At 39.2% G+C, this 247,563-nt stretch overlaps 1 protein-coding gene across 1 annotated transcript; it reads left to right on the plus strand.

Moving 5' to 3' along the window:
- The first annotated feature begins 100,455 nt into the window (after positions 1 to 100,455).
- On the plus strand, positions 100,456 to 241,075 carry GRXCR1 (glutaredoxin and cysteine rich domain containing 1). Its single transcript, XM_040238119.1, has 4 exons — positions 100,456 to 100,857; positions 169,515 to 169,757; positions 225,639 to 225,704; positions 240,828 to 241,075. Exons 1-4 carry the CDS (start codon positions 100,456 to 100,458, stop codon positions 241,005 to 241,007), a joined length of 891 nt encoding a protein of 296 aa, XP_040094053.1. The 3' UTR covers positions 241,008 to 241,075.
- Positions 241,076 to 247,563: the final 6,488 nt, after the last annotated feature.

Consider the following 247,563-nt stretch of genomic DNA (forward strand, 5'->3'; position numbering starts at 1 on the left):
AATATGGGATCCTTTATTGCCCACCCCTGAAGGGGTATGTGTGCCATTAAGAAATAATTAGCTTTTTTATCCTTATCAGAATCACCAGTCCAAGGAGAAAAATATATTTATCTCATGTCCGCTGAGGTGTAACATCACCAGAACCAAAGAGAATGAAGAGAGAGAGCTGAAAGACTGGAGGCATAGTTTTCTTTCTAGGTCTTACAGATGTTGGAGTTATTTTGCTCAATAACTTACTGAAAATATAAGATCCTTATGACTAGTTAAGGTTGACTTAATTTCTTTATTTTTGCAATGGACAATCTGCAAAAACTGTGAGAAAGCTCTGAGTTGTTTAGGATCATGGAAAACTCTCTTTGGAAGAAGTACATGGTAGCACACAAGAAAACAGAGGGCACAGTCTCTGAGGTCCTAATAAGAAAAGCGGTGATGAGGAAGGCATCTGTCAAGATTTCCTCTATGCAGGAGGTTGCATAGTCTCCTCATTTAAGGCTTCTAAAACAATATTAAAGAAAGAAAACCTATGGAGCATTTGAGTTCCTAAGATCATTCTTTTGCTTTATATACAATTTGTCAGGTAGTTCTAGAGTTTAATATTTCGTTCTCTGTTTCAAAATTGGAAAGATACAAAGGGACCTTAGAAAGAGTTCAAAGGAACAACTCAAAGAGAAAGATAGGTCTTGTGAAAAGATTTAAGAAGAAAGACTCTAAAAAGGAAATATCATCTATTATTGGCCATAAGGAAGAGATGAAATTTGGCTGATTATTTTGGCATCAAACAAAAAGGCATAAAATGGCCTAGAAATGGTAAGCCTCTTCTTAGTAATCATTCTTTTAATATTAAGATTTTTATTAAAGTATATTTGTAATTATTCTGTGTTCCATACCCATGAAGAGCAACCATTCTTTCATTTTGATGAAATAATTTTTCTCCAGCATTTGTTATTTGTAGACTTTATGATGGCCATTCTGACCTGTGTGAGGTAATATCTCATTATGATTTTGACTTGCATTTTTCAAATAATTAGCAATGCAGAGCATCTTTTCACGTGCCAGTTGGCCATCTGTATGTCTTCTTTGGAAAAATGTATAGTTTACATGTAATTGTCCAGCTTTCCCACAATCCAGCATCATGGGATATCATTCCATTTCTTTGAATCATCTTTGATTTCCTTTATCAATGTCTCATAGTTTTCAGCATATAAACCTTTCACCTCCTTGGTTAAGTTTATTCCTAGGCATGTTTTTATGTGATTTTAAAGGGGATTTTTTTTTTTTTTTTACTCTCTGGTATTTCATTACTAATGTATAGAAATGCAATGGATTTCCATGTATCAATCTTGTATACAACTACCATGCTGAAATCATTTGTTAGTTCTAATAGGTTTTTTTTTTTTTTTTTTTTGGTGGAGACTTTAGGGTCCATTATATGAGTATCTTGTCATCTGCTGATAGTGACAGTTTTACCTCTTATTTTCCAATCTGGATACTTTAAATTTATTTTCTTACCTGATTGCTGTGACTAGGATTTCTAATACTGTATTAAATAGAAACAATTAAAGTGGACATCCTTGTCTTATTCCTGAGTTTAGTGGGAAGGCTTTCAGCTTTTCACCACTGAGTATTATGTTAGCGGTGGGTTTGTCATAAATGGTTTTTATTATGTTGAGATATGTTACTTCTGGTGAGACTTTTTATCATGAATAAATGTTGAATTTTATCAAATGCTTTTTCTGTATCTACGAGGTGATTGTGTGGTTTTATCTTTCCTTTTGTTAATGTGATGTATCACATGGATTGATGTGTATATTGAATCATCCTTATGACACTGGAATGAATCCAAATTGATCATGGTGTATGGTCCTCTTTGTGCATTATTGGATTTAGTTTGTTAAATAGTGTTGAAGATCTTTTACTGTTTAGATAATTATTATCAAAATTATTACATTCCTGCTAATATGAGAACCCAGTGAGGGAAAAATTGTGTCTATTTTGTTCACTGTTTCTAGGTATATAGGCTTTTAGTAGGCATTGAGTGAAATTTTTTTCCTATTAAATTGAACATCTTTGGATATAATAAACATTTAGTTTCAAAGGTGTTTATATAAATCAAATGTATTAAATATCTTAATTCAAAGTGGAAAGAATATTCGTTCATATTTTGAAAGGTAGAGGTAAAGTTCTAAGAAATTCTTTCTAGTTTCTTGGAGTCAGGATGGCTAAAAATATGTGTCTAGTTCTCAACTTCTTTCTCAGAATTCTCAGCATAGTCCTGGAGTTACTCAGAATCAGATAATTGGAACTGGTGCATGCAACACAACCTAGTTGGTATTTCAAAAAACCATCCAATTTTGTACTCTATATAGATATTTGAAATTATGTATTAACTGATGATCCTAGCATAGAAACAACCTTAGCCTACGTTTTACTATAGATCAATCTCTTTGCTTTGCTTTCCCATTGTAATGACTTATAGGACCTTGGGCAATGATTTGGGACAAATTATCATCTCAGATTCAGCCAAAATTACTTTTGGTTTTTAAACTGTACAAATCTGAATGATTGTGAAAGCTTGGATTCTAGTAGCAGCTCTGTTTTGGCAAAGCTAAACCTAGATTTATAAATATTAATGTGTCTAGATGATATATTCAAGTTATTATCCTTAACATTTTTGAATAAATTCTGGATAGAAAAGAAACACATTTTTCGGCTACTTTTGAAAAGCCATATGTTAAGTGGCCAGGAGGGTCAAGTTAGTTCTAATAGATCACATAATAGAGGCAGTCTTAAATTGTAGAGAATTATCTTGCATAATTAATTTGAAGTTCAGAGGCAAGATAATCAGTATCATTTTCTCTAACAATCAGGCATCTTTAATTGAGTATTGCCTCTCTATCCTTAGGGGACCTTTTTCCAATTTGAGCATAGAGTTGAAAGTGTCAGTTTCAATCAGCCTTGTACCAGAGGGTACCATTTTCCCATATAAGTATCATCAAAGAGATCTGAAGATGCTTTTTCTGTGAGGGCTTAGATACTGAACTTCCATGATGCATTGTATCTTTTTGCATGCATCAGAATCTCAGTTTCTCTCCAAGCCAATACTAAGATTGTTTCCAATTTTAATTTGCTTAACTGTTTACAGATACTTTTCTTATTTTAATTAAAAAATGTACAAGCAAAAAAAATTTTTTTTTGTCTTTGTGTATAGATGGATAGGGGCTTCCCTGGTGGCTCAGAAGCTCAGGAGTCTGCCTGCACTGCAGGAGTCCTGAATTTGATTCCTGAGTCAGGAAGATCCTCTGGAGGAGGGCGTGGCAACCCACTCCAGTATTCTTGCCTGGAGAATTCTATGGACAGAGGGGCCTGGCAGGCTACAGTTGCCAAGGATGTGGTCTCAAAGAGTCAGACACAACTGAGTGACTAATGTTTTCACTTTATTTCATAGATGGATAAAGTATATGTCTTGACATTTGCCAAGCAGTTGATTTAAAATTTTTGTCTCATAGTTAAAAGTAATTATAAAACATTAAAGAAAGCAATAGCTTTAGGAATATCACTGTATAAAAATTTGAAAAATTATGAAACTTCTTGGAAATAATTAGAAATATTGGGCAAGAATGCAGTTTGAGTGCATAAAATCATAGCAGAATAAAATATCACAAATCACTCAAAATACTAGCACTGTTTTTAGACAGTTTTTATTGACAGATTTTTAAAAATCAAGTAATTATATAAATTTTACTAAAATTTATAAACTTTATTTAGTTCATCAGAATATAAAAGTAAAGAGGTTTAATTATAGTTTTGTGAGGAGTTAAAATTTCAAGTAGGGATATCATAGAGAAATGGTAACTCTCTACTAAAAATATCAGTGCTTCTAGGAGGAGATAATTCTATGCCTTGGGAAAGAGATATTTCAAGATTAGGCTAGAAATTTTTGTTACTAGCAAGCAAGTACACTTTGAAATGTTCTGATATGCTGTTGACAAGACTTGGAAGCCAACTTAAAAAGACCTCCCACTGGCTAAGCTGTGACAATTTGAGCATAAAAATAGGCAATAAAAATAACAATTGATTAAAAGAGCAGCACCTAGAAGAAGCCATTATTCATACTTGTGTTTAAAGGACAACAGAACTTAATTTTCTCTTCTTATAAATTGATCTATTTCAGGTTAAATTATTAGAGGAAAATTTCCCCATAATACTGTATACATTATATATGTGTGTGTGTGTGTGTGTGTATATATATATATATATATAAAATGGTAATAAAGAAAATATTGATGTATGTTTGTAGATATAATTATTAAGGTAAGGACATCCGTTCAGTTCAATTCAGTTCAGTTGCTCAGTCGCTCAATCGTTTCCGACTTTTGCGACCCCATGAATTGCAGCACGCCAGGCCTCCCTGTCCATCACCAACTCCCGGAGTTCACTCAGACTCATGTCCATCGAGTCAGTGATGCCATCCAGCCATCTCATCCTCTGTCGTCCCCTTCTCCTCCTGCCCACAATCCCTCCCAGCATCAGAGTCTTTTCCAATGAGTAAACTCTTCGCATGAGGTGGCCAAAGTACTGGAGTTTCAGCTTTAGCATCATTCCTTCCAAAGAACACCCAGGACTGATCTCCTTTAGAATGGACTGGTTGGATCTCCTTGCAGTCCAAGGGACTCTCGAGAGTCTTCTCCAACACCACAGTTCAAAAGCATCAATTCTTTGGCGCTCAGCCTTCTTCACAATCGAACTCTCAGATCCATACATGACCACTGGAAAAACCATAGCCTTGACTAGACGGACCTTTGTTGGCAAAGTAATGTCTCTGCTTTTAATATGCTATCTAGGTTGGTCATAATTTTTCTTCCAAGGAGTAAGCGTCTTTTAATTTCATGGCTGCAGTCACCATCTGCAGTGATTTTGAAGCCCCCCCAAATAAAGTCTGACACTGTTTCCACTGTTTCCCCATCTATTTCCCATGAAGTGATGGGACCGGTTGCCATGATCTTCATTTTCTGAATGTTGAGCTTTAAGCCAACCTTTTCACTCTCCTCTTTCACTTTCATCAAGAGGCTTTTTAGCTCCTCTTCACTTTCTGCCATGAGGGTGGTGTCATCTGCACATCTGAAGTTACTGATATTTCTCCTGGCAATCTTGATTCCAGCTTGTGTTTCTTCCTGTCCAGCGTTTCTCATGATGTACTCTACATAGAAGTTAAATAAGCAGGGTGACAATATACAGCCTTGATGTACTCCTTTTCCTATTGGGAACCAGTCTGTTTTTCCATGTCCAGTTCTAACTGTTGCTTCCTGACTTGCATATAGTTTTCTCAAGAGGCAGGTCAGGTCTGGCATTCCCATCTCTTTCAGAATCGTCCACAGTTTATTGTGATCCACACAGTCAAATGCTTTGGCATAGTCAATAAAGCAGAAATAGATGTTTTTCTGGAACTCTCTTGCTTTTTCCATGATCTAGTGGATGTTGGCAATTTGATCTCTGGTTCCTGTGCCTTTTCTAAAACCAGCTTGAACATCTGGAAGTTCACGGTTCACATATTGCTGAAGCCTGGCTTGGAGAATTTTGAACATTACTTTACTAGTGTGTGAGATGAGTGCAATGTGCAGTAGTTTGAGCATTCTTTGGCATTGCCTTTCTTTGGGATTGGAATGAAAACTGACCTTTTCCAGTCCTGTGGCCAATGCTGAGTTTTCCAAATTTGTTGGCATATAGAGTACAGCACTTTCTCAGCATCATCTTTCAGGATTTGAATTAGCTCTACTGGAATTCCATCATCTCTACTAGCTTTGTTTGTAGTGATGCTTTCTAAGGCCTGCTTGACTTCACATTCCAGGATGTCTGGCTCTAGGTGAGTGATCACACCATCATGATCATCTGGGTTGTGAAGATCTTTTTTGTACAGTTCTTCTGTGTATTCTTGCCACCTCTTCTTAATATCTTCTGTTTCTGTTAGGTCATATCCATACACAAATAATGATATTACCACCAGTATTGTTATTGGTATTTTGTGGAATCTACTTTGTTCACCCTTCCTGTATGCTCTGCTGACCTTCCATTATGGATGATTTGTCCTCTTCTAGAAGTATATTTTTGGAGAAGACAATGGCACCCCACTCCAGTACTCTTGCCTGGAAAATCCCATGGACAGAGGAGCCCGGTAGGCTGCAGTCTATGGGGTTGCAAAGAGTCAGACACAACTGAGCGACTTCACTTTCTCTTTTCACTTTCATGCATTGGAGAAGGAAATGGCAACCCACTCCAGTGTTCTTGCCTGGAGAATCCCAGGGACGGCAGAGCCTGGTAGGCTGCCATCTATGGGGTTGCACAGAGTTGGACACAACTGAGGCCACTTAGCCTAGAAGTATATTTTGACTGCTTTTATTTAGAATCTATTTTTGGGAAGAATCAGTTTGTTTCCATCTAATGATTTTCACATTTTCCCCTCTTTCTAGAACTGGACATATAATTTTAGATTACCTTTTGAATGTATTTTCCCAGCATTTTCTGTTAGCATTGCAACTTCTGATTTGTTTTGAAATTGTCATGATTTAAAAATATTCATCTCTGAGTGCTTTTTTCTATTTTTGTTATTTTTACAGGAGCAGTGACTTTGGGTTTGTTTGTTTGTTTGCTTTTCTTATATTGTCAAAGCCCAGAATAATGTCTGGTAGTAGCTGCTCCATAAATACTTCTTGAATGAATAATGTATAGGTTTTCACCATTTTAATCTGACCTTTGTCATAGAGTTCTTGTATGAGTCTAAAGAACTTAGTATAGTATGGAGGACATAACAACTAATCGATAAATGATTGATAGCTTCTATGCTAATCGAGAGAAAGGGATTGTTAATCTCTGTAACAGGAGAAGAAGCTATCTGTAAATATATGTATCATAAGCATACATTCTAGAAAGTAGGCAAAACAAAGAAAAGAACAACATGCCCACATGCACTGTAGATACACCATTTCTTCTCATCATATTTTCAAGTTTAAATTCAAATATTGGTTTTGTTTGTTTTTTTCCCTTTGCAGACAGTAGTAAAAGTAGAAGTAGTAAAATTTACAGCAAAAAACGTACAAAATAAAAAGCAACTTTTCCAGTTCTATTTAATGGTGCTACACATATAAATCAGAATTGCTTGCTTAAGAATAGAATGTAGAATATCATGTAAGAATCAAATCGCCAGTCTATGTCAGATGCAGGATACAGCATGCTTGGGGCTGGTACACGGGGATGACCCAGAGAGATGTTATGGGGAGGGAAGTGGGAGGGGGGTTCATGTTTGGGAACGTGTGTACACCCGTGGTGGATTCATGTCAATGTATGGCAAAACCAATACAGAATTGTAAAGTATAATAAAGTAAAAAAAAAAAAAAGAATAAAATGTAGTCTTTGTAAACTGAAGAGAAATTTATCCCTTAAGAAGACCATTTTGATGAAAGTTTGTTCATCAAAGAGTAAGAGTAGGAGTATTAGACCAACTTTTGAAATAAATTGTAAATGAAAATATTAAAATTAGTAACTCTTAGGATAAAGGTGATATTCTTAGGTCATGTCATTGTAGCTATTCCTTCTTGCAGTGTCTACATAGAAAGCTCCTGTCCCATTATATCAAGACTTCTAAACTTCTCTCTATAGATCTTCAAGTAAGTGAATAGAAATTTTTCTAATGGCGTTCCAGATCCATCAGATAATTCCATTTGAGATTTCTGAGGAGATTCTATGCCAGTGTTTTTCATTCTTCTAATTTTTTTAGGACATGGTTTTTCAAGAATTCCAATTGGATAGATTTTATTGTATTAGACCAAGTCATTTATAATATTTATATGATTCCAATCACACATTCAATAAAAGTAGTCATCAAATTAATGTGCAATCAGTTTGTCTTTATTTACTTTGCTAAAATTTAAACTTATAAAGCCTACTTGTTGATAGCATATTATATTTGATGCAATTCAGTGTTCTATGGTTTCAACAGGATTCAACAGGATTGGGTTATCAGTGTTACTAGAAGGACCCTATCATGTTTTATAAAATGGTCCTCTGACTTGGAATTTCACAGTGAATGAGGTATTGATTTGAGCTCTCTACATGCTTAATATAGTCCCTCAAAGTGCTAAAAAATGTTCCTGCTAAATGAGAGAATCCTTCAACCCTTTAATGTGAGTGCTTTTTTGCATGTTGCAGGGAATTTTGAGAATATCATTTAGTCTTAAATATACAATCCAATGTGATGAATTTATTTTGCATATAGAAATATTGCCTGCCACATCAGTAAGCAAAGGATGTTGCCTCCACCAAGCCTCCAGCCACTGCAGCCACCCACTACTATGTACCCTGAGGGGATTCAGGAGGGAGAAAAGCAGGATACTGGCCCTACGTAGTTAAGGTGCATATCAAAGGAATGATTTTAATGAGCCCAGACTCTTGCATCTTTCCATTCATATAAAGCACTGAATTCATTAACTTGAGATGTCTGGTTTTCTTTTATGAACAGTAATCTTTTGATGTTCTGACTACCTGGTTTTTGTTGCAAAAACTTCTGTATATCCTGTCTCATCCCTTACCCCTCAGAGCAGTTCATCAGAGCTATCTGAGAGGCTGTCTTCCTTAGCAAGTCTGCCAAGTAAAACATAATTCTCAGCTTTTAGATTATGCATTTTTTTCAGTCGACATGCATTTTGTGTCTTTCATGAAACACTGGCCATACCCTGAGTGAGTGGTAACAGCTCCAGACAAATGCAGGAACCCGTGGCTCTGGTTCCCTCCTCTCCTCTCAACTTGTAGTGCATGCCCATTCCTGCAGTCCCTTCTTCAGAAACTTATGAATCTTAGGGCCCAGATCAACTTGTTGTGTCTATTTTTCATCTAGTAAAAATGTTGTAGGAAGGGGGACCCCTTCCAGGGCCTGAAACTGGGCTCTTGTCTAACACTCAGCAATGAACTGTCTGAGGAGACACATGTGCTGACAAAGCAAGAGATTTTATTGGGAAAGGGCACCCGGGTGGAGAGCAGCAGGGTAAGGGAACCCAGGAGAACTGCTCTGCCACATGGCTCGCAGTCTCAGGTTTTATGGTGATGGGATTAGTTTCCGGGTGGTCTTTGGCCAATCATTCTAATTCAGTCTTTCCTGGTGGCACATGCATCGCTCAGCCAAGATGGATGCTAGCGAGAGGGATTCTGGGAAGTGGACGGACACGCAGTGTCTCCTTTAGACGTTTCCCGAACTCTTCTGGTTGGTGGTGGCTTATTAGTTCCGTATTCCTTATCAGGATCTCCTGTCATAAAACAACTCATGCAAATGGTTACTATGGTACCTGGCCAGAGTGGGCGGTTTCAATCAGTGTGCTTCCCCTAACAAAAATGAAAAAAAAAGTGTTGAGAGAGTGGAAACAAGTCCCTTTGCCAAGGAGCTCAGTGAATATATTCCTTTGGCATTAGAGAGGAAATTAAACTGTGGCTGAACTGTTATCCTTTTTTTTTTTTTTTCTTTCTGAGAGCTTCCTGTTGTTTGATGTCCAGGATGATTGCTTAGACTACTCTCAGGGACACTGCTAGCTTACTTAGCAGAGCCTGGATATTTTTTAAAATTTGAAACAGACAAAGCTGAGAAAAAATAAATTTTGTCTTTGTAGTCTCTGTTTACTGTTTGTATTTGGAGAGACTTGTCTGTGATACATTGCATCTAAGCAATGGGGTACCAGATACTGTTTTCATTAAATTATTATGATATTTCTATTTATACAAAGTTAGGTGACAATGATCTCATTGATTCCTATCAGCTTTTCTTTCAGTTTTTCAGAGGACTCAATGATTCACCTTAAATCCACAGCACTTAAGAGAATTTCTGAATTATCACCTAAGAAATAATTTTCACATATGTTTTGAGAAGGTAGAAGTTATCATATGAACTAATGAGTAGGTTATAGATGGATACAGGTGCAGATTGGAGGAGAAGAGAAGCACTGTACATTTTAATACTTAATGTGACACTTAAGTGGAGAAGGCAATAGCAACCCACCCCAGTACTCTTGCCTGGAAAATCCCATGGATGGAGGAGCCTGGTGGGCTGCAGTCTATGGGGTCGCTGAGAGTCGGACATGACTGAGCAACTTCACTTTCACTTTTCACTTTCATGCATTGGAGAAGGAAATGGCAACCCACTCCAGTATTCTCGCCTGGAGAATCCCAGGGACAAGGGAGCCTGGTGGGCTGCCGTCTATGGGGTCGCACAGAGTCGGACACAACTGAAGCGACTTAGCAGCAGCAGCAGTGACACTTAAGAGAGAATATAATTTATTGGCTTAGTTCACGAGCTTAGGATTTCAGGCAGCCCTGAGTTGAGTCCTGGCTTGGTATATCAATTAACTTTTTTTAATTGCAAAGAAACAAATAGTGGCCAACTTAAGCAAAAAAAGGAAATTTATTGGCAGACTGAAAAATTGGAGAACCACATCTTGAAATAGGAAGAAACCAATAATTTTGAATGGAGCAAGGAACAAGAACTAAAGGAAATTTCTCAAGACAGGAACAATTCATTTACCTCTAAATGAATAGGACCTCACTATATTTTAAAGCCTTGCACTAATGCTTCAAGGGTAGGAGTCCCAGAAATGAGTGTTTGGCTAACTTTTATTACCCTAAATATCTGGTCCTTCAATTTTTACAATGTAAATCAACTATTTTGCTACCTACTATTGTTCAGTTGCTAAATGCTGTCCAACTCTCTGTGACCCCATGGACTGCAGCATGCCAGGCGTCCCTGTCCTTCACTGTCTCCCAGAGTTTGCTCAAATTCATGTCCATTGTGTCAGTGATGCCATCCAACCACCTCATCCTCTATTGCTCCCTTCTCCTCTTGCCCTCAATCTTTCCCAGCATCAGAAGACTTGTTAATCAGATCTGATTCCCCAAAAGGAAATTGGAGTCCTGTGGGCAAGTTACAGTGGAAGCTGGGGGCTAAGAAATAACAAATGCGCCTTATGCTTGGCTTTTTACTAGCAATGTGATGTTGTTGAGTTAATCTTTCTAGGCTCAGTGTTTTAAAACTGTAAAATCATGATAATAATTCCTGCCTTCTGGATTGCTGTATTAATTGAGGTAGTATATGGGAAATTTCAGGTACATACAGTAAATATGTATTTACATACAGTAAATTTCAGGTACATACTCAATAAATATTAGGTGCTACCATTATTTGGAGAAGGCAATGGCACCCCACTCCAGTACTCTTGCCTGGAGAATCCCATGGATGGAGGAGCCTGGTGGGCTGCAGTCCATGGGGTCGCTAAGAGTCGGACATGACTGAGTAACTTCACTTTCACTTTTCACTTTCATGCATTGGAGAAGGAAATGGCAACCCACTCCAGTGTTCTTGCCTGGAGAATCCCAGGGATGGAGGAGCCTGGTGGGCTGCTGTCTATGGGGTCGCACAGAGTCGGACATGACTGAAGTGACTTAGCAGCAGCGGCAGCAGCAGCTACCATTATTATTTTCTCATTTTTACAGTTCTTTACATTTTCTTCTTTAAATCTCCCCATATGCTGTTAGGTAATTTTAATAGATCTTATTGTCTTTGTTTTATGGATGAAAACCCTGGACTTAGGAGCACTGCCCAAAGACTTGTTCTTCGAAGTCCATGTGTTTCCTTCTACACCACGTTATCATCAATTTGCGAAAGAAGATGAGGGGAAAACATTGATGTAGACGGTTCTTTCTGAGAAATGAATCTTGAGGAAATTCAGAGCAGACTCTTCCTGAAGATTGGAGGGGCTTATTGTATATGTTTCCTAGAAGCTGAGGTTCTAAGAGTGAAATCCTGACACGGGTTCCCAGGATGGGATTTGACCTGCAGTTCAACCATGTGGTCTTTTGATTTCATTGCAAAGAAATCCAGGTTTGTAAAGCTGTGTTTTGAAAGTTTAGCTCTGAAACTGTTAACCTGTTAAAATGTGGGAGTACTAGGACAACAACCTTGTCACCATGGAATTTTCCAGAGCAGTGCTTGGCCATGTGTGTGGGGGCAGACTTGCGTTTGTCTTCCCTTTCAGCTTGACACCTAGACACCTACACCCAAGAGAGGGGTTGGCTGTTTGATAACAAGCTCAGTTTTTGTCCCTGTAAGGTGACATCTCTGCCAAGATGAATACTTGCTAGTCTCAGAGTCTGTTTTCAGAAACTGTGAGGAAGCTGGCATTTTCTGAGGTCTATCTTCCTTTACTGCTCTCTCTGCAAAAATAAAGCAGAAGTATGTTGGTAGTAAACAAGGTCAGCCTTCTATCACTTGGCTAAGAAAGCACACAAGAAAGGGATCTGAAAAAGAACACCTTTAGTTTCTTTTGGGACCTGCAGATTGGGTCCTCCTGATTTCTTTCATGTTACTTTTCTCTTTTTCTGCAGTTTTCTTAAATAGTTATTTTTGGTTGAGCTGGGTCTTCACTGCTGTGTGGGCTTTTCTCTAGTTGTGGTGAGCAGGGGCTACTCCCTGGTTACGGTGTCCCAGCTTCTCATTGGGGTGGCTTCTCTTGCTGTGGAGCACAAGCTCTAGGGTGCCGCCACCTTTAGTAGTTGCAGCACGCAGGTTCAATAGTTGCAGCTTCAGGGCTCAAGTCTCCTGCACTAGCAGGCAGATTCTGAGCCACCAGGGAAACCTTCATGTGACTTTCTTAAAGCACTTGGCATGAGATTTGAGAACAGCCCACGTTGCACATTTTTCTGCAGAGACCTCAAGGCTTCCTGGTGATCAGCATCCTTTTCAGTCTTCACCCTTTGCTGCTTTGTATTTGAGTTCCTACAGTTAAGGTCTATGAAACTGTGAACTCATTGAAAACTAGAGACTATTTCTCATCCATTTCCCCTCCTGCATCTTTTAGTGCTTTTCAAAGCACAGTCTGTGGACCAGAGCATTGGCATCACCTGAGAGCTTGTTGCCTTCCCTGGTGGCTCCGTGGTAAAAAATCCACCAATGCAGGAACCACAGGAGACACGGGTTCAATCCCTGGGTCAGATCCTCCAAGATTCCCTGGAGGAGGGCATGGCAACCCACTTCATTATTCTTGCCTGGAGAATCTGCATGGACAGAGGAGCCTGGTGGGTTACAGTCCGTGGGGTCCCAAAGTGTCAGACATGACTGAAGTGACTTAGCACGCACAGGAACTTGTTAGAATATTTATCTCACTCCTGACTTACTGAGTCAGAACCTTAATTTTAATAAGATCCCAGGTTCTTCCTCTGCACGTTAAAAATTGAGCAATGCTGCTCTATAGCACTTTTCATACAATACCTGTAAAATAATAATAAACTATAATAAAACATGTGAGGCAGGTAATTATATATCACTGATAGAATGACCTCCATTGTCATTTTTTCTTTCTAGCTCTAACATTTTTGAGTCACCTCAGAATCCTAGAAATTATGGAAACTTGATCCTTCTGAATACAAATGAAGTTGGTAGTTTCAGAGTCTAACTCAAAAAAAAAAAAAAAAAAGAAAAGAATTAAAATGTGATCATGAAATGAGGGATGAAGGAAAAAAAAATTTGGTCATCAAGCTTAGATTTTTGTGCTACATCCAAGGACTGTACACCCTGCCTATGAATGATAGTTGTTGATGTGATCTTCAAGGAGTAGTAGGGATCCCGAGGATCCATCTTAGTTTTTCTCAGCTCTCCATCCATCCTCAACTAGCTCACACACATTTATCTGTTCTATGTAACCATTTTTCTGTTCATGCTTTACTTAGAGAAAAAAAATCACAACTTAAAATAAGCACCAAAAAATAAACAAAATTGATCCCCACCCCAACTCAAAAAGCCAAGTTTGAAAACCACTTTGCTAAGCCAGGCATTATAATATTGTATTATCAAGGAGTGGCTTAATGGTTATTAAGGTGTTGCATCCTCAGTATACTAATTGGCATGTTAATTTTTTTGCTTAAAGAATAAGAAAGCTGTGGTACATATACACAATGGAGTATTACTCAGCCGTTAAAAAGAATACATTTGAATCAGTTCTGATGAGATGGATGAAACTGGAGCCGATTATACAGAGTGAAGTAAGCCAGAAAGAAAAACACCAATACAGTATACTAACACATATATATGGAATTTAGAAAGATGGCAATGATGACCCTGTATGCAAGACAGCAAAAAAGACACAGATGTATATAGCAGACTTTTGGACTCAGAGGGAGAGGGAGAGGGTGAGATGATTTGGGAGAATGGCATTGAAACATGTATAATATCATGTAAGAATCGAATCGCCAGTCTATGTCTGATGCAGGATATGGCACGCTTGGAGCTGGTACACGGGGATGACCCAGAGAGATGTTGTGGGGAGGGGGTTGGGAGGGGGGGTTCATGTTTGGGAACACATGTACACCCGTGGTGGATTCATGTCAATGTATGGCAAAACCAATACAGAATTGTAAAGTAAAATTAAAAAAAAAAGAATAAGGAAGGAATTCAAAGTGATTGTGGGGTTAACTTGCCTTCCCTTCTTCTTATTTTGGGAGTTGGCTATTTGGTTAACCCACAGGGTTCATTTCAGGAATAGTTATCATTGCATAAGCTCAAAGTTCTGTTCCAAAAAGTTATTTTAGTTGAGTTAAGCTCTATTCAATATTTGTTGATTGCATGCTATATGGCAAAGACTGTAGTAGTAGCTGGATATGTAAAGGGGAGAATGACACAGTCTTATGCTCTCGAGAAATGCTGGTAAACTGGACAGGCATGTAAATTGATCATTTTAAAAGACTAATTTCAGTGTTATGATACTGGAATATTCAAGGCATTGGGGGTCTCAGGAGAGTAGCATTATGTGTTTGGAGAAGAATCATGTACCCTGGGGCTGAGTTTTGCATGAAGGGTGGAAGTAGGGGAAGAAATGAATGCTGGAAACACGTTCCAGGTAGAAGTCACAGTGAAACTAGAAATGCTGATGTAGGAGATAGCATGTTCTATTTTGGGAACTTTGCCAGGATGCAAATTATAGTGCAGGAGAGGCAGACAATTAGGCTGCAGAGATAAACCAGTTTCTGGAAAGAATCTGCCAAACTTGACATGCTTGAATTTATCTATAAATAAGTGATGTCATGAATTCTACATTAGGAAAACAGCCACTATGGCCACCACTACCATTGGTTTAAAAGAAAAATACACTCATTTTCAATCATGTTGTGAAAGCATCCTTGTTTTCCTTAGAGTGTGTTGATCTTCCTCAACATAATAGTGGTTTATGAAGTTTTGTCTCTTTAAAGTGTGAGGGAAAGAGGCATGAACAGAGTGGGAAAGAAATGTAGTCCAATAAGATAGTATCTAAGTCAGCACTGTGTGTATTGGGGGCATTAAAAAGATCACTCAAATTTTTGCATGGACCATTGTGACTCAGACCTACACAGCTGTAGTGGTATAGAGTGGTAAGCTGACCTATGGAAAAGGGAACAAATACAAAGTCTTTGTTTTTGTAGAAACCACCATTGGTGTATTGCAGTGTCTAGAAATTTACAGCAATGGGTATCAGAAAGAGCTTATTGTTATTAATAACTTTATATTATAAAAGGAAGGAAGAAAGTACGTATATATCCCCATATACTCTCTACTTTCTTCTCTGTAAAGGAAATGATTTATGGTAAGAATTAAACTCCGTGAGAGTTAGCACATGTTTTTTGTTGTTGAATTCATAACATTTAGATATATTGTAGGCACTTAAAAACTATTTCCTGAGTAAATGAATGCATTAGTTAATTCACTAATATGAAAGGGCTAGACGAGTTTCTCTAAGCAGTGTCTTATTAGCTAGATAATACCATTGATAAAAAATAATAAAAAGTGTAAAGAATAATGCCCCTGGGAATATGAGGAGAGTGGTATCCTCTAAAGGTGGGAAATCATGTTGGTCAGAGGATTTTATTAGGCATATAAGGGGACAGGTGGTGGGGGTATCTAAAATTTGAATTAAAAATAAAATATGAAATGTTATTTGGGATTCTAAGCAACTTTCAGTGATATTCTAAAAGTTACAAAATAAGTTAATAATGTTTATTGGTAAAATTCAAGCAACTACAAATAAATGCTAATAAACTTGTGTTGCCCTAGTGTGGTGCAAGAATAGACCAATAGATCAATGGAAGCAAATAGAGGGCTCAGACTGGACCCACATATACGTGGAATTTACTGTATACAGGTGGATTTACTATGACATAAATAAAGCTTAGGTTCGGGTCTCCTTACTTGCTTTGGAAGGGGCCCTCCCAAGATATTCACAATGTTATGTGTTTTAGTGAAATTTGCAAGAATAAGTTATTTTTGTTGCAGTTAGTGAGGACCACTAACTTTTGCTACTCCAACTACCCCTTCATTACAGTTCCCTTTTAATGTCATATTCAAGAATCTATGGACAGTTTTTGAATCTAGTTAAGAGAAAATGAGTTGGGAATGTGCCATTTTAACTAAAATTTGGAAAATGCATAAAGGGCATGACATACAATTTAGAGAAGAGGAAATTCCAAAAGGGAACAAGTATTTGTCAAAATACTCACCATAGTTAGTAATTAAAGTTCCAAACAAAATGAGATGTCTCTGTTGTAATTATTACCCCCAATCAGTTGGATAATAGCACATGTTGGCAGGAATATGGGAATATAGGGCTCTTCATGCCCTGGTGGGAGTATAGTCTGAGTGTATTTATTTTGGAGGTGGTGGTATTTAATAAAGTGTAGTATATTTGTCGGAGAAGGCAATGGCACCCCACTCTAGTACTCTTGCCTGGAAAATCCCATGGATGGAGGAGCCTGGTGGGCTGCAGTCCATGGGGTTGCTGAGAGTTGGACACTACTGAGTGACTTGACTTTCACTTTTCACTTTCATTCATTGGAGAAGGAAATGGTAACCCACTCCAGTGTTCTTGTCTGAAGAATCCCAGGGACGGGGGAGCCTGGTGGGCTGCCGTCTATGGGGTCACACAGAGTTGGACACGACTGAAGTGACTTAGCAGCAGCAGCAGCAGCAGTATATTTGTTTCATATTGCCCAAGATTAAATATCCTAATGAAGTTCTCATATCTAAAAATATTGCCTGCAGCATTGTTTCTGGTACTGAGAAAGGGAGGCAAGCTGGTTATCCAGCTACTAAGGAAGTGAGGATAGCCAGCTATCCTCATTAGACCAGGAGTAAATAAAATGTAGTAGTATGCAACAGTTAGAAGCAATGGATTAGGTGTTCATGTAGCAATATGGATGGATCCTAAGACACTGAGGTAAAGAAACCAGTAAGAGACAGAATTTTGAGGTAAATATGCAACACAAATAAATACTGGATACAAATGAGCATGTGTATACATGCTCACCAAATAATACACATGCTGCAAGAATATGTCAAAATAAGAAGTAAACTGTAAACACCATAAAAGGATTAATAAACAGGTCTACCGTTCTGACTTTAGGAAGACCTCTTTGTTGACAAATGGATGAAATTTACTAACTGGAAGGCAATTGAAGATCTTCTGAGGGTACTAAGTTCTGATTCTTATCTAAGGAATCTTTATAGCAGGATGTACCTGGTTCATCTGGATTATTCATTATTAATTAGTCTTCAGTTTTTGGCTTTATGGGAGCTTCCCTGGTGGTTCAGACAATACAGGATTTGCCTACAATGCAGGAGACCTGGGTTCAATCCCTGGGTTGGGAAGATATCCTGCAGAAGGGAATGGCTACACACTCCAGTATTCTTCCTTGTAAAATCCCATGGACAGAGGAGCCTGGTAGGCTACAGTCCATGGGATTGCAAACAGTCAGACATGACTGAGTGACTAACACTTCCATGAGTTTTTTAGCTTTATGAGCCATAGCTGGGTTGGATAATGAAAGTTAATCACATAGACCTTCTTACCACATGACCAGAGAGCATAAAGGTGAGAGAAGCACAGAACTAAAGGGCTTCCTTATGTCATTTTGTATTGCCCATTGTGTTTGTTGCTCTAAACCCAAAATACATCCCAATACGAAGAAGAGATTTAGGAAGATGTATCCTGTTGTGATGTGTGGTTCCTTTCTTGTAAACTTGACTAATCACTAGTACAGTTTGATGCTTGGTAAGAGGTGGGTTTCGTGAGCCTGACAGGTGATCCAGCCTATCGTGTTAGTAAAAGCACTTTATAATAATCGTCTGTGGAGCATGGGGAGGAAACTAATAGGGGCATAAAAATAAATAAGTAAATAGATTAGTTCAGTTCAGTTCATTTCAGTTGCTCAGTCGTGTCCAACTCTTTGTGACCCCATGAACCACAGCACGCCAGGCCTCCCTGTCCATCACCAACTGCCGGAGTCTACCCAAACCCATGTCCATTGAGTCAGTGATGCCATCCAACCATCTCATCCTCTGTCGTCCCCTTCTCCTCCTGCCCTCAATCTTTCCCAGCATCAGGGTCTTTTCCAATGAGTCAGTTCTTCGCATCAGATGGCAAAAGTATTGGAGTTTCAGGTTCAACATCAGTCCTTCCAATGAACACCCAGGACTGGTCTCCTTTAGGATGGACTGGTTGGATCTCCTTGAAGACCAAGGGACTCTCAAGAGTCTTCTCCAAAAACACAGTTCAAAAGCATCAATTCTTTGGTGCTCAGCTTTCTTTATAGTCCAACTCTCACATCCATACATGACCACTGGAAAAACCATAGCCTTGACTAGATGGGCCTTTGTTGACAAAGTAATGTCTCTGCTTTTTAATATGCTGTCCAGGTTGGTCATAACTTTCCTTCCAAGGAGTAAGTGTCTCTTAATTTCATAGCTGCAATCACCATCTGCAGTGATTTTGGAGCCCCCAAAATAAAGTCTGCCACTGTTTCCACTGTGTCCCCATCTATTTGCCATGAAGTGATGAGACCAGATTCCATGATCTTAGTTTTCTGAATGTTGAGTTTAAGCCAACTTGTTCACTCTCCTCTTTCACTTTCATCAAGAGGTTCTTTAGTTCTTCTTCACTTTCTGCCATAAGGGTGGTGTCATCTGCATATCTGAGGGTATTGATATATCTCCTGGAAATCTTAATTCCAGCTTGTGCTTCCTCCAGCCCAGCATTTCTCATGAGGTACTCTGCATATAAGTTAAATAAGCAGGATGACAATATACAGCCTTGACGTACTCCTTTTCCTAGTTGGAACCAATCTGTTGTTCCATGTCCGGTTCTACCTGTTGCTTCTTGACCTGCATAGAGGTTTCTCAAGAGGCAGGTCAGGTGGTCTGGTATTCCCATCTCCTTCAGAATTTTCCACCGTTTATTGTGATCCACACAGTCAAAGGCTTTGGCATAGTCAATAAAGCAGAAATAGATGTTTTTCTGAAACTCTCTTGCTTTTTCTATGATCCAATGGATGTTGGAAGTTTGATCTCTGGTTCCTCTGCCTTTTCTAAATACAGCTTTTACATCTGGAAATTCATGATTCATGCACTGTTTAAGCCTGGCTTAGAGAATTTTTAGCATTACTTTGCTAGCGTGTGAGATGAGTGCAATTATGTGGTAGTTTGAGCATTCTTTGGCATTGCCTTTCTTTGGGATTGGAATGAAAACCGACCTTTTCCAGTCCTGTGGCCCCTGCTGAATTTTCCAAATTTGCTGGCATATTGAGTGCAGCGCTTTCACAGCATCATCTTTCAGGATTTGAAATAGCTCAACTGGAATTCCATCACCTTCAGTAGCTTTGTTCGTAATGATGCTTCCTAAGGCCCACTTGACTTTGCATTCCAGGATGTCTGTCTTTAGGTGAGTGATCACACCATTATGGTTATCTTGGTCATGAAGATCTTCTTTGTACAGTTCGTCTGTGTATTCTTACCACCTCTTCTTAATATCTTCTGCTTCTGTTAGGTCCATACCATTTCTGTCCTTTATTGTGCCCATCTTTGCATGAAAAACTCCCTTGGTATCTCTAATTTTCTTGAAGAGATCTCTAGTTTTTCCCATTCTATTGTTTTCCTCTTAGTCTTTGCATTGATCAGTGAGGAAGGCTTTCTTATCTCTCTTTGCTATTCTTTGGATCTCTGCATTCAAATGAGTATATTTTTCCTTTTCCATCTTTTTATACTGTTTGCTTGGGAATTTATACAGACCCATTGTTTTTGTTAAACTATGTGTAAGTTGAAGACTCATGTGTATGGAAAATTCCCCCCTTATATCAGACTCATATCCTAGACAAACTCTCAGTAAGCCCAAGTGAGTGTACACAAAGAAGCAACAAGGCAGTCAGACATGCCTGCAGAAAGTAGTGGCATTTAGGAGTAGATTCTAGATGCCCTGTTTGAGTGAAGAGGGTTTCCTAGAATTCCCCACCCCCCTCATTTTTTCATCTCAGATCTGAAAGGCTAGAGTTGGTGTTTATTTGTTCATTCTTAAGCTAAATACCAAGAAGGGGAGTGAATTTACCATTATTGGCCTAAGAAATAATCACCCCTTGTATAAGCAGAGTTGTAGTTATCCTGTGAAGCATATGGAAATAATGGGCAGAGTGGGAGGAGACAGACTAATATTTGGCCACTCTGAGCTTTTTTTTTTTGCTTTAAAAATGTACTATTCAAATTCTCTGAAAGTGTATTTTATTGTGTCATTTCTTAGGGGCAAGGAAGGTGACAAATGTTATTAAGCACCTATTGTATGCAAGAGGTTCTTATGATAGTTTGTTTAATCATCATAACAGCTCTCTGGAATATACTTACATTTAAACAACCAAGTGGGGCAGGTTGTGTTTTCCAAAGAAACAGCCTCCTTCCCACCCCATTTTTTTTTTTTAAGCTATCTGATTGTGATACTGTTTGCATGGAGAGAGAGGCTTTACATTGCCTCCTCTTTACACTGGGTGACATTTTATGACTGTTTTAACCACTGGAATACAAAGAAGTAACACAAGTAATGTGACTGCTGAGGTAGGTCATAAGGGGTCATGTAACCTTCACCTTTTCTACTAGGATATTTGTCCTTAGAGCCCTCAGCCACCGTGTGAACAGTATGACCGCTCTGAGACTGCCATGCTGTGAGGAAGCCCAAACCATCACATGCATAGAGACCACGTGTAGGGGCTCTGAGAATACACCAAGAAAGACACAGAGATGTCTGCACAGTCCCCAGACGCTCTGTTTCAGCTCCGGCCATCAACTGACTAAAACTACCCAGGAGATCTTGAACCAGAACTGCCCAGCCAAGCCTTTCTCAAACTTCTGACTCAAAGAAATCATGAGATGTTAGAAAATGATGGTTATTTAAGCCACTGTTTTAGGATGAGTTGTTACAAAGTGATAGATAACAAAAACAGATTTTGATATTTGGAAATGGGACACTGCCATAAAAAACAGTGGAATGTATGGACTTGATGGTGGGTAGACTTGGGGAAATGTTAATAAAGTGTTAAGGGCCATGAGGACCATGTTAGCAGTTGCTAAATGGGCCTCAAATAGCCTATTGGTGAGAGATTAGAGGAGAGAGAAAATGTTATTGGAAGTTGGAAGAAAAGAGACCCTTGTTATATAATAGAAGAAAGTTTTTCAGCACTCTCAGTTCAGTTCAGTTCAGTCACTTAGTCGTGTCCGACTCTTTGTGACCCCATTGGACTGCAACACGCCAGGCCTCCCTGTCCATCACCAACTCCCAGAGTTTACCCAAACTCATGTCCATTAAGTCGGTGATGCCATCTAACCATCTCATCCTCTGTCATCCCCTTCTCCTCCCACCTTCAATCTTTCCCAGCATCAGGGTCTTTTCCAATGAGTCAGTTCTTCACATCAGGTGGCCAAAGTACTGGAGTTTCAGCTTCAATATCAGTCCTTCCAGTGAGCACTCAGGACTGATTTCCTTTAGGATGGACTGGTTGGATCTCCCTGCAGTCCAAGGGACTCTCAAGAGCCTTCTCCAATACCACAGTTCAAAAGCATCAGTTTTTTTGGCACTCAGCTTTCTTTATATTTTAGCACTCTGCTATGTAGTAATATGGAAAACAGCAAATGTAACTTATGAGCCCAATGATCTAGCTAAGATTTCCAGGTAGAACATTGACAATGCCACTTTCCTTCATCTCACTGCTTATTATAAAATACAAATAGATGAGTTGAAAGAGAAATAGTTCAGTTTTCAAGCAGAATTTAGAGGAAACATAAAAGATTAAGGACTTGCTAGATTCAAAATAAGTTTTTTTGTTCCTGGACTCTCCAAATGATGAAAGATTTTCAAGGTAAGAAAGATCACCAGGAAAGAGATTAAATCCAGAGAACAATGAGAAAATAGGTGTAAAGATAAAGCAAATAATATGTAGTTTAAAATTCTTTCTTAAGATAAATTTTTGCTTAGTTCTGAGTCATGTCCGACTCTTTTGCAACCCTCATGGGCTGTAGTATGCCAGGTTCCTCTGTCCATGGGATTTCCCAGGCAAGAATACCAGAATGGATTGCCATGTCTTTCTCCAAGGGATCTTCCCAACACAGCACTGAGTCACCTGGAAAGTTCTAAGATAAATTAGATGTTTCCTATCTTCAAAAACCTTGGATTCTATTGTAGATTCTAGTGGAAAAGACAGATAAGTAAGGAAATATGCACAATTTAGTGTAATAAGAACCCTATTAAAAGAAACATGAGGTATTGTGAAAGCATATATAAGAAACACTTTACCTCGACTTGGGAAGGAGGAAGATGTTAAGTTCAGGCTTTCTAAGAGGGCTGTGTCTCAACTAAGCTGTGAAGAATAAATACAGGCGGGGGCAGTGAGGGGAGAGGAGAGGATTTCAAGTAGAGACAGTAGAATCATATTAAAGAAAACCCTCAGAAAAATCTCCCAAAGGAGGCCTGAGACACTCTTGGGATTCCTTGTAGTAATTTTCTTCTTTTACAAGAACAAATGAGATCAGTGGGCTATAAATATTCTTTCTTTATTAAAAAACTTTTTGTTACAGAATTTTAGGAACCTATATGGAAGAAGGTAGAATTGTATAATTAACTCTCATGTATTAATAAGTTGGCTTAAAAATAATCAAGCTCATGGTCAACCTTGTTTCATTTATGTTTACCACCTCCCCTGTTGTATTATTTTAAAGCAAACTCTAGGCATATATAATTTCATCTGCAAACACTTTAGTTATCTTTAATGAATAAAACTTTTTGATTAATAATATAATACATCAATCATACACACAGAAGTTAATGCAAATTCTTAATTTCAATGCTTCCTTTTGAACAAGCTCAGCCAGTGTTCCTGGGTTCCTTCTGGGAAATTGATCACTTAAATCTTTCTAGTGCAGAAAGTGTGTTATTTGATTTTGGGGGTCTTTTGTTAAAAATTCCTTTTCTTGGTGAAAATTGTGCTAACTTCCTCTTTTATGGGTATTTATGAATAATAGGCTAGGGGAAAATCTGTCCCCAGTGGCCCAAGAAGTTATAAAATATAAAGAATGGAAGTCAAATAGGATCTTAATTTTGTTCCTGAGTGAAGTAATAAAAAGCACTGGACATTTTCTTTGGGACAGTGATCCTGTCATTTTTAGAGGGGCCTAGCTGCTGATTTCAGAAAATCCCTATCTGGTCTTAACTTAGTGCTAAGTCATCTCATTCTACACTAGTTTGAATTCTGGCTGGTCTGGGTGGATAAAGCTCCTTTACTTTTATGCAGAGGGACAAAATTCAGTGTTGTTAATAGCTGGCACTATAGATAACAGGAAATTAGGAGAAGAGGTAAGCAGGAACCAGCTCTGCTACTGTGCTGTCTCAGGACTTCTGTTTAAGTATGAAGTTACAATCAAATGCTATCTCATCTCAAACTACTTTGAATAGTGAAAGCTTCAATTTGGCTGAATCCAGAATATATGCATGTAGACTGAGATTTGAGAACAGGACATGTTCTAAGATCTGTAAGAACTGAGTCATCTCTAGGGTTGGTAAGGCAGGTGCTGGAAAAGTAAGTAGTCATTAAATGTAAGCAAAGAAATTAGGAATAATTGAAGTATTTTAAGTAATAGAATGCTACAATCAGACTTGTGTTGGAACAGGGCATATAGGAGGGCACAAAAGCCAATAGGAGACTATTTTATTACAACAACTAAAGAGATGATTAGTGCATGAATGAAAGTAGTGCTGGTGACAGCTGTGACTGGGGACAGCGTGGAAAGATGATTACAGATTGAAACCGTAGCACATGCAGACCAGTTGGTCAGGAAGTTGAAAGGAAGGAGTCTGCGATGGCATCCAAGTCCGTGGCCTGACCCTCCTGAAGAATGATAGGACACAGATGTCCAACTGCCTTGTTTCTTGGCTAATGTGCAGACTGCCGGATTACTTGTTGGTGGTCACTGCCATTCTGAACCCCATTCAGTATTGCAGCAGTGGCCTTTCTGAGATCAGGGCTGTGGCCAGAGTTAACTGGGGGATGATTCAGCCCAGTTGTATTGGAATAAAATGCTTAATTGTCCATCGTGTTCTCTGCTCAGCACAGAAAACAGTCCCCAAGCTCCTATGTTCAAAAGAACTTCGTCATATTCCCTAAAGCTTTATTTTTAGTTACTCTTACACTAAAATAAGGGCTTATTTGGTCTTTTCAAATTCTAAAGTCTACTTGATGATCTTTAAACTTACAGATTATAAGAAAAAAATAGAAACACACTGCTTTAAAGAGTATCACATCCTAAAATTCAGAATAATACTTTTATAAGTTAGCTAGGCCTTCGTGTATTAGGCATCCCTGTATCTTAATATTGATCATTTATTACAGTCTTTAAATTGATCTTTATCTCTCCTCCCAGAAACAATTATAACTCTTGGATTGTTTTCCTTCTGGCTAAACCAGAAGCAGCAGAATATCTCATAAAGGATTGTTCTGAGTCCCAGGATCTCAACAGGCTTTATAAGCTGGCTCTGCTCTCCCTGTGAGCTAAATGGATGTGGAGAAAAAATCTTTTGTTCTTTTTCAGAATCATTTCAACCAGCATTTATGGAAGCAATAGTTGGTTTCAGATACTTGTTTTCTGCATGGGCTCTTTCTTCCCTGGATAACACATTCCTACTCTTAATTCTATAAGTTAGTCACCTGGTATAGCCAGAAAGAAAGCAACACAATGGCAACATTTATTATCTAGAAGAGAGGCACATTTTCCTCTCATATCTCTGATACCTAATACTTTTTTTTCAGTTTTCAAGTTATGCAGCGGCAAAGTGTTTCACATGCCTGGAGAAAATCTATTGAGTGACAAACACGCAAAGTTCAAGAAAAATTTTGTTTTTTTTTTTTAAATTAATGGAACATATTTTAATTTATTATCTTATACCCAGAAGTTAGTTTTACTGGTGATTTACTGCAGTCCATAACTTACTAGGCTCTGGCACTGATGGTTGATTTACTGTTATATCAGTTCCTTAATTAAAATGAATTATTCATAGTTTTTCCTGATAAATGACCTAATTATTATGCTAATCATAATAATCCAAGTCTTCAATGTTTTCTAAAGCATCCTGCCTAATGGGGTTATTAAATATGTGTATAATTAGAGTCTTATAAAAATTCAGAAACATGCTTTGACACTTTTATTTATATTTAGAACTTCAAAAACATCAAATGTAGGATATCTTTTGCCCAAACTCAATTAATTTCTTTTATGTCATTTTCCTTTCCTAATATAAAACTGAATGAGGATAATAAATAAAATGACAACCAACTTCATTAGTGCTACTCAGAAGTGAAAGATTTTGTACCCAGTCCTACTTTTGAGAACTTTAGCTCTAACAGGAACATTTTCCTGCATGATGTGGAGATTCCAAGGCAAAAGGAGTGAACTGACCTGATATTTATTGTTATGTTGTCAAATCTTACTTATATACAGGAGATGTGACTATACCATGGGCTCACTGCATGCGTCCTCAGTCACTTCAATCATGTTTGACTTTTTGAAGCCCCATGAACTATATAGCCCACAGGCTCCTCTGTCCATGGCATTCTCCAGGTAAGAATACTGGAGTGGATCACCAAACCCTTCTCCAGGGGATCTTCCCGACCCAGGGACTGAACCCACGTCTCTTACGCCTCCTGAATTGGCAGGCAGGTTCTTTGCCACTAGTGCCACCTGGGAAGCGCACGCCATGCCTCATTCAGTTCAGTTCAGTTCAGTTCAGTTCAGTCACTCAGGCACGTCTGACTCTTTGCAACCCATGAATCGCAGCACACCAGGCCTCCCTGTCCATCACCAACTACCAGAATTCACTCAAACTCACCTCCATTGAGTCGGTGATGCCATCCAGCCATCTCATCCTCTGTCATCCCCTTCTCCTCCTGCCCCCAATCCCTCCCAGCATCAGAGTCTTTTCCAATGAGTCAACTCTTTGCATGAGGTGGCCAAAGTACTGGAGTTTCATGCCCTCATTACCTAGTGACTATTCATATCTGGGACATTTTTCTTTCAGTTCAGTTCAGTTCAGTTCAGTCGCTCAGTTGTGTCCAACTCTTTGCAACCCCATGAATCACAGCACGCCAGGCCTCCCTGTCCATCACCAACTCCCAGAGTTCACTCAGACTCACGTCCATCGAGTCAGTGATGCCATCCAGCCATCTCATCCTCTGTCGTCCCCTCCTCCTACCCTCAATCCCTCCCAGCATCAAAGTCTTTTCCAATGAGTCAACTCTTCGCATGAGGTAGCCAAAGTACTGGAGTTTCAGCTTTAGCATCATTCCTTCCAAAGAAATCCCAGGGCTGATCTCCTTTAGAATGGACTGGTTGGATCTCCTTGCAGTCCAAAGGACTCTCAAGAGTCTTCTCCAACACCACAGTTCAAAAGCATCAATTCTTTGGCACTCAGCCTTCTTCACAGTCAAACTCTCACATTCATACATGACCACAGGAAAAACCATAGCCTTGACTAGACGGACCTTAGTCGGCAAAGTAATGTCTCTGCTTTTGAATGTGGTATCTAGGTTGGTCATAATTTTTCTTCCAAGGAGTAAGCGTCTTTTAATTTCATGGCTGCAATTACTATCTGCAGTGATTTTGGAGCCAAAAAAATAAAGTCTGACACTGTTTCCAATGTTTCTCCATCTATTTCCCATGGAGTGATGGGACCGGATGCCATGGTCTTCGTTTTCTGAATGTTGAGCTTTAAGCCAACTTTTTCACTCTCCTCTTTCACTTTCATCAAGAGGCTTTTTAGTTCCTCTTCAATTTCTGCCATGATGGTGGTGTCATCTGCATATCTGAGGTTATTGATATTTCTCCTGGCAATCTTGATTCCAGCTTGTGTTTCTTCCAGTCCAGCATTTCTCATGATGTTCTCTGCATATAAGTTAAATAAGCAGGGTGACAATATACAGCCTTGACACACTCCTTTTCCTATTGGGAACCAGCCTGTTGTTCCATGTCCAGTTCTAACTGTTCCTTCCTGACCTGCATACAGATTTCTCAAGAGGCAGATCAGGTGGTCTGGTATTCCCATCTCTCTCAGAATTTTCCACAGTTTATTATGATCCACAGAGTCAAAGGCTTTGGCATAGTCAATAAAGCAGAAATAGATGTTTTTCTGGAACTCTCTTGCTTTTTCCATGATCCAGCGGATGTTGACAATTTGATTTCTGGTTCCTCTGCCTTTTCAAAAACGAGCTTGATCATCAGGGAGTTCACAGTTCACGTATTGCTGAAGCCTGGCTTGGAGAATTTTGAGCAGTACTTTGCTAGCATGTGAGATGAGTGCAATTGTGTGGTAGTTTGAGCATTCTTTGGCATTGCCTTTCTTTGGGGTTGGAATGAAAACTGACCTTTTCCAGTCCTGTGGCCACTGCTGAGTTTTCCAAATTTGCCTGCATATTGAGTGCAGCACTTTCACAGCATCATCTTTCAGGATTTAAAATAGCTCTACTGGAATTCCATCACCTCTACTAGCTTTGTTCGTAGTGATGCTTTCTAAGGCCCACTTGACTTCACATTCCAGGATGTCTGGCTCTAGATGAGTGATCACACCATCGTGATTATCTGGGTCGTGAAGTTCTTTTTTGTACAGTTCTTCTGTGTATTCTTGCCACCTCTTCTTAATATCTTCTTCTTCTGTTAGGTCCATACCATTTCTGTCCTTTATAGAGCCCATCTTTGCATGAAATGTTCCCTTGGTATCTCTAATTTTCTTGAAGAGATCTCTAGTCTTTCCCATTCTGTTGTTTTCCTCTATTTCTTTGCATTGATCGCTGAAGAAGGCTTTCTTATCTCTTCTTGCTATTCTTTGGAACTCTGCATTCAGATGCTTTTATCTTTCCTTTTCTCCTTTGCTTTTCGCTTCTCTTCTTTTCAAAGATATTTGTATGGCCTCCCCAGACAGCCATTTTGCTTTTTTGCATTTCTTTTCCATGGGGATGGTCTTGATCCCTGTCTCCTGTAAAATGTCATGAACCTCATTCCATAGTTCATCAGGCACTCTATCTATCAGATCTAGGCCCTTAAATCTATTTCTCACTTCCACTGTATTTAATTTCTCAAATCCAAATCATCACACTTGCATATGGTTATCTTATTTCAGGGCCAAAACTTAATATTTGAAGATATTTGGATATTCTTATGCATTCAGTCATAATTATGTTAATAATCAACTCCCAAGGGCATCTGAAGCTGGAACATCTGGCACACAATCAAAGTTTAGTAGGAAATGATATTTTGATTTCAGGTCTCAAATCAGGCAGTTTGACCAGCCACAGCTGGATGGGTTACGAGCTATGTTACCAAGAATGCTGCTGCTGCTGCTGCTAAGTCGCTTCAGTCATGTCCGACTCTGTGAGACCCCAGAGACAGCAGCCCACCAGGCTCCCCTGTCCCTGGGATTCTCCAAGCAAGAACCTTGGAGTGGGTTGCCATTTCCTTCTCCAATGCATGAAAGTGAAGAGTGAAAGTGAAGTCGCTCAGTCGAGTCTGACTCTTAGCAGCCCCATGGACTGCAGCCCACCAGGCTCCTCTGTCCATGGGATTTTCCAGGCAAGAGTACTGGAGTGGGGTGCCATTGCCTTCTCCAGGATTAAAAAAATACATGTTATGCTCAATTTTGTTTCAGTCTAGTTGTTCAAAGGATATTTTGAGACTTGAAAAGAGTAACTCACGGGTTTTGTGAAACATGAAGCCCGTTCTGAAAAAATAAGACTGACCTTTTTTGTTCACAACTAATTTTGTCATTGCTCACACAGATAGATGGTGAATGTGAACATTTTCCATCATTTAATGGCTTATACTTTTTGTAAGGTTCTTCCTTTAACTCTCTTATTTTCTCTATCATTTTGAAACCATCAATTTCCATTTCAAGTTCTGGAGATCAATAATTGTGTACTCCAGGACTTGCAAGTGGAAGACATTTGGGGACATGATAGTCTTGCTTGTCTTTCTCCTCTTCATCCTAACCCTTTTAGACATCTGTGGTCCAGCTATGAGAGGAGGCAAAGTTGTGTGCTGTGACCTGACAAACACTTTCATTCCCATCTTTTGAGAGCTGCTATGATTGGGCACATTATTGGACAAGCCAGCTCTGGTGGGTACCCCCTACACAATGATGTTACACAAAGGTGATGGATATAATGTAGCTCTGAGATAGCCTCCTCTCCAAACTCGCCTTAAAGTTCAGTTCCTCCATTTCATTAACATAGGAGGAGAAAGAGGGAAAATAGATCATTGTCTCTTACCTTAACTGTTCAGTGGTGATGCCCTTCTTTTTCTGTTTTTTGACTAACGGTAACTTACAATCAATGCCCTCCTTCTCCATGGTGAATGACCAAATACTGACTCCTCCTCATAAGACACACATGTAAGTTTTGGGGGAGGCTTTAGGGGATGATACTGAACATTTCTCTGTGGGTGAGGTCTAGTCTGGCCCTTCTCCTTCTACTCCCCCTTGATTCTGGTCAAAATAAGCCTTCTTTTTGCCTCTTGTTGATGGAATTCTGTCACAGGTAAACTGAACTCTTGAATGGAGTCCTGCCAAGATAGGTCAAGTCCAGCTCCTTCTCTGTTGGTCACATGGGCTGTGGGAAACTCTGGTGTTATTGCTAGAGCTGTGATAAATAACTCTGACCTTATAAGAATTTCTTTTGGACATAATGGTGCGGTGTTTCTGGGCCATATGAGATACATATTTATTGTGACTAGTGCCAAACTGCCCTCTAGGAAGTTTGCACTGGTCTATATTTTCACCAGCAATGGACGAAGTTTCATTTTTACCAACATCTCTGCCAGTAGTTAGCGTTATCTAGATTTCCAATTTTTGCCAGCCTACAAGAACTTAATTTGATATTTCTGTAATTGCTGTTTGTTTTGATTTGTCATCTATTTGTCAGTATCTTGAGTTTCTTCTATATATTGGATATTCATATTTCCAACTCATTTTTCTATTTGGGTTGTTATCTTTCACTATAGAATTTTAAGTGGTCTTGTATATTCTAAACATTAGTCCCTAGTTGGTTTTATCCTTCAAAAATATCTTCTTCCATTCTTTCAGCTATATATTAACTTTATCCATAATGTCTTTTATCGACCAGAAAATTTTCATTTTGATGTAGGCAAATTAATCACTTCTCTGTTTGTGCTTTCAAAGTTTTATTTAAACAAAAAAAATTTGTTCAAATCTGTAGCTGTCCTACATTTTATTCTACCAACTTTCTAGTTTTGTCCTTCACCTTTAGATATTCACTCCTTCATAGTCTACTTTTGTATGTAATTTTAAATAGGGATTCACTTTTCCCAAACCTTTTTACTAAGTAATTCATTGTTTCTCCATGAGTTTGTGATGCTATACTTATCTTATATAAAAATGTACCATATACGTGGTATATCCCTGAGCTTTCTATTTTGTTTCATTGGTCGATATAATTGTTCTTGTGATAGTATCTTATTTTTTTAATATTATTATTTTAAAGTGTGTATTCATATCTGGAGGCTTTCCACTTTTTAAAAAAAATCTTTAAAAACTTTGGCTTCCTATTAAATGATAGAATAAGTTTATTTAGCTGTTTAAAAATCCAACTGGAAATAGGATGAGTATTACATTGAGTTCATAGAATTAGTAAGAGTGAATATCTTTGTAATGTTAAGTCATCTTGTTGAGGAGAATAGAATGTCTATTTAATTTTATAAATCATCTAGTATGACCTTTACTAGAGTTTTTATGTTTTTTCCATGGAGTGTCTTCTTTGCTAATTTCTAGATATTTTATTGCTTTTCCCCCCTTTTCTTTCTTTTTTCTTTTTTGCTACTATTGTATTTTCTCATTGGTTATTGTTGGGGTAAGTTAGTGCTATTGATTTTTTAAGTTGTTATACCCAGTTAAATTTCTTTTCTAGTCTCAGTCTTGGTTTGCTAAGATTTTTGAAAAACATAAACAGGTCTGGAACTTGATTAAAGTCTTTTTTCATCATTTAAATATGATTTTCCTATCTACTAATGAGATAAGTGGCATTGATGAATTTCATCAAGCACAACTACAATAATTTTGCACTTTAAGGATTAACTTCATTTGAGCATGATGTGAACTTTTCAGGTGTTTTTCAGATGAACTATTAGATTCGGGTAGCTAGCTGTGTGACCTTGAGTGTATGACCTTGATTAAGCCACATGATCCTTCTATGCCTAAATTCTTTTTCAGTAAAATGGAGATAATAGTCAGAGAGTTGTCTTTGAATTACATATTTCAGGGTTTGTTTAGATGAGTGCCTGATGTAATAAAATCTATGTAAATGCTTATAATATAAAATCTTTTGCAGTCAGTTAAATGCGGTTCTAATTTTCTTTTCTTCTGCACTGTCTGAGTTAGATAGCAAAGTGATACTAGTCCCCCAGATGAATTGAGCAACTTTAGGCTTTTTCAAAGCAAGTATTTTTAAATAAACAGAGTGCTAACTTACCATCTTGATTCTAGAGGGTTTTGCCCCCTCCCCACCTTTTTAGAAAAGAGAGTAATAACTATTGAGTATGATATTAACTGTGGGTTATATATGGCCTTTATTATGTTGAGGCAAGTTCCCTGTAGGCCTACTTTGTGAGTTTTTGTCATCAATGCTTCCCTGGTAGCTCAGTTGGTAAAGAATCTGCCTGCAATGCAGGAGACGCCGGTTTGATTCCTGGGTCAGGAAGATCTGGTAGAGAAGAGATAGACTGCCCACTCCAGTACTCCTGGGCTCCCCTGGAGGCTCAGCTGGTAAAGAATCTGCCTGCAATGTGAGAGACCTAGGTTCAGTCCCTGGGTTGGAAAGATCCCCTGGAGAAGGGAATGAATACCCACTCCAGTATACTGGGCTGGAGAATTCCAGTCCACGGGGTCACAGAGTTGGACACGACTAAGCGACTTTCATTTTGTCATTAGTAGACATTAAATTTTATCAAAAGCTTTTCCTGCATCTGTTGAGATAATCATGTGGTTTTTATTCTTCATTTGCTAATTTGTTGTATCACAACAAATTGATTGATTAGGGGATATTGAAAAATGCTTTCATCTCTTGGATAAATCCCACTTGATCATGGTGTACAATGACTTTAATGTATTGTTGGAGTCAGTTTGCTAGTATTTGGTTGAGTTTTGCATCTGTGTTCATCAATGATATTGGCCTGTAATTTTTGGGTGTGTGTGTGATTATCTTTGTTTGGTTTTGGTATCAGGGTGACAGTTTATTCATAGAATGAGTTCATAAGTATTCCTTCCTCTACAATATCTTAGAATTCTTTCAGAAGAATAGATGTTAACTCTTCTCTAAATGTTTGGTAGAAATCGCCTATTGAAGTCATCTGGTTCTGGACTTCTGTTTGTTGGGAGTTTTAAAATTACTGATTCCATTTCAGTACTGGTAATTGATCTGTTCATATTTTCTATTTCTTCCTGATTCAGTTTTGGGAGACTGTACCTTTATAAGACGGTCCCTTTCTTCTAGGTTGTCCATTTTATGGGGTATAGTTGCTTGTGGTAGTCTCTTATGATCCTTTGTGTTTCTGTAGTGTCAGTTGTAACTTTCCCTTTTCCATTTCTGATTTTTATTGATTTGAGTCCTCTCCCTTTTTTTCTTAATGAGTCTGGCTAAAAGTTTATTAACTTTATTTTTTTCAAAAAACTAGTTTTATTGATATTGTCTATTGTTTTTTAATCTCTACTTCATATTTTTGCTCTGATCTTTATGGTTTATTTCCTTCTATTAACTTTTGGTTTTGTATTGTCTATATGATGAGTTTAAGGACAATGAAGGATATGATCTCCAGGTACAAAACACTTGCTTGTATCATTCCCATTTGCTATCACTTCACCAAGCAACTCAGAGTTTCACCTTTAAGTTAATAAAGAGACATTATGCTAAATGAGATAAGTACAATGGTGTTTTCAGGAGATGGTGGGAGAGATAGGACAGATGATGTTTAAGAGTACAAACTTATGAGTAGTAAGTCCTAGAGATCTAATGCACAGTATAGTGAATATAACAATGATGTTGTACTATAATCATCAAAATTACTAAGAGACGAAGTCTTAATTATGCCAACCACTAAAAAGAAATGATAATCATGTCAGGTGATATAAGTGCTAATTATCACTATAATGTTAATCATATTCCAATATATAAATGTATCCAATTGTTGTACTTGTATAAATGTACATTTATACAATGTTATCTGTCAAATATATTTCAATTAAAATATTAGATCTAAAAAATAAATATGATAAAAATAGCAAAGCTTTAGCAGAACATCATATCTTTTTAGGTTGGAAGCTAGCAGCTTCGGGTTTGAGGGAAGAAGGGTTAGGAGGGGTAGGTTTTCCAGTTTGTCCAGGTAGCTCACATATTTTCATCTACACTTCATTCAGCAGATATTTTGCAGTGCTTTCACCAGGGCAACTTGAACTCATGTAGCTGATTTCTATAGTAAAAGGCCAGACTATACTCTCCCAGACTAATGTAGCAAGATGCAAGAGCCAACTTGGAAGGTTTTCTTCTCTTATGACTGGTTTTGGCTGTCATTGGCCTCAGGCTGCAGTCAGTCTTCTACCTCTCACACCCAGTCCAGTTAGAAAAAGCATTTGATCCCCAGGGTTTCATGAGCATATGCATTCTGTATGTGCATTAGTTGCTATAACTCATACTCCCCTCTTGCTTCTATATTGGTCTCAGATTGAGCAGAGGAACCCAGCAAGCCAGGCTGTTTTGCCCTGTGTTCTGCAACTAGGACACCATGATTGTCCTCTCACTTCCTAATTTGCTGATTTGACTTAGTAGTCCTGACATGCCCTGGGAGCATTTAGACTCAGAGAAGAACTTTCCATCTTTGGCACATTCTCAATGCTGTGACAAAGAACACAGTCACAGCTGATTGCTCTGCTGGGCTTTGGCTGGGAGACTTGTTATTAACTAGGATCAAATGAAATTAAAAAAAAAAGGATATTTTTCACATTGGCATTTAAGAAATTGTGCTACAGGAAGTGGTATATACTTGTCCCTTTTCTTGATAGAGAACACAAAGTACTTTGGATTGTTCATAGCTCCCTCAATGCACTTCAGCAAAAGAAAAGCTGAAAATTTAAATTTATTGCCAGTCCTAGAGAAGAGCTTACTAAATTCTTCCCTCAGCTCAAATGTAGCCCCTAAACTATTATTAATTATATTAGTTATATAAATAGACTCTAAAGTGATCAATTACTAAATTAAATTAAAACATTCCTCTGGATTACTTTTATTCTGTTGTACTTGATTTGGACCTGATGGGTTTGTATAAAATACTGGCCATCATAGCCACTTGCAGTTATCAAATGAAACCAATGCATTATTTCATACAGGGTATTAGACCTTGCATTGAGGTGTGTATGGAAGTGTATAAACAAGTGTAAAACAAGTGGTTGCCTTTCCCATTGGCCTAATTAGTCTCTCTCAAGTACAGATATAAGTTTGCCTCTCATAGAATCACTATTATTTTTTATGTCAAGGACTGCATTTCCTATTTTTGGTGTTTTTGGTTCTCTCTGTCACTGAAAGGGGAATGTGTCAATTTAAGACAGTTGAGATTAGGTTTAGCAAAGTCTCAGCTATGGATGGGGATCATTTTTGCCTGCAGTTATTAAATGTGAAATTCAATCACTAAATGACTTATTCTCTCCAGTGGACACCCTCAGCAGATGACAAAAAGAACAACTAACTTGGGTCCTCATCAAAGATGACATTAACATATTCTCTTAAACTTTCTAACTTAATAGCACAACAAATGTTACTTGAGCATCTACTGTGTGTCAGGCAGTCTTCTAGACCCGAGGATGATACAAATGGAAACAAGTTAAATTCTTCTGCCATTATTAACAAGGAGACAAAATGAACAAAGTATGCAGTAGCAATAAGTTCTGTAAACATACTAACAGGGTGAGATGACGGTGACTGGGGACCCACTTCAGCTTGGGGTGGTAAAGGAAAGACATGTGCAAAGTGACATCTGAGCTGACACTGGAGTGATATGCAAAGATGGAGACAGAGCATCCCAGGTGGAAGGAGGAGCAAGTACAAAAGCTCAGAGGATTGCATTTTTATGAAGGTAACTAGAATCACTGTGGATTGAACTGAGTTATGAAGGGAGAGAGCAATAAGGGATAAGATTGAAGAAGTGTATAGAAATCATTTCATTCAGGGCTTTGGGGCCCTGACCAAGAGTTTAGATGTTATTCTAAGGATAATGGGGAGCACTTTCAATCCTTTAGCAGTCCTGCCATCTGTGCCTTTAAAATGTATTCAAAATATGACAACAGCTCACCCTTATACCAACACTTCTACTTCTTTTAATCAGAAAATGTCAGGATCAAATGCAGTTAAAAAAACCACAAACAGTTCTGATGTGTACAGAATGGATTGTGGAGACGTGACTATAGGATAGAAGTATCAGCTAAGAGATGATTTTGTGGTCCAGATGGGAGGTAATATTGACTCGGATAAAGATGGCAGTGACGGAGGTGGTAAAAAATGGCCACATTGAGGTTATATTCTGAACTAGCCCCATCACCATAAGACCTGAGACTGAAACACGTGGAGAGCAGTTTTCCTGGGTTCCTTTACCCTGCCACTTCCCACCCAGGCGCCCCTTCCCAATAAAGTCTCTTGGTTTATTATCAGCATGTGTGTCTCCTTGGACAATTCATTTCTGAGAGTTAGGCTAGCATCCACTCAGGCCCTGAATGGAGTCCCTCTTGCTGCAACACCTAAGCTTGACTCTGCTGAAGCAGTGACTGTTTTGTTTCATCTTTTATTTTCTTTTTATTTATTAAATTTACTTACTTATGTATCTTTAAGGAAATCTCATAGACGAATAGGGGAACTGGTCTTTGGCTCAGACAGGACACACTGACCTTGGAATGGAAAGAGCTACCAGTTCTTGAACTGGCTTCTTGCCTCAAGTATCCTTTTTTGGACCAAGAGAAAATGTGTTTCCTGCTCTGTTTCCGGCTCTGTTTGCCAGACCAGCTGTGAACAGTTGTTACAGCCACACAGAAGCTGTTCACAGCATGCCTGTGACTGGTTGGAGATTGCTTAGAAGAAACTGCCAGTGGCTTGCTTGACCTCGCTCTCCTTGTTTGGATAATTCTGTCCTAATAATCCAACAACATCGACTTTTGACCATGGTACCAGTCAAGACCTGATCTATCTTGTCTTCTGGTTTTCTTCTTTATTAAATGGAAGTATTGTTGTTACAATATTGTGTTAGTTTCAAATGTCCAGCAAAGTGATTCAGCTTTATATATGTATTTTTTAGATTACTTTCATTATAGGTTATTATAAGCTATAGAATATTGTCCCTTGTGTTATACAGTAAATCCTCACTGGTTATCTGTTTTCTTCTTAAGACTTGAATGAATGACCTCTTTGTGTGTAGGTGTATGTGTATGTAAATGTATATGGTTGTGATCATAGTTTCAGTGTGTCTCTCTGACACCCAAGACCTGTTATTACAAACCATAACCTTTGGCCATTTTTTTTGAAGATGAATGAAAAGAAATAGTTCAGAGTGAAAAAACATAGTTCAAAGTTTTATCTGCATAGATAAATTTATAGTGGTCCCTTTTTATCTTGCAATGTTCCTCAGATAAGTTGGTTCCTTTTTACTTTTCAGAGGGATGGCACAAATAAATTAGAATTTCTGTCTCAGCTGCCCTTTTGGCAAGAGTAAAGTTTCTTGTGTAAAGATGAATAAAGAGGGAGGCAGGGACCCAGAGAGTAGAGAATGGGAGGTGTAATTTATCTGTACACGCTGGACACTGCCCTCTTCATAGCAACAGCAATAAAGAAAAAAAAAATGTTTCCACGTGAACATGGAGAAACAACAGTTGAGAGTCTCAAATGTTAAAGTATGCAGTTGTCTGTTGTGTAGTTGCTAAATCATGTCAGACTCTTTTGCAACCCCATGGACTGTAGCCCATCAGACTCCTCTGTCCAGGGGATTTCCCAGGTAAGTGTACCGGAGTGAGTTGCCATCCCCTTCTTCAGGGATCAAAACCACGTCTCTTGCATGTCTTGTGTCTCCTGCACTGGCAGGTGGATTCTTTACCACTGGGGCACCTGGGCAATGCCTACTTTTCACAAAGACCTTTTCTGATCTCATGTCCTAAAGGAACTGTGCTTTTGAGATATCTTAGTTCTGTTCATATGTAAATGTAGCTGTGGGTTTCCAGAGATGAGACCTTTCCTTTGTTTTGAGCTCCCTGCAAGAAGTTCCAGTTATAGGTTGGAAAAAGGATAAGCCAAGTGGAGACGTATCTGAAGACTATGGGTCAGGTGGAATTGGGAATTACTCAAGTCTTGTTAGGTGAAAGTGTCTACATATGAATATACTTTGTCTTTATACATATATGTGTGTATATATCTATATACATACACACAGGACTCTGCAGTTCCATTTCTAGATTTGTTGTTTAATATTTAAGGACATTAGTCTGATGAGACGGCTTTGCTTTCAGAAGCTGTCGCAGGTCCCAGATGACAGAGCCTCTTGTCCCCCACGTGGCAGTTTCTGGGTACTGCAGCTACAACCCAGCAAACAGCCTTTCAGAGCATGACAGCTTCTCATCCCAGGAGAAAACACATCTCATTTGGGTACTAAACCTGGTGACACGTGAAAGGAGATGTATGATATTTATAAAACTGAATGTTTAGAAAGCTCAGCAATGCCACATCAAAAGCTTGGAGATACCCAAGGGGCAATGAGTGAAGCATGGTGCCGAGTGCAATCCCGACCTTCCTTTCATTGGGAACCAGAGCTCCACACCATGCTAAGCATTTTGCTACCTATGAACCCACATTTGAATCAATCACTGGGAGCAGAGCCAGTTGGACCATGTGGCTCTGTAAAGTCCAGCCGGGTGATGGACGGTAATATTTTTTTGGAATGACTTAAGGAAACCCAGAGGACTGTTGACAGGCAGGGGGTCCTGACATTATTAGATTCCTTCTGATATGTCAGTGCTGCCAGTGAATTTTAGTTTTCCCCAAGGTTCTTTCTGATCTTGGAGGAAACACTGAATAAGCTTCTGGACTGTCAAATTTGCGGTGAGTTCAACTGATATTTCTTTTTGAGACTTTAAAGGATCATAAATTACAACCAGCTTTTTGGTCTCAGTGCTGTCATAGCCCTCAGCTGTAGCAAATGTGCTCAGTAAATGTGTGTTTTGATGGACTAGACTTTTGTAACCAGCCCCCACCTCCCCAGTTTTGGAAGGAATCAAAGGAAACCTTATAGATGTAGTAAGATAAAGAATATGCTTCATTAAATCAAAATATGACTTATAGAAAAGTAAAACATTCCAATAATTTGGGCTCAAGCTGGGACTTCTGTTTAAAAATGTTTTAAATTTCATAGTACTTTGATAGTGTTTTTGTAGAGTTTCACATGATGCTTAACATATACTACCATTCCATTTGATTTCTGTTTGCTCAGTGATAACATTTGATTGAAGTCCTGGAATTCTTGTCTCAGCAGGTTTATTAACCTCAGAGTTTCAGGTCCTAACTCTTATGTGTTTCAATAATTGTTGCTACTACCAATTTAGTAGTATTCCACCTTTGATCACATTAGAAAAACGATAATGTAGTCAGAAAAGAATGTTAATGTTGGTTCTAAACAAACTATTTAAATTCTCAGAGTAGTGGAAGGAACACTGGATAAGTTAGTAATATTCACTGTTAAAATGTGGATTCTCCTGCAACAAGCTAGAGGACCTCTGATAAAATTTTTCAAACCTCTTTGATTCTCAGTTTCAACATCAGTGCATTGGGGATAAACATATTAACTTTCTAGTGTATTGTTGATTCACTCCAGAAATTTATTCAGTAGCAGTTTTGTGCTAGGCATTATTCTAAATGTTGAGATACATTGTTGAATAAGACATCCAAAAGCCCTATCCTCATGAAGCTTGCCTTCTAGCTGGGGAAGACAAACAGCATAGACATAAACAGTTCTGGTAGCCCTAAGTGTTATATAGGATATACATCAGGACAGTGTGGTAAGAATGCCTTGGCTGATAGGGACAGCCCAGCATCAAACAAGGTGACTAGGGAAAGCTCCTCTGAGGACATCATATTGAAGGTAACCTGAATGACAAAACAGCCCTACTCTTGTGAGAGGTCCGGGGAAGCACATTCTGTGGACAGGGCATAGAAATGCAAAGGCCTTAAAGTAGGTTAGAACACAGAATTTTTGTGGTTTTGGCTGTACTGTATAGCCTGTGGGATCTTAGTTCCTTGATCAGGGATCAAACCCATACTGCCTGCACTGGAAATGTAATGGACTACCAAGGAAGTCCAGAGTGTAGTAAGGACAGAAGTCAGGTCTTGGGTTGCCCCGCAGGCATGGCTTGGTTTCATTGAGTTAGACAAGGCTGTGGTCCTAGTGTGATTAGATTGACTAGTTTTCTGTGAGTATGGTTTCAGTGTGTCTGCCCTCTGATGCCCTATTGCAACACCTACCATCTTACTTGGGTTTCTCTTACCTTGGGCGTAGGGTATCTCTTCACGGCTGCTCCTCCTTACCTTGGACGAGGGGTATCTCCTTACTGCCACCGTTCCTGACCTTCAACATGGGATAGCTCCTCTAGGCCCTCCTGTGCCTGCACAGCCATCCAGGAGAAATATCAATAATGTCAGATATGCAGATGACACCACCCTTATGGCAGAAAGCAAAGAGGAGCTAAAAAGCCTCTTGATGAAAGTGAAAGAGGAGAGCGAAAAAGTTGGCTTAAAGCTCAACATTCAGAAAACGAAGATCATGGCATCTGGTCCCATCACTTCATGGGAAATAGATGGGGAAACAGTGGAAAGTGTCAGACTTTATTTTTTTGGGCTCCAAAATCACTGCAAATGGTGACTGCAGCCATGAAATTAAAAGACGCTTACTCCTTAGAAGAAAAGTTATGACCAAACGAGATAGCATATTCAAAAGCAGAGACCTTACTTTGCCAACTGAGGCCCGTCTAGTCAAGGCTATGGTTTTTCCAGTGGTCATGTATGGATGTGAGAGTTTGACTGTGAAGAAGGCTGAGCGCTGAAGAATTGATGCTTTTGAACTGTGGTGTTGGAGAAGACTCTTGAGAGTCCCTTGGACTGCAAGGAGATCCAACCGGTCCATTCTAAAGGAGATCAACCCTGGGATTTCCTTGGAAGGAACGATGCTAAAGCTGAAACTCCAATACTTTCGCCACCTCATGCGAAGAGTTGACTCATTGGAAAAGACTCTGATGCTGGGAGGGATTGGGGGCAGGAGGAGAAGGGGACGACCGAGGATGAGATGGCTGGATGGCATCACAGACTCGATGGATGTGAGTCTGAGTGAACTCTGGGAGATGGTGATGGACAGGGAGGCCTGGTGTGCTGCGATTCATGGGGTCGCAGAGAGTCGGACATGACTGAGTGACTGAACTGAACTGAACTGTAGTTCATTTCAACCACAGTAAGGATTTGAATATTCTCCAAGGACAATGGAAATCATTGGAAACTTTTAAGAAATGTAATGACCTGGTTTGATTTGTATTTCAAAAAGTTGACTGCTGTGTAGAAAATGGACTGTGGGATAGATGTTATCTCTCTTTCAGGAAGAATAGTGAGAAAGCTATTCCTTTATTCTGGGTACCAGATGATGTTGCTGGGACTAGTGAAGTAACAATGAAAATGGTGATAAAAATATGGATTCAGGATGTATTTTGAACTAAACTGATGATAAAACTTGCTAATGGATTAAATTTGAGGGGTGTAATAAAGAGAGAAGTCTGGGATAAATCCTACATTTTTGTTTGATGGGTGACTAATGATTCATGAATTGGGCAGCAGCCTTTTGCTCAGTCGTGTCTGACTCTTTGCAATCCCATGCTCCCCTGTCCATGGAATCTTCCAGGCGAGAATACTGGAGTGGGTTGCCATTTCTTGCTCCAAGGGATCTTCCCAACCCAGGGATTGAACCCAGGTCTCCTGCATTGCAGGCAGATTCTTTACCATCCAAGCCACAAGGGAAGCCCCCCTTTGATGGGCAGAACAATCAAATGGGAGTAAAATTTGAGAAGAAACTGCTTTGGGCAAGGAAACTGAGAGTTCCGTTTTTCATAGGTTAAGTTTAAGTTGTATTTTAGGATTCAAGTAGAGATATCATATAGGTATCTAAGAATAAGAAGTAGACTATGCAAGCTGGAGCTCTGGGCAGAGCTTTGGGCTAGAGATGTATAAATTTGGGAATGAAGAGTTTTGCTGATATTTAAAGCCATAGGCCCTGAAGAGATGGCTCAGGAAAAAAGAATGAGCAGAGATCAGGGGACCTGGGGCACTCCAGTGTTGAAATGCATATTCAAAAAAATCAGCTGAAGAGTTTGGAAAGGAGTAGGTTGCTGATGGATAAAAACAAGAAAATTTTCTGTGTCTAGGAAGGGATTATTTGTGTCTGTTGCTGCTGAGAGGTATTAGTAAATGAGGATAGAGACATGGCCTTAAGGTTTATTCACAGTGACTCAAAACAAGTGCACTTGCATTGCAGTGACAGCGACAAGAGCCAGACTGGAGTAGATGGTTATGAGAATTATACTCCACGCAAATCGTGTCTGGTACATAATGTGTGCTTGACATATGGTATATATTACTGAGAAAGTATAATTTGGTGGCAGGTTTTGTGGTTTGCTATAGCAACCATTCTCCTTGCCTCCTTCCCTCAGCCCCACTTCATTTTTCAGGCAGACACCCCCTACAAAATTTGTTCAAGTTTTCCACTCTCCCCTACGCCTAGGGACAGGCCATCCCTCATCTACGTCATTCTTGGTGGTCTCATTCCTCTCCTCAGGGACCATCAATTCCAGTCAGTGGGATCTGAGAGTGGTCTGCTGAAGTGAAAGTGTTAGTCGCTCAGTCATGTCTGAGTCTTTGTGACCCTGTGGACTGCAGACCGCCAGGCCCCTCTGTCCATGGAATTCAGGCAAAAATACTGGAGTAGGTAGCCATTCCCTTCTGCAGGGAGTCTTCCTGACTCAGGGATCAAACCCATGTCTCCAGCATTGCAGACATATTCTCTACCATCTGATCACCTTTTCCTTTGCCAATAAAAGGATATTCGTGGTAAGAAACGCCCCTCTCCTTCACAGAGTTATATCTGTTGGGGATATCTGGAATTGCTGCAGCCATCTGCACACAGCAACTGAGAAAGACAGGCTGTCAATGTCAGTGTGGAAATATGAAAAGCCACCTCAATCTCACGGGAGTACTAAGACAATCTTTAAATCAGTAGTTCTCAGGATATGAATCCCACAAAGCTCTGCATGATGCTGATTTTATTTATAAATTACCTAGTGCTAGACATTGCTCTAAGTTTTACTTACTATTTTTCAGTTCAGTTAACTCGCTCAGTTGTGTCCGACTCTTTGTGACCCCATGAACTGCAGCACGCCAGACCTCCCTGTTCATCACCAACTCCTGGAGTCCACCCAAGCTCACGTCCATCGAGTCAATGATGTCATCCAACCATCTCACGCTCTGTCGTCCCCTTCTCCTCCTGCCCTCAATCTTTTCCAGCATCAGGGTCTTTTCCAGTGAGTCAGCTCTTCGCATGAGACGGCCAAAGTATTGGTGTTTTAGCTTTAACATCAGTCCTTCCAATGAACACCCAGGACCGATCTCCTTTAGAATGGGCTGGTAGGATCTTCTTGCAGTCCAAGGGACCCTCAAGAGTCTTCTCCAACACCACAGTTCAAAAGCATCAATTCTCTGGCGCTCAGCTTTCTTCACAGTCCAACTCTCACATCCATACATGACTACTGGAAAAATCATAGCCTTGACTAGACGGACCTTTGTTGGCAAAGTAATGTTTCTGCTTTTTAATATGCTGTCTAGGTTAAAGATGGGTAAATTGAGATCAAGCGATGTTAAGTGATTGACCTGGAGGATAGGCGAACATAGAGTGGGGATTCAAACCGAGGTTCTCTACCTACCATGTGCATGGAATCTCTGTAGCTCATAATAAGTAAGTAAGGCATCAGTAAATGAAGATGTATCTATTTTATATCTATGTTTTAAACGATGGGTGGCTTTCCTGGTAGCTCAGATGGTAAAGAAACTGTCTGCAATGCAGGAGACCCAGGTTCGATCCCTGGATTGTGAAGATCCCCTGGAGAAGAGCATGGCAACCCACTCCAGTATTCTTGCCTGGAGAACTCCAAGGACAGAGGATCCTGGAGGGCTAGGTCCATAGGGTCACAAAGAGTTGGATATGACTCTGTGACTAACACTTTCACTTTCATTTCAATAGAGGCAACTGGTTTGAGACTCTTTCTTCTTTTGTTAACTAATGGGCCTAGAACTGCAGAGGAGATGTGTATCAGCAGTCCTTGGTTGGCACATGCATTGGGTGACAGTGTTGTTGTCTGGAGGGACCAGAATCCAAGTTTCCAAAGAGTAACTTGGCACAAATTAACTGCCAGGTTGTTTAACTGCTAATTTTAAAACAGATAAAAATTTAAAAACTACTAATAATTTAGGACTTGCTATATGACCTACCTTGTATGCAGTGCTTTAAGTATTGTACTTTGTGTCATTACATCTTCACTGAAGCTTGAGCTCTAAGAAAATTTTATTTTCTGCATTTTTATGATTGAGAAAGGTCATGAAGTGTTTTAATGTGTATTGTTCCGAACTGCTGAATTTTAGTCCAAGTTTCTCTCATTTCAAAGACCATACTCTTAACTACCTAATGAATACATTAAATTTTAATTAAAATTTAGCATAAATCTGGAGACCCCGTAGTACACTGAGGTAGCATTTGTCTCAAGAAGGGCTTGTGCATAGGAAATGTCTGAAAGTAAGTAGAATGAGATTAACAACAGTTTTTCTTGATATTGGGGATAAGAGTTAATTTTTAATTCTCTCTGATAGATCACTGTTGCTAAAAGAAAAACTTATAAGTGATTTAAAAAAAAATCAGGATTTTTAGTTTATAGATCTGGCAACCAGATGTTAGACAGAGATGGATTTACCAAGATAATGTGGGACTATTTTGTCACTAAACACATGGCCAGCTGGGCAGTTGTCCTTTTCTTTTTGTCTTTCATTCTGACTTCCACTGCAGTTATAAGGGATGAGACATTCACCTCCACTCCTCTCTTCGAGCATTAAATTCTTTCAGGTTTCTTTCTATAAATCACTAATGTCTTCTTTCCATCTCTCTGGGTATGACTGAGTAATCAGATTTTTCATATTCTAAAGACAAACAGAAACCAATGGCCCAACTATTTATTTTGTGTTGGGTCAATTAGTACATTAAATAAAGGAAAACAGGATTTTCTTTTTTTTTTTTTAAATCATCTGAAGATAAGAGAGGCTTGCTTGTTGAGTTGTTGGGGTTCCTTTTCTGTTAAGTCTACCTAATGCTATGTATTCAACCACAGAACAGTGGGTGATTACTTAGTGAATAACCCCAATCACCTCTTAGATTTCTACTTCATCAATGTTTGTATAGCAAACAGAACCTTGATAAGACCCAGGTTGATTGCAAAATGAATTTCCTGTACATGTTGCTAACAAATCTTTTTCCTGACGACCTAGTTATATTTTGCGGGTTTATATGCTTTTTAGAATTTGCATTTTGCCACCTTCATATAAAACTTTTAACAATGTTTAAGGAATACTGTTGATAGTAATGTTGTAAAATACAGGTGGCCAGGTTGGAACTGAAATAACTGTCTCAAAAATTGAGGAGAACATTTTATAACTTAGTATTTCAGCCAGAAATTGATAAGCCTTCTTGTGATAAGAACTGAAACACTGTCAAATTCAAGTGACTGTGTTATAAGAAGACATTAAAATTTCATGATATGTCCTGAAATGAATATACCTCACTTTATATATGTAAATGACACTGTTCTTACATTTATAAGCTAAATAGCCGTGTCCCTCACTGCTATCTATCCTTCAAATGTACTGTTTTGTTAGCACATTGCATGTTTTCTTTCATCAACCCATGTTGCTCAATGTACTGCTTTCCACTCCTCTTTCAGTCTGTAGTATAAGCCACAATGGCTCTCTGAACCACATGAGGAAAGGTACTATCTTTTCTCTTTTGCTCCCAGATTTTATGCCTAAATCCTTCTCGAGGTGAAATGGTTACTAGAGAAATCTAAAAATTAGTTCTGTCTAAAGTGCTACCTCGGAGAAGGCGATGGCACCCCACTCCATTACTCTTGCCTGGAAAATCCCATGGGCGGAGGAGCCTGGTGGGCCGCAGTCCATGCGGTCTCTGAGGGTCGGACACGACTGAGTGACTTCACTTTCACTTTTCACTTTCATGCTTTGGAGAGGGAAACGGCAACCCACTCCAGTGTTCTTGCCTGGAGAATCCCAGGGACGGGGGAGCCTGGTGGGCTGCTTTCTATGTGGTCACACAGAGTCGGACACGACTGAAGCAACTTAGCAGCAGCAGCAAAGTGCTACCTCACTTGAAGGTGATGATCTCGTTCTTCATCCCTTCAGAGAAGAAGGGAAATACCTGTACATGAGCCTGCAGACAGTAGTATGATGGTGTGTGTAAGGGAAAGTCTCAGAGTTCAGCTCAAATATTTATGTAAATTCACTTTGCAACTTGAAGGTAGAGAAATGAGCTGTGATCCTATGCACTAGTTTTAAGTATCAGAAATATTGCTGAACCTGTAGAAGGAAAAAGAAATAGGCATATATCTGGGTTACACCAGCAACAAAATTTTCAGTACTTAAAATTTTAGGTACATTATCTTTCATAAATTTTTATGCATATCTATGTATTTAATTCAGAAATTTACTCTCTAAAAATTTTGTGTTCTTTTCCCTGCATATAATACTACTTTATACATATCTATTTGTCTATATCAGTCTATATATCTATTTTTCAGTCATCTATCTGAATCGTGCATGTGTGTATGTATGCTAAGTGGCTTCAGCTGTGTCTGACTGCGACCTTATGGACTGTATCCCGCCAGGCTCCTCTGTCTGTGGGATTCTCCAGGCAAGAATACTGGAGTAGGTTTCCATACCCTCCTTCAAGGATCTTCCTGACCCAGGGATCGAACCCATGTCTCTTAAGTCTGCTGCATTAGCAGGCAGGCTCTTAACCACTAGCACCACTGGAAGCACTAGGTAAATGCTGGTTATCTTAGTCCTTATTTGATAGTGATGGGGTTCAGAACACACTACCCCACAATATGGCATGCTGACTATTTTAACCTGAAAGAATATGAGAAAACTGCAGGTCCTGGAAGAACTCTCTGACCTTCTCCCTTTCCCCCCAAGCAGACCATAAAACCTTCTTGTGAGAGGTGCTCTCCTTATACTGCAGGAAAATGAATACCCGTATCCCAGAGATGATTGACACTGATAAGAATGTGAACACACAGCCTGGCTAAGTTTCCCATTTACTACTTTGGCTCATACCCCTTTGTCCTATATATTTTTCCCATGACTTTCTTCATCAGACCTGATATAAAAATGCCCAGGTTTAACAATTTCTTTGGGTTTTCATTTCCTTTTGAAGGCTCCATGTCAAGGAAAATTTATACTAAATAAACTTGTATGCTTTTCTCCTATTAATCTGTCTTTTGCCCAGCCACTTACAGAGCCTCAGCTGAAGAACCTAGGAGGCTAGTGGGAAAGGAGTCTTTCCTTCCTTGCCATAGTAAAGGTGACATGGTTTCCTGTGTTTCTTGCACATTTGTGCTTCTTCTTTTGCAACTATCCTATTCATGGACTTATTTTCAGAAAATTCAGACCAAAGATTCCCTACAATGTTCTTTTAAGATAGTATTGAGTATTTTCTCTTTATGAAGGAAGGAAAAGAGACTGGGTATTGACTGAACCAGACTTAGTATTTGAATGAAACTCTGAAATCTAGAGAGTGCATTTAAGAAATATAATACTGGAACCGAATACCTTTGACTTCTGCAGTCGATGTGTAGACCAGAGCATGTATTGTCTTTGTAATTTAAAAAGAAAGACAATGGAAAAAGCCAAGTTTTGGTGTAAAAAGGAACACAACAGACACATTTCTTTACTGAACTCAAAAGACTATGCAACCATGTATTTAAATTACAGAATCAATTTTGAGTTTGACATTTTGTGATGAAAACACCGAAATGTTGCAGCTAGTTTGGGGAGAAATGGGCTTAGTGTATAATTAATGGAGACAAGCCATTACAGAGAACAAAAAAATAAAATTAAATCAGATAAGTGCACATGTCAACTGCTTGGGAGGAGGTGGAATAAAGTATGAATCATTGTATTTTGAATTAAAATAGCATGCTTTGATAATTGTAGTGTGGAGCTTTATATTCATTTTCCTGCCATGCTAAACATCCTCACTAAGTTAAAAAATACTAGCTGTGACATTGAAGCAATCAATAGCTAATTAGCATGAACTAGAGTCAGAACATTTAAAGCAGGAAAAGAAAAAAAGCACAGATTTGTAGGTCTGCAGAATGTTTATGAAAGTTTACAGGTTCACCAGATTCTTGTTCTAACTGGGTATTTGCACAAGTATATTGGACTCACAGTGAGGAGGAAAGCCAGGGAATGGGAAAGGGTATGCTAATCCAGATGATTAACGACACTTAATGGCAAGAGTCGGTGCTGAAGATTGCACTGTGCAGGTCCCTTTGCATACAGCTCTTCATTTCATCACAACAACCCACAAGGGAGGGATTAAGAACCTCACAACTGCCTTCAGCTATGAGAGGCACCCTGACACTCTAAGTCTTTTCTCTTTCCAAAGCTCATGCTCTTATTTACCTGGAGATGCTGCCTCTCTCCCCTAGCCCCATTATTTTTTGCTATTGTTAATTCTGTCCCAACTATTGATTCATTCATGCATAATATATCAAATAGCTACCAGATTCTTAATATGTACCCTGCCCTGTGCCGGATGCTTTCAATACAGCAAGGAATTCGATGGCTGTTTCTTCCAATCATGGAATTTACAGTTGATCAGAGGAAACAGAATTATTAATCATCATCAAACAGCATTAATTAAGTACCTAGAAAGTACAGTCACTGTCCTTTTTGCATCAGTGCTTTATTTTGGTGTTATCCTCCATTTTGCTTGTGAAGAAACAGGCTCAGATACATTTGGCAGTCGGTTATATTTCAGGTGGCTGTGAAGTGTCTGATCTGGGATTCCAGCCTCGGCCTGCAGGATGTTCTGTTGTCTCTTCATGATGTCACCCTGCCTCATTGCTACGCCCGTTGATTCTTCAGTGAATTTCTCATCAGGAGCCGAAGTCCCTGTGCCACCATCTTTTGCATTTTTTGCCACTACCGTGTTGTTGTTGCTGCTGTTGCTAAGTCGCTTCAGATGTGTCCGACTCTGTATGACCCCATAAATGGCAGCCCACCAGGCTCCCTTGTCCCTAGGATTCTCCAGGCAACAGTACTGGAATGGGGTGCCATTTCCTTCTCCAATGCATGCATGCATGCTAAGTTGCTCCAGTCGTGTCTGACTCTGGGCGATCCCATGTACAGCAGCCCACCAGGCTGCTCTGTCCATGGAATTCTCTAGGCAAGAGTACTGGAGTGTGTTGCCATTTCCTTCTCCGTGTTGTTACTTTCCCTCTAAGTCAGTTCTCTTGTCAGCATCTCCCACGGATAGGATCATTTTTGCACAAAGTAATGTGTTTGAAGTAATGTGCTAATGCTGTCTGTCTCTAATAGCCTCACCTCCCACAAAAAACACACGTGCATATGCACACACACACACACTTTACCCTTAGGGACACGTGGTAAATGAACTAATATTCAACACGACGGGCTTTCCTTGTGGCTCAGCTGGTCAAGAATCTACCTGCAATATGGGAGTTATAATGAAGTCACTCAGTTGTGTCCGACTCTTTGCGATCCCATGGACTGTAGCCTACCATGCTCCCCTGTCCATGGGATTTTCCAGGCAAGAGTACTGGAGTGGGTTGTCATTGCCTTCTGCAATATGGGAGACCTGGGTTCAGTCCCTGGGTTGGGAAGATCCCCTGGAGAAGGAAAAGGCTACCCACTCCAGTATTCTGGCCTGAATTCCATGGACTGTATAGTCCATGGGGTCGCAAAGAGTCGGACACAACTGAGCGACTTTCATGTTCATGTTCACGTTCAACATGATAATTAAACAGTTTCTGAAAAAGTCAGATTCTAGTAACTTTGCTTTTCAAGGCAGGCGTAATGCAAATTCAAAGCAAGTTTCAACAGCAACCACATTGGCCATATTGTCTTTAAATCAGACTTCTTTTAGGATGCCCCACAATCTTCGGTGATGTGACACGACTTAGACACATCTTCCCAAATCATTTCAATCGCTCCTACAGAGGTGTTATAACCATATGCTAGCTCTGGCAAAGTGATAAACCTTCCCTCTATGGTAAACTGTATGCTCTGACTTGTGGGAGTAATTGTCTCAGGAATACATGGGCTATAGGAAGCAGCTCTCTCTTTATATACTGGGAGTTCTTTGAAGAACATGTAAAGATTTCAACATATACTATCTTAATTAAATAGGTAATGCAAGTCCCTGATGGGCCCCTATCTTGAAGTGTGATTAATGAATACCCTGTCCAGCTGTCAGTATGGTGCCCCTGCTGCACGACATATAGGAAGTTTTCAATCTCTCTGTTAGTCCAAATTTACTTCTTTTTAGAGCTGGGATAATATCTATTGGGCTTCCCTGGTGGCTCAGCTGGTAAAGAATCTACAAGCAATGTGGGAGACCTGGGTTCATTCTCTGGGTTGGGAAGATCCCCTGGAGAAGGGAACAACTACCCACTCCAGTAATCTGTCCTGGAGAATTTCATAGTCCACAGGGTTGCAAAGAGTTGGACACAACTGAGCGACTTTCACTAATATCTATAGTGGCTTTAAAACTGGCCCCAAATTCTATGACATACTTCCCACCAATTGGTTGAGTCTATGTCCCCTCTCTTTGAAATGATGGGCTTGTGACTGCTTGACTGGTAGTATATGTTGAGATGACACCCTGTGACTTCCAAGCATAGGTCATAAAGGTCTTGCCGTTTCACTCGTGAAGCATTTGCTCTTGGAACCTAGTGCTTCCACGTATATAATACAGTCTTATGACTCAGTGCTGCAGTTGAGAGCCTCAAATGAGTGCAGCCTTCCAGCCATCTCCACTGAAGTACTAGACATGAAAGCAAGGTTATCTTGGCTCCTCCAGATCAGTCGATTTGCCAGCCAAATAGCACTCAGTGACCATCAATGACATGATGTAGAAATTTCACCTCACATCTAATATGGTCACAAACATACATAAAGTGTTTTGAGGCATAGGACAGAAGTGTAAAATATACTATTTCCTTTGCAGTTTTGGGAGTGGCAGTCAGGACGAATCCATACGCAAAGATAATGTACATATTGTTAGAGTAACAACTGCTATTCTTGCTTTAAGAGTTCAAAGAAAGTCACAACGAAGAAAGTGGTTCTTGAGGTCAGAGGCTCCCATCTTCGGAGAGAAGAAGGGAACATTTGTTCCAGAGACTGTGCAAGATAATTGATGTGATTTTAATTCATATTTCATAGGTTAAAGGACAAGAGAGGTGATGCATATGTGTCGATCACCTCCCCCTCACCCTGCTGAGTAGGATTGCTGGAGGGATTCCTGCCCTAGGGTTATGGGGAAGAGGCCGGCTAAACACAAGACATTGGACAGTGGACAGATGAGACTGACAGCAGGTCCATAGCCACACGCACTCCCAGCGAGGGGAGGACACTGCCGCTGGTCAGGGCCATGCAGCTTTGTTCTCAAGAACAGAATGGACAACCAGGGACTGTGAGGCAGGCTTTATATTAATAGAATCAAGAGGGCGGAGTGACCCCTGGTTCCCAGGAGAGGATGGGACTTGATTTGAATATTTGTGAGGCTTCTCAGGGAACTGAAACTCAAAACTCAGGGATGAGTACCCTGGGCCTGGTCCCTCTGATGAAGAGCTTTGTCTGGGTTGGCGACCGTAGTGACAGAAACAGACTGGGATGAGGACCTGCTGTTAGACCAACAGAAGCTCTCCTTGTTTTATACATAAGAAAGGAGCATAGCCCCAAGCATCCTGTATCCTGCATCGAACCTGGACTGGCGATTCGTTTCTTATATGATATTACACATGTTTCAGTGAGAACACGTGTACACCTGTGGCAGATTCATGCTGATGTATGGCAAAACCAATACAATATTGTAAAGTAATTAGCCTCCAATTAAAATAAATAAATTTAAAATTTAAGAAAAGGAGCATAGGATATTGAGCCTTCATTTTTGGCCTTAAACTCTTACATTATAATATGCTGAAGATGCCAGAGCCTATGAAAAATGGAGCTTGATTTTGAACCTGAGTGTGTCAGGCCCATTGTCCTTCATGGGCTCAAAGTCTGTGCACTGGATGCAAAGGAAGGAGGGGACAAGTGTATGAATATCCCTGAGCATCTGCTACCTCTTTCTATGTCATCCTCCTCTGTTTCACTGAATTTACTCTCAAGGCATCAATACTCTAAGAATGCTCACGAGAGGTAGTGTGTAACAGCAATGTCATAAAAATTTCTTGAATATGTGTATATCCCATAATTCTACAGATTGCATTACCCTTAGAATTTCTACATACAAATACTTAAACACATTCATTCAGACTCAGGTCTCACACGCTATATAGCGGGACACATCCTCAGACTGCTCCATTCAGCCTGGAGTTTATGGGACCTTTTCATATGTGCTTCGAGCTCTGTCTTTCCAGACAGAGAACAGTATAAGAATATCCCATTGAGAGGAAGGGGGAAGGGAAGAGTGCATTCCTGGAAATGGGAGCATTGCCTGATCACTGCTGAAGCACCTGTTCACAATAAACATGCAGTGTCTTAGTAATACAGCTGCTATTACTATTACCACCAGGGGCTTCCCAGGGGGCGCAGTGGTAAAGAATCCACTAGCCAGTGCAGGAGACGTGGGTTTGATCTCTGGGTGGGGAGATCCCCTGGAGGAGGGCATGGAGGCCTACTCCAGTATTCTTGCCTGGAGAATTCCATGAATAGAGGAACCTGGCAGGCTACCACCCATAGGGTAACAAGGAGTCAGACATGACTGAGCGCGTGAGCGCGCGCGTGCACACACACACACACACACACACACACACACACACACACACACTGCCACCATGTACCTTACTTCTCCTTTGCTTCCCAATGACCTATTGTACACTTTTCAACTGTATTTTAAAGAGACATCATCCTACCCTGTGTTTGGGGTCAAGCAGTGGTGGGGGCAGCTGGTGTGAGGAAGAATTAGGCAGAAACCAGGAGCAGGCAGCAGGGGGAGCTGGGTTGCAAGAAGTCAGGTGAAAACTGGTGGAGAAAGGTCAAATAACACGAAGGCCATAGAGTCAAAAACGTTCAAACCAGCAACAGATTGCCCTGAAAACAAAGAGCCCCAACCCATCCAGGTGACACTTGGGAAGTAGGTAGAAGGTGTGGTATCCTGATTCTTCCAGCCTTTTCTCCTGCCCTCTCTGAATGCTCTTTTCTTTTGGGCACCCATGTCCTTTCCAGGCCTGCAGTGTTCACACTGCCTCACTGAGGCTTGTACTGTTCTGATCCCTTCTTCCAGTATAGAGCTTTCCTGCTCAGGGCTCTAAACTATGATATATTTTTCTAGGTGATCTGGTGACCAGTGTATGCCAAGGAAGCAGTAGGTGCTACCGTGTAACATTACCTTTCTGAAACTTGCTTGGTTGCATCTAGAAGAAACAGGAATTTCAGGCAGAGAAGAAAAGAGACACTTTCGGGAAATAATTTGCTCTTTGTTGACTCCAAAATTTTATCTCCTAAGAGGTCTTTCTAAAGTGTTCAGTATCATAGGAGAGATTTGCCTCAAAGTCATAGAATGTTGTACAGCTAAGGAAAGATTAGTTCGGCCATTGTTTCCTAGTCTCCTGATGGCTCTCAGGGCAGGTCTTTAGATGGGGGCTTATATAATGCTCGTTAATAAACAACATTAACAGAGAAATAATTTCTGTCCTGTATTGACATCTGCTGTCACTCTTTGTGACATGCATGATGTACAGTGGGTGAAATCCATAATTGAAATATGAAAGCGACTTTACACAGATGTCTTGGGGCTGGATTGTTAGAAGATAATGGCCCTTCAGTTGGTCTGTTTGATGCTAATATGGTTGCTATAGGTGCAGCAATTTTAGAGCAGCCTCTGTCTGTGAATGAGAGAAGTAAATCTAGGACTTCAGGGATTTTCAGGCTGCTGAGAAAGCCCTCTGCCATCTGTTCCCTCAAATACCCCCCTTGCTTTCTGCTGCCTGAAATTCTGCAAATGGTTCTCCAGATTTTCCCTTCTGTTTCCTTTCCCCATAAAAATGAAAATGACAAAATAGATTCACCTGGGGACATATTAGAAATGTCCCCATGCTTGGATCTGACCCCTAGAGTACCTGCTTTATTAGTCTGGATTAGGGCCCAGCTATTGTAATTGTTTTTAAAAGTCCCTGGGTAATTTTAATGTGCAGCCAGTGTCCGTAAACACTGCTGGTGAAACACTAAAATGTACTGATTTGTGCCTGAGATATCCGAGTGTGGGCATTTTGTTCTTGCTTTCTGTTTGATCAGATATCTTCCTGAAAAACAGGTTACTGGAAGGGAGAAGGACAATAAAGGGATCTATGGATTCTTAAGGAAATTGATGGTCAAACTGGAGAGACTGGAGTGGAAAACATGGGGATTCCAAAACCATGCGTTGTCTATTTCACAATGCTTAAAGACTAGGCTCCTTAGGATTAATGACAAACAATGAAGAGACATGCACTAGCCTCCCCCCAAACACCACATTTAAGGAGCCATCCTCAAGTAGGTCGGGCTGGGGAATGGCGTGCACACTAATTCTGTAGGCAGCAAGAGGAGCTTTAAGATGTTGCTGCCACATTTGCTTCTGCCCTGCCAACCTATTGGGGAGCTGCATCATCTGCCCTTTGATTTGAAGTTCCAGATTAATGGGCCTGAAAATTGAATTAACTCAGTGACTCCTCAGAGGTTCATGCTGAAATGAAAACAAGTCAGAAGAGGAACTACCTGTGGCTAAGTGCTACAGAATCTTTTCAGCTTTAGCATTTGCAAGGTTAAGATGAATCTGAAATGGTAATAGAACATGGGCAAACTAAAGTTAGAGTTAGAGCGAAATGTTCTAGAATGTTCTCAGGTTTCAAAATGTCATAAGCCGAACAACCAATACATTGATATGTTTTCTTCCTGGCTATAAATCTTTTGCTTGTCTTTGCCTGGATGCTCCTCGGGTTTTTCAAAGCAACAAGATTAATCCAAGAAAATAAGTAAATTAAAAGGGGCATATGTGGGAGGGAAGCTCAAGAGGGAGGGGATATATGTATATTTATAGCTGATTCACATTGTTGTATGGCAGAAACTAATGCAACATTGTAAAGCAGTTATCTGTCAATTAAAACAAAGTCTTGGATTCATGTCAATCTATGCCAAAACCAATACAGAATTGTAAAGTAAAAATTAAAAATAAATAAATAAATTAAAAAAAAAATAAAACAAAGTCTTATGATAAATCATAATGGAAAAGTATATTAAAAAGAGTGTGGATATATGTAAAATTGAATCACTTTGCTGTAAAATAGGAATTAACAACATTATAATCAACTGTGTGGTGTTTAGTTGCTCAGTTGTGTCCGACTCTTTGCCACCCCATGGACTGTAGCCCGCCAGGCTCCTCTGTCCATGTGGATTCTCCAGGCAAGAATAATGGAGTAGGTTTCCCTGCTCTCCTCCAGGGGATCTTCCCAACCCAGGGATCGAGCCCAGATCTCCTACATTGCAGTTGGATTCTTTACTGTCTGAGGCACCAGGGAAGCCCATTGTAATCAAATATACTTCAATAAAAATAAATAAAAAGTTAAAAGTTCAAAAAGGGGAGCATAAAGGTAGTCTTATAAGAATGTATTCTTTTATATTGCTTTAGAATCCTAGAAATATTTTCCCTCTTATCAACAAAAGTGAAGGCTTCTAATTAAGTTGGTTCCCTGGCTTTGGGGAAGGGTCTCTGCAGACGTGGATTTTCTATGAGGCTGAAGCCCTGGGGCCCTCATGTGCACTAGTCCCATCTCAGGCCCTGCAAAGAGGGGCCCTAGAAGTGGCTTCTAATCGTCAGTTTTGTAAAATTTGAAAAAAAAATACAGTATTTTAACAGCAATCAGCTAAGACTTTCTCCACCTTACATTTCCCTCTGACATACTTTCTCTCATGGTGTGTAGATTGGAGTGACTCTATGCATTTGGGGGATCTAGCTAAGGGATTTATGAAATAAGTTATACAGTTTGTAGTCACTTTGTTGCTGTTGTTCAGTTGCTAAGTCATGTAATGATAGCATGATATGAACTTAGCAACAGTTCGTGCAACCCCATGAACTGCAGCATACCAGGCTTTCTTGTCCTTCACTATCTTCTTGAGTTTGCTCAAACTCATGTCCATTGAGTCGGTGATGCCATCCAACCATCTCATCCTCTGTCACCATCCCCTTCTCCTCTTGCCCTCAATCTTTTGCAGCATCAGGATCTTTTCCAATGAGTTAGCTCTTTACATCAGTTGGCCAAAGAATTGGAGCTTCAGCTTCAGCACCAGTCCTTCTAGTGAATATTCAGGATTGATTTCCTTTAGGATTTACTGGTTTGATCTCACTTTCTGCTAGGAATTCTAGTGTTCATGCAGTTTATAGAGAAACTCACCTGCTCCCATTCAAAGTATGTGACTAGTAGTTATCAATTAAACAATTTTTTTCCTTCAAATGTTATAAATTTAAAAATAATTCTAGATATTTCCATAGATAGGTACTTGAACGAGGTAGATAATATGTTACTGTAGTAAAGATTCTGGTTTCTGGGAAAGCTGAAACTGAGTTAGAACTGTTTGAATAAGGCTTATTGCTGAATGTGCTTCACATAAGGGTGCAGTGAGATGTAGGATTTAATAGGAAGATTACAGACTTGAATTTTTTTCCAGACAGAAATTTTAAAAATTTATTTTAAACTTTTATGTAGTGGTGGTGAGGAGAAACTTCTTCCTAAGAAGTTATAACAGAGAGAATCACATACAGGCCTCCCTTGGAGATACTGCAGGTTCAGTGCCAGACTCCTGTAATAAAGTGAATATTATCTTAAAGTCAGTCACATGAGGTTTTTTTTTTTTTTGGTTTCCCAGTGCATATCAAACTTATGTTTACACTGTATTATAGCCTACTAAGTGTGCAGTAGCGTTATGTCTAAAGACAATGAAGATACCTGAATTCCAAAAAATTACTTTGTTGCTAACAGATGCTAAGCATCACCTGACAATTCAGGGTTGCCACACACTTTCAGTTTGTAAAAAATGGAGTATCTGCAAAGCCTGATAAAAGGAGGCAGGCATTAATACTCCCTACAACATGTGTCAGACTCTTTTCTATTTATCTGATTTTTATCTTTCCATTTTTCTGCTATAATTTTTAATTTGTAGATGTTATGGGGTTATAGAGTTTCAAGACAATGTTTTAGAAGTACAGATTTGAAGTTTAATAAACTGAATTACTCATCCCTATAAGCAGATCTACATCTGGTTTTGTTTTTAGAACCTCAGCTCATTTTGCTGACAGCTAACCCACTAAAATTTTGTAAGGGTAGGAGAAAATTTTTCAAAAGATAAAGTAGCAGAGAGATCATATTTGTGCTTATCAGAGGTTAGGCAGGAAGGTGAGGGTGAAGGAGCATTGGATGCAGGCAGTCAAAAGGCACAAACTTCTAATTTTAAGATAAGTAAGTACTAGGGATGTAATACATAGCATGATAAATATAATTAACTTTGCCATATGCTATATATGAAAGTTCTTGAGAGTAAATCCTGAGTTTTCATCACAAGAAAAAATTTATTTTCCTTTTCTTTTATTTTTGTATCTATATGAGATGTTCATTGAACTTACTGTGGAAGTTATTTAATGATGTATGTAAGTCAAATCATTATGTTGTACACCTTAAACTTACATATTGATATTTGTCAATTATATCTCAGTGATACTGGAAGGAAAAAAGATAAAGTAGTACATTAAGGAGTATCTAGAATTTTGACTTCATTCTATCTACTTTAATGGGAATGGGAGCAATTTCCATTGTGTGAATTTACCCTAGTAAAGTTTTATTATCCATTAGACATCAGTGTCCCAGGCAACCTCCTGGCTAATCTGCCCATTGATCCAGCTCAAGATAAAAGTTACTGATTTAATTTTTCATTGTTTAGATCTCTTCTTCTAAATTATGTATTGCTTGGTTCTTATTTTTAATCTCTGTTTACATTTTGCTGTTTTATTGTGTGTACTCTACTGTAAGTCATATTAAATCTTTTGTGGAAAGTGATAAGGCATAAACCAAACAATACTAGCTGTTTCAATCTATCGTGCCTGTCATCTTTATTTTTGTTTCTTCTGCCTACATTGAAGTGATCAGAATTCTGATGAGATGGTGGCCTGACATCCATTCTCAACTTTAATCCAACTATCAACTCTTGTCTCTGTAGAGAAACAGGTACCAGACTTAGGGTGTGTGAACACTTTGACCTTTCTAGGGGCTGGATTTTTAGGATGATTCTCAGTTCCGGGCCTGGCAGTTGACCCGGGAGGGAAATCTGAATTCTTTTGCTCCCGAAGAAAGGTGTTCCTCTGAGTTCTGTGGATTCCCCAGAGGAAGAGCGTCATCACTCCACTCAGGGTCATTCTCGGGAGACCTGCTGACTGTCAAGGCCTTGTGACCCTCCTGACCTGCTGATTTGGACATCAGCAGTCACACTTCTTCTTGTGTTTGTGGAGGGAACTAAAGAGCTTCCCATTTCGTATCCCTGTCTGTGAAGAGCACTACTTCCTACCACTTGGGGATTTCCATCACTCACAGGTACTCTATTAGCTTGAGATGTAAATAAACTTATGGGGATGCTAAGGAAATTATTGTATCTGAGGATTTTCAGCAGCGGTGTCTTTGAGATAAAACGAGAGGAGAAAGAGAGGAAGGGAGAGCAAGAAAGAGAGAAAGAATGGATAAAAGGATAGGAAATCTTCTAGTATAGTAATAAAACTGTTAGAGGAGACAGATGACTATTAGAATAACCACAACAAAATGTTTTAAGAGAAAGCTTAAGGAGATTCTATTATAGCTTTACAAAGACTTTCTGAAATTTAAAAATCTAATAATTTTAAAATTTTAAATCTGAGTGGGTGAATTGAGAAGAGATGGGCTTCCCTGGTGGCTCAGATGGTAAAAAATCTACCTGCAATGTGAGAGACCCAGGTTTGATTCCTGGGTAGGGAAGATCCCCTGGAGAAGGGAATGGTTACCCATTCCAGTATTCTTGCCTGGAAAATTCCATGGCCAGAGGAGCCTGGTGGGCTACAGTCCATGGGGTCACAAAGAGTTAGACATGACTGAGTGACTTTCACTTTAGTCACCATAGAGATCATCCTGGAGGGTCAAGCAGAAAAACATTGTAAAACAGCAAAAATACAAAGGGGATAAAATCATGAGGAAGAAGCTATGAGATTTTGAGGCATCATCAGGAGTTCTGAAGTATAAAGGCTAGAGATTCTAAAAAAAGGGAAAGAGGGATAGATAGAAGGAAACACAGCAATTGAAATAACTTGGAAAAATAGCACTGGATTAAAGACCTGTGTATTCAGATTGGAAGTGCCCAGGCAGGATTGATTTCCATAACTGGGAGTTGGAGACGAGAAAGAGAGAGAGAGAGAGAGGGAGGGAGAGAAAGCGTGCACAAACAGGCTTTGGGATACTGACTTGGCTTTTCATTCTGCTCCCAGTGGTGTCCCTTTGGGAATTACGTAAAGCTTTTCTCCTGTCATGTGATGGAGGAAACTTGATAATCTCTGATAACACCATATGGTCACGCTTTATCACACTTTAAACGTCTCATGTGACATATCAGCTCTTGTTCCACTGGCTTTCACATCAACTATTATCATCCAGTGAATGAAGCAATTATTGCGTACAAGCACTACTGCTGTCTAAGAGAGTAGTTCTTGTTAGATGGATTATTTGGTGTTGCTCTGCATGCTGCTGGGTTTTGGTGTGCAAAATTGGCCTGAGAACTAGGTTTGGGTTGGGAAATGAAGAGAGTGAATTTCTCTGCAATTAGGGAGAATTTGGTAAGTCAGAAACAATCTAGAAACAAGGGGTGAGATTGCATGTAGCCGGGATTTGATATGGTGTAATGTATGCAACAAAAACTCCCACAAGGAATTAATCCAGAGAAAATAATAGAGGTGTCTAATGTCTAATGCTCAGTTTGAAATTGTATTTCTGTGCCATAAGCTCTTCATGGCTCTGCCCTATCCCTCATATTCATTTAAATCTGCTATAATTATGAAAACCACTCTAAGTATTTGAAGCAGAAAGAGGTTACCTGCCCCCCAAATAGGTGCTTTGAAAATAATTGGAGAAGCTAAAGGAAGCAAGGTAGGTTGGGTTTGCAGAAATGTTTTTAGAGGACTGCATCAGTGTCCCTCTGGGAAAGCCATTGTTTCTGAGCCCCCTGGAAGCAAGAAGCCTCTACTCTTCCTCTCAGTCCATGGAACCAAAAAATGGACACTAGTATGCTGGCCTTATATTTCCACAACTTTCTTGACAGCAGCCACAGCTGAGAGGCTCCGGAATATGGTCCTTGCTGTGTTTATAGCTTTGGAAGTTTAGGAAAAGGGTGTTGACTTACAGAACCTAATTTGCTTCCAGATTATACCACCTGGAAGATACTTGGTGCACAAATCAAGAGAGGCAAACCAGAAAAGGAAGCACAGGGCTGATTTTCAAGGGCCAATGAAGTGGAGACAGAGAGATTGTTAGTATTGTTAGATAGTATGGAGGAAGATAATTCATAAACAAGAAGTCAGGGAGAAGCATGATTTGAGGAAGAGAACAATCAGGACACCTCAGTCTTCAATTAAGTATGTTAGTAATTCAATGTACCTACTGACTAGAGTTGGCACTAACAGAGAAATGAAATTTACTTGCTACCCTACTTGTCAATACTTGTGAAACAAGCTTAAATAGTCTCACTTGCTGCACTTCACAGAGCTGTTATGTTTAAAACTTGATGACCAAAACTAGTGGACTGCACCCAGAGCTAGAGGTCATATATTTTATTTTATTTCATATTTATAAAATTGATCAGGAGACAGTGAATATATATGTATGTTTATAGTTAGAAAGCAGCAAACAATACCCAAAAGATGCTAGGTAAGGGAGGCTGAGCATAAACTAGAGGGTCTACAATTGAACTATTGGTTGGATTGATTTGACTTTAGTACTTCTATTTGACTATTACATTATATTATTGCTCCATATTGTTGATGTAAGTGTACTCATGAAATGCACTTACATTTACTTTCTTCATGCTTGTTTTCATAAGATGAAAACAATTTTCTTAAGACCATCAACAATATGGAATGATATAACTTTCCTAATGTAGCATATGTCTGTGAGGGGTTGAATGATGTCTCCCCCAAAATCATATGTCCTATCCCCCAGGAGCTGAGAATGTGACCTTATTTGAAAATAGGGTCATTGCAAATGTAACTACTTAAGATGAAGTCCTTCAGGTGGGCTCTAATCTAATGTGGCTGGTGTCCTTATAAAAGGGGAAGTATGGAAGAATATCAAGTGACAGTGAAGGCAGAGATTGGGTGGTGCTTACACAAGTCAGGGAATGCCAATTATTACAGCATACCACCAGAAGCTAGAGGACAGGCTTGGAGCAGATGCTGCTTGCCCCTAGAAAGAATCAACTCTATTAACACCTTGATCTCAGACTTCTAGCTTCCAGAACTATGAGACAAAAATTATTTGTTATTTGTGCCACCCAGTTTGTAGTACTTTGATATGGCAGCCTTAGCAAACAAATGCAAATAATAAGAATTAAAAAAAAACATATAAAGAATATTGAGTTGATAGAGTAAAATTTAGAAAAACGAACATAATGGCATTATGTAAACTGTTGCATACACTCAGGGGTTAATCAGCACCTTTCCAGATGGTGGAAACTTTGACCGTGAATTTCAACATGGCTGAACCAGCTGTAAGCAAATTCTATACTGTTATAAATCACTTAATTAAAAAAAGATATTTAGTCTCTTAGGAGCAATATAAAATTTTTGATTAGAAATGGAACATTTGGAAGCAATCTTTATGAAAAGAACATGAGGCAGTAAAGGAAGATGAATCAGAAATAGAAGGTTAATGTCATTTCAAAAACTGTATTTGGGCATATTACTTCATTTCTAACCTAAAGTGTCCCCTGTAGTATCATAATAAAAAAAGATAGTCAACTTTAGAGGAGTGTTAAGAATAAAAATTACCTAGAGTTTTGACATTTAGATTTTCATCTGAAATAGGGCCTGCTTCCAAGTTGATATAAGAAATAGACTTGTTAATAGATTGACTGGTGCATAAAACAGGGGTTTTTGCCCTAGAGAAGATACAAAAAAACCACATCATTAATTCCTCCTCCAGGGGAGCAAATGTTCAGTCTTTCTTTCTATCTCTAACTAAGTCTTATACCCAGAGCCGACAGTATTTTGCAGCAAGTTTGAGGTGTTTGATTCTAAATATAGGGGAAAGCATTTTATTAACTTTATTAAAGCTTTAACAGTTATACTGAAAAGGTTTTTATTTTCTTAATCTTGTCTCTCTGGAGTCTCCGTATTTCTTTTTAAAAAATATTTTAATTTTATTGGAGAGTATTTAATTTACAGTGTTGTATTAGTTTCAAGAGTATAGCAAAATGACTCAGTTATTCTTTTTTAGATTCTTTTCCATATAGGTTATCACAGAATATTGGGTAGGGTTCCCTGTGCTATACAGTAGATCTCCATAGGTTTTCTGTCTTACATAATGTGTGGGTTTCATCCCAAACTCCTGACTTATCCCTTCCCCCATTTCCCCCTTTGGTAACCATAATGTCATTTTTGATATCTGTGAATCTGCTTCTGTTTGTAAATATGTTCACTTGTATCTTTTTTTTTTAAACAATTAGATTCCACATATGAGTGGCATCATATGATATTTTTCTTTCTCTGTTTTATTTCACTTAGTATGATAATCTCTACATCCATCCATGTTGCTGCAGATGACATTGCTTCATTATTTTTTATGACTAAGTAATATTCTGTTGTATATATGGACCAGAACTTGTCTATTCATCTGTCGATGAACATTTAGGTTGCTTCTATGTCTAGGACAAAAAATTTAAAAATTTTTATGGAAACACAAAAGACCCCAAATAGCCAAATTAATCTTGACAAAGAAGAATGGAGCTTAAGGAACCACACTGTCTGACCTCAGACTATATTACAAAGCTACAGTAGTCAAAACAATATGGCATTGGCAAAAAACCCAACATAATCAGTGGAATAAAGTAGAAAGACCAGAAATAAACCCATGCAATTATGGGGCAATTAATCTCTGACAAAAGAGGCAAGAATATACAGGGGGAAAAGACAGTCTCTTTAATAAGTGGTACTGGGAAAACTGAACAGTCACATGTAAAAAATGAAATTAGAACACTCTCTAACACTGTATACAAAAATAAGCTCAAAAGGGATTTAAGACATAAATGTAAGACTAGGTACAAAAAACTCCAGAGGAAAACATAGATAGAACATTCTTTAACATAAATCACAGCAACATATTTTTGGATCTATCTCCTAGAACGTTGGAAATAAAAAAAAAATAAACAAATGGTACCCTAATTAGACTTAAAGGCTTTTGCACAGCAAAGAAAATCACAAACAAAGTGAAAAGACAACCTATGGACTGGGAGGAAATATCACTATTTGCAAATGATGCTACAGATAAGATACTAACTTTCAAAATATACAAACAGCTCATATAACTTAATATTAAACATTGGAAAAGACCCTGATTCTGGAAAAGATTGAAGGCAGGAGCAGGGGATCACATAATATGAGATGATTGGATGGCATCTCTGACTTAATGGACATGAGTTTGAACAAGCTCTGGGAGATGGTGAAGGACAAGGAAGCCTGGCGTGATGCAGCCCATGGTGTTGCAAAGAGTCAGACATGACTGAGAGACTGAACAACAAAAATAAACAAATAAACAACCTGATTAAAAAATTGACAGAAGACCTAAATAGATATTTGTCCAAGGCAAGTGGCAGTTTTAATAAGCAAGGGAGTTCTTACATGTGAAACTTGTCTTGGGCAGCCTCATGATCTCCACACTCACCCACCAGAATCTTAAAATTTTATGGAGAGGTTTTAACTGGGTTCAGTTACATATACATCTAGATGGTCTCAACAAAATACTGCTATCTCAGATCTACATTTGAAATGACTCCAGCAGAGGAGACAGTGAGGAGCCTCTGGTTGCCTAGGTTCAGCTCATCAGTCAACTGATAGTCATGTCTTCTTGATGACCTCCTCCAGCAAGATGATGAGTAGAAGATCACAATGCATAAATGTGTGCAGTTTATAATATTATGGGCTTCCCTGGTGGCTCAGATGGTAAAGAATCTTCCTGTAATGTGGGAGACCTGGGTTTGATTCCTGGGTTGGGAATATCCCCTGGAGAGGGAATGGCTACCCACTTCAGCTTTCTTAATAATATTAAATTAATAATAATAAAAATCAGTTTTTAATTAGGTTTATGTATATGTTTACTAAAAAAATGAGGTGTTAGCATAATCATTTTGAAATTTTTTCTAAGTTATTGATGGCCTAGTAGTTTATTCATTTTCTACTGCTGAATTATTTTCCATTGTCTGAATAGAGAAATTGATTTTTATATCCATGTTCTCAGTGATGGACATTTGGATTATTTCCAGTTTTTAGCTGTTACAAATAAAGCTGCTATAAACATCCATCTACACATTTTTTTAAAATGTACATATGCTTTTATTTCTTTTGGGCAAATACCTAGGATTGGAATGACTGGGTTATTTAGTTGTTGTTCAGTCAGTCAGGTCAGTCGTGTCCGACTCTTTGTGGCCTCATGGACTGCAGCACACCAGGCTTCCCTGTCCTTCACCCTCTCCTGGAGCTTGCTCAAACCCACATCCACTGAGTCGGTGATGCCATCCAACCATCTCATCCTCTGCCATCCTCTTCTCCTGCCTTCAACCTTTCCCAGCATCAGGGTCTTTTCCAATGAGTAGATGTATGTTTAGCTTAAGAAACTATTAGGTGGTTTTTCAAAATAGCATCAATTTACATTCCTATCAGCAACATGCATTCTCATATGTTCCAGTTATCCATACCCCCTAATACTTGTTATGACTTGATATGACCAGTCTTTCAAATGTAGACATTCTAATGGGTGTGTAGTAGTATCATGGGATGACTTTTATTTGCATTTCCCTAATGATGGATAATGTTGAGCATTGTACAAGGGCTTATCTGCTATCAGTAAATCTTGGGCAAAATGTTCAAATCATTTACTCTTTTTAATTGTTTTTTTTTTATTATGGTCTGATATTTCTCTTTGTCTTTGGATAAAAGTTCATTATCAGATATGAGATTTTCAAATATTTTCTCTCAGTTTATGGTTTGGTCTTTTTTGTTTTGTCTTTTTTCTTTCTTTTTAATGGTGCCTTTTGGAGAACGGGGTCATCCCCAATAGCTCAGTTGATAAAGAATTTGCCTGCAATGCAGGAGACCCTGGTTCAGTTCCTGGGCTGGGAAGATCCACTGAAGAAGGGATAGGCTACCCACTCCAGTATTCTTGGGCTTTCCTTGTGGCTCAGCTGGTAAAGAATCCGCTTGCAATGTGGGAGACTTGGGTTTGATCCCTGGGTTAAGAAGATTCCCTGGAGAAGGGAAAAGCTACCCACTCTAGTATTCTGGCCTGGAGATTTCCATGGATTATATGTTCCATGGGATTGCAAATAGTTGGACATGATTGAATGAGTTTCACTTCACTTCACTTCACTTTGGAGAACAGTGGCTCAGATAGTAAAGAATTCCCCTGCAATGCAGGAGACCTGGGTTCAACCCCTGGGTCAGGAAGATCCCTTGGAGAAGGGAATGACAACCCACTACAATATTCTTGCCTGGAGAATTCCATGGACAGAGGAGCCGCAAAAAGTCAGTCACGACTGAATGACAAACTCTTTTGAGAACAGAAGTTCTTCATTTTGATAAAATCCAACTTATTAATATTTTATTTTATGTATTGTGCTTTTGATATCTTTTCTGAGAAATCTTGGCCTAACTAAAACACAGAAAATTTCCCTTATACTTTGCTTTTGAGGTTCTATAGCATTATACTTTATATTTATATCCGTAATCCATTTCTGAGTTAATATTTGTATATGGTATAAAATTCTATTAAGTTTATATATATACATATTAACATTTGTATGTATATAGATATCTATGTTAAAAAGACGTTACATGGAATTGTCTTTGAAGATTATATATGAATCGATATATTTCTGTACTATCTGTTCTATTCCATAGATCAATCTGTCTATCTTGAAGCTAATAATTTTATGCTAAATTTTTAAGTAAGGTAAAAGAAATTTGTTCTTCTTTTCAAAGTTATTTTGGCTATATTAGTTCCTGTGCATTTCCAAGTAAATTTTAGAATGACTTGTCAACTTCTATAAAGAAGCTTCTGAGACTTTGATTGCAACCTAGTTAGAATCTGTACATTCATTTTAGAAGATTGCCACCTTAACTAAATTAAGTCTTGTGATCCACAGGCATGACATGTTTCTCCATCTAGTTAGATCATCTTGAATATCTCTTCTCAATATTTTATAGTTTTCAGTGTCCATATTTTAGCATATTTATTCCTAAGTGTGATCAGTCATTCAGTTGTGTCTGACTCTTTGTGGTCCCATGGACTCTAGCCTGCCAGTCTCCTCTGCTCATGGAATTTTCCAGGCAAGAATACTGGAGGGTTGCCACTTTCTACTCCAGGGGATTTTCCTGACCCAGGGATCGAACTTGCATCTCTTGCATCTCCTAGATTGGCAGGCGGATTCTGTGCCACCAGTGCCATCTGGGAAGCCCCTTATCCATAGTTCATGTGTTTACACTATTGTAAAAATATATTTTAACTGCAATTTCCAGTGGTTGTTAGTAGAAATACAACCAATGATTTTCAAACATTGATGTTTTATCCTGAAACCTTGAAAACTCATTTATTAGTTTTAGTAGCTACATAGATTTTCTGCATAGATAGATTATCAGGGTATCTATGAATGACTAGTAATGTGTATGGGTAGAGGGATTATGGAGGAAATTTTCAATGACCGTTATGTTTCTGACTTGATATCACTATCATTAATATGTATTAGAAATCTAAAATTAATATTATGTTTCACAAGAACAAAAGTGATTAAATTTAATGCTAGATAGTTTGAATTCTAAGGTCCTTAGAGAATTCCAATGGAAATGTTTATGTGTTCTTAGCAGAGCAATCAGGAATGAAAATATGTATTTGGGAGTCATCACTATAGATGATGATCTGCTTTGTAGGAATATATAAATAAAAATAAAAATAAGGATAAAATCAAGGATAGAACTGTTGGGGGGCATTATGTTTAGTTTAAGATGGAGAGACCTAGATATTTTCATGTGCTAAGACAAGAGAGAGGAAATCAGTTTAGAGGGACACTTTAATTTCCTTTTCCTTTGTGCTTTGTTCAGAATCACTAATATCTATTTAAATCCAAGAGAAAGTATATTGATCCCCACATGGGCATCATATCTCTGCCTCTGGGTTCTGTCTGGATTCAAGGTTCTTGAAAATAAATTTGTTTCTCAGCCTTATGTTGCATTTTTGAAACTGTGAATCTGAGAGACAGGTTCTATATGATTTTGAGTCCAAAAATGTGTCATTTTTTTTAAAAAGGTTTTTAATAGAATAGATTCTTTTATAGATACAGATATAATGCATATGAGTTAGAGAAAGTTAGAACACAAAATGAGCAAAATAGAAACAAACATTACATTCTCATTCCCTTAGGTATCAGCACCATTAATGCCTTAGTAAACATTAATTTTGTGCATCCTGTTTTGTAAGCTGCTTTTCTTAGTCAATGATCCTTATCTTTCCTATCCAGTAAATTTTTATCTCATCTAATATCAAGATCATTTTCAAATTTTCAAAGTTGGCTGCAAAATGTCCTTTAAGGTTGATTTGTTTACATTAAGACCACACATTACATTTGGTTATTGTGTCTCTTCAGTTCAGTTCAGTCATTCAGTTGTGTCCAACTGTTTGTGACCCCATAGACTGGAGCATGCCAGGCTTCCCTGTCCATCACCAACTCCTGGAGCTTGCTCAAACTCATGTCCATCAAGTCAGTGATGCCATCCAACCATCTTATCCTCTGTCATCCCCTTCTCCTCCTGCCTTCAATCTTTCCCAGCATTAAGATCTTTTCCAATGAGTCTTTGCATCAGGTGGCCAAAGTATTGGAGTTTCAGCTTCAACATCAGTCCTTCCAATGAATATTCAGGGCTGGTTTCCAAACCTAAGATTGTGTCTGTTAGGTTATTTCAATTTGGCCCAGTTGCTTTTTCTTATGATCCTGACTTATCAAAGAGACTGCCATATATCAAACCCTTAAATATTTCATTTCTACAAAGCAGACAGCCTACTTACATAGTGTTGTTCATTGAAAAATACTATCATAACAAAAATCAGTAATCTACTCATCACTTTACTAGTGCACCAGTAAGTACTTTGTCAAGTCAGCCATATTTTTATAAGATGCAGACAACAAGAGCAAGAAGTATGATGAAATAATTAGGACTGTTTCTGTGGATCACTGTGTGTAGAACAGCAAGACCTAGATTCCTCTTCCATCTCTCTCCATGATTCCAGCACATGCCTCCAACATAGGCTTTTAGAGCTCTGATGCCATAGTTCTTGATTCTTGTAATACCAACTCTTTCTCTTCTTCCTGACATAAAGATGGTAGCTACTTCCTCTGTCTGATGGTCTTTAAACATGTTCACAAATTATCTGACATTCTTCTCACTAAGAGATGAGGGTTATGTCTTTTTCTTTTATATCTACACTGAACTTACTGACTAATCAAGCATAGAATATGGCAGGTGGGACACTAAGTGATGTTTGAGGGTCAATCATAAGAGAAGGCAATGGCACCCCACTCTAGTACTCTTGCCTGGAGAATCCCATGGACAGAGGAGCCTGGTGGGCTGCAGTCCATGGGGTCGCGAAGAGTCAGACACTACTGAGCGACTTCCCTTTCACTTTTCACTTTCATGCATTGGAGAAGGAAATGGCAACCCACTCCAGTGTTCTTGCCTGGAGAATTCCAGGGACAGGGGAGCCTGGTGGGCTGCCATCTATGGGGTCACACAGAGTTGGACATGACTGAAATGACCTAGCAGCGTAAGGGGATATATCTTTTAACCTTTCTCTTGGATTACTTGCCTTTGAAGCCTGGGCCATCAAGGAAGAAGTCTGACACTGTCATGTTGTAAGGAAAACCAGGCCACATGTCTGAGGGCTCTGGCCAGCAGCCCCTGTTAAAAGGTCCCAGTCAGCAGCCAGCATCAACTATAACGCAGGTGAGCAAGTAAGATTTCAAGGTGACTCCAACCTCCATCATAATGTGAACTGAGCCACCCCAGATCCCATAACTGTGAAAGATAAGGATAAGAAATGGTTGTTTTGAACCCCTGAAGCTTGAGATACTCTGATATGCAAAAATCAAGAAACAGAACACTCAGTTACTCATTTCTGAGTTACCTCATCACCGCCAGTTTTCTCTCTGACCTCATCTACCATCGGTGTAACCAATCCCCTTAATTAAATTTCTTCTCTGAAAAACCTAGAATTGTGTCTATTTTCCTGACAAGAACCTTACTGATAACGCTTCTAGGCAGACCCTACATAAAACAGTCAGGACAGATTGAAAAAAAAAAAATCAAGATCACACGTTGATCTTTTTTAGTTATATGCTTATGTTAATTGCCAACTGGTTTGTAAAACCAGTGTCCTAAAATTTTCCCGTTCTTTCAGAAACTATAAGTATAACCTTTTGAGCATATGTAGAGAACTATGCTGCATTTGAATAATTACAACATAAGAATTTCAGAATTTGTTAAAGTTCTTCAAAAATAAATGTGATTCCATAGTAATATCTTTTTTTCCTTCACTACAGCAATCTGACTTTTTTTTTTTGCATACTAACAAAAAGAGAGAGAGAGCTTTAAAAACATCATCTTCGCTATACTTCCTCATATTACAAAGATGATTAATTTCCTAAGGAAAAGCCATTAAAATGAAAATAAAAGTATATGTGTGTTTTTAAACCTCTCTCTTTTCGTGGGTAGACAAGAAAAAGGCACAGCTCTCCTGCACCTTCTGCATTGCAGGTGGATCGTTTACCACTGCACTACCTGGGAATCCCTTGCTGCTCCCCAAAGCTGTCATATGTTGTAGGGTGCTTAAGACTAGGAACTTAGGTTTATGGAAGCAGTGATTCCAAAACTGCAAGGGAATCTTCCTCTCAGGGTGTCAGGCTCTGCTGGATACTACAGGCAATAAATCCAGAGTGAACCACAGAGAGTTACATTTTACAGCCTTGGAGCATGTGGGTCCTGAGCTGGTTAGAGTCCAGGAAGCTAGCCTATTCAGTGCCTGTTTCATAGAGAAGGAAAATTCTCAGAGCAGGCTTAGTCATATTTTCAAAGCTGCTGTTTTATGGACATCAAGTCTCTTTCATAGTTAGTGCTGCAATACTAGCTCAGCTGTCATGTTTCCTTTTGCCTTCAATTTCTCTGTCTCCTCTGATGTCATTCCGCATGCCGCACATGGCCTGCGCCAGCCTCAGTTTTCTCTAGCTCAGCTTTGGGAACTGAAGTCTAACTCATTTCTTGATTCAGTAGAGACTAAAGTAGGAGACTACAATCTGTCAAGGAATAGAAGACAAGACACATTTTGCTGCCAAAAGCCACAAAATCAGTGCTAGGCCCACTAGGTCCTGAGCTGCATGCAGCCTTGCCTTACCATCTGCATTGTTGGTCCCTCCACACGGCTGCATTTCTGTCTCTGTTTCATTGCATCAGTTCTGCTGGATTGGCCCTTAGGTCTGAACCCTTATGTATTCTGATGGGTCTCTGACAACCTGCCCAGTTCTAACCTAGCTTTCTTCGCTGCCTCCCTCTTTACCATACATGGCTGAAAACGGTCTTGTATTTACTAGGTCTCATGATGGTGTTTGTTCCCAGAGAATGATGATTCACAAGCTTGGCCCAGTCCCTTTACCCACCTTAACATTGCATTGAAAGTGAACCCAGCCTGGACTCTGCTGTTGCCCTGCCCCAACTTTCCCAGCACACATCATTGAATGTGTGTGTGCTTAGTTGCTTAGTCATATCTGACCCTTTGCGACTCCACGGACTGTAGCCCATCAGGCTTCTCTTTCCATGGGATTTCCCAAGCAAGAATACGGGGGTGGGTAGCTATTTTCTCCTCCAGGGATCTTCCCGGCCCAGGGATCACACCCACGCCTTTTGCGGCTCTTGCATCTGCTGCACTGGCAGGCAGATTCTTTACAACCATGCTACCTGGGAAGCCCGTCAAATACAGGCACTCATCTGAATGGAAGGTGAGTTTGCCACACTTCTGGATATTGATTACTCCTCTTGGTCTGTTTTCTCCAACCCTAATGCTGTTCTTCCGAGTTTCTTCTCTTCTCACTTCCATCCCTATTCTCTCCTCAGTGGGTCCCTTGTTCGAGCCTGCCTGTATTATAAGACTGTTCTTTGATCTTAACCTTTTCCCTGGCTTCAGTCAGGCTTCACTTCCATTGTTCTTCCAAATAAAGCACATAAAAAAGTTTGGCATCGAAATATGAGAGGGGAGAAAGATAAATGCTGAGGTAAATTTGTAAAACCAGAGGCTGTGGAGCCCAGCAGGTGTGGAATAGAAGGGAAATAATGGAGAAGCAGGTGGTTAGCGCTCATCCAGAGAAACTCATAGGAAAGAATATCCAAAACAATACTTATAGCTTCAAGTCGCTGTATATTTAACGATGTACACAGCATAGCAATAAAGAGACTGAACTTAAAACTCAACCTGAGAGTGTGACTGTGATCTCTTAGCCATTATTGAGACTTGGTAGCATGGAACAGTGGTCATGGAACAATGTCTCCAGTGGACGCCAGTCCTCATTTGTGTGATGTCCCTATCTATCCAAGTGATCTCCCTGATTGTCTTCTTTAAAAACTGGTGAAAGTGATGAAACTAAGCTTTATCTCTGTTTCTTTTTTAGTTCTGACATTCTATGAGCATGGCCCACTGCCCATTCTCAAAATTGAGTCTATACATTATGGGCTCAGCCAAATGCTCATTTCAGGTTTTTTTTTTTTTTTTTTAAAGAGTTCCACATGTCCCAGGAACAGAAGTAAAATTATAGTTATTGGAAGATGATGGCATATGAAACCAGCTACATCAGTTGTAAAACACATCAACTTTGTGCAATATTTAATCTCTGATTTCATAAAAATCACAACATTTTGGCATCCAGCTCATGAAAGATCTATCACTGGTCCAGTTTGTACTACCCTCTAGAGACCATTTTTTCCCCCTACTTGATACTTCTAAAAGGTTCTTAAAAGTTATTTGAGTGAAGCATTTCTACTGTGCAAATGCTGTGAAGAGTACAGGTCATACAGAGAGGAAAGTTTAAGGAAAAGAAGCCTTTTGCATTTTCTGGATGTGGAATCAGGAATCCTGTTTCAGCCAGAAGTGTGAAAGAAAGGAACATCAATGAGCTGGTCTTTCAGTTCTGAGACCGGGATGTCTATAATCTGGAATGCAAGGTTCAACCAGATATGCATTTGAATCCAAGCTCTGCCTTCATGACTAAGGCATAGAACCTCAGGTTTCTCAGTAAGATGGGGACAATATTGCATATTTCATAGTTGTATTTTAAGGAATAAAAGAGGTAACATATGGAGCATTTTTTTGGCACACAGGAAATACTTAGTAAATGTTGCTTTATCATTGTTATTTATTATTTATGAAGCATCCAAAATGGGGTCTGTTGTTGTTTAGTCATTAAGTTGTGTCTGACTCTTCACGACCCCATGGACTGCAGCACGCCAGGCTTCCCTGTCCCTCATCATCTCCTGGAGTTTGTTCAAATTCATGTCCATTGAATCAGTGATGCCATCCAACTATCTCACCTTCTGTCTCCCTCTTCTGCCTTCAATCTTTCCCAGCATTAGGATCTTTTCCAGTGAGTCAGCTCTTTGCATCAGGTGGCCAAAGTGTTGGAGCTTCAGCTTTAGCATCAGTCCTTCCAAAGAGTATTCACGGTTGATTTCCTTTAAGATTGACAGGTTTGATCTCCTTGCTTTCCAAGGGGTTCCCAAGAGTCTCTTCTAACACCACAGTTCAAAACCACCAATTCTTCAGTGCTCTGCCTTCTTTATTGTCCAGCTCTCACATCCCTATGTGACTACTGGAAAGACCATAGCCTTGACTAGACGGACCTTTGTCAGTAAAGTGATGACTTTGCTTTTTAATACACTGTCTACCCAGTAGGAATGGGTCTATCCAGTAGGAAACACACCAATAAAAGCAAAAATGAGTTTCTCACTTCAAATTACACTTTCTAAATTTCTGAGTTCTTATCTTCAGTGAGATTTTACAATTTAAAAGGACAAAATTTGGTTTCTGAGAAATTAAGAAAAATGTAGTTCACACATGAAAAAGCAAGAATATGTTGGCATTAAAAGCAGTAAATGATTTAAACCAATTAAATAGACTATGAAAATAGAATATTCTTTTATACCTCCCACATATGAAAAGCAACTTTTCAGTTGTAAGTTCTAGTTATGATATTATTTGCAAAACAGTAAAAGAATGTGCAGGAACATTTCTATTTAAGGAACTAGTTCTATGTTTTGAACAGTTACCACCACTGAGCTTTTTGTTTGCCTTCTCCCTTTATTTATAAACTAAGTAGACAGTCAAAAGAAACAGTGAAAGCATGTTTTTGGATAAATAGTGCTTTTGGATACCCATGCTAAGAACTGTATATATGTATATGTGTGTATGTGTGTGTTCATATGTGTGTATATGTATGTGTGTATGGGTGTGTATGTGTGTGTGTGTATCCTTTTTGTAGAAAAGTGAGGAAAACCAAGGTAGCATCGGTGGATTGTTAAGAACTCTTGAAAAGGAAATATTTGGATAGATTTTCTAATCTAAAGCCTAGTTTGGGAAAAATAATAAAAATAATGACTTTAGAATTATATGATATTTTATAGGTCTTCAATAAACTTGTATTTATAGGTTTTCTAAAAACCACGCTTTTGAATGAATGGATTGTTATCCAGTTTTCTTTCCTCAGAGGATGACTAAAGAAGTAATTTTTTTTTCTTTAAATGTGCAAGCAATTATTTCTGTTTGACTTTGTTGCATAAAGACTTTTCTTCAGCATTCTTGAGAACTGTAACAGGAATAAATGTTACTAAATTTTTGCTGATGCTCCCTCTGAAGTTCTACACTGAAGACTAAGCATCTCTTCTGCCTCTTTGTACTTCATGCGTCTCTTCTGTGCTGCTTGTCAGATTGTACTGGAAATGCTTTAAGGGCAGAAGTTAAGAACTTTTGAATCCCTGCTGTTTGACACGACATGTGCTCGATCACATGGATGGAATGAACAGTTGAAATATGAACAGAATGGACATCTTGGGGAAGAAGCAGGGGTGGTATGCAAGCTCACAGACAGAACACTGTTAATATCCTTGAGATCATGATTCCTGTTTAGATGGGACTAGCTGGGAAGGGAGTTATCTGAGAACTCTAGAGTATCAGAAAGGCCTGGGATAGGATTCAGTGCCTACTTCATTTGTTTTCCAAGTCTCCCTATAATAATGTGGTTTGGGAGAAAGACTATACATTAGTTCAGTCATTCTTAGGAAAGGAAGTACCACCCCCAGCAGGCATTCTGCTTCGAAAAGGAAGTACCACCCCCAGGGAGGCATTCTGGAAATTGCGGAAGAGCATGTTTGGGTTGTTAAATATGTGGGAGGAGTCTTCACTGTCATTTAATAAAGTTGGGTCCAGGGACTCTAATTGTCTTGCCATGTGTGGGAGAGCCCTGCACAGCAAATGTATACATATCCTCTGCACAACTCAAACAATCTTAACCTGGAAATGAACTCCAGCTGACGTGTGAACACAGGTGCTTTTTATGTGGTTTTAATGTGCAGTTTATTTACTAGGAAGTGCAACTGATGCGTAAATTGAGAAGAGTATGATATTTTACTTTTTGAAAATTTCTCAAAAGTGATTCATCATTTCAAAAAATTATGAAACCATGTTGGTTGTGTATTTGAGTGGTAGACAGGACCCCTGCCAGTTTCCATGTGTGTCGTCTTATACTAGTGATGGATGCTTCTATGTTGTATGGCAGGCACCAGACTACTTCAACACATCTTCGATAAGTCAGGTCTCAGCACTTACATAATGAGGTATGTGTGGTTTCTTACCAGTTAACATTTTTTAATTTCTTCTTCATGCTAGTGTTGAGTGTTATATTGAGCTTTTGTGTGAAGGTTGGTTACATAGTTCCAAAAGCCATTTTCTGAATCTCTTAGCCAGAAGTGTTTTCAGTCTTTTTCAGATTTTAGAAAACCAGTGAAGTACCTACTCCTGATAGCATGTAACACTCTTGGAGGAATATGGGAGAGCCCTTGTAACCAAACACATTGATTTTGTTGTCACAAATATTCATAATAGGTGGGATAAATAGAGTAAATTACTCTCATCAGTTCAGGTCAGGGGATGCAACCATGTGAAGTTAGGTGCCAAAATCTGGTAAAAGTTTTTAGATTTCAGAGCTTATGGGTTTTAGAATTATGGAGAAGAAATGGTGGAATGAATGCATTATATATATGTAGGTGGATTATAGTGCTATGTATTTTATTCCAGGATAGTAAAAGGACTATTGAAGTGCTTGGTACAAAGACAGACATGGGGTGTGATGCAGTTAAGGATCACTGATGGAGCTGAAGAAACTCAGACTTCTGAATAATGATATGCAGTGAATCATTGACTGAGTTATAGCCTAGACTTGATTCTGAAGTAGTTCCCAGAGGCCTGAGCTCATTCATGAAATACGGAAATGTACAAGCCAGGTTATTTATCTTTATCTTCTTTCACAGCAAGGGGTTGCACTCAGGGCCACTGGTGCTTTGTTGATACCAGAATGTTATTTACTCCTTTGAAAAGTGAAACGTAAAGAAGCAATCAAAAAAGCCAGATGCTCTCTCCAGATTGCTAAAAAAGAAATTTGTCCTTTTCCATTTCCCATAAAAGTGCAGCTGTGCCTTCTAAAACTGGAACTGATTCATATGCTCAGGTGCCAGGGCATAAAAATCAAGAGCGGAGAAAGCTGAAACAAGATATTTCAGGATATAAATAGGAAATGAGACTAGGGAGAGAGGTAACTGAAAAGAAAGTAAATGAAAAAGTGGAAAGGAAAGAAAAAATAGTGTGTGGAAACACTTTGATGGGGTAAAGTGCGCATAGAATTTTATTAAAGAGTGAATTTATTGGATAAGAAATAATCATTCATCCACCCGATTGTTTTAGTTAGGTTGGGGCCTTGGGTTTATCCATTCAAATTCTCTGGCTTGTATTTTTACTTTTAAAAATACAGGCTCCAAAGACAATGAGTAGAGAAGTTTAGAAGAAACCGAACCTTGCCAATTCTGAATGCAGTTTTCTTTTCACATTAGAACTTGAGCTTAAGTGAATACTCCTGAGAATGAGGAGAAAGGACAGACTTGAGATGTATTTTGAAGGGGGCACAAGCAGTGCTTATGGCACTCTCCAGGTAGAGAGAGACAAAGGAATGAAAAAGGGTTGAGAAGAGTAGAAATTCGCTAAAAAGAGGAGTATTATTGCCAGAAGTGGAGATGATTAGAAAGAGGAAGATGAGGAATAACGAACCTCTAGTTTAGATATTTTACACTTAAGCGATAATCACATCTTGTTGAAAATGCCCAGTTGGCTTGTGAAAATAAAGGAAGTCATCAAGTGACTTTGTACCATCAGTACATTTTCATTCAAAGGCTCCATTTTCCTTAAGCCTGTTTATGGGCAGATCAGCTCCAGACAGTTAAAAGATTTTTGCATTTGGAATTTTTGATTCCAGGAAAGTGAGCACCTAGGAGTTTTTGCCTGGACAGTGCTTTGTACTAATAATAAAGAACCATTTTGGTGAAATTCCCCCAGTGACTTAAGGTTGTTGGTTGTAAGCAACATGTGTGGGTATGCTTGGTTATGTCTCTTTGTGACCCCATGGACTGTAGCCCTCCAGACTCCTCTGTCCATGGAATTTTCTGGGCAAGAATAGTGGAGTGAGTTGCCGTTTCATCCTCTAGGGGATTTTCCTGACTCGGGGATCAAACCCATGTCTCCTGCATTGGCAGGGGGATCCTTTAGCGCTGTACCACCAGCCACACAAAGCTATTCAAACCAGGTTAAGTAAACAGTTGGCTTAAATAGAGGTATACATGGCAGGACAGGCCTCATGAGGAGGAAAGAGCTAGAAATCCCTAGGAATGCAGGGGGCTGCTTTCTCCATCTTCTCTGCTGGAAGCTCTGCAACTGCTGTGTTCTAATTCCAAATCGTGTGATTGGGCTGGCAAGGGACAGGGTTGTCTCTGCCCACTTGGTAGAGCTGCTGGAACAGACATTGTGTACAGGGGTATGGCCAAGGCAAACCGTTTGAAAATATACCTTCTAAATGCCATTGGCCACACCTTCCATTGAGTATGTGGAGGGTGGTGGGTTCTGGGCAGGTTGGCAGAAACATACCAAGAAAACAAATCTGTGAAAGCATCCTGCTTTGTTAGAATATGAAAATGTTTTAAGAAAAGACTAGGTATGGACTTAGTTGGTTAACTTTATTATAATTTCATCAGATAATTAAAATTATCTCATTTCTTAATTTTACAATTAATTGAAAAACATTTTGGAACACCTTCTAAGAGCCTTCCAGTCATTGTTTTAGATGATAGAATATAGCATTTATCAAAATTGTTTAAGTCTTTGTTTCAGAGCAGCTTACATGGAAAGGAGAGACTGTGAGAGGAAAAACCATCAGAAAACATGAAGAATAATAAAGCAGGCTAAGAAAAATAGTAACAGATTTTATTTAAGTTGTCAGGGAAGGCAGGATGACTATATAATTCACTGTCTCATGGAGATTCTTTAAGGACCAAAAAAGCATTATTTAGTAATCCTGGGATGACAGACATAAACTGGGACTGTCCCAGGCAACCTGGTCACCCTACTGAGAGTGTGACGTTTTAACAGACACCAAAAGAAATAGTGGAGGGGGTGATTATTTCAGGGGAAATGGTTCAGGAGTAGGGAATGCTTGATTATCCCAAAGAGTTGGGTCATTGGGAACTTAAAACTTTAGAATTTTTAAGATCAGGGGAGTGCACTCTGGTGTGCCTACCCCCAAGGATAAGCTGTGTGAGGCCTGGCTGACCTGCCACTTTGGAGCCTGACCCGTGATACACGTGACTGTCAGTGTTGAAGTAGAAGCATTTCTAGATGGCAGCCTTTTCTACCCTATGGTACAGAAAGATGGTGTTATAGAGAGGTTGCTTTGTAAAAGGCTGGACTCAGTTTGTGGCTCTATTTTGTGAAGTCCTTTCTGTCTGGAGACTTGGCTCAGTCAAAGCCTGATGGCTGCTGTAGGATAAACTGCCCCCCTCTATTTTCTGGGTGTGCTCTTTGCCTCACACATGAGCCTCTACTTCTGGATGTCCTGAAAGAGCTTGAGTCACTCACCCTGCTGGTGTGGACTTTCACGGTTCAGTTCCCTGAGAATCCTATAGCTATGTTCTTATTGCCACCTGTTCTCCATGTACCCTGCCCAGCTCAGGAAGGTCATATTCTGTCAGAAAACAACACTCTGGGGTTAATAAACTAGGCAATCTAGCAGCTTGGGGAGGTTGGACTCCTTATGGTGTCTTAGCTCCTCTTCATCATAAAGTACCTGTGGTAACGGAGATATTGTGCTGGGTAACAACAGCAACAGCACCTTGAGATTAATAGCTATGACTCATTGAGGCCAGGTACTGAAAAACATTGGTTAAAAACTCCAGTCTTCACTTACCCATGAGACAGGTATAATATTAAGTTTATCCATATGAAGTTATTTATACTCTATCATTTTGACCTACAGAAATGACAGTTTCATCTGATTAGACCTAAGGTTTTACATGCAAAGGAAAGGAAGCACAGGGAAGTTACAAAATTTTTACCAAACTTTACACGCCCTGACTCAGAGTTGGCATTTTAATGCGAGGCAGTTACCTCCTGGCTCATTGGTCCTGCCACTGTGACTTCCTGGCTACTGGATCTTGTAGGAGGTAGACTGTTTCTTTGGGGAGATTTCAGGCTGGAATGTATAGCTGTAGAGAGATTTGCAGAGCCTCCAAAATGCCTTAGTCCTGTGGAACTCTGACCTGGTGCTGGAGCATTTGGACCTGAGGGTGAGACTGTAGTACTTAAGCTCCTAGACTCTAAAAAGACACCGTGAGGCTAGAAATTGAAAAGGAAAGTGGGCCAAATAGTCGACTCAGAGAGAGTCTAGATGAGAGAATGTGAGAGGTCAGTTGCTATGGCCCGAATGAGAAACAGGAGGGTTCCTGAAGCCAAAAGGCAGAAGCCAGGGCCCAGTGTGGGAAGCCAGTTTCCCAGTGTGGGGCTCCTCAGATACCAAGTCCCCTGAGAGCTATCTGGAGGCAAACAGGGTAGCAAGTTGCATTCCTGCAACTGAACCGAAGGCAGCCGTAGGAACGAGACCAGGCCCCAAAGCCTCTCTGTCTGTTTCTGTCCTGCTGCTGCAACTCTGTTTTCCTCTGGATAACTGTAGCTCCTCTTTCCCCGTCTTTACAAACAGCTTTCTCAGTGTCCTCATGCAGATGCTGAACAATGGTGAACCCAAGGATGCCCCTAAATTCCAGTGGCCACAAGCACTAGTGAAAAGTGTTGCCGTTTAGTTCAAAGTTCTCCAGCGAGAGCTGCCTATTGATCTGGCTTGGGTCAGAGGTCCCTGAAGCCAGGGCAGGTTCCATGCACAGTCCCTAAGGAGGACACACAGTACAATAGGCAACATTTTCAGGCTTGTTATAGTTGCCATTAAGCCAAATTGAGACGCCAACAGAAAGTTTGAAGTTTGCTTTTTTTCTCTTCTGATGTGTCTCCTTGCTGGAATCTTCACCTCTTATCCCAGTATTGCAGCCTGCCTTCCCTTGATCCAGTCTCCCATGCCATAGAGGCTGTGATAGCCTGTTTCCACACTCCCCGGGGTTTCCTTTGAAAAATAAGTCCAACAAATGGGAGTATTGGTTCTAAAATAAGATGTGTTTTGACCTTAGGTAATGTGAGAAAGATTGTTTATACTCTGTAAAAAACATTAAAGATTATGGACATATAAAGAATAATCACTTAAGATTTTTAGAAAAATAAACATTTGGAGAGATATCAACAAGCCAGCCAGTCCTTTTAGTCTAGGACTGTCCTTCATTTCCCTGGGAGTAGGGAATGACAGCCCACTCCACTATTCTTGCCTGGAAAATTCCATGGACTGAGGAGCCTGGTGAGCTACAGTCCATGAGGTCACACAAATTCGAACACAGCTGACCAGCTGAGCAGCTGAGCACACAAGCAGGCACTTGTTTTCTAGCACTTGAAGTCCCTGGTCCTCAGAAATCCCCCTTCCTCTCAGGCTCACTGGTACTATTTGTCACCTAAAAGTCCAATGAATGCCTTTTACCTCTGTAGAGTAGTAGTTATCAAGGGTAAAGAAGCATATTTTCCTTCTTTTCCTTATAAAGTGATGGGGTTAATCCACACTGTTTATCCCTGTAAATAGCTTAAAACTTGCACATTTCTTTGAATTGAGGTTCAGTCAGCATCCAGGTTTGGCAGGTGTGGATTTACCCCATCATATATGGGTATAAGAAATAGTCTATACAAGTATAATATTCTGCTTTCCTTGTTCTAAACCGGCATGTCTCAAATTTGGATGTGCATGGGAATCCCCTGGGGATCTTGTTAAATGGCAGATTCTGAGTCAGTAGCTCTGGGCAGGGTCTGAGGCTCAGCATTTCTAGCAAGCTCTCAAGCCAAGGGATACTATTAATGCTCTGTCAACTACACATTGACTAGAAGGATTCTAAATCATAAAATCTATTTCTCAGAACCCCCACTCTTGGGTAGAAAAAACTTCAATTAGAATATTATTTTGGGGTATGCCCCTTGAGAATTATATAAGAATTGTGAGGGCTTATTTGGTGATTGGAAAATGAAGAGATGGACTTTGCTTACTATTTCCTAAAGCAGCGAGAACGAAAGAGAAACCAATGTCTTTATAAATTTTCCTGCAACGCGCATATAGGCATCCCATTTTAAACGCAGGTACTTGTTTTAATTTTTAAAGCTCAAATTTGTCCTGCTATCCATATAGAACTTCTTGTGCTTCTGGTAATAGATGTCTGACTTTGCAAATAATTACTGATGGAATATCTGACCACTTTGGCTGCCAACATCATCACCTGATTGAAAATTAAAATTTTCTCTCACTAAGAAGTTCTTTGAGTGATCCTTTTGCAAAATCAGCTTCTTCTAACCCCATTTCTTTGACCTGCAGTGTAAGACATGGCATGTGAGAACAGTTGGAAACTAAAGGACTCAACAAATGCAAAATCTTATTCTCATAGCTTTATGATAAGTTGAGTGCCACCTGGACAGCTTAGTAGAAAATGCTTCTCAAGATTCCTTGGTCATCTTTTAGATTAGAGACCTTTACTTGATGTTCTTGGCGTATTTCTGATACGAATAAGAAACCCGAGGAAGGAATAAACAGAGAGCGCTAGTCCCTTTTCTGAAGTGTGGGTTTGGTGCTGGCTGAGCCTGGGCAGACTTTGATCTATCCTGAACAGATGCCTTTAAGAATAAGTTAGCTGAGCTTTAGGGGCAGCTAATGTCTCCCAGGCTGCAGAATGTTATTAAGGCTTGATTGCAATCTCCTGACATGATAAAACTGAATTGGAGAACAGGAACTGCCTGCTTGGCAGCTCTGTGGACAGTTGGAAAGCTCAGAGAAGGCACAAGCATTAAAGAAGAAAGAACCCTGACAGAAGCTGGGCAGGCAGACAGGGCTATTTAATTCAGAGGGGTGGGTGTTAATTAATTTATTTGGGGTGAATGAGATCTGATTTCTAAGCCAGACTACAAGCTGTTGCCAGTCTAGTTGGGGACAATGTCCTGCCAGCTATAGGAGTATCATCTGTTGTCTGGATGGCTGATCTCAGACCACATCCATCTTGCTGGGTCCAGACTCGCCATGCTGTGTCAGTTGGACACCAGCAGCTCATTTTTCTTACCTCTCAATGTTACTCTTATTGTACATGCCTGTCTAGCTGCTTGTCTCTGCTTCACATTTCTCCCAGAGCTCCCCTGGAGCCCCAAAATGCTCTGTGGCACGTGGAGAGAAGGAAACCGGGAGTGAGTGGAAAGTTACCATTCCTTCTAGAATGGCATAATTTTAAATGGATAAAGCTTTGGCTTCCTATACTTTTAAGATGGGTCAAATATTATCCAGAAAATAGAAGTTAGTCATTATAATGCACTAAAGCAGATATCAGGCTCATGGTGTCCCAATCTCCTGTCTGGTCTCTGCTTTCTCATCACCCAAAATTATTTTCTCTCAATTCCATTGTTTCACATAACAAAGGGCCTGTCTCATGATGTCCTCCCACTTGCAGTTCTGTGGAGGCGTTTATTATAGTAATTAATTTTTCAAGGCCAAAAATGGTATGATGTATTATGAAGTGCAAATAGAAATGAGTGCAAGTTTGTGGGTAATTTTAAAATGTATTTTGACATAGTGGAAAGAGCACTGGATTTGGGCAGAAGATTTGGTTCAAGCAAGTCACTTAAAATACAAGGAGCCCCTCTATGTTTGTCAAAACTCCTCAATCTCTAGCCTTAAAAGGATGAAATATATTGCATGCAAATTAAGCCTGTCTAAATACATCTTGAAAAATTGGAGGAATAACTCTGCTTTATTTATTATGAAGATAAGACATTCTCATCTAAAAATGCAGAAGAGCAGACACACAGACACAAATAGTAATCATAATATTTCAACCATGAGATGATCACATATCTATTTTCATACTATCCTGCAATTCTGGGTGCTTTTATCACCACTGATCCATGCAAAGACTTTCCTCGCCACCCATCCCATACTCCCAGTACCGTTTCCCTCCTCTGACTTAAATATACCTATGGAACATACTTTGGTTTATATTGCCTTTGTAAAATATGTACTATTATTTGTGCATGAGTTTGTTTTTCTTCTATTGATATGATATGTTATTGTCTGTAGAACTCATCCTATTTCTGAATTATTTTATTCAATATAAATACTGTGTATTGTTTTGTATATCACAATTATGTGTAAATTTAGTGCATTGATCCAAATTTCTACATAGCACTTAAAGAGCTGTTATTTCCAGTGTCCCAATGCAATCCACACAGTATTGAAATAAACCTCCTTGTACATGACCCCTTAGGGACCTGTGAGGTCATGTCTCTAGGTTATATATCTGTGAGTGGGTTTGTGGGGTTTGTGGGTCAAGACATCTTGAGTGTTTACATCAGTGTATATACCAATTAGTTATTTTAGGAGGCTCTCAGTTTTCCACACATCTTCAAACATTTATGTATTTAATTTACTTTCTGTCTATATATTTTAAAAATAGAAATTTTCTTGTCTTATAATTTATTTCCAAAAGTGTTCTACAGTGGATATTTTTTCAGATTTAGCACAATATCCTAATGTTATATTCAAAGTTAGGTCTTAATTATTGGACTGTCATCATTTGTTTAACTGATGCCCTGTTTTGTAATATTCAAGAAAATATTCTTCCAAGATAGGACATAAACAAGTCTACAGTTAAGCCAATATAATTATCCAAATAACTAATTGAATCTTGGATATTTAGACCTAAGAAATAGATTCTGACTCATGTCCAAATACCCGTGATTCAACTATTTAACTTGATAATCATATTGTCTTAATGATAGACTTGTTTATGTGCTATCTTCTTGCCTGGAGGATTCCATGGAGAGAGGAGCCTGGTGGAGTACAGTCCATGGGGTCGCAAAGGGTCAGATAGGACTGAGCGACTTTCACTTTCACAGGGATCTACATCTTAGCAATCGTGGAGTGTTGATAAGTGAAATATTTTGGTTACAGGAAACTGATGAAATTTTGACTGTATTAAAAGAAGTAATTCATTAAGTAAAAGGATAAACTGAAAAGAAATGAAAACATGAGTTTCAGAGCAATTCTATCAAATTGTTGGGCACGCATGTAGCTAATGGGAATAAACAACACAATCAGGTATATCATATCCTTTATGTAGAGGGATGCAGAAACTAAGTGCCTAAACTCATTGGATGGAATTATCTTAGGATAGAATATAATTAAAATAATAAACTCCCCAGTTTTAGCAACTGTTTACTTTTCATATGCTAAACTTCCTTGTAAATTTCCTTATCAAGTTGAGTAAAATTAAGCCAATGTTTGTGTTACATTCTTCAGTGATTTAATATTTCAAGTGTTTGATGTATGTACTGATTACTCCTTCACACACACTCCCCCCCTCCCCTCGCCATCCTTGATACAAAGAGATACTCATTGTATTGAATGTTAGGGTGATACTATGATACTTTCAGATCATCAGTGATTTGCTATAAATTACTTTTGGAGAATTCAATATTGACATGTTGAGCAAAATATCTGATATTAAAAAGAATTTATTTCAACAAACAAAAATTAAGCAGATTCATAGGCTTTGATTAAGAAGTCTTTGAAAGAGAGTCAACCTTTTAGATTGTATGCATGTAATGCACAAAATGATGTACATAAAAGGAATTTTAGAAACCTTAGTGTAAGAAAAAGAAAGATGAGTGCTGGTCACTGTTCTTTTCTGAAGTGTAATATTCTGTGTCATCTGAAATTTAGCTAGACTTTTCTTAAAGGAGTGAAGAAAACTTAGGAAAAAAATGAAATAACCTTACATAAAAATGTTCTCTTTCGGTGATGAGATGTTATTCACCACACACTGTGCTTTGTATCAGAGCAGAATAATTTAGGTTACTTATTTATCAAGGACAACTATATCCTTAATAGGAGCTCTCATAGAAGACTTTATACTAGGAAACATCTCATTTTTTTTCTTGTCTACTTCCTTGGAACAAAGGGAATTATTTTCTGTGAAGAACACTATTTTTAGAATACTAACATTTTCAAACTAATAATTGCAGGTACCTTGGGAAATTTTAGAGGTTAAAATATTCCTATTCAATCACTCTGTGTTGGTATTTGAACTGTATGACAACTTTAAGAGGAAGATGAAAAGCAACTTACTTTCTGTATGAGTGAGGATTAGTTCTGTTTGTGTTTGCACAGGCAGGACCGAGGCCAGTACTGGGTACATGAAATATGCTAAAAATATTTGCTGAATAAATTAATGAATTGAGAAATTAAGCAATTGGATTTGCAAAGGAAAAAGTGAAAATATAAAGATGAGGATTCACTTTCTGAAAGGTTACAGACATTCAACTTCAAATGTTTCATTTACATAGGACACAGCTGTGGGATCAACAATGAACTGAGAAGAGTTTAATCCCTTTGTGTCTCACTTCACTTTCTTCGGTCTGGAAAGTGGATATATTCATATTTAACTCCTGTCTTTATTTTTCCTATGCTTCTCTTTTCTAAATTGTTTTGAATTTGTTTTATGTTGCTATAGTATATGCAATTCTATAGACTTCTTTTAGTCCCTGTAAGAATTGTGTAAACATAAATTGAAGTAATGATAGCTGTTTTGCTTAAAATCAAATTAGAACACTTCTAAGGCTTCAAAATTTCTTAATAAACAATCACTTGTAAACATATATGAAGGATTATTTTTAACACACACCCTGCTTATTACTGTTCTAAGTAAAATATAAGATTATTTTTCCCCATCGTCAGTCACCATTAATAGGCTGCTCCAGCTCCAGAATCTATTGGCCCATGTAGAGTTACTGCCTGACTTACTATTTAGTCTCATCCATAAAATGGATATTTCATAATCTGCTATGCTCAGGAAGGGGCTTCCCTGATGGCTCAGTGGTAAAGAATCCACCTGCAATGCTGGAGATGATGGTTCAATCCCTGGGTTGGGAAGATCCCCTGGAGAAGGAAGTGGCAACCCACTCCAGTATTCTTGCCTGGGAAGTCTTATGGACAGAAGAGCCTGGAGGGCTACAGATATGGGGGTCGCATGGGTCGGACATGAATTAGCAACTAAACCACTACCATATTCTCAGGAATGTTATGAGATTAAATAAGATAAAAAGCAGTGTTCTCTGTCTATTTAACGCAGTTCATTCCTCCCCATCCTCACAGCTGGCAGGTTGCATTTGTGCTGTGAGAGGTGATCAACATGGGCAAGAGAAATCTTGGTGGCTTCAGAGATGCTCCATTCTGAAATATATGAAAGACCTGAGCCTATCCCATGGAAAGGTGAGAGGAGCCAGAGTCTGGCTTTGACCACACATAGTGAGAGTCAGATGGAGCTGGGGTCCTTGGAGGAGAGCAGAGAGCAGAGGAGGAAGATGGGGAGGAGATGGAAACTGGAGGAAGAAGTCTTGGATATCCCTCTGAGGCTGACTTTATTGGCTAGAAAGGTGACTCTATAGAGACTGCAAATAAGTGAATGAACCATTCTCGGGACCCCAGTGTCCTGACAGGCTTCTAGTAAAAATACATGTTTCCAGGTAATGAAGTTCTTTGCTGCCTGTTACTCTGGATGTTAAATAAAAATGATATGTATATGAATATTGTGGCATATGCTCATATTTCATTGACTCTAAGGTGCTATTAATATTAGCTGTAAGATGTATCTTTATTTTATAAACCACTAGGAACGTAAAAAACAAAACAAAACCTGCTTTTAATTTAATCAAGGCACAATATTTTGTGAACCTAACTTGAAATTTTTAGTTTAAACATATGGAAAAAGCTTTTAAAGGTATATTTACACATAGATTACTCATATGTATTACTTTTGAACATTCATATAAAAGCAAATAAATGTGAAAGAAATTAATTAGGATGTTTCTACATGTGTTCATATGCAGAGTTTAATTATTATGAATCACCTTTCCACTCAGAGTAATTGATATGTGTGCTTTTTAACATAGGGCTATTCGTCCTTCCTGCAGTCAAAAGTACGGATGATGCAATGTTTCTTAAAAGTATGCTATGCCATTGTCTCAGAGTTTCTTCCAAGCCAGTGACAAGAGTCTGCACGTTTAATGTGCAGGCAGTGACAGCTTTATCATGACTGTCACAGGGTGATCTGATGGTCAAGTGACAGCTTTATCATGACTGTCACAGGGTGATCTGATGGTCAGATGCCCAATAACTTCAGAGATGTTCACACAGTGAAAAATGCAAGCCATAGAATGGATGAAATACTCAAATATCCTGGGACCCTCAGATGCCTCTGTAACTCCTTAGACAGCATTCCAGGTTGGGTCTTGCACATTTAATGCACTGGCAAATATGTGTTGCAGCCTCCACAGCTGGAGGGAACACATGATTTCTCAGTTACAGTGACTCCAGCCTTCAGTAGATGGATGGATGGATGGACCTCAAGTTTCCCAACTCCAAAAGCTGCAGAATTAAAGAAAAGCGGGTTCAGTGAGTCTCACTTGAAAAATGGCACAACTGTTTGTGAGTGTAGCCCCGTGTGGCACGTATTCTCCCTCTGGCTTATGCCGATCATTACCCATCACACTTGAAGCTGCCTAAATATGCCTGACAGATGTCAGCTGCTGCCCCTGACCCTTGTGAGCCCACAGTGTCTGTGCCCAAGAGTACTGTTTTCTAAAGCTCCCAGTGATTTTTATCTCCAGGATGTCAGAGATGTGGGAGTTCTTATACATAGTGGGGACGAAGGACGGTCTTCTTAACTCTTCGTTTCATTTTATTCCCTACTCCCAAAGGAGCAAAATTCATTTCTAGAGTTCCGTGAATCTTCCAGGAGACTTCTGGCTTCTGGCCGTCATCCTTGAAATATTAGGGCTTCAAAGCATTCCAAGTTTCTGAGAGCTAAACAGAAACCAAGATAACATCTTCATTATTCCCTCACATCCATCACCTATACTCTCTCATGCCTTCCTTGCCAAGGCAAAATATATCAAGCACTTATCACTCTCTCATACTTCTTTTAGCCACAAATCAAGAGTGATCCCTGTGCATTGCAACTGGTACAAAATGAAGAGGCAGAGGAGATGTGATGATCCATGTTCTATCACTGGTTTTAGCTTGATAGGAATGATGTTTTACCGTTTGCACACATATTTCCTTCTTTGTATGAATTTAATCTTAATCTTAGTTTGTTTCTCTCAGAAAGATGATAAAATTTTTGAGAACAAGGATTATCTCATGTATCTTTTTGTGAACATCTTCTAGTGGTGGGCAGTCAATGTAAATGATTATTTTTATTTAGTTTCATTTCTAACATGGCATATATTCATAGTGGGAAAAGATTCTATTTGCAAACCAAGCAGATGAAAGCCAAGTTAGTTAAATTATCTTAAAGTTTCAAGCTTATGTATGAAAAAGCTCAAAAGCTTTGGAAACTGCATTAACTCATTTTGTAAAAGATGCTGCAAATACATATCTGCAAAGTCCATCTCTTTAAGGTGTATTTGGTACTTTGGGAGAGTTGAATGAACCCTGTGTTTTGTGGGATGATGTGATTTTTCAACCAAGAGCTCACATTTCATACCCCATTATGTCTTCTCTTCAGGGAAACTCCCTTGGTCTTTCTTGGGTACCACTTTTGTGCTCTTAAAAAACTTTCTAGTTTACTTTTGGACTCAAATTACAATCTTACCAGGAACACAAAAACATTTCCAGATCTCTACATGAACATAGAATTTTTATTTTATTTTTTGTCTTGCTGGCTCCCTGTTTTTCCTTTCCTTGCCAATTTTAACCTTCATCTCAGACAGTAGAATCAACAGGGCCCTGTTACCTTGGCAATGATGATAGGATAATAGAATTAGAATGTCTCAATGCTTCATGCTAGCATCATGCTCTTGAAAGCAAAAGAGAACAAAATTATGAAATATAACTTGTGGTACTTTAAAGTGGCAGTATCCATTCATTTTAACTATATGCCATTTATTAATGAAAGATAATCTATGTTGAACTTTCAGTGATTTAAAAACAGTTCAACCACAAGAATAAGACAGGAAGTCTGTCTCAGGATAAGGTTTTCATATATGTGTATATATATATATATATACATACATACATATAGACAGCTTTGTTTGTTTCTGTTGACATTCTACTTTTTCATCAATTTAAAGATAATGACCAAGAAAAATTTATCAACAGGGTAGTCTTTGAGAGTGTTGCCATTTTATCTGAAATTGATTTGAACATTCTTGAGGCTCTTTCTATTTTCTAAAAGCACATTGTCACTCTAGGGATTTACACTTCCAAGCTATCACTTTCAGCACTGATATTCTCTTGAATTATGCTGCTGATTGGGAAAGGGGGCTTTTGCTGATGTTTCTAATAGTTTGGCTCCTCTGTTCTTTTGTTTCTGTCTTAATTCTGGAAAATCTTACATGTAAACCTAGTCTTTATGATATCAAGAATACCTTGAGTATTTTTGGGTCTGACAGTAATTTTTTTCAGTTGACATATAGTTGATTTACAATGTTGTGTTACTTTCAGGTGTACAGCAAAATGATTCAGAACAATACAAATATACATGTTATTTTCCAGATTCATTTCTATTAGTGGTTGTTATAAGTTGTTGAATATAGTTCCTTATGCTATAGAGTAGATCTTTATTTATCTATTTTATATGTAGTAGTGTGTATCTGTTAATTCCAAACTTCTCAAGCTCCTATTTTACCCTGTCACTCCTGCTTCCCCCTTTGGTAACCAAAGTTTGTTTTCTATATTTGTGATACTATTTCTGTTTTATAAATAAGTTCATTTGTATTATTTTTTAAGATTCTCTATATAAGTGATATCATATGATATTTATCTTTCTCTCTCTGATTCACTTCACTTATTATGATGATCTCTTTTTCCAGTGCTGCAAATGGCATTATTTCATTCTTTTTTTATGGCTGAGTAATATTCCCTTGGTTTTAGAAAAGGCAGAGGAGCCAGAGATCAAACTGCCAACATCTTCTGGATCATGGGGAAAGCAAGAGAGTTCCAGAAAAACATCTATTTCTGCTTTATTGACTATGCCAAAACCTTTGACTGTGTGGATCACAAGAAACTGGAAAATTCTGAAAAAGATGGGAATACCAGACCACCTGACCAGCCTCTTGAGAAACCTATATGCAGGTCAGGAAGCAGCAGTTAGAACTGGACATGGAACAACAGACTGGTTCCAAATAGGAAAAGGAGAACGTCAAGGCTGTATATTGTTACCCTGCTTATTTAACTTCTATACAGGCTACATCATGAGAAACGGTGGGCTGGAAGAAGCACAAGCTGGAATCAAGATTGCCAGGAGAAATATCAATAACCTCAGATATGCAGATGATACCACCCTTATGGCAGAAAGTGAAGAGGAACTAAAGAGCCTCTTGATGAAAGTGAAAGTGGAGAATGAAAAAGTTGGCTTAAACCTCAACATTCAGAAAATGAAGATCATGGCATCCAGTCCCATCACTTCAAGGGAAATAGATGGGGAAACAATGGAAACAGTGGCTGACTTTCTTTTTTTGGGCTCCAAAATCACTGCAGATGGTGACTGCAGCCATGAAATTAAAAAGACGCTTACTCCTTGGAAGGAAAGTTATGACCAACCTAGATAGCATATTCAAAAGCAGACACATTACTTTGCCAACAAAGGTCCATCTAGTCAAGGCTATGGTTTTTCCAGTGGTCATGTATGGATGTGAGAGTTGGACTGTGAAGAAAGCTGAGCACTGAAGAATTGATGCTTTTGAACTGTGGTGTTGGAGAAGACTCTTGAGAATCCCTTGGACTGCAAGGACATCCAACCAGTCCATTCTAAAGGAGATCATCTCTGGGTGTTCTTTGGAAGGAATGATGCTAAAGCTGAAGCTCCAATACTTTGGCCACCTCATGCGATGAGTTGACTCATTGGAAAAGACTCTGATGCTGGGAAGGATTGGGGGCAGGAGAAGAAGGGGATGACGGAGGATGAGGTGGCTGGATGGGATCACCGACTCGATGGACGTGAGTCTGAGTGAACTCCAGGAGTTGGTGATGGACAGGGAGGCCTGGCGTGCTGCGATTCATGGGGTCGCAAAGAGTCGGACACGACTGAGTGACTGAACTGAACTGAATAATTTGTAATTTTTTCTAGGTTGTCCATTTTATTGGCATATAGTTGTTTATAGTAGTCTCTTATGGTCCTTTGTATTTCTGTGATGTCAATTGTAATTTCCTCCTTTTCATTTCTGATTTTATATATTTGAGTCTGTTCCCTTCCGGTCTGCAATTTCTGCTGAAAAATCAGCAGATAGCTCTATGGGAGTTCCTTTGTATGTTATTTGTTGCCTTTTTTTTTTTTTTTGATGCTTTTAATATTCTCTCTGATTCTTTAATTTTTGTCATTTTGATTACAGGATGTCTTGGTGTGTTCCCTTTTGGGTTAATTCTGTAAGGGACTTGTCACATCCTGGACTTGGGTGATTGTTTCCTTTCTCAGGTTAGGGATGTTTTCAGCTATTATCTCTTTAAATGTTTTCTCTCTTCTCCTTCTTGGTCTGGGTTACCTATAATGCAAATATTAATGCCCCTGATGTTGTAAGAGGTCTCTTAAACTGCCCTTTTTCTTTTTTCTGCTTGGTGGCAGTGATTTCCACTATGGTGTCTTGTAGTTCATTAATCCATTCTTATTTAGTCTACTATTGATTTCATCTAGTGTATTTTTCATTTTAGTTATTGTATTATTCACCTCTATTTGGTTCTTTATATTTCCTATTTTTAAAAAACTTCTGACTTCTCACTCTGTGCATATATTTTCTTTGAATATTCTTTTATCATCTTTATAATAATTACTCTTAATGGTTTCTTGTGTAGATTGCCTATCTTCACTTCTCTCAGTTTTTCTTCTGGGGTTTTTATCTTGTTCCTTCATCTGAAATATATTCTTCTGCTACCTCTTTTTGTCTAAGTTGCTCTTTGTATTTTTAGGTATGTGGTAGGTTAGTTACATTTCTTGACCTTGGAGAAATGACCCTCTGTAAGAGATGTCCTATGCTTCCTAGAAGTGCACTCCCCTATGGTCACCCAAGGTATATGCTCTATTGGCTCCCCCTAAATGGGCTTTTTGGGTCCCTCTGTTGTGGCAGGCTGACTATGTGGGCAGTCGGGTAGGCTTGGTTAGTCCCTGGTCTGGTTGGTTGCCAGGCTCTGTGTTATGAGGATGTTGTTTGCTGCTATTTAGTGGGGCCTGGTAACAAGGTGGTTGGTTGCAGAGCCCTAGTGGGCCCTGGGGCTAGTGATGCCTCACTATGGGTGGAGTCAAGACCTCAAATGTTCTAGGCATATTGTCATTGGCATGTGAAGCCAGATCCTGGGGTTAGTGGCAGTTGCAGCTGGTTCCTAAAGTCTGATGGCAGGTCCCTGGGATCTCAGAGCTCATTTCAGATCATTAATGGGAGTTCCTGACACAGTTTGGTATGGGGCCCAGGGTGTCCTGAAGGTTATTTTGGCCTGTTAGTAGGTTGGAGGGGCCCAGCTGGTCCCAGGATAGGGTCTGGCTTGCTGTTGGTAGGCTCACTCTCCAGGCTACAGGATTGTAGTTTTCTTCCTTCTGGTGTCTACCCCCTGAAGGGTGAAGCTCATCTGGAACCTAGTGCAGGCTTACTGTTGGGAAGGGCCATGTCTGGCCAGGGGTGGGTGGTAATGGGTCTTGGCCCTCTGATGGGTAGGGGCAGGTCTAGAGGTGGCTATGGGCTCAGGAAGTTTTTAAAGCAGCCTGTCTGCTGATGGTTGGGATTGTATCCCACCACTGTTAGTTTTATGGCCTGAGGCATCCCAGCACTGGCATCTATCAATTGTTGGTTGGGGCCAAGTCTTGGCCAAGATGGCAGCCCCCAGCAACATTGTTCATGGAAGTATTTGGGTGTTCCCCAATATTTCTCCCACCAGTGTCTATATCCCTAGGGTAAGCCTCATCCTCCATTCCAGCCTGCCTCCAGAAGACTCTCCAAAGCCAGGAAGGAGTTCTGGCCCATCATCATATCAAACTACTCCTTTCACCCTGGAGGGCTTCCCTGGTGGCTCAGCTGGTAAAGAATCCGCTTACAATGTGAGAGACCTGGGTTCAATCCCTGGGTTGGGAAGAGCCCCTGGAGGGAACAGTTGCCCACTTCAGTATTCTGGCCTGGAGAATTCTATGGACTATAGTTCATGGGGTCAAAGAGTCACAGGTTCAAAGAGTCAGACATGACTGAATGACTTTCACTTTCACTTTCCTGGTACACATGAGATTTTGTGTGTGCCCTTTAAGGGTGAAGTGTCTATTTCTTTCAGTTCCATGCTCCTGATGGCCTTTAAAGACAAATGTTCTGGGCGCTAATCTTCCTGGTGCCAGACCCCCAAGGTGGGGAGCCTTATGTGGGGCTCAGAACTCTCACACCTGTGGCAGAACCTCTGCAATATAATTATTCTCCAGTTTTTGAGTTGCCCATCCATGGAGTATGAGATTTGATTATATCATGTCATCCCTCCTATATTTTGTTGTGTTCCCTCTTTATGTCTTCAGTTGTTTGGAGAACTTTTCTGAGAGGGTCCAGTCTTTTTCACTGATGGTTGTTCTGCAGGTCATTGTGGCTTGGGTGTGCTCAGGAGAGGAGGTGAGATTAGGATCATTCTACTCTGCCATTTTGGACACTCTCCCCCAGTTCAGTCTTTTTGATGGTTTACTCATTAATATTTATTCTTGAGTGCCATACTCATTCATCCTATCTGATCTTTCTTCCATCTTGGGGCCTTTGGATTTACTTTTGTTATCATTCTATGCAGAATATTGAGAAGTAAGCATCCCATGTGTAGGATAAATGTATTTTTAATTTCACTCATTGATTTCCTCTTCATTGGGAATTAAGAGATATCAGATTCATATGCCAATATCCTCAGGTAATAATGGAGTAGTTAAAAAATCTTTTTTACCATAAGACATGTTTATAAGTATTCTGCTGTTACTGCTGCTAAGTCACTTCAGTCGTGTCCAACTCTGTGTGACCCCATAGATGGCAGCCCACCAGGCTCCCCCGTCCATGGGGTTCTCTAGGCAAGAACACTGGAGTGGGTTGCCATTTCCTTCTCCAATGCAGGAAAGTGAAAAGTGAAAGTGAAGTCGCTCGGTCATGCCCGACCCTCAGCGACCCCGTGGACTGCAGCCTTCCAGGCTCCTTTGTCCATGGGATTTTTCCAGGCAAGAGTACTGGAGTAGGGTGCCATTGCCTTCTCTGTATAAGTATTCTATATACTGACAATCTGAATAAAGAAGAACATAAAAGTAACCTTTCTTCCAATCTTTTGAAAGAAATTTTCTTTGAAGTTTCTTAGCTATACAATATACAGGAAATTCCCTATTCAAGAGAAAATAGCAAAATCCTTGTTTTATGTTTGAGAATGAAACTTGAGCATATAGCTACTTGGTGCTAAGTAGACTGGATGTTTGAATCTCTTGGCTTTTATAAGTTGGAGGTAGCCAAGTCAAGGTTTCAACACCTAAATAAGTAAACTTGATTCATTGTTCTCTGATTTTTCTGGGACTGGATTCTACAAGCAGAGTATACTATTTACTCTCTAGCATTCAACAACTTTTAATATAGAGTAGATGATGCCTTTAATGACACCAATAGCATTAGAGATATTTTGCCTGGAAAGTTGTTGCTGTTCAGTCACTCAGTTGTGTCTGACTCTTTGCGACCCCATGGACTGTAGCATGCCAAGCTTCCCAGTCCTTCCCTGTCTCCTGGAATTTGCTCAAACTCATGTCCATTGAGTTGGTGATGACATCCAACCATCTCATCCTTCTCCTCCTTCTTTATATTTCCCAGAATCAGGAAAAGATTTCCAGTGAGTCAGCTGTTCACATTAGGTGGCCAAAGTATTGGAGCTTCAACTTCAGCATCAGTCCTTCCAATGAATATTCAGGGTTGTTTTTCTTTAGGATTGATTGGTTTGATCTCCTTGCAGTCCGAGGACTCTCAAGAGTCTTCTCCAGCACAGCAGTTTGAAAGCATCAGTTCTTCAGCATGAAATCTCTTTATGGTGCAACTTTCACATCTATACATGACTATAGAAAAAACCATAACTTTGACATTTGCCTGGAAAGTAAATAGACGTTAATTCCCACCTTATATGTAGACTGGGAGCAGGATAGAAAGAGACGAAACTACTCATGTTACCTGTTATTTATGTATCTCCTAAATGTGAGGTCAGTTTGTTCTGACATTAAAACTGAATTTAGCTAGTCTTAATTCAGCAAACATTTTTCTGGTTGCTATTTATATGTAAAACATCCTACAAAATACAGTGGGGAAATGAAAGATGAGAATTGAACTGTAAAAGTCTATTTTGGGAAGCTGTTTCTCTGGGAACTCTTTATTGGTCCTCCTTCAGTGATGGCTATGCTAATTTTAAAGAGTTTAGGTAATTATATAATAGAAATGCTGGGTGCATGTTAAGTCTACTGAGCAGCCCTGAGACTCTGAGACAACCATGCCTCTCTGGATCCGTGCTGACAGGTATAAGCCAGCACTGAAAACCCCTGCTCCCAGTACAGCACTTAATATACAGTAAACAGTCCAGAGTTGTATAGAGTGAATAAGATTTTGCAAACTGGAGCCCTTCTCCAAGGATCTAAGTGATGACAGAATGGTTCAGCCTTGAAGACCTAGAGTCAGACTAGAAAAAAATTGCTTTGATTCCTTTTCAGTTAATCATGTTTACATGACTCCACATTCTTCTCACTGTCCTCCAAACAGTATAGTAAGCCCTCTGTATCCATAAGGTTCCACACTCATGGTTTGGTTTCAAACAACTGCAGGTGGAAATATCTGAAAAAATTCCAGAAAGTTCCAAAGAACAAACTTAAATTTGACATACACTAGCAACGATTTAAATAGCATTTACATTGTATTAGGTATTATAAGTAATCTAGAGATGATTTGAAGAATCATAAGGGAGGATGTGTGTAGATTATATGCAAATACTGTGCTATTTTAATAAGGGGCTTGAGCATCCATAAATTTTAATATCTGTAGGGGTCCTGGAACCAATTCCTCAAGATACCTAGGGATGACTGTATGTGTGTCTAGCTATTTTAAGTAAATGATAAGAATTTATAGCTATCATCTGATAACAGCATTCTGAGCACGTTGTATATACATCATTCTAGTCAGTCTTGCCAAACATTCTGAGCAATAAAATTTACTATTTGACAAATGAAGAAACTGAGGTTCAAGGTCATTTTCAGGGATGGTATATCCAAGGTTTAAACCCAGCACTGTGTATACCCACAGCCACCATTCTTAACCACTAATCTATAAACTAAGAAATCATCCCTCTTTCTTGTTATGTATTAGCAGTTCTGTTTTTAACAAATATTTTCTTTAATGCACTCAGTTTCATTTTTGATTTAGAAGTTCTCTGCACTTCAAATGAATACTGAACTGTGAATTTTGATTTGCAAATTCATGTTGGTTAAGAAAATATCAATATTTGGTAAGCTGAAAAGTTTCAAGGGTAGCTTATTTTCCCTATTTTAGTGATGGTTGTGCGTGTGTGTATGCTAAGTCACTTCAGCCATGTCCGACTCTGCGGAACTCTAGATACTGCAGCCTGCCAGGCTCCTCCGTCCATGGGATTCTCCAGGCAAGAATACTGGAGTGGGTTGCCATTCCCCTCTCCAGCAGATCTTCCTGATCTAGGGATCAAACCTGAGTCTCTTATGTCTCCTCCATTGGCAGGTGGGTTCTTTATCACTAGTGCTCTTACTGATGGATAGTAAACCTTTTCCCCCTCTAATTGCCAATGTAGTTAGAAAATAAAAATTGATATGTTCTTTCCATTCAGACAGAAGTTCTGAGAACAGCACTTTGGGAATAAGTCATGACTTATTGTTTCTCTAGGAACATGTGTTGCTGGAGAAAAGACCATTACTTTGCCAATGACTGGCAATATTTCTTCAAAACCAAAAAATAAAATAGCAACAAATGGAGACATTTTGCACAAATTTTTTTGTGATCCAAGGGATTAAACAATTATCCTCAAAACACTAGGAATGTGGCTAAAATTATTTTTCACCATGCAGTAATAATCACACAGAATGGTATACGGGGCAATATTTGGAGACAAGATGAGTAAAAACATAATTATATTTTTATGTTATATTTCTCTGCAAATAGAGAAGTTGGAAGTAATTTGATATTCTGATTAAAAAACTAATGCCAACAAGAAATATCCAGGCCTAGGTCTAGCTCCTAGAGTACTGTTTCTACTAGGAATTGAACAGAGGGTACTTTTTCTTTGAATACATCATTAATGTTAATTTCCAAAGTAGTTCTACCTTGGTTAATACAATATTCGACCCTCTATAGCTTCTGGAATTTTTAACTTTATATTTTAAATAAATAAATGCCCAGTGGTGTCAAACTTGAAATATTTCTGTATTGGTAATGTGGTTTTTCATGGAAATGGGGTGTTTTTTCATATTTTGAGGGGTTGCATAAATCAAGGCTTAGCTTAGGAAGGAAAGGTCTTGTTAGTCATGCTCTCTTTTGAGAAGAGCTTTGTAAATGGGAATTATTCTTTGGCCACTTGGCCTTTTTTTAGTTCTTTGAACAAACTTCTGGTTTCCTGCCTCAGGGCGCTTTCAACTACCATTTCAGCTGAGGAAGTATCTTCAGCTACTGTTGCCCACTTCAAGTCTTTCACGATCAGTCTTTTAATTTTTGTAGGCCCTAGTTTAATGCCTCCTATCAGGAGAGGCTTACTGTGATGCTTCTAAAGTAGGCTACCTTCTTTTATATTTTCTAATTGTATCTACCTTTTCCCATTGGTAATGCTTGTTACAATTTTTATTATTACCCCTATTTGTTTACTGACTGTTATCTGTTTACCTCTAAAGGCAAGGATCATGCTTGTATAGATCCAGCAATTCTTTGATATTTAGTAGGTGCTCAATAAATATTGTTAAATGAATAAATGATTATAAGAGTACATCTGAAGGAAAAGAAGGAAATTCTTGCTCAAGGGTGGAGGCCAAACTGGCAAAGCCATGATAATGTTGTTGTTGTTTCGTCACTAAGTTGTGCCCAACTCTTTGTGATTGCATGGACTGTAGCCTGCCAGGCTCCTCTGTCCATGGGATTTTCCAAGCAAGAATACTGGAGAGGGCTGCCATTTCATTCTTCAAGGGGTCCTCCCAACCCATGGATCAAACCTGCATCTCCTGCTTGGCAGGCGGATTTTTCACCACTGAGATACCAGGGAAGCCCTGATTATAATACAAGGAATAATAAACTGATAGCGGGAAAAGGTGGCAAGTGGAGTAGTTGGAAAGTGCTATCTTCATATTGAGCAGCTGGGAACAAATTCTAAACAGAATGACAATGGAAACTGTTGAGAACAGCATTGGTGTGTTTTATTGGTGATGACTAGAAATTCAGTTCAGTTCAGTTCACTCACTCAGTCGTGTCCGACTCTTTACGACCTCATGAATCACAGCACGCCAGGCCTTCCTGTCCATCACCATCTCCCGGAGTTCACTCAGACTCATGTCCATCGAGTTGATGCCATCCAGCCATCTCATCCTCTGTCGTCCCCTTCTCCTCCTGCCCCCAATCCCTCCCAGCATCAGAGTCTTTTCCAATGAGTCAACTCTTTGCATGAGGTGGCCAAAGTACTGGAGTTTCAGCTTTAACATCATTCCTTCCAAAGAAATCAGGTTATTTTAAAAAAGAAGGATTCTGTACATCTTAAAATATGCTGTGTTGAGCTATAGCCAATTTTTCTAAGTATTATGTAACCGATGGCAGGTATGGGTCTTAAATTTATATATCTTTATATTTACTATTGTCTCCTGCTATACTTGGGGGGCACTCAGTAGATGCTTGTGGGATACTTATTGCCTGAATGAAGAAAAGAATTACAAAGATTACCCACTGAAAAGAACAGGTTGATTTTTATTTTAGCTTAAGACAGGTGTGTGAATTATAATTACCTAGGGTATATTATACATTAGTATGCACATATTCTTATTCCAGTAGATACTTCCATTTACTTGTAGTCCAATGCAGTGGTCATAGCTGAGAATTTCCCTGTGACTCAGACTAGCTCATATATGGCATGATTGCTGATGTCATCCAGCTAGCAGATGGGGAAGAAAGAGAAATAGGATGACATACAGTGTCTTGCCAAACTGCCTTGATCCACAAATACCTGTCACTTTTGCACACATCCCCTCTGCAAAAGCCAGGCATTTGTTCTTTCTCCCTTAAATGCAAGAGGCTGGACAATGTAGTTGTATGTATCAGAGCATCTCAGCATCGTATACACTGGAATAAATTTCACAAAGTTGTTAACATCTCTAGCAACAGTAGTTGTGATTTTTATTTTTAACTCTGTACTGTTAATTACTCTCTAAATTTTCTGAAATAAGCACAAATTAAGTTTATAATCAGGCAAAAGCTTATAAACGTTAAAATAAAAGGGTCTGTGAGAGCTAGCTGAATGGCCTCCCTCTGGAGGTTTAGATAGGTTGGGGCATTCACTATGGTGTAAGTTTCAATCTGTCTTTGTATCTTAGGAACTTCTTCAGGTGCCTGCCAAAGTGACAGAAAATCCACCGAGCATAGTGTAAGGAGGACCCTTCTCTATGCATGGGTGATTTGGATATGACATTTATCAGTGCTGATCACCTGGATTGCCTTGGCTGATCTGGCTGGCTGGGAGGATTTTCCATTCTTCCCTTGCAGTTCCATATTTCCTTTCCAAAATCTTTCCTTCTGTCAAAGAGAGGAGTGTTTTCTGCTCCCAGAAGTGGGAAAGCAACAAAAGAAAAGTTATTTCTTCTTATAGTCTGTTGAAAAGCTATTCTTTAGTAAAACTACTTGTGCACGAAGATGAAGGTATAGATTGAAAATTCATTGTATAAATGTGGGTGAAATCTAATTGATGATTTAATAAGAATTGATATTGATAGCCCTATGCAAGCATGCAGTATGTTCACTGCCTCTTTTTAAGAGTGTGAAAGACAGAAGGAATAGGCACTGTGAGAAGCCTATGACACCTCCCATCCTACACATTTGATTCCGTATTTTATCTCTGTTTCCACTCTGAATTTCAGAGGTATTTCTGCTGCTAAGATCGTTTTCAACACTCACCACTGGCTTCAAAGCTCAAGCCTTTCATTTCTTTGCCTCGTACTTACTTTCTGTTTCATTGCTTGCTACTTTCTTGCACTTGTCTTGCTGAAGAGTCCACCATGGCTATTTAATATTTAAAGGTTGGGATCACTTTGCAGGTTTTAGTTTAAAGGTAACCATAGCGCGCGCGCGTGCGCGCGCGCACACACACACACACACACACACACACATTCATTATTAATAGCAGAGATGCACTGTAAGTTCCTGGGAATCTTCTTTCCTTGCAATGTTAGTTTCATGCAAGTGCTACTGCCACTAGAATTAGGCCCTGATATTGCTATGTGGCAGGTAGACTAATGCAGTAACAAGGGATCCCGAAGTATGTGAACTGTTTATTATGTGGGTGGATGGGACCATGCTGAAGTGGGAGATGAAGCCAGAAACTGACAGACCACGGAAAGTCCGATTTCGGATAGCATCATCTCACAGTGGGAGAGTTCTGAGGGAGGTGTATGAAGATGGACGGCCAGCAGGCTCTCTGGATTCTGAATGTGCCAGTATCTGTGGCATAGATGGGCTCAGTGAGTCTGATGGACAGCAGAATGGCCACATAGGATCGGAAGGTGATGAACAGGAGAATGACCAGGATAACTTACTGGTGTTAGCAAGGGCAGCCAGCGAGAAGGGGTTTGGGACAAGAAGAGTCAACATTTTAAGCAAGAATGGCACAGTCAGAGGTGTTAAATATAAAGTCAGTGCTGGACAAGCTCTATTTAACAATTTGACCAAAGTATTACAGGTAAGTCATTTGTACTTTGTCCTTCCTTCCTGATCTTTGTTTCTAACTCACTGTCTCAACACTCTGTTCTTCAGTTTAAAGCAAGCCTCTCTTATTCATGACTATTACGCACTTTATGAGTCACTTCTGCATCTAGGCTATTGTCTCAACAGCCATCGATTAAAAATATGGTCAAATGCTTAGCAAACTAGATTGATTTCTCAAAGCCAAATTCCTAACATTTAAGTAGTCTTCTAATACATAATGACTAAAACAATATATGTTTCTTAGCCAAGGAAGGGAAGAAGACCGATTATAGGGTTCAAAGCATTTGAGCAAAGTTTAGGAATTAATTTCTGGTTAATCATCCTTAATACACAGTTTACCATTTGTCATCGCTTGCGTAGACATTTAAACTAGAAAAGATTGAGTGCTACATTGAGTGGAGTTGGATTTAGTTGGAATGTTATGAAGATAAAAGGCTAATTTGACTTTCTCCCTTTCCTGGTGAGATTGCAGATTTCATCTAAGATACTTCACTCCATTAATTTGACTTAAGAACTCTAGAGCAGTACTTGAAAAAGTTATTCTTCTATAAATGTATAGTTTGGATCCAGATTTTATAGTAAGAAGTTAGTCTTTAAAATGTGATAGATTATGCACCGTAATGTAGGAATGAGTTATTCATCCTGGGGCCATTGGCAATGATCTTATGTTAATACAAGGTTTTGAAATTGCCTGGGAGCATTGGTGAAATGATTTTCTGTTAAAAACAGGAATCTTTATTTCACGAATGGAATTCATAATCACTACCTTTAAAGTAGCAAGCCAATATTTTTTCATTGTCATACCATTTTATATTATTTTCAATATTTAAATAAAATGATCTCTTGTGATGAATATTCCAGTGCCTTGGCATTAAATAAGGACATGGGAGTGGTGGGGAATTTAACCAAAGACTTTTATTTTTCATTTAAAGGAAGTATTGGGAAAGGTCACATTATGAGGATTTAGAAAAGAAACTAAAGGGTAAAAGCTTTTCAGCTCAAAGGTTGTTTTTCATATATAGAATTTACCTACGACAGATTTTATAGATTAGGGGTGGGGGTTGAGAACCAAACATCAGAAATTGGTGAGTATGTTTCACTAGGTTGAAAATAATCCTATGTGGTGTTCTAGTCATTAGGCTGAGTTCATCTCAGTGCCCTGTGTGTTTCACCCATTGCAGAAATTGTTCTTGCTAAAGTGTAGAACAAGACACTATAACGATTACGTTTATAACTGTTTGCATTCTTGTGATTAATTTAGCTTGTCATGACTTCACCTGCTTTATAATTTGGAGGGTTATTTACAAAACTACTGTACTAATTTTGGCCCTTGGATTAGAATTTTGTTGTTCAAATCTCCCAAGAAACCTATCATTTATGAGTAAATACCTTAAACATTCAAAGCCTGCAAGAGGAAAGCTTTTTCTCTCGGTGGCTTTATCCTAATGAGGCTATAAACTCAAATACAAAATAGAGGAAATTCCAAGGTCAAAATTTTAGTCCTAGATTAGGTTACAACATTTATTTAGATTTTTATGCATAATTTCATCATCTTTAAAAAAAATATTTTAATTTTTTTAAATTATGAAAGTATGGTAACACATTTACAGGAGACTTAGAAAATACAAAACAAGGTTACATATAGTTCCACTATACATTACAATTATTTTTTTAAGTAGATAAATTAAGAGTTTTACTTGGAGTTTCAATATCAAACTCTCAAAAATTAATAGAATGAATACACAGAGAAGTAGAAGGATATATTAGGCCTGAAAAGCACTATGAACCAATTCAAGATAATTAAGATTTATACAGTTTTCACAAAACTACTGCTGCTGCTAAGTCGCTTCATTCGTGTCTGACTCTGTGATCCCTTAGACGGCAGCCCACCAGGCTCCTCTGTCCCCGGCATTCTCCAGGCAAGAACAGTAGAGTCGGTTGCCATTTCCTTCTCCAGTGCATGAAAGTGGAAAGTGAAAGTGAAGTCGCTCAGTCGTGTCTGACTCTTGTTGACCCCATGGACTGTAGGTAGGCTCCTCAGTCCATGGGATTTTCCAGGCAAGCGTACTGGAGTGGGATGCCATTGCCTTCTCCATTTCACACAACAGTAGGATACAAATTCTATTCACTTTCCCATGAACTGTAAACTTGGAGACACTGGAACATATCCGGGGACATAAAACAAGGTGCAAAAATTTCATGGTCTAGAGGTATTGAAATCATACAGAGTCTGTTCTCTTATCATTGTGGAATTATGCTAGATCAATATCAAAAATATTTGAAGATAGCCCACATATTTTCAAGTGCAGTGTGACCTTTACCAAGAGAGATCTTGGACTTAGTCATGAAATGCTTCAAAAAAGTTAGATTGAAAAAAGGAGAGAGGGTAATTGCAGAGAAGAAAGCATCTAAAGGAAAAATTAGCATCAAAATGAGAAATTAATATTAAAGATACTTTATAAACAAAATCCCATGTACTTGGAAATTAAATGACCACTTTCAAATGATGGGTGTATCCAAGAAGCCATAACAAGGAAAATTAGAAGATATTGGTAATAGAGTAAAAAATGAAAAGAGAATTTACCAGAATTTGTTGCATGCAGCTGAAGCTGCTCAACACAGTTAAATACAACGTGGTGTCTTGAGTAAGGTATGAAAACAAATAATGAGCACTAGCATAAAATTTTGTTCATCTTTTTTTTTTAGATAAAAATTCAACAAAACTGTCATTTTCTAATAATATAACCTCATTCTATTCACTCCATGCTTTAAGAAGACAATAATGGTTACTAGCAGAGGTCTCTCAAAGTTTGATATTCAATCAGTTTTTTTTCCCCAAGCTGGTCATTCTTTTTTTTTTTTTAATAATTGTAAAGAAATCAGCACGTTATATTCACAAATTGTGGCCATTATCACTAGTTTCATCATCATTATTATCACCGCCAGAATCATTGCGGGGATATTCGCCCATCTCCCCAGGACAAAATGTTAAAGGAGCTCCTACCTTATATCACAGCTGCTTGCTGCACTATTTCAAGGGGCTCCATTAACATCACTGTCTGTGTGAGCAGCACAGACATCCCCCCAGTATTATCCTGAGAGCTGACTTGGATACTGCTGCTTGCTAAGAGATGTGTATGTCAATAAGGGATGACAAATGTCTTAGGCATATGTCTTAGGATGACTGAGTCGGTCATGTCCATAGGCATCCCACATGAGTATCAGAAAAGCCCCAGAAGGTAAAAGCAGAAGTTAGCATTCAATTACACTCATAGGTCGGTATAGGGGCCAGAAGTGCCTCTTCCCTGGATCTCTGTATATTTTCCAAATCCCTTGGGAAGTAAGCAGCAAATTTAACTAGATGGAACTGTAATGTAGCAATTTCTCTCAGGGGGGAAAATCTGAGGAGTCAGGAGTCCTATCTTGGATATTTGGTTAAGTTTCCAATGCACAGCAAATCTTGAAGAAAGGAACTATGCTGGAAGAAACAATCAGGTTGTTCTTTCTGCTCTTCTTTTAAGATATTAAGTTATAAAATCTTAAAACACTCAACCTGAAACTTGAGAGGAAACCCTAAATATAAATAACATCTTTGAAAAACCATGCAGATCACTTTGCTTTCTCTCTATTAGTTTTCCATTATGTTATTACCATCTCTGGTAAGTGACTTGCAAAATTTTCAACTGTGCAAAGAATAATCGTTGAAATCATTTTTACTCCAAACATTTATACTTCTGAGCAGCACTTATTAATTAAAGGAAGTTGTCTATAAAAAGGATATTAGAACAAATTTTTATTTCATTTGTCAATTAATTGCCCTATAGAATTCTGGGTTATTGAAGGTGTGCAGTATGAATCAAGGTTTTTAAGGGTGGTGATGGACCCAGAGAGAAAAGGTCACCTGGATTATCCAGTGGCCCTTGTAGATTGTGGTTTGTTGGTGAATCACTCAAGGGCCTGGTGCTGGTCTAAATTATGAGTTTTCAGATGCCTGACTTTTTCATCTCTCCTAGAGATCACAGGATGTAATGCTTAAGAGGGACCGATGTGGAAATCTGAAAGCCTAGAATATAGTCATGGCCTGGAAATGGGCATGTATCCGAAGCTGTTTATGTTACTCTTACATATGGTAACCTGAAGAAGGGCATGGCAACCCACTCCAGTATTCTTGTCTGTAGAATTCCATGGACAGAGGAGCCTTGTGGGCTACAGTCCACGGGCTCGCAGAGTCAGACACAACTGAGCTACTTTCATTTCACTTTGCATATAGTAAAGTTCAAGAATTATTGACCAAGACGTAAAAGGAAATTTTAATGAAAAATATTTCATAGTGTTCTTTATGACTTCAATGTTTAATGAGGAAATAAGATGTGTATTGATCTATGATTTTTCACTCTGATCAGGTTAGACCATCAGGAGGGTGTTTACTGAGTCAGAGATAAATAAAGGTATACTGATAGGTTTCCTATTGGTATCCTAATTTATCTGTCTCTAGTTGATTTAGAAACAGGTCCAGAAATCTTACCAGTGTAGGTGTTCTTTTTTAGTTCTCTTTAAGAAATTCTGTTGTAAGGATATTTCTATCTAGATAATACTTTTCCTCATTATTTGAAAATTTTAGAAAACTTATTTTTGTTTAAAAAAATTATTCGTTGTTATCTCATGCAAGACAAATTACACAACTGTTTTGCTCATGCTCTCCACTCAGTTCATATGATTAAGTATGAGATACACTTTTCTCTCAGCAGCAACATTATTTCCAAAGGCTCTTACAGTGGTCAGTGATGCAGATAATTAAGGTCATTAATGTTTTCTAATTTATTCTTATAAAATTACATTTCAGATGGTAATCTTTTCTTGATCTTATCTTCAAACTTTGTAAGCATACTCTGTTAGAATTGCCTAAATAAGTTCCATAAATTTAGGTCCCTCTCTTTCTACAAATTTGACATTTCTGTATTAGAGAAAAACAGATGAAAAAAAGTAAAGTAATTACAGCACACACTATAATTTGGTGGCTCTTTTCAAAGAACTCAAATTAGACATATAACCTCCATCTGTGTATGTATATGCATATCTCTAGCTTGTGAGCTTGTATTTATGAGCATTCTAATGTTTCAAGACAAATAAAATAAAATAATAACACAGAACAATTATATTATGCACAGGGTTTTACAAACATTATTTTGCTTAATTGTACTAAAATTTTTGTGAAATAAGGAGGATATTATTATGATGATGTCTGTTTTTAAATAGCTGGATATCAGAGAAATCAGTTATTTGACCCAAAGCTAGAAAACTGTCTTTCACTGTTTTGGCTTTGTTCATTTTTAAAAGTATAACACTCTATACAAAAATTCCTCACTTTGCCTTTTGAAATGTTGTAATAACAAATATGAAGATATGCAGGAATAAATATATCATGTTATGATATAATCTGGTCTTTTGAAATTTCAGCAATTGGTTAGAAGGTTTTTAAATGTATCATCCATTGAACTTTCAATCTTCACCTAGGGGAGGTTTTTCTGCAGCTAAATAGCTTCTATTCAGTTTTAAATTGTAATTCTATAACATCATTTGATTGACGTGTCATGAGATTAGAGAGGTTGAGAACGCAGGGGAATGGCTTGGTTCACTCAAGGAAACAGCTGCTCAGCTTTGCTCACTGACCTTAGCATACAGCTATTTATCTGTATTGGCAGAAGTTTCTGGACATACTTCTTATCCATCTCTGGTTCACTGAATCTAGCTTTGATAATAAAATAATACTCCAGAAAAAAGGAAGCAGTACTCTTGATGACTCTTAAGTCCCAATGGTTTGTTTGGACTTCTCTGGAAAAACAATTATAATGGTAAATGTTGATTAAGTACTTCCTGAATGCCAGGCACTGTTCTCATTGATTATGTGCATTGGCATATTTGCTCTTCATAGCAACTCTATAAGGTAGTATCATTATTAATCAATTAATTACAGTTTGCACTTCATTTCTGTATATGAAACATTAAATTGTGGGATTTAAAATCATATTTATCTGGGGGAATTCTTATGCAATAGTTTATCAAAACAAGCATCTACTAATGGAAATATTGCCTTCTTAGCTATCAGTAGGCAAGAAATTCTAGAATTTTTGATACAATTTCAAATGGTGCAGGAAGCTACATTAAGAAATTAGGTGACATCATCAAAGAAGCAGGAAAAAAAGCACCAAAATATAAGTTGGTACTGTTGCTGTTTAGTCACTAAGTCATGTCTGATTCTTTTGTGACTCGACCCCATAGACTTTAGCCTGCTGGATTCCTTTGACCATGGGATTTCCGAGGCAAGAATACTGGAGTGGGTTTCCATTTCTTTCTCCATGGGATCTTCCCAACCCAAGGATTGAATCAGTGTCTCCAATGGATTCTTTACTGCTGAGTCACCAGCTACTGATATATTATTATGTACAATTAAAGAATTGTAAACTGTAGAGTACTGTGACCACTTTCCACATGCCATCCCTTTGGTACCCTTTATAACAGTATTTATACTGTGATACTAATTAGGACCTCAATAAATATTCTTTCTTTGAGTTAATTAATTTAGTGACATACTCTTAGTGGTTATTTCCTTCTCTTTGTGTTTGGAGATTTCTTATATTGGATAGGAATAGAGTTTGCATGGTGAAGTATTAGTAGCTTGCTCCCATTAAGTCTCTAATTGATGTGTTATCTTTAATTGATATGAGTTATCTTTAATGCTTATTCAATCCTTTATTTAATAGCCATTTACTGCATATCTATTATGGAGCCAGGACTATACTAGATAAGATGAGGAATAAAACTTAATTTCTGCCTCCATGGAAGATTGAACAGTATATTATGAATGGTTGTGTAAAGTGATTCCTGGGAGAATTCAGATACAACACTGACATTGTATCCCATCTCCAGAGGATTCTCGCCCTCTGTTTGCTCATTAACCTATCATAGGCATGCCCACATTCTTCATTTGCCAATGCTTATATTTTTCTTGTTAGACTGTCTTTTTTTCTTGTTAGATTGTCATTATATTACATTCTTTTCTTCAGCTACTCTTGCTTTCTTTCTAATTTCATTTTGATCTAGATATAAGAACTGAAGGGTAATCTATATAATTAAAGATACTTATTTTGACCTTATAAGTCCCCAATAGTTAGAAATAGTTACTCTGCCCTTTAGCACTCACTTATCCAAGTCCTGTGAATCTTATTAAAATCTTGTCTCTTTAGCACAATAAATATCTAAATTGGAATATTTCATTTTCCTCTATTTATCAGAATCCTTGTATCATCATGAATTTAAATTTGTGGGAGCTTGGTTTTAATTGTTTGAAGATTAGTTGTTTGAAGGTCCCGTGAAACTATTTCAATTCTGACTTTAGAACAACACACTGAGCAAAACTGCAGATTCTACGAGATGACTTGAAAGGGTTTGATGAACTCTTACTGGCAGCCCATGGTTACCACATAATTAGAGAATTAACACCTGATGTTTCAAAACTTTATAAACGCAGTATAACAGTAGGATTAGACAAACATCCTCTGAGTGGCATATTCACGCTTGCAGAGTTTCTGATATTTTCTCCTAAAACCAGTGTTTTTGACTTTGTATAAAAGCAATATGGACATTTAATGGTGTATAAATTGGCTTACTATACAATTATATGAATCCCTCAATCATTATTGCTTGGAATGAATTTTCAAAATAATACACAGGATAAAATATACAAAATTTTTTTTGGTTAAGGACAGTTTATTTACATACACAAATCCATTCAACTAAGAATTTGGATCCCTTTGCTTAGTTTTATTTTTCTGATAATTCATTATCTCACCTAACTGCTGACAATTTATGTCTTAGAACCTTTCATTAGAAGGAAAGAAGTATTAGGTTGACCTAAAATTTCGTTAAATTTTTTCCCCATAAGGTGTGATGGAAAAACCTAAATGAACTTTTTGGCTAACCCAATATTTGCATTTTGTTCATGTAATCTCCCCCACAGTTAATAGACCAAATTAGAGAAGAATTCCTTATTTTGTTGATCTTTAAACAACAAAATTAAGCCATGAAAGAATTAAGTTCGTCCATTATGTATCTCTTATGTAAGAAATGCTATGGAATTAAAGATCTTTATTATATGAAAACTCTGAAAGCTTGGCTAGTCCACAGTTGAAAGAATAGTGAAAACCAAAGTATTTATTTGCAAGAGATAGTCTGTTGTAGAAGAGGAGGTGCTGGGGAATTATGCTCTAACAGGTCAGTGGAAAGAGAATAAGGAGAAGTTAGAGTCCCAGACTGGAGGAGACTAAATGAAGATCATCTTAGGAAGGGAAGAGAGGTGAGGGGCTTTGACCTTAGAGGAAGTTGGTGGGTCTAGAGATTGGAGTTCTGGGCTTCATGGATTAGCACTGGATCAGCATGGAGAAGCTGTGGACAGCCCTACTTACGGGGGCTCTGGAAACAACCAGTGCTGGCAGAGCAGCTCTCCTTGACTGCTTGCTGCCGGCAGAGCAGCTCTCCTTGACTGCTTGCTGTCCTTGCTACAGAGCCAGGTCCCCATGTCAGCCCATGGCTATTTCATGAGCACCTGCCTTGACAGCTACCAGCATATGGCTTGCAGAGCATGTAATGGAAGTGATACCCTCTCATGTCCTGAGATTCTGCTGAACTCCTTCCAAACTGTCCCAAGTAAACGCTCCTCTTTTCAATGACACAGGACTCATGATTCCCCCCTGAAATGAAAACAGGGCCTTTGGCATCCAGATTAATCCTGCTGGGTATGTGAAAAATAAAGCCTGCAGTATCCATATTCAGGACTTTCCTGGACAGTGATAATGACTCACTTAATGTATTAGTTTCTTACTGCTGTTGAAACAACATGCCGCAGACTTGGTGGCTTAAAATAACACAAATTTATTACTTTACAATTCTAGAGATCAGAAGTCTGAAATGTCTCATGGGGATAAAGTGCAGATTTTAACAGGACTATGATCTTTCTGTTCCTGCCTTTTACAGCTTCTGGAGGCTGCGCATTCCTTGGCCATGGTCTTGCATCCCTGTGACCTCAGCTTCCACTGTTACATCTCTTCTTCTAGTTCTTCTACCTCCTTTTTTCTTTAATAAAGACATTTATGATTACACTGAGCCTTCCTGTATAATCTAGGTCAAACCTTCTACTTTCAGATCCTTAACACAATCACTTCTGCAAAATCTCTTTTGCCGTTTAAGATAAGGTATTCACAGGTTGTGGGGACTAGGGCGTGGCCCCTTTGGAGTGGCTGTTAGTCTATATACCACAACTGGTAGGTGTAGTAAGCTTATTTTATCTATGAGAAAATGAAGGTTTTGTGGTAGATTAAATTACTGGCTGTTTTTTCTCCCTTTTCCCTGTGGTACACTGACATAGTTTTGCCATGGTTACCCGAAGATAGGCGTGCACTTCTACAGCCTTTGACTGTGGCTCAGAGGTTAAAGCGTCTGCCTCCAATGCGGGAGACCTGGGTTCGATCCCTGGGTCGGGAAGATCCCCTGGAGAAGGAAATGGCAACCCACTCCAGTACTCTTGCCTGGAGAATCCCATGGATGGAGGAGCCTGGTAGGCTACAGTCCATGGGGTCGCAGAGTCGGACACGACTGAGCGACTTCACCTTCACCTTCACCTTGGACATGTGACTCTTATTGGACAGTGGAATCTGTTGATGTAGCACATGAGAGGCTTGAAGTGTGTTTGCACATTTGGGTTTGCTGTCTTGTATGCCTTCATTTTATGTCTGGGCTCTTAAAAATAGTGCTATCAATTATTCCCAAGAGTAAGAAAAGAACCAACTGTGTCTAAGAAACAAAGCCCCAATTTCATTTCTGAGAGAAAGAAGAAACAAATGTCCTAATTCTCTGGTAGAGTCTTAAATGATTTTTGTGCTCTCTTTCCCTCCGTTAATGGGTAAGAGTATTCTCTGGAGGGAGATGGCCTTGTTTCTGAATCAGAGTCTGAAACTCTGAGGTGAGTATCCTAGGGAAATTTACTTAACTTTTGTAAACCCCAGTTTCCTCATTGGTTAAGTGGGGATAATGATAGTAACTATTTCCCATGAAATGAATGAACTACTGAGTATGTAGCATTTTACACAATGCCTGGCACATTGTACATGGTGAATAAAACTGTTATTTCTGTTATTCATCCCTCAAACAAACTGAATCAATCATTGCTAACTAACTACTCTGCTAGGTAGTGAGGGCAGAGTGATGAACAAAGCATGATTTCTATCCTCAGAGGAGCTAAATTCCTTCTCATGAGGAAGATAAACTCATAGTTCCTGTCAAACATGGAGAGTACCGTGGTGTTTACAAACAGACAGAGGCAGGAATTCTGACCCAACTCTATAAGTCTTTAGAGATGCACTTCTCACATAACATCTTTTTTTAAAAAATGTATTTATTTATTTTTTATTTTACTTTAACATCTTTTAAAACTAGGGCTTGCGTGGGACTTCCTGAAAAGACTTCATGGTACAGCAAGCTTTGCTGGCTGCACTCACTTCTCTTTGGGAAAAAACTCAGCGGCTGGCCCTGGACTTGGCTTAGCCTCTGCTACACAAACCTGTTTTCCTGAGGCCAGTTCCTCTGTTTTAGATCCTGTCTTGGCTCTGGCCTCTGCATGGACCTTTGTCTTCCATTCTCTTTTTAACCTCCTGTGGCTGCTAGGCCACATGTGTGTCTGTTTGGCTCTGTACCTGTGAGCTCAGCCAGCCACCCACGTGCCTTGTGTCTGAGCATTCCTCCACAACACCTGTCATCCTGAAAGCCTAGCTTGCTCCTTCTGGGTAGAGATAACTCCCATCTCTTCTTTAGTAATAGCCTGGATTGACTTTTTATACCTTTCAACCCTAATCCAAGGGATTATTTGTATTTATATGGGATGTATTTTGCTATAAGCTACAGAGTAGACTACTAGACATGGCTTAAAATACAGGCATTCATTTTTATCAGTTTAGGAGATGTTCAGAAAAGGCTGTTGCTGAGGTTGTTTGGTGGCTTGATAAGGGGGTAAACAACTCAGTTCCTGTTTTCTGCTCTATCATCCTTGGCTTATTTGTGAAATTCCTCGTGGATCCAAGATGGCTGCCAGACCAGAGTCAAAAACAGAAAGGGAGCGGTGGCAAAAGAGAGCTCCTTCGTAGGTTCACCTCTTCTATTAGAAAAGAAAAGAGAATTCTAGAAATTTTTCAGAAGCATTCTCTTTCAGTTAATGTCCAGAATAGAGTTTTATGGCTACTGCTTGCTATAATAGAAGCCTGGGAATATGAGTTATGGCTTTGCCTCTGTGGCAGAGGACAGCATGGAGCCTGGAGTTCAAAACAGCTGTTGGGTAAGCAAGCAACCGTGCCTGCCACACCATTACCCAAGAACTCTGATTGTTGTTTTTCAATCTCTTAGTAGTGTTGGACTCTTTATGACCCCATGAACTGCAGCATGGCAGGCCTCTCTGTCCCTCACCATCTCTTGGAGTTTGCCCAAGCTCGTATCCATTGAATCAGTGATGCCACACAGCCATCCGATTCCATCCAGAACTGTGATATGACTTAATTTTTACTTTATACAATTTGACTCTCATTGGACCATACAGAAGCATTTTAATAGTGATCTTATAGTATAATCTCTGTGAATTCTTTTTACCTGTCCTTATTTTTTCCTGTCTTTTCAAGTTCATTTCTTAATATTTTTTCAGTATCCATTCCTTTTGATTTATGGCTGCCATACCTGTTTTCTCAGGTCTAGACCTTTTTCTTGTTGCTTTTTACCTTTTTAAAAAGTTTTATGAACCTTTTTTACCAGATGGCTTTCATTATTCTAATACTAGAACTTCAGAAACTTCAAATGATGTGTTCTTGTTCGTCCAGTAATATCCAACTCTTTGCGACCCCATGGACTGCAGCGCACCAGGCCTCTCTTTCCCTCACCACTCCCAAAGTTTGCCCAAGTTTATGTCCATTGTGTCAGTGATGCCATCAAACATCAAATGACATGAGGGGATGGTAAACAACTTATTATTAACTCATAGCCATAAACATCTAAGTATATCACTTATCTATTATATCTAGAGTAGAGCCTGATTGTGTAATTTTAAAAAGGTGCATGTCAGCCACACTTGACTTAAGCTGAGCCACCTGAAACAGAAATGAACTTCTCCTATACAGTGCATATGGCTTTATTTTTTCCCTCCTGCTTGCCTTCATTAAATCAGAAACAAAATAAAATACAAAACACAGTGACTACAGAGTCATAGGGAAGCTTCCCACAGCTTCTTCCTCAACGCCTGCCTTGGAAGCATCCCTTCAGGGTTCCATAGGCAGGGAGGGGGACTCACTTCCCATTTGAGGAGAACAAAGAGAGAGCAGCTCTCTGCATGCAGAGCAGGGCAGACCTCTCTCAGCAAGCCTCTTAGCTTGCTGCTGCTGCTTTCCAGATTCCACTAGTCATAAACAAGCTTTAAAAAATTATTTAAGCAAATCCTATTGGTATTAATAATGAGAGCAATCTTTTTTTGAATGCCTGCACATTCAGAAATTAACTTAGGTACCTTTCTTATGGGCTTCCTAGGTGGAGCAGTGGTAAAGAATCTGCCTGCCAATGCAGGAGACTCAAGAGACATGGGTTCAGTCCCTGGGTAGGGAAGAGCCCCTGGAGTAGGAAATAACAACCCACTCCAGTATTCTTACCTGGAGAATTCCATGGACAGAGGAGCCTAGCAGGCTACAGTCCATGGGGTTGCAAAATCCAGGGGGAAATGACTGAGTGTGTGCTCGCGCGTGTGCACGCACACACACACACACACACACACAATCTTTCTTCTAATACTGTTTCTTCAATCCTTATAGCAAATTTGGAAGCCAGATATTAATTTATTTTACATGATATAAGCTGACAACATCCCAATTTGATGAAAGAGCAATGAAAAACATTTGTCACCAAATATTTTGACCTTTATTTTGATCTGCCATCTGAAATTTTTCCATTATTTTTCTGACTCCAGAGATCTCCTTTGTCTTCAGTTGAAGTTCCCTTGAAGGAGAACCTGCGATTGGATTCTTGAGACAAGTGATTTATTGAGGGAACACTCTCAGAAGAAAAAGGATGGAGGGAACAGTTTAGGGTGGCAAGAAAGCTAAGCAAAGAAGCAATCTTGTCTAGAGACTAGCTTCAGCCTGAATGCTTGGAATACAAATTATAACATGGATTTGTCCTCGTTTTCAGGAAGGGGCTGGCATTTGTCATGCCTGTGTTGTCTGTCATTGGCTGTTGGGTGTCTATGTGTGTATGTAAATGTCTGTAGTAAAAAGGCATCATCCATTCTGCTGAAACATTGATCTGCTGAAACAGAGAAAGGGAAAGCTGTGAGCTTTTAGCAGGCAATATTCACAGTGGCTGGGGGTGGTGGTGGTGGCTGACCCAGCATTTAGGGGCAAACCTGGAGCATCCACCACAGTCCACTTCTTGCACTGTTCAGACTTATTTGCTTCTCCCATGGAATTTATTCCACCCAGGCACAGCCATGCCCCAGTTAGTGGGGCACTAGTGGGATAAATTATAACCCTCACACTGTAGCTGGTCTTAGAGTGATTTTTGTTTTATCCCTCTCTTACTTTCCACTATAGACCACCTCCTCTTAACTAGCACATAGCTTGCATGGTTAAGTGCCTGTATTCTCCTGTTATTCAGTCCCAGGGGATTCTGAGCCTCTGGTGATTGCTGTACTTGCCCATTTACATTTAAAACCAAGTAAGTACCAGGAGTGGCACCTGAGCACCAAACTGATTTTTATCTGTCCCTAATATATAGCAGCAGTTTATCCCTTTGACAGTCAGGGTCAATTACCCCATCCAGTGTGATAGCTCCTTTTTTATGACAGCTGGATTACTGTTATAATGAGCCCAAGGTAACCACATGTCAGCTGTAGCTTTAAGTTTAATGGGCCCTGTCCTATGCTGTTTAGTGGAAGTATCCCCTTTTGGGACCAAGGGATTAATGATAGCTAAAGTTGTAGGCTGTCTGGGGAGGCCTTACAAATAGCTGTGAAAAGAAGAGAAGCGAAAAGCAAAGGAGAAAAGGAAAGATATAAGCATCTGAATGCACAGTTCCAAAGAATAGCAAGAACAGATAAGAATGCCTTCTTCAGTGATCAATGCAAAGAAATAGAGGGAAACAACAGAATGGGAAAGACTAGAGATCTCTTCAAGAAAATTAGAGATACCAAGGGAACATTTCATGCAAAGATGGGCTCGATAAAGGACAGAAATGGTATGGACCTAACAGAAGCAGAAGATATTAAGAAGAGGTGGCAAGAATACACAGAACTGTACAAAAAAGATCTTCACGACCCAGATAATCACGATGGTGTGATCATTCATCTAGAGCCAGACATCCTGGAATGTGAAGTCAAGTGGGCCTTAGAAAGCATCACTACGAACAAAGCTAGTGGAGGTGATGGAATTCCAATTGAGTTATTTCAAATCTTGAAAGATGATGCTGTGAAAGTGCTGCACTCAATATGCCAACAAATTTGGAAAAGTCAGCAGTAGCCACAGGACTGGAAAAGGTCAGTTTTCATTCCAATCCCAAAGAAAGGCAATGCCAAAGAATGCCCAAACTACTGCACAATTGCACTCATCTCACATGCTAGCAAAGTAATGCTCAAAATTCTCCAAGCCAGGCTTCAGCAATACATGAACTGTGAACTTCCATGGGGTTCAAGCTGGTTTTAGAAAAGGCAGAGGAACCAAGATCAAATTGCCAACATCCACTGGATCATGGAAAAAGCAAGAGAGTTCCAGAAAAACATCTATTTCTGCTTTATTGACTATGCCAAAGCCTTTGACTGTGGATCACAATAAACTGTGGAAAATTCTGAGAGAGATGGGAATACCAGACCACTTGACCTGTCTCTTGAGAAATCTGTGTGCAGGTCAGGATGCAACAGTTAGAACTGGACATGGAACAACAGACTGGTTCCAAATAGGAAAAGGAGAACATCAAGGCTGTATATTGTCACCCTGCTTATTTAACTTATATGCAGAGAACATCATGAGAAACGCTGGACTGGAAGAAACAAGCTGGAATCAAGATTGCCAGGAGAAATAACAATAACCTCAGATATGCAGATGACACCACCCTTATGGCAGAAAGTGAAGAGGAACTAAAAAGCCTCTTGATAAAGTGAAAGCAGAGAGTTAAAAAGTTGACTTAAAGCTCAACATTCAGAAAATGAAGATCATGGCATCCGGTCCCATCACTTCATGGGAAATAGATGGGGAAACAGTGGAAACAGTGTCAGACTTTATTTTTTGGGCTCCAAACTCACTGCAGATGGTGACTGCAGCCATGAAATTAAAAGACGCTTACTCCTTGGAAGGAAAGTTATGACCAACCTAGATAGCATATTTAAAAGCAGAGACATTACTTTGCCAAAAAAGGTCCGTCTAGTCAAGGCTATGGTTTTTCCTGTGGTCATGTGTCGATGTGAGAGTTGGACTGTGAAGAAGGCTGAGCGCTGAAGAATTGATGCTTTTGAATTGTGGTGTTGGAGAAGACTCTTGAGAGTCCCTTGGACTGCAAGGAGATCCAACCAGTCCATTCTGAAGGAGGTCAACCCTGGGATTTCTTTGGAAGGAATGATGCTAAAGCTGAAACTCCAGTGCTTTGGCCATCTCATGTGAAGAGTTGACTCATTGGAAAAGACTGATGCTGGGAGGGATTGGGGGCAGGAGGAGAAGGGGACAACAGAGGATGAGATGGCTGGATGGCATCACTGACTCGATGGATGTGAGTCTGAGTGAACTCTGGGAGTTGGTGATGGATAGGGAGGCCTGGCGTGCTGTGATTTGAGTTGCAGAGTCAGAAACGGCTGAGCGACTGAACTGACTGAAAGTTGTAGGAATGGAAAGCACAAGTCAATCACTGTAAGTGATGGTGAATGGGATCATTCTTCTATCTCCCCATTGGTTCCTGGACACATGCATTCTAGATATTGGCAATATAGCATCTTATAATGACCATTGGCTTAAGATGTAATTGGCATCCTGAGGAATGATACCCTTTCCCACAAGGTGTCATCACCAAGCTGATCTATGCTTTCAGGCTGCTATTCTATAGCTCTATCCAGTTCTGCATGATGTGGTATATGGTAGGGCCAGTGTTCCTTCCTATTCAAGTAGCTTACTTGAGCCTTCTGAACCTGCTTGAGCCTGATCTTATTTCATTTTCTGATGAATTGTTGCTAGACCTACTCGATCTTAAATGACTTTGTGGTTTTGACAGTATACATCTATAAAGTAGTATACATCCAGTCTAATTATATTAGTCTGGAAGGGTAAATGCTCAGTTTCTACCAGGGGCCTGGCCATGCCAGAAGCTGCTTTTTAAATACTGTGTAGTTTCTTCTGCAGACAGCATGGTTTTGATACAGAACCTAGAGGTTGCTGCTATGTCTTTCCTGGCCAGAGATTTGACAGAGTGTCCTTGTCCACTTCAGACATCTCTAGTAACATGGGATCTGCTGGGCTCTTCAGGGCTACTTGTACTTTGGCCTGTAGCTATTGCAAAGCCCTTCTTTTTGTGAGCCTTACTGTAAGACTGGCAACCTTCTGCGCCACTTGCAAATGGATGTGTGTCTTTTAACCCCATCCAGCACTGCATTTTTTACTTAGAGATAGAGGGTACAGGGTTTTCCCTGGCCATCCAGTGGTTAAGACTGTGCTTCTAGTGCAGGGGGAGCATGGTGGACCCCTGGTTGGAGAACTAAGATCCTACATGCCGTGTGGAGTGGCCAAAAAAGAAAAAGTGTAAAATACAACTCATCCTTTCCACTTGAGGGGAAGTTCCAGCATGCCCCAGACCACCAGACTCCTAAATAATTCATCAAGAGTTGCAAATTCTTGTATCTTTATTGGGATTTTCTCCCACATTCTGGAGCATATGTGTCTTACAGTCAGGCACAGTATTTTTTGCCCATCATGTCTTACTTAGATGAGCTGTTAATACTGGTGGGCCAGTAGGTGGTTCTGGGTAATGTCCATAATTGCCCTCCCACCCAAGTCTCCTAGACGAAGGGAGTAATTCTCTGTCTAAAGGGATAGAAAGCTGAGAACAGTTTGCAGCCACCACTCATGACAACAGAGATAGAGTACCAGAATGGTGAAGGGAAGGGAGAGTCAATCCTTGGATAGACCCCACAGCCTCACTACACCCTGGAAACATGATGATATCTGGAGATAGTGGAGGAATGATGCTGAGTGAGGAAGGGATCAAAATTCAGGATACTGGGATCTCTCACTATAGTACTGCATTGGAAAGCAGTTCCAGATAATAGAAAGGAAGTTGGTTGTGAGAATTCTGAGTAGCCTGAGTCCTTTCCTGTGGAAAATGGCAGTGATGTGGTGGGAAGAAGATGGTTACGTGTTCATAAAATCTGCAAACTGGTTGTCAAAACCTTTGCAGTTAGAAACTGGCCATGGTGGGAGTGTTCCTAGCACAGAGATCAGCAAATACTACAAATTAGTGCTTTTTTCCCTCCCCTGGAAGTAGTATACCAGGAGATCATGGCTACTAAATGCTTTTTAAAAAGAATCGCAAAATAGGATAACATGAACAGCAAGAGAACCCCAAAATCCAAACTCTAACTAATAAGTCATTTTTCCTGGAACCAGAGCTAGTGCATTTTCCTTTTCCTAAAATGCAATCAGAAAGTGCCATCTGGTTAGCCATTTTTAAAGGTCATTAGTGTTATTTTCTCATTAAACCCCATTTACTTCTGGGGATTGCTTAGTAAGTTTATATTGCAATAGACATGAAGAAACTCTTCCTATTTTGTTTTCCAGCCCCCAGGCTTGCCTTTGGCTGATCATTTCCTCATGGAACTAAAAATCTAATCATGTTACTCCCTTGCTAAAAGTAAGCAAATTGTTTTCTGTAGCATTTACGTATAAAACTTCTCAGCCTGGGATATGAGCCTGAGTTCCTCTCAAAATCAGAGTGTAAAATAAGGGTCCGTGTGTAGGTAGTTTTTTGGGGAGTAATCTCAGGGCAGAAGGGAGAGATTGAGGAATGTGAGGGAGGGAAGGAGATAAAGCCGATATGGAGATGTCTTAATCACTGTCATGGGAGACTAGGGTTCCTTCCATCTTGGTTCCCACTGGGGCCTTCTTGGGATTGTCTCTAACACCTTTCAGAGTCCCCACCAGCCATAAGGGTAAGCATTGATGAACTTTTCCCCTTTGGTGAGGGTTGCCCCAAGAGGTTTACATATCCCCCAACCCATCTATGCACACGTTTCTGTGCTGTAATACCTAAGAGCTGGGTGGTCTTCCTCCAGTGCCTCTCACTGAGGAGTTGGAGAAAACCTGGGGCAGAAAGCAAAAGATGTGTGACACAAACTTGCAGTGAGTTTCTGTCAGTGCATGACTTAACACTCATATGGAACTGTTTCCTGAAGCCATGATTGTGGGGTGGAACACAAAAGTCTGCCGACACACAAGACATGTAAAGCTTTCTGCGAGTTTCCTCTTTACTCTTCCAGTCTCATCCCTGGACATGGTCTCCTTACAGCCTGTGCACACCAATACAGGTATCCTAATCAGAACTTTTTGTTTAATATAACCTGATTCTTCTTCTTCTTTTTTTTTTTTTTGGTGTATATTCATTTCTTTTCTTGAAATGCTGCCTCTTTTTTCTCTTAGTTAACACAATCTTTTCAGCTAACACCAGATGTGACTTTTTCCTGGAAGCTTCCATGGTTCCCCCTAGTTAGTGCTAAATGCTTCTGTAGTTCTTGAAATATCCTTATTATAGCTCTTATTTCAACACTAACTCTAACACCCAAATTTGTTTACTACCCAGCCTTCCACATAGGTTTATAAGGGACTGTATTTTAAATTTCCATATCCTGAGTACCTAACACAGTACTTGACTGTATAATAAATGTTCTTTAGGTACTTGAGGACTAAAAGAATGAGTGCATTTTGATTTTGTGATGCCTTGCTTTTACCTAAAAAGAAAATCTAATCTAAGTCCATTCCAAATAAGTTAAAACATTGATATATTTTGAAAGCAGGGAGGTAAGTATCCAAATAGGTCTCTGATATACATAGATATATATGTATATATTTATACACACACATATATAAAATATATATACACAGACACCTATATATGTATTTATACATATGTATAGGCAACTGAAGATGGAGAAGCTCTATACAGTCAGCAAAAATAAGACCTGAAGCTGATTATGTATCAGATCATGAACTTCTTACAAAATTCAAACTTAAACTGAATAGGGAAAATCTCTAGACCATTCATGTGTGACCTAAATCAAATCCCTATGATTATACAGCAGAAGTGACAAATGGATTCAAGGGATTGGATCTGGAGAACAGTCTGCCTATAAAAGTATGGGTGGAGGTTTGTAACATTATACAGGAGGTGGTGACCATACCAAAGAAAAAGAAATGCAAGAATGCAAAACTGTTGTCTGAGGAGGCCTTACAAATAACTGAGAGAAGAAGAGAAGCAAAAGGCAAAGGAGAAAGGGAAAGATATATCCAACTGAATGTAGAGTTACAGAGAATAGCAAGGAGAGATAAGAAAGCCTTCTTAAGTGAACAATGCAACAAAACAGAGGAAAACAACAGAATGGGAAAGACTAGAGAGATCTTCAAGAAAATTGTAGATACCAAGGGAACATTTCATGCAAAGATGGGCACAATAAAGGATGGAAATGGTAAGGGCCTAACAGAAGCAGAAGAGATTAAGAAGAGGTGGCAAGAATCACAGCATATGAAATCACAGCATATGAAAAGGTATTAATGACCCAGATAACCACGATGGTGTGGTCACTCACCTAGACTCAGACATCCTGGAGTGTGAATTCAAGTGGGCCTTAGGAAGCAATACTAAGAACAAAGCTAATGGAAGTGATGGGATTCCAGCTGAGCTATTTCAAATCCTAAAAGATGATGCTGTTAAAGTGCTGCACTCAATATGTCAGCAAATTTAGGAAACTCCGCAGTGGCTACAGGACCGGTAAAGGTCAGTTTTTTATTTTAATACCAGAAAAGGGCAAGGCCAAAGAATGTTTAAACTATCACATAATTGTACTCATTTCTCATGCTAGCAAAGTAATGATCAAAATCCTTCCAGCTAGGCTTCAATAGTACGTGAACCAAGGACTTTCAGATGTTCTAGCCGAATTTAGCCAGGCCATGGAAGCAACCTAGATGTCCATCAGTAGATGAATGGATAAGAAAGCTGTGGTACATATACACAATGGAGTATTACTCAGCTATTAAAAAGAATACATTTGAATCAGTTCTAATGAGGTGGATGAAACTGGAGCCTATTATACAGAGTGAAGTAAGCCAGAAAGAAAAACACCAATACAGTATACTAATGCATATATATGGAATTTAGAAAGATGGTAATGATAACCCTATATGCGAGACAGCAAAAGAGACACAGATGTATAGAACAGTCTTTTGGACTGTGTGGGAGAGGGTGAGGGTAGGATGATTTGGGAGAATGACATTGAAATATGTATAATATCATATATGAAATGAATTGCCAGTCCAGGTTCAATGCATGATATAGGATGCTTGGGGCTGTGCACTGGGATGACCCAGAGGGATGGTACAGGGAGGGAGGTGGGAGGGGGGTTCAGGAGGGGGAACACGTGTATACCTGTGGTGGATTCATGTTGATGTATGGAAAAACCAATACAATGTTGTAAAGTAATTAACCTCCAATTAAAATAAATAAATTTATATAAAAAAGGAAAAGGCAGTGGAACCAGAGATCAAATTGCCAACATCCGGTGGATCATAGAGAGAGCAAGGGAATTGCAGAAAAACATCTATTTCTGCCACATTGACTATGCAAAAGCCTTTGCCTGTGTAGAATTCTTAAAGAATTCTGGTTGGGATACCAAACCACCTTACCTGCTTCCTGTGAAACCTGTATGTTGGTCAAAAAGCAACATTTAGAATCAGATATGGAATATGGAACAACTGCTGCTGCTAAGTCACTTCAGTCTGGTTCAAAATTGGGAAAGGAGTACATCAAGGCTGTACATTGTCACTCTGTTTATTTATAGCAGTGTACTTCATGTGAATACAAAAAAGATCTTCATGACCCAGATAATCAATGATGGTGTGATCACTCACCTAGAGCCAGACATCCTGGAATGCAAAGTCAAGTGGGCCTTAGGCAGCATCACTATGAACAAAGCTAGTGGAAGTGATGGAATTCCAGTTGAGCTATTTCAAATCCTAAAATGATGTTGTGAAAATGCTGCACTCAATATGTCAGCAAACTTAGGAAACTCAGCAGTGGCCAGAGTACTAGAAAAGGTCAGTTTTCATTTCAATCCCAAAGAAAGGCAATGCCAAAGAATGCACAAACTACCACACAATTGCACAGATTTCACACGTTAGCAAAGTAATGCTCAGAATTCTCCAATCCAGGCTTCAACAGGACGTGAACTGTGAATTTTCAGATGTTCAGGTTGGATTTAGAAAAGGCAGAGGAACCAGAGATCAAATTTCCAATATCTGTTGAATCATTGAAAAAAGGGAGAAAATTCCAGAAAAACATCCACTTCTGCTTTATTGACTATGCCAAAGCCTTTGACTGTGTGGATCACAAAAAACCATGGATAATTCTTCAAGAGATGGGAATACCAGAGCACCTTACTTGCCTCCTGAGAAATCTGTATGCAGGTCAAGAAGAAACAGAACTGGTCATGGAACAACAGACTGCTTCCAAATTGGGAAAGGAGTATGTCAAGGTTGTATATTGTCACCTGCTTATTTAACTTATATACAGAGTACATAATGAGAAATGCTGGACTGGATGAAGCACCAGCCGGAATCAAGATTGCTGGGAGAAATATCAATAACCTCAGACATGTAGATGATATCACCCTTATGGCAGAAAGTGAAGAAGAACTAAAGAGCCTCTTGATAATAGTGAAAGAGGAGAGTGAAGAAGTTAGCTTAAAGCTCAACATTCAGAAAATGAGTATTATGGCATCTGTTCTCATCACTTCATAGAAAATCGATGGAGAAACAGTGGAAACAGTGTCAGACTTTATTTTGGGGGGCTCCAAAATCACTTCAGATAGATTGCAACCATGAAATTAACAGACCCTTGCTTCTTGGAGGGAAAGCTTTGATAGACCTAGATAATGTACTAAAAAACAGCCCATTTTGATGACAAAGGTCCATCTAGTCAAAGCTATGGTTTTCCCAGTAGTCATGTACAGATGTGAGAGTTGGACCATACAGAAGGTTGTGTGTTAGTTGTTCAGTCAAGTCTAACTCATTGCGACTCCATGGACTGTAGCCTGCCAGGCTTCTCTGTGCACGGAATTCTCTAGGCAAGAATACTGGAGTGGGTTGCCATGAGTGCCAAAGAATTGATAATTTCAAATTGTAGTGCTGGAGAAGGCTCTTGAGAGTCCCTGGGTCATCAAGGAGATCAAACCAATCAATCCTAAAGGAAATCAACCCTGAATATTCATTGAAAGGATTGATGCTGAAGCTGAAGCTCCTAGGCCTTGGCCACCTGATACAAAGAGCTGACTCACTGGAAAAGACCTTGATGCTGGGAAAGATGACCATTGAGCCCCTGTGGCCATTCACGCCAGCATCCTTATAGCATTAGCTTGCCAGCTGAAGACTCATGTGATACATCTGATTGGCAACAACCATTATGTGTATGATGTCAGCAACAAGAGGGCCTAGGACAGTGACTTCTGGCTATGTCTTGGGGATTGCAGAGGGGGAAACTCTCCAAAATTCAGAAACTATGGTCAGAAGAGATTGGATAGCTTCAAACTACTCTGTCTAGGATAAAATCAGTGCCCCAGGTAATAACCCCTGTACTATATGAAAGGTAATTGCTACCTTTTAAAGCTTATTTTACTGAATAGGAAGAAAAATAAGGTAGATGGACCTCATAAATGAAAACTGTAAGGAAAACTAGCCAGATATGCTTTCTCTTTTATTGTGAATATATCCATCAGTTCAGTTCAGTTCAGTTCAGTCGCTCAGTCGTGTCCGACTCTTTGTGACTCCATGAATCGCAGCACGCCAGGCCTCCCTATCCGTCACCAACTCCCGGAGTTCACTCAGACTCACGTCCATCGAGTCTGTGATTCCATCCAGCCATCTCATCCTCTGTTGTTCCCTTCTCCTCCTGCTCCCAATCCCTCCCAGCATCAGAGTCTTTTCCAATGAGTCAACTCTTCGCATGAGGTGGCCAAAGTACTGGAGTTTCAGCTTTAGCATCATTCCTTCCAAAGAAATCCCAGGACTGATCTCCTTCAGAATATATTTATATTAATATGGTTGTAAAATATATTCTCACTATTAGAAATTCATGAAGAATAGAAAAATTATAGGGAAGAAACAAGAATCATCAAACAATTCTACCAGCATAAAACTACTTTTACCTCTTTGTTTCATACTCATCCATTCATCTAATAAAATTACATAATGTGTACATTGCTGTTTAGTTTAAAAAAAAAGATGAATACAAAAGGATAAGGGGGCAACAGAGGATGAGATGGTTGGATGGCATCTCTGACTCAATGGACATGAGTTTTAGCAAACTCCGAGAAATAGTGAAGGACAGGGAAGCCTGGTGTTCACTGCAGTTCATGGGGTCACAAAGAGTTGGACACAACTTAGGGACTGAAAAATACAACACAATGCTGCTTGGAACATTGAGTTGGGGTACCTCTAAACCTAACGTTGCAATGCCATTTGATTGGACATCGCTTAGAGAAAATTATTTTGAACAGATAAATTAAATTCCAGCCAACAGATAATTCTACTCCCAATCCTACACCAGTATAAATCCACTAATCAAGTATAGCAGTAGTAGTGAAAGTCACTCAGTCGTGTCCAACTCTTGCGACCCCATGGACTGTAGCCCGCCCAGGTTCCCCTGTCCATGGGATTCTTCAGGCAAGAATACTGGAGTGGGTTGCCATTTCCTTTTCCAGGGGATCTTCCCAATCCAGGAATTGAACCCATGTCTCCTGCATTGCAGGCAGATTCTTTACCAACTGACCTAGGAGGGAAGCCAGTATAAGTATAAGCCTAGAACAAAAATATTTCCTTATGTTCAGAGTTCAAGAGAGTTAACCTTGCTCACATCGTTTCAGAAAAGTAATGTTACTTAAGGATGTACTTTTGTAAAAAATAAAGGTACAAACCAAGAGATGAGAAGATTTGGAATTTAAGAAATACTGGATCCACTCAGAAGAGCAGTAAAGGAAGATTCCAGGATGAAAGTCTTCAGCAGATCCAGAGAGCAATTGGTTCAGATTGGATTAACAGAATAAATGGTAGTTGAGAAAAGTCCTCCTGCTTAAAGAAGGCTACCTGAGATATACAGGCACTGAAAGCCAGAGGAAAAAAAGTAAGCTATGAATGCCAGGAAAAACTACAGAAGCTGAAATGTAGTTATGATCTGAATATATAGCAAATAAAATTTGGCATTTTTAAGATGGTAGTTCTTCAGCCTTTTTTGGTCTTTTGTGCTACTGACATTTTGAAAAATATATGCCAGTTTTTTAATAGAATGTCTCTTAGTTTGGGTTTCTTTGATGTTTCCTCAAGTTACACATTTTTGGCTGGGATATTATTTAAATGATAAAATATCATTATGGGGGTATCATATCTGAAGGTACATGTTATTCATTTTTCCCTAAGAGTGATATTAATTTTGATCACTTTATTATGGTGTTCTCTAATTTCTCAACTGCTTAGTCATTTTCCCCACTTTACTTGCTAAATAATTTGTTTGGAGGTACTTGAGGCTATGTGATTCTCTTGTTCTTCATCAGATTTTTACAACCAAGATTAAGCACCCAATGATGATATTTGCCTGCATTAATTTTCAGAATTATGTTTGCAAAATTATATTTTTTCCCTATAGTGACTGATCAGTATTTTCCTGTAAGGAAGACTCTTTGTTTCTCCTTTGTTATAAATTCATTTATTTATCTATTTATATCAGTATGTAGACTCATGGATTCTTATCATTGAGTTATAATCTACCAATGTTTTTATTTTGATACTTTAAATATTCCACTTTTGGTTAGTGGGAGCCCCTTAAAAGTGATGCTGGTGTCTTTTTGACAAGCCTCCATCAATCTTCTGAGCATTTCCTTACTTGCGGCACAAGATGCTCTAGGCTGACTTTTCCTGCACATCTCAAGAATCGATCATTTCTCCAAAGAGCTCTGGTACCTTCTGGTGCAGAATGGTATTTGGAAACCAAAGTCTGGGTGGTGGATTTGCTCACTGCTGCTGGTACATCATTATCTGTTTTTTTTTTTTTTTTTTGGTGGACAAAGCGAATGATGGTAGAAGGAGGGAGCACTCATGTAATTTGCATTGATTTGAAGCTCATGCTCTTCTCTCCTTTCTAGCAATGCTGAATGTATGAGGCATGTGTGGTATTAATTTGTTCCTGTGGACATTAGTTTTGTGGGAAAGATGTGTAGAGTGATTTGGATTCAGGAAACCATCCTTATCTGAGCACTGACAAGAACTTTTGAGATCTGAGGTCTTCTTCTGTTTCTCATATCCAGGGCACTCTCAGTCTCCAGGGTATTTAAAATTTAATTAAAGATTTTCAATGAACTGATGTATGTGCTGATGAAAACTGTGAGAATACGAGTTTCTGCTCCGTCTCCTGACTATCTTTCACTTTAATAGTGTGTCGCTGTTTTAGGGTCAAAGAAGGCAGCTTGGGAGGAAACCAGGCCAATAATTACTCCCTTAAAATGAACACTGATAGGAGGATGGCTTTTGTAATGTGCTTTTATGCATTGCTTTCACAAGCTGTTGATAATTTGCCATTTTTCTTATATATTATATATATGTCACATATAATATATAGCTATATTGTATATATCTTATATACGTATATGAATAGTCAAAAGTGTAATCCATGGCATTTATAAAAGTCTAATCTGATTTTTCTGCTTTATTGACTATCCCAAAGCCTTTGACTGTGTGGATTACAATAAACTGGAAAATTCCGAAAGAGATGGGAATACCAGAGCACCTGACCTGCCTCTTGAGAAACTTATATGCAGGTCAGGAAGCAACAGTTAGAATTGGACATGGAACAACAGACTGGTTCCAAATAGGAAAAGGAGTGTGTCAAGGCTGTATATTGTCACCCTGCTTATTTAACTTCTATGCAGGGTACATCATGAGAAACGCTGGGCTGGAAGCATAAGCTGGAATCAAGATTGCCAGGAGAAATATCAATAACCTCAGATATGCAGATGACACCACCCTTATGGCAGAAAGTGAAGAGGAACTAAAAAGCCTCTTGATGAAAGTAAAAGAGGAGAGTTGAAAAAGTTGACTTAAAGCTCAACATTCAGAAAACAAAGATCATGGCATCTGGTCCCATCACTTCATGGGAAATAGATAGGGAAACAGTGGAAACAGTGTCACACTTTATTTTTCTGGGCTCCAAAATCACTGCAGATGGTGATTGCAGCCATGAAATGAAAAGATGCTTACTCCTTGGAAGAAAAGTTATGACCAACCTAGATAGCATATTTAAAAGCAGAGACATTACTTTGCCAACAAAGGTCCGTCTAGTCAAGGCTAGGTTTTTCCAGTGGTCATGTATGGATGTGAGAATTGGACTGTGAAGAAAGCTGAGTGCTGAAGAATTGATGCTTTTGAACTGTGGTGTTGGAGAAGACTCTTGAGAGTCCCATGGACTGCAAGGAGATCCAACCAGTCCATTCTGATGGAGATCAGCCCTGGGATTCCTTTGGAGGGAATGATGCTGAAGCTGAAACTCCAATACTTTGGCGACCTCATGCGAAGCGTTGACTCACTGGAAAAGACTCTGATGCTGGGAGGGATTGGGGGCAGGAGGAGAAGGGGACGACAGAGGATGAGAGGGCTGGATGGCATCACTGACTCGATGGACGTGAATCTGAGTGAACTCCAGGAGTTGGTGATGGACAGGGAGGCCTGGCGTGCTGCGATTCATGGGGTCTCAAAGAGTCGGACATGACTGAGAGATTGAACTGACCAAATCTGATTTTATTTCTGGAAGCAGAAATATATAAAGAAGAAAAAAAAGTGTTCCATTTCCTCAAGTACTGATAGCACAAATGAAAGCTTAGTGTTTCATTCTAATGAGCTTGTGGCTTTCATTAATCTCATGCTCACTGCTGATGAATGAAAATTGTTTTGTAGTCCCAGGCAGATTGCTCCTGCGGAGTAATTAATCGTAAATGAAGGGTTGGAACAGCTACCAATGAAAATGTTGTATGTCTGCAGCTCATATGGGGATTCACCAGCCAGGACTTCACGGGCAGCGACTCATGACTTTATGATTCCTTTCACTTACATGGGGAATGACAAATGGAGCCACTGACACTCGCTTTAATTAAATAGTCTCTAAAACAGGTGGCCAGTCAGGATGAAGGAGGTACAGAGGGCTTCTTAGATAAGAACTTCCTGAGTGAATGAATTTCATGGTGAAAGAAGCTGTGCTAGGCATAAAAGCTACCTTAGTATTTCTGGGCAGAAAAGGATCAACTGGGATTATGAAGCATACACCATAGTCTCTAATAGGGAGCAAGGTAAGAATTAGACATAATGATAGGAAGAAAGGAAACCCACGAACTGTTCACCTTCATCTTAGTTTTGCAATATTATGAGATCTAATGTGGAACCTAACTGGTGAATAGGCATTTTAAGATTTCAGTCCAGCCAACACACACTTGTATCTGAAGCTACAGTGGTTTGGAATCAGTTTTATCTGCATAAGGAGAAGGACATGGCAACCCACTCCAGTATTCTTGCTTAGAGAATCCCATGGACAGAGGAACCTGGTGAGTTACAGTCGACGGGGTCACACAGAGTCCAACATGACTGAGCGACTAACATACTTTATATGCAGAAAGTGAAAGTGTTAGTCGCTGATGGACTCTTTGTGACCCATGGACTGTAGCCTGCCAGGCTCCTTTGTCCATGGAATTCTCTAGACAAGAATACTGGAGTGGGTAGCCATTCTTTTCTCCAGGGGATCTTACCAACCCAGGGATCGAATCCAGATCTCCTGCATTGCAGGCAGATTCTATACCATCTGAGCCACCGGGGAAGCCCTTATATGCATAAAATATTTCTCAAAACTCCTCTGGTGGTGTCTCCCTTGCCACACCAGCCTCACTTTCATGAAGGGGTGAGTCTAGAATCACAGTCGTGTATTCCTTCTTTTTTTTTTGGCTGTGCTGGGTCTTCATTGCGGTAAGTGAGCTTCTCTCCCTAGTTGTGGCACACAGGCTTAGTTGTCTGGTGGCATGTGGGACCTTATTCCCTGACCAGGGATCAGTCCTGTGTCCCTGGTGTTGGAAGGTGGATTCCTAACCACTGGATCACCAGGGATATCCCTACAGTCATATATTTCTTGAGCAACTCTAGTTTTAACGAAGTGTTCTCTTTTCCCCTGAGGCACTAAAATCCCAGGTCAAAGGACTCCTTGCTTCTCAACATGTCATCTAAAACCAGCAGCCTCAGCATCACCTGGAAGTTTGTTAGAAACAGAGGATTTGGGGCCCCAGCCAGACCTACTAAATCAGAATGGCATTTTAACAAGAGCCCTGGTGATTCCTTTGCAAATAACTGTTTGAAAAGCCATGCTGGTGAGGACTAGACCTGGCCAGTGACGTTATGGTATCCCTCCCTCCTCTCCTCTACATTCCTAGCTCCATATTCTGCCTCCCACTCTTGTGGAGGCTCCCAACACCTGCTGCCTCTGCCCCTGAAAGGACCCGTAGGTTCTGCACCGATGTGCTCTGTCGTTTGAAGAAGAGGGTGACGACCGAAAGGACGCTTGTTCCCATCTCTGCTATCTGTTATGGATTTTGTAACAAGTTCTTGTGCTTGACCACTTCTCTTCTGATACATGAATTCTTTTCCAATAGGTGTCTTGGTTTACTCACATGAATAAAGTACTAGAAGACTCTCCCCTTTGGTCTACATGCTAAATCTGAGGGTGAACCTAAGGCTCAATCTAGGAGCTCTGCTGGCTGTCATTTTAATAATAGCTATCATAATGATTTAATAATGTTTTGAATTAAAGACAGCCTGTATTAGCTTCAGTTATTTTAAAATCAGAAGATTTTACATCAGCCTGTATCAGGGGCATGTCTTGGCAAATCTGGGTTCGCATTTTCTCTTGAGATATCAGCTAGAGCTGTGTAGTGGTTGGCCTGTCAGACAGAATTGTGTCTTCCATCATGCCTCTGTCGTTAATGCTTTTTATTATCTCCTTTATTCCAAGTCCAGGGGTCCTTGGTGTTTATCCTTATATCCACTCTGTTGTTTTCTCATGCTTGGCCCGAGTCCCTCTTGTTTGTGTTGCCTGCTTATCTTTCATGGGCACGTGGATTTGGGGTCCTGAGCCAGCTTCTTAGTCTTTATTAAACATGTTTTTTTTTTAAACATGGTATTTTTAAAGTGTGCCATTTGTTTTTGTTTTTCCATTTAATACAGGTGTGCTGTAGAATTTTCATCCCTTTTCAGGGATAAATCTGGATTCCAAACATAGAACAGAAGTCTGTGATACCAACATAGAAAGTTTTGGACCTCTTAGCCATCAGTGCCTTCAGAATTGAAAGCTCAATAGAATATGAAAATAATACATTTGGATGACAGAGAAACTGACTAAATCATGTTTTCTTGGTTGTTCTCACTGGATCCTTTAAAATACACACCAGCAGGCACAAGGCCATTTCTAAGAACATGTCACATCAGTTCAGTCTCTCAGTCACGTCCGACTCTTTGTGATCCCATGGACTGCAGGACACCAGGCCTCCTTGTCCATCACCAGCTCCCAGAGCTTGCTCAAACTCATGTCCATCGAGTCAGTGATGCCATCCAACCATCTCATTCTCTGTCATCCCCTTCTCCTCCTGCCTTCAATCTTTCCTAGCATCAGGGTCTTTTCCAGGGTTTTTCCATGTCACATACTGGTTCAAAAAAAAAAAAAAATCCCAGAACTCACTGTTTATTTTCTATCTGGAGCTTAAAATTTTAATTTCTAGAGATGAAAATTTCTATAAGTGTTCCTTTCCGTTTATATTAATGATTTGGAAATCTATCAGCTGATTTCTATATCTGTCAAGGAGTCTAATGCATCCTACTATGTGATTTGCCATAAAAGATATGGAATATGTGCTCTTTGGAAGGCACTGCAGCCTTTGTGGCATAAGGGAATGGATCCTGGACCTCAGAGAGGCAAGTAACAAGTCTGGCTTGTGTCTGGGGAGTAGGCAGGAGGTTTGCATTGCTGACCATCCACTGGCAGAGCTCTTCTGTAGTGTGCTTCTTCTGCTCACTGCAGAGGGAGTTTATCATAGGCCAGTGGGTACAGCGGCAAACACTTCTAGAAGAAGCTGCTTCTCATGAAGTCAGCAGTGTTGGAAAGGTGAAGGGGGAGGTTGAGGCAGAGGCACTGAGCATCTCAATGAAAGAGAACTCTTGAACATATCTAAGCATGCACTCTCCCATTCAGCCAAGAAGTTTTTTTTTTTTCTTTTACAGCTTATGATGAATTCGTATGAGAACTTAATTTGCTACCCCTGCCATCTGTCCTTAATGCATACATCAGGAAAGTCAGTTATGAAATTATGAAATATATGTTGGGACAAGGTGTCACATAGAAATAGCAAAGAGCAGTGTATCATGTTGAGAGGTGCTAAAGCCTAGAGCATGTGTCAACTTGGTATGTGCAGAGCATCCATGAACAGGGCACAGAGGTTCTGCTTCAGATCACAGCTCCATGCAGTGCACAGGATGGCATCCCCTCTGTCAAACTGAATAAATCCTGCAGGATTTAAGATTCCCTTTCTCTCCTCCCCCCTCCTTCCTTCTCTGCCTTCCTTTTCCCCTCTCCTTTATTTCTTAGATAATGTCTTTAAAATTTTTTTCAGATAATCAAACACTTTTCACTCTTCTCTCATTTCTTATACTGAGCTGTTCCACTAATCCTGATGAAATTCATACTTAATAGTATGAAGAACTGAAGAGTTCTCTCTGAAATTTTTAACCATTTCTCTCTGGTTTTTCTTCTTCTGTCTTCCTTAGTAAGCAGAGGCCAATAAATTATTCCTATATCACTTCACTGTGGGGTTATCATTCACTATGGGGTTGCAATAATTTCCTTTTAAATCTCTATCCCAGAAAATGAATGCTTTCAACACAAAGCTCATTTGTACCAACATGCCTACTTTTACTCATTTCTAGATTGTTTTTCTAAAGATCTTCTAAATTTGGACATTCAGAACCATACCCTGCTTCTGGGTACTGAACAGCCACACAGGAAACACTTTGACAGAGGGCTGCAGGTAACTTTCTCCTGAGCATTTGGGGTGGGGCATTGGTACACAGAAAAACCTGTAGCTGCACACTCAGTCATCACCAAACTGTTCATTGAATAGTCTGAACTTGATGAGATTCAAACAGTAAATTGATTTAATTTTTTTTAATATCACCATCTGAAACACATTTGACCCAATCTTTTTTTATTTCATCGACATCATGGACAAATATGATCATGATTCCAAGCTTGTCTACACTTAAATCTCTCTTTCTCTTATTTAACCCTTAGATTTTCTCTCTCCCACTGCTGATGTGACCTAGGGCTGGGAAGACCTGGAAAGATGAGAGATGTGATCAGATCCTAGAACATACCACCTGCCTGCCTTTCCTTCACCCACTTCCTTTTCTAGGTCTGCATGCCTATGGTGCAGGAAGGAGAAAAGTGATAGAAGGTGACAAGTGTTTCTTTTTTATCTCTGACTAACACTAGTTGGCTTCCCCAGGTGCCCCTCTGTTGCCAGGTACCCCTAAAATTTTGGGGGGCCTGTGTCATGAGTATGGATAGAAGCCAAGACATCCTATGTCTAAATACTAAGAAGTTGTATATCAAGCAAATGAAGTATTGAATAGATGTATTCCATGCACTTATTTTGATAGACATTTTTCATATTGACCTTCAAGGCCAGTTGGACTATGGAGTCCATGAACTCCTTGTAATGTTGTATGTTAACATGATGGCATAGAATGAACCGTTCTTGTCCTCCTCTCCACCCATGGCCCAAGGCCACCATCTTTATCTTCCCTGGATTTCACACTGATATTGGCCCTGTATCCCTGTGCATAGTCACTGCAGCCAACAAGTTCAAGCTCTGCTTTACCTCCTGCCACCTGCTGCAAACAGCCACCCCATGGCTACTTTTGGGACATAGAGGTTTTGTTCTTCAGGGGAGTGGACCCAGGGAAGAAGTCTGTGTAAATTCTGAAAGCAGGCTTAGGACCATTTGGAGAGAGAATTCTGGAGTACTCAGAACATGACCTAGAAGAGGGTTTAGGCTTCAGACTGGCAAGTCCCTTTGTCCCTCGTCTTATAGGGGTGGGTATGGCTGTAGGAGGGCAAGAATGTTGTCCTTAGAGAGAAGGCTAACCACTGCCTCTGTAATGAACCTCATCTCTCTTTTAACCTCTCCTTATATAAGGTGGGGGGAAGGGTGGAAGTGGGATGGGGAGGTAGTTGGAGGATGGCAGAACTTGTTTGTTTCTTAATAAGCCCAAGAGGGACTGTAGGCCCTCTTATTAGGTAATTTATGCTGTATCTTCTCAGTTTACAATCTGAGTGACCCATTCCAGGGCCAATAAGAAAATCTCTCAATATCCTAATATGCATGCAGACAAAATACCTCTCTTATTAGAGTAGGTAGCTTTGCCAGTAAAAAAGAAAGAGGACTATTTAGCCAAATATTTATCTTGATCTTTGCTTTCTGTGTATAGAAATTTTCTTTTACTTCACAGTTATACAAATAGCATACTTGTAATTTGGCTTAAAAATGTATCTGGGCAACATGCAAACTACCAATTTAATCCCTTCTCTTTCTATCTTGGCCCCATGTTTCTACGCCTCCATCTGTTACCAGGCTAGGCAATGCACATACACAGAATTCCCACAAACACCAATTCTTAAAAATCTCCAAAGAGGCGCCAATATTTTTTCTTCTGAGACATAGATAATAGGTATTTCTCACTTACCAAGCATCATTCCATGTGCAAGAGGGAAGGTGATGTACAGCATCTGATATGCTAACTTCACTGCATCTTCTCTCACTCAGGAGAACATTTCAAAAGCTAGAATGTGAGTGTGACGTTATTATGGGGGTAACCTTGAACTCTATATTAAAAGGTAAATCCCTGATAAATAATGCAGCTATAATCAGTAATAAACTATCTGCCACCAGTTGCACAACTGATTGTGATACTAAAGTTGACAAGCAATTCCCTAGATGATCTAAAATGCAGCAAGCAATAGAGAGCAACAAAGAGAGAGGATCTGACTCTTGAGAGGGACCCTAATTTATGGAGGGCTCTAGATACACGGATCAGATCCTATAATTTACTTGCAAATTCATCAAGCACTCAGTTACTGACATACCTCATCACAGTTGTCATGCTTTTAGAAATATTTATGTGAAACAAGGTAAGAACTGTATATTAAAACATGTGTGTGTATATGTGTACACACACATGTAATATACCAGGAATAATAATTGATGGATTGATTATTTTACCCAAATTGTCATATTTAATCCTTAAAACAACTCTGTTGATGAGATAAAAAGCAATTCCATTTTATGTATAAGGAAATAGATGATCAGAGAACTTACATAATCTGCCCAAATTCATACATGTAAGAATCAATGAACTGGTACAGGCACTATGGAGTATGTTTTTCCTAAGAATTTAAAAATAGAACTACCATATGATACAGCAATTCCACTCTAAGAACATATCTAAAGGAAACAAAAGCAGTGTCTTAACGAGATATCTGTACTCCCATATTCATTGCAGCATTATTTTCAATAGCCAGGGTATGTGAACAAGATTCAGTGTCCATCAATGGATAACAGATAAAGTAAAAACTTAAATCTTCTCACTTAATAAAAAGGTAAATATGTGAGATGATAGAATATCTTAATTAACTCGACGAGCGGGATTCTTTCACAATGAATACTGTAGATCAAATCATCGTGTTGTACACTTTAAATATCTTAACAGTTTTTTGGTCAATTATACCCCAATAAAGCTGAAATAAAAAGACAATTAAAACAACAAAAGTGGTAACAGGAACAGAAGAAGCGATGACCCTGTGTTGCAATTCAGTCCCTTCTGACTCTAAAACCAATTTCCCTAATCACTATTTTCTGCTGTCCCTTTTTTCTCTATTTCTTTCCTTTACTTAGCAAAAATAAATGAAGCACCTGTTACGTGCAAGGTATGTTTCTAGGAGTTGGATATACCCTAGGGGACAATCCAAAATTCCTGCCTTTTGAGAACGTAAGTCTATTTGGAAAGCAAGTAATAATCAAGCAAATATATAACTAAATTAATACACAATGCACCTTCAGGTGGTGATAAATTCTATGAAAAAAATCTCCATAAAATGAGGAGATTGGGAATGACAGTTGTGGTAGACAACAGGAGCAGGAGCAGGTGCACGTTGCTTTTTCAGGTATGGAGGTCAGGGAAGTCTAACAGTTGACATGCTTTCACAAGATATTGACTGCTTTATTGAGGGATCTAATCTCCACTGTGGCCCTGTAAACAGTATGCATTTTTTAGAAGAAACCCTTAGGTGCTTTTTGCAATTTGTTTGTAGGGCTTCCCAGGTGGCAGAGTGGTAAAGAATCTGTTTTCTAAACAGGAGACCCAGGTTCAATCCCTGGGTCAGGAAGATGCCCTGGAGAAGAAAATGGCAACCCATTCCAGTATTCATGCCTGGAAAGTCCCATAGACAGAGGAACTTGGCAGGTTGCAGTCCACGGGGTCACAAAGAGTTGGACACGACTTAATGACAGAGCACCCCAGTATCTAGTGCTGTATGCCTTTGCTGTGAGCCTTCCCAGTGAAAAAGAAAAGTCTGTGAACCCTTTCTAAAAGCATGGAAAGATGTCTGAGGATATTTAAAAACATTTTGAGTTGTATATGGCAAGAAGGTACAGATCCTGTGTTTAGATTGAATGCCCCTTTAACTCAGGCAAATATTACATGTTTTGAAAGGAGGAAGAAAATTACACAAAAGAGAGAGGGTCAGGGAGGAATTTGGGAGGGTGTTAGGGAGGGCAAATTGCTAATGGAAGCAGAACGTGAAAACTGTAGATCCATAAATAAAGCCCCACCTTTGTTTTACTCAAAGAATGCAGAAAACCTTGGAATAATTCAATCCTAGAAGCAAATAGTCCTTTCACAAAGTGCATCAGCACCCTAATTAGAGGTTCATTTTAAGAATACATCTCAGCAAACCAATTAACCATATTTTGCTAATTTCATTCTATTATTTTTTTCAGCAATTTGCTTATCATTGTAATTTATTTCAGCAATTTCCTTAATAGCCTTCTTAGAATGGCACTCTCAGATATAAATGTCTTCAAAAAATATGCTGAATCCGTGCATGTAAAAAATTTACAGTCAATATCCTTCTTCACAGTATAAATGAAATGGAGCCATTTGGGCTTGTGCCCTTCCGCCATCTTTACAGGGGTTTAATAAGGTGGAGTAGAAGGGCAAGTGGGAGAGAAGAGAAAGCACTTGCTTTGACAGAGGCAAAAAGTGGAGGAGGAGGGGTTGTGCTGACAGGCAGCTGGTTCATTTGATCCCTCAGACATTTTCACCACCTCCAAAGATCAGACGCTGAAGCTGAGTTAGACACTTCTGACAGTAAATGAGCAAGAACTGCAATATAGAATACCTCTGGGTGGGAGAAGTTCAGCTCACTCTGACTCATTAATTGCTTCATTAAATATTGCCATGGAATGAACTGCTTTCACCTAACATTTCAAATCTCCTTAAGAGAAATGTTTCTTTGAAATGAGTTTTAAATATTTATTAATTTTTTGAAATATAGTTGATTTGTAAAGTGTTAATTTCTGCTGTGCAACAAAGATATATACATATATGTGTATATATATTCTTTTTCATATTCTTTTTCATTATGGTTTGTTACAAGACATTTGAACATAGTTCCCTGTGCTATACAGTAGCTTCTTGTTGCTCATCCATTCTGTGTATAATAGTTGGCATCTGATATCCTCAACCTTCCAGTCCATCCTTTCCCCAGCCTGTCCCTGTTGGCAACCATAAGTTTGTTCGCTGAGAGTTTGTTTCTTTTTCATAGATGGGTTCACTTGTGTCATATTTTAGATTCCACATAATACACGATATCATATGGCATTTGTCTTTTTCTAACTTAGTATGTACTAAATACTTAGTATACACTTAGTACTTCACTTAGTATGATAATCTCCAGTTGCATCCATATTGCTGCAAATGACATTATTTCATTCTTTTAAATGGCTGAGTAGTATTCCACTGTGGATATATATCACATCTTCTTGAAGATACATTCTTGATATCTTTTAAGTTCTTCTAGCTGCCCTACTATTGTTCCTAAGGGAAGAGTAATTCAGCATGGCAGTACTCTATTCTAGGTTTTCACAAGTTTAAAAAAAAAAAAACTGGGAAGAGTAATTCAGCATGGCAGTACTCTATTCTAGGTTTTTACAAATTAAAAAAAAAACTTCTAGTAGAGAGTTAAACTTATTTTGATGTTTCACTCATTCTGAGTTTCTTTGAGTTCAACTTTGGATATGCTCCAAGTTTTACTATAATTTCCATTTTAGAAGAAAGGAAATTGAAGTATAAAGAGGTCAAGTACTCAACTAAGACCACTGTTTTTGTCCATTTGGGCTGCTAAAACAATATCAGAGCAAATGGCTTAAACAAGGGCATTTATTTCTCACAGTTCTGGAAACTGCAAAGTTCAAGATCAATGTGCAGGCAAACTTGGTGTCTGGTGAGAGCCCACTTACTGGTTTATCAGTAGTTCTAGTATTCTCACATGGAGCAACAGAGCAATGAGGTTCTATGGGGGTCCCTTTTATTTGGGCATTAATCTCATTCATTAGAACTGCACCTTCATGACCTAATTGTCTTCCCAAAGTCCCACCTCCTAGTACCATCACACTGGGAAGTTAGGATTTTAACATGAATTTTGAGGAGATACAAATATTCAGTCCATTACTACATTGACCCCTCTCCCAAATCATGTCCTTCTCACAAGGAAAATACATTCATTATATCCCAACAGTTCCCAAAGTCTTAACTCATTCTAGAGTTATAAAGTCCAAAGTTTTTTCTAAATATCATCTCAAGCAGCTAAGGGTGAAACTTGAGGTGTGATTCATCTTGAGACAAAATTCCTCCGTACTTTCCATCTAGTCAAACCAAACAAGTTATGTGTTCCCAAAATACAATCGTAGCACAGGCATAGGATAGACTCTTTTTTTCTAAAAGGGATAAACATGGAAGAAGGAAGGGGTGACCTGTGATATAGATTCCAAGTAAGTCCCAAACCTACCAAGGCAAGCTCCATGAGTTCTTAAGGCCTAAGAGTATTCCTCTTTGATGATTAATCCTGGTTTGATGATTTACCTTCTGCACCTACTGAAGTGGCAACAAGCCCCACAGCTCAGCAGGGCCCTGCTCACTCCATGGCTTTCGGCAGTGGCCCCCCCCGTGCTGTGGTTCTCTGTTGGAGTAAGAATCATGCCCCCAGGGCTCCTCTGGGGTCCTGTTCTTTGATATCAGGTGGTTGTTGTTCAGTCACTGTCCTGTTTGACTCTTTGTGACCCCATGGACTGCAGCACACCAGTCTTCCCTGTCCTTTACCATCTCCCAGAGCTTGCTCAAACTCATGTCCATTGAGTCAGTGATGCCATCCAACCATCTCATCTTCTGTCATCCCCATCTCCTCCTGCCTTCAATCTTTCCTAGCATCAGGGACTCTTCCAATGAGTCAGTTCTTTGCATCAGGTGGCCAAAATATTGGAGCTTCAGCTTCAGCATCAGTCCTTCCAATGAATATTCAGGACTGATTTCCTTTAGGATGGACTGGTTTGATCTCCTTGCAGTCCAAGGGACTCTCAAGAGTCTTCTCCAACACTACAGTTCAAAAGCATCAATTCTTCGGTGCTCAACCTTTTTTATGGTCCAACTTTCACATCTATACGTGACTACTGGAAAAACCATAGCTTTGACTAGACAGACCTTTGTTAGCAAAGTAATGTCTCTTCTTTTTAATACTCTGTCCAGGTTTGTCATAGCTTTTCTTCCAAATAGCAAGTGTCTTAATTTCATGGCTAAAGTCACTATCTGCAGTGGTTGTGGAGCCCAAGAAAATAAAGTCTGTCACTGTTTCCATTGTTTACCCATCTATTTGCCATGAAGTGATGGGACCAGATGCCATGATCTTAGTTTTTTGAATGTTGGGTTTTAAGCCAGCTTTTTCACTCTCCTCTTTCACATTCATCAAGAGGCTTTTCAGTTCCTCATTGCTTTCTGCTATGAAGGTGATGTCATCTGCATATCTAAGATTACTGTTATTCCTCCTGGCAATCTTGATTCCAGCTTGTGCTTCATCCAACCTGGCATTTCACATGATGTACTCTTCATATAAGTTAAGTAACGGGGTGACAATATACACCCTTGACATACTCCTTTCCCAATTTGGAGCCAGTCCTTTGTTCCATGTCCAGTCTAACTGTTGCTTCTTGACTTTCATACAGGTTTCTCAGGAGGCAGGTAAGGTGGTCTGGTATTCCCATCTCTCTTCCCTTGTCTTAAAGAATAAACCTGTGTTCTCAACTAATAGTTCCATGGTCCAGTCCTGTAGGAGCTAAGAAGTCTGACATTCTTCCTCCATTTTGTCCTGTTTTCTTTCTTTCACTTAGTTCCAGTTGAGAGTGTTTCTGCTGGTATAATCCCATCTCTATTCCTGGCTAGTTTTGAGATAGTTAAGTGCATGGTGGTTCCATTCATATTAATCTCCTTATAAACAGTTGGTCAGTCATACCCTTGGTGTTCTCTTCCAAATGTACTTTCTCACTTTTTGCAACATGGACAGACTGATAGTTTTCCAGTGAAGTTCTGCTTCCCTTTTGCTTAACAATTCCATCTTTGGTTTACTTCTCTCCTCTTGCTTTTTACCATCAACAGCCAAGAGGAATCAAGCGACTTCTTCAACACTTTGCTTAGAATGTCCTCAGCTTAGTATCTGATTTCATTTGTTCATAAGTTCTACCTTTCACAAAACCACAGCAACTCAGATACAGTTTAGTCAAAATCTTTCCCACCTTATAACAAGGACTGCATTTTTTCCAATGTCCCATAGCATCTTCCTCATTCTCATCTAAGGCCACTCAGAATGGCCCTTACAGTCCATATTTCTACCAACATTCTGTTCATGACCACTTAAGTGTTCTCTGAGAAGATGGCTTTATAGCTCTATTCATTCTTTCTCTATAGTTATTCCCTTTTCTTTCTGAGTTCTCATCATAATCACCTTTATAATTCCATCCCTGGTAATCTAGACTTTTTCTAGAGTTCACTTCAAACTCTTCCAGTCTCTACCATTCAGTTCAGTTCAGTTGCTCAGTTGTGTCCGACTCTTTGCGATCCCATGAATCACAGCATTCCAGGCCTCCCTGTCCATTACCAACTTCAGAAGCTCATGTAAACCCATGTCCATTTTGTTGGTGATGCCATCCAGCCATCTCATCCTCGGTCGTCCCCTTTTCCTTCTGCCCCCAATCCCTCCCAGCATCAAAGTCTTTTCCAATGAGTCAACTCTTCACATAAGGTGGCCAAAGTACTGGAGTTTCAGCTTCAGCATCATTCCTTCCAAAGAAATCCCAGAGCTGATCTCCTTCAAAATGGACTGGTTGGATCTCCTTGCAGTCCAAGGGATTCTCAAGAGTCTTCTCCAACACCACAGTTCAAAAGCATCAATTCTTCAGTGCTCAGCTTTCTTCACAGCCCAACTTTCACATCCACCATTACCCAGTTCCAAAACCATTTCTACATTTTTAGGTATTTGTTATAGCAGCATCTCACTTCTCAGTACCAGTTTTTATCTTAGTCACCTATACTAGTGGTAGACAGTATGTCTGAGATATGAACTCAACCAGCATCTAGACCCTTAACCTCTAAGCTCTGATTTTTGGTTTTCAGGGGATTCTTTACATTAATTCTATGTCCATTCTATATCTCATTTTTATCTGCCCTGCTTTATCACCTGTCATCACCCTTGTTCATTTCTTCATCATAAGACATTTGTGTGTAGGAGATTGTTATCAATACTAAAAGCTTAGAGCCTGAGGGAAAGGGGTTCCAGACTAGCCCTGCACTGGTAAAGAGCAACCTAAAACTTGTTATATTTCAAAGTACTAAAATTTGATCAGCCAATCTTCATCATGGGGAGTTTCTCTAGACCATTGCGCTGTCTAAATCAGGCCTTTCCTCCTCTTTCTTCAGCTTCTTCCTTCTAGCATTTTAATTTCTAATGTCTTTTCTAAACCAACCGGTGAGCCTGTCTTTGCATATTCAGAAGTTTGTGTTGGACATGAGCATTTCTCCTCAGGTTCTGTGTGTTTTGCCTTTGCTTTCCTTCATCCCTCTATGCAGTTCATTAGCCTCTGGCATCCAGATCACAGTGCTAACATTGACTCTCACTGGTTAAATACTGAGGCTGGTGATCAAAATATAGATTCATGTTTTTTTTTTAATATATATATATAATATCAGTTTCCTCAGATTGAAATATTGTAGAATCATCGAGGTCTGGGTTAAAATCTCGGTTCCTCTGTTTATTTGCTGTCCACAGGCATGCAATTCATTACCCCTCTTAACCTCAGATTTCTCAGAGCTACAATGGACACAGTACACAGATAATGTACATGGAAGAACCTTGTACATAGAAAAGCACTCAATGATGCTAACTCCTTCCCTCCATTCTTTTCTCTTCTCTTTTGCTATAACAGCAGTGATCAGAGGATAATCAAGCTCATAAAATTTCTTATGAGCCTAAGACATGATTTATGTCTTAGCAGCAAACAGTAGAAGCAGTGGCGAGGGTTATATCTGAGTGATGACATGGAATATGGTGGAATATAGGTAAAGATAAATTGCATGTTTAGCTCAGCCTTCCTGAAGCACAGATAAAAGGTCATCTTCTTCTTCTTTTTTTTAATAAATGAGACTTGAACCCCAGTGGTCTAATTTAGCTCTCTTTGAAATAAGCAATAGTACTCAAAAGAGACTGAATGAGTTGGTTTTCTAGGTTAACACTCGGGATATGATCAAACCAGTAGGTCCGTGTTGCAGCCTGGGATTCTGCATTTCCAACAAGCTCCCAAGTGATGCTCTTGTGACTGGTGCATGCACCACATGGATTACTCATTCTGGAGAACATCCTTTTAAGATCCAGGGGTTTGGGGCACCTACTTATTTATTTTCACTTTTAGATCACAGTCAAAACTGACAGAAAGAGTCCCATGTCAATGTTTTGTCAAATGTCAAATGGTGAAAAAGTTGTCATGTAGGTCTCCATCCTGCAAGCCCTGTACTTGTCCAGCCTCAAGACTGCAGAAAAAGCCTAGAATCAGTGACAGAGACATCATTGGCTTAATGGCTGTGGGATCTTCCTTGTCTAAAGAAGGGTCCTAGAGTGATACTCCCGCAGTGTGGAGCAGACAACAGGCAGGTTGTGGTGGCAGGCTTCACTACCGGGGGTGGGGGAAGTTACCGATTATAGGAGGAACTGACATCCTGTTGGCTTATGGGAACCAGCAGAGGGGCATACCTCTCACCACCCCTTTGATAAGCTATCGTAGTGGAAATACCTCTGATCTAAAGATGAAAACAATTACAGCTGGGGCTGGAACAAGTATATAGGCATTTACTGGTTAGGCTCTTATGATTAAGAGGGAGGGTCAGTCAGGTGAGTAGAGTGTAGGTGAGGCAGATACTGTTTGAGCAGGGGATGTATGGAGAGCAAAAGAATAGCCGCCTTAGGATGGCCTGACCACACAGGTCAGGAAACCTTTTAAGCGTGTTACCATATTGAATGCACATTTTCTTATCCAGCTGTTCCATCAGCCTGCCAGCTAAAATTTACTGAGTACTGGCTCTGAGATAGGAGTCTTTTAGAAGTGAGAGATACAACCATGCTATGATATCCAGAGAGTATTCTAGTTCATCCCTTTAACTCCCCAGTCCTTTTTGGAATGTCAGTACCAAAGAGCTGGTGACATGACCTGCCTGATTTGATATCACCCACAGCTGCTTCAAATGTGGTTAAAAGCATCTCAAAATTCATAAAGACAAATTTAAATATGACTCAAACTCTCTGGTTGGTACAGCGTCACCAGCAGGTGAGCATCCTCAAGATGCAAGGATTGTGTCACACAGTTAAGGGCCAACACAAGTGGCTCTAGAATAAATCCAAGTTTTGTTTGTTTTTTTTTTGAGTGGGAGTTCAGGGCACTGTGCTGAAATGTGAAGCATCTTTGTCCTCATAGTTTACAGTTTATTTGTTGCAGTTCCTTTGGCCCTGAAATTACAGCCAAGACCAAAGCTAAATGTGAAAGGAGTTATGTGCTCCTGAGTGTTAGAGAGCTGGCAACAGTTGGGGATGCCTACCTCTCTTACTTCTTGGAAGAAAAGTTATGACCAACCTAGATAGCATATTTAAAAGCAGAGACATTACTTTGCCAACAAAGGTCCATCTAGTCAAGGCTATGGTTTTTCCAGTGGTCATGTATGGATGGGAGAGTTGGACTGTGAAGAAAGCTGAGTGCTGAAGAATTGATGCTTTTGAACTGTGGTGTTGGAGAAGACTCTTGAGAGTCCCTGGACTGCAAGGAGATCCAACCAGTCCATTCTGATGGAGATCAGTCCTGGGTGTTCTTTGGAAGGAATGATGCTAAAAGCTGAAACTCCAATACTTTGGCTACCTCATGTGAAGAGTTGACTCATTGGAAAAGACTCTGATGCTGGGAGGGATTGGGGGCAGGAGGAGAAGGGGGCGACAGAGGATGAGATGTCTAGATGGCATCACCGACTCGATGGACATGAGTTTGAGTGAACTCTGGGAGTTGGTGATGGACAGGGAGGCCTGGCGTGCTGTGATTCATGGGGTTGCAATGAGTCGGACACGACTGAGTGACTGAAGTGAATTGAACTGAACCTCTCAGAAGGTTCGCTGGGAAAACCTCCTCCTTCATTGACCGCTATCCTATCTCTTGAGGTGGAGAGAGATAAAAGGAGACCAGTGTTTGCTTCTTTAATAAACTTAGGAAGGTCAGTGATGAGAGAATCATCTATGATTCTAGGGAACCTCAAAGAAGGAGAGATGACCACTTTACTCAAGCAGTGGACATGTGCTTCCTGAGAGAGTTTTATAACTTTCCAAAGTGCATAGGAAAACAGCAGAAAGAGAATTAGGGAGAGATGGCATGGTGAGAAATTACTGAGCAGAGAGGAAGCTGGGACACATCCTGTGTCTTGCTCTCAATTTAAGTATGTCTGGAAGTGAGGTCCTCCCCATACAGCTGGCCAATGATAGTGGAGGCTGCAGTCTTTTAGGAACCAGGGCTTTATGAACAAGGAGCAGATGAATCAGAGGGATGTTGACTGAAACCCTGAGCTGGGCATCAGCTAGAAGGATGGTCACACCTCCCAAGGGACTGCCAAAGTTAAGAGGTGTTGCATTGCCTATTCGAGTAAGCACCATGCCCATCTGTCCATGGTCATGAAGCTAGAGGAACTGCTGTGACCCATCATGGGGAAGACAGCATGCTGACACAGTGAGGCAAGAGGGCTGCTCGCCTCTTATCTACAAGAATGAGGAGTCAATGCTCTGTAAAGGGAGAAAAAGAAGTAAAAAGCTGACCACATGGTGTCTCTACCTCCTTCTTCCAAGTGAGCCAAAAGCAAGGAGAGATATAGCCAAATGGAGCCGAGGGAATGGGGAGATCTACTTCAGGTTTAACATTGAAGCTTAAAAATTAATTTTTAATTATTATTATTTTAAATATTCAAGTGAGGCAGTTCTAAATTGGAAAGGAACAGATCATTTATGGAATTCTTAAGTAGGCCTCTTCACTTAGTAGTATTTGATAAAGCAAAGTTATGAGCATTAACTGGAAAGCTAAAACAGTTTTATGCTGCTTTATACATGTCATACACATATGTTATATATGTATGATAGGACATCATAGATACATATAATTATCCACTGCTGGGGTCCAGCCCCGGTGGATCCAGGGTAATTCAAAGCAGGGACGGAGCTGGCGTCCTAGGAAAGAACTTATTTAATTACAGATATATAGAGAGATTAGAAACGGATAGTGTAGTAGGAAAAATTAGTGGAGAAAAAGAGGCTGAATAACTTGGTTTATGTGGGATACCAATAAAACTCCAAGACAAGGAGTTTGCACCATTTACGTTGGGCCACTGGTGCCACTTGAATATCAGAAGGTGTCCCTCCTTGGGCTCTTTCTCGCGTGGAACTTAAAAGCCGGGGCAAGTAAGTAGACATGGCGAGCACCCACGCTCCAGATGGGAATTCAGCCAGAAGGAAAAGAAAGAATGTCATGGGGGAATCAGTCTTTCCAGAAACGGATCCAATTTCTTTATTTTTTAGGTTTGCTTATATACCTTTTGTTACAGATAGAGAGAAATGGAAATTTTAAAGTCATGCGGGGGTCAGCAGTCCTGACTTTTATCAAAATCAGGTGCTTCACATAAATGTATTAAAGAAAAGGTTTTAGGGGTTTTACATCATCTTCTGGCCATGAGGCCTGCTGACATTTTATGATCCTTTCTTTCTGATAATCAAAAAAACTTACTTTTTCCAAGGGTGTTTTTTCTTAAACCAGGCTCCACCCTCTGAAGGTACCAGATAAAGTTGCATTCCTATAAGGTGAGGGTGTAGTGGGTTACAACTAAGAAAGGAGTTTATTTAACCTAAGGTTAACATGATTAATCCTAAAGGTTAATACTTATTTCTCCTATATGCTAGTTATATTCATTATAAGGGCAGGGAATATGGAGATTTAGCAGCAAACATCAGCCAAACAAATGAAAACCCTTCAGCAATGTTCCCCTTAAGAACTATTTAGTCTTAAGATAGTGATAAAGTTACATTTTTACATAGCAAGGACACAGTGACTTATAACAAAGTACAGTGATCTATCCTTTTCTATATTTCAAATACATTAATATATTCCCAGGTGCCTAAGGATATGGAGACCTGGCAGCAATCATTGACTCAACAATGAGAAAAGCCCTATGCTAATTAAGATTTTCAAAATACTCCAAACTCTCTGTGCTGTTTATGGTTGAGAGGTAGTAAACAATCACGTGCGTAGTGGCAGGAGTATGGATAATCCTGTCACACAAGCTAGTCTGTCAGCAGAGAGGTTTGACGTGAGACACCCTTGTCATGCCCAGAGCAGAAAATATGGAGACTTAGCGGCAATTATTGGCACCACAAATGAAAAACACAACCCACTATACCAATAATTTCTAACTTCCCCAAAGAATCTGCCTTTAGTAAGTCTAAAACATCTCGTGCCTCTTACAGTTGGGAGGCTGTAAACAATCACATGTGGCCGGATGAACCTGTACAGGCAGGCTAGATAACCTTCAGAGGAGTTTGTAAGTTGAAACACTCTTGTCATGCCCAAGAATTTTTATTGACTTGGAGCTGTAAGTTAACTCCTTCTCCGAGAGAGGTAATGGGGGTCAGCCCCCCGTAAAGTCAGAGGTATAGGTAAGAGCATGAAACAGTAAAGTAGGTAGACTCTGGTTTTGGGGGTAGATGCTTGGGAACAGGGGGTTTCCTGAGGCTCGATCCCGCCTTTGCGTATGCTGAAGCCTCCTTCCCCATGACCTTTGCCATGGGCGGAGTTCCTCACGCTGGCTCCTGGCAACCCACACCATTTGTCATATCCTAAGTGATATTTTAGTGATAAACACGCAATGAAAAAGGGAAGACAAGATACACTGGACAATTTTATCATGAAACAAATGGTAATTCAATTTAACACCCTGCCTCTGCACCACACACACCCACACACATACAAGGTACCCACAGAGTCTGCTTTTTATGTCTAAACACATGGATTAACACTTTTTTTCAAAGAGTTCATATAATTTCTTGAGTATGTTAATCTCTTGGAGTGAGGATTTTGGGTTGCCTGAAGCAGAACAAATTCTTTCTCTATCTTAGCAAACAGACACTACACATATTCCTAGTCACTTGCTCTATCACTCAGTAGAGTGTTTACTTGACTTCTCTTTGTTTTATACAAAATATTTTCACATACCTGTTTGTATTAGACCTTATATGTGAGCAAACTTTGCAGGAATAAGAATCACATATGTAACAGCTAAAACTAGTGTCTCATACAGATCCTCCTGACTTCAATCTTTCCCAGCATCAGAGTCTTTTCCAGTGAGTCAGCTCTTTGCATCAGGTGGCCAAAGTATGGGAGCTGGGAAAAGTTGAGGGCAGGAGAAGAAGGGGATGACAGAGTATGAGATGGCTGGGTGGCATCTGACTTGATGGGCATGAGTTTGAGCAAGCTCCAGGAGATAAGGGACACGGAGGCCTGGTGTGCTGCAATCCATGGGGTCACAAAGAGTCGGACATGACTGAGCAGTGGAACAGCAACAACAACATACAGATCCATGTACAGAGACTGGCATAAGAGTAGATGAGGTCCCATGAGTGAGCTCAGTGAAAGCTCAGGAGCACGGACAAAGATTATTCTTATGGTCAAAGATGCTTTTCTTTGAATCTTTCAAAGATTCTATTCTTTGGGATAGAATACACGTTGTTAAGAATGTTTCCTATGGCGGATTGGGATTCTGATTGGAGACTGCAGAGCAGATTCCATACTCTTAGCTTCTGATGAGGGGAGAAAACTTCTTAAACAAGTTCCTTGAAGAAGCAGATTATTTTGAAATGCCTGAAACCCTGACTGCTCAGGAACATGTCAAGGCAACAGGTATTTATTATGCTCCATATGTTAAACATGGCCATCCCAGTGATAGGTCACCATCAAATGAAAGATATTCTCTACTGTCAAAGCAAAAGACACACATATGCTTTCAGAGACATGCAAACAATGGCAAAGTTATCATTTTCTCCATGATGGAGGTAGACAGATTTCTAGTGCTAAGAGGTGGTCAGCAGAAACAAAACTAAATAAACACTGGCTGTTCCATGGGACACATTTGGAGAAGTAAACTGGACATTATGCAGTAAGTGACAAAGTCAGCATCATAGAGAGAAGGCACTAGAGGAAGAAAGAAGAAAACAGTGGTTGAGGCCAGGAGAGGTCCAGTAGGGCTTTTTGCATAGTGTGACTTAAGCTAGACTTTGAAAGATGGGCAGAATGTGGAGGGGAGGAAGAGGAAGGAGGCTTTTAGATAGTCAGAATATTGTCAGATAGGCACACTTAAGCAAGTCTCAGAAATGAAATTCATCTGCAGGTGAAGAGAGAAGAGCTTTGTGAGAGCAGAGGTTCATGCTGAAGGAGTCTGAGAGGCAGGCTGGACATGATAAGTAGACTGTATGATAAAGGGACATGAATGCTAGGCGGAAGCATCTGGCAGGATAAAGACCTTTTCCAAATGTGACCTATTACAGAATGTTCTTCCGTGAACTTTCCCCTGTGGTTTATATCCTTCTACTCAAGTCTCTCAGAGGGCAGCTTGTTTACACCAATGTATAAAATAAGATTTTTGCGCTTCGTACATTGGGCAAGCCTTGTATCAATCACTCTTAAGAATCAACCACTCTTTTTTCTTCTTTATTTTTTTATTTTTTAAATTATGAAAATACGATACAATTATAGGAGATTTCAAAAATACAGAACACAGTTACATATAGTTCCACTATATATTACAATTATTTTTTAAGTAGATAAGATTGTTAGTCGGGGTGTCAGTATCAGACTCTCAAAAATTAATAGAATGAATAGACTGAAAAGTGGAGGGATATAGTAGACCTGAAAAGCACTATGGACCAATTCAACATATTAATAATGAAGATTTATACAATTTTCACACAACAGGAGGATACAAATTCTATTCAAGTTACCATAGACTACAAACCAGAAGATCCTAGAATATATCCAGGGACATAAAAGAAGGTGCGAAAATTTCATGATCTAAAGGTATTTAAATCACACAGAGTCAAGAATAAGCCACTCTTAAGAGCTTCATTTGAAGAAAGTAAGGTCTAGTTTATCATCCTGCTGATGGCGGAATATTTTGCTACCCTGATCTCCTAAACAGTGACTTTTAAATTCTGCTGGCAAGTAGGTATATCATGGTTTTCAGAGAACAAGCTAATAGAATCTACTTTTGCACACTTTATGACATGGTCATAGTCATCAAAATGTATTTTCTAATGAAATATTGTCACAGGGAAAACAGAATGGCATTTAAAATTATTTAAATTCAATTTTATCTTCCTGAATGATCTGAATGCACTGTATTATTTGGAAGTCTGGTGTTCCTTCCTGTGTTAATAAATGCTTTGTGAAAAATTATACAATGGTCATACAAAGTGGGATAATATGTTTTTTTCACTCTAAGGCTTCCCCAACTCTTATGTTAAATTAACTATTGTTTTCAAGGGGAGAATGTGATATTGCATGAAAGAACCCCCATCCTACTTTTTATTTCCACGAGGAAAAAATTGTCATTTTATAAAATTCAGTTAACAAAATGTTTGATCAGATATTTACCCACTTTTCTCCTGGGATTTGTAGTCCTGGCATATGTTAATTTGGGTGAGGGCAATGTACAGGATGAGAAGTATCCTTCTTTGGAGAGATTGCACTTCTTTGTCAAATAATAAAAATATTAGAAAATAGGATTGTCATTTTATTTTTGATATTATTTCAATAAAAAATTACAGTAGGCCAGAATCTGTTGATATTTAAGACCACATACCAAGGTGAAAATTGGCCTTTAATGAGGGAACAGCATCCAGATCTCTGATTTTCATGAATAATTATCAGAGTTAAGCAATTGGTAATTTTTTCATATTAATTAATTACTCATGTTAGATTTGTTTATCAGCCTCTGTTTTTTAATAAATAAATGTTTTATTTGGAATAATTTTTGATTTATAGAAACATTGTGAGGATAAAATAAACAGTTCCCAAATATCCCACACCCAATTTCCCCTATTACTAACATCTTAAAACTAGTATGGTGTATTTGATATAATTAATAAACTAATATTGATACATTTTAGCTTTTATTGTTATATAGTTGATTTCTAAAATTATATTAATTTCAGGTATACAGCATAGTGATTCAGTATTTTTACAGGTTATACTCCATTGAAAATTATTACAAGATAATATCGATAGATCTAACCTCTGTGCTATATAACATGTCCTTGTTGCTTATCTATTTTATGCATATAATGTATATCTCTTATTGCCATACCCCAAATTTGTCCTCCTCACCTTTCCTCTCCTCTATGGTAATCACATGTTTGTTTTTTACATCTGTGAGTCTGTTTTGCTTTTCATTCATTTGTATTAGTTTTTAGATTTCATGTATCAGTGATATAATATTTGTATTTCTCTGTATGACATTTCATTAAGCAAAATATTCTCTGGGTCTGTCCATGTTGCTGCAAATGCAAGATTTCATTCTTTTTTATGGCTGAATAATATTCCATCGTGTGATATATACCACATCTTCTTTACCTGTTCATCTATTGTTGGGCAGTTGGGTTGTTTCTGTGTCTTGGCTGTTGTAAATAGCGCAGCTGTGAATGTTGGGATGCATGTAACTTTCTGAATTGGTGTTTTTATTTTTTCTGGATGCATACTCAGGGGTGGAATTGATAGGCTGTATAATATCAACAGTCCTGTTGTTAATTTTTTTTGAGGAATCTCCATGCTGTTTTCTACAGTGGCTATTCCAATTTACATTTCCACTAACAGTGTGAGGGTTCCTTTTTTCCCACATGCTTGCCAACATTTGTTATTTGTAGACTTTTTGTTGATTAAAGTCCATAGTTGATTTAGATTTCCTCAGTGTTCACCTAAGGTCCTTTTTCTGTTCTAGGAACACAGGTTAAATAGCATATTTCACTTAGTTTCTCAGACTTTCCTTGGTTTTGAAGGCCTTGATTGTTTGGGGAAGTATTGCTCAGGAATGTTGAAGAGTATCTCTCAACTGGAATTCATTTGATGTTTTTCTCCTGATCAGACTGGAGTTCTGTGTTTTGGGAAAAAAAAAATCACAGAGGTAAAGCGACATTTTCATCACATTGTATTTAATGTACGTGCTATCAACTTGACTTAGGACAGGTGAAGCTAAACTTGATCACCTGACTGAGATAGATAGTGCTTGTCAGATTACTCTTTCTCCCATCTTCCACACTGTGTTTTTGGGAGGAGGTCACTGTGTAACCCACATTCAAGGACTGAGGAATTGTCTTAGAGTGCATTTTCACAGGGGTTTCTTTTCCCTGCCTCCTGCCAGAGCCTGGGGCATCTTTCTCGGTTCTTTACTGTGAGAATCTGTGGGAGTTCCTACAAATAAAACTCATAAAACTTTTAGGGGCCACCTAAAAGAGCAGCCCCTTGCTTTTTCACAATGTCATGCTAGTCCACACTCAACCTCTAACTGTTTATCAAAATTATCATCTAAGTGTCCAAGGACTTCCCCTCCAGGTAAGTGGAGCTCAGCTGTCTCTCTCTGAATGCATCTGTCTCTCCAGGTTTCAAGGTGGCAGTTTGCCTTGCAATTTACTTCTATGATGGACCCAGAAAAGTCATTGATTTTAGTTTTGTACAACTTTTTCTTTTTATAAGTAACAGCTTCCAAACTCTACATGTTGGAGCTGAAATTCAAACTATTAACTTTTAAGGGTTATCAATCTCATTTGGTATTTTGGATTAAAATAGTTAATTCCTATGATCATATTGCAGCTATAATATGATCTAATAGTTGGGTCAAGGAATAGTAATCATTGGTTTCTATAAGCCTTTTCTAGTTTTATTATTCTGATTTTATGACTATATTAACTTTCATATGACACTGATAAACACATTTTCTTTAATTTTAAAAATTATCAACATTTTATACAATTGACTTTTTGTAAAAAAGTATCTGTATTCTTACTCTCTAGTTTTTAATAACAATTAGTCCTCTGAGCACACAAGGCTATTTCAGTAATATAGAGGCATTAAAAATAACTTTATCATTTATTATTTTAATGGAGTAGAACATTAAATAATGTTGCATATGAAATATTTCCTAACTTTCAAGTATTACTTTTATCCTTCATTAAGCCTCTTAATTAAGGTTTATAACTTAAATATTGAAGTAATTATGAAATTGATTAAGCCTGGCTTGCTCTATTATTTGGTACTATTGTAATTCTTATACATACAGAAATGTCAGTGGATTAGCTTGGCCAAGTTATTTAAACTACATATGCTTCAATTTTTCCCTTTGGAAAAGCAGATTAAATAATAATAATAATAATAATAGTATTATTATTATATACCTACCTCGTTGCAGTGTTATAAGGACTAAAATGAGTTACTGTAAATTAAATCTTTAGCTAAGAGACTGATGTATAGTAAGCACCAGATAAATGTTAACAATTATTATTATCTAGATTTTAAGATGGTTTCAATTACCATTACTTGTGATTTCAGAAACACATATGGTTGGAGGTAGAAAGTACTGCAAAAACCATCTAGTTTAGGGATCGTAGATAGTCTGTGGGCTGGACTTGACTTTCAGAGGCTTAGTTAACACAGTGTTTTAAAATTAACTTAAATAGTTTTTGAGAGAGCATAAAAATCCAGTTTTTCATAATCCCTGCTACCCCCTATTGTTTTATATTATCATTTTGGTTCTTACATTTGCTTTACCTGCATAGCTCCTAAAAAACCTTTGAAAAGTTAGCTCTTTTTCTAGTTCATCCCTCTCATTTAACAGAGAAGCACATGAGTTCCAGAGGGATATAGAAAGGCCTCCAAGTTGTGACCAAACTGGAAATAAGATCCAGGACTTCTGGTTCCTAAGCCATTCATTACAGCATGCTGTGTGCTTTAGTTAGAATGCTTAAATCAAGTCCCTCTTGAATGACAATAGAGTGAAGGGCCTAAAATTGAGCTATCATCTTAAAATACATGTTCGTGGGGAGAATGTGTAAATTCTTGAGGACAAAGTTATCCTCACAATTAAGAAGCAACATAAAAAACAAAACAAAACAGACTTAAGGTAGGTGGCAATATCACTCTTCCCTTTTTAAAATGATATAAATGAATCAGGTTAGGAATCTATCAGGATTTTTTTTTTCCTTATTAACTTGGCGTAGCTCCTAAATTAAAACAGCAACCTGAGCACATCATTTTAACTTCTGCTCACAAGGTTTTCAGTTCACAGCTTGTTTTTGTGCTCTCTGTAAAAGAGGGAGTCAAGCTAAAATTATTTGTGTGGGCCTGGGGCATTTTAATAGAAACCTCTTCTGCTTGTGGGCGTGGAGACAACAATGAATCATTTCTACAAAATATAAGAGAAAGAAAGATGACATCATTAATTTTGAACACTCTGAATCTGGTAAGTTTGATGCAATGGGCAGCACATACAAACAGAAAAGTTGGTGAGATGGACATTTATTTAAAATGAGATGAGTGCTTTGACAAGGAATTGGCTTTTGTATAAGATTTCGCTGTCACATTTCTTTCACAAAATCGAGAAAGGACAGCATAGGTACCTGAATCTGACTTCCTGTCAACTCAGTGGGAGGTTTTAATTAGGAACTCTTCTTTCAGTAAGAAGGAGAAAATGAGAATAAGGTGACAAGCCTTACAGGTTGACAGTCATAAGGATTAGGCAAACTTCCTATAGAATATTTGCTTACCCTCCATGGGGACAAATAGAATATGCTGTTTAAAAAGATGGCAAGAACACCGAGAGACTTCCGGTTTCATGGATTTGCAATTTGTAGTTTGGATAAGAATCGTCTGGGGTACTTACTGCACAGGCAGGGCTACTGCACTAGAATCTGTGGGCGGGGGTGATGGTACTAGGACTGCGTCCCAGGAGATCTGATACAAGTGGTCTATGGACCATACCTTGAGGAGTGATAGTGAGGCATCTTGTCTCCTGTAAGAATTTTAAGAGTTCATCTTGCTCTCTCCTTCCTTCTTTCCCTCCCTCCCTTCCTTTCTCCCCGTTTCCTTCCCTTGCTCTCTCTCCACTTTCCTCTCTCTATTCTCAATTCTATTTTAATAGCAGACAATAATGGAAGACTTGAAGATCTGAACTTTGCTTCCAAGTTACTCACAATCTACTTGTTAGACATAATGCCACTAATAATTGACACAGGAAGCGTAGATTGAAGCATAAGGGGTAAATAGAGATGTTTGCATTTGAATGCAAGAAGAAGTCACACAGCCTGTGATGAAAGGGCTGAGATGAGACCAATTAGTGGAAAGCACTGCATTATCGATTTGGGAGGTAGACTTGCTAGGGGTCAATTCTAGTTTTCCACATCACATCTATATAATCCAGGGCAAGTCATTTTGTATCTCTTAGTCTCAACTTCCACATCTTTTTAAAAAGTAAAAGCTGTAAAAGTGGGGACAGAGGGAAGGAAAAAGTCTTGAAACATATAAAGAATTGATACTTGATTTATGGAAAATGGGGGTGGTGAGGGAAAGTGATGGAGAAATCAGGACCATTCCCAGATTTTCAGCAGTTGGTTAACTAGGTTTAATGGCAATGATGTTAGTTTCAGGCATTCTCAATGCAAGGTATAAAGGGTGTGTCCCTTTGGGTGGAGATGTTACACTGATAACTGGACATCTAGTCTGGAGTGCTGGAGTGCAGTCTGAGCTGAAGATACACTCTTGGGAGTTGACAACTTTCAATTAGTTATTGAAATTTGATGAGCTCATCCAGAGAGAAGGATGTGGTCCAAGCTGAGAGTCCATGGGAATGAGAATTCTTAGGGGAAGAGTGACTCTAGCTTAACATGGATAGCCAGACATGTAAGAGGAAATCTAGGAAAGATGGATGTTATGTATGCCAATGGAAAACATTTTCATGAGTTTGTGCTTTGAACAAGTTCGCAATCTCCCTGTGACTTATTTACTTTGTCAATTGAAAATGAAATAGCAATATCTATTGCATTTTATATTGTGAGGATTATAGTGATAATGAATCTATTCATCTGATATGATGCCTGTAGCATAAAAATCATCAATGAATTTTTTCCTGCTGCATATGTTGATTGAATTATGAATAAAATGGCTGATATTAAAATCTTCCACCTAATGAGACATTATTTCCTTCAATAATTCAGCCAGATCTCTTTCCTAATGACTGAATTTCCAAAATCTGATAATTAGCTCCAGTAAGGAGTTCTGCCAACTAAGGTCCGTCTAGTCAAGGCTATGGTTTTTCCAGTGGTCATGTATGGATGTGAGAGTTGGACTGTGAAGAAGGCTGAGAACCAAAGAATTGATGCTTTTGAACTGTGGTGTTGGAGAAGACTCTTGAGAGTCCCTTGGACTGCAAGGAGATCCAACCAGTCCATCCCAAAGGAGATCAGTCCTGGGTGTTCATTGGAAGGACTGATGCTAAAGCTGAAACTCTAGTACTTTGGCCATCTCATGCGAAGAGTTGACTCATTGGAAAAGACCCTGATGCTGGGAGGGATTAGGGGCAGGAGGAGAGGGGGATGACAGAGGATGAGATGGCTGGATGGCATCACAGACTCAATGGACATGAGTTTGGGTAAACTCCAGGAGTTGGTGATGGACAGGGAGGCCTGGCATGCTGCGATTCATGGGGTTGCAGAGTCGGACACGACTGAGTGACTGAACTGAACTCAACTGAAGGAGTTCTGATATCAAAGCAAGCAGTGTCTGGTGAAGAATATTTTTATTTTCTTCCTTCTGATAATACTGTGATTAATCTTGTTTAAAAACACCTGCATTTATTTCTTATTTGAATATGCAGTCAATATCAAGTGCTTATCTTCCTTTAGAAAATTACATTGGTCATCCCAGATAGTACAGAATACACTTGAAAAAAAAAAGACTTTTAAGGTTTTGAGTATTATTCTTCACATCAGCTCCTGTAGGCTTCATGTACCTCACAATTTAGTTCCTTTTATTAAAGCAACATAATTTGGGGAAAATGAGATGAAAAGGCAACATTTTCTTGCTTTTGAAATCTAATGGTTATTTGCTTTGAAGTTGAACTGAAAGACTTAGCTAGGTTCCTTTTTGGAATACAGAAACAAATTCAACCTCTGGCTTTATGCAGAAATTTCAAGCATTTTTATTTGTGCTTTTCTTTTCATGTAACACAAAGCCCCTCCCTTGTTTCGTCATGCTTAACATCTGATTTTCAGAGCAATTTCTAAGGCTTGTTTGACAATTTGAGCAAAGCATATTGCAAGGTAAGAGATAGGAAAGAGTAGAAAAGAGAAATGAGACACACTGAATTGATAAAGATCGAGCAAATCTTTCTTTAATGCACCTGCTTGTTTTTAAACTCTTTCCATCTCTTCAGTAGCAACTTGGAGAAAAGTCCTGCTCACAAATGATTGTATCGAGGTCTTAAAAGAACAATGTGTTTCATGCCTGTCTTACTATAAATACCCTTATTTTGTGTTTTAGCAAGCCAATAGGTACAATGAGGAAGATTTAGTCTACTAGAGGTTTGAGTGTATTCTTGACACTGTCACACATTTGTTCAAGCTGGGTTAGAGGATCTCCAAGTTTCCTGTCTTCTTTAAGATTGTGTAACTTGAAGTCTTTTTACTCCTAAACCTATGATCTGCGACCTTAAAGTCAATCTATCTCTATTTACCTGCCTATATATCTGTCATAAACTCAACAATAGTCTCCCCAACCCCAAAGCTGTTCTTATCCGAATTCCTGAACGCTTGGTCACTCAGTCATGTCTGACTCTTTGAGACCCCATGGACTACAGCCCACGAGGCTCCTCTGACCATGGGATTTCCCAGGAAAGAATACCGGAGTGGGTTGCCATTTCCTTCTCCAGGGGCTCTTCCCAACCCAGGGGTCAAACCTGCAGCTCCTGTGCCTCCTGCACTGGCAGGAATGGTAAAGAACTCTTTACCACTGAGCCACCTGGGAAGGCCCATCCTAATTCCTGGAGTTTGCGAACATGTTGCCTTACAGCAGAAGGGACTTTGCATTTGTAGTTAGCTATCTGAGTGCCGAAGAACTGATGCTTTTGAACTGTGGTGTTGGAGAAGACTCTTTGAGAGTCCCTTGGACTGCAAGGAGAGCCAACCAGTCCATTCTGAAGGAGATCGGCCCTGGGTGTTCTGTGGAAGGAATGATGCTAAAGCTGAAACTCCAGTACTTTGGCCACCTCATGCAGAGTTGACTCATTGGAAAAGACTCTGCTGCTGGGAAGGATTGGGTGCAGGAGGAGAAGGGGACGACAGAGGATGAGATGGCTGGATGGCATCACCGACTCGATGGACATGAGTCTGAGTGAACTCCGGGAGTTGGTGATGGACAGGGAGGCCTGGTGTGCTGTGATTCATGGGGTCACAAAGAGTCAGACACGACTCAGTGACTGAACTGAACTGATGCATCTTGAGATGGAAATATTATTCTGGATTATTGGATGGGACCAATGTAATCACAAGGGTCCTTGTAAGAAAGAGGCATGAAGGGCGGAATCAGAGAAAAGGTGTGACTGTGGAAACAGAGGTTGTTACAGTATATGGTTGACCCTTGAACAAGAATGGAGGTTAGGGACACTGACCTTCCACACAGTCAAAAATCCTGTATAATTCAGTCAACCTTCACTGTCTTGCATTTCTTCATGCTAGCAGTTTGGCATTTGAGGATTCAGCCAACCTTGGATCAGATTGTGTAATACTGTAGTGTTTATTATTGAAAAAAATCTGTGTATAAATGAACTTGCACAGTTCAAAGATGTGTTGTTCAAGGGGCAGCTGTACTTTGAAGATGGCAGAAGGGATGGAGACCCAAGGAATGCAGGTGACCTCTAGAAGATGGGGAAAATGAGGCACTAGATTCCCCCCTGGAGCTTCTAAAGGGGAGGTGGTCCTGCCAAGACCTTGATTTCTGCCCAGTGGAACTTATTTGAGACTTCTGACCTCCAGAATTGGAGATAATTAATTTAGAGATATTACATTTCTGTTGTTTTAGGCCACTACATTTGTGGTAATTTGATACGACAGCCCTAAAACATTATGAAACTTTAGGGTTAATTTCAGCTCAGTTGCTCAGTCGTGTCAGACGGATACCTACTTTCCGATGGACACAAGTGAGCAACCGAACTGAACTGAACTGCCCGATTCTTTGTGACTTCATGGACTGCAGCACACCAGGCTTCCCTGTCCATCACCAGCTCCTGGAGTTTGCTCATACTCACGTCCATCAAGTTGGTGATGCCGTCCAGCCATCTCATCCTCTGTTGTCCCCTTCTCCTCCTGCCCTCAGTCTTTCCCAGCATCAGAGTCTTTTCCAGTGAGTCAGTTCTTTGAATCAGGTGGCCAAAGTATTAGAGCTTCAGCTTTAGCATCAGTCTTTCCAGTGAGTATTCAGGACTGATTTCCTTTATGACTGATGACTTATGAAACTATAGGATTAATAAATCCTATATCTGTCCCTCTAACTTCTTTTTACTCAATGAGATGGGGTAGAAATGGAGTCAAAGTCAGGACGTGACCTATAGGATCATATAAAGATTTGAGTTCTGTGATTTACTCAGATCAAATACTGGCCCCATCTCTTGCTACTTGTCTGAGTTTAGGCTTGTCACCTACTTTGTTTCCTCATCTGCAAAGCTAAGGTAATGATAGCACCTATTTTCCTTATAGAATTAAAGGACTCAGTGCTCATAAGATACATGTATAAGCTTCCTGTGCCAACTTCCAAGCTTCCTATCAATGCTCTCCAGCAGTTTCTTCCCCTAAATGCAGTGTTTAGAATCTGGAGAAGAACATATTTAGGTGAGCTTGGACCATGAGATTCATAAGAGTCAGAGTGACATAAGAGTTAAACCTGGAAGCCTAAAGAAGAGGCAGGGATGAGGGATTTGCCTGAGGCTGGTTCCAGTTTTCTCAACCTCTGAGTTTTCACTGGCTTTGAAATAGACTCTCAGTTGATTCTGGGACTTCTACAAAGACTGAGGTCACCTCTTCATAACAATGGCATTTATGAAAGCATCAAGCTGAGATGTGATGCAAGTATTTCAATCTCTAGAGTAGACTCTTATCATATCCCAACCCACTAAAGAGGACTGACTACATTTAGCTGATTATTCAGGCAGTTGCTTTGATGTAGAAAATCCAGAAAGATTTTAATCTTTTATTGTTTGATTTTGTATTCATAATGTGTATGTCTTTGGGAGAATGGAATAAAAAGGGCACCTTTCCCTTTAGGAAAGCACCAGAGTTTTTATAAAATAAAAAGATGAAAGGCACTATGAAAATGGTCAAGGCAGGACCAAGCACTTATTATTCTGATGCTATTGTAAAACACTCTAGTTCAGTTTCTTCTGGTTTTGCCACTTGAATCTTTCATAGGATGAGAGAGACAATGTGGTTTTTCAGTATCTCCATTTGTAAGATGTTTCTGATTCATTTGCTGCCTGGTTTTTCACTATGGGTAAGCACATCATTTTGGGATGGGATGCTCCTGAAATGATGATTTTTGGCATTCACATCAATATTATGTTACCTGAAGAAATGAGCAGAATTGCAAATGCCAATGAATTGTGTTTGTGACAATTTCTATAGAAACCAAGTATTCGTGTCAGAAGAGAGACGCTTTGGTTTGGTAGAAAGGTGGCTTCCATGAGATCCTAGTTCTTCTTCTCCAAGCTGTGTGGCTTTGGGGGATAATGATGGCTGGTGTGTCTGTAAAGTTTTATAATTTATAGTGTCTTTAGGTGTCTTTGGGCTTCCCTGATAGCTCAGTTGGTAAAGAATCCACCTGAAATGCAGGAGACCCCAATTTGATTCCTGGGTTGGGAAGATTTGCTGGAGAAGGGATAGGCTACCCACTCTGGTATTCTTGGGCTTCCCTTGTGGCTCAGCTGGTAAAGAATCCTCCTGGAATGCGGGAGACCTGGGTTTGATCCTTGGGTTGGGAAGATCCCCTGAAGAAGGGAAAGGCTACCCACTCCAGTATTCTGGCCTGGAGAATTCCATGGACTCTATAGTCCATGGGGTTACAAAGAGTCAGAACGACTGAGCAATTTTCACTTTCTCTTTCTTTCAGGTGTCTTTTACCTATGAGCCTACAACTCCCTCATGGGCTAGATTACAGCTGTACCTATATGAGAGAAGAGAAAAAGTAATCCCAGGAAAGTAAACTGATTTCCCCAAGTTTGTGCAGGTACTAAGTGCCAAAGCAATGGCTCCAGATGGATTTTCTTTCCCCTGCAACATGTTGCTTCCTAAAAAAAATACTTTGATTCAAATAATTAAAGTGTGAGTCTCAGTTTCTTCCCATGTAAAGTGTGCATATGGACTAGATGGTAGTACTAAGCCACTTTCAATCGTGTCTGACTCTTTGCAACCACATGGATTATAGCCCACCTGTCTCCTCTGTCCATGGAATTCTCTAGGCAAGAATATTGGAGTGGGTTGCCATTTATTTCTCCAAAAGTGAAAGTCACTCAGTTGTGTCCAACTCTTTGCAACCCCATGGACTATAGAGTCCATGGACTTCTCCAGGCCAGAATACTGGAGTGGGTTGCCTTTCCCTACTCTAGGGGATCCTCCCAATCCAGGGATAGAACCCAGGTCTCCCACATTGCAGGCGGATTCTTTACCAGCTGAGCCACAAGAGAAGCCATGGACTAAATATAACATCACAAACAAAGACCTAAAGGGGTGATGCAGGCAATGTTAATGAGAGATATTGTCTAGATATAAAGGAAATGGTATTAAATGTGACAACAAGAGCCACATGTCATCTAAAGTGAGGAGTTGCTGTCAAGCTGTTTTTGCAGAGGAAGGCAGCAAAACCAGTGTTGTCGAGTTTTCTGCTGTTTCAGGAGAAGACAAAAATCTAAATTTTCAATTGAAATCTCCATGTGTTAGATTAATGCTTAATTGACAGAACTATGAACCCCTCTCCAAGGTCAAGGGGTGGGAGGGGGCACCTTCACTTCCATTAACTCTGATGTGCTGGAAAATCAGTATTGTTTCAGTTTAACTTTCTGGAAAAATTTATTTCTTTGGTCTGGAGGATTCATTAGGTTCATTGACTTTTCAATTAATGTCTAGGCCAACTCAGTAATTGATTTGGACAAATAGATAACTTCTAAAGCATGAAGGGAAATGAAATATAATGAATGAAATAAAATAAAATCCATTTATTTCTGTGATCTTGGAGCATTGTGAAAACAGAATACACTGTACCAAAATCTTTGTGTGAAGAGATTATGCTCATGTGTTTCTTTCATGCCACCATGAGGGCAGCTGAACTTAGAAAAGGAGGGATTTTTATGACATCTTACTTGTATTCTCTATTGTTTTCCGCTCTTAGAATTGATGGCACATCCAAGCAAATTTAAGTAGTAATTTAACGCATTAAAGATATTTATTTTTTGATCATCATGTAATTGTGAAGTTAAACTTTCCCATTCAAACTTAGGAGGTGATGACTTGTGTGAATTTGGACTTGTTGATGATAATAATTGTGGTGATAGTACTATTTCTGTTGTGTGTCCAAAACATTTTATAATAATGATATTAATAATAAACAAATAACATTTATTATTTATTATGTATCAGGATTCATGTTAAGGATTTTTCTCTTCATTTAATCATTTAATCTTCACAATTTCCCAAGAAGTAAGCATTGATGTCTATTTTACAAGTAAAAAAACTGAGACTTAAAGAGATTAACTGGTACAAGGTTATTCTGTTACTAAGAGACAGATTCAAACCAAGTCTTCAGTGTATGCAGAAGAGGTCAGGAGGTATTTCCTGACTATCTATGTACCAGGTCATATTCTAGGTTCTTGTGTACAAAATGAATTTCTGCTTTATTTGTGCGTGTGTGTTCAGTCACTGAGTCATATCCAGCTCTTTGTGACCCCTCTGTCCATGCCAGACTCCTCTGTCCATGGGGTTCTCTAAGCAAGAGTACTGAAGTGGGTTACCATTTCCTTCTCCAGAGGATCTTCCCAGATCAGGGATCAAACCCATTTCTCCTGCACTGGCAGGCAGATTCTTACCACTGAGCCACCAGGGAAGCCCTTGTTTTATTTAGGTTATGTTTTATTTGTTGAGATGATAAGCCAATAAACATACACAATAATGTCCAGCAGCACTAAGTATTCTAAAAGAAAGAATTGCATTAGGGGATGGAGGGTCTATTTTACATGGGATGATGAGGGAGGTATGTCTGAGGAGATGATATGTACCCAGAGACACTGGAATGAAGTGGAGGGAGGAGCAATGGGAATTTCTAGGATGGTCCCTCCGATAGTCTCTCCATGGTACTATTCACTACTCAGTTCTGGAATGGTGTGACCATTTGTTGGTTGTATTTAAGATGGTTGTGGAGTATCTTCCTAAGGCTGTAAGCAAGAATTCAGGAGGAAGACTCAGGTTAAAATTCTGGTTCTGCTCCATTTTCCTCTGAGGCATGTTCAGTTCAGTTCAGTCGCTCAGTCGTGTCCGACTCTTTGTGACCCCATGAATTGCAGCACGCCAGGCCTCCCTGTCCATCACCATCTCCCAGAGTTCATTCAGATTCACGTCCATTGAGTCAGTGATGCCATCCAGCCATCTCATCCTCTGTCGTCCCCTTTTCCTCCTGTCCCCAATCCCTCCCAGCATCAGAGTCTTTTCCAATGAGTCAACTCTTCACATGAGGTGGCCAAAGTACTGGAGTTTCAGCTTCAGCCTCATTCCTTCCAAAGGAATCCCAGGGCTGATCTCCTTCAGAATGGACTGGTTGGATCTCCTTGCAGTCCAAGGGACTCTCAGGAGTCTTCTCCAACACCACAGTTCAAAAGCATCAATTTTTCGGCGCTCAGCTTTCTTCACAGTCCAATTCTCACATCCATACATGACCACTGGAAAAACCATAGCCTTGACCTTAAATTTACCTTCAAGTTTCAGTTTCTTTGACTATAAAATTTGGATAATAATCCTTATCTCTTATGATAAGTGAACATTACACATGTAAAGTTCCCCTCTGCAGCCCTGGAACTGTGTGTGTGTGTGTGTGTGTGTGTGTGTGTGTGTATACACACTGGAGTCATGCAGCAAATAGTAGTTATTAACCCGTATGTTACAAAGGAACGTGAGAAGGTACTCATGGTGTTTGTGGTCAAAGTGTGGGAGGGGGTATAGCATAGAAAATCACCATTTACCCTCAGAACCAAATAGGGAGTATGGTCAGAATGGAGTCAGATTCAGAAACTAACATAGGAGAGTAGGACAGTGTGGAAAAAGTAGGTTTTCACATCACAGTAGTTAAGTGAAATAATTCAAAAGGCACTTTGAAACAAGGCAGGCAGGAACTTATTTATTTATTTAAATTTATTATTAAGAAGCATCTCAGAATACACACAGCCACAGGGGTTTACAGAGTGGCACAAGGAGGGAGAGAGAGAGAATTCCTGCCCTTTACTAAGTAAGGCCCACACCCCTGCTTCCAAAGGCAAGTGTCTTGTATTTAAAATTGATTCATGGAGCCAGCGGGTTGGCCCAATGCCTAATAATCAGGAAATCTGGGTCCAGTCCCAGCTAGCCTTCTGACATGCTGCATGGCTCTGAGCTAATCACTTCACCTCTGCCTTCAGACAGAGAAAAGGTCTCTGCACCTCATCCATGTCAAAGGAATCTTTTTAGGCTGAAATTAAAAAAGTTAAAATTGCCCCTCCTGGGATGTTGCTATTAAATGTGGGAGCATAATTTGGTAAAGAGACAAACCTCTTTAAATCATCAGTGTTATCTCACGGGCCTTGGATTAGTTCTACAGTGGTCTGTTTTGGCAATAACTTAATCCTGGAGCAGGGGTAACAAAGCAACAGCGTTGTTCAGGGGTTCTTCTTGGCTGGGTGGAAACACATGGACTTTGAAGTGTATATATCTGGGCTCCAATTTTCTAATTTTACTATAATTTTAACTCCATCATCCTGTTGAGGACACTTGTTCTCTCTGAACCTAGGTTTCTAGATCTATAAATAAATATACTAACATCATGTAATTATTGGGAAGATTAAGTAAATGTAAAGTTATTAGCATTATGTCTGCCATAGCAGGAGACGTGGGTTAGATCCCTGAGTCAGGAAGTTCTCCTGAAGCAGGGCATGGCAACCCCTCCAGTGTTCTTGCCTGGAGAATCCCCATGGACAGTGGAGCCTGGAGGGTTACAGTCCATGGGGTCGCAAAGAGTTGGACAAAACTGAGCATGCATGCATGAACACACTGCCATCAGCATTTTAAAAGGTCAGTCTTTATTATATTTTTTAGTTTTGTTTAAGAATTGAATTCCTGGAATTATCTAGGGACCTCAATTTCAGGAGATCTTGTCAAACCAGGGCCACCTGGACAGGCAAAGGGTCGAGTGGAAATAACCCACCAGATCTGCCCAAGCCTGCGGAGGTGAGTTTACACCAAGCTGACCCTCTATCAGGGAGCAGTGGGGACTAATTCTTGGCCTGAGGCAGTGGGAGTTACAGTGGATGTGGGGCTCTAGAAGTGTTCCTAGATGCCAAGATGACTGAAATACTTACTAAGTCTGACAGTGGTGATTGCCAGGCAAGGTGCAGCTTGAAGATATATGTTCAAGGCTATGTAGAAGGCTATGTAGACACCCTTTAGTCTCATTCACAGTGAGTTCTCTCCCTTGACAACACATTTATCTTTGCTGTGGGTTGTTGTGAGGCTTTGGGGCACCCTGAAGATTCATCTTTTTTTAATCAATGGAAAGGAGGCAATAGCTTGCCTTTATTATCACCTAGATTGACTCTCTCAGAACAAGCAGACTGCAGATGCCAGGGGCTTCTTAGAGCTTTCTCAGACGCCTCCATCCTTCATTACGCTATTTCCATGGTAACACTGAGGAAGGGAGAAGAGGGACAGCTAACCACTGAGAGGCTATTTTTAGATTTCTGGCCAGATGCTTTGACAAATCTGTTGAGGGAAAGAAAATGAAGCAAGTGTAGAAGAGGATTATTTTCCCCCAAGACAATATCATTTAAAATTCATATCATAAAACTGGAAACAACCTTGAGAAATCATTCAACCCACTTCTACTTATAGAAAGATCTACTTTCAAATCATATAAAAAACTGTTTAATAAGATCATTTTTTAATTTACTTAATTACTTACACAAGATAACTTTATTTCCTACCTTGAATTTATCCCAGATTCAGTCTGAGTTCCCAGACCAAGGGAGTTGGGAATGAGAATGGAAATGATGGTTCACAGTGTGGATTACACAACCCTGAGAGCATCATTCCTTTAGACTATACTAATAATGACACTGTTGTTGAGCCTCCCAGGTAGCTCAGCAGTAAAGAATCTGCCAGCCAATTCAGGAGACATGAGTTTGATCCTTGGGTTGGAAAGATCCCCTGAAGAAGGAAATGGCAACCCGCTCCAGTATTCTTGTCTGGGATATCCCATGGAGGAGCCTGGTGGGCTATAGTCCATGGGATCCAAAGAGACAGACAAGACTTAATGACTAAACAACTACAGCAAAAATGGCACTTGCTAGGTTTGTGCAAATATCTGCTTCACTTTATTTTTAAAATATGTAAACCTCTCCCATATTCCTTAAAAACCTCCAGGAATTTCTCATTGCTTTTAAGTTAAAGGCCATAGATCTTTAAAGTGTCTGTAAAATACACATGATATTGATCCTATATACATGTCCAGAGTCATTCAGTATTATTATAATTCTCCTTCTTTGTGTTTCACATAAGACTTTCTTTCAGAATCTCAAACATGCCATCTTCCTCCATGTCAACCTCTTTACACTTGTCTATGATATTTTCCCCCATGCTCGCTGCCTAGTTAATTTCTGTAACTTCTTCTTTTCCATTTAATCGGAGCTCAAATACCAGAAAATGCGTTCTTAACCTCTAAACAAAAAAGACCCTTCTGCCATAGCCTCTTCTAACAACTTGTGCGTTTCCTTTGCAGCACTTATCAGCTTATAATTCTATATTTATTTATGTAACATTTTTATTACTTTAAACTATGAGCTCGTTAGGAAATTATATTGTTTGCTCACCATTATATATCTAGTGCCTAGCATATATTTGGCAACTTATTCTAATGACTGTGTAAATGACTAGTGGTTATTTTAAAGGGGCATAAACCTAGGTTTTCTGTCAAGTCAAACTGTCTATGTGACTTACCAGGGTTCCTCAAAATAGAATGTGAACCCAGATTTCCCAGAAAACTTGTAAAGAGCAGATTCTGATTCAGTAGATCTGGGCTGCAGCTCATGATTCTGCATTTCCAACTGGTGTCTAACTAGTTCTAGAACTTGGTTGCACACTGAAATTGCCATGTGCTGTGTGCTCAGTGGCTTCGTGTCTGACTCTTGGACTAAAGCCCTCCAAGCTCCTCTGTCCATGGGATTCTCCTGGCAGGAATACTGGAATGGGCTGCCATTCCCTTCTCCAGGAGATCTTCCTAAGTCAGGGATCAAACCTATGTCTCCTGTGTCTTCTGCATTGCGGCAGATTCTTTACTGCTGGGGAAGCCAGAAATTGCCATGAAGTGAAGTGAAGTGAAGTGAATTCGCTCGCTCCTGTCTGACTCTTTGCAACCCCATGGACTGTAGCCTACCAGGCTCCTCTGTCCACGGGATTTTCCAGGCAATAGTACTGGAGTGGATTGCCATTTCCTTCTCCAGGGGATCTTCCCAACCCAGGGATTGAACCCGGGTCTACCCATAGGAATTAAAAAAAAAAAAACTTCAGTTTTGAAGTCCCACCCTGTGATTCTGATTTAACAGGCATGTGCATGGACTGGGCTTTAGGGATTTTTAAAAGCTCCCTAGTTTATTCTAATATCAAATACTATTGTAGAATCATTGATTTCAGGCAACAAAGCTAATCCTCAACAATAGCTGTATAGGAATATTTTTGTTACCCTTTGCATTAGACAGCATTTAACATGGCCACCCAGTAAGGATTCATGCTGTTACTGTTTTTTAAATGTATATTTCTTAGAGACACACAGGAAAGTGGTACCAAGCATTTGTTTCCTAGCAGAGAGAATCCTATGTGAGTCAGTTGTGGTAGCAGAATGGTCCAATCTTAAACTTTCCCACTTCTTCACATAGGGGAACTGTATTTCTTATCAAATATTTAAAACAATAAGTATACTATTGAAAAAAGTGAAGCCTTTTGATAGAAACAAATGCAGTTATAAGTCTTTGCAGCCAGAGGAACAATGCATAATTACCCAGATAATATCATTAGGAAGAAGAGAATCTTAGTGCCCTTCCAAAAGCTGCAACATTTACAGTGAGTTCAGTGATTCCCAGCATGTCCATAAATGTATGAAGAGAAACCAGAGGCTCTTGGGCATTTGGTTACCCTCTTTGAAGATCAATGCTTCTTAATCTAAAGCATAGTAATAGTCCTCTTTTTTGTATTATTAATTTCACTAATGTTTTCCACTGATTTATTTTTGCTTGTGGTTTTATTCTTAAAAGTTCCACAGTGTGGAGTGTAATATTTTTGCAGTTATAACTTAACACAGTACTTTATTTTAAGCCCTGCATTAGTTGTTTTCTTATTCTCTCTTACTTAATCTACTCATCAAATCTGTTTGGTATCTACTGCTATTATCACATTCTACAGATGAAGAAACTGAGCTAAATGGCTCAGTACCTTCTCAGAGACACAGATAGCCAGAGACATTGTCCAGGAATATATGATATAACGCCCCGGGACTCTCTCCCTTCCAGCGTTAATAAATTTCCAGTCTATAAGCCAAATTCAGCCTTCAGTGATATTGTTCCAAGGGTCTCAATATATTTTTAAATGAGGTGCCACTATTTAGAAAGCAGAAAATTTCTTTATAAAAATCCAGATTTCAAGTTTATATTTACAAAAATCTTATTTGACAACACTAAGTGACATGACTGAAATCGTGAAATTGCTTGAAGCTGAGTTCTGTTTTTTCCTTTTCAAATGACACTTCCTGCCCCTCATTAGTACCTACCTCTTTGACTCCTGGCCTGCTCCGATATTCATGACACAGGCTTTGCCCCTCCAGAGCTCTGGTTTTCAACTCAGCCTCTAAATTCTGTTGAGGGAAGAAATGATTCTTATGTCTTTAGTACATTTTACCATCAGGAAAAACAAAATGTCCTCTTTCTCAGTGAAGTGTAGACCATTGCAGTGCCATCTTCATCACCTCATACCTTTCTAGGACTAGCTGCGTGTTTGCATCTGGCTGAGTGGTTCACTTTCTTTGACTACAAAATGGTGGAGCTTCGTATCCTACCTTCTGGTTCTACTATTTAGCTCCTTGGAGTGGTTTCCAATCAAAGTTTTGATTTCACAGGAGTTTACAACTTGTCTGGTTGTCTTTCAACAACTGTAGCCCCGTGGAGACTCACGTATCCCTTGAACTCATGATGTGTAGTTGGGTTCTGTTCAGCCTCCTTCAAGTAAGACTATGAAAAAGAGGAAGAGGATGATGTTGTCCTGGTGACGTCAAGACCACCTAGCTGATATGGCGCTCGCAGTGTCAGCAGGGTTTCCCAGGATTGCAGTCACTGATTCTTGATGTAGCACGAAATGCAGACAAAAAAGGATTCTCTTCTTAGGAGTCTTTGCCTTGGTTTTGAGAGTTGCTTGCCTCTGTTGCAGTGTACTATTTCCTTTATTCCTTTCCATGTCTGGCTTTTACCTGCTGCCCACCTTGGTCTTGGTTTCTATACACTCTCTCTGAGCCACTCAACCTTTTGTTCCTAGTGGTGGTGACCTCTCACTGCACAAGGAAGCCTGCCACTCAGCAGAACTCACGCTCGCACACTTAAACCTCAGAGCAGCCCTATGATATAGGTCCTCTACTCTCAGGAAATTGTGGCTCAAAAAACCTTAAAATTTGGTAAGTTGATAAGGAGCAGACTTTTCAAATGGTTAAATTTTAATGTTGACTATTCTGTCCCATGTTTTACTTTGGGTACAAGAGGCCACTATCATAATTGAATGATGTCTACAAAAGATGAGAAAAGTAATTTTACCATTCCTTATTTCCTCACATGGTGTGCCATGTGAGACATCATCAATTTTAAGGTGCATCATTATCTGATATGCTACTAAGAAGAGAAAAAAAATACTGTCAATTAAATTATGTCATCTAAATTATGTTGTCACTTTTATTGCAATTACAAATGTTCTAAAATATAAAGACATGTCTTAGAATTGACAAATATGGTACTTATTCAACTTGTACACATTTAACACCTAAGTCATTGGCTGAAATGTTAATTGTCTTAAAATAATGAGAAGAGAGCAAATGCAAAATATTTACACTAGAATGTTTTCCTTCAGCAACCATCAACTGAGCTGGAATTTGACCGGGTAGTGATTTATACCACTTGCCTTCGTGTGGTACGGACAACCTTTGAAAGGTGTGAACTGGTTAGAAAGATCTTCCAGAACCATCGAGTCAAATTTGAAGAGAAAAACATTGCTCTGAATGGCGACTATGGAAAAGAGTTAGACGAACGATGCCGGCGGGTTTCTGAAGCTCCTTCCCTCCCTGTCGTGTTCATTGATGGCCATTATCTAGGGGTAAGTGTCTGCTAAGGAAAATCTTTTTTATTGAACCCAACCAGTGTTGATAGAAATCTGTAAACCTATGACAAAGCAACTTGCATCATAGCTACCAGCATACTTACTGATTTTCGGAGTTCAATCTAGCAGTTTTGAGGCACTTATTTCTATCCCAAATGATGTATCACTACAGTGTTCATCCCTACAGAGTCGTAGTGAGACAAAATCAGCATGGAATTGTCGTTTTGAATAGAAATACATTTTAAAAATGGTTAGTTGACTTGAGTTTTGAATTGAGAAGCTTGACATATGGGACAAAAACTTTTTTTTTAAGTGCAGGCAAGAAAAACGGAATATATGAGATATGCATTTGTGAATTCTCCTATACTACATTATCAAACACTCAGTTTCCTACTTAATGAAACTGAGATGACAGTCATGAAATGAAATCAATAAGAAATAGGGCCTGTAGCCAGAATTTTATCTTCTTCTTGTTTAAAATGATTCTTGATTTGAGGAATGCAGGAGTGTGAGACACAAATGCAGGCTTATAGTGAGCAGAGCGGAGAATTCCCAGAGCAGCAAAAAACATGACTCCTTCACTGCTCTCTGAATAACACCATTAGCGTAATAGCCCCCATCCATCTATGAATGTGTGTCATCGGTAAGAAGCCCAAGAAGGGGGCTCTGGAGGGGACAGTTTGGAGAGAGGGAGAGCAAAGAGCTGAGAGATGCCAGTGGCTGGGGAGGTAGGGCTGACAAGGTCACTGATCAGAGAAGAAAAAAGTGAACTGCAATAATTAATTTACATGGCATTCTGTATTTTTCTTGATATTTCTGGTGCCTTGAGTGTACTGAGAAGTCAGTACAGATTAATTTTTCAAATCTGGTCTTAACCTTCAGGTTTCAGAGAAAGTTAGAAAAAGCCAGAGATTTTTCTTAGCAGGAAATGCTCCTGTTTGTTACAGGGAGCTTGTATCTGATGTCCTGTCTAGAGCTGTGGCTGTTAGAGGCAGTCTGCCATCTTATGGAAAGATTAATGCAGAAAAGCCATGATTCACTAGCTATGACGTCATGCAGTCTTACTTTCAACCAGAGCTGGACACAGATTGATTCTGAACGAGAATTTTGATTGAAGTGTTGAGCCTGAGGTCCCAGAAACCCACGGCAATGGTATAGATAATAATGACAGATAAATATATAGATTTTAAAAAGCACTATAGTATACTCTCAGCTTACATGTGTTATCTCATCTAACCATCAGTCTAACTTTAGAAATGAACTCTCTGGAACACTGCTTAAAAGGCAAGATAGGCTTGGAGTCAGGCAGCATTGTTTCAACATGCTCTGATACTACTAATGCTGGGAAATGTGTAAATCACTCTGTTACCTGGTTTCCTCTTTTGTATGAGAATAATAGTAGAACTTTTCTTAGGCTAATGGTGAGGGTTTTATTATGTATGTATGTATTATATTATTTTATTATTACACATGGGTGTGTGTGCTCAGTTGCTTAGTCCTGTCTACCTCCCTGAGGCCCCATGGACTGTAGGTGCCAGGTTTCTCTGTCCATGGAATTTTCCAGACAAGAATACTGGAGTGGGTTGCCATTTCCTACTCCAGAGGATCTTCCTGACCCTTAAATCAAAACATGTCTCTTGTGTCCTCTGCAATGGCAAGAGGTGTTTTTTTTTTTTTTTAATCACTAGGGCCACCTGGGAAGCCCCATTATTATATAATTATATGTATCAATTATATAATGATATAAAATATTATTCAGTTCATATGGTTGGAACAAAGTATGTTTTCAATAAATAGTAGCAATTTTCATCCCTGTTTTGAAAAAGCGAATATTCTTTTGCTCCAAGTCACATAGCTGGGTAATTGGCAGGGCCAGGACTCCACGTTAGGTCAGTCCAATTCCCCAAACACTTGTACTTTGGCACATCACCTCAAGGAAAGTAATTGTTGTTGGTCTGTTTGCTGCTATAGTCTTAGCACCTAGAAGAGAGTTTGTCACAAAGCTCTCAAAAACATACATTAAATGGCTGTAGGAATGATGCTATATTGTCTCTTCATATTCTTTTCTTCTTTAAGACATTCTTCCACAAGGGAAAAAATCTGAAGAACATATCCACACTGGGAAGAAAATCACTGGTAAAAGGTTGTCAGAATTTGCTTTTTAAACTGGGAAAAAATTCTTCTGACAATGTAAGATATTTTTCAATGTGATGTTTTAAGTTCTATGAAACTGCACAGTTGATCTTAGTGGGTGATCACTAAGATCACTTAGTGGGTAATAAGCTTAGCCCACCCACTGGTGGCTCAGATGGTAAAGCATCTGCCTGCAATGCGGGAGACCCGGGTTTGATCCCTGGGTTGGGAAGATCTCTTGGAGAAGGAAATGGAAATGGCAACCCACTCCAGTATTCTTGCCTGGAGAATCCCACGAATGGAGGAGCGTGGTTGGCTATAGTCCATGGAGTCACAAAGAGTCGACACGACTGAGTGACTTCGCTTCACCCACTGTTCTCATTTTAACTATGCTCATCTTCTTCCTACTTCTCAGTCTAAACCTGCCCAAGTGCCTGTCCTGTTGTTTGTCCTTCAGTTTCAGGGACAGAGGGAGAGCATGACAGACAAAGGAGATTGAATGCAGAGTTCTTTCTCAGTGACTTTGGTCTCTGTGATCACTTTATTGCACTCAAAGTAACCTAGAGGTAGAAGAATCACACACATGCTACCCTGTTGCTTCTGAAATTTGAAGCTGATTCCCCAAGTCTGAAGAGAGAGTCCCCCCCCCCTTTCTTTTTCTGATAAAAGAGGAATTACTTCTAGATTTATAATTCAAAACAGAGATAAACAGTCTAAAACAGCTTACATAACAAATTCCCCTCCTCCTGCAATAGCCACTTTATTTAGATTCCATGCACAATTGCAAATAGAGGACATTGTTGGGCTTGTAGAACCTTTTCCCTATTTGTGCATCTGAAATGGAAGGATGCCCTCTGCTGGGTTTTGGCATGTGGTGAAGCATAATTCTGGAAGAGGAAGAGAAACTGATGTTGGTAGTTTCCTTAACATCTGTGATGTTTCAAACAGTTATATAGAACCATTTGATTTAGTTAACATTTAAGTAAATGAGAAAAATCAAGATGTGTGAATCAGCTGCACAAATACAACTGTCTTTAAGAATGGAGAGAGAGAGAGAGAAACAGCCAGAGCCAGAGAATGAAGTAGACACAAACAGAGGAATATGGAGACAAAGCGTGGGAGAACATGAGATAGAAGGAGAGAGGAAAAGGACAATTCACATCTCCCCTATTTTACTGCCAGACTCACGGTGGGTGGTGCCAAAGGAGCTCAGCTGTTTTCATTGAAGGGAAGCTATCAGGGCTCCATCCTAGGGCAAGAATGGAAGAGTTGACAGATATGCTCTTTTTTTTCTGATGACTCTCTTCCCCAGCCAAACTAAAACCTGAAGATGGAAATAATGCAATAGTCAAGGGAAAGAAATTACTTTAGAAAGCAGATCTACATGGCCCTGCGATGCTCAGTAGTAGAGGGGGAGTTGGTGGAGGTAGAAGCAAATTCAACTTGGAACTTCCCTGGGGTTGCTATTGTTGCTTTCAGTTTCTCAGTCATGTCCAACTCTTTGTGACCCCATGGACGGCAGCACATCAGGCTCCCTGTTCTTCACCATCTCCCGGAGCTTGCTCACACTCATGTCCATTGAGTCGGTGATGCCATCCAACCATCTTGTCCTCTCTTCTCCCCTTCTCCTCCTGCCTTCAATCTTTCCCAGCATCAGGGTCTTTTCCAATAAGTCAGTTCTTTGCATCAGGTGACCATAGTACTGGAGCTTCAGCTTTGGCATCAGTCCTTCCAATGAACATTCGGGATTGATTTCCTTGAGGATTGACTGGTTTGATCTCCTTGCAGTCCAACGGACTCTCTTGGACTTTTCCAATGCCACATTTCAAAAGCTTCAATTCTTCAGTGCTCTGCCTTCTTTATGGTCCAACTCTCACATTCATACATGACCACTGGAAAAACCGTAGCTTTAACCATAAGGACTTTTGCTGGCAAAGTCCTTGGAGTAAGTGTCCTGTTGTTTTTGGCATCAGAAAATCTTGATGTGAAAAGATTATGTCCCAATAGTTTGGACATAAATAATCTTATAAATTCCAGTTGGAAATGAGTTAAAAATTATGTCTTGATTATGGACCAGCCATAAACCTCTACAGTAAGAGTCCACAAAGTGTAAAGTAAAATAAAGTAAAAATAAAAAATTAAAACAAAAAACAAAAAATAAAATAAAATAAAAGTTTTACTCTAAAAAAAAAAAACCCCACATTGGAACATAGCTATGAAACATGTAGAATGAATCCAACAGGGGCCTCTTCTCTAACAGAGAGAGGAATGGAGAGGCTGTTGTTCTAGAGGGGTCTCTTAAATTAGCTGATATTGAGTTGTGACTGCTTGGAAATTCTGTATCTATTTAAAGTACTATATTATTCAATTTAGGAAAGAAGTTATTATTGAGCATTGCTAGTAGACACACTAGAAATATAGACTCTAAGCTTGTTTAGAGACTACTTCCAACAATTCTCTGCAGAAATGGGCCACCAAGGAAGCCTTTGCCACAATCTGGATGTGACAAGCTCTAGTAACTTGTTGTCTTTGCCATGGTCCTCACCAGCAAAATAGATGATTTGTTCTCCACCCTTCTTTCTACAAAATTGTCTTCATCAGCATAATAGATGATTTGTTCTCTACCCTTCTTTTTACAAAATTCTCTTCCTAGGTAAAGTCTTGAGTGATCTGTATCTGTTTGTGGTCAATAAATAAGTCACACATGAAAGCAGCGAGAGAAAATGGGAAATGTGCTTTGTAGTTTTCTAGCCTCTACACCCCGATATTCTCTCTATAGCACAGGAGGACAGTCTATAAAGTGATGGGGTAGGTTACTGAGTGAGACAAACCATGGTATCTGCTGGATATGCTGCTTTTATTTAGTTTTATTTTAACCAGATTTATTGAGCTACAATTTACATTTAATAAATTGTACACATTTAAATTGTACAGTTTAACAAATGTGTACACCCATGTATCTACCAACACATCCAAAATATACAGCATTTCCATAAGCCCCCAAATATTCTTCATGTCATTTAGTAGTTAATCCCTTCCTCCAAGCCCAGTACCCTGCTGAACATGGGTCTTTCTCCTAACATAGTTTTCTATTGTTCTAATGACTATGTTTGGTTTCATTATCAAGGTAGTGATGCCCTCATTCAAGTGAGTTTGAAAGTACTGTAGCCCCCAGAGTTTTAATATCTGGTTCTCTTTAATCCTTGATATAGAGCACCACATCCATCTGACATCACTTTCTTTTATGTGAAAGACTTCTTATACACTGCTATTGTAGCGTGGGTCTGCTGTGGATGAATTCTTTCAGTATTTAAATGTATGAAAAGTTTTTATTTCATTTTTATCTTTAAGAAATATTTTTGCTGGATATATATATAGAATTATAGGTTGGATTTTTTTCCAGTAGTCTAGAGGTGTTGGACCTCTGTCTTCTCACATTACTTCTGATAAAACACATGCTGTCACCCTGATCTTTATTTCTTTGTTTGTAACATGTCTTCTTTATCACCACCAACCACAACTGCCTTTAAGCATCTCTGTTTATCACCACACTTGAGAACCTCAATTATGGTATATCTTGCTGTAACTTTATTCATTTTTCTTTTGCTTAGGGTTCAAGGATATTCTTGAATCAGTTGTTTTATTAGTTTTTGTCAAATGTGAAAAACTTTCAGCTATTATTTTTTTCAAATGTTATTTTAATTTTCTGTTCTTTATTATTTTAAAGAGACTTTAATTACATCGCTATCAGGCTGCTTGAAGTAGTTCCATAGCTTACTTCATTTCATTTTGGGTAGTTTCTATTGCTATGTCTCCAGGATTCCTAGTCTTTTCTTATATAATATCTAATCTTCGATTACTCCCATCTGTGTATTTTTAAAAATCTCAGATACTGTAATTTTTAAAAAAAATTTTTTTACTTTACAATACTATATTGGTTTTGTCATACATTACATGAATCCACCACAGGTGTACATGAGTTCCCAATCCTGAACCCTCCTCCCACCACCCTCCCAATATCATCCCTCTGGGTCATCACAGTGCACCAGCCCCAAGCATCCTGTATCCTGTATCAAACCTAGACTGGCGATTCATTTCTTACATGATAGTATACATATTTCAATGCCATTCTCCCAAATCATCCCACCCTCGCCCTCACCCACAGAGTCCAAAAGTCTGTTCTATACATCTGTGTCTCTTTTGCTGTCTTGCATATAGGGTTATCATTACCATCTTTCTAAACTCCATATATATGTGTTAGTATACTGTATTGGTGTTTTTCTTTCTGGCTTACTTCACTCTGTATAATCAGCTCTAGTATCATCCACCTCATTAGAACTGATTCAAATGTATTCTTTTTAATGGCTGAGTAATACTCCATTGTGTATATGTACCACAGCATTCTTATCCATTCATCTGCTGATGGACATCTAGGTTGCTTCCATGTCCTGGCTATTATAAACAGTGCTGCGATGAACACTGGGGTACATGTGTCTCTTTCAATTTTGGTTTCCTTGGTGTGTATGCCCAGCAGTGGATCATAAGGCAGTTCTATTCCAGTTTTTTTAAGGAATCTCCACACTGTTCTCCATAGTGGCTGTACTAGTTTGCATTCCCACCAACAATGTAAGAGGGTTCCCTTTTCTCCACACCCTCTCCAGCATTTATTGCTTGTAGACTTTTGGATCGTAGCCATTCTGACTGGTGTGAAGTGGTACCTCATTGTGGTCTTGACTTGCATTTCTCTGATAATGAGTGATGTTGAGTATCTTTTCATGTGTTTGTTAGCCATCCATATGTCTTCTTTGGAGAAATGTCTATTTATTTCCTTGGCCCATTTTGTGATTGGGTCATTTATTTTTCTGGAATTGAGCTGCATAAGTTGCTTGTATATTTTTGAGATTAGTTGTTTGTCAATTGCTTCATTTGCTATTATTTTCTCCCATTCCGAAGGCTGTCTTTTCACCTTGCTTATAGTTTCCTTTGTTGTGCAGAAGCTTTTAATTTTAATTAGATCCCATATGTTTATTTTTGCTTTTGTTTCCAGTATTCTGGAGGGTGGATCATAGAGGATCCTGCTGTGGTTTATGTCGGAGAGTGTTTTGCCTATGTTCTCCTCTAGGAGTTTTATAGTTTCTGGTCTTACATTTGATCTTTAATCCATTTTGAGTTTATTTTTGTGTATGGTGTTAGAAAGTGTTCTAGTTTCATTCTTTTACAAGTGGTTGACCAGTTTTCCCAGCACCACTTATTAAAGAGATTTTCTTTAATCCATTGTATATTCTTGCCTCCTTTGTCGAAGATAAGGTGTCCATAGGTGTGTGGATTTATCTCTGGACTTTCTATTTTGTTCCATTGATCTCTATTTCTGTCTTTGTGGCAGTACCATACTGTCTTGATGACTGTGGCTTTGTAGTAGAGCCTGAAGTCAGGCAGGTTGATTCCTCCAGTTCCATTCTTCTTTCTCAAGATTGCTTTGGCTATTCGAGGTTTTTTGTATTTCCATACAAATTGTGAAATTATTTGTTCTAGCTCTGTGAAAAATACCGCTGGTAGCTTGATAGGGATTGCATTGAATATGTAGATTGCTTTGGGTCGTATACTCATTTTCACTATATTGATTCTTCTGATCAATGAACATGGTATAGTTCTCCATTTATTAGTGTCCTCTTTGATTTCTTTCATCAGTGTTTTATAGTTTTCTATATATAGGTCTTTAGTTTCTTTAGGTAGATATATTCCTAAGGATTTTACTCTTTTCATTGCAATGGTGAATGGAATTGTTTCCTTAATTTCTTTTTCTACTTTCTCATTATTAGTGTATAAGAATGCAAGGGATTTCTGTGTGTTGATTTTATATCCTGCAATTTTATTATATTCATTGATTAGCTCTAGTAATTTTCTGGTGGAGTCTTTAGGGTTTTCTATGTAGAGGATCATGTCATCTGCAAACAGTGAGAGTTTTACTTCTTCTTTTCCAATTTGGATTCCTTTTATTTCTTTTTCTGCTCTGATTGCTGTGGCCCAAACTTCCAGAACTATGTTGGATAGTAGTGGTGAAAGTGGGCACCCTTATCTTGTTCCTGACTTTAGGGGAAATGCTTTCAATTTTCACCATTGAGGATAATGTTTGCTGTGGGTTTGTCATATATTGCTTTTATTATGTTGAGGTATGTTCCTTCTATTCCTGCTTTCTGGAGAGTTTTTATCATAAATAGATGTTGAATTTTGTCAAAGGCTTTCTCTGCATCTATTGAGATAATCATATGGCTTTTATTTTTCAATTTGTTAATGTGGTGAATTACATTGATTGATTTGTGGATATTGAAGAATCCTTGCATCCCTGGGATAAAGCCCACTTGGTCATGGTGTATGATCTTTTTAAGTGTTGGATGTTGTTGGATTCTGATTGCTAGAATTTTGTTAAAGATTTTTGCATCTATGTTCATCAGTGATATTGGCCTGTAGTTTTCTTTTTTTGTGGCATCTTTGTCTGGTTTTGATATTAGGGTGATGGTGGCTTCATTGAATGAGTTTGAAGTTTATCGTCCTCTGCAGTTTTCTGGAAGAGTTTGAGTAGGATAGATGTTAGCTCTTCTCTAAATTTTTGGTAGAATTCAGCTGTGAAGCCGTCTGTACCTGGGCTTTTGTTTGCTGGAAGATTTCTGATTACAGTTTCAATTTCTGTGCTTGTGATGCGTCTGTTAAGATTTTCTATTTCTTCCTGGTTCAGTTTTGGAAAGTTGTACTTTTCTTAGAATTTGTCCATTTCTTCCACGTTGTCCATTTTATTGGCATATAATTGCTGATTATGATCCTTTGTATTTCTGTGTTGTCTGTTGTGATCTCTCCATTTTCATTTCTAATTTTATTGATTTGATTTTTCTCTCTTTGTTTCTTGATGAGTCTGGCTAATGGTTTGTCAGTTTTATTTATCCTTTCAAAGAACCAGCTCTTTGGCTTTGTTGATTTTTGCTATGGTCTCTTTTGTTTCTTTTGCATTTATTTCTGCCCTAATTTTTAAGATTTCTTTCCTTTTGCTAACCCTGGGGTTCTTAATTTCTTCCTTTTCTAGTTGCTTTAGGTGTAGAGTTAGGTTATTTATTTGACTTTTTTCCTGTTTCTTGAGGTATGCCTGTAATGCTATGAACTTTCCCCTTAGCACTGCTTTTATAGTGTCTCACAGGTTTTGGGTTGTGTTTTCATTTTCATTCATTTCTATGCCTATTTTGATTTATTTTTTGATTTCTTCTGTGATTTGTTGGTTATTCAGAAGCGTGTTGTTCAGCCTCCATATGTTGGAATTTTTAATAGTTCTTCTCCTGTAATTGAGATCTAATCTTACTGCTGCTGCTCCTGCTGCTAAGTCGCTTCAGTCGTGTCTGACTCTGTGTGACCCTATAGATGGCAGCCCACCAGGCTCCGCCATCCCTGGGATTCTCCAGGGAAGAATACTGGAGTGGGTTGTCATTTCCTTCTCCAGTGCATTAAAGTGAAAAGTGAAAGTGAAGTCACTCAGTTGTACCCGACTCTGAGCTATCCCCTGGACCGTAGCCTACCAGGCTCCTTCATCCATGGGATTTTCCAGGCAAGAGTACTGGAGTGGATTGCCATTGCCTTCTCCAATCTTACTGCATTATGGTCAGAAAAGATGCTTGGAATGATTTCAATTTTTTTGAATTTATCAAGGCTAGATTTATGGCCCAGGATGTGATCTATCCTGGAGAAGGTTCCGTGTGTGCTTGAGAAAAAGGTGAAATTCATTGTTTGGGGTGAAATGTCCTATAGATATCAATTAGGTCTAACTGGTCTATTGTATCATTTAAAGTTTGTGTTTCTTTGTTAATTTTCTGTTTAGTTGATCTGTCCATAAGTGTGAGTGGGGTATTAAAGTCTCCCACTATTATTGTGTTATTGTTAATTTCCCCTTTCATACTTGTTAGCATTTGTCTTATATATTGCGGTGCTCCTATGTTGGGTGCATATATATTTAAAATTGTTATATCTTCTTCTTGGATTGATCCTTTGATCATTATGTAGTGTCCTTCTTTGGCTCTTTTCACAGCCTTTGTTTTAAAGTCTATTTCATCTGATATGAGTATTGTTACTCCTGTTTTCTTTTGGTCTCTATTTGCATGAAATATCTTTTCCCAGCCCTTCACTTTCAGTCTGTATGTGTCCCTTGTTTTGAGGTGGGTCTCTTGTAGACAACATATATAGGGGTCTTATTTTTGTATCCATTCAGCCAGTCTTTGTCTTTTGGTTAGGGCATTCAACCCATTTACATTTAAGGTAATTATTGATAAGTATGATCCCATTGCCATTTACTTTATTGTTTTGGGTTTGGGTTTATACACCCTTTTTGTGTTTCCTGTCTAGAGAATATCCTTTAGCATTTGTTGGAGAGCTGGTTTGGTGGTGCTGAATTCTCTCAGCTTTTGCTTGTCTGTAAAGCTTTTGATTTCTCCTTCATATTTATTTGAATGAGATCCTTGCTGGGTACAGTAATCTGGCCTGTAGGTTATTTTCTTTCATTACTTTATGTATGTCTTGCCATTCCCTCCTGGCCTGAAGAGTTTTTATTGAAAGATCTGCAGTTATCCTTATGGGAATCCCCTTGTGTGTTATTTGTTGTTTTTCCCTTGGTGCTTTTAATATTTGTTCTTTGTGTTTGATCTTTGTTAATTTGATTAATATGTGTCTTGAGGTGTTTTGCCTTGGGTTTATCCTGTTTGGGACTCTCTGGGTTTCTTGGACTTGGGTGATTATTTCCTTCCCCATTTTAGGGAAGTTTTTCAGCTATTATCTCCTCAAGTATTTTCTCATGGTCTTTCTTTTTTCTTCTTCTTCTGGGACTCCTATAATTCGAATGTTGGAGCGTTTCATATTGTCCTGGAAGTCCCTGAGATTGTCCTCATTTCTTTTCATTCATTTTTCTTTTTTCCTCTCTGATTCATTTATTTCTACCATTCTATCTTCTATTTCACTAATCCTATCTTCTGCCTCCGTTATTATACTATTTGTTGCCTCCAGAGTGTTTCTGATCTCATTTATTGCATTATTCATTATATATTGACTCTTTTTTATTTCTTCTAGGTCCTTGTTAAACCTTTCTTGCATCTTCTCAATCCTTGTCTCCAGGCTATTTATCTGTGATTCCATTTTGATTTCAAGATTTTGGATCATTTTCACTATCATTATTCGGAATTCTTTCTCAGGTAGATTCCCTATCCCTTCCTCTTTTATTTTTTTTGGTGGGCATTTATCCTGTTCCTTTACCTGCTGAGTATTCCTCTGTCTCTTCATCTTGGTTATATTGCTGCGTTTGGGGTGGCCTTTCTGTATTCTGGCAGGTTGTGGAGTTCTCTTTATTACGGAGTTTCCTCGCTGTGGGTGGGGTTGTATCAGTGGCTTGTCAAGGTTTCTTGGTTAGGGAAGCTTGTGTCGGTGTTCTGGTGGCTGGAGCTGAATTTCTTCTCTCTGGAGTGCAATGAAGTGTCCAGTAATGAGTAATGAGATGTCAATGGTTTTGGAGTAACTTTGAACTGCCTGTATATTGAAACTCAGGGGTGTGTTCCTGTGTTGCTGGAGAATTTGCGTGGTATGTCTTGCTCTGGAAGTTGTTGGTCCTTGGGTGGTGCTTGGTTTCAGTGTAGATATGGAGGCGTTTGATGAGCTCCTATCGATTAATGTTCCCTGGAGTCAGGAGTTCTTTGATGTTCACAGGATTTGGACTTAAGCCTCCTGCTTCTGGTTTTCAGTTTTATTTTTACAGTAGCTTCAAGACTTCTCCATCTGTACAGCACCAATGATAAAACATCTAGGTTAAAGATGAAGTTTCTCTACATTGAGGGACACCCAGAGAGGTTCATTGTTTTTGAAGACAATGATCTGGTTTTCTGGGTGCCTGATGTCCTCTGCCAGCATTCAGAAGTTGTTTTGTGGAATTTACTCAGCATTGAAATGTTCTTTTGATGAATTTGTGAGGGAGAAAGTGGTCTCCCCATCCTATTCCTCTGCTGTCTTAGGACCGCCCCCCCAGATACTGTAATTTTTATCTTTAGACATTTGATTTCTTTAAAAAATGTATTTTTCATGTCTCTACTTAACATGTTCAATATCTTTTTTTAGCTTTTTGATCATATAATAACTTTTAATCTGTTGAACAGTTTCATTATCTGTGTCAGTTCTGGGTTGATTTTGAAATTCTGAGTACTGTTTTCCACTTCTTTGCCTTCCTGGTAATTTTTGCTTGAATTCCACATACCTGGTTGGATAAAAGTATTTTTATTGGGGTATTTTTGTATTCTCTAATATATATTCATATATTGTACTTTTTGCTGAAAGGCAGTCAAGTTACTTGGAAATAGTTTGCTATTTTGGGTTTGTTATTAAGATTTTCTAGGCAGGGCCAGAATAGTGTTTCAGTTCAGTTCAGTCAGTCACTTCTGTCCGACTCTTTCCAACCGCATGGACTGCAGCATGCCAGGCCTTCCTGTCCATCGCCAGCTCCCGGAGTTTACTCAAACTCATGTCCATTGAGTCTGTGATGCCATCCAACCATACAACCTAATTATTCCTTAGTATTACTTTGCCAACAAAGGTCCATCTGGTCAAGGCTATGGTTTTTCCAGTGGTCATGTATGGATGTGAGAGTTGGACTGTGAAGAAAGCTGAGTGCTGAAGAATTGATGCTTTTGAACTGTGGTGTTGGAGAAGACTCTTGAGAGTCCCTTGGACTGCAAGGAGATCCAACTAGTCCATCCGATATAAGATGGGTCCTAGGTGTTCATTGGAAGGACTGATGCTAAAGCTGAAACTCCAATACTTTGGCCACCTCATGCGAAGAGTTGACTCATTGGAAAAGACCCTGATGCTGGGAGGGATTGGGGGCAGGGGGAGAAGAGGACGACAGAGGATGAGATGGTTGGATGGCATCATCAACTCGATGGACATCAGTTCAGTTCAGTTCATTCCCTCAGTCATGTCTGACTCTTTGCGAACCCATGAATCTCAGCAAGCCAAGCCTCCCTGTCCATCACCAACTCCCAGAGTTCACCCAAACTCATGTCCACCGAGTCTGTGATGCCATCCAGCCATCTCATCCTCTGTCGTCCCCTTCTCCTCTTGCCCCCAATCCCTCCCAGCATCAGGGTCTTTTCCCATGAGTCAACTCTTTACCTGAGGTGGCCACAGTATTGGAGTTTCAGCTTCAGCATTAGCCCTTCCAATGAACACCCAGGACTGATCTCCTATAGGATGGACTGGTTGGATCTCCTTGCAGTCCAAGGGACTCTCAAGAATCTTCTCCAACACCACAGTTCAAAAGCATCAATTCTTTGGTGCTCAGCTTTCTTCACAGTCCAATTCTCACATCCGTACCTGACCACTGGAAAAACCATAGCCTTGACTAAATGGACCTTTGTTGGCAAAGTAATATCTCTGCTTTTCAATATGCTATCTAGGTTGGTCATAACTTTCCTTCCAAGGAGTAAGCATCTTTTAATTTCATGGCTGTAATCACCATCTGCAGTGATTTTGGAGCCACAAAAGATACAGTCTGACGGTTTCCACTGTTTCCTCATCTATCTGCCATGAAATGATGGGACCAGATGAGTTTGGGTAAACTCTGGGATGTTGATGATGGACAAGGAGGCATGGCATGCTGTGATTCATGGGGTCACAAAGGGTCGGGTATGACTGAGTTACTGAACTGAACTGAACCAAACTGAACTGATGGGGATGTGATCTTTTGATAACTTTACTCAATACCCCAGTCTGGCTGGTGACAACAGGCAGTAGTCCCAACCCTTCCCCCAAATACTGTCACTTTTCATACTTTCAGGTGGTCTTTGCTGGCCTTGAGTAGTTTCCGTACATAGATGTACTAAACATTACCCTGCTGAACTCAAGCTGGGCGCTCTGCCCATCTCTGGAGTTCTCTGTGAAGCTCTTTACTCTCTGTCCTATGAATGCTAGCCATCTTAGTTTCCTGGGCTCTAGGTCTATTTCCTTAACTCAAGGAATCTACTTGGTTCTGTTTAAACTCCCCCTTCTTGAATATAACTTGAGTAGCTATTATGATAATGAGCCTGGGGGTCCATAGAACTCACTCATTTACTCCCTGCCTCTCAGAGGTCATAGTTCTTTGTTGTTTAATGTTTACTACCATATAAACAACCCATTAAAAATCATTGTGCTGTGCTTGTATTCAGTTGCTCAGTTGTGTCTGACTCTTTGTGACCCCACAGACTGTAGCCCACCAGGCTCCTCTGTCCATGGGAATTCTCCAGCTAAGAGTAGTGGAATGATTTGTCATGCCTTCCTCTAGGAAACCTTCCCAAACCAGGGGTTAAACCCAGGTCTCCTGCATTGCAGGCAGATTCTTTTACCATCTGAACCACCAGGGAAGCCCATTAAAAACCATTACACTGTTTATCAAAATGAATCATTAAGTTGTCCACTTTTAGGCAGTATAACAAAGAGAAATTTTCAGGCTTGATGTCCATGCCATTTATGAATTACATTTTTTTCTGTAACAGTTATTTTTTTTTACAGAAAACATCTCTAAACAAACAAAAAGTCCTGAAGCCTTAAAAATTAGGGGTTTTATCTTTTCTCACATAAAAAATGTACAGGAAGATGCTCCTGGGAGGGTATAAAGTTCCAAGATGTCACCTAAGACCACTTTCTATTTTATAGTTCTTAGCACATACTTTCTATCTTTGAGGTTTAATGGGCCTAATGTTCCTATAATTAATATAAGTATTGATATCATACTTGCATTCTAGACAGGATGGGAATGAGAAAGAAAAGAAAAGAGAGAAGTACATTCTAGCTAAAGGAGTGCCCTTTTAAAGAAACCATCCAGAAGTCTCACCCAACTTTGTGTTTTGTTATTCACCTTTGTTGCAAAATAAAATTGTGCTCTTTCAGAGGGACACATTGATATGTTGGAAAAAAAAAATCCAGGTTTTTCTTAGAATAAAGCATCATGGATATTGAGTAGGAAGTTAGTATCTGCCACACTGAGCAAAGATCTTTTTGAGTAGTTGACTAGAATAAGCTTCTTCAGGCTGCATGTTTTACACTAATTGTTTGCTTGAATCAGACAACTCCCTAGTATTCATTCTGTTAAGGAGGGTTGAAGAGATGGTGGACTGATAGGAGGGAATCTTTGGTAAATTTGGCGTTTCTTTATGGGAATGTGTTATATGCAATAATAACTATTTTCATAAAACATCAATGTAAAATTAAATGTTTTGTTAGGTTTTGAAATTCTTTGGTTTTGAACCTATTTAAAATATTTACCATATATCTGTGGGAAGTGGTTTATAAATGTTGGAGTTACATGCTTGAAAATCTGTTGAAGGTTATAGACCATCTCACTGTACATAGACACAATCTTCTTTAAATATCAAGGCTTTCTGAGAATTTATCCCTAATTAACTTTTCATTAAAAGGAGTACTTTCAAGATAGTGCTTACTGAAGTATACCCCAGCTTCTTAGTTACCTTGAGTATTTTATCAAGTAAGCAACTCACTTCATTACAAGTAATTACAATCATATCTGATTTAGATTCTTTAGCATTTAATTGTGGAATAGATGAATTTTAGATCTTTATTTTTTCCTTTTTCTTTGGAATTCATCTTTTTGGTCATTTCCTTGATCATTAACATTTTCCCCAGAGATCTGGATGAAGGAAGAATCCCTTGAGCTTTCAGATCTACCAATTTTTCATGGATCTTATTTGGTAATAGGTACAGCAAATATTTAATCTTTAGGCATCCTTGTGCAGAGTCATGGAGTATTTGTTCCTGGCCTACTTCAGAAAGTACAGGATGGGGAAGTCTGAAATTTAAGCTTTAAGTCAAGCTCTTGGAGTATAAATGAAGCAATAATCTGTCATGTGATAGCTTCCTTGTCCTTTTTTTCCTAAATAACTGAGGATTTTTAAAAAACTTTTTATTTTTGTATTGAGGTATAGCTGATTAATAACGTTGTGATGGTTTCGGGTTAACAGCGAAGGGGTCCAGCTATACATATACATGTACCCATTCTCCCTCAAACTTCCCTTCCATTCAAGCTGCCACATAACGTTGAGCAGAGTTCCACATGCTCTACAGTAGGTCCTTGTTAGTTATCCATTTTGAATATAGCAGTGTGTACAGGCCTATCCCAAAGAGCAACAACAACAGTGATAGTAAAAGCTAGCTTGAATGATACACTCTGATAAGCTTTCTTCAATCTATTAAAATAAAAATGTAAATAGTACCTCTCTCATTTCTATCACCCCAAATTTTGTTAGACAAATTAAGAAACTTAGAGAAGGGAAGAAACTCTTTAAATACCTCCAGATCACAAGCCAGTATTCAAATTTAGAAGTGTTGGACTCTAGAGCTCAAACTCTTCCACTCTTCAGCAGCATATTTACATTCTGAATTATTTCATCACTTGAAAACACTCCACATTCAAGATCTTGAACTTAGAGATGTCCTGCTCTGACCACAATTTTCTGTCTTTCAATCTCTCTCCATTATTGAACTTGCTCTGTTACCACTGGTATTGTTTATCCATCTCCCTTTCTATTGTAGGCACAGTTTTGGTTTCACTTGCTTCCCTATATTTCTATATTCATGAATATAATAATATCTAGTCTGTATCACTCACTGGATTGGCTCCCTTGACTTTCCACCTCTGTCAGTTCCCAGTCTGGTACAGCTTCCTGTGCTTTTCTTCTCTTATTCCAGCACATCAAGGACATTACTGGAAAAATCTCAAAATGTTAACAAAGAAGTCTGCAACAAAGTTGTGTCATCAGCATTATCTAGGCCCACTATTTCATACTCTTGAGAATATCTTGTTGGTTTTCTGTTGTGGTCCACATAACCAACTGCTTTGAATGTTTTCTAATTTCCCCCAAACAGAAATCTCATTGACATCTCTTGATTCCTATTTTCCACATCTGTTATTATCTTTCACTTTTGCTAGTCGTCAAGTCTCTATACAGTTACAATCTTGTAGGGTATGTTAATTTTTTTTACAGCTATTTTACTTTGACATTAAAAAACACAGAAAACTTCTTCATTATTAGCCTTTTATTCCAATTCTTTGGTTTTGATAAATGACCCCACAATTCTTCCAGTCGCTCAGAGTCCAAATCTCAGTTTTCTTTGATACCTTGTCTTTCTCTTCCTCATATCTAGTCACTTGTCAAGATTTACATTGTATTCCATGGGATCTCAATTTTCACATTTTGAGAGTCCCTCCTAGAAAGAAGTAGCAAAGCAGTGGAAGCAGACATCTGAATGCAAGAGTAAGCTATTTGTCTTACTGGAATGGATGTTAGTTTAGTTATTTAATCTCTCTAAGGTGAAAATAATAAAATACTAATGACTGGGTATTTTGAGAATTATGAAGTATAAAAACTCATAGCGCCTGGAACATGGCACACACTAAGTAATTCTTTGCTAAGATTACAGCAAGAGCTTTAGAGAAAACTTTACATTTATGGGCTTTATGTGGAAAGAAAGAGAAAATGAAGAGAATTAATATAGGATTGGATCAAGAAGTCATGAGAGGAGAAAAGGTGCAGAGTATTATTCTGAGTTCACTTTCACATGTTAATTTCCAAGTAGTCTGATCTATGAGGGCAGGATGCTGCACAGTGTCTGAACTTCTGAATAGTGGTAGTGTTTTAAATATAAAAACTATCATCAAGGTCATGTTTCAGATACTAGTTTCATTTGTGCTGATACGTGGGCTACTAGCAATATTCCATCACCATTCATGATTCCTTTCCATGAATATTAAACAGTTATTTAAATAGTGTTACTTTTTCAATTTTAATACTAAGCAATTAAAAATGCTAGTTAAAACATATTAATAATAGTTTATAACATACGAGATTTAAAAATTATTAACAATATACCTATTTCCTCTGAAAATGAAAGAGAAGTTTACATATAAGACACTATACCATCATAATTTTTTCCTTACAATATGAAACTTTGATTTTCCTCCCTCTCTTTTTAATAGTAAAACTATTTTTACCTTTATTCAACTCAGAATGAATTTCATTGTATTAAAATATGAACAGATGACATCTGATTTACTCTTATTTCTAAAACAAAGTTATTAAATCTAGAGTGTGTGCACAACTAAGAAAGAGTGGGTGAAGGAATTAATGTTTTACATTCTTCTCTTAGCACCTCCCCTCTCTCGTATTCTCTCAGATTAAGACCACTGGGAGACTGGTGGGACTATTAAAATGAGGTTGCAGAAGATCTACTTAATTACTAGGTTTCAAATGTGGAAGATAAACACATGTATAAGTTTCATACAGAAGATTAGAATCTTGGATTTGGAAGGAATCTTAAATGTCATCCTGTCTAATGTCCATCTCAGTGCATAATTCTTGCTACCATAACCCTGGGCAGAGATGAACAATCTTTGAACACACCCAGTGACAAAACCTCATACTGTTCAAGTCAATCTATTGTGGTACTCCTGTAAATATTAGAAATTTTTTTTCTCATGTTGATAACAAGCCTGTATCTATCTTCTTTCACCCATGAGTCTTAGTTCTACCTAAAGTAATTAGACTTAAAATTGTTCCCTCATCCTCTTAACCAAAACCTCATATACAAAAATGTTGGCAAGTTTTCTCCTTGGTTTATTTCATACTTACTCTTATCTCATGACTTTCTTAGCTTCAAAATCATAATTATTCTCCTTAAGACATATTCTAGTCTTTAAGTGCAGCACCCAAAGCTAGAACCAATCTTCCAGATGATTATCTCCTCAGTAGGATCTCTATCCCTCTAATAGTGGTGCCTAGGTTTACTTTAAGCATCTATGTCATACAATTGATCATCCTGAGTCTGAGGTCACTTAAAAGACTCATGTAATTTTTAAGTGAAATATTTCTCAAGTGAACTCCTAATACCCTTGGATTTTGTTGGATTTTACTGAGTCCCAAGACCTCTTTTCTATGGGTGTGTAGTTGCTAGACAGTAATTAATAGCACAGGAAATAAATTTTTAAAATGAAATATAACCTATGATTTTTGATAACTGTCACTCTCTTTCTGTAAGCAGTTCATTCTGGTGCTAGTATCATTCCTCAGATCAGGAGGCAAAGAAGTAATCAAATGTCTCAAACTTCTATCCCCAGAGAAATATGCCCATGGGACTGGAATAAACAGTAGTCAAAGTTTGGGTGCTATGATGAATATAGTTGTAACAGTAAGCTTTTGCTGTGTAACAAATCACCTCAAAACTTAGTGGCTTTAAAGAATCATTTTGTGCACTGCACTTTTGGCTGGGTTTGGCTGTCTTTTATGGTCTACTGGTCGGGTGGCCAGAGGTGGGTAGTCTAGAATGACATCAGTTACATATATGGAAGTTGGCTTCTCGGATTTCCTCTTTCCTAGAAGACTAGCTGGGGGATGTTAAATGGCAGCAGTGGGATTTCTAGCAGTGAAAGAAAGCAAGCCCTAAAGCTGAAGCCCGCTTCAAGCGTGGGGTTGAGTCTTGTTTGTTTTTGTTCTGTTGACTAGAGCAGGTGACATTGTCAGGTTCAGGTTTAAGATGCAGAGAACAGACTCCACCTATTGATGGGAGGGCTGCTTACATCACCTTGTAAAGGGTGTGCTGGTGACAGTGAGCCCTGCAATCCACCAGAAGTGAAGAACTTCATTATCGAGCCCTCACTTTCTGCCTGAGTCTTGGGTGCTCAGTGACATTTTCATGTCAGAGGATTGCATACTTTCGATTGACTAAAGCTGGTTAGTTATACTTTAGCACTCCACAAGCCCGCAAAATATTTGTAGAGCAGTTTGGCATTCAAGCACATCTGTGTGGAACTAAACCAATGTACCAAATCCCGCTCAAGTTTCCAGAGTCACATTCTATCATCTTGTTCCTTTAGTAATCCTGGATAAGGCAATGGTACCCCACTCCAGTACTCTTGCCTGGAAAATCCCATGGATGGAGGAGCTTGGTGGGCTGCAGTCCATGGGGTCGCTAAGAGTCAGACACGACTGAAGTGACTTAGCAGCAATAGCAGCAGCACCCTCCAGTAACATCTTGTGATATCCTTGATCTATTGACCAAATCTTTGCCTTTCCCCTCACAGGTTTGTTTTTCTGTCACTTAACCTCACAAAAGAAATGCAGAAGTATTATGATTATAAATTATTCATCTCATATTTTGGATGCTAAACTTAATTCAATGACATGAAAAGTCATACAGTAGTAAGTACCTTGAAATCTGTTTATGCACAATTCAACTTTACTCCAACACTTAGAATCTATTAAGGAGAGGGAAACTTTGAGGCATGCTGGTACTAAGTATTTCTAAATTATAAACCTAAGGAACTGCTTCACCCATACAGTCTTTCCTTAATATGTATCCTGGCTTTGCTACTGAACCAAATTTAGGTCTACTTGGCGGTGTGCAGTAAAGCCAATATATTGACACCAGGTTGTGGTGAAGGAAAGTGCAGAATTTATTGCAGGACCAAGCAAAGAGTATGGGTGGCTAATTCTTAGAAGACTTGAACTTCCCAATGGCTTTCAGGGAAGTGTTTTTAAAGACAAAGTAAGGGAGAAGGTCATAGGATGCCTGATTAGCTTGTGGACATCCTTCTATTGGTTGATGGTGAGGTAACCAGCTGTATTTCGAGAGTCAACATCACCAGCCTTCCAACTGGTCTGAGGTCTACAGGCCTGTGGTCAACGGTCAATTGACTTTGTCTTACCTGATGTGGATTTCAGTATCTGCGAAACAGTTCAAGGATATGGCTCAGAATGTTGTCTACAGTCCTTGAGAGGGAACTAAAGATCCTTGACATTCTGTTATGGATAAACTACTATTATTTTGTCTTGCTTGACTGTTTGCCTTTGTGCTTCATTTTCTTACTTCTCTGATTAAATTTTCACTTTGGAAATCCATGAAGGCGTGATCGAAGAGGTTTTTCTACAAACAAGAGGCAGGCAGAGATGGGCTGGGGAAGGTGTCTGTCCTATGAAAGTCCCATAGCATCCTCCTCAGCTCTGCTGTATCATTTTGCACATTTTACAAATTAAAAATCCATTATCACATTTTCTGAAGACTTCACCACTTTAGTTTTTCTTTTTGTAATTTTCTCTGTGCCAGGATACTTATAAAATATCTGGTAATTTCACTCTTTAGTTATTTGTATATGTCAGATCCTGAGTCTTAAATTTCGTCCTTCAGACCATGGTTCCATACAAGTACAAAATAGTGTTTATTTTCAACTTGGGTATAAGTTAAAAGAAGACATAGAACATGCTACCTAATAAGGGACTCCAGGACCCAATTTATCTACATCTCAATATAGATATAAATTGCTAAATATTCTTAATCTGATTGAAAAGAAAATGTAGTTGTGCATGATCAGTGTTTTCTTATTTAAAGAGATATAAGGCTTCCCTGGTGGCTCAGCTGGTAAAGAATCCTCCTGCAATGTGGGAGACCTGGGTTGGGAAGATCCCCTGAAGAAGGGAATGGGTACCCACTCCAGCATTCTGGCTTGGAGAATTCCATGGACTGTATAGTCCATGGGGTTGCAAAGAGTTGGACACGACTGAGTGACTTTCATTTTCAATATATGCATTTCAGATTTTTTGAAATATTCTAGAAATGTATGAAAATAAATTAATTTGTAAATAAATAAATAAAATAAATTAATGTACCATTAAAAATTCACTTTCACTTTCAATATGTACCATTAAAAAATTCACTTTCACTTTCAATATGTACCGTTAAAAATTCACTTTCACTTTCAATATATGCATTTAAGATTTTTTGAAAAATCCTAGAAATGTATGAAAATAAATAAATTGATTTATAAATAAATAAATAAAATAAATTAATATACCATGCTATGAGTAGGTTAAAGTTAATAGAAAATTTAATGTCTCTATTTTTAATAAACCTTGAAATCAGTATCTCAGTAAAGAAAACTTTGGTTGATAATGAACTCTGTATCTGCTCTTGTGCATATAGAGATTTAGTATCTTCTCAACCACCAGAGGGCTCTCACAATATAAGAAAATATATTAAATGTGTAAGAAAATAAATGAAAATAGAAGTCATTTTTTATATATCTTTTTTAGAGTTCAATTAAAAGTTAAATATCTTAAATATATGGATTGCATGTAATACTTCAAATCCAGATTTCATTTCTAGAAATGAAATAGGAGGAACTGTTTAAACATGATAATTAAAAAACTTAAAACAATGAGCTAAATCCTGAATCAAACGTTAATACCATTCATTTACGTTTTCACTGGAAAAAATTAATGGAAAGTGCATGTATATCTTCTCTGAGAGATTCTAGCCCTTAAGACCTATTTTTCTATAAATATCTAGTTTGTTACTTTGGTATCATATATGATTACAACCGAGTGAACATCTCACACGGGATTTGACAAGGTAAATAGCTCTTGTGCCAAGCGGCACACTTCCTTATGTTCAGGTAGGATTGTGATACATTGTGCTATGGTTTTGTTTAGTTTTTAATCACTCCTTGGACTCCCAATTTGGTTGAGCTTAGCCCAAGATGCCTTTCTTTCTAAAATAAAAAATTAAGCTAATGACATGACCATATGTTTGGTCCTGATGGTGTTTATTCTCTGGATCAGATTCAAAGGATGAATAGAATGAATAAAATGAAGCAAACCACTTGTTCAGGGACAAGCCCTGAAATACTAGAGCCAGGGGCTCATTACTGGCCTCCTTTCTGGGCTGTAATCAAGGCCAGTCTTGCAGGAAACCCACAAGTTTCCCAGTTCTTGTCCATTTGTTGTGAATTTCAACCCGTCTCTTAGACTCTTGTGACCTGTCTCAGGGACTGTGGAGACTGAATCAGAATTAGTGATTATCAGGACTTACCTGGTGGTCCAGTGTTTCACACTCTGTGCTTCCAATGCAGGGGGTGCAAGTTCCATCTCTGGTCAGAGAACTAAGATCCCACATGTTGAGTGGTATGGCCAACAAAATAAGAATTAGTGGTTATCAAATTGTTCTCTGTGGTTCCCTAGAAGTTCCTTTGACTCTTCCTTAGTGGGCATCTGATGGATGGTATGAATGGGAGGGATTTCAATCTCTCTTTGAAATGCCAAACCAAACCCTCACATCCATACCAGTTATTGTATTCTACATATGGTCTCCCTTGAAAGATTTGAATAAACAAAAAGTTCAGCTGAAGGACTTGGGAAAACAAAGAAAGAAAGTTTTAAAGTTCTTTTTAGCAGTTTCATCATATTTGAATTTCTTGGGAAATATTGCTGAAATACAGGGTGGGAGTGGTGGATTACAATCGGATGGGATGGGTTTGGATACTTCTCTTTGCACTGTCTCTAGGCTATAGTGAAAATTATTGTCCTGACAAGCCTGGGAGGAACAAGAGGATAAGTCATTAAGCAAACTCTGAGTGCCCTCTATGTACACATCACTGTACACTGTTTGGGATTCAGAGATCTTTCATACATAGCCCCTGCCTTCTAGAATCAAAATTTAAGGAGTGTGTGTTGTGGGGGAGGGGGAGGGTACATATGAATACATATTATATCACTATAAGCTCAGTTCAGTTCAGTCACTCAGTTGTGTCCAACTCTTTGCAACCCCATGAATCACAGCATGTCAGGCTTCCCTGTCCATCACCAACTCCCGGAGTTCACTCAAACTCATGTCCATCAAGCCATCTCATCCTCTGTCCTCCCCTTCTCCTCCTGTCCCCCAATCCCTTGTTGTACTCATTTAACATGCACAATTGCACTCATTTCCCATGTTAGCAAAGTAATGCTCAAAATTCTCCAAGCCAAGCTTCAACAGTTTGTGAACTATAAGCTTCCAGATGTTCAAGCTGGATTTAGAAAAGGAATCAGATTGTCAACATCTGTTGGATCATAGAAAAAGCAAGAGAGTTCCAGAAAAACATCTACTTCTGCTTTATTGTCTATGCCAAAGCCTTTGACTGTGTGCTGCTGCTGCTGCTAAATTGCTTCAGTCGTGTCCGACTCTGGGCGACCCCATAGACGGCAGCCCACCAGGCTGCCCCATCCCTGGGATTCTCCAGGCAAGAACACTGGAGTGAGTTGCCATTTCCTTCTCCAATGCAAGAAAGTGAAAAGTGAAAGTGAAGATGCTCAGTCGTGTCCGACTCTTAGCAACCCTATGGACTGCAGCCTACCAGGCTCCTCCATCCATGGGATTTCCCAGGCAAGAGTACAGGAGTGGGCTGCCATTGCTGCGTGGATCACCACAAACTGTGGAAAATTCTGAAAGAGATGAGAATACCAGACCACTTGACCTGCCTCCTGAGATATCTGTATGCAGGTCAAGAAGCAACAGTTAGAAGTGGACATGGAACAACAGACTGGTTCCAAATAGGGAAAGGGGTATGTCAAGATGTATATTGTCACCCTGCTTATTTAACTTATATGCAGAATACATCATGCAAAATGCCGGGCTGGATGGAGCACAAGAAATATCAATAACCTCAGATATGCAGATATAGCAGAAAGTGAAGAACTGAAGAGCCTTTTGATGAAAGAGGAGAGTGAGAAAGCTGGCTTAAAACTCAACATTCAGAAAACTAAGATCATGGCATTTGGTCCCAGCACTTCATGACGAATAGATGGGGAAACAGTGGAAACAGTGACACACTTTATTTTCTTGGGCTCCAAAATCACTGCAGATGGTAAATGCAGCCTAAAAATTAAAAGATGCTTGCTCCTTGGAAGAAAAGTTATGACCAACCTAGACAACATATTAAAAAGCAGAGATATTACTTTGCTGACAAAAGTCCATCTAGTCAAAGCTATAGCTTTTCCAGTAATCATGTATGGATGTGAGATTTGGACTATAAAGAAAGTTAAGTACTCAAGAATTGATGCTTTTGAACTGTGGTGTTGCAGAAGATTCTTGAGAGTCCCTTGGACTGCAAGGAGATCCAACCAGGCCATCCTAAAGGAAATCAGTCCTGAGTATTCACTGGAAGGATTGATGCTGAAGCTGCAACTCCAATATACTTTGCCCACCTGATGTGAAGAACTGACTCATTTGAAAAGACCCTGATGCTGGGAAAGATTGAAGGCAGAAGGAGGAGGGGAGGATCGAGGATGGGATGGTTGGATGGCATCACCAACTCGAGGGACATGAGTTTGAGTAACTCTGGAGTTGGTGATGGACAGGAAAGCCTGGCATGCTGCAGTCCATGGGGTTGCAAAGAGTCAGACAAGACTGAGCAAATGAACTGAATTGAAAGCTAGTTGTGCTAGGTGCTAAGTTAATGGTGAAACAACGTTTATTTAGAAGGAGAAGAAGAAAGACACATACCCATCAGGGCAATGAAGGAAGTTTTTAATAAGGAGGCAGCATTGGTGCTGTGCTTGTGAAGTGAGTAGGATTTCAATAAGGAGTGGCAGCAGAACACCCAGAATTTCATGCCACACATGTTCCTAGCACAAGAGATTTCTAGAGAGAAATCTAGTGCTATGCCTAACCTGTGAACATCTTTGATTTCTTCTAATAAGATGTGATTCAGTTGAGTTCTGAGAAAGATGTAGATGATGAAATCCGGGGCAAAAGGAACTCTAGGGACTTATGGGGATTTCCTTGAAGAAATAACAGATCAACTTAGATCTCTATAAAAGGTTAGCTTTCTCTGACATATATAAATATAGCTTGACTCCATACTGATTGCACGGAGTTTCCTTATGATCCTTCTTTGAGGTTTCCAGACAGAAATCTGGTGGCTTTGGGGTCCCCCGAGAACAGGAGATTTCCTCCTTGTTCTTCTCGTTGGGTTCCTCAGATGTCACACATGGTTCAGAGTGTGCTGTGCTCTGGAGCTTGAAATGCCCTTTGAGCTTCAGGTTTCATTTTTCCCTTGAGTGAGTCAAGAGTCAAGAGAGTGGTTACACACATGTAGCCAAAGGTGTGAGAAGGTGGTTTGAAGGACCAGGGTATAGGAGAGTGCCATGTTGGTATAGGGACTCTGGTTGAGAATCCTGGCTCCACTCTATTATATTTTATCCCTGGGAAAAAAAGGTAAGAGCTACCTTCTAATAAAAATGAGAAATAAATCAATTCCATTCTGTCATTGACCAAGAGCACTGATGCAGAATGACAGCAAATCTCAGTCCTTTCTTAGGCAAAGGATGCAATCAGTTCAGTTCAGTTCAGTTCAGTCGCTCAGTCGTGTCCAACTCTTTGCAACCCCATGAATCGAGGCATGCCAGGCTTCCTTGTTCATCACCATCTCCAGAGTTCACTCAAATTCACGTCCATCGAGTCGGTGATGCCATCCAGCCATATCATCCTCTGTCATCCCCTTCTCCTCCTGCCCCCAATCCCTCCCACCATCAGAGTCTCTTCCAATGAGTCAACTCTTCGCATGAGGTGGCCAAAGTACTGGAGTTTCAGCTTTAGCGTCATTCCTTCCAAAGAACACCCAGGACTGATCTCCTTCAGAATGGACTGGTTGGATCTCCTTGCAGTCCAAGGGACTCTCAAGAGTCTTCTCCAACACCACAGTTCAAAAGCATCAAATCTTCCACGCTCAGCTTTCTTCACAGTCCAGCTCTCACTAACTGAGATTAAAGGGAGGTTATTCACAATAAATATTCTCTCAACATCACTTTTTTTCCTAGGTTCAAACACATATATTTAAAATGCATTACAATTCATAGTATACTAACTTATTAGAGTATTAGGAGTGAAAATATAATTGAAGGTTTGTTATCTTTTTTTATTTTGTAGAAAGACACTTGATCCATTTTTCCTGAATTTCCCATCATTGATTAGTTAAATATTTTTGAAGTGACCAATTAATAAATGAGTAAGAATCTGTTATGTGTTTTGCCAGGCCTTTTGGAAGATTTAGTAGTAAAATAAGCCATGATGGTTGCAGACCAGAAACTTGTAAGACTGTGAAGACACGTGTATGTATATGGAGTATACGTAGTTTTTTTTTTTTTTTTCAGATTATAAGTGCTATAAGATATCCAAGGAAAAAAAGACTAATGAAAGATGGAGTTATCTGGCAAAACTTCTTGAGTTCATAGGATTCTGTTCTTTCCTAATCCATTTATCTCTATATCTAGCTCAGCTTTCTGATGTAGTGACCTTGAGGATAGAGGGTCTATGCCACCATCTTACTCAGAAATCCATATGACTGTTTCAAAAAAAAAATTCTGGAATATAACCATAGGCTTGGCATTAAAATGAAGCTGATCAAATGTCCTCTTCAGAGAGCTAAATAATTTATTGTGTTTGACAATTAAGAAGAGAAAGGGGAGTGCTGTAAGTCAAAGCTGGGATAATCATTTTATTGAAATGTCCATTTCTCTGCATACCACAAAGTCACTCTTTCAAATTAATTACAACACAGATGACTAACTTAAGGAGATTTTGTGCTTTATATGTTATAATGTAAGATGTATATGTAAGATGCTGCAGTTATTTTTCCTACCTTTGAAAATTGCCAACACTTTGTTGTCCAGATTCATAACTTTCATTGTTTTCTCTGGTCACAATTTCTCTGCTTAGAATTCCATTATTAGTTTTGAAAAAGGTTGAAAATTAGATTTGTTTACATTATACTTGATTCATTCATAGTGGATCATGCCGTTTCTTCAGTGACCTCAAAGCCCTTTTGTTTTATACTGGGACTCAGAAGCTTACAAGGTTTAGTAACTTGAGTCAGGCAAATAGCATGTTGAGAAAAATGACTTTGCATTGTTATGGCAGGAGTCCCCAACCCCCAGGCCATGGACGGGTACCGATCCGATCCATGGCCTGTTAGGAACTCGGCTGCGAAGCAGGAGGTGATGGTAGGTGAGCTAGGGAAGCTTCATCTGCGTTTACAGCCACTACCCACTGCTTGTATTACCACCTGAGCTCCGTCTACTATCAGGTCTGCTAAGCTGCTTCAGTCGTGTCCGACTCTGTGCGACCCCAAAGACGGCAGCCCACCAGGCTTCCCCGTCCCTGGGATTCTCCAGGCAAGAACACTGGAGTGGGGTGCCATTTCCTTCTCCAGTGCATGAAAGTGAAAAGTGAAAGTGAAGTCGCACAGTCGTGTCTGACTCCTAGCGACCCCATGGACTGCGGCCTACCAGGCTCCTCCATCCATGGGATTCTCCAGGCAAGAGTACTGGAGTGGGGTGCCATTGCCTTCTCTGCCTATCAGGTCAGAGGCAGCAAAATAAATGTAATGAACTTGAATCATCCTGAAACCTCCCCCCTCCCTCTGTGGGAAAATCATCTTCCACGAAACTGGTCTCTGTTGCCAAAAACCTTGGGACTGATGGTTTATAGTATCATTGTTCAGTAGCTCAGTCGTGTCCGACTTTTTGCAAACCCGTGGACTGATACTGATACAATAGTATCAGTACATTCAGAATATTAAAGTGAGGTGATTGTGGGTAGAGGATATAAACACTCACATGTTTTACTATGATTACTAAAATATAATTAAAATGGTTTTCTTAAAAAGACTTTAAAATATTTTTATAAAGATGTTAAAATGTGTGTGGTTCTTTTGGTTTATCTATTTTTAAAGTTTCTTACATTTTTTTATTGCACTCCCAATTTGAGGAGAAGAAGACTAAAAATGTAGTTTTTCTGAGAAGTTCTTTTTTTTTTTTTCCTTTTCTTTTTTTTTTTTTTTTTTTTAGCAAATATCACACATATTAAAATTCATTTCATCTTTGAAAATGGCAGTTTCCTTTAATCAATGGTTGGATTTCCTCCTTTCTTTCTTCCTCTGTTTTTTCCTTCCCTCCTTTCTTCTCTTCTTCCTTCCTAATGAAGAGTGTTTTATCTGTCACAGGTAAAACATACATGAAATTAAAGGAAGAGCTGAAAATATGCTCCTGACCAGATGGGAGCAGTCCACTTCTGTAACATCTCAGAAACACTCCCTTCATCTTTTTGTTATCTGTCTCTTTCTTGCTTTTTCTAGGCTCTGGGTTATTAATTCCTTGATGCATCTCTGCTTGAGCTGCAAAAGTGGGAAAATATAGTGAGGGTACAGAATTTTACCTTATCCTATTGTGTCAACGTCTGAGCCATAAGCTTTACTTTCCAATGATTAATTTTCAACTAAGAAACATTGTGTGCGTGTTTGTTATGTGTGTTAATCGCTCAATCATGTCCAACTCTTTGTGGCCCCATGGACTGTACCCCATGGACTGTAACCCTAGGCTCCTTTGTGAATGGGATTCTCCAGGCAAGAATACTGGAGTGGGTTGCCATTTCCTCCTCCAGGGGATCTTCCCAACCCAAGGATCAAACCCATGTCTCCTGCATTTGCAGGTGAGCTCTTTACCATTGAGGTACCAGGGAAGCCACATATCATAATTAAACGTTTACCTAAACTCCACAGAACATACACCACCACAAGTAAACCCTCATGTACACTGTGGACTTTGGGTGATAATGATGCATCAGTGTAAGTTCCTCGGTTGTAACAAATGTCCCATACTGGTGCGGGATGCTGATAACAAGGTAGGCTATGCATGTGAACGTGTAGGGAATATGTGGGAAACCTCTGTGCTTTCCTCTCAGTTTTGCTGTGAACCTGAAAGTATGCTAAAAAATTTTTTAATAAAAGAAAAATATAATGTTATTGCCTTAATGCAATCATGTTCTTTGTTTCATATTGCCCTCCAGTTTATAAATATATGCACATATGTACTTTTATGGAGGCATTCACATTAAATGGACCATTTTTACAGTGTTTATTAAGCATATATTATCAAGAACGGTTTTCAGTTTCCCTAGTACTTGTAATTAAACCTGAGAATGATTTTATTATGTCATATTGGTGACACATTTGAATTTGTTAAAACATTTCCCTCTTGTTGGAAAAAATTGAGGTTCCTGGTTTTGAGGTTTGCTTTATAAATGATGTGAGTATAGACTTTTGTTACTATTGAATTATACTTTTAAGACAAAATTCCACAGATGGGAGAATTGAGTTATTTTTGTAGCTTAGTATCAGTCAGTTCAGTCACTCAGTCGTGTCCGACTCTTTGTGACCCCAGGAACTGCAGCACACCAGGCCTCCCTGTCCATCACCATCTCCCGGAGTTCACTCAAACTCATGTCCATTGAGTTGGTGATGCCATCCAGCCATCTCATCCTCTGTCGTCCCCTTTCCTCCTGCCCCTAATCCCTCCCATCACCAGAGTCTTCCAATGAGTCAGCTCTTTGCATGAGGTGGCCAGAGTATTGGAGTTTCAGCTTTAGCATCAGTCCTTCCAATGAACACCCAGGAATTATCTCCTTTAGGATGGGCTGGTTGGATCTCCTTGCAGTCCAAGGGACTCTCAAGAGTCTTCTCCAACACCATACTTCAAAAGCATCAAATCTTCGGCACTCAGCTGCCAGGGTCCAGCCCCGGTGGATCCAGGGAATTCGAAGGGTGGATGGTGTTGGCGAGGAAATCTTATTTGTTTATTAATATAAGATTAGATTAAGAAACAGTAGTGTAGTAGGAAAATTAAGTGGAGAAAGAGGGCTGAATAACTTGGATTACGCGGAAGACCAATAAAATTCCAGACAAGGAATTTGCACCATCTACATTGGGCCACCGGGGCTCGCTTGAATATCTAAGGGTGCCTCGCCTTAGGCTCCCTTCCGCGCGGGTCTTAACAGCCAGGGCAAGTAAGTAGACTTGGCGAGCCTCCATGCCCCAGATGGGAATTCAGCCTGAAATTAAAGTAAAGAGGTAAAGGAAAAAGAGAGAGAGAGACACACACGGGGGAAACCAGTCCAGCGACTGGCTCCGGCCCCTATTGTTTAGAAGGCCTTATATACGTTTTAGATTGTACATAGAGATCAATGGGTAATACAAAATTATGCAGTGTTAGCAGCCCAGACTCTTATCAAAACCAGGCTTTTCTCTCTGCATACCTAATTGTATACACAAGTCTTAGGTGATTTACATCATCTTCTGGCCAAAAAGGCCAATTAACATTTTACAGCCTTTTTTCTGATAAGGGTTTGTCAACCAGAAGACTTATTTGTGTTGATCTTCCCAAAGTCTGGTGCCACTCTCAGAAAGCACTAAATAAAGTTACATTCTTACACAGCAAGGACACAAGAGGAGTGCAGTGATATATAACAAAGAGAAAAGTAATTAACTCAGAAGTCTAGTGTTGCTAACATCAAAACTACTATATATCTTTTTCCATATCCCGTTTACATTGATTAACATCCTCCCAGGTGCCTAAAAGATAAAGAATATGGAGGTCTGGCAGCAATCATTGAGTCAACAGTGAAAACCCTCTACCAATATAAGTTTTAACTCTTTAGAAAAGGCTCTGTATCTTTAAGATGCTTTTAAGCTTTGTGCCTCTCGTGGTTGGGGGGCTGTAAGCAATTCACAAGCTGTAAGAGGTCCGGGGAACCTGCTGGGCAAGCTTGAGAGCAATCAGAGGGGGTTTAACTGAAACATCCCTTTCAAATGCAGAAGACTAAAGCCCTGAGTTGACTTTTTCCAGAGAATGTCAGAAGAGTGGAAAAGCAGGCAGATTCTTATTTTGTGGGGGGGGGGGGCCACATGCTCAGGAAATGCCAGGGGGGCCCCTGAAGTCTGATCACGCCTTGCGTATGTCAGCTTCCTTCCTCATGACCTTGTCACGGGCGGGATTCCTCACGCTGGCTCCCGGCACTCAGCTTTCTTCAAACTCCAACTCTCACATCCATACATGACCACTGGAAAAACCATAGCCTTGACTAGACGGACCTTTGTTGGCAAAGTAATGTCTCTGCTTTTCAATATGCTATCTAGGTTGGTCATAACTTTCCTTCAAAGGAGTAAGTGTCTTTTAATTTCATGGCTGCAATCACCATCTGTAGTGATTTTTGAACCCCCCAAAATAAAGTCTGACACTGTTTCCACTGTTTCCCCATCTATGCAGATGCCATGATCTTCGTTTTCTGAATGTTGAGCTTTAAGCCAACTTTTTCACTCTCCGCTTTCACTTTCATCAAGAGGCTTTTTAGTTCCTCTTCACTTCCTGCCATAATGGTGGTATCATCTGCATATCTGAGGTTACTGATATTTCTCCCGGCAATCTTGATTCCAGCTTGTGCTTCTTCCGGCCCAGCGTTTCTCAAGATGTACTCTGCATAGAAGTTAAATAAGCAAGGTGACAATATACAGCCTTGATGTACTCCTTTTCCTATTTGGAACCAGTCTGTTGTTCCATGTCCAGTTCTAACTGTTGCTTCCTGACCTGCATACAGGTTTCTCAAGAGGCAGGTCAGGTAACTTAGTATATTCAACAATAAATTTGAGTTTTTCTTCTTTGCACAGTTTGAAATGTGCTTTTAATTAAAAAGAGTTATAAAATGTTTATTTAAACATGTATTTTGTTAGCATATGTAGAAATTATTCATTTAAAAATATTTCAGGTGGCAATAATCTTTTTTGTTTGGAAGGTTAAGAAGTAGTATATTCTATTTTTCCCATTCTTTTTGACTTTGCTGGAAATATATATTTGCACAATTATGTACCAACCACTAGGAGTCACTAGTTTACCACATCCTCATTGCGAACAGTGTATACATAATCCTATGGACACAGCTGAATCGAGTGGCATTGAGGTAAGCCACATATAGTGCAAATGTTACTAAAATGCAAGTACATTTACTGCTTTAAATAGAACATGAAGTATATGCATGCCACGCTTTAGATCAATAAAATGAATTGGTAAATTAGGAAATATTTTAGATTTTTAGCAGTTCTCTTCTAAGGTGATGTGTAGAGTAGACAGTTTTTATCTTTGAAAAATTGGAGGGTCAGTCAGCTGAAGATAAGGGCTCCTTTAGTCTGAGAGCTTAAAAGTTGTGTAAAGCAAAACTATGATATACTTGCCCAGGACAGATGTCAGACAATACTAGGCTTTACCTGCTACTGTTTAATCTTAACAGAGAACTCCTCCCATATAAACATCCTGAAGCTTTCAGGGTTCTTCATTATGCTACTCTACCATAGGCAGCATTTAATCAATAAATGGATGCTATTTTTTCAGAATAGTGATATTACTTTAGAACACTGTAGAAAAAATTGTGTATTTTTAAAAATATGTTTTTAAAGTTGAGATTTAGAGTCAAAATGATTTCATTAGAAGCAAAATTATTATGGAAGAGAAGTAGAAATTTAATTTGATTTATAAATCCTGCTTTATATGCAATGTCACAGAACTCTATCTCTAACATAAATAGAATTATAGTCATCTGTCCTTGTGACTTGTGGTTTGCTCTGCTGTGGCTAATACTGTCTGATTAAAAATACACATTATGGCAGAGTAGAAATATCTTTGGTTACAAAATGACAGGGAACAAAACAAAGACATAAATTTACTACATTTGGTGCTATTTTATAATCCTAATAAATCATCTTTAACTTTGACCTAAAGTTACTTGTGGAATAAATGGTCTTAGTTTTTCCCAACTTGTGCCTTTTGATATGTGGGCCCTTTGGTTTGCACAATGAAGAAGTCTTGACTAATCTATGTATTTAGAGGATGTATCTTTATAGCTCCAGTAAAATAACAGATTTGCCTGTGACTAAGCTTTTTTTTCCCTTAAAAATTGTCAAGTATTCCCTTTGTTGTGAATTTAGACAGCTGTGAATTTATTTAAAACCATAAATTCTATATGCTTAGATTTACTCTGGAGAGCTGTCATCTTTAATTATTAGTGTTTTGAGGATGATTCTGTAATGTAGCCTCAAAATAGCAGTTATGAAAGATGGTGAAATAATGTACTGACTGTAGAAAAAATAAACTCCAGTAACTATTGTAAATTTTATAAATTAATATCTTATACTAATAAAACAGACATAGGACTAAAATATGACTGACTTATACTATGCATGTATATTCCTCTCTTTATCTTTCCTCACGATGGAATGGCCATCCTTGGTTACTGTCTCTTAGACCCCAAGTAGTCTTGATTCTACTTCCTGAATATTATTTATCTCTCCTCCTTTGCCTAACATAGTTCCCACTACTTAGTCTCTTATACTTGGTCTGTAGCCATTTTGCCACTTTGTTGAGCAAATGAATGACGTACAAAGTTCTCTGTATGTCTCTGGATAGGTTAGTGGATATATATAGCCTGGCAAGCTGCAGACTGTGTGGTCTTTTTTAATTGAAAAAATGGAAATATATTTGCATATAACATTGTGTAAATTTAAGATGTACATGTTATCCTGATACTTTTATGGTAATGGTTATTATTGATTACAGAGTAGATCTGGAAATTTCAGTTTTAATAAACAGAAACATTGTGTTCTATTTATATAAGCCATTTCCTGGCAAATGTTCAAACTCCTACTAAAATTTGTGGCAGAAGAGAAACGTGTAGCTGAAGATGTATTAAAAAAAAAAAGGCTTATTTTTCTGTATTTTCTGATGCTTTGACATCTGGGGCCTTGCTGACACTGGAAGATATGCCCTCCTGGAGAGAGTTACTTCCTAGAGAGAGCCATTCACATGCAAACCAATGACCCTGAGAACATACCCTCAGTCATCTTCTCTCTCACACTCAGGGCCTCTATCCCTTTGCTCCAGTCATTCTAAGGCTAAGCTGGCCACTAGACAACCCTTTTGCCTCAGGGTCCACTTCAGCTATTCAAATTAGCCAATTCGAAACCTGCTCCCCCTGCTTTGCCTTCCCTGTGGAAACCACAAGAAAGCCTCTTGCACATGTTCTTTGGCCAAAACCTGTGTTCAGTGTTTGGTCCATGCATGACCTGGTGTGCTCCTTCCTCTTGAGAACTCTGAGTATTATTGCTATAAGAGCTCCCCTGGTGGTTCAGATGGCAAAGAATCTGCCAGCAATGCAGAAGACCCAGGTTTGATCCCTGGGTCAGGAAGATCCCCTGGAGAACGGAATGGCAATCCACTCCAGTATTCTTGCCTGGAGAATCCCACGGACAGACTGGTGAGCTACAGTCATGGGGTTGCAAAGAGTCAGACATAACTGATTGTATGTTGCTGCTGCTAAGTGGCTTCAGTCATGTCCGACTCTGTGCGACCCCATAGACGGCAGCCCACCAGGCTCCTCTGTCTCTGGGATTCTCCAGGCAAGAATACCGGAGTGGGTTTCCATTTCCTTCTCCAATGCATGCATGCATGCTGTCGCATGTCAATTGTCTACTAATTGGCTTCACCATATGTGAATATAAAACATATTATAAAATAGGAGAGAGTTTATTACTTTTTAGAAATTGTACATTTATCAAGCCCTTTGAAACAGGCACAGTGGTAACTGCTTCACATGCAAGATCTCACTAAATCCTCTGAGCTTTGTGAGGTAGATACTATTATTTCCCCGTACACCTGTGGTGGATTCATGTCAATCTATGCCAAAACCAATACAGAATTGTAAAGTAAAAATTAAAAATAAATAAATAAATTAAAAAAAAAAAATAAAAAAAAATAAAAGGACTGGGGTTGTGAGAGATTAAGAAACCTACCCAAAGATCCACAGCAGAAGTGGTGGAGGAAAATCTCAGTTCAGCTCAGTTCAGTTGCTCAGTCATCTCCGACTCTGCAAACCCATGGATTGTAGCACACGAGGCTTCCCTGTCCATCACCAACTCATGGAGCTTGCTCAAACTCACGTCCATCGACTTGCGATGCCATCCAACCATCTTATCCTCTGTCATCCCCTTCTCCTCCTGCCTTCAATCTTTTGCAGCATCAGGGTCTTTTCAAATAAGTCAGTTCTTCGTATCAGGTGGCCATAGCATTGGAGCTTCAGCTTCAGCATCAGTCCTTCCAATGAACATTCAGGACTTATTTCCTTTAGGATTGACTAGTTATATTTCCTTGCAGTCCAAGGGACTCTCAAGAGTCTTTTTCAATACCACAGTTCAACAGCATCAATTCTTTGGTGCTCAGCTTTTTTATGGTCCAACTCTCAGATACATACACGACTACTGGAAAAACCGTAGCTTTGACTGGATGGACATTTGTTGGCAAAGTAACGTCTCTGCTTTTTAATATGCTGTCTAGGTTGGTCATAACTTTTCTTCCAAGGAGCAAGCATCTTTTCATTTCATGGCTGCAGTCACCATCTGCAGTGATTTTGGAGCTTAAGAAAATAAAGTCTGTCACTATTTCCATTGTTTCCCCATCTGTTTGCCATGAACTGATGGGATCAGAAGCCATGATCTTAGTTGCTGAATGTTGAGCTTTAAGCCAGCTTTTTCACTCTCCTCTTTAACTTTCATCAAGAGGCTCTTTAGTTCTTCTTCACTTTCTGCCATAAGGGTGGTGTCATCTGCATATCTGAGGTTATTGATATTTTTCCCAACTATGTTGATTCCAGCTGGTGTTTCATCAGCCTGGCATTTTGCATGATGTACTCTGCATACAAGTTAAATAAGTGGGTGACAATATCCAGCCTTGAAGTATTCCTTTCCCAGTTTGGAACTAGTCTGTTGTTCCATGTCCACTTCAAACTATTGCTTCTTGACCTGCATACAGATTTCTCAGGAGGCAGATAAGGTGGTCTGGTATTCCCGCCTCTTTCAGAATTTTCCACAGTTTATTGTGATCCACACAGTCAAAGGCTTTGATGTAGTCAATAAGGCAGAAGTAGGTGTTTTTCTGGAACTCTCTTGCTTTTTTGATGATCCAGCAGATGTTGGCAATCTGATCTCTGCTTTCTCTACCTTTTCAAAATCTAGCTTGAACATCTGGAATTTCTCAGTTCATGTACTTTTGAAGCCTTGCTTGGAGAATTTTGAGCATTACTTTGCTAGCCTGTGAGATGAGTGCAATTGTGCGATAGTTTGGACATTCTTTGGCATTGCCTTTCTTTGGGATTGGAATGAAAACTGACCTTTTCCAGTCCTGTGGCCACTGCTGAGTTTTCCAGATTTGCTGGCATATTGAGTGCAGCACTTTCACAGCATCATCTTTTAGATTTGAAATAGCTCAACTGGAATTCCACCTCCTCCACTAGCTTTGTTCATAGTGATGCTTCCTAAGGCCCACTTGACTTCACATTCCAGGATGTCTGAGTCTAGGTGAGTGATCATACCATCTTGATTATCTGGGTCATTAAGCTGTTTTTGTATAGTTTTCTGTGTATTCTTGCCACCTCTTCTTAATATCTCTGCTTCAGTTAGGTCCATACATTTTCTGTCCCTTATTGTGCTCATCTTTGCATGAAATGTTCCCTTGTTATCTCTAATTTTCTTGAAGAGATCTCTAGCCTTTTCCATTCTATTGTTTTCCTCTATTTCTTTGCATTGATCACTGAGGAAGGCTTTCTTAGCTCTCTTTGCTATTCTTTGGAACTCTGCATTCAAATGGGTATATCTTTTCTTTTCTCCTTTGCCTTTAGCTTCTCTTTAAGGCCTCCTCAGACAACCATTTTGCCTTTCTACATTTCTTTTTCTTGGAGATGGTCTTGAGCTCTGCCTCTTGTGCAGTGTCATCGACCTCCATCCATAGTTCTTCAGGAAGTCTATCAGATTTAATCCCTTAAGTCTGTTTGTCATTTCCATTGTATAATCATAAAGGATTAGATTTAGGTCATACTTGAATGGTCTAGTGGTTTTCCTTACTTATTTCAATTTAAGTCTGAATTTTGCAAACAAGAAGTTCATGATCTGAGCCACAGGCAGCTTCTGGTCTTGTTTTTGCCCACTCTGTAGAGCCATTCTTTGCATCTTTGGGTGCAAAGAATGTAATCAATCTGATTTCAGTATTGACCATCTGGTGATGTCCATGCGTAGAGTCATCTCTTGTGTTGGTGGAAGAGAGTGTTTGCTGTGACCAGTATATTCTCTTAATAAGACTCTATTAGTCTTTGCCCTACTTCATTTTTTACTCCTAGAGCAAGGCTTTCTAAATCCGGAGTCTGTACTCTCAGCTACCAAGCTTGATTATGCATTCATAACTCTACTGTACTTTGCCCAAAATAATTGCCAAATTCCTCCATTCCCTTTCTAGTCATATTTTTATTGATTGAAAGATTCCTTTATTTTATTAATATAGAAATAAACTTGAAGGGTATGTATACTGAAACTTCAACCTCATCAATAGAGAGCTCCATATGTTTTACATAATCAATATGCTTCATGTACATATAACTAAGTAGAGCCAAAGACCAATTCAGTTCAGTTCAGTTCAGTTCAGTCACTCAGTCATGTCCGACACTTTACGACCCCATGAATTGCAGCACGCCAGGCCTCCCTGTCCATCACCAACTCCCAGAGTTCACTCAGACTCACGTCCATTGAGTCAGTCATGCCATCCAGCCATCTCATTGTCTGTTGTCCCCTTCTCCTCCTGCCCGTAATCCCTCCCACCATCAGAGTCTTTTCCAGTGAGTCAACTCTTCTCATGAGGTGGCCAAAGTACTGGAGTTTCAGCTTTAGCATCATTCCCTCCAAAGAAATCCCAGGGCTGATCTCCTTTAGGATGGACTGGTTGGATCTCCTTGCAGTCCAAGGGACTCTCAAGAGTCTTCTCCAACACCACAGTCCAAAAGCATCAGTTCTTCGGTGCTCAGCTTTCTTCACAGTCCAACTCTCACATAGGATTCAATCTATCTCAAAAAGTGGAAAATATGAAAATCACAGTCTGAAGACAATATATTATAGAACTACTAGTTAATGATGTTTTAAAAATATAAATGACTGAATAAAAATTCATCAGAGGTCTTATAAGAAAAAAAAAAAAAAGAATCCCTTCATGCTCTTAAAAAGAAACAGAAAAACTGCAGAATCTGCCACAAGACAAACTTGAATCCCACATTTATAGCATTTCCCAAAAGGAAATCATCCGTTCTAAATATTACAGGTGCTTCCTGACTTTTTCATAAGGCAGAAAAGAAATAATTACCTCTGAAAACATAATTTAAACTGAAGAAAAATGTTTTTCACCTTTATTTTGCTTACCTGTAGTCATTGATTCAATTTTGTATGTTGCAAAGAAATTTTACAAACTGGCTTAAAAAATGCTTTAAAAATGCTTAGCAAATTAGTAGATTTGGGGCACATGTATCTTTTTAAATTCCTTTGCACAAAAAAGGAAACTGCAAACTTAATGAAACAATTAGAATGAGAGAAAATATTTGAAAATGAAGCAATCAACAAGGGATTAATCTCCAAAATATACAAACAGCTCATACAGCTCAATTAAAAAAAAATAAAAAGAAAAACCCAGTCAAGAAATGAGCAGAAGATCTAAATAGACATTTTTCCAAAGAAGACATGTGTTCAGTTGTTCAGTCATGTCCGACTCTTCGTGACCCCTGAACTATAGCCCTCCAGGCTCCTCTGTCAATGGAATATTCCAGGCAATAATACTGAGTGGGTAGCCATTTCCTCCTCCAGGGATCTTCCCAATCCAGAGATTGAATTGGGGTCTCCTGTGTCTCCCGCACTAGCAGGCAGATTCTGCACCACTGAGACACCTGGGAAGGCCCCCAAAGAAGACACATAGATGGTTAAAAAACACATGAAAAGATGCTCAACATCACTAAATTATTAGAAAAATACAACTCAAAACCATAATGACACATCACCTCACATAGGTCAGAATAGCCATCATCAAAAAAATCTACAAACAATAAATGGAGAGGATGTGGAGAAAAGGGAATCCTTCTACACAGTTCAGTTCAGTTCAGTCATGTCCGACTCTTTGTGACCCCATCAATCGCAGCACGCCAGGCCTCCCTGTCTATCACCATCTCCCGGAGTTCACCCAGACTCACGTCCATCGAGTCAGTGATGCCATCCAGCCATGTCATCCTCTGTCATCCCCTTCTCCTTCTGCCTCCAATCCCTCCCAGCATCAGAGTCTTTTCCAATGAGTCAACTCTTCCCATGAGGTGGCCAAAGTACTGGAGTGTCAGCTTTAGCATCATTCCCTCCAAAGAAATCCCAGGGCTGATCTCCTTCAGAATGGACTGGTTGGATCTCCTTGCTGACCAAGGTACTCTAAAGAATCTTCTCCAACACCACAGTTCAAAAGCATCAATTCTTTGGCGCTCAGCTTTCTTCACAGTCCAACTCTCACATCCATACATGACCACTGGAAAAACCATAGCCTTGTCTAGATGGACCTTTGTTGGCAAAGTAATTAATGTCTCTGCTTTTCAATATGCTATTGGTGCATCCTGTTCTGTATGGAATTTCCTTAAAATACTAAAAATAGAGCTACCCTATGATCCTGCAATCCCATTTCTGGGCATATATCTGGAAAAAACCATATTCAAAAAAATACATACACCCCAGTGTTCACTGCAGCAGTATTTATAATCGCCAAGTCCTGAAAACAACCTAAATGTCCTCTCCCCTTTCTTTGAAAGGAAAGAGATTCTTTGTTTCCTACAGAGCAGTGAAGCCATTCTCCTGTGCTCCTTCTGAGCTTCTACTCCTATCCCAGCCCCAGGCCCACTTTTTTCCCTCAAGTTACCCCCAAATTGGGACTTCTCCCCCAAACAGCTTTAACCCTTAAAAGGTATCTTGCTTGGAGCCATTGCTAGAAAATTTTAAAAGTTTGTATAAAATCATCATACACTGAATTAAGAGAATAGTGTCAATTCACTAACTCCTAAGCAGCAGACAAACTCTTAAACCAGTCCAAAGTATATGGTTGGCTCATTGGTTTGTAAGCATCATTTAGTAAACAACAAGCCCACTAAATTCCTAAGATGGTTGGATATCAGATGGTTGCTGGAGATTAACTTCTATTTAATGTACATTTTTTAACCTGTTGTGATGTATCAGCCTATGCTGATTGGGTTATTACCAAAACATGTTGGGGGAAGGGTGAGGACTATATTATCAATTCATACTTTTTCCAGTCATATACTAGGGACAATGTGTATAGCTATAAGCATTTCTTTCTTCTACAATTTAAATCCTGCATCTTTCTCAGAGATTACTGGATACCTTTATAATACCTTCAAAGTTACCTTCTTTGTTCATCTGTAAACTGTGTTTTCAGTGAGACTCTACTCTGTTTCTTTTGCTTGCCCCAAATAAAGTTGTCTTGCTTATTGCTTAGTTTCTGAATTCACCTTGAGCAAGGGCTAAGGAGCATCAGGACTCAGTGGAGGATGGTTTGACATGAAGCTTGATGCTAGACTTTGCAAAGGGTCCAGCTTATTCCTTCATTGAGTTTTTGACTCTTGAAAAGGATCCAGTTTAAAACACTGATGTCAGGAATAGTGACAGTTATTTATTTTGCACTGTGAGGAGAGATATCTCGATTTATGTGGAGTTTTTCTGGAGAAGAAATCTATTTATTTTTACTCTTCAAAATGTAGACTTATACAGCAGTATATGTATCTTGCTGAAAACTGCTGAATGGTTTGCTTGTAATTGTTTGGCCTTGTGTTGAATATCCTTCTTATATTTTAGCTGATTTTGTCCCTCACTGCCAGCCTACTGGAACCAATGTTATGCTTTTTCCAATTTCCTGTCCTCTTTAATCCTTCTTGTAAATACCAGGAGCAAAGAGATGATAGTTTATTTTGGTCTCACAGGAAATAAAGGTACTGATACTTATGGTCTGATGTAAATGAGACCTGTATTGAGTGACAGTTTAGTCTCTGAGATATTTTCTTTAATTCAGTTGAATTTTAAAATTTAATCCTAATGTACTTAAAAACTTTAATTTAAAAATATACTTTTATTTTGCAATAACCTTTGAGAGATTGGTTGGGTGCAATTTATTATTTGTAGCACATTCTTTAGCTTTAATTATATGTCCTCTTTTCTGTGGACCAATGTGTGTTTGTTATGTTGAACCATAATAAGTGGCACTAATGGCAATGCTGTGTTGTTCAACCTTATGTTGTTCAAGAACAAAGAATCGCTGCAGGAAGGGAGACCGTGACCAGATTGCAAATTATAGGCTTTAAGGAGCCAGGCTGCAGTATTTCCTCTTGCTGTACCGAGGTATCCTACACTAATATCTGTGGGAGACAGTACACATAGGGCAAGAGATGCCAGATGTAGGGGAAGGGCACCAGGACTCAGCATCTTGCTTTCTGTTCCTTGCTTCTGATGCGAAGGATTTTCGTCTATTAGGGAGGCCAAAGCTTTGAAAAGGAAGCCCAAAGCATGAAATTTCATTCAGAAGTATTTAGGAGACACGCAGATGCGTCTGGCTCCATGCCAAGTGCCAGTTATATACAATGTTGAATTACATAGCTGTTGTCCTGTCTCATGGAGCTTACATTCTACTGGGGGAGAGGGACAGGCAAATATTAGGAACAGGTGCTAAATTACAGATAGAAAGTTACTATGCAGTTAGCAGGGTCTAAGATTGAGAGTAATTAGAAAAAGGGTTTATTTAATTTGGGTGATCAGAGGAGGTCTGTTTTAGGATCTGAGACTTGAAGCTAAGACTTGGAACATTACAATGAGGCCGCCATAAAAGCCACCCTGGGAGCTGTGAATTCTGATTGTAGAGCTTTTCTGCATTCAAACAGGTGCTTGATGCTCTAAGGCAGGAAAGAACTGGCATGTTTTGGGTGCTATAAGAAAACTGAAGGAAAAACCAATGGGAAGGTCATGAGCTTGACACAGAAGTGAGGCTGTAAAGTAGTTTAGAGAATTGGAAGGCGACATGCTGTGCAGGTTCCTTCAGGTCATGGTAAGAGGTCTGGCTTCTGGTATAAATGGAAGACAAAGGTATTCAATGTTTTTAATGAGGGGAATGGCAAATGAGGTGACCATTCTGGCATTGTAAAAGGTTATTCTGATCTCTGCGTGGAGTAGAGATTGATGGTGAGCATGAATAAAACCTCAGAAATAGTGGACCTTTGAAACAGAATGTTAGCAATAGAAGTGACAAGAAATGGATGGTTTCAAAATAAACAATGTAGGTGAATAAATAGGACTTCCTGATTGCTTGGATGTGGGGTGATGAGTAAGGAGTCAAGATCAACTGCTAGAATGTTAATTTGAGTGCCTGTCTACTTGGTGATATCATTTATAGTTTAGTAACTAAGTAATTGGCCTTAAAAGCCTGGATAGTTTCCATATGAGGATTTATGCTTTGAGTCTTAGAAGCAGCCTCATTTATACATTCTAATAAAATTCCTTGACATTATTTTCACACCTCATAATGTCTTAACTGGTTAATTTTATATTTTCAAATATTTTTTTGTTTTATTTTAAAAATGTTTCTGGGCTCTCTTTATCTTACTTTTCTTAGTCTACTGTGACTTTGGTTATAATATTTTATTTCACTAGTATATTTTTCCTAGCTTTTATTCGCTTAGTTTCATTTAGTTTTCATTGATTACATTAAACTTCTTTTTATTCTTGGAAGCTACTTTTAAATTTTACCTTTTACTGTTTTAGATATGCTTTCATTTCTCTTAATTTATTTTGTCTTGTTTAGTATATTGTCTTTTATCTGTGACTGTACTTTGCCTTTTAAATGGGTGGAAGATAAATGATCATTTCATGGATTAGCCCACCTTTTAAACAAGAGACTATATATTTACTCTCTAGAGTTCCTGAAACAGTCCCTAGAGCCTAGGTCCTTTAATAAATGACCTCTGTTTCCATCTATTTGCTTTTGTGCTTCACAGGAAGGAAAATAGAGATGCACAGGTCAGAAATTTACAGCATAAGTTTGCCTGTACTGAGGGCATAATGAAATGCTGAAACACTCCGTGAGGCTTAAGAACTGACAAGGTCTAAAATCTATGTTCTTTACTATCTACTATCAGTTAACATTAGACAAAATTTATACTGCTTTTATAGTGTTTTAGTGCAATAATAACAGTAATAGCAAGTATATTAACAGATATTATTATTAACCACTTTCTATGTTCTGTATTAAACAGTAACAACGTGTATTAGTATCATGCTTTAGCCTCATAGTATCCCTTAAAGATAGGTATTATTTTGAAAACATATATATGTATATGTTTATAAGTGAAAAACAGTGAAGTTTGGTGAAGAAAAGCATAGACTTTGGAGCCAGGTAGACTTAGATTAGAGCTTCCCTGGTGGCTCAGATGGTAAAGATTCTGCCAGCAAAGCAAGAGACCCAGTTTTGATCCCTGGGTGGGGAAAATACGAAGGGCATGGCTACCCGCTCCAGTATTCTTGCCTGGAGAATCCCATGGATAGAGGAGCCTGGCAGGCTACAGTCCAGGGGCCTGCAAAGAGTTGGACATGACTGAGCCACTAACACAGAGAGATTCAGATTGCAATCCTGACCTTGCCAACTATTAGCTGTAGGCTGACCTTGAACAGGCACTCTTAGAATACTTTTACAATTCCTTTGAGTCTTATGTTCTCTATTTTTACAACTAGGATTTAAAAAGACGGCTTGCAGGGAAGCAGTGCAGATCCAAAAAGTGATGCTTGCAAAGCACATGCTCATTAAGCTTCTGCTTAGAGAAGAGGCTTCTCTTAGCCTCTGCCACAGTGTCACTGCTCTAACTCCTTCCTCCCACATCCCTTGAGAACTGCCCTCCTGGCATTGTTCTACCCACTGAAACAGCCAGGAGATGAATCACAGACGCCTTGTACTCTGAGAAAATTGTAAGCTTCGTTTCTTTGGAGGTCACAGAGGCCAGAACAAAAGGAAATGAGAAAGGAGTACCAAGCTTTGTCCTCAGTCCTGATTTGGAGACCTGAGTTGATTCATCCTTCTTGAACCTGCCTTCAAAATCAGTGCCTCGATTTGCTTTTCTGGAACGGGAGATAGTCCTGGCAAGAAAAGCCCCTGGTAAAGAGGAGGAAAAGAGCCTAAACATAGCTACAAGAATTCTCTCTGGACAAGGTTATTATTGTCACTGTATTTTACTTTCCCCCCTAAATCTTGTAGCTAAAAGCAACAACAAAAAAATAACATTAAGTTTTGGGCAGTACCCAAGGATTTGTGCTGGTTTCTAACTCATTCTCTCTGATGTCTTCCTCATCCTCTCTTTGTCTCTATCTTTAGCTTATCTCAACATAAATCTCTCTCTCTCTCTATATATATATATATATATATAAGCACATCTATACTTATATATGCATACATATCTGTATGTCTATATCAGTCTATACATCTATTTTTCAATCATCTCTGTGAATCATGCATGTGTGTGCATGCTAAGTCACTGCAGTAGTGTCCAGCTCTTTGTGACCTCATGGACTATAGGCTGCCAGGCTCCTTTGTCCATTGCATTTTCCAGGCAAGAATACTGGAGCAGGTTGCCATGCCCTTCTCCAGGGGATCTTATTCATCCAGTGATCGAACCTGTGTCTCTTACATCTCCTGAACTGGCAGACAGTTTCTTTATGACCAGCGCCACTTGGGAAGCCCAAATTACGCATAGGTTATTCTTTTAAACAAGGTAGACGATGTATATTTGTCTCTCAAAGAAGTTTGAGTTGGAGGTAGTGCAGGGGTACAGACTGTCTCTTTTCTATAAGTGGTTCTTCTAACTTACTGCACCTCCCTTCAGGGTGAGCCTCACTCCATGCTTCCCAGCTTATTTAAAAGAGAAAGTGTAAGACAATCTGCCTAATTTAAGAGTGTGGCTTGGGAGCTGCTTATATTGGCAAGGACTTAGTCGTAAGGCTGCAGCTAACCACACAGAGGCTGAGAAAAATAGGCTCTCAGTGTATGCTCTGCCCAAAGAGGTCTCAGAGGATTTTCTAACTACAAAGGAGACTGGAGCATGGATAATAACAGTGGAGCAGAGGTAATTAGTATTCTCCCCATACTATTATAGAAGGAAGATTGTCCCACTGTGAGAAGGTCACTGAAGTTGATTTCAGAAAAGAAAGCAATGTCTTTCCAAACGCCATTTCTGAAATTAAGCTAAATGAAACACCCATGACTTATACAAGTTTGCTGAAAACAAGAAGGAACACATATTTTAATTTCCAAGGCTCTATGTGTGCCTGTTTAGTTGCTCAGTTGTGTCTGACTGTGACCCCCATGAACTGTAGCTGCCAAGCTCCTCTGTTCATGGGATCTCCGAGGCAAGAATAGTGGAGTGGGTTGCCATTCCCTTCTCCTGGGGATCTTCCTGCCCAGGGATCGAAACTGGGTCTACTGAATTGCAGGTGCATTCTTTACTGTCTGAGAGACCAGGGAAGCCATGCTAAACATGTAAGAGGCATTATCTCATTTATTTCTTACAACTCTGCATGATAGAGATATTTTTCTCTTCATTTTATAGCTGAGAAGGCTGAGGTTTGGAGGGATTAACTGCCCAAACTCACACAGCAAATAAGTAGTCAAGACAGGATTTAATGTGTGGCTGAGCCCACCAGTTTAACCCCAGTGCTACAACCTTCTCAGCAGATCTTGTTACTGGTATGATTTCCTTCCCCTTAGGATTAAAGGAGAATTACCATCATCCTTATTCTCTTGTTCTGAAGATACATAATAAATGGACTCCCAAAAGAATGAAAGGAATCATCTGATTTGTGGCTGATTGGGTTCATTACTTTCTGTTTTCCTTTCCAGATTAATTCTCTCCTTCTCTGGTCTGCTGTGGGCAAACCTAACAAACTGCACCACTCAAATGCCTTTAGTGTCTGACTTTAAGTGCTTTGCCCTCTGACATCAGTCAGAAGGAGACTAGAGCAGGAAATCTGAGGGAGGCAGGAAACAGAGGTATTTATTTTCTCTGCTCCCTTCATTCTGAGGTGCACCTTAGGCAGACCTTGAATTCCTCTTGGTCCCTTTCCCACGACTACATCTTTTGTTCGGCTGCTGCTGCTGCTGCTGCTGCGTCGCTTCAGTCATGTCCGACTCTGTGCTCTGTATACATTAAACTCAAACGTAGTAACAGCTTCCTCTTTTTGCCAGCACTGGGGTGCTTCATCAAGCCTGTTGGTTTACTTAATGCTGTTCAGACTTCTGTAAATGGGTCCCTCATTAAATGCTCTTCAGCTAAATTGTTTGTACATCCCAATTTCCTTCTGGGATCCTGAAAGATGCATTGGGTTTATTCTCATAAATTAAACAAACAAAAATATTAGATAACCCATGACCCTTTTACATGGTAGAACTTATGAAAAAATAGTATAGCTACTTTATTTCATGAGCATGAATTTCACTAGAGATGTCTTTCTAGGTAGCAGCTAGGTAGGAGTGGTGCTTTGATCTTTTGATAATTTTACTGTGTTGGTGTTGTTCAGTCGCTAAGTCTTGTCCAATTCTCTGCGACCCCATGGACTGCAGCACTCCAGGCTCCTCTGTCCTCCACTGTCTCCTGGAGTTTGCTCAAATTTACTAAGGTAGTAATGACAAAATAAAGTAATTTTCATTGACTGCTGCAGTGATGATTCTTTAGTTAACCCATCTGTGTTTAAACATCCTTGGATCCCATCTGGGTTAAACCCCATTCAAGTAGGAGCTCCCTCCTATTGATGAAATTTTAACTGACATTTTTATCATCTAATTATATTTCTCAATTACTCTCACCATATGAGTCTTTCTCAAATATTTTTCCTGCTGAGTAATTAAATATCCATATGTCCCAGAAAAATAATCAACTCAATTTTCATCAACAAAGTTTTTCACTAACTGTCCCTTTTTGAGTCTTCAAAGGTCTAGTTGAAAGCTTACTAAATCTCCCATAATAAAGAATACTTTAGCCATTCTACAACTTAGCTAAGAACTTTTATTGTCTGGAAAGTCCTCAAGTATGTCACCTTTTCAATAGGTTACACAACTGAGTTTTTCATCCCACTGTTTTATATGAGCCCCCCTTTTATTACAGTCCCTTTATGGTGACATTACCCCAAAACAATTGTGAGACTTTTGTTGATTTGCATGTGCCTTTTATTATTTATTGACTGTGGATGGAAAATGTTTGTGAACCAGATTTCGAGAGCTTGAAATAGATTCTAGCTTATAAATGTCCTTGGGGAGTTCAATAATAATAATAATAATAAACAAGTAAATGACTACTATTTATTGAACTCCTATCATGCATTATACAAAGTTCTAGACTCATATCATTTCATGCCATCTTTCCAACAACACTGTACACATTATTATACACAATTTACAAATAAGGAAACTGAGTCTTAAAGAGTTTTTGTCCAAGTTAATTTGTAAGTGGAGACACTGGGATTTAATCTGGAGTCTTATTAAAAAATCGTTTGATTATAAAAATAGACAAGTTGGACTACCTCAAACTAAAAAGCTTTTGCACGGCAAGGGAAACCATCTACAGAATGAAAAGTCCACCTTCAGAATGGGAGGAAATATTTGCAAATCATACACCTAATAAGGGGTTAATATTCAAAATATAAATTCAATAGTGAAAAGGCAAATAATGCAATTAAAAATGGGCAGAGGATCTGAATGAACATTTTTACAAATAAGACTTACAAATGGCCAAGTACATAAAAAGGTACTCAGTGTCAGTAATTCTCAAGAAAATACAAGTCAAAACCATGAGACATCACCTCACACCTGTTAGAATGACTGTCATCAAAAAGGCAAGAAATAACAAGTGTTGGCAAGGATGTGAAGAAAAGGCAACCCTTGTACACTATTGGCGAAAATACAAATTGGTGCAGCCACTGTGCAAAATAGTATGGGTGTTCCTTAAAAACCTAAAAATAGAACTACCATATAATCCAGCAATTCCACTGTGGGGTGTTCACTCTGAATGTTCATTTCCGCATTATTTGCAATAGCCAAGATACAGAACAACCTAACTGCCCATCAATTGATAAGTGGTTAAAGAAAATATGATACATATATGTTTTTCAACCAGAAAAATGAAGGAAATCTTGCCATTTGTGATCTCATGAATGGTCCTTTATGGCATTGTGCTAAATGAAATAAGTCAGAGAAAGAAAGGTACAATATGATCTCACTTATATGTGGAATCTAACCCCCACAATAAAAATTAAAAAAAAAAGAGTCCCCCAAAGTCATAGATACAGAGAACAGATTGATGTTTGCCAAAGGTATAGTGGGTGAAAATAAAATGGGTGAAGGGGGGTCAAAAGGTACAAATTTACAGTTATAAAACAAATAAGTTATATGATATTATGTACAGAATGGTAACTGTTGTTAAGAGTACTATACTGCATATTTGAAAACTGCTAAGAGAGCATATCTGAAAAGTTCTCATCACAAGAAAAAAATATTGTAGTTATGTATGACGATGAGTGTTAATTGGACTTCTTATAGCGATCATTTCACAGTATATACAAATTCCAAATCATAATGTCATACACCTAGAAACAGTTAGATGTTATATGTCAATTATATCTCAGTTTAAAAAAATACACCTTTGTGAGCTTAATTACTATATTCTAAAACTCAATTTATGAGGAGAAAATTTTGTGACACAGTAGGTGACAATCTAAATCTATTAAATAATGCAGTCTTCTGGCTTATTCTGCTCAACTCTCAATACTATCTTCTTTTAGCCTGGTAACTTGGTATCACTTTTATATGATTTGATATTAATATTGTGGGGGTCTCCAAAATCACTGCAGATGGTGACTGCAGCCATGAAATTAAAAGACGCTTACTCTTTGGAAGAAAAGTTATGACCAACCTAGATAGCATATTCAAAAGCAGAGACATTACTTTGCTGACTAAGGTCCGTCTAGTCAAGGCTATGGTTTTTCCTGTGGTCATGTATGGATGTGAGAGTTGGACTGTGAAGAAGGCTGAGCGCCGAAGAATTGATGCTTTTGAACTGAGGTGTTGGAGAAGACTCTTGAGAGTCCCTTGGACTGCAAGGAGATCCAACCAGTCCATTCTGAAGGAGATCAGCCCTGGGATTTCTTTGGAAGGAATGATGCTAAAGCTGAAACTCCAGTACTTTGGCCACCTCATGCGAAGAGTTGACTCAGTGGAAAAGACTCTGATGGTGGGAGGGATTGGGGGCAGGAGGAGAAGGGGACGACAGAGGATGAGAGGGCTGGATGGCATCACTGACTTGATGGACGTGAGTCTGAGTGAACTCCGGGAGATGGTGATGGACAGGGAGGCCTGGCGTGCTGCGATTCATGGAGTCGCAAAGAGTCGGACATGACTGAGCGACTGAACTGAACTGAACTGATATTAAGGCAAAAGGAGAGGCGGCCTTCTGCCATAGGAAAGAAAATAATATACATTGTTATGAACATTTGTTTTGATGATATGGATTTATTATAAAAAACAATCAAGATTAACCTCCATAGGAAGTTGTTCTTTAGAACCACCTGAAAAAATTAATTACATAAAACTAAAATTAGTCTTTGGCGGGTATTTTCTAACACCAAAAATCTGTGTTATATAATTGCACAAAACAAGTCAGCTAGTTTAATTTTACACTTACTTCTGCCTGCCAGGGACGGAGGAATACTGTGATTTTTAGAATGAGATTATCCACAGGAGCCTTTACTGGTTTTTTTAGACACTGGTGGGATACTGCTTCAGCTGTTTTGAACACTTTCCAAGCCTAAGTGTTTCGTGTAGAATACCAGGGCCTCAGTGGAGTTTGTTCATGTGCTGGAGATGATCCAAAGCTAATTCCTGAAGTCAATCCTGCCTTTGTCAGCTGGGCTCAGGTGGCCTATCTCTGGGGTGGATGTAACCTTCCATTCTGGGCCACATGGCAACCATAACAATACACATTTGTTGAACACATCCTTTGGCAGGCATCCTGCTGCGTAGTAGTTGAGTTGCTTAAACACCAGCTCTGCCATCTGCTCTCCTGATTACACAGCGGAAGGATCCTTTAGCAGCCAGGACTTGACAGTCCTAACCTCCTGGGCTTCATCAGAAGGCAACTGCCAGTGGTTTGTTCTTTGCTTCCTATCATGTGCCCAGATGAGAGAAGTGATAACTAGAGGAAATCATTTGCATTGTCTTCATCCCTCTGTCTACTCTAGGTATCTGTCTTTCTGTTTTGGTCCCTTGCAAGTTTACCTCCACCAAGGTACATGTTGATTCATGACCTTGTTTATTTTCCTTTTTAAGTGGCAATTATCCTAAGAAACTGCCATTTGGAGTTTATTACTGAATTTACTACAAAAAGATAGAAGACATAAATTTAGCAAATATTTACTGAGTGTGTATAGTGCATCCCACAGAGTGCTGGTCCTTGAAGCTGTAGCCCCTGTCATCACCGCTAGGATTGCTGTGCAGTGGGACACAGTGTGGTCTAAGAGCACAGAGGTGGGAAGGACTGATTTTTGTCTTAGAAAATCAGACATTTCATTAAGAAGGTAACGTTTCCACTGGGTTTGGGAGGATGTATAGGAGTTTCCCTGAAGAGGATGGTGAGGATAGGAGAAACTAGGCAAAAGGATGGAGCATGTGCAAAGGCATGTTATCTTATATTATGCAAGGATGTGGTGTGTCCAGGAAAACGGGAGAAATTCAGAGTATCAGCATATGGTATGACAGCACAGGGCTGGAAAGGTTGGTCCAAAAAGATAGTGAAGGCCTTTGTAGATGGTGCTAAGGATGTTGGGTTTCATCCCAGTCACTCAAAGATATAATAAAATATATTTAGAGAAATAAGTGCAGGGAGGAATTAGAGAGGAAAAAGGAACCTGGTTTAAGCAGGCGAGATGAATCATATATTGTTTGGTTCAAGAGCCATTTCTGTATTGACCTGGAGACTATGGGCTTCTCTGGTGGCTCAGTGGTGAAGAATCCACCTGCCAATCCCTGCAAATGCAGGAGATCTGAGTTTGATCCCTGGGTCCGGAAGATCTTTGAGAAGGAAATGGCAATCCACTCCAGTATTCTTGCCTGGGAACTCCCATGGATAGAAGAGCCTGGCAGGCTACAGTCCATGGAATCACAAAGAGTCAGACACAGGTTAGGGGCTAAACAATAACAAAAACAAATATTAATGTTTTATAGTTAATAAAAAGGCAAGGGTTATTTATTATATCAGCCAATTCTTCTAAAATCTTATGCAAGGCATTGCATTGTGTAAACTACTGTGCTAAGAAAACTTTGTTTCAGTGGAGGAGCTGGCTCAGAATCAAACTTAAGGCTCAATCATAGCTATCGTTTTGTTTTACACGTGCCACATCATCATATGTAAACTATCAAAGTAAGTATTATTATCACAGTTTTTGAAATGAAGAAACTAAAGTATGAAGAGCATAAGGGAGGTACCTCAGGCCTTGTATTTGACTAACAGAAAGGCCTGGGATACTGCCCTTATCATCACACTTTAGTTTCTTCATTTCAAAAATCGTGACAATAATACTTACTTCACACTGATGATTAAAAGAGCCAGTGTCTGTAAACCACTTAACATATCATTATTATCATTATTTTCAGGAAGATATTAATTTTCAGAAAAAAAACATGATTCGACATTAATTGAAAAATATACTAGAAATATTTCCACAGGTATATTGGCAGTCTTGGCAAACCGTGCCAATCAATAGAATCATTAATTAATTTCTACTTGTGTGGACTTTTATGTGGAGTTATATTTTAAAAGCAACAAACACACATGTGACATTCCTAGCCGAATACCAGCCAGGAAAAAAGACTATGTCTCAAGAATGCTGATGCTTAAGGAAATGCACTCCCTTTTTTGGATACAAGGGCTTCATTATTGGTCAAGTAATAATCGGAAAGCTCTCGATGGAAAACAGTATGGAATAAGAGCTTTGGAATATGAAAATGCAGTGCAGACAGAGTTATCTTGGTAAATATCAGATTGAGAGTCACCCTGGTAAATGTCCCAAGGCTCGGGATGGGAGGAATCTAATTTTTCCCTGCATTGGCAGGCAGAATTTTCACTGCTGAGTCACCAGGAAAGCCCATAGTCTTTGCCAGTGAGGCTGAGATTCCCATCCTGTTGCTGCTGCCGAAGAGCAGAGAGGACACCATTTGATGCCTTTGTCCTTCTTGTAAGATCTTGCACTTAGATTCAGCAAGGACAAGGTCAGGTGGAGGGTGCAGATGTGGAACCCTGTGGGCAAGCAGGCGATTTTGGTTGTTGTAACAGCTCAGTGCATAGCTCAGGGACCAGCGGGCTCCTCCCAAGGAAACCAGGGGAGGTCCAGCCACGTGGAGCTGTGGTGGAGGCCACATTGAGCAGCTGCAGTGAGGGGGGTGGAAATTCTTAGCTCCTAGGTCTCTATTAGAGAGCAGAGCTTTTCCTCCCTCAAGAACTTGGTCCACCATTTGTGCTATAGGCATGCAGATGTCTCCAAGAGCATAGACTCTCCTGCCTTTCGTTACATGGCTTATATGAGTACAGCCTGAGTTTCTCGTGAAACATGGAATCTGCTCCTGTAGTACTGATGGTGCTGGAATGATTTGGCTGAAGAGAGTAAACTTCATGCATCTGGGGTAGTGAGATAGTCCTTTTCTGACCTGTGCATGGTATTCTAAACAGCAGAGTAAGGCACCTTGCTAAGATAAGGAAAGATCTGGGAAGCAGATGCATGATGGCTGCGTGGGTACATTCATATTCTTTGTAGTCACTGGGGTACATTTTCTTTCATTGAAGAAAAATGAGTGATATATTTTCCTTACTGCTTAGTTCACGTACCAAATTTTCTGAGGCTTTTCCCATTTTAGTTTATGCAGAGAACCCGTGTCCCCTGTAACTCCTAAAAGAAATAGAATGTAGCAAGAGTAAAATATATCAGTTATTACCACATTTTAGGCTTTCAATGTTTTGTTTTGGTGTTTCCTTAGTTTGTTCTCACTCTAAGTAAGTCATATCTGTATTCCTGGCAAAACCACTGACAAAGAAAGGAATATAACGTGTTTTCCGTAGCCCTATATATTCATTCACTATGCTTTGTTGGACATTCCTGATTGTGATTAGGATGATATGTGTGTATGTGTGCTAAGTCACTTCAGTCTTGTCTGACTCTCTGCCCACCAGGGCTGCTCCAGGCTCCTCTGTTTATGGGATTCTCCAGGCATACATGCTGGAGTGGGTTACCATGCCCTCCTCCAAGGGATCTTGCCAATCCAGGGATCAAACTCACATCTCCTATGTCTCCTGAATTGACAGGCAGGTTCTTTACCACTAGCACCAATATAAAATAAACTGAAGTAAATGAAACGCAAAAATAAAGGCTCCTGTACAACCCTGGTGGAGTTTCCTGCCTGTCTTAAAAGCCTCACCTAGGAATGAGGCTTTTCCTCATCTGGAATCTTCAAAGTCCAGATCAAATGCTACCAACCTCAGAAAGCCTTTTCTACTCCCCATAAGCAGATCTTATTTTCTCCCTGCTGGGATCTCCTGGTTCATCCTTTTCCTGCATCACTCATTTAGCAATCATCTCCCATTCTCCTTGAGGGTTACTTGGTTGTGTGTTTACATAAAAATGTATTGTAATCTCTTAACATGAGGGCCTTTTTTATTTTTTAAATGAGTCTTTGTGTTTTCCACCCTGCTCAGCACAAACAGGAATCCAGGAAGTTTTTTTTTTTTTTTTATGTGATGATATTTCTGTCTGTCTTGATTAATCAAAAATGGTGTTCATGAATGCTCATTCACTCATTGTGTCCAACTCTTTGTGACCTCATGGACTGTAGCCCCGTTTGGTTCCTCTGTGCATGGGATTTTCCAGGCAAGAATACTGGAGTGGGTTGCCATTTCCTACCCCAAATCAAAAATGGATTCAACACTTCTTCTTTGCCAGGGATATGATGTGAAAAAGGCAGAGGCGGTCTTGTCTTTGATAGAAAATAATGATGTCTTCCTTCTTTCCCCTCTATGGCTGGATGTTGGGAAACAGAGTGGGAAAAGGTAGGTAGAGGCTGGAAGGGAAAGGAAAATGGAGTAGTTCCAAAAGACACGATGGGTTTGTGGGAAAGTGTGCATTGCCTCTGTTTTCCTTTTCACAGTAAAATATTAAAAGTTGAAAACATTAGCTCTCGAGTAAATCCCCTGCTAGTGTTCTAGTTCCAACTCTGCTTTTTCTCTGGGTGACCTTGGAATTGTTATTTAATCTCACTGAGGCTCAATTTATACTATTATGAGAATCCACCATATCAAATTAGATGATGTCGGGTGTCTACTCACAATATGTACTTTTGTGGATGCTTAGTAATTTTAATATTACTATTAGTTGCTCTTGTGTTTACATGCATGACTCTAGGGAGGGGAGGTCCAGGACTGCCTGGAAGAGGGCAGAGGTAGCCGAGGCTGGGGATTTGCTCAGAGGCTTCCTTTCCCAAGTGGCTGGCTTCAGCTTCCTGAACAACTCTGAAGGCTATGCTGGAATCTTCCATATCTGGACTTCATCTGATAGCTGTGGGTTCCCATTGCTCAACTTCTGCTGGGAATCCTTCTTTTGCCCACTATTAGCCTTACTAGATGGGAGAATATGTGAAAGGAAAGAGAAATTTATACTCCTTTGGTTTCCTGGATCTAGGTTTTGTTGTTATTATTTAGTTGCTAAGTCATGTCTGACTCTTTTGTGAACCCATGGACTATAGCCTGCCAGGCTCCTCTGTCCTTGGAATTTCCCAGCAAGAATAATGGAGTGGGTTACCATATCCTTCTCCAGGGGATCTTCCTGACCCAGGGATTGAACCTGCATCCCCTGAATTGGCAGGCAGATTCTTTACCACTTAGCCTCCAGGGAAGACTGGTTTTAGGTTTATTTAGATCTGAAGTGAAAAATCCTGTTCAGTATTTTCTGGGTTAAACTTTCCCGTCTAGAACTTTTTTCTCAAATACTAACAAAATGGATTTTCTTCCTCCCCTACCCTCTCTTGTTAATAGGGTGCTGAGAAAATTTTGTCAATGAACGAATCAGGAGAACTGCAAGACCTCTTAACCAAAATTGAGGTAATTGTGCTTTTAGCAACTTATTTTCAGTAATCAAAATGTTCAACACATTCTGATTGTAATTGAGTTTCCCTAATTGAATTTTTCCCTGCATGTTCTTACAAATATGTAACAGGATACATGTGGCAGTTTTAATTTGCTACCACCTGCCGTGAGGTTTTCTCCAGCTAGAGTGACTTTAGTGTTAGTGTCTAACAACCTCATAGTATTAGGTGAAAATTCCAGTCAGCTTTATTAGAACCTAATTCTCTGTTATAGAGATGTTGATGAGGTATTTCAAGTCAGGCCATTGTCTGGAAGCACAAATAACGTTTCTTATGTAAATTATTTTCCTTTTCCCCAAAGACCAGCTCACCATTTCTAAAGATAACAGAAAAACTTATTTCTCCAAATGTGTACCTTTTAATTTTGTTCCTGTACTTGTAATTACAACATCTCAGAAATACTTATTTGGATATATAATGTATCAAATCAGTATACACCCAGAAAGTCCTTAATATCTCTCCATTTTACCAGCCTATTTCTCTCTGTATGTAGAATTAAATTATATATATTTTATAGCCTAACTGGGTCATCTTGAGAGTGAAAAAGGTGCATTAGTAATTTTTCTGGGACAGTGCTCATGACTCAGACTTTCCCAGGTGAACCATGCAATATGTTTACATGCATTGGGTGTGCCATGGGCAGCTCTTTCTCCCAGTCTCCCTTGCTGACCTCTTTCCTGATTTTCTTCCATTCCTTCCACTTCATGGCTTCTTACTCCGTTTCCTTCTGTCTGCATAGCCTGCTATGGTTCCATTGCCTCATTCTCCTCCACCGTCATCAAGGCCCCTCTGCGGCATCACATCTTTCCTACATCATTCCAGATTTCTCCCACCTTCGCATTCCTGTATCCCTCTCCTTCTCAGGTGTTTATCACAGTCATTTAATTTTTCTTACCCCTTTTCTTTGAACATTTGAGTTGTGTCCCAAATGAACTATATGCTCCTTGGTGTTAGGAATCATGTTTTATTCATATTGTAATCTTGCCCAGAAGGACACACACAATGATGGTGTGTACTTCCTAATCTAAAACTCCTCTCAGCTCTAAAATCTGTATAGATGGGTTCATTTCTTTCCTTTTGGCCCTATATTCTACTCCAGTCCCATCAATTTGATGAAACCATTGATTTGGGTTAATATGTGCCTTTTAATTTTAGTGATTTAACTCAATGTGTATTATTATTTTCTCTGCATACTTTTATTTATACAAATGATGTTATGGAACACACCTAATTGTGTTTCAAATTCCTTTCTATAGGCACTAGGCTTTTAAGAACCACCTATGTTACCACGTGAACCTTTCATCCCTTTTTTAAAATTGCTTCATACTTCTCCATGACAGTACAGTTGAATCCAGCTTTCTTTGATGATGGAGATGTTTTTACTGTATCCTATGCAACATAGTAGTCACTGGATGCATGTGGCTACTGAGCACTTAAAGAATAGTTAGCGTGCCTGAAGAACTGAATTTTTAATTTTATTTAACTCTATTTGATTTAAATTCAAATCAAATAAAAATTTTTAAATAAGTAATATAATTAATCATATCTGACAAATAGCTTATATTTTGGACAGTGCAGCTGCACGTAGCTCACATACTATTTTTTATCTACTCATCCACTCATGTCCTCAAATAAACTGCTGCAAGGAGTAACCTTGACCACATTCGTCTGTGAATTTCTCTGAGAGTAGAAATCACTAGATAATAGCTTATGCATATCCCCAGTTTTCCAGGTAGTGCCAGATGGCTCTTCATTATGTTTGTACCATCCCTCCTACAGAGAAAGAGATTTCCTATGTTCTCACATTCCGCACAATGTTTTACATTGTTCCATAATTTTTGCCAAGGTAGTAGGGATAAAAATATAGCCTTATCATTTTAATAATGTTTTTCGGATAACCATTGGGTTTGGGCATTTCTTTGTATGCTTGTTAAATTTTTAAATTTCTTCTTCTATATGTTGTATATTACCATAAAGCGTCTGCCTACAATGCGGGAGACCCAGGTTTGATCCCTGGATCACGAAGATCCCCTGGAGAAGGAAATGGCAACCCACTCCAGTTCTCTTGCCTGGAAAATCCCATGGACAGAGGAGCCTGGTAGTTTACAGTCCATGGGGTCACAGAGTCGGACACGACTGAGCAACTTCACTTTCTTTCTTTCTTTTCTTTATGTTATATATTCTTATCCTTCCCCATTAAAAATCTTGGAATTTTTGCTGTTGTTGACTTTCAGAAGATCCTTCTATAGTCTAGATGTTAACTTTTTGTTGGTTTTAAATACTGTCAATATTTCATTCTCTATTTTTAGATTCTTTCTTGGTGTCCTTCATCCAATAGAAACCTTCTGATATAATCTAACCCACCATTTGTCCTTATTTTTGTGATTTTAAGTTTTATTTATGAAGTATGTGTCTGTCTTAAGGTCAGAAGATATCAGCCTACATTTTCTTCTATTCACTTTATACTTGTTAACATCTGGTTCTTTCATTAATGGGGGATCCATTTCTATTTTCTTATACATAGTGACATTTCCGGCATCCTCTATTAAATCATATATTATTTATTTATTGCTTTATTCTGCCAATTTTCAGCTCAGTTAAGTCATGCAGTCATGTCTGACTCTTTGCGACCCCATGGACTGCAGCACGCCAGGCCGCCCTGTCCATCACTAACTCCCGGAGTTTACTCAGACTCATGTCCATTGAGTTGGTGATGCCATCCAACCAGCTCATCCTCTGTTGTCCCCTTCTCCTCTTGCCTTCAATCTTTCCCAGCATCAGGGTCTTTTCAATGAGTCAGTTCTTCACATCAGGTGGCAAAGTATTGGAGCTTCCGCTTTAGCATCAGTCCTTCCAATGAATATTCATGACTGATTTCCTTTAGAATGGGCTGGTTGGATCTCCTTGCAGTCCAAGGGACTCTCAAGAGTCTTCTCCAGCACCACAGTTCAAAAGCATCAATTCTCGGCACTCAGGTTTCTTTATAGTCCAACTCTCACATCCATACATGTGAGAAAATGGATGGAATTTTCTATTTTCTACTGGAAAAACGATAGCTTTGACTAGATGGACCTTTGTTGGCAAAGGAATGTCTCTGCTTTTTAATATGCTGTCTAGGTTGATCATAACTTTCCTTCCAAGGAGTAAGCGTCTTTTAATTTCATGGCTGCTGTCACCATCTACAGTGATTTTGGAGCCCAAGAAAACAAAGTCTGTCACTATTTCCACTGTTTTTCCATCTATTTGCCATGAAGTAATGGGACTGGATGCCATATTCTTAGTTTTCTGAATGTTGAGCTTTAAACCAAAATTTTCACTCTCCTCTTTCACTTTCATCTAGAGGCTCTTTAGTTCTTCTTCACTTTCTGCCATAAGGGCGGTGTCATCTGCATATCTGAGGTTATTGATATTTCTCCTGGCAATCTTGATTCCAGCTTGTGCTTCATCCAGTCCAGCATTTCGCATGATGTACTCTGTATATAAGTTAAATAAGCCTGGTGACAATACACAGCCTTGATGTACCTCTTTCCCTATTTGGAACCAGTCTGTTGTTCCATGTCCACTTCTAACTGTTGCTTCTTGACCTGTATACAAATTTCTCAGGAGGCAGGTCAGGTGGTCTGGTATTCCCAACTCTTGAAGAATTTTCCACAGTGTGTTGTGATCCACACAGTCAAAGACTTTGGCATAGTCAATAAAGCAGAAGTAGATGTTTTTCTGGAACTCTCTTGCTTTTTCAATAATCCAATGAATGTTCGCTGCCAATTTTATATTATAGTAAATCACCATATATGTTCAGGTCTTTGTCTGAGCTTTCTAATAATTTCCACTGATCTGTTTGTTCCTGTTTTACCAATATTGTACTATTTTTATTCCTGTGGTTTAATAGCACCTTTTAGGATCCTATAGAGTGAATGTCCCTCATTACTCTTCTTTTTAAAGATTGATGCTTTATCTTAGCTATTCCTGGACTTTTTTCCTTTGAGTCTATAATTCCTTCATTTGGCAACTTGATTAATACTATCATGCTACATATTAACATAACCCCTCTCTCTCAGCTCAAAGAATCTTGGAAAGAGGATTTTATTCTCTTCATTAAGTCTGTCTCAATTCTACAGATGCCATAAATAATTCAGAAACATTTAAGTCTATTCTTAATGTTGAAATACAATGGTATGGTACTGGCTTCTACCATTCATAGGAGTTGTAAGAGCTATAACTCTGTTGGGCTGCTTTGCCCATATAACAAAACTGGTAGAGAATTTTCAGCCATCCAGATATCCCTAAACTGCCTGTGAAGGGGCTAGGGTTTAAACAAACTTACCCAGGGAAAGAGACTAGCCTTGGAGAAGCAGTTGGAAGAACCAGGAAAAGTAGACAAAAGACAAGATTCATATCCAAGCACATCCAATTCTTCTGATGTTAGCTTTTGACAATAAAACAAAAGTTAAATATTCCTGAGGTAGGAAACATTGGATTTCTTTCTGTTCCTATTGCTGGTATTATATGTATTAAGTTATTTAAGCCTCAAAATCACACTGCAAGGTGGGCTCTGTTACTGTCTTTGTTTTTCAGACAAGGCAATGGAGGCCCAGGTGACTAGGTTAGTTGTTCCAGACCTTGTAAATAGTGTTTGACTCAAGATTCTAATTCTGACTCCTTGAATCTGTGAACGATGAGTCTGTGCTGCCTTCACTCTCAAATTAAGTGGCAAGTTGGTATCTCGGAAACCTGACCATATGTGACAGGACCCAGGTGAGAAGTTTACTGGGAGATAGGCAGAGTATTAGGTCCAGGAAACAGACTGGATTTTTAACACTTGGCTCTTATGCTAGTATGGCATTGTACAGGAAATGGGCAAATAGGCAATACCTTTAGAGAGAAACTAGAGAGCTTGTACCAAGTTCTAATTTGCTGTTACTAGGGTGCTGCATAGCAGACCGTGACTCCCCTGGTCTTTGTGATTCAAGCCCCAGTTTCTAACAATTACCCCAGTAATGGAGAGGAAAGTGGCTTAGTGGCTGCAGCTGGGTCCTCAAAAATGGTGTCAGCAAATCATCTCAAGTTTTCTGGCCTAAGAATTCTAGCATACGTCCCGCCCAAGTGAAACTTGCCCTGGAAACCTGAGGGGGCATTATTCGCTGAGGAAGACTTGTCAGTGGCTTCAAACATGGGTAGCAGAAGCAAGTGAAATATAGCAGTAGCTGGTACAAGACTTGGGTTCAATAAGGCTAGCTGAAAGATTAAATGACTTATTTTATGTAAGTGAACGCTTGGGTGAAAAGGATGAATAAAAACACCATTTGGGGGTAAATTTTATTTGTATATTTACTTACATTAATAAACAAACTAAAGATCAAAAGAAAAGAGTGTCCAAGTATTACCCCCAAACAATAACTGAGATGGATAGCTGATCCTGCTGGTACTCACACAGAGGAAGTCAGGGCAGCCCTGAGATGTATTAGCAAGCACCGTGTTATGGCAGACACTGAACTAAAGATCTCAGATGGTAGAGAAGCTCTAATGCACTTTTCTGCCTTGTTGTTTTTCTAAAGATTCGAGCAAACATTTTGATGTCATTGCTATGAGGCTGCCAATATAGTGTTCACTTTCAGTACTTTTTTTTCCTTGTAAAGCCTGATTTTTCATTCAGGAAGAACAGAAGTAAGATTCTCAACCACACACCAAGGATGTTGGAAATGGCACAGGCTGTCTGTGTGAGGCATTGGAGCTATCAAAGGCTTGGTGATGTTCCCTCTCCGTGGAGTGGGTGGCCACAGCATGTTCAGAGATTACAGCAGCAGAGTACCACCTACTTACCTAGGCAATCAGGCCATGTGCTCTGGGGGCCTCTTTCTGAAATTGGAACATTTTTTTAAATAGGGTTGTGGCCGTACATCCCATTGGACCAAGAATCAGATTCACAAATCTGGCTTATATATTTAGGAATATAACAACAAATTTCTACTGTGTCAGCATTTCATAACTCTGCAAATCAAGGATCAGGAACGATTCTGCTTATTAATGGCTTGATCAGACAGAGAATAGCCTCCTAGGCACTTAACAAGCATTTGCTGAATTAAATCTTTGTTCAGTTCAGTTCAGTTCAGTTGCTCAGTCGTGTCCAACTCTTTGCAACCCCATGAACTGCGGCACGCCAGGCCTTCCTGTCCATCACCAACTCCCGGAGTTTACCCAAATCCATGTCCATTGAGTCAGTGATGCCATCCAACCATCTCATCCTCTGTTGTCTCCTCCTCCTCCTGGCTTCAATCTTTCCCAGCATCAGGGTCTTTTCAAAGGAGTCAGTTCTTTGCATCAGGTGGCCAGAGTATTGGAGTTTCAGATTCAGCATCAGTCCTTCCAATGAACACTCAGGACTGATCTCCTTTAGGATGGACTGGTTGGATCTCCTTGCAGTCCAAGGGACTCTCAAGAGTCTTCTCCAACACCACAGTTCAAAAGCATCAATTCTTCGGTGCTCAGCTTTCTTCACAGTCCAACTCTCACATCCATACATGACCACTGGAAAAACCATAGCCTTGACTAGATGGACCTTTGGTGACAAAGTAATATCTCTGCTTTTTAATATGCTGTCTAGGTTGGTCATAACTTTCCTTCCAAGGAGTAAGCATATTTTAATTTCATGGCTGCAATCACCATCTGCAGTGATTTTGGAGCCCAGAAAAGTAGTCAGCCACTGTTTCCCCATCTATTTGCCATGAAGTGATGGGACCGGATGCCATGATCTTAGTTTTCTGAATGTTGAGCTTAAAGCCAACTTTAAATGGTTGACTATAGTTTAAAACAAAATACATAGACAAAGGTGGATCATCCAGAGATGACTATATGCCAAGTGTTCACTTTTGTGACAATCTATTATGTGGAGTGAGTCTGCTTCATAGATAACCTGGATGAGGGAGTTTATGGTTACAGAGAGTCAGATAAGTTGCTTCTTCCTTGGTAGAACACTTAAGAGAGTTCCCAGTACTCCTAAAATAAGATTAGATGATCTGAGGTTAAAAATAAGAATTGCCTTCATTCCATAATCTTGAAAAAAAAAAAAACACTAAATACTCTTGATCTTAGCATCCTGTTTCTGCATTAGAGAACAGCAAAAAGCTCTTCGTATTTATGAAATTTGAGTTTGTGCCACAAAAGAAACCCATTTCACAGTCATTCATGAACTCCACTCTTATCCTCTAGTCCTTTGTTTAAGGCTAGGGAATTCTTGGGGGCTTCAATTTAGATGACTGTGGTATGGAGTGAATATATTCAAAGACCACAGATAAATTCCCTAAAATAAAATTAATGTATAAATACTAAAAGCTACATCATCATTTTTATATGGAATCACAAAACAGGCCAAAAGAGAGAAGAAAGAAAGAAAGAGAAGTCGCTCAGTTGTGTCTGACTCTTTGCGACCCCATGAATCACAGCATGCCAGGCCTCCCTGTCCATCACCAACTCCCGGAGTTCACTCAAACTCATGTGCATCCAGTTGGTGATGCCATCCAGCCATCTCATCCTCTGTCATCCCCTTCTCCTCCTGCCCACAATCCCTCCCAGCATCAGTCTTTTCCCATGAGTCAACTCTTTGCATGAGGTAGCCAAAGTACTGGAGTTTCAGCTTTAGCATCATTCCTTCCAAAGAACACCCAGGACTGATCTCCTTCAGAATGGACTGGTTGGATCACCTTGCAGTCCAAGGGACTCTCAAGAGTCTTCTCCAGCACCACAGTTCAAGAGCATCAATTCTTCGCCCATGGGATTTTCCAGGCAAGAGTACTGGAGTGAGTTGCCATTGCCTTCTGCAGGATATCTTCCCAACCCAGTCTCCCACATTGTGAGCAGACACTTTACTGGCTGAGCCACCATGGAACCAAGGCCATCCTCAAATAATGCAGAATCTCTACAGTGCTATGATGAGATCTGCCTTCTACTTGATTGTTGAGAAGATTTAGAGTGGATTCATGTAAAGTGAATAGAAAATTGCCTGGTATGTAATAGCCACTCGATAAGATTAGTCATTGTTAGTCAATATTTCACTAATAAATCCTTATTTGTAGCTGAGAGCTACTTATTAAAAGAACAGGGAAATTCTTGCTCAGGGCTGTATCTCCTATGCCATACTCAGTGCCTAGCAATGTAAACTTATCTGTGGAATGAGCCCGCTGGGTTTTTATTTTTTTTTAAGTCCCTGGCCAAGAATAGATGAACTGATAGAGATAAAAGGGAAGATGATTTCTTACTCCTTTTTTTCTGAAATTCCACCTCTAAAGAGTCGGATATGACTGAGCACAAGCACTGCTACTATCCCTAAGGAACATGCCTCCATCCAAACTGCTGTGAAGAGGAGGGGCATTCTGTAGATTCAGCATTCTTACTGGGTGCTGTTATCAACCAGGTCTGCCTGGTTTGTAGCTTTGCTGGATGTCAGGACACTGAAGAGCTACTCTAGATTTCTTACCTGTTTGAAGATCAAATTGTCTGTAGTCAACTTCTTCACTGAAAGTGGAAATCTGTTTCAAATTTCTCTGTGATCTGAACATTCACTTTTACTCATTAAAAATCTTTGTTTCATCATTTGTAAAATGATGTCTCTATTACATCAGATACTGGGTATAGACTCTTGTTGGGCTGAAGCCTTCAGGCCTGCAGTTACTACATTTGCTGAAGAAAGAGCCCAGAGTCAGTGACAGAGACATCAGCAGTTTGATAGATGGGAGATCTTACACATCTTTCTTACAAGAAAGAAAGCTGAACACTGAAGAATTGATGCTTTTGAGCTGTGGTGTTGGAGAAGACTCTTGAGAGTCCCTTGGACTGCAAGGAGATCCAACCAGTCCATTCTAAAGGAGATCAGCCCTGAGTATTCATTAGAAGGACTGATGCTGAAGCTCTAATACTTTGGCCACCTTATAAAAAGAGCTGACTCATTAGAAAAAAGACCCCGATGCTGGGAAAGGTTGAAGGCAGGAGGAGAAGGGGATGATAGAAGACGAGACAGTTGGATGACATCACCAACTCAATGGACATGAGTTTGAACAAACTCTGGGAGATGGTGAAGGATAGGGAAGCCTGGCATGCTGTAGTCCACAGGGTTGCAAAGAGTCAGACATGACTGACTAAACAACAATACCACATCTGAAGCAGAAGGGTCCTGGAGCAACATCCCACTGCTCGGAGGCAGATGGCAGGCTGGACACAGCAGCAGAGGTCTTCACTCCCAGGAAGAATAAGGAGACTACCAGCTATAGGGAGAAATATTGTAGATTGGCTCATTGGTTACTAGGGAAATCAGCAGAGGAGGATTTCCTCTTTTATCCCCTTAGGCTATGTACCCTCCTGGGGCAGAGTTCTTCCCTTCATTAAGCTATCAAAGGGGAGTCATTCTCATCTAAAGATTAGAACAATGACAAACTTGGGTGAGGGACAAGTATATAGGTATTTACTAATCAGGCTCTACAATTAAGAGGAAAGTCAGGCGCTTCCTCGTGGTCCCGGTGGTTAATTAAGAATCCACCTGCCAATGCAGGAGACACTGATTCAACTCCTGGTCCAGGAGGATGCCACATCCCTTGGGGCACCTAAGGCCGTGAGCCACAATTACTGAGTCCAGGTGCAGCAACTACTGAGGCCAATGTGCCTGGAGCCCATGCTTTGAAACAAGGGAAGCCACTGCAGTGAGAAGCCCCTGCATTGCCATGAGTAGCCCCCACTTGATGCAACTAGAGAAAGGCTGTATGCAGCAATGAAGACCCAGTGCAGCAAAAAAAGAAAATTCAATAAATAAACAAATTTTTTTAAAATCAAGGAAGGTCAGTCATGCAAGTAGAGTGTAGGTGAAGCAGAGACTAACTGAGCAGCAGATGTAGAGAGCAAGAGAACAGCCATGTTGAGTGGCCTGACTATACAACTTTACGTGGTGGGTAAGCCATTCATTTTTCTCCCAAGTGTATGGCTAAAAGGCTGAATTTTCTTGAGAGTGGAAATGGCCTCAGAATCTTTCCAATCCTGTGATCCAAGACATCAGAATTCACATGTGAATCAAAATGCATTCACTCTCCTTTTCATACAGTGGCAAGGCTTTAGACCAGAAGACCAAGTATAGAAGTGGTGTTTAAATAAAATGACTATATTAGTGGTAGAAAATGACTGTGTCACGTGACCACAAACAATTTAGCTTGCGGCAGCAGTTATTAAAAGTCTCTTCAGATTAGGATTTATTAATAAAAAATGACTATTAACTGCTAGCCTTACTGAGTAGCTATTATGTGCCAGACAGTATTCTATCACTTTATAAGAATTTACTCATTAAATTGTCTTAACAACCCTATAAGTAAAGACAAATTTTACCATAGCATTGCATAATTCTGACAAAGTTGTTTTAGGATGACCTTGGTCTATCTGTGATTCCCTTTAAAATGGACACTGTGGTTTTAGTGTTTATATATTAACTTCATTTTAGGAAATGTATGTGTTCTGAATTGCACAGAAGTTATTAAATAGCAGACTCATCATATATTTAATATTTGATATTTTGGCCCTTTGAAAGCAATCTTTGTAAGTCATGTTCCAGGCCCATGATATAAGATCATGTTACCAAACCAAATTTGGGTCCACTTGCGCAAACAGTAAACCCAATCTACTCATACCAGATTGTGGTGAAGGAAAATACAGCATTTATTGTGAGGCATCCAGGGTGGGGCCAAGAAAGAAGTATTATGGACTGCTCACATTTGAATTCCCCAGTGACTTTCAAGGAAGGATTTTTAAAGATAAAAGGAGGGAGAGGATCATAGGATGCTTGATCAGCTCATGGACATCCACCTGATTGGTTGGTGGTGAGGTGACAGGGCGAGTTAACATCCTTAACCTTCTGATTCCAACCCCCCTGGTGTCTATATACTAGTGATCAGCATGCAGTTCACTTCTTCCACTTGAGGCTACCCTGGTGGCTCAGTGGTGAAGAATCCACCTCCAATGCACAAGACCGGGATTTGATCCCCCGGGATTTGATCAGGAAGATCACTTGGAGAAGGGAATGGCTACCCACTCCAGTATTCTTGCCTGGAGAATTCTAAGGGCAGAGGAGCCTGGGGGGCTCCAGTCCAGGAGGTTGCAGAGAGTCTGATGTGACTGAGAAACTAACACTTGATGTGGCAAGGTGTGGAGGGGAATCTTAGTATCTTGCAGGACAATTCAGAGATATGGCTCAGGATATTATCTTTTACCCTTGAGGCGTAACAAAAGGCGTTGACTTTATTTCATGGTTAAACTATTATTATTTTGTCTAGCCTGACTGTTTTCATTTGTTTCTGCATTTTTTTCACTTTTCTGATTAAATTTTCTCTTTGGAACTCAGGGAAGGCTAGGAGGCTAAAGCTTTTCTATAAACAAGAGGTGGGGGATGAGGTAGGAAGGTGTTGGTCCCCAGGAAAGCCTTATAGGGTTCTGCTTGGTTTCAATAATTTTTAATTTGGTTGTGTGTTTATTATTATTATCATTATTTCTCTGTGTTAAAAGTCTGGTATTTGGAGTAAGTGACAGAGATGGTGAATGAGCTTAGGAAACTCCCTAGGACTCACATTCATTCTAACTTTGTTGTTCTTTGCTTGCCAGCATGAATGTATTTTATGGCAAAATCTTATGCTATTGAAGAATTTTAAAATATTGAAATGTTTATACTAGTTGTTAAGGTTTATCAGTCCAGTTCAGTTCAGTCACTCAGTGGTGTCCAACTCTTTGCAACCCCATGAATCACAGCACGCCAGGCCTCCCTGTCCATCACCAACTCCCGGAGTTCACTCAAACTCATGTCCATCCAGTCGGTGATGCCATCCAGCCATCTCATCCTCTGTCATCCCCATCTCCTCCTGCCCCCAATCCCTCCCAGCATCAGTCTTTTCCAATGAGTCAACTCTTCGCATGAGGTAGCCAAAGTACTGGAGTTTCAGCTTTAGCATCATTCCTTCCAAAGAACTCCCAGGACTGATCTCCTTTAGAATGGACTGGTTGGATCACCTTGCAGTCCAAGGGCCTCTCAGCGTCTTCTCCAACATCACAGTTCAAAAGCATCAATTCTTCAGCACTAAGCTTTCTTCACAGTTCAACTCTCACATCCATACATGACTACTGGAAAAACCATAGCCTTGAATAGACAGACCTTTGTTGGCAAAGGAATGTCTCTGATTTTCAATATGCCATCTAGGTTGGTCATAACTTTCCTTCCAAGGAGTAAGTGTCTTTTCATTTCATGGCTGCAATCACCATCTGCAGTGATTTTGGAGCACAAAAACATTAAGTCTGACATTGTTTCCACTGTTTCCCCATCTATTTCCCATGAAGTGATGGGACCAGATGCCATGATCTTAGTTTTCTGAATGTTGAGCTTTAAGCCAACTTTTTCACTCTCCTCTTTCACTTTCATCAAGAGGCTTTTGAGTTCCTTTTCACTTCTGCCATAAGGGTGGTGTCATCTGCATATCTGAGGTTATTGATATTTCTCCTGGCAATCTGGATTCCAGCTTGTGCTTCTTCCAGCCCAGTGTTTCTCATGATGTACTCTGCATATACTGGTTAGTAAATAGTTACTACACCAAGACTCCCAAGCAGCTCTCCTCTTCCATAAAAGCAACTACCCTATAAGGGTTGCCGGATAAAATATAGGATGTCTGCTTACATTTAAACCTCAATTAAATTATGAATAATTATTTTAAGTATGTTCCATATAATCTTTGGCATATCTACACAAAAATTTATCTATGGTCTATCTGACATTCCAGTTAACTGGGCAACGCATATTTTTAGTTGCAAAATTTGATGATCCCACTCTACTTGAAATCCAAACCTATGTACAATCCAGCACTAATGCGTGCCATCCTAGACTCAGGGTTTTATAAGTCCTTTCTGACTAGTTGGTGTTGTTTCTATGTAAGTCATTAAATATTTTTAACATAATCTCTGGCCTGGTTCTAATGCATGTTGAGGGCCTATCTACCTTATCATATTTTTTCTAAAATTTGATAAGAAGAGCATTACTTATTAATTCTCTTATATTTTGTTTTTAGACTACACTCTTTCTTTGCTGCTTTTGTTTTTATTCAAAGTTTTTTTCTAAAGACATTTCTATATCATGCAAAACTATAAGTCCGATACACCACTTTTTGGTCAACTCTTGCATAGGGAAATTACAAAAACCCAGCTACCGAGAAACTAAATTGCTACATACAATCTAACTTTTTGGAAGAGCTTTGAATCTCTACAAACTTGACAACGTTTCTTGTTTGTGTCCTTCAGACTAGAAATCACTACTTTCCATCAAAGTAATTCTGTTGCTAAAAATAAGATATGACATGAATTTTGCTCTCTCAATCTAATAGCAAAGTCAAATGGTAACTGTAAATGAATCTTACTGAATACAGAATATGCAGCTCTTAAAAGTGGTCTGGAAATATATAAATTTTAAAGCAATCAGATCCTTAATGTTTCTTTCCCAAAGCACAGTCCACAGGGTACTGATTATGAGAAAATTGTAGATGCTTTCTAGGAAAGAATTGCTTGCTGGGAAAAAAGTGGGTTAAACCTAGTTAATTGGTTTCCTTTTCCATTGGATTTTTTGGAGACTTTATTAAGTACAATTGTGAATTTCCAGAGAAAGTCTGTACGTATGTTTAAGTATGTAAGGTATGTTTGTCTGAGTGTCTGTGTGTGCATGTGTGTGTGTATCTATATTTCCCAAGTGTATTTTGGCAATTATTCTTGTCACAGAAGCTGGCTTTCAAACATTGCTGAAAGTTCCTATTTTGCAAGTCAGAAGCTTGTATTAACTCCCATTCTCTTTGTATTCATTCTGTAATGGCTCCTAAGCTCCCACCAGCAGATGGTTGCCATGTGTGGACTCCAGCAGAGGTTATATGTTCAAAAAAGAGAATGGGAATGTGTATGGAAATTTTTCCTTAACATGCTGGCTCAGTATAAAGAATTCATTTGCAAATGCAGGAGACCTACAGTTCGATCCCTGGGTCAGGAAGCTCCGCTGCAGAAGGAACTGGCAACCCATTCCAGTATTCTTGCCTGCGAAATCCCATGAACAGAGGAACCTGGGGGGCTACAGTTCACGGGGTAGCAAAAGAGTTGGACACGACTTGACTAAACAACAGCAGCAACAACAACAGCATGCTTCCTAGTTAATTTCGTTATGCTGTAATGGGTACTTTACTTTTACTTGAGGTAGAAAGGCTGATAGTTATGGTGGGTAGTTTTATGGACTTAGATCGGTCTCAAGATTGCTATGTCTGTTTCTTTAAATGTAAAATGAAGGTAATGATATTAGAGGAGGCATGGCAATCCACTGCAGTGTTCTTGCATGGAGAATCCCCATGGACAGAGGAGCCTGGAGGGCTACAGTCCATGGGGTCGCAAAGTGTCAGACACGACTGAGAGACTCAGCACAGCACAGCACAATGATGTTTGAATTAGTTGCTTTACATAAGAAGGTATTCTTATATGTGAAGGATGAGATGGGAGAAGATTCTATGTAGCATTTGGAAGTGCTTTTTAAAAACAAAGCATTATTTATATGTTCAATATGATGATGGATCATCAGTTGACAGAGGCTCCTCCAATCCAGCTTTTATTTTTCCTTATTTTCCAGACTCAGTGCTGCTATTCTATAAACAAAGATACAAAACTAGGAAGTGATACTAAAAGGAAAGTTATAGTATTTTCCTTTAAGGCAAATTACCGTCTTCTGAATTTCTTTGATTTGTAAATATGTGTTTTCATATGATGGATTTCTGGAAGTTTTCAAATGATGTGCCCTTTAACTTAAAATGTACCAACCTTTACGCACCAAGCTTGTGCTGTTGATGGCCATCAATGAGACAATAAAGGAAATGTTGGCGAGCATTTCCTGTGCATCTATTGAATAATATAATGGTAGATGATTGCAAGTCCTCCACCGGCGTATGCTGATATTGTTTTATGACGGTCCAGTACAGAAAGACAGGGCGGCTGATGGTATTGTCATGCTAACACAAATCCTATCCTTCTTGTCCTCCTGCCACCTATCCAGAGAGTGCAGCATCCACACGAGTGTCCCTCCTGTGGAGGCTTTGGCTTTCTTCCGTGCTCTGTCTGCCATGGAAGCAAGATGTCAGTGTTTCGAAACTGCTTTACGGACTCTTTCAAGGCCCTGAAGTGCACGGCGTGCAACGAGAATGGTCTTCAGCGCTGTAAGAGCTGTTTGGGTTAGACCTCACACCCACGGAGCACCTGGTTTCATTGACTGAAAGCAATAATTTGGTTTATACTGTTTTTTTAATGGCTATGTTTCTGGATGAATCAATAAACTTTGTTTATTATAATTTCCTTTGCTTGGAATTTTTGCCGTGACTACTTTCATTGATGTATTAAATAAATGTTTATTCAACAGCTACTGTGTGCCAAGCCCTGTGCTAGATCCTGGTTTCTAACTGGAATTAATGGAGGACCTGATAAAATTCCAAGATATTCAAAGTCTGATTCCCTAACTGTGTTTGATTTTTTAAAGAAAATATAAATATATCCAATGGTGTCTCTCACAATGCCACCCTATTGTCTAGGATCAGTTCATTCAGCTCTCCAGATGCATACATTTTATTAATATGTGAGCCTCAGCTGTAGGGGTGAAGAGTTCTGGTTAGTGGAAAAGAATATCTTACTTACGCTTAAGCAGTAAATTATTTTTAAAGCTGTAAAAGTAGTCTTGGGGCTGATGATATTAATGATAAATCATTAATGTTATTGAATGTATTTTTTTGCGATGATACAAAAGCTGCCAGACTTCTCTGAATTTATATTTTTAAACAGCTGTTTTCTAATATTGCCACTCTCTTGAGCTGGACACAAAATATTACATAGTTTGAACATATAGTAGAAAATATTAGCAAAGTAGACAAAAGTAAATTTTACTATAATTATCAGCTAATACCTACCTGTACACATGTCTGTGCTCTGATGGATTCCTTTATGAATGATTTTTAATAAATCACCTTTACAATATCTGTGACAAGGTAATCAAAATATTTTACATCTTGGTTTTGCAAAAAGATATAAATATTTACCAAGTACTTTCTAGTCAGCCAGGTGTGGAATGCAAGACAAAGCTTTTGCTTTCATGGAGGTTACACTCTTAAGAAAGAGGGAAGTATTAAACAGATAACCATACACAGGATGAACCTTATAACTACTACAAAAACAGTACAGGGTGCTCTGGGAATGTGTAGCAGCAAGGCAAACCTGAATGAGTTAGGAAATAGTTTAAGAGTAGACTTTGTTGAGTGACTGATATTTAAATAGAGACATCATGGGTAGTTGGAAGCCAATTGGTCAAAGAGTAAGAGAGATAATATTTTAGGTAGAGAAATAGCATATTTGGGAACTCTAAGATCAGAGAAAAATTTTTGTTTGAGGAACTGTAAGACATCCAATATGGATAGTTATAATCTGGTAATAATGGAGCAGTTTTTGGCTGAATAAGGTTTCTGCTATACACATATTTACTCTGAACAAAATAAGAAAAAACAACTGTTGAAGATATTGGAAAGCAACTAAAACTAGAAAAGAATCAGAAGGATTTCAGTCACTGGAAGAAAGGAAACAAAATAAACCCTACATTTATCCAGCTTACCCTCTGAGAACACTTCCCAGTTTTCACAGAATATAGATCATAAAGTACAAAGTTACTGATTTGAAAAGATAAAACTGGAATTTGAGGCTGCAGAGTACCTGGAATTGAATGGAAAATTTTAAGAAATGAGAGAACCCAAGAGAGGGGAGCATGTAAGTCTGCTAATAAATTCTACTGAAGTCCTTGGCTGATTCCTAATGTACATACACAGAGGAAGGAAGTGCCCAGGAGGTGAAAGAATTGAGCAGAGATTTCAGCAGCTGCCTAAGGTGCAAAGTAAGAATTTGGAGTTGAAGTGGTAAACAATAAATATTTCCTGAACTCTCAGAAGGGCCCTATCTTAAGGCCAAGAAGTAAGGGCTATGTTGTAAAGCTCAGGGAAGAAACAAAACAGACTTGCCCTTGAAAGACCTGAAGCCAAATTTCCATGGTATTGCGATATTTTTCAGTATGTGATTGCCTGCAAGAACAAAGCTCAACACTCATGGAAGAGAAAGGAATTTGTTGAATATGAAACTCTACAGCTAGCAGCACACTTAATGGTAGAATATGAAATGCTTTACCCCTAAGATCAAGAAGAGTGCATGAATGTTCACTTTCAACACTTCTATTCAACATTATGATGGAGGTGCTAGATAGTGAAATAAGGCAAGAAAAAAGAAGTCATAAAAATTGGAAAAAAAAAATCTCATTGTCTGTAAACAATGTGATTGTGATATAGAAAATCAAAAGGAATCTATAAACTAGTAAATTCTGGAATAAAGCTTGCAAAATAATTAGATTTGCTCTTTATAAAGAAATTAGAAATATATACAGCAACAAACAGAATATAAAACTAAAACAATACAATTTATAATAGTATCAGAAAACATCAAGTATGTGGAATACATTTTACAAAAGATGTTTGTATTTAAAATTATGACATAGATTTTACTGAGAAATTATAGAATCCAAATACATGGAGAAATATACCATAACTTCATGGATCAGAAGTCATCATTTTAAAGATGTCTACAGTTCCAAAATAATCTCAATTAAAATCCTATAAAATTCTTTGTATAATCCAACCAATAATTCTAAATATATATTATAATGCAAGCAATCTAGAATAGTCAAGAAAATTTTGAACAGAGAAAAATAAGTATAGACAAATAGGTCAATGGGGTAAACTAGAAAATACAGAAATAAACACACATATTAACATCAAATTGATTTCTATTGATTTTTGCCAGTTCAAGACGATGGGAAATGGAGAGTCTTTTAAACAAATAGTGCTGGAATTACTAGATTCCTATATGGAAAAATTGACCTTGAAAACTACTGCTACCACTGCTACTACCTTTAACGCTACCACACATAGGGGTTAGAGACCAAGGTACTGCTTAACATCCCACAAAGCATAGGACCACACCTCCCCTCAAAAAAAGATTGTCTAGTCCAGCCAGTAGAGTTTAAATTGAGAAACTATTGAAATGTTAAAGCTAAATCAAGAAAATATCTTCACAGTCTTAGGGTAGGCAAAGATGCTTTCAACTAGTCACAAGATATCTAAGTATAAAAAAATGATAAATTGTACTTAATTAAATTTAAAATCTCTTCATTGAAAGACAATGTTTTAAAAAATGAAGATGGAAGCCACAACCATGAGAAAATAATCACAGCACAAATATCTACCATCGGACTTATATCTATGTATGAAAGTGAAAGTGTTAGTTGTTCAGTTGTGTCTGACTCTTTGCTACCCCATGTACTATAACCCACCAGGCTCCTCTATCCATGGAATTCTCCAGGCAAGAATACTGGAGTGGGTTGCCATTTCCTTCTCTAGGGGATCTTCCCCAACCTAGGGGTCGAACCCAGGTCTCCTGCACTGCAGGCAGATTCTTTACCATCTGAGCCACCAAGGGAAGCCTCCCATATCATATATCTATATATATATGTATTTCTGAAAAATAAATAATAAAGACAATCTAATAGATGGATAGTAGACACATCACAAAAAAATATACGTGGGTGGCCAAAAACAAAGAGAAAATACGTATCATTAGTCATTGCTACTGCTACTGCTGCTAAGTTGCTTCAGTCGTGTCTGACGCTGTGTGACCCCATAGACAGCAGCCCACCAGTCTCCCCCGTCCCTGGGATTCTCCAGGCAAGAACACTGGAGTGGGTTGCCATTTCCTTCTCCATTCAGTTCAGTTCAGTCGCTCAGTTGTGCCCGACTCTTTGCGACCCCATGAATCGCAGCACGCCAGGCCTCCCTGTTTATCACCATCTCCCGGAGTTCACTCAGACTCACGTCCATCAAGTCCGTGATGCCATCCAGCCATCTCATCCTCTGTCGTCCCCTTCTCCTCCTGCCCCCAATCCCTCCCAGCATCAAAGTCTTTTCCAATGAGTCAACTCTTTGCATGAGGTGGCCAAAGTACTGGAGTTTCAGCTTTAGCATCATTCTTTCCAAGGAAATCCCAGGGCTGATCTCCTTCAGGAAGGAATGGTTGGATCTCCTTGCAGTCCAAGGGACTCTCAAGAGTCTTCTCCAACACCACAGTTCAAAAGCACCAGGGGAATGCAAATTAAAGCCACAGTGGGATACTGCGTTAAATGGCATAAGCACTTAGGAAAGCCATTTGTTTCTAATAAAGGTAAACACCTGGGCTTCCCAGGTGGCGCTAGTGGTAAAGAATCCACCTGCCAATGCAGGAGACATGAGTTTCATCCCTGAGTTCGGAAAATCCCTAGGAGGAGGAAATAGCAACCCACTCCAGTATCCTTGCCTGGGAAATCCATGGATGGAGGAGCCTGGCGGGCTAACTTGGGGTCACAAAGGTCAGACATGACATAATGACTAAACAACAATAAAGGTAAACATACTCTAACTGTATGCTCAGCAATTTTACTCCTAGCTGTTTATGGAACAGAAATAAAAACATATGTCCACATTGTATAAAAGTTTCATGGAGGCTGTATTCATGAGAGACAAAAAGCAGAAAGATTTCAAATGCCCACTGAGAGGAGAAATGATAAGCAAATTGTAGTGTATTAATACAGGTAGACACTGCCTAGTGAATGGATGAATCTTAAAGTCATTTTATGAATAAACTTGTCTAGATACAAAGGAAATGTACTATGTGATTCCACTTATATGAAGCTAAAGAATAGGAAAAATTAATTTTAGAATAGTTTCATCACAGGTGGGAGGCAACAGGAAATTAAGCATGACCAGAATTAAGACAGTGCTACAAGTTATGGCTACTTGAGGGTAGATTTCCCCTCTGACAGGAAATAAGAAAAGAGATTCTTGCTTCAGTGAACAGTTTCTTATCACAATTTGAACACAGTTCTGAGAGCCTATTCAGAAATTTCTGACTACTCAGGCCTTGGCTGAAGTGAAAGTGTTTGTCACCCAGTTGTGTGACTCTTTGTGACCCCACGGACTATGGCTTGCCAGACTCCTCTGTCCATAGAATTTTCCAGGCAAGAATACTGCAGTGGGTAGCCATACCCTTCTCCAGGGGATCTTTCTGACCCAGGAATCAAACCCAGGACTTTTCTATGTTTCTGCAAGTCCAGCTGTGGTCAAAATATTCTCTTGTCTGGGGTTTCAATCAGGCTGGAGAAACACATTCTAATTTTCAGGCCCCATCTTGGACTATGAATTCAGAAAAATAAAAATGCATTGATGTTCAACTGTGTTCATGAGGAATTCGGTTTCTATCTTTATTCTATTTTTCATGTACTGGCATGGAATTAAAATGTTATGTTTTCTGCTAGTTATTTGTGAGGCTCTAAAGAAGAGCACTATGAAAGAGTAATGAAATTTAAAAGAAAATCTCAGGCATCTTGTAGAATTGCAGAAGTTAATGAGAGCAACAGGCTCAGAAAATAAGCTCATAATAGCCTTATTTAAACATAAATTTGTGTTAACTTTTAGAGAGAATTTGGTTTAGACACTGCACATCTATCTGTTTCAGTTTTATAATATAAATGTGAGGTAATTAAACTTGATATATTTATTCAGCACTGTTGTCATGTAGGATTAATTAGAATATATGGGAAAGTACTTTAAAAACACTAAGTACTGTACAGAGGCATAGAATAAATTCCTAATTACCGTGAAAATTATGCACCTTCAGTATATCCTTTTACTGACCAGATAAGGAAATGAACTAACATTTATTGGACACTTCTGTCTGCTTGACTTTTTAGAAGGTATCTCATTTATTCTTCACAACTGTAACAAACTATAACTCAGAATGTTAATTCATTTCTCTAAAGTCTTGAGATTTACCCAAATTTGTTGTACCCTAAGAGTCCATGTGAGCTACCTTGGGGATAAAATGGGAATTCAGTCAAGTAAACAGTAAAGTTGCCCCAAAATAAACATCTACAAAAATGGTAGTGTTGAAATGAAGACAAAGGTATGTCCTATGCTTCTGTACTCTTATAATTTCCTCTCTGCAACTATTCATTTATTTCAAAAGCCAGGAAATGCTGGTTGTTGGCAAAGGATATAGAATAATGCAATCAGGCTATGAATAAATATTTTAAAAATATTAAGAAGGGGAAATCAAAAGATGACACATACCTAACAATATAAATATATGGTAATTTCTAAGATCTTCTTGTCATCCCAGAGTCTTTTTAAAACATAAATCATTGGTATCAATTACAGTTTTGTCTGGTGTTTCATGCACAAACCTTAGACATAGCAGAGAAGCTAGTTTGTAGCTTCTCAAAGCAGAGTGAAAAATTTAGACTTTTTTTTGCAGGAAATGTGACTATAACCTTCTTTTAGATTTGTGCATTGTTATTTTGTAGTTTCCTCACCTATAATAATTTGACAGTAATTTTTTTTTTGTACATGACTTCATGAAGTGATCTCTAAGGTATTAAACTTAGTTTCCATAGAATATATTCCTCTTTGTGTTCAGATTTAACCAGCCTATATAATATTCTGTTATAATAAACTATTATACTTAATTAGTACCTCAGTCATGTCCGACTTTTTGCGACCCTATGGACTATAGCCTGCTATGGATAGAATTCTCTATCCATGGAATTCTCCAGGCAAGAATAGTGGAGTGGGTTGCCATTCCCTTTTCCAGGGGATCTTCCTGACCCAGGGATGGAACCTGGG

Source organism: Oryx dammah, unplaced genomic scaffold (genome assembly GCF_014754425.2).
Source record: "Oryx dammah isolate SB20612 unplaced genomic scaffold, SCBI_Odam_1.1 HiC_scaffold_3, whole genome shotgun sequence".
Classification (NCBI taxonomy): Eukaryota; Metazoa; Chordata; class Mammalia; order Artiodactyla; family Bovidae; genus Oryx; species Oryx dammah.

Excerpts from the sequence above, each read along its gene's own strand:
- GRXCR1 (XM_040238119.1), top strand. The coding sequence starts at position 100,456 with ATGTGGGTGGATGGGACCATGCTGAAGTGGGAGATGAAGCCAGAAACT. Across the intron at positions 100,858-169,514 it reads ATTTGACCAAAGTATTACAG|CAACCATCAACTGAGCTGGA; the intron begins GTAAGTCATTTG and ends GTTTTCCTTCAG. Across the intron at positions 169,758-225,638 it reads TTGATGGCCATTATCTAGGG|GGTGCTGAGAAAATTTTGTC; the intron begins GTAAGTGTCTGC and ends TCTTGTTAATAG.